At 42.1% G+C, this 264,584-nt stretch overlaps 4 protein-coding genes across 8 annotated transcripts; 2 read left to right on the top strand and 2 right to left on the bottom strand.

Annotated features, from left to right (window-relative positions):
- Positions 1-1,893: 1,893 nt before the first annotated feature.
- Positions 1,894-50,431, top strand: dnajb13 (DnaJ heat shock protein family (Hsp40) member B13). 2 transcript variants are annotated; one of them, XM_067985848.1, is made up of 8 exons: positions 1,899-2,234; positions 4,250-4,353; positions 8,951-9,112; positions 21,802-21,956; positions 22,834-22,947; positions 41,293-41,406; positions 47,458-47,534; positions 49,986-50,427. In XM_067985848.1, the coding sequence occupies exons 1-8, from the start codon at positions 2,167-2,169 to the stop codon at positions 50,137-50,139; spliced, it is 948 nt and encodes a 315-aa protein (XP_067841949.1). In that variant the 5' UTR covers positions 1,899-2,166; the 3' UTR covers positions 50,140-50,427. The 2 variants fall into 2 exon arrangements, with proteins under 2 accessions (XP_067841950.1, XP_067841949.1); XM_067985849.1 differs by lacking the exon at positions 41,293-41,406 and having other exon boundaries at positions 1,894-2,234; positions 49,986-50,431.
- Positions 50,432-56,451: 6,020 nt separating this feature from the next.
- LOC137322786 (dicarboxylate carrier UCP2-like) lies at positions 56,452-77,452 on the bottom strand. The gene is made up of 8 exons (XM_067985847.1): positions 77,092-77,452; positions 76,507-76,667; positions 65,520-65,743; positions 64,545-64,752; positions 63,501-63,698; positions 62,201-62,302; positions 57,752-57,932; positions 56,452-57,157 (listed from the first exon to the last, which is right to left on the bottom strand). The coding sequence occupies exons 3-8, from the start codon at positions 65,643-65,645 to the stop codon at positions 57,058-57,060; spliced, it is 915 nt and encodes a 304-aa protein (XP_067841948.1). The 5' UTR covers positions 65,646-65,743; positions 76,507-76,667; positions 77,092-77,452; the 3' UTR covers positions 56,452-57,057.
- Positions 77,453-98,772: 21,320 nt separating this feature from the next.
- Positions 98,773-107,971, top strand: LOC137322785 (dicarboxylate carrier UCP2-like). 4 transcript variants are annotated; one of them, XM_067985843.1, is made up of 8 exons: positions 98,773-99,171; positions 100,465-100,546; positions 100,633-100,830; positions 102,586-102,793; positions 103,909-104,106; positions 104,718-104,819; positions 104,900-105,080; positions 106,980-107,971. In XM_067985843.1, exons 3-8 carry the CDS (start codon positions 100,705-100,707, stop codon positions 107,092-107,094), a joined length of 930 nt encoding a protein of 309 aa, XP_067841944.1. In that variant the 5' UTR covers positions 98,773-99,171; positions 100,465-100,546; positions 100,633-100,704; the 3' UTR covers positions 107,095-107,971. The 4 variants fall into 4 exon arrangements, with proteins under 4 accessions (XP_067841944.1, XP_067841946.1, XP_067841943.1 ...); XM_067985842.1 differs by lacking the exon at positions 98,773-99,171 and adding an exon at positions 99,626-99,732; XM_067985844.1 differs by lacking the exons at positions 98,773-99,171; positions 100,465-100,546 and adding an exon at positions 99,639-99,732.
- A 15,587-nt stretch (positions 107,972-123,558) lies between these two features.
- c2cd3 (C2 domain containing 3 centriole elongation regulator) lies at positions 123,559-263,068 on the bottom strand. The gene is made up of 33 exons (XM_067985841.1): positions 262,958-263,068; positions 261,856-262,125; positions 259,001-259,158; positions 255,638-255,867; positions 249,195-249,454; positions 243,498-243,633; positions 240,774-240,929; positions 234,303-234,450; positions 232,546-232,727; positions 229,921-230,133; positions 228,442-228,557; positions 226,522-226,640; positions 219,943-220,077; positions 218,582-219,088; positions 217,935-218,086; positions 215,316-215,559; positions 214,200-214,377; positions 211,788-211,971; positions 206,958-207,130; positions 206,301-206,436; positions 198,237-198,505; positions 197,056-197,148; positions 192,233-192,841; positions 189,854-190,201; positions 167,522-167,660; positions 165,562-165,626; positions 161,807-162,009; positions 158,468-158,598; positions 155,259-155,420; positions 151,702-151,916; positions 147,598-148,654; positions 146,907-147,015; positions 123,559-125,388 (listed from the first exon to the last, which is right to left on the bottom strand). Exons 1-33 carry the CDS (start codon positions 263,004-263,006, stop codon positions 125,248-125,250), a joined length of 7,287 nt encoding a protein of 2,428 aa, XP_067841942.1. The 5' UTR covers positions 263,007-263,068; the 3' UTR covers positions 123,559-125,247.
- Between the last annotated feature and the right edge of the window lie 1,516 nt (positions 263,069-264,584).

Raw genomic sequence — 264,584 nt, 5'->3', positions numbered from 1 at the left:
AGTTTTTAGATCTTTTTATTATTTTGTCCACTTGATGAGTTAGGTGGATGGATGACTACTGTAAATCTATAGCTATATCATGACTGTTACTTATGTGTTTGTTCATCTTTTGTTTAATAAAATCCACTTAATATCCATAGATGGTGAGAAAAAGAAAAGAACCACTAAAATAAGAATATTATTTATATTACAACTTAGCATAACAGTAGTGAGCTATTATTGTCTAGTACGAGTTTTTGGTTAAGCTTAAGGATAATTATACGCCACCTTCAGAAGCCAAGGAGGATCACACGACAGAAAATGATAGTTCTAGATTCCCCCACAAATGGAAACATTTTCTCTACATCTACCCTATCAAACCCTTTCATTATCTTAAAGACCTCTATCAGGTCACCCCTCAGCCTTCTCTTTTCTAGAGAAAAGACCCCCACCTGTTAGTCTTTCCTGTTAAGTATTTCCTCTCAGTTCTGGTATCATCCTTGTGAATCTTTTTTGCACCTTCTCCAATGCTTCTATATCCTTTCGATAATATGGAGACCAGAATTGCACAGTACTCCAAGTGTGGTCTAACGAAGGTTCTATACAAGTTTAGCATAACTTCCCTGCTTTTCAATTCTAACCCTCTAGAAATGAACCCCAGCGCTTGGTTTGCTTTTTTTATGGCCTTATTAACCTGCATCGCTACTTTTAGTGATTTGTGTGTCTGTATCCCGAGATCCCTTTGCTCCTCTACTCCATTTAGACTCTTATTATCCAAGCAACACGTGGCCTCCTTATTCTTCCTACCAAAATGTACCACCTCACACTTATCACACTTTGCCAATTACCTGCCCATTCTGCAAGTTTATTAATGTCTTCTTGCATTTTGACACATTCTTCCTTTGTGTTAACTACACCCCACAATTTTATGTCGTCTGCAAATTTTGAAATTGTACTTCCAATTCCCAAGTCCAAATCGTTAACATAAATTGTGAACAACAATAGTCCCAGCACCGATCCTTGTGGAACACCACTTCCCGATTCCCAAGTCCAAATTGTTAATGTAAATTGTGAACAACAGTGGTTCCAGCACCGATCCCTGTGGAACACCACTTCCCACCTTTGGCCAGTCTGAGCTGCCACCCTTAACCCCTACTCTCTGTTTCCTGTTTTCTAGCCAGCATGCTATCCATTCTGCTACTTGTCCCCGACTCCACATGCTTTGACCTTAGTCATGAGTCTGCAATGCGGTATCTTATCGAAGGCCTTTTGAAAATCCAAATATATTACATCTACTACATTACCCTTGTCTACTGTTTCTGTTACTTCTTCAAAGAATTCAATAAGGTTGGTCACGCATGACTTTCTTGAGTAAAAACAAGTAAAGAAACTCCCAAAACATAATATTTACTTTTATTGTAACTGTCATATTTGAGGGGAATAAATTCATTTTTGTATTTATCCACCTATTAGTGGGGAAGAAAATTGTCAGGAACTAATCAAAAAACATGTCACTTTCTGTGAACACATCTCTCAAATATCTTGCCAAGTCCTTCTAGTGGTAATGTCCACTGCTCCTCTCCCCCAAACAAGATAACCTCCAATTTACCATAACCAATGCCACAGGAGACGAGCTAGTGTCATTTACAAATTCTAGTAGAGAATCCAAAAATGTTAATATTCAAACTGAACAAGAAGTCAAATTTAACTCTAGCAATTAAAATCAGAGCTAAACCAAAACTTAAAGTGCACTGTTTTTGTTGTAAGGAGAATGCATCAGGATGCAAAGTGTTTGACAAAACCTTTTTCTGTTTTGATACTTTCTGAAGAATAACGTGATTTTTCAACATTACCAAAACAATAAAACATACTGACTTTTTATTTTTTAACGTAAGCAGATGTGTTTAAAAACAATTCATAATATATTAAGTAATTTCAAAAACACGGATTTTTCTTGAAAAGCTTTGTAACAAAAAGCTGTTTGTAAGAATAATCCCTCACAAGAACTACAATTCCCAGAAGATCTTGCGCCGGTAACCATGGAGCCCTTAGTCACTCCGCCGCCATGTTGCAGGTCCGACCGTTGCCATAGCAACAGAGATCCGCGGGGAAGAAAGCACAAAGCGAGGAAGCCAACAGTGAAACTATCATTTAAATATAATATTGTAATAAAAAGCTCAACAGGAGATGGGTCAAGATTATTATGGCATCCTGTCCATTATTAGGAATGCGAAGGACGCGGATATTAAAAAAGCGTGAGTGATTTTTATCCGTCCTTACTGTTTGCTGTTCAATAGCTCAACTCAACTGGAGGTAGAGTTGCCCATATTGAGGTGCTGGAAGGTGGGATTGGAGGCGAGAGACACCCCTTCCATCTCCCCCACCACCCCACCTCCCAAAACTACTGTCTTTTGTGATCTGCACTTTATGATGTTATCTGTCATTGGTATAATAGCTTTAAAGATTTTTTTTTCAAATTAACAAAAAGAGAGAAGGATTGAGACTACAGTTGACCAGTTCTAAATCCCCTACCACTCTGCGGTGTGATGCATTAGTCCACCAAAATACATCACACTTGTAAATTTTTTAATGTAAATTTTTTTTGATAAATTGAGTAAAACTGTTTTTAATTAATTGCATTTATTAAAGATTCTTTTCTCCAATTTTCTTCCCTTCTTGCTTGAAAGTACCTATGGTTCAAGTGTAAGTCTTAGATAGTGTAACTCGGGCGGAATTGGAAAATATTTCAGGAGCCCTTCCACCAGCTCTCCCTCCTTTCGACATGGCATCTCTAACGACACATATTTTGCAATGTAGGCAGGTTTGTTTGATAACTAATCAACACAAGCTGACACTGAGGTGAGGCGTGGTAATGGAATTAGTTGATCAAACATTGTGTTCGCCAAACATGTATACATACACACATGTCAGCATTTCATAATGTTTCTGCAGGGTTGTCTATATCTAAAAGGCGTTGACGAAAATCAATATTTTTTACTGCTTACAGCAGTTCGGGCCCAAAAGTTGTTTGTGCGCATGCACAGAAGTATCGCTGGTTCTTGGAGTGGTGCTTTGGGTTGTCATGACATGTGCATTGGATGCTTTGGTGACCCAGAAGAGCAATCAGAAAGGAACAGATTGCATTTTGCTTTCATAAGGAATCCATAGTGCAAGTAGTGACACTATACAAGACTGCAGACGAATGCAAGGGCTCAGGGAAGTCCCACGTACATTGTTTTCATTGATTTTCGTAAGGCTTTTGACATAGTGCCTCTTGTAACCCTTATGAAGAAGCTGGAAACTATAGGAGTACATGGTCTCAATATTGATTTTAATTGGGATGTGTACTTCTGCTACACCGTCCATGTAAGGACTCATTCACTGAATAAGATGAGTGACAGTGGACAATGTTGCCTCATTCCTCTGTCACTCATTTATTCAATGTCTTTATTGTGAAGGACAACCTCAGATTGCCAGTTCTGGACATTTCTGAATTGCATTCCTTTTCGCATTGTTTGTGGGCAGACTCACCTGGGGATCCAACATCTTCTACTCACCCCTACTTTTGGCTTCAAATGCAGAATTACAGTAGCCTTCAAAATGCTGGAAAATGCATCAAAAAAGTATCAAGAATCAAAATTTCCTAACATCCATGCCACCAGACCCCACTACAAATTAAATTTTGCACCTTCAGTGTTCACATTCCCATTAACAAATGCCTAAACCCATCACTGCAGCAAACACACTTTTGTGTACTTGAGTTTTTTCCCTCGATACATCTGATGAAATATTGGGTACAGTTGCAGCGTAAGTCATGATGAGCTTGTGACCCATTGTACTCCCATTGTAACTACTTTTTGTATGTTATAGATGAGGCCATTGGGTTTCTGGTTTCACAGAAAACAAACTGAATTGTGGAATGTGATCCCAAAACACTGATAAAAATTCAGAAATCCAATGTAATAAAAAGGAATTTAACAAATTTAGTCACCTTGCAGCAATGGCCTTGGCCATAAGTCTTTATTTGGGATTATGTTTCAGTTGTATGTTGTATTTTGAGCTGTTAATTTTTTGAGGCTGTGTCAGCTTTTTTGAAACTGTTCATCAGCTTTTGTGAATTTTGTGGGTTGGCATGTATGAGAATGGGCAGTGGCATTTCTTCATTAAACCACCGGAGAAGTTTATTTTGTATGTTGTACCTTCCAAAACAAATAAATGGAAAGTGAGAAGAATCTTTTTTTTTACTGAGGATGTATATCTGTCATTGTAGGTACCGTAAATTGGCTCTAAAGTACCATCCAGACAAAAACTCAGATCCATGTGCGGAGGAAAAGTTTTTACAAATTGCAGAAGCTTATGATGTTCTAAGTGATTGTGAGTATCGTAACTCTTTGTAATTGGGTGCTATGAAAATAGTTATGTGGCATGATTAGCTAAAATATGACAAATATCGCCACACATTTAATTCATGTGAGTACTGTCGCCTAACTAGTGTGTTCATCATACACCTTGGCCGTGATATATTCTAATTGTAGCATTCATTAGTTTTAAACTGAAATACAAATTAATTCAAATTATTACTTTAGTAGTTTTGTAATACAGTTGAGGTTGCTTTGTGAAATCTGAGTTTTATTTCCATTAATATCTCCCCATACTCAGGTTATTAAAATCCTCCCACATATGTGTTGCAAAAATTGTAACACGGTAATGTTCAAAAAATGCTTTGAAATCATAAATGTACCTCTCTAATCCAACATGGAACATTTCTCCATGTATTCTTTCTGTTCTTCAGAAGAAGAATTTTTTCACGTCAAGTGGATATTTCCTTGTTGATAACTCTTTTTCCGAATAATGCTTAAAGGAATGATGTTATTGTGGAAAAGTGTCTTGTGCATTTCACCTTCAGTCAGCTCACAGTGAGTACCTGTGCCAAACAGACCATGAATGTTCTCCAATCTTTGCTGAGTTAGCTGATCTCAGCCAAGTAAATAGCCTGCTGACACTCACTATCAATATTTACACATGGTTAATGGCCACTTGGGCATGGTAAGGGAGGGTACGCAATGACCTTCCCTCCATCTTAAGGTCAGAAATGGGGATGTTCGGTGGATGGGGTGCCAATCAAGCGGACTGCTTTGTCCTGGATGGTGTCGAGCTTCTTGAGTGTTGTTGGAGCTGCACTCGTCCAGGCAAGTGGAGAGTATTCCATCACACTCCTGACCTGTGCCTTGTGTTTGCACAAGACTGCTTCATTATCTGAGTGGTTGCGAATGGAACTGAACACTGTGCAATCATCAGCGAACATCCCCATTTCTGACCTTAAGATGGAGGGAAGGTCATTGATGAAGCAGCTGAAGACGGTTGGGCCTAGGACACTGCCCTGAGGAACTCCTGCAGCGATGTGCTGGGGCTGAGATGATTGGCCTCCAACAACCACTACCATCTTCCTTTGTGCTGGGTATGACTCCAGCCACTGGAGAGTTTTCCCCCTGATTCCCATTGACTTCAATTTTACTAGGGCTCCTTGGTGCCACACTCGGTCAAATGCTGCTTTGATGTCAAGGGCAGTCACTCTCACCTCACCTCTGGAATTCAGCTCTTTTGTCCATGTTTGGACCAAGGCTGCAATGAGGTCTGGAGCAGATTGGTCCTGGCGGAACCCAAACTGAGCATCGGTGAGCAGGGTACTGGTGAGTTAGTGCCGCTTGATAGCACTGTCGACAACACCTTCCATCACTTTGCTGATGATTGAGAGTAGATTGATGGGGCAGTAATTGGCCGGATTGGATTTGTCCTGCTTTTTGTGGACAGGACATACCTGGGCAATTTTCCACATTGTCACGTAGATGCCAGTGTTGTAGCTGTACTGGAACAGCTTGGCTAGAGGCGTGGCTAGATCTGGAGCACAAGTCTTCAGCACTACAACCGGGATGTTGTCGGGGCCCATAGCCTTTGCTGTATCCAGTGCACTCAGCCGTGATGCACCACAACATGTGACATTGAGCCATATAGACCTGAAAAGTTCCAGGGTTGTTGTCTAGTTTTGATGAGTTAGTCAGTGTCTAGGAGCACAACAGTACGGGCACAGTAGGGAGGGAAAAATATTGTCAGGCTTCTAGTTCATGATCCCTTCCTGTGGTGAGTATAGGATCAGGTTAACTCTAATGACCCACAAATTGAATAATTTGTCAACACTTGCTATCCTAGTTCAGAAATGAGGATAGCCACTTAGGAGAAATGCAGGATACTATTGCCACCCATGGAACCATTGTCGACCATGAATTGCCCCCAAGTGGAAATATCAGAAAAGTAGAAGGGGAATAAAGTGGCAGAAGGCAAAGTAGGCCTAAAATAGGGAATATAAGTTCTGGCTAATAATAAAGCTCTTGTCACCATTTCTGTTTATGTTCATGCAAACGCCTATACATTTTAACCTCAATTTTACACTTCCAGCAAAATCTGTGCCAGAAATGGATGGTTGTTAGGTCAAAGCTAGCCCACAACATACTCAGCTGACTATGTGTAATTTTGTTAGATCAAGTCATTTGAATCATTAGCATAAGCTCCCAGCACAGCTTTGGTCTTGTGCCAGCGGTGAACCTAATGCGGCAGGTAGAAAATCTGGCTAGCACCTCAAATTTAAAGGTAAGTGGCTGTATGTGATGGTAAATATTGTTTTAGACTTTGTAAAGGTTCAAAATGAGTTTGAAATATTTGTCAGCCTTTACCAAGACTGTGGGAATGCGGGGTGGCATGGAGGGAAAGAAGTGCCATGCAAAAATGAAGTGAAAAGAAGCCCAATGTGGAGACGTAAAACAGAGTCTATGGACAAGTGATGGAGCAGTACAACACTCAGTCCTCTTTGTAGATAGCTGACAAAGTGAACAATCTGTTGCAAGGAGGGTTTCCCTCTCTCGCTCTCCAGGGCACCACTCCAAAAGGTCAAGAACAATTCTTGCTTGTCAGGAGGTCAGTGGTCTTACCAGTACGATGCTCTGCACTCCCTTAGGGACCCAGCCACTGGGAAGAGTTCTGTGCTCTGGCAAGCTGATGTTGCCTTTTCACAACAGCTACAATTTGCACTTATATATTGCCTTCAATGTAGAAAACTGTCCCAAGGCACTTCACGGAGGCAGGAAGAAAGAAAAACAGGGAAATTAATGCACATGTTCATTGCCCCATGGAAACAAGAATTCTGTGACTTGCGTGAGTCATCCTTGAATAGCCAACTGACTGATTTAGTATAAGTCACCGATGATGCCATGGAAGGATCCAGTGGCGTAAATGTTTAATATAATAGTCACTGTCATACTGGAAATGGTCGTGAAGTGGTTATGTTACTGGATTAGTAATCCAGAGGCCTGGACGTGAGATCAAATCCCACCATGGCAGTTTGAGAATTTGAAATCAGGTTTAGAAACATCTTGAAATAAAAGGCTGGTATCAGTAAAAGTAACCATGAAGCTGTTGGAATGTTGTAAAAACCCAACTGATTCACTGATGTCCTTTAGGGAAGTAAACCTGCCATCCTTACCTGGTCTGGCCTATATGTGACTCCAGTCCCACACCAACGTGGTTGACTCTTAACTGCCCCCTGAAGTGGCCTAGCAAACCTCTCATTTGTATCAAACTGCTACAAAGAATATACCACAAGGAGTGCAGTGGTTCAAGATGTCCCACCACCAGTTTACTAGGGAAGGGCAATAAATGCTGGCCTTGCCAGCGATGCATGCATCCTGAAAATTAATATAAAAGGACACCCATTGGAAGAGCTGCCCCTGTGTTCCAAGTTGTATGAAAGTCTGCTTCCAATTGATAGAATAGCTTTGTGGCAGCCTCCTTTATGAAGCAGAGGTGCTGAAGATAGGTCTCCTCTGACATGTTCAGGAAAGGCTGTTTGAGCCAGTAAATATGAGTCCTGGCGTAAGATTGGATGCATACATAACACATTAGGTACAGTTCTACCTGCCTTTCTTGTCTAGCCAAGAACTGCTCTTTTTCCTCCTCCAAATCCACGAGTGCCATTGGAGTCCCCATAAGAATTCCTATGTTCCTATGTGCCTATCCTGCCTGCTTTCATTGCTGCAAGTAAAATGGCAGCTGCAAGCAAAACAGATGTAAGAAATGGAATGGGAATGAAAATTCTTGTATTGCAAAAAAGTCACACTTAGATAGCAACAAAAATTAATGGTACTAATAAAAATGTCGATAAAGCAAAACAAATTTAACTTTGTCACCAAATATTAAAAATGAAACTCAGCTTTAATAAGCCTACTCCTATAGTCCAGGCCACACACCGCTGCACCCACTTAAAATGGGTAAGCAGCACTGCAGTGTCAAAGACACAACAACCAAGGGCACAACATCCTAAATTTAAATAAAATCAATATGTATAATGAGCCATGCACTTGTCACCAATGTAACCTCGTTGATGGCAGCAGTTTCCTTGTTACAAATGTTGGACATGGTAAATCAGGCCCACTAGTCTGCATACCCAATTTTGTGACCTGCGCTCATCCCACCAACAATTTCTGCACTGTCAGCAAACCTCACAAATTCAGTGCTTTTATATTTTGTATATTGTTGTACTCACAACTTGTCTGGAAAAGGTCTTTTAGGCCCACTGCAATCTGGCTTAGATAATACCATCTTCTAAACCATGAAACTCTAGAGTATCTTACTTAATGACAAAACTCAGCCTTTGGCAAACAATAATCTTGCTAGTTACAAGTATTACATCAATGATGATACATTTGTATGGTACATGGTGGAAACACCAGGATATAGGACAAATCCTCTTAAATAAATATCTCTGCCATGTGCCGATCTATCATATAGTGTATCTTACTGGGTCTTATAAATAATTCTATTGCAATTTTAATAGGATTGAATATTATAAAATTTTAGTGGAGTTTAGAAATTCAGATAAATTGAAGTGTGAGAAATAGTCAACCTTATAATTTTTTTTCAGTAAGAAAGAAAGCTACTTATGATAAATTTGGTGAGGAGGGGTTGAAAGGAGGCATTCCCCCTGAATTTGGTGAAACTGGTGCTTGGACAACTGGATATACTTTTCATGGCAATGCCAACAAAATCTTCAGGGACTTCTTCGGTGGAGATAATCCATTTGCAGGTACTTCCGTTAGATTTTAAAATAACAATTTGAAAAGTGATGTTAACACAGAGGTAACATTGTGCATTATTTACTGAGCCATGAATAAACTGCTTGTTTACACATGCCAACTGGAAATATATGCCAGTCGGTGGCAGTTTGTAAAAATACATGCTATCAATTGATGCTAGAAAGTATCCTGTTTGACACAAAGAGTAGTCATTCATGATCTCAGAACATCTCATCTGGTAGCATCTCGGTAGCCTCACACTTTGTTTTTGAAAATAAAAGTATGTTTCTCCAGTGTTTCCACATAACTCAAATTTTGACACTAGGGAACAGCCTAGTGGCTGCCTCCAATGCTTGAATGTCTCCATTGTGTTTCAGCAATCAGTTTGATCAAAATACAGTTAGATCACGACTTCCCTTGACTTATGTTCTACTGTTTTGATTATGTAAAAATCAAGGTACTGCGCAACACAACACTTATAAAGGTAGATTTTCCCTGTCCTTGGCAGCATTCCTGTGATATTCTGATAAATTATGAGGATAGGTTGCATAAGCTTACTTTGTATTTCCTTGAGTTTAGAAAGTTTGAGGGGTGATCTAATCGAGATATTTAAAATTATAAAGGGGTTTGATATGGTAACACAGATAAACTATTTCCTCTGGTGGAGAAATCCAGAATAAGAGGGCATAATTAAAATTAGAGCTAGGCCATTTAGGAGTGAAACCATGAAGCACTTTTTCACACAAAGGGTAGAGGAAATCATAGAACCATAGAAAGGTTACAGCATGGAAGGAGGCCATTCGGCCCATCGAGTCCGTGCCTGCTCTATGCAAGAGCCACCCAGCTAGCCCCACTCCCCCGCCCTATCCCAGTAGCCCTGCAAATTTTTTGCTTTCAAGTACTTGTCCAGTACCCTTTTGAAAGCCACGATTGAATCTGCCTCCACCACCCCTCTTGGCAGTGCATTCCAGATCCTAACCACTCGCTGCGTAAAAAAGTTTTTCCTCATGTCACCTTTGGTTCTTTTGCCAATCAACTAAATCCATGTCCTCTGGTTCTTGACCCTTCCGCCAATGGGAACAGTTTCTCACTATCTGTTCTGTCTAGACCCTTCATGATTATAAATACCTCTATCAAATCTCTCAACCGTCTCTGTTCCAAGGAGAACAACCCCAGTTTCTCCATTCTATCCACGTAACTAAAGTCCCTCATCTCTGGAATCGTTCTAGTAAATCTTTTCTGCATCCTCAATAAGGCCTATATGTGACTCCAGACCCTCAGCAATGTGGTTGATTCTTAATTGCCCTCTGAAATGGCCTAGCAAGCCACTCAGTTGTAAAATCTCACTAAAAAAAGTCACAATAAGAATAAAACCGGATGGACCACCCGGCATCGGACCACTAGGCACCAGACACAACAAAGGCAAACCAAGCCCAGTCAACCCTGCAAAGTCCTCCTCACTAACATCTGGGGACTTGTGCCAAAATTGGGAGAGCTGTCCCACAAACTAGTCAAGCAACAGCCTGACATAGCCATACTCACAGAATCATACCTTTCAGCCACGTCCCAGACTCTTCCATCACCATCCCTGGCTATGTCCTGTCCCAACGGCAGGACGGACCCACCAGAGGTGGCGGTACAGTGATATACAGTCAGGAGGGCGTGGCCCTGGGAGTCCTCAACATTGACTCCGGACCCCATGAAATCTCAGGTCAAACATGGGCAAGGAAACCTCCTGGTGATTACCACCTACCGCCCTCCCTCAGCTGATGAATCAGTCCTCCTCCATGTTGAACACCACTTGGAGGAAGCACTGAGGGTAGCAAGGGCACAGAATGTACTCTGGGTGGGGGACTTCAATGTCCATCACCAAGAGTGGCTCGGTAGCACCACTACTGACTGAGCTGGCTGAGTCCTGAAGGACATAGCTGCCAGACTGGGCCTGCGGCAGGTGGTGAGCGAACCAACATGAGGAAAAAACCTACTTGACCTTGTCTTCACCAATCTACCAGTCGCAGATGCATCTGTTCATGACAGTATTGGTAGGAGTGATCACCGCACAGTCCTTGTGGAGACGAAGCCCCGTCTTCGCACTGAGGACACCATCCAACGTGTTGTGTGGCACTACCACCGTGCTAAATGGGATAGATTCAGAACAGATCTAGCAGCTCAAAACTGGGCATCCATGAGGCACTGTGGGCCATCAGCAGCAGTAGATTTGTATTCCAGCACAATCTGTAACCTCATGGCCCGGCATATTCCTCACTCCACCATTACCAACAAGCCAGGGGATCAACCCTGGTTCAATGAAGAGTGTAGAAGAGCATGCCAGGAGCAGCACCAGGCATACCAAAAAATGAGGTGCCAACCTGGTGAAGCTACAACACAGGACTACATGCATGCTAATCAGCGGAAGCAACATGCTATCGACAGAGCTAAGCGATTCCACAACCAATGGATCAGATCAAAGCTCTGCAGTCCTGCCACATCCAGTCGTGAATGGTGGTGGACAATTAAACAACTAACAGGAGGAGGAGGCTCTGCAAACATCCCCATCCTCAACGATGGCAGAGTCCAGCACGTGAGTGCAAAAGACAAGGCTGAAGCGTTTGCAACCATCTTCAGCCAGAAGTGCCGAGTGGATGATCCATCTCGGCCGCCTCCCAATATCCCCACCATCACAGAAGCCAGTCTTCAGCCAATTCGATTCACTCCATGATATCAAGAAACGGCTGAGTGCACTGGATATAGCAAAGGCTATAGGCCCCGACAACATCCCGGCTGTAGTGTTGAAGACTTGTGCTCCAGAACTAGCTGCACCTCTAGCCAAGCTGTTCCAGTACAGCTACAACACTGGCATCTACCCGACAATGTGGAAAATTGCCCAGGTATGTCCTGTCCACAAAAAGCAGGGCAAATCCAATCCGGCCAATTACCGCCCCATCAGTCTACTCTCAATCATCAGCAAAGTGATGGAAGGTGTCGTCGACAGTGCTATCAAGCGGCATTTACTCACCAATAACCTGCTCACCGATGCTCAGTTTGGGTTCCGCCAGGACCGCTCGGCTCCAGACCTCATTACAGCCTTGGTCCAAACATGGACAAAAGAGCTGAATACCAGAGGTGAGGTGAGAGTGACTGCCCTTGACATCAAGGCAGCATTTGACCGAGTGTGGCACCAAGGAGCCCTGGTAAAACTAAAATCAATGGGAATCAGGGGGAAAACTCTCCAGTGGCTGGAGTCATACCTACCACAAAGGAAGATGGTAGTGGTTGTTGGAAGCCAATCATCTCAGCCCCAGGACGTTGCTGCAGGAGTTCTTCAAGGCAGTGTCCTAGGCCCAACCATCTTCAGCTGCTTCATCAATGACCTTCCCTCCATCATAAGGTCAGAAATGGGGATGTTCGCTGATGATTGCACAGTATTCAGTTCCATTCGCAACCCCTCAGATAATGACGCAGTCCGAGCCTGCATGCAGCAAGACCTGGACAACATCTGGGCTTGGGCTTATAAGTGGCAAGTAACATTCGTGTCAGACAAGCACCAGGCAAAGACCATCTCCAACAGAGAGTGTCTAACCACCTCCCCTTGACATTCAATGACATTACCATCGCCGAATCCCCCACCATCAACATCCTGGGGGTCACCATTGACCAGAAACTTAACTGGACCAGCTATATAAATACTGTGGCTACATGAGTAGGTCAGAGGCTGGGTATTCTGCAGCGAGTGACTCACCTCCTGACTCCCCAAAGCCTTTCCACCATCTACAAGGCACAAGTCACGAGTGTGATGGAATACTCTCCGCTTGCCTGGATGAATGCAGCTCCAACAACACTCAAGAAGCTTGACACCGTCCAGGACAAAGCAGCCCGCTTGATTGGCACCCCATCCACCACCCTAAACATTCACTCCCTTCACCACTGGCGCACAGTGGCTGCAGTGTGCACCATCCACAGGATGCACTGCAGCAACTCGCCAAGGCTTCTTCGACAGCACCTCCCAAACCCACGACCTCTACCACCTAGAAGGACAAGGGCAGCAGGTACATGGGAACAACACCACCTGCACATTCCCCTCCAAGTCACACACCATTCCGACTTGGAAATATATCGCCGTTCCTTCATCGTCGTTGGGTCAAAATCCTGGAACTCCCTTCCTAACAGCACTGTGGGAGAACCTTCACCAGACGGACTGCAGCGGTTCAAGAAGGCGGCTCACCACCACCTACTCAAGGGCAATTAGGGATGGGCAATAAATGCCAGCCTCGCCAGCGACGCCCACATTCCATGAACGAATAAGAAAAAAACATCCTTCCTAAAGTGCAGTGCCCAGTACTGGGACACAATAATTCGGTTCTGGTCGAACCAGTGTTTTATAAAGGCTCATCATGACTTCCTTGCATTTGTACTCTATGCCTCTATTTAAAAAGCCCAGGATCCCAAGTGCTTTTTTAATTATTTTCTCGACCTGCCCTGCCACGTTCAACGATTTGTGCACATATACCCCCAGATCTCTCTGTTTCTGTACCCTTTTTAGAATGGGGCCCTCTATTTTATATTGCCTCTCCTTGTTCTTCCTACCGAAATGTATCACTTCGCATTTTTCTGCGCTAAATTTCATTTGCCACGTGTTCGCCAATTCCACCAGCCTGTCTATATCCTCTTGAAATCTATCACTATCCTCTTCACTGTTCACTACACTTCCAAGTTTTGTATCATCTGCAAATTTGGAAATTGTGCTCTGTACACCCAATTCCAAGTCATTAATATATATCAAGAAAAGCAGTGGTCCTAGTACCGACCCCTGGGGACACCACTGTACACCTCCCTCCAATCCGAAAAGCAATCGTTCACCACTACTCTCAGCATCCTGTTACTTAGCCAATTTTGTATCCGTGCTGCTACTGCCCCCTTTATTCCACGGGCTTCAATCTTGATGACAAGCCTATTATGCGGCACTTTATCAAACGCCTTTTGAAATGAGTCTGGAACTTCCCCAAGAGGCTGTGGATGCTAGGTTAATTGAATTTTTCAAGATTGAGATCGATAGATTTTTGTTGCATAAAGCTATCGAGGGATATCGAACATAGGTGAGTAAATGGAGTTGAGCTACAAATCAGCCATGATCTAATTGAATGGCAGAACAGGCTCGAGGGGCTGAATGGCCTACTCCTGTTCTGAAATTCCTGTGATGTTCACTGACAGCAGGTAAGGATTCAGAATATCTACCCTATACAGTTTAACTGGAACGAGTTGACAAAGGTTTAATATACCCTTTTTCAGGAAATTGCTTCTCACAGTTTCTTAGCAATTTGTTGGAAATGTAGACTCTCGTGCTACATTACGTGAAATTATTTCTCAGAGTTCCTACACTCACCTTACCCAAAAGAGGCTAGTGAATAGAAGACTGAATAGTCCGATAGGTTTCCTAGGCTATTAGACTGTTTTCTCCTTTGAAGATCTTTGGAGTAGTTGGGCAATCAAAAATGTTAATTTTTTAACCTAGACAAAGTGGTAACCACTAAAGGTTGTTGGCTTCCTTCACAAACTCTCTTCCCCCTGCCCCCCAAGAGACTGATCGTGACTAGAAATTACAACTCCCACCTTCAATCTGTGTATATTAATATTTCAAACAGGCCATATCACCCATCAAAGTAACTATATTAATTGCTTTCTGAAGACAAGATATTGCCCCATTACTAGCAGACTGATCATCATCCATCTTCCATTTTGAAACTTAGGAGAGAGCATCTTCCATTTTGAACCTAGCTATTTTAAAACATTACAAAATAAAGATAAAATTTCTGTTATACCTGTCTGCTGATGTAGGAAGTAAACATCAAAGTTATAGAATGCATTCTTTCACTTCTTTCACAAGGTAGTGACTCTTAACAGGGTGTGGTTCCATAGGCGGCTTTGACTCTGGTGCCTTACTCAAATGGTGGTTATTCCTGTGCAAGTCTGGGTATTACATGACTATTCAACCATGGGTACCTCACAGCTGAGAAAACATTCCTGACTTTACTCAGTGTCGGCTTGCACTTCCTGCTGGAATTTCTGGGCAAAGCAGAAGCAGGAACCTTGGCTTATTTCCCTTCCCACCTCCCCAATCCTGGAGAAGCTGTAGCAAATTGCAGCAGTCTTATGACTGCCATGGCTGAAATTAGAATCTTTTACATCCACGTAAGAGGGAAGATGGGGCCTCAGTTTAACATCTCATCTGAAAGACAGCTGTGCTCCCTCAATACTGCACTGAAGTGTCAGCCTGGATTATGTATCAAGTCTCTGGAGTGGGACTTGAACTTATGACCTTCTTGACTCAAAGGCAAGAGCGCTACCACTGAGCCAAGGCTGTTATCCTAGGTGTATTTTATTCCTGTTGCATGTATTTTTAAATTAAAAGTAATACTTTTAATTGATACTAGTAATTTTCCTGTTGTGTTGCTCACTGTCAGTTGTTGAATAGAAGTTTTTTTATATGCAAGATGGTGCACATAAGCACTTCAGAAACTGACTTCATGGAGCCACCTAGAGGCCAGAGGCTGCAACTACATTGTGACATAAAACTGAATAGGAAATGTTGACATGGCAATTTACAATGGTAAATGTTGATACTGTGTCTTTAGATATATTTTAGGTTCAGGTCTGTCAATCAGACACAACTACATGTATACATATTTTTAAAATCAATTTAACCTTATTTATGACAGACTTCATGTATACCAGCAAAGCATGAAACATTCACCATAGCTGTAAGATGACATTGCATTACATTCCACTATGAGGCAACCTTAACTTACAAGATACCATAGTTATCTTTATCCTGGGACGTGGCCAGCCGACATCTATCTCCTTTGGAGGATTCATCACAGCTCCCAGCTTAGGTGCACACCCTCTCCTTTATATCTTTTCTTATCACTGTTCATGACGCTCAGCATCCTGCTCCAGTGGTAACTTCCCTTTGTCTTCTAGGCTTTACATAAACTTTATTACATGAAGAAAGGAAGTCATTTTTAAGAAACTGCTTCACTTTTGCTGAATTAATACTCTGGTATCCAATTGCAATTTATATTAGTAAGTACCAGTTACCATATCAAACAGCATGTACACCTTGCAGTCAATTGTTGTTCAATCACATGGATCTGCTAACCATAGGTCTGGTCACTATTCATTTTGAGGAACTTACCACCTTCCAGGTCTGCCTATCTCATTTTGTAGTGCAATATTTCATTAGAAAGACATACCTTACTTCTTTTTCCAACCTCAACATTCATATCACCTTCTAACCACAGATTCCACTTCATTATTAATTCACTCACTCTGAAAACCATCTGTTTAAAAGATTTTTTTTTACACACAACTGAAAAACAGTAATAAGGCACTGATTAGTTACTTTAACACATTGGGCCAGATTTTACTGGAGCGGGGCATCTCATGGCGTGCCCCGTTTGTTAAATTCATAATTGCACATTTAGGTTTTAAAGTGTTTTGCCCACAAAGTTGCTGGAAGTGCAAGCTGATAATGGTACAGCGAAGGCAACAGGGCACCTGGGACCTTGGTGAACAATGGGACATACAGTGTATCTCCTTAACCAATGAGATTAAAGAATTGGGAAATAAACAGAGAAAGGACTGAGAAGGAGGGTGAAGTAGAGTGGGTGAATTCAATGTAAAATCAGGTGCAGAAAGAGAAATAAAGAGAGGAAAAGAAAGATTAGAGTAAGAGAGAGAGAAAAAAGAGACTGAAAGGAAAATAAGAAAAAGAAATCTAAATTTTTAATTTGTCATTTTTAAAATCTCCTAAAACAATTCACAACCTGAAGGAATGAGACTCCACACTTATAATTGTTTATTTTCTGAGCAAGAGAGGTTGATTGGCAGTCATTAACAATTATCACGTTGTTAAAAGGGTACTTACCCTGATAATTACTAGACTTAACTTTCTGTGGCGAGTTTAATTGGCAATTAATGTGCAAATGCAGCAACTTCATGAAACTCACAGGGAGGATAAGAGTTGCCATTTTCGTGAAGCTAACGGAGGAGTGGCACAAATCGGCCAGCAACTTATGGCGATTCACAATTCACAGGATATCTCTTCCCCACCACAAGTTGCTGGCCAATTTGTGCATTAATAACAGCGTGCGTCGTTCAGATGCCGTTACTTTTTCAGCAAAACCTGGCCCATTGTGTCTTAAGGGTCAGATTACCATGTTTGATAAAATTCAAAGTTTACTCTGGTATAAAACAAAAAGCTTAGCAATGCTAAACTAGCAGATTCCCTCATCAGTCAAGTCAACTGCAGGATATCTGCTGCTGCCCTGATTAACTGATCTGTTATAGTCTCAAACAAGAACTTTGATTAATGCATTACAAGAGAAAAAGACAATTCTGTCAGTAAATTTAATTAGGTTCTTATGAAATGTGTAATTTAATTTTTTTTAAATTTTACTTAAACCTTTATTTGGTACATTAGAAATTTCAGTTACTGAGGTAAAATAGCAGTGAAAATTTTTTTCAGAAAGCATTTGAGCAATTTGTGGGAACCCAGTGGCCAGATTGTACAACCACAACGTGATAAACTCACTGTAAAATAGCAGCTATTATGTATCACACAGTGTGACATCTTTAACATTGTAAAGGCCTATCACAGCACCACCTACAGGAGTAATAAGTACTGCAATTACTTAGAATGAGTTTTCAATGAAAGGCGCCCCACCCTCATTGTACTGAATTTAATTTTTAATCATTTTAAGTTTTTAATTTTTCTGTATTCTTCCATCCCATTTTTATCCTTTGATTTTTCTCCCCTGAGTTAAGGAGAGGTAAAAAAAATCACATCCAGTCTGAAAAATATGTCTATGGGAACAGGTAGAAGAGAGGATTGAACTCAGCCCTGCTGACACTTATTGTTTAGGTTTATGTCTGAAGAATAAATATTTAGGCAAGTTCTAGAGGCAATTCTTGTAGAATTATACCTAGCATGAGTCGCAACCTTAAGCGAGATGGGGAGAAAATTGGGCAATTTATTTTTTAAGTATGGAATGAAAAAGAGCATTCGACCTGTAAAGCATCTTTCCTCCACAGGCCATGTACAATTGTGGTATATAGCTAACTAACCCACTCAGTCTCCATACAAACGTGAAAGCCTATAAAAAGATAAAGGTCTGTGATATTTCTTCTTGATTCTGAAAAGTAATGAAGCAAAACTCTAGTATATTGTCCTGACAACTTACATCATTCAGCTCTGACCAGCTGGATTCTATTCATACCATTGTCCAAGCAGCTCAGGAACAATTCTGTTTTATGCAGAATTTGTTGGTCTACATTCTTGTGACCTTCAATGCTATTCCTCACCAGCTTTTTATCCGGAATCTATTCAGAATTTCAGGTTGACATCCTCTGTCATACTCCCTATCTGACATCACGGTGTGGATGAGTCAACGCTCCCTCCAGCTGAACATTGGGAAGACTGAAGCCATCATTGTTTGCCCCTGCCATAAGTTTTGCTCTACCTATAAAAACCCTCTCAAAACCCAAGCTGACTCTTCCACCATTGCTCTGCATCCATTTCTTCATTCCTTTCATCTATTTCCTCCCCTTTGTAAAGTACCTTAGGATGTTTTCTACATTAAAAGTGCTATATAAATGCAAGTTGTTGTTGTTAGATGCCAATCCAAGTTGCCATCTATTAAATGTGTCACTTTGCCAGCTGTATGCTGCCGTGCACTCAGTGGTGATGTTATTTAATAACTGACCACTTTGAATTGGAATCCAGGAACAAAAAGGATGCCGATCCTTGATGACCCAATGCTATAGTAGTTGGTATAGTTGGTAGCATGTCAGCTCCATTCAAAGTGTAATGTCTCCCTGGAAGTGTGGTGCAATGACATTAAATAATTCTTCTAACAAATAAGAGATTTTTCAGGTGTGTATTTTTTTCTACTTGCTGAGGTGAAGGATGTCAATGTTAAGAAATTGAATTTTTTTTTCACTTTTTGCTCCCAGGTTAGGTACATCACAGAACAAAGTAAAGCTCCCTTTACTCTGCCCCATCAATGTGTCTAACCTCAATTTCAGAAGGTCTGCCTCTGCACTAATGTCAATGTCTCTGTTTCCCATTCCAGTTATTGTTATGGTTTCACTGAAGTGAGATAGCCAATTTGGTGCTGAATTTTGGGCATTTCTTTTGTGATTTACCATGTTAAAAATTCCCATAACAGGATGCTAGGCTTAAACAGTTGCTACAGCCCCAAATATAAAGTACTTTCACAATTAGTCATGGAGCTAGTAAACATTTCTAGCTATATGACTGAATAGTGGACAGAATTTTCCTCTCCGGTTACACTGGTTTTCTGGCATAACTTAGGCGGGCAGAAAACTGGGGTAAGGACCTGTCCCACCTGGCCTCTACCCATTTCTATCTTGGTAGAAATTTTCATGTATTAGTTCTGCTGAATGCTGGAAATGCCTGCCCAAAAATGAGCAGATGTAACCAAATAAGATGGTAATTACATAGAATTACATCGAATGTACAGCACAGAAACAGGCCATTCGGCCCAACAGATCCGTGCCAGTGTTTTTGCTCCACACGAGCCTCCTCCCTCCCTACTTCATCTAATCCCATGAACATATCCTTCTATTCCTTTCTCTCTCATGTGTTTATCTAGCTTCCCCTTAAATGCTAGTCGCCTCATCTACTCCTTGCGGTAGCGATTTCCACATTTTCGTGAATTGCCTATTGGATTTATTAGTGACTATCTTATATTTATGGCCCCTAGTTCTGGTCTCCCCCACAAGTGGAAACATCTTCTCCACGTCTACCCTCTTAAACCCTTTCATAATCTTACAGACCTCTATTAGGTCACCCCTCAGTCTTCTCTTTTCTAGAGAAAAGAGCCCCGGCCTGTTCAGTCTTTCCTGATAGGTATAACCTCCGATTTCTGGTATCATCCTAGTAAATCTTTTTTTGCACCTTCTCCAGTGCCTTTTATAATATGGAGACCAGAACTGTTCAGACTACTCCAAGTGTGGTCTAACCAAGGTTCTAGACAAGGTTCTCTGCTGTTCAATTCCATCCCTCTAGAAATGAACCCCAGTGCTTTGCTTTTTTTAAGGCCTTATTAATCTGCGTCGCTACTTTTAGTGATTTGTGTATCTGTATCCCCAGATCCCTCTGCTCCTCCACCCCATTTAGACTCTTATTTTCCAAGGAGTATGTGGCCTCCTTATTCTTCCTACCAATGTACCACCTCACACTTATCTATATTGAAATTCATTTGCCAATTACACACCCATTCTGCAAGTTTATTAACATCTTCCTGTATTTTGTCGCAGTCATCCTCGGTATTAACTATACCCCCCCAATTTGATAGCGTCCACAAATTTTGGAATTGAACTTCCGATTCCTGAGTCCAAATCGTTTATGTAAATGCTGAACAACAGTGGTCCCAGAACTGATCCTTGTGGAACACCACTTCCCACATTTTGCCAGTCTGGGTAACTACCTTCAACCTCTACTCTCTGTTTTCTGTTCTGTAGCCAGCTTGCTATCCATTCTGCTACTTGTCCTCTGACTCCACGTGCTCTGACCTTAGTCATGAGTCTACTATGCGGTACCTTATTGAAGGCCTTTTGGAAATACATGCTGACCATTCTTTAGCATATTTTCGGTTTCTAGATGTCTTTCATCGTTGAGTAAGGATTCCATTATCTTTCCTGGCAATATGACGTCATTTTCTGTCCTTACCATCGTAGCAGCGTTGCACGTATAGACTGCCCATACTATTAATTCTACTTGTCTGATAATTCAATTTTTTTAGCGCTAAATTGCCATTTGGCTGTATTATTTACATTGCTTGATTCAAATTATTGGATAATTTAATTTTTTTTAAATTTAGTGCTTAAAAATGACTTTAAATTATCAGTAGACTGTATATAATAGGCACCCAGCATTGCCAGGGATGGTGAAGACCTTTTAAAAATGAAAATGCAATGCAGGGAAATAATCCACTGGGAGCTCACTAAAAAAAACTGTTTCACTTCAGTAAATTCACACCAGTTGGACAGTCAGAAATCCTGTCCCACCAAGCTTTCAGTGATGTAGCAGCCAGAGGGGAAATTCTCAGCCAGAAGGTTTAATATTTTAAAAGTGCTTTTTATAAACAGTTTACTTTGCACCTTGAAGTAGAGATCCTGGAAATGCTAGTACTGAATGTAATGTGAACACTTACAATTGAACATTTTCCAATTTGAACATGGAGGTGGCAGAATCATCACTATGCCCACCCAAGTTGTGCACGGATCTTCCGGGATCAAGCCTCTTCAGACATTCAGAGTGAGCTCCCAGTATATAATCCACCAGTGACTGGGAACTCACTGTTTGAGAGTGTGCAAAGTATCTGGCAAGGTCCAGGTGTGTTCCAGTGAGCAGCAGGCTAGATGACATCAATTTCCTGTTCTTCGCACATCTGAATCCCATTGATAGAACCCAGTCCGCTGACTGCAAAATCTATCTGCAATAGAATTACGTGACAAGCTGCATTATTTTCACAGACAATTTTATCACATCACTGGAAGGTGAAGTGAATTTAGCCAGAAACGCTCTCAAGAGGAAACATACAACATTGTAATAAATACATATAAAACGCTGCCACAATTGCACATTACTGAAGGTTACCACCCTTTACTCTCATTGCAGATTTTTTTGATGTGAAAGGAGAGGTAAACTTGGGATTTGGAGGGCTACGAGGGCGAGGAGTTAAGAAACAAGATCCTGCTATCGAAAGGGATCTGTATTTGTCTTTAGAAGACTTGTATCATGGATGTATGAAGAAGATCAAAATCTCACGCAGGGTAGGTTGCTTTTATTTCAATGAGCTACCATGAATATTATACAATGGTATCTTTATCTTTTTACACAGATTGAGGTTGAAAATCTGTGGAGGAATGCATCTCAGGCGATGAGTCCAACTGTAGTGCTCTAACTACTGTCTGAGATCAATGAACTCAGCATTGGTCAGAAATTCAACCTCAGACCTTCTGGCATGTTGGACTTAGTATTGCACTTGGTGGTATATTTAGTCACTAAATCATTGGAGGGGGGGGCTTCTTTTGTTCCTTTTATGGATACTGAAAGACAAAATATAATGTGTATATTGAGTTACAATCTCTCCCCTCTCCAAAAGGACTATTTTTATCTCCTGAAACTAAAATATCTTTTAGGGGGATAGAGTTGTCCCATGCCACATTGTGGTGCTCCAACCGTCTTTGCCAAGGGATAGGTCCATGGATCTGATTACCAACAGACCAAATTCCTGGTCTTGCCTATGCACTTCCCAGCACAGCCTACTGGGTAACAATCAGGATTGGAAACCCAGGGCATTTTTCATCCACTCTCTAGGCAGTCAATTGTAGGTTCCTATTCACAACCTGGCTGAGATCAGCTGACACAGCACAATTACTTGAGTCAGTTTCTAGCATGCAAGCATTCCCAGTCCCTTTACCTCTCCAGCTTCTTATAAACAGAAAGTCAAAATAAAACTCATGACATTTACTACATCCTCCAATGGCAACTTTGTATTTTTTGTAGGTCTGAAAAAAGATGGATTTAACCTTTAAGAGCAATGTTAAATTTGTAGCATTAATATTTCTGACTGAATTGATTACAATGTTATTTTATTAATTATATGAGGTGTTTAATGACAATTCCTTTATTTCATTTTTTAATCAGGTTATTAATGAAGATGGCCACACTTCCAGCATTAAGGATAAGATCTTGACCATTCATGTTAAACAAGGCTGGCAGCCAGGAACCAAAATCACATTCCCAAATGAAGGAGACCAGGTACTAGGAGCATAATTGCAAATGAAACTAATATCACCTGGGCGCTGGAGACATATAGTCACCCTTTGCTGGATAGGTGAGGGAGCAATTTGGAGTGGGACCGATAACACCAGGTTTCTGCCTGTTTTATTACTGTTTTAAAATTCCACCGGAAATGAGGGTGGACAATACTTACGTTCCTGTACTTAGTGCTTGATGTGGTCAAGCTACGTGATTGTGCGTTTTTCAGAGGCTCATGAAGGGGTGCAAGTAATAGTCATAAAGCCTGTTTACAGAAGTCCCCCGGCCTCAAAATCTCCTATCCTGTCAGCTCTGAAGGGGCTACTAATTTCCTGCAATTGATACTCCAGCATGGAGAGGTTCTTTATGTTGGGTGGTCCACCCTCGTTCTTACTTCTCTCCCTCGTGTTGTGCACTACCTTATCCTGCAGAGAGAGCGTGAGTGTCTCCTACAAAGGAGAGTGCAGGTGTATGGGGTTTCTGCTTGTTGTGCAGTAGTTGAATCCGAAACTAGGGTCCTGAATCTAAATAGAGGAAATTACGAAAGTATGAGGTGCGAGTTGGCTATGATAGATTGGGGAACTTTACCAAAAAGGATGACGGTGGATAGGCAATGGCTAATATTTAAAGAACGTGTGCAGGAATTACTACAATTATTCATTCCAGTCTGGCGCAAAAATAAAACAGGAAAGGTGGCTCAACCATGGCTTACAAAAGAAATTAGGGATAGTATTAGATCCAAAGAGGAGACATATAAAATTGCCAGAAAAAGTGCAAGCCTGAGGATTGGGAGCAGTTTAGAATTCAGCAAAGGAGGACAAAGAGATTGATTAAGAGGGGAAACATAGAGTATGAGAGTAAACTAGCAGGGAACATAAAAACTGACTGTAAAAGCTTCTATAAATATGTCAAGAGAAAAAGATTAGTGAAGACAAATATAGGTCCCTTACAGTCAGAAATGGGGGAAATTATAATGGGGAACAAAGAAATGACAGAACAATTAAACACATACTTTGGTTCTGTCTTCACAAAGGAGAACACAAATAACCTCCCAGAAATGTTAGGGAACCAAGGGTCTAGTGAGAGGGAGGAACTGAAGGAAACCAGTATTAGTAAAAATATAGTGCTAGGGAAATTAATGGGGCGAAAGGCTGACAAATCCCCAGGGCCTGATAATCTACATCCCAGAGTACTAAAGGAAGTAGCCCTGGAAATAGTGGATGCATTGGTGGTCATCTTCCAAAATTCAGTAGACTCTGGAACAGTTCCTACAGATTGGAGGGTGGCAAATGTAACCCCACTATTTAAAAAAGGAGGGAGAGAAAAAACAGAGAATTACAGACCAGTTAGCCTAACATCAGTAGTGGGGAAAATGCTAGAGTCTATTATAAAAGATGTGATAACAGAACACTTGGAGGGCATTAACGGGATTGGACAAAGTCAGCATGGGTTTATGAAAGGGAGATCATGCTTAACAAATCTACTGGAGTTTTTTTGAGGATGTAACTAGTAGAATAGATAGGGGAGAACCAGTGGATGTGGTGTACTTGGATTTTCATAAGGCTTTTGATAAGGTTCCACACAAGAGGTTAGTGTGCAAAATTAAAGCACATGGGATTGGGGGGAATATACTGGCATGGATTGAGAATTGGTTGACAGACAGGAAACAGAGAGTCTGAATAAACAGGTCTTTTTCCAGGTGGCAGACAGTGACTAGTGGGGTACCGCAGGGATCGGTACATAGAGTCATAGAGTCATAGAGTTATACAGCATGGATAGAGGCCCTTCGGCCCCAGCTATTCACAATATATATATATCAATGATTTGGATGAGGGAAATAAATGTAACATTTCCAAGTTTGCAGATGACACAAAGCTGGGGTGGAATGTTAGCTGTGAGGAGGATGCAAAGAGGCTTCAATGTGATTTAGACAAGTTGGGTGAGTGGGCAAGAACATGGCAGATGCAGTATAACGTGGATAAATGTGAGGTTATCCACATTGGTTGTAAAAACAGAAAGGCAGATTATTATCTGAATGGTGATAGATTGGGAAAAGGGGAGGTGCAACGAGACCTGGGTGTCTTTGTACACCAGTCGCTGAAAGTGAGCATTTAGGTGCAGTAAGCAGTTAGGAAGGCGAATGGTATGTTGGCTTTCATTGCAAGAGGGTTTGAGTACAGGAGCAGGGATGTCTTACTGCAGTTATACAGGGCCTTGGTGAGACCACATCTGGAGTATTGTGTGCAGTTTTGGTCTCCTTGCCGTGGAGGGAGTGCAACGAATGTCTACCAGACCGATTCCTGGGATGGCAGGACTGACGTATGAGGAGAGATTGGGTTGACTAGGCCTATATTCACTAGAGTTTAGAAGAATGAGAGGTGATCTCATCGAAACATATAAAATTCTACCAGGACTAGACAGACTAGATACAGGGAGGATGTTCCCGATGGCTGAGGAGACCAGAACCACGGGTCACAGTCTCAGGATACAGGGTATGCCATGTAGAACCGAGATGAGGAGAAATTCCTTTACTCAGAGGGTGGTGAACCTGTGGAATTCTCTACCACAGAAGGCAGTGGAGGCCAAGTCATTAGATGTATTCAAGAAGGAGATAGATATATTTCTTAATGCTAAAGGGATCAAGGGATATGGGGAAAAAGCGGGAACAGGGTACTGAGTTAGACGATCAACCATGATCATTTTGAATGGAGGAGCAGGTCTGAAGGGCCCAATGGCCTACTCTTGCTCCTATTTTCTATGTTTCTATGAGTGCTGTCTACCTTTAATCCCCATTACCGAAATTTCACTCCATATCCCCCTTCTCTCGAAGCTCATCTGATCTATGGAGTCCACTTTCTCCTTCCTCAGTCCCATTCCCACTTGATTTCTGACCACTCAACTGGTTCTCATACTTGTCTACATTGTTAATACCTCCCCTTTGCTCAGATACTGACATCACCTCCACTTCAAGAAGCTCACCCTTGATCTCCTCTCCGACTACCACACCATGTCTAATCTCTCTTTCCTCTCTAAGATTTCCAAATTATCTCCCAACTCCTTACCCATCTCTCTCAAAACTTCCGATTGAATCAATTCAGTCTGGCTTCTGATCTGCTCACATCACTGCGACTGCCATGGCCAAAGTCACAAATGACACCCTTTGATAGTGTTTGATACAGTCAACTTCAGCATCCTCCTCTATCATCGACCTTTCGTTGTCCAACTCCATGGGACTGTCCTTGAATGATTCAATGATTCCAGTTTTATCAGCCTGTAATAAATGTCTCACCTCTTGATCCTTGATCCTTGATCCTTCAAAGTCTCTCCACTATCTACCATGATTAAGTCAGAAGTGTGATTGAATATTTACCTAGATGGGTGCAACTAAAACAACAGAAGCTCACCATCATCAGAGCATTTGATTAGTGCCTCTGCCACTGGACTCAATAACTACTCTCTCCACCACTGGTGCACTGTGAATGCAGTATGCACTATGTACAGGGTGCATTGCAGCAACTCACCGAGCTTACTTCAGCAGCACCCCCATCCCTGTGACCTCTACAACTGAGTAGGCCAAAAACAGCAAAGTCATTGGACCAACATTACGTCCAAGTGCTCCTCCAAGTCACACACCATCCTGATTTTGACATTTATCGCCATTCCTTCATCATCTCTGGGTTAATATTCTGGAATTCCCTGCCTAACACCTTCTCAGTGCAACTAGGGACGGGCAATAAATGCTGCCTTGCCGGTATCGTTCCCAATCCTGAGAACAAATTTTTAAAAAACAAATGCATTGCCAGCAATGGCTTCTCTTCACATCCCCACACTGTCAACTCTGGAGTCCCCCAAGTATCTACTCTTGGTTCCCCCTCTTCCTCATGAACATACTGCCCTTCAGTGACATGATCCACAGGCACTAGGTCACCTTCCATATTTATGTGGTGACACCCAGCTTCACCTCTCCACCCTCCCCTCTGTGCTCCAGAACTAGCCGCGCCTCCAGCCAAACTGTTCCAGTACAGCTACAACACTGGCATCTACCCGACAATGTGGAAAATTGCCCAGGTATGTCCTGTCCACAAAAAGCAGGACAAATCTAATCCGGCCAATTACCGCCCCATAAAAGTCTACTCTCAATCATCAGCAAAGTGATGGAAGGTGTCGTCGACAGTGCTATCAAGCGGCACTTACTCACCAATAACCTGCTCACCGATGCTCAGTTTGGGTTCCGCCAGGACCACTCGGCTCCAGACCTCATTACAGCTGAATTCCAGAGGTGAGGTGAGAGTGACTGCCCTTAACATCAAGGCAGCATTTGACCGAGTGTGGCACCAAGGAGCCCTAGTAAAATTGAAGTCAATGGGAATCAGTGGGAAAACTCTCCAGTGGCTGGAATCATACCTAGCACAAAGGAAGATGGTAGTGGTTGTTGGAGGCCAATCATCTCAGTCCCAGGACATTGCTGCAGGAGTTCCTCAGGGCATTGTCCTAGGCCCAACCATTTTCAGCTGCTTCATCAATGACCTTCCCTCCGTCTTAAGGTCAGAAATGGGGATGTTCGCTGATGATTGCACAGTGTTCAGTTCCATTCGCAACCCCTCAGATAATGAAGCAGTCTGTGCCTGCATGCAGCAAGACCTGGACAACATCCAGGCTTGGGCTGATAAGTGACAAGTAACATTCGCACCAGATAAGTGCCAGGCAATGACCATCTCCAACAAGAGAGCCTAACCACCTCTCCTTGACATTCAATGGCATTACCATCGCCGAATCCCCCACCATCAACATCCTGGGGTTCACCATTGACCAGAAACTTAACTGGACCAGCCACATAAATACTGTGGCTACAAGAGCAGGTCAGAGGCTGGGTATTCTGCGGCGAGTGACTCACCTCCTGACTACCCAAAGCCTTTCCACCATCTACAAGGCACAAGTCACGAGTGTGATGGAATACTCTCCACTTGGCTGGATGAGTGCAGCTCCAACAACACTCAAGAAGCTCGACACCATCCAGGACAAAGTAGTCTGCTTGATTAGCACCCCATCCACCACCCTAAACATTCACTCCCTTCACCACCGGTGCACCGTGGCTTCAGTGTGTACCATCCACAGGATGCACTGCAGCAACTCGCCAAGGCTTCTTCGACAGCACCTCCCAAACCCGTGACCTCTACCACCTTGAAGGAGAAGAGCAGCAGGCACATGGGAACAACACCACTTGCACGTTCCCCTCCAAGTCTCACACCATCCCGACTAGGAAATATATCGCCGTTCCTTCATCGTCGCTGGGTCAAAATCCTGGAACTCCCTACCTAACAGCACTGTGGGAGAACCTTCACCACAGGGACTGCAGCGGTTCAAGAAGGCGGCTCACCACCACCTTCTCAAGGGCAATTAGGGATGGGCAATAAATGTTGGCCTTGCCAGCGACGCCCACATCCCATGAACAAATAAAAAAAAAGTCCAATATCAAAGTCATGAACAGATCAAAATTCACTCCCCAGGCTAAATCAGAATGTGCACAGCCTTAGCATTCTGTTTGATCCAGAGCTGAGCTTCAAACCCTACATCTTATTCATCACCAAGACTGCTTACTTCCACTGCTACAACATAGAATCATAGAATCATCATTCACCTCAGCTCCAATGAAACCCTTATCCACACTTTGGTACCTCTAGAATCACTTACTTCAACATTTGCCAGCCTCCCATCCTCCACCCTCTGTTAATTTAACTTGATCAAAACTCAGCCACCCATATCCTTTCCTCCACTAAATTCCACTCACCCATTACCTCTCCTCCCCTGCCCCCAGTGCATTGAAAGTAAAATACATGTCCTTTTTTTCAAATCCCTCTATGGCCTCACCCTATCCTACATCCAAAACCTCCTCCGCCCTTCTCTATCCACGAGCAATCTTCGGCCCCATGACTCTGCCTTTTATGCAATGTCCTTCCATTTGCCCCACCATCGGTGGCAGAGTCTTCAGCTACCTCAGCTTTATTCTTTAGAAATTATCCTTAAACCTTTTTGCCTCTCCACGTCTCTCTACCTTTAAAAACCTCAAAACCTATATTTTCAACCAAGCTTTCAATCATATCTTCTAACTGTTCCACCATGGCTCAGCATTAGTTCCTTTATTCGTTGTATCTATTTTTTCGACCCGACTGTAAATCACCTTTGGATGTTTTCTACATTAAAGATATGAGAAATGAAAGTTATTGTTGTCTCTCATGTGCAAGGCCCAACTAACTCACTTCTGAAATTGTTATTTTTGTCTTGTGCCTGCAGTCCCAAAAGCTTCTTAAAAACAAAAAGAGGCTGAATAAAAGATGTCACGTCATTGCAAAATATTTAAAACAAAGACAGATCATTCTGCCAACTCTATGCTGCCCTCTGTGATTTTATGCTACACACTCAGTATCAGTTACAGGATTCATAAACACACTAGACCAGGATGTTAGATTTAATCTACCTAAATTTATATTTTAATTTTCTTTTAAACTTTTAAAATTAAACTATTTGCTTATATTTTAAATGTCTACTCATTGGTTTTGCTTAAATTAATCTCTGCTATCTCAGATAGTTTGTTAATTTATAATTTGTCACAAACAGATGACAATGCAGTGAAAGTGAATGGAGTGTTCTTGCAGCCTCGAGGGGAGAGTATCAATTCCTAAAATAGTTTATTCAAGTGGCAGCTAACTGTGATGCCAGCCACATCTGCCTAGACTACTAAGCTTGAGATTCTATTTGATATTCATCCTTAGTACGCACTCGGCTAGCCAGCTATGTGTTTGAGTTTCATGGTACCTGACATTCATATTCATCTGATATGTGCTAGCTGGAAAGAACTACAGCAACTCTTGGTTCTTATTTCTTGTACTAAATGAAAGGGGTGTCATGCTTATTTTCAGATTTTTATGAATTTGGCACGTGTTGCTTATTTTTCCCACAATTTTCCCCTCTCCTCTCCTCTCCAATCCAATCCGATCATGCCACACCCGTGTAAGTTTATTCACTTCCCTGTCTCTTGATCTTAATATATTGAGTGGAGTAATGAATTTCAAACAAATTCAATTATTCTCACAACACTACTTTTTAGTTTAAGTCATACAATTCTTAATACAATTGTCAGCGTAATATTACGATACAATTCCCTTAACTTTAATGGATTCGATACGTACAACCTTTGAATGGGCTGCACAGCACTCGGAATGCTGAGGTGATCAGCCTCTTTGTTCATGAAGGTTCTTCCCGACATCTGTCTTCTTGGATGGTATGTTTCCTCACTATCGGTTCACCTTGAGGTGGCTAATTCTATCTTCTTTAATCCTTCCTTAGTGGTATGGACAGCATGTGATCGCTGGCTTGATGGTCCTCTTCAACCACTCTTGGCCACCTCTCCTGATAGGTTACCTACATTTGTGCGTCAAGCTCTTTCCAGTAATTGTTTCCCATCCCATTATGAGGGAAATCTCTGCTAATCTTGACACACCACATGTCTACATGGTCACGAATTTAATGCTTTGAACAGTCCTGATTGCCAAGATCATGCCATACATGACATCAGATACAAGCCATTCCTACGCTTTCAGGCTATCTTATCAGAAGGTCTTTGCTTATGTCCCCATGAATGTTAGTGGTCAGGTTATAAAATATATTAAATACAATTTTTTTATTATTCAGAATTGGCAAGGACACAACCATCTCCAAGAGAAAACTATCAATTAACTATTCTTACCTGCTGTTTCCTGACTTCCACTAGATTTTGCATTGATCCCTTTGGTTGGTTGTTCATAAAATTTATCGTTATCACCCATGATCACCTATTTATACCTCATACACTCAGTCACTTTCTCTTGTCCAATTAAGTTACATATCCCATAATATTACCATTTCATCTTGGTCGTAAATCCTGGAAGAACCTTATTGAACCTTACTGTCCAATAAACCATAAATCATTACCGCTTAAACATAGATTAAAAGTTTCCAGTTTGGCCCAATGTATCAATACATTTACTTGGTTTATTAAACCATTCATCATCTTTGAACTATCACATCGGCATCGGTATCAGTTCCCCTGCTTGACACAACAGTCCAAATTGGGCACCTCCCATGATGCAGATATCCTATCATACACCATTAACTTGGGCAAATTTACCTTTTGCTTATACACTCCTCCCTCTAAATATCCCACAGAATGTGGTTCTGCCAATTCGGTAAATACTTGGGTCGTAACACACGACAGATAAGGATAGGGTAAATGATCCCTAACTTGACCCATTGAGTGAATAGCAGCGTAACCCAGATTGCGGATTGTTTATACAGGTGGAACTTCAACCATCACATTTGTTTCACCATTTCCCTTAGAATACCACCAAACAAGGTTGTAGTCCCTTATCCCTCCCGCATCAAAATATCAATGTTTGATCAAAGTTTGGTAAAAAGTTAAAAACAGTGGATGTCCAAAGGGACTTAGGGGTTCAGGTACATAGATCATTGAAGTGTCATGAACAGGTGCAGAAAATAATCAAGAAGGCAAATGGAATGTTGGCCTTTATATCTAGAGGACTAGAGTACAAGGGGGCAGAAGTTATGCTGCAGCTATACAAAACCCTGGTTAGACCGCACCTGGAGTACTGTGAGCAGTGCTGGGCACCGCACCTTCGGAAGGACATATTGGCCTTGGAGGGAGTGCAGCGTAGGTTTACTAGAATGATACCCGGATTTCAAGGGTTAAGTTACGAGGAGCGATTACACAAATTGGGGTTGTATTCTCTAGAGTTTAGAAGATTAAGGGGTGATCTGATCGAAGTTTATAAGATATTAAGGGGAACAAATAGGGTGGATAGAGAGAAACTCTTTCCGCTGGTTGGGGATTTTAGGAGTAGGGGGCACAGTCTAAAAATTAGAGCCAGACCTTTCAGGAGTGAGATTAGAAAACATTTCTACACACAAAGGGTTGTAGAAGTTTGGAACTCTCTTCCGCAAACGGCAATTGATACGAGCTCAATTGCTAAATTTAAATCTGAGATAGATAGATTTTTGTCAACCAACGGTATTAAGGGATATGGGCCAAAGGCAGGTATATGGAGTTAGATCACAGATCAGCCATGATCTTATCAAATGGCGGAGCAGGCACGAGGGGCTGAATGGCCTACTCCTGTTCCTATGTTCCTATAATAGATGAAAGCACGTATGTCGTATAAATGGTTAATGCATCAACCAGTTTGGACCGCGCATGTTCATAATGATGCACATGCTTCTTTATAGTCTCAACATCTTCCTGATTCTAAATTGACATTCCTGTTCTGAATAGCCCCGTTATCGCACCTATCCATCCGACAGTGTCCGACTGTAATTGTCTTGTCCTGAATATACCCTTCTCTGGTCTAGTTTCTACTCCCATTATGTTATCTATCACTCCCTATCTCTCATTCCCATTTTATCTACATGTCTCTTGTGAGCATTTACCACAGTACCTTAACTTGGACTTTACTCCCTTGTAGCACATTTTACAGTTTCACAATCCCTTATACTAAACAATGTGCACTTCGTCCATTTCGCTTCATCTGTGGAGAAAACACATAGAATTATTTCTTCTGCCTCCATTATTTGGAGACATTTTTTAGAACACCCTACACAATTTTGGTCTGATGTGTCAATTGTCTGTCATTTTGGATGCTCTATACTTTGCTACCGACTTAATTTCCCTCGTTGGACGGCTGTAGGCCCACAGGGTCAAAGTCGTCCCATATGTGGAAGTATATCTGTGCAAGGGCAACATGATTTTAAAACATTTCTGCAGCACTGACTGAAAAAAAAATGGCAGAGCCAGCTTCATCACAGCAGCTCCAGACTCAGGCAGATTTAAACTAAATTTAAAAAACCTTGCCTTTTTATCAATTCGGCAATGGAATTAGATCTCAAATCTCAACAAAAAATAGGACATAGTCCTGTAACTGTATAATAATTCTCCAAACAAACATGCACAAAGATCCTAAAGTCACAGGTATAATTTTCCCAATCAAATGCACATGAACTCTGCCAAACAAATTTCAGTGTAAATATAACTAGAATACTCATTTTTAATTTAAAATATATATCCAATTTTGAAACACTTTTAGTCAAAGCACAAAAGTTTTGTTTTTCAATTTCTAACATTGCTATCTTAAATGAAAAACAAAATACAGCGGATGCTGGAAATCTGAAAGAAAAACAGAAAATGCTGCAAAAGCTCAGCAAGTAAGGCAGCATCTATGGAGAAAGAAACAGAGTTAACGTTTCAGTTCGAAGACCTTTCGTCAGAACTGAAAGATGATAAAGCTTTTAAGCAAGAACAGAGCCAGAGAAAGGTGGGGAGGGGAGGAAAGAACAAAAGGGAAGGTCTGTGATAGGGTAGAGGGCAAGAGTGATTAAATGACAAAAAGGGATGATGGTGCAAGGCAAGGAGGGTGGTAATGGGACAGGTTAAGAAACAAAAGATCAGTCTAGAGGAGCTGTATGTGGTAACAGCAGAACCATAACCAGCAGCTGCAGTTCAAAAAAAAATGGGAGCAGTGGATATGGTCTGAAGTTATTGAAATCAATGTTGAGTCTGGAAGGTTGTAAAGTGCCTAAGTGAAAGATGAGGTGCTGTTCCTTGAGCTTCTGGTGAGCTTCATTGGAACAGTGCAAGAGGCCAAGGTCAGAGAGGTCAGAGTGGGAGTGGTACGGGGAATTAAAATGGCAAGCGACCGGCAGGTCAGGGTCACACTTGCGGACTGAGCGGAGGTGTTCAGCAAAGCGATCACCCAATCTGCATTTGGCCTCCCCAATGCAGAGGAGACCGCATTGTGAGCAGCGAATACGGTATACTAAATTGAAAGAAGTACAAGTAAATCGCTGTTTCACCTGGAAGGAGTGTTTGGGGCCCTGGACGGTGGGAAGAGAGGAGGTGAAAGAGCAGGTGTTGCATCTCCTGCGCTCGCATGGGAAGGTGCCCTGGGGAGGAGGGCAGGTGTCGGGGTTGATGAAAGAGTGGACCAGGGTGTCGCGGAGGGAGCGGTCCCTTTGGAATGCTGAAAGGGGAGGGGAGGGGAAGATGTGTTTGGTGGTGGGATCGTGCTGGAGGTGGCAGAAATGGTGGACGATGATGCATTGAATGTGGAGGCTGGTGGGGTAGAAGGTGAGGACAAGGGGGACCGTAACATGGTTCTGGGAGGGAGGGGAAGGGGTGAGGGTAGAATTGCGTGAAACAGGACAGATACGATCGAGGGCCCTGTTAACTACGGGGGGAATCCTCGGTTGAGGAAAAAGGAAGACATATCGGAAGCACTGGTGGTGAAGGTGGCATTGTCAGAACAGATGCGACAGAGACGGAGAAACTGGGAGAAGGGAATAAAGTCCTTACAGGAAGCGGAGTGGGAGGATGTGTAATCAAGGTAGCTCTGGGAGTCGGTGGGCTTATAATAGATAGTGGTAGACAGCCTATCCTCAGCAATGGAGATAGAGAAGTCGAAGGGAAGAGTCGGAGATGGACCATGTGAAGGCAAGGGAAGGGTGGAAATTGGAAGCAAAGTTGATGAAATTTTCCAATTCGGGGCAAGAGCAGGAAGTGGCACCAATACAGTCATCAATGTACCGGAGAAAGAGGTGAGGGAGGGGACCCGAGTAGGACTGGAACAAGGAATGTTCCACGTATCCCACAAAAAGGCAGGCATAGCTGGGACCCACTCTGATTCCCACAGGGACACCTTTTTTTTGGAGGAAGTGAGTGGAGTCAAAGGAGAAGTTGTTCAACATAGGAACAAATTTAGCCAGGCGGAGGAGGGTGGTGGTGGATGGGGACTGGTTGGGCCTCCATTCAAGAAAGAGGCGGAGGGCCCGCAGGCCATCCTGGTGGGGGATGGAGGTGTAGAGGAACTGGACATCCATGGTGAAAAGGAGATGGTTAGGGCCGGAGAACTGGAAACTGTTAAAGTGGCGGAGGGCGTCAGAAGAGTCACGGATGTAGGTCGGAAGAGACTGGACAAGCGGAGAAAAAATAGAGTCATGATAGGAAGAAATAAGTTCCGTGGGGCAAGAATAGGCTGAAATGATGGGTCTCCCAGGGCTGTCCTGTTTATGGATCTTGGGAAGGAGGTAGAAGTGGGCTGTGTGGGGTTGGGGGACTGTGAGGTTGGAGGCCGTGGGGGGAAGATCTCCAGAGGAGATGAGGCCAGTGACGGTCTGGGAAACTATGGCTTGATGTTCGGCGGTGAGCTCGGCGGTTGCTTTCTTAAGCAACAGCACAAGTATACTGTACTCACGTTCTCCGATACTCAATATAACAACTCCAGTACTTTAATCACAGTCAATCATTCAATCCTTATTTGCTCTCATCCACCTTAAAAATATTGATCCCTGTAATGGGTTATGAACTCAGAAAGTGCCAAATTTTACATGGTAGTCCCAGGTCGCGAGCCCAATGACTATCCACATAGTTTAAATAACTAGCTGTCTGTAGTGACCACCCACAAAAAAACATTTTCATAGTTTGATCATTAGATCAGACATTCAGTCTGTAAACTCTGGTCAGTCATCATTAATTACTCCAATTTAGTTCAAACTCAAAAACAGAATGACTCAATATCTAAAAATAACACATGTATGTATAGATATATAGAAGAGCATGTGCTTACAAATCCTTAGTCATCTTCCTCTTGTTCTTTTCTATAGCATGCCTTCTCAGGTGACTGTAATTTTACTGAATATAACTGAGGAAATTGTTGTCTTTTGCAGTTAAACAAACATTTAAAACACTTGTATCATTATTAATGTTAACTAAGTTAAGGCTTACAAAAAGTTAACACTGAACAAACTAAAAAAAAGGGTGTAGCCATTTGCAGCCAGCAGCACTAAAACAAACATTCACACAGACATTGAAATCAAAAGAAAGAAATTCTGTAGCCTTTTAATGGTAGAAAAAGGACAGAATCATCCCCTTTCTCCATTATTCCACCATAGACTAATTTATTCTTTTTCTCTCAGACCAATTTTCAATTTCTGATGTTTTCTACTTAACCCCGTTTTGTACTGATTCAAAGGGCTCTATTTTCACACCCATGATCAGGTGCGTTCGTGGCGGGGGGGCTGCGAAAATCCGTGATTCCCGGGGCGGGTCCGGACCCCAGCTCCAACCCGCCCCATTTCCGGGTTCCCCAGTGACGCACTCACATCCCCCGCATGTGGGACTCCCGCCGGCTTTGCCACTTAAAGTACTTGAACAGGTACTTCAGGTTGTTTACAGACCTGATTGACCTGATATTTTAGGAGGGTTCGGATTTTGCAATTAACTGAGACTGTTTCCCGTACTGGGAGAAACACTCCCAGTTGAAATGGACGTGTTGCAGCCACCAGCCTGTGGCAGCTGCAAAGGTCGATTTGACAGGTGTTGGGGGGAGACCCTCACTCATTGCAGGAGGCCACTCTGTCACTTTGGACAAAGTTTGGCCTCCAACACCCTCCTCCTATCAATCAAATGCATAAACTTGCACGCTTACCCTGGTGTCCAGACACATTTACCTACCTTGCGGACCCCCTCAAATGTACATCTTCCGGATGGGGGCCGCCGTAGCTGCAGTCATGACCTCCTCGGAGGGCTAACCGCATCGCCGGCCACGCCGTCCACCTCTGACACGTAAAGCTCCACAACACAGTGCTGTGACACATCCACCTGCACAGCAGGAGGGAGGGCAACCGCAGAGAGAGATGCTTTGCAGAGGGCACTACCCTCGCCGCAGGGTCTTCAGACCGAGGCTCAGCTTCCGTGGACATGTAGTCGTGGACATCTGCAGCCTCCCTCATGCCGAGCTGCTCCCGGCTGGCCCGAGCGCTATCTTCTTACCTGTCGCTGTCAAAGTCACCACTGCCCTCAACAACTTCTCCGCATCCTTCCAGGGTGCCACCGGGGACATCGCCGACGTCCTCAGTCGTCTGCACAAAAGAGCCCTGCAAATACACCTACACCCACTCTGCAGTGACACAATGGGTGGCATGAGTTGTGGGTCTTCATAGTGATCCTCAGGAAAGGGCATTATTGCACAAACCAGACAAGATTCGCAAAGACATGGCAGCAGTGGTGACAATATAATATGTTATGTGAGTTGATCAGAAACCAAATATAGGTAAACACCATGACAAACCCTCAAACACCCTTCATGCTCACGACACGTTTGCCTTATGCTTCCTACTGCACATATGTGATGCATGCCCTGTGGCTGCAGCACAGGTAATGGCAGGTTGAGTGAGGCTGACTGTGAAAGAGGTGCATCAGAGGGTGAGTATGAGATACAGCCATGAGATTGTATAAGGATTGGGTTGAGTGGTAGTGGTGGGATGAGTACTGGCGAGGTGAGTAAGTGCAGGTAAGATGAGGATGAGCTTTGATTGGGTGTGAGGGGTGATGTGATAGAATAGTGTTGGTAGTGCAGAAGGAGATGTGGGGTGAGGGCGGTGATGTGGCAGACGGAGTGTAGGGGAATGAGTAAGTGTACTCACTTCGGCTGACCTACTTAGATGATTGAAGCGCCTCCTGCACTGTATGCAGGTGCGCAATATGTTGGTGGTGCTGGTGACCTCCTCTGCCACCTCGAGCCAGGCCTTCTTGGTGGCAGAGGCAGGCCGCTTCCTCCCACCCGCCGGGGGGAAGATCTCTGTCCTCCCCCTCCTCCTCACCCTATCCAATGATACCTGGAGTGAGGCATCATTAAACCTGGGAGCAGCCTTCCCCCTGGGCTGCTCCATGCTGTAATTTTTCCTATTTTCTGCAGCATCAGTCAGTGGAGGACTGCCCCTTTAAATAGAGCTCCTCCAGCTGACAGACCTTGCTGCGCATGCGCAGTCCGCCCGCCACGCAGCTTACCAGCGGGAAACCCGGAAGCACAGGTAAGTGGCTCCAATTATCCTGTAATCGCGTGCGGAGCACACTGATTTCACCGGGCGCGTTACCCATGCGCTCAGTCGACCCCCCGCTGCGAACCCGCCGCCCTGCTAATATCGAGCCCAAAGTCTCAAGCCCACTGTCCATATCCTCACCCAAGCCTGGTGTGGTAAAGGTCCAGGCAATAGCATTGTGAGCTTTTCATTTCTCTCTTTTTCCTAAATCTTTTGTTACATTTGGCGTATCTAACCAAAATATTTCCACCTAATTCTTTTACAGCCTCTGTCTGCTGTGAAAGGACTGATATTAATGTCTCGTCCTCCTTCACAATTTCTTGCCCTCTTCTCCGTTGGTATATGGGAGGGATGTAATGACACAGAGTGAAGGGGATCCTGGGGAACCAGTTGAAAGTCCCAGTAAATTTCTCAGTTCACCATCTTGAACCCTATAATTGCCTCTCTCCCTGCTGGTCTCAACCCTCTAAATTCCATTCTGCAACCCTTTAGATCATGTTTACACCTCTTACTTTTTTTGTTTTGGCTGAACATCTCATCCTCAATTTTGAAATGGTCTCTTTGTACAGAAACTAATGCAAGCTGCTCCTGCTGTTTGTTGATCAGCAATCTTTTCTCTAAGTTGCAGGATTTTATTCTCCTGTGCTTCCATTGCTAATGGTTTCTGCATCAGTTTCTCATTCTTTTCTTTTTCCTTTCGAACTTTAAGTAAAACTGCTAATAGCCATACTACCTTTGTCTACTATCTTTGAGTTTCTTTTACTAATTCAGCTCCCTGAACCAAATCTTGCACCTACGTGCTGCTTTAACCCCCCAAATTGTTCCTCCTCCCGTGGGAGTTTGGCAGACTCCAATTCTTTGATAAGCTCCCCGAGCTTATCTCCTGTTTTGGCTCCCTTAATTGTTACACACATAGAATTACATAGAATGTACAGCACAGAAACAGACCATTCGGCCCAACAGCTCTATGCCGGTGTTTATGCGCCACACGAGCCTCCTCCCACTCTTCTTCGTCTAACCCTATCAACATATCTTTCTATTCCCTTCTCCCTCATGTGTTTATCTAGCTTCCTCTTAAATGCATCTACACTAGTCGCATATGTTATCTTCATTTGTGCGACAAGCTTTTTCCAGTAATTGCTACCCATCCCTTTATGAGCGATATCTCTGCTAATCTTGACACACCACATGTCTACACACATTTTAACGGTTTGAACAGACCTGATTGACCACAGTTCGTAAACAAATTCAGAGTGCATCATGCGGTTCTGCTGACTCACAACAGAGTTTTCCAAGATATATCTGCTGACCCACAGACGTCTTTTCAAGATCTGTCAAATAATCCCTCGTTTCAAGATATGTCAACTAATTGCCTCAAAATCCTTCACCCGTTTTTCAGGCGCTTAATGGGCATATAAGTGTCCAATATGGCGGGCAGGAAGCTCACACTGATTACGAGCTAAAAGCACTGTGGGAGAACCTTCACCATACGACTGCAGCGGTTCAAGAAGGCGGCTCACCACCACCTTCTCAAGGGCAATTTGGGATGGGCAATAAATGCTGGCCTTGCCAGCGACGCCCGTCCAGCGCGCATGCCAGATCTATTTAAAGCAATCAGTAAAATATTTAATTAGGGTCCTACGCTTATTTTGTGACATCGGGCTGCCCCAGCGTCTGACTCGACATAGAATCATAGAATGGTTACAGCACAGAAGGAGTCCATTCGCCCCATCGAGCCCGTGCCGGCTCTCTGCAAGAGCAAGCCACATCGTCCCACTCCATCGCTCTTTCCCCGAGCCCTGCAAATTTTTTTCCCTTCAAGTACTTATCTATTTCCCTTTTGAAAGCCACATTTGATAAATTCAATCAGTAACTTGTGGCGCTAACAGGCAGGAAGGACCCTTCAGCGGTGCTATTTAAAGGATACATCCACTTATTACAGGTTAGTTGCTGGTTTGTCATTTGAGGCTGTTATTGCCTCCCAAATCTGTGCCCATCTTTCCCGCAACCCCATGTTTGAGTCCCTCCAATCAGGTTTCCGCCCCGCCACAGTACTGAAACGGCCCTTGAAAGCCACAAATGACATCCTATGTGACTGTGACCATGGTAAACTATCCCTCCTCGATCTGTCTGCAGCCTTTGACACGGTTGACCACACCATCCTCCTCCAAAGCCTCTCGTCCATCGTCCAGCTGGGTGGGACTGCACTTGCCTGGTTCCAAGGGAAAGTGGCAATTTGGATCTGGAATTGGCTCAGTGGCAGGAAGCAAAGGGTAATGGCCGATGGGTGTTTTTATGACTGGAGGGCTGTTTCGAACAGGGTTCCGCAGGACTCAGTACTAGGTCCCTTGCTTTTTGTGGTATATATTAATGATGTAGACTTAAATGTAGGGGCATGGTAAAGAAGTTTGCAGATGATACAAAAGTTGGCCGTGTGGTTGATAGTGAGGAGGAAAGCTGCAGACTGCAGGAAGATATCAATGGACTGGTCAGGTGGGCAGAAAAGTGGCAAATGGAATTCAATCCGGAGAAGTGTGAGGTAGTGCATTTGGGGAGGGCAAACAAGGCAAGGGAGTACACAATAAATGGTAGGATACTGAGAATTGTAGAGGAACAGAGGGACCTTGGAGTGCATGTCCACAGATCCCTAAAGGTAACAGGGCAGGTTGATAAGGTGGTTAAGAAGGTGGAGGCAGAAACCCTCGTCACATTTAAAAAGTATCTGGATATACACTTGAAGTGCCGTAACCTACAAGGCTACGGACCAAGAGCCGGAAAGTGGGATTAGGCTGGATGACTTTCTCGGCTGGCACAAACACGATGGGTTGAATGACCTCCTTCTGTGCTGTAAATTTCTATGATTCTATGAAGACCACCTACTTCCACTTCCTTAACATTGACCGTCTCCGCTCCTGCCTCAGCTCATCTGCTGCTGAAACCCTCATCCATGCTTTTGTTACCTCTAGATTTGACTATTCCAATGCTCTACTGACCGGCCTCCCATCTTCCACCCTCCATAAAATTGAGCTCATCCAAAACTCTGCTGCCCGTATCCTAACTCGCACCAAGTCCCGTTCACCCGTCACCCCTGTGCTCGTTGACCTACATTGGCTCCCAGTCCGGGAATGCCTCGATTTTAAAATTCTCATTCTTGTTTTCAAATCCCTCCATGACTTCGACCCTCCCTATCTCTGTAACCTCCTCCAGCCCTACAACCCTCCGAGATCTCTGCGCTTCTCCAATTCTTAAATTGCAGAGAACCTTATCATTAAAAGCTGTTGAACAAAAATGTATGCATTGCTCTTAGGATTAGTAAAAGAATGGCTGTGACTATGAAATAATTATGAAATTTGTTTATCCGATCTCCTGTTTAACCACTTTTTTTTGTATTGATTAAATTAGGTTTATTACTTTTGATTCATGCAGGGTCCAAATAATATTCCAGCAGACATTATATTCATTGTGAAAGAGAAAGCTCATCAGTGGTTCTGTCGAGAAGGAAATGATCTAATTTTCTGTGCTTCTATTTCCTTGGCAAAGGTACGTGCAATGTTCAGACAAATTGCAGTGTCAACTGGGGGCCTGCATTAGGACTGGGGAATAGAAGCATATTTTTCTTTTGCATGATATGATTTTACAGATGACTTCAATAAGTACTCCTTAGAAATCAGTAAATATGTACCAACAGCATTATTCTAAAAATCATTTTTATAAGACTTCAATATATTTTCTTTTTCTTCTAAAGACTGACAGCCTAATCAACCATTTGGGATCAATGGTTTATGTCAGTTTCATGTACACTATAGACTACATATACAGATTTAACCAAAAGTATTAGAATACAGGGGAGAGGGTTCATAGGCAGTGAGTTAATAGGACCTTAAAGTGTTTTTATTACAAAGAATTACAAAGAATGTACCGCACAGAAACAGGCCATTTAGCCCAACAGGTCCATGCTGGTATTTATGCTCCACGTGAGTCTCCTCCTACCCTCCTTCATCTAACCGTATCAACATATCCTTTTAGTCCCTTCTCCCTCATGTGTTTTATCTAGCTTCCCCTTAAATCCATCTATGCTGGTCACCTCAACTACTTGTGGTAGCAAGTTCCACATTCTTACCACTCTCTGGGTGAAGACCTTTCTCCTGAATTCCCTATTGGATTTGTTAGTGACTATCTTATATTTATGGCCCCTAGTTCTGGTCTCCCCCCCAAGTGGAAATATCTTCTCTACGTCTACTCTATCAAACCCTTTCATAATCTTAAAGGCCTCTATCAGGTCACCCCCTCAGTCTTCTCTTTTCTAGAGAAAAGAGCCCCAGCCTATTCAATCTTTCCTGATAGGTAAGTTCTGGTATCATCCTAGTAAATCTTTTTTGCACCTTCTCCAGTGCCTCTATATCCATTTTATAGTGTGGAGACCAGAACTGTTTGCAGTACTCCAAGTGTGGTCTAACCAAGGCTCTGTACAAGTTTAGCATAACTTCTCTGCTTTTCAATTCTATCCCTGTATAAATGAACCCCAGTGCTTCGTTTGCTTTTTTTATGGTCTTATTAACCTGCGTCGCTACTTTTAGTGATTTGTGCACCTCTACCCTAAATCCCTCTGCTCCTCTACCCTGTTTAGACTCTTATTTTCCAAGGAAAATGGGTGGCCTCCTTATTATTCCTACCAAAATATATCACTCACACATATCTTTATTAAAATTCATTTGCCAATTTCACGCCCATTCTGCAAGTTTATTAAAGTCTTCCTGTATTTTGTCGTAGTCCTCCTCAGTATTAATTATATCCCCCAATTTGGTGTCGTCCTCAAATTATGAAATTATACTTCCCATTCCCAAGTCCAAATCGTTTATGTATATGGTGAACAACAGTGGTTCCAGCACCGATCCTTGTGGAACACCATTTTCCAACTTTTGCCAGTCTGAGTAACTACCTTTAACCTCTACTCTCTGTTTTCTGTTTTGTAGCCAGCTTGCTATCCATTCTGCTACTTGTCCCCTGACTCCACATGCTCTGACCGTAGTCATGAGTCTACTATGCGGTACCTTAGCGAAGACCTTTTGGAAATCCAAATATATTACATCTACTGCATTGCCCTTGTCTACATTTTCTGTTACATCTTCAAAGAATTCAATAAGGTTGGTCAAGCATGACCTTCCCTTTTGAAAGCTGTGCTGACTATTCTTTATTACATTTTCAGTTTCTAGATGTTTCTCTATTACATCTTTGAGTATGCATTCCATTATCTTTCCTACCACCGACATTAAGCTAATTGATCTATAGTTCCCTAGATTTGTTCCATCTCCCTTTTTAAATATAGGAATCAAATTAGCTGTCCACCAGTCCTCTGGCACTCTTCCCCTTTCTAATGAATTTTTATATATATGTAATAGTGCCTCTGCAATCTCTTCCCTAACTTCTTTTAATATGCGCAGATGCAATCCATCCGGACCAGGGGTTTTATCCTCTCTAAGTTTGATTAGTTTATCAGCTGTCAACCCCCTTTCTATCTTAAATGTCTTTACATCTTTTTGAACACTTCTTCTAATGTCATGCCCACCATATTAGTCTCCCTGGTAAATACTGAAGCAAAGTAATTATTTAATATTTCTGCCATTTCACTGTCATTGCCTGTGAGTATATCGTGTACCCTTAGTGGCTCTATCCCTATCCTGATTTTTCTTTTGTTATTTATGTGCCTATAGAATACTTTACTATTTTTTAAATATTCCTTGATAATTTAATTTCTTGGTTTCTTTTTGCCTTCCTAATTGTGTTTTTAACTTCTTTCCTAACCTTCTCATATTCCCTTTTGTCGTCCTCTCCTTTGTTGTCTACGTACTTAGTGTATGCCTTTTTTTAGTTTCAATTTGCCCCTTACTTCTTTATTCATTTATAGTGTGTCGTTACTGGCTAGTTTCTTCATGCTTTTTAGTGGGATATATTTCTCCTGGACTCTAGTGATCACCATTTTAAATGTTTCCCACTGCTGTTCTATTTCTTTGTTTATCAGTAAATTTTTCCAGTTTATTTTTTCTAGTTCCAGTCTCATCCCCTCAAAATCAGCTTTTTTCCAATTTATTACTTTGGTCTTTGTCTTACTTATGTTCTTCTCAATCTTTATGTTGTGATCGCTATTGCCTAGATGTTCCCCTCCACTTACTTCTCTTACCTGTTCTGGTTCATTTCCCATTACTAGATCCAGCAGTACTTCCTCTCTTTTTGGGCTTTTTACATACTGGGTGAGAAATGAGTCCTGCACACATTGTAAAAACTCCATTCCCTGTACCCCTTTACCTACCTCTTCTTGCCAGTTTATTTGGGGGTGGCTAAAATCTCACATGACTACTACTCTATGCCCTTTACTCATTTCACATATTTGCTTACGTATTTCTTCCTCTACCTCCTTTCCACCAATAGGTGTAGTATAAACTTATTAGCGTGATCGATCCTTTATTTTTTATTTCAACCCATATGGATTCTGTTTCTATCCTTCTGTTACTTATGTCCCTCCTTTCTACTGCCATTATGTTATCCCTAATTAGTACAGTTACTCCACCTTTAGTTGCCAATCCTGTTCTTTATATAGCCATGTTTCAGTTATTCCTACTGCATCTGGTTCCTCACTTCGGATTATTGTCTCCAGTTCCCCCATTTTATTTTGGACGCTGTGCACATTGCTGTATAGGCAGTTTAAATTGTCTTTAGTAGTTGTTCCTTTAACTTTTACACTTTTTACCTTACCATTTTTTTTATTTATCACTCCCGCTGTGGTTATTTTATTGTTTCCCAGACCTGGAGTATTGATGGTTTCTACAACACTGGCTTAAACTTTACTCTGGTCCCTTTTTCTTACTCTTGTTTTATCTTTTTTTGCTAATATTTTTGCCTGAACCCTCCCACCTTTTATTGGTTTAAAGTCTTATTAACCATCCTATTTTATGTTAATGCTAGAAGAATTAGAAATAAATGTTATAATTACAGTCATGTGTAGATGTGGAGATCTTAGATATTATAGGTATCTCTAGGATATGGTTAGATGCAATTGATAGAGCAGAATTTCAGTTAAAGGGATACAAAAAAGACAATAAAACAAAAGAGGGCGTGAAGCTCCATTTGTTCTAGAGATAGATGATGTTGGTCTGCAGGGTACAGTTAAAGCAATTTGGGTGCAGTTGGGTCAAACTATTGGTCCAAAATTAATCATTGGTACTGTTCTAGGCCTCCAGTTCAAGAAACCCATCAGAACAAGGCACTGTGAGCACAAACTAAAAGAGTAACAGAATTAGCTAGTTTGAGGGATTTTAATTTCTCAGATATCCAGTGGTCCAGTAATGATCAACCAAGTATTGATGCTGCAGGGGAGAAATATTTGTAGATGTTGTAAACGATTGCTTTCTTAAAACAACAACAACAACTACAACTTGCATTTATATTGCATCTTTAATGTAGTAAAACATCCCAAAGTACTTCACAGGAGCGTTATCAAACAAAATTTGACACCGAGCCACATAAGGAGATATTAAGACAGGCAAAGAGGTAGGTTTTAAGGAGCGTCTTAAAGAAGGAGAGAGAAGTAGAGAGGCAGAGAGGTTTAGGGAGGAAATTCCAGATCTTAGGGCCTAGGCAGCTGAAGACATGGCCTCCAATGGTGAAGCAATTAAAATCGAGGATGCACAAAAGGCCAGAATTGGAGGAGTGCAGAGACCTCGGAGGGTTGTAGGGCTGGAGGAGGTTACAGAGATAGGGAGGGGAGAGACCATGGTGGGATTTGAAAACAAGGATGAGAATTTTAAAATCGAGGCGTTCCTGGACTGGGAGCCAATGTAGGTCAGCGAGCACAGGGGTGATGGGAAAATGGGACTTGGTGCGAGTTAGGATACTGGCAGCAGAGTTTCGGATGAGCTCAAGTTTATGGAGCGTGGATGGTGGGAGGCCAGCCAGAAGAGCATTGGAATAATCGAGTCTGGAGGTAACAGAGGCATGGATGAGGGTTCAGATGAGCTGAGGCAGGGGCGGAAATGGGCAATGCCACGGAGGTGGAAGTAGGCAGCCTTGATGATGGAGCGGAGATGTGGTCGGAAGCTCATCTCAGGGTCAAATAAGATGGCAAGGTTGCGAACGGTCTGGTTCAGCCTCAGGAGACAGTGGCCAAGGAGAGGGATGGAGTTGGTGGATAGGGAACGGAGCTTGCGGCAGGGACCAAAGACAGTGTCTTCGGTCTTCCCAATATTTAGTTGGAGGAAATTTTTGCTCATTCAGCACTGGATGTCGGGCAAGCAGCGTGACAAATGAGAGACAGTGGAGGGGTCAAGAGAGGCAGTGGTGAGGTAGAGCTGGGTGTCGTCAGTGTATATGTGTTTTTAGATGATGTCGCTGAGGGGCAGCATGTAGGTGAGAAATAGGAGGGGGCCAAGGATAGATCCTTAGGGGACTCCAGAGATAACGGTATGGGGGCAGGAAGAGAAGCTATTGCAGGTGATTCTCCGGCTATGACTGGATAGATAAGAATGGAACCAGGCAAGTGCAGTCCCACCCAGCTGGACGACGGAGGAGAGGCGTTGGTGGAAGATATTACAGAAGATACAAGGATACACAACGTATTAGAGAACATACGAGGGGAAATCATGTACCAAACCAAATTCTTAGTAGTGATCCCAATATGCTATTGGACCTCTATGTGGGAGAACACGTAGGCAACTGTAACCATAACCTCTTTCGATTCAACATGATCAGCCAAGCAAATGCTACTGAAAAATGTAATACTTTTATAACAATTCTCATGCATAAAGAAGTTGTGTATGTTTCTCGGGTCAAAAGAAGGACACACGGTAGAACAAAACCAAAAGTATCTAAATGGTGATGTCCGAAGACAAATTGGGGTAGAAATTGATATGCATGGCGCCTGTTTTCTGGGTTTAAAATGGGTGCAAAGCATACCAGAGTAGTAGTGGGATGACCTGTTCCAATCTGCTCAGGTGTTGGTCCCACTGTTTTTTAGGCGTCCCGGCCTAAAACGGACGTTAGGCTCCTTACCTTAGGGCCACTGCCAGGCGAACAGTCTGTGGAGATGCGACCAATGCCGGCAGCTCACACTGAGTATACTGATGTCATGTCATTTATGGAAATATTTTTTGTGTCCTTCTCATGATCATTTGTACCCCTTGTAAATAAAAGAGATTATCAGCAATACAGATTAGGAAAGTCCTGATCCCAGATTCAATCCCCGGTCCGAATTAGCTGATTTCAACTGGCAGTAAAAGAGCTCATTTTTGGCCACAGTGTCCCTGGACTAGGGAGCAACCCTGCTGTTGGGTGAGGACAAGATCGAGCTCAGCTGCTGCCTCCACAACCAAATGGCCTGCCAAGTCTTCCTGACAAGGCTTACATGCTTGAGGCACTGGAAGTCTGCCGGTGCACGTGGAATTGTATTCCAGCATGAGCGAGTGCAGCAATTCAAGGCATAAAAATCAAAAATGTTGTGAATAAATACAACAGCAGCTGAAGAATACATGTTGTTTTCAGTTTTTAGTGATTTTGTACAATTCATAAGTTTTAATATTTAAATGTAAATTTGGATTTTAGGCTCTAACAGGTCATACCGTGGAAATTGAGACACTAGATGGCAGATTCCTCAGCATCCCAATCAATGACATTGTCCAGTAAGTATTCATGTTATATTTATGCTGTGTGATTGTTGCCGAAACTCCATAAGCTTGCCCTTTGATTCCTCAGCCCAGTGGCCATTCTTCAGGCGTGAGCCTCAGGAGACATCAAAGTTGAATACAATCCTGTATTCTTCACACACACATACACGGGGTCATTGCGTTAGCAATCAGGTGCAGGAATCCTGGCTGTTTTTTTTCCCATCCCTAGCTCAGGAACACTGAGGCCAGTTGTAGTGCTCTACTGCACTGCCAGCTGAAATACATTTGTATTTATCACAGGAACTTAGAAATGTACAAGACTGGAAAAGACCATTTTTGTTCATTTGGTCAGTCCCAGTTCTAAATCAGAATGTACAATTCATTACCAATATCTTTCAATTATTTTTTCACCAACTACTTGCACAACTTCCTTATAAAATTACTGATATTATCAGCCTTTATCTCCTCCATGGGCAGTCCAAACATTCGCCAACGCTTCTTCAGGACAATCTCTAACAGTTTGCCCACAATAGATGTCAGGCTCACCAGACTGTAATTTCTAATATAGTCCATTTGCCCTTTTTAAAAGATAGGTGTTAAATTCCTTTCTCTCCAGTTTTTTGGTACAACTCCCAATTCTGCTAATTCCCTAAAAATCCCAGCTAGAATGTGACCAATTTTGAATGTCATTTCCTTGACAGTAATTTCAAATGCCCTTAAAATTTCCTCCTGATTGTTTCACTGGGAGAGAGTTAATTGCTTCTTCCATGAACAACGACAAAAGAAATTGTTTAGGATATTCACTATTTCCCGGTTGCCTGATATCACATCCCCAACTGTGCCTTTCAAAGGCCCTACTACGTCCTTATAGCAAAATAAAAAGGGACCTTGCTCAGATTAAGTGGAAGGAAACACTGGAAAACAGAACCATGGATCAGCAATGGGGACAAATCAAATATATTTCATTAAGGAAACAAGTAAGTATTTCAAAGGCTGAGTTTCCGCAGCTGGATAGAGAGACTAGATCAAATTTGAAATTGAAAAAGGAAACATTTACTGCTTGGAATAGATAATAAAAAAGAAAGCCAGGACAAATATAAAGAATATATGAAAGCTGCAAAAAGGAAGGTTAGAAAGACTAAGAGTCAGAGAAAAATTAGCAAACAATATAAAAGGCAATAAAAGGATTTTTAAGCACATTTTATAAGAGGGTATTGAAAGTAGGGACAAGCTGCTAAAAGATAAAAGCGGCATGTTTGTAGTGGAGACTTGGAACGGCAAAGATGTTACCCAAGTAATTTGCCTGAGTTTTCACAGAGAGAGTGGATTTTGAAATTGTAGGACTGTCAGATGCAGGAGTGGGGCTTAAATCTATGACCTTCTGACTCATAGGCAAGAGTACTACTACTGAGCTGAGCTGACACTTGAGAAGTTGTTATTTTTCAGTAGAGCTTAGAAGGTAAAGGAGTGATCTGTTAGAGGTCTTCAAGATTATGAAGGGTTATGACAAGGTAAATAATGATAAATTATTTCTACTGGCCTGTGAGATGGTAACAAAGATTATCACAAAAACAATTAACAGGGAAGTTAGAACAAAATTATTTACATAAGGGTGGTTAGACTGCTAATTTCCCTACCACAATCCATTGTTGAAGCAGGATCCATAAATCGTTTTAAAGGAGAATTAGATAGTTGCTTGAAAAAGAATATTAAAGCATATCAGGAGTGAGCAAGGGAGTGACACTAGACTAGGTGGCTCATGGAGAAAAACACTGGCACATACTTGATGGGCAAAAATAGCCCATTGTTCTGCTGTAACTTTCCATGATTCTATAATTTTCATTTGCAAGGTGTCTAGTATTTTAAAGGTTATTAAATGATTACCCATTGTATTATCATTATTTGGGTGAAAATATTGGTGAAAATTATACTTTTTAATGTAGGGAAAAAAACTCAGAATTCAATGAGTTAGTAATTAAAAAAAATAATGTTAGCTTTTGTCATAAATTACAAATGTTGTTACTGAATTTCAGCATTTTTCATAGCAGGTCAGAAAGAAATAACAGCTCAAATATTAGACCTATTTAGTTATGGTCTTATGTTACTCATTCTTTGACTTTAGATTAATATTAGTTCACTTGCTACTAACATTTAATACTCAGTCAAACCATAAAATAAGAGCTGCTTTTTGAATACAATTGGATATTGTCTTTTTCCTGTTATTTGGTCATGATTACATTGCTGTTCGTGGGACCTTGCTGTGCTCAAATTGGCGGCCCCGTTTCCTACATTACAACAATGACTACACTTCAAAAAAATCATTTACTGTAAAGTGCTTTGGGATGTCCTGAGGTCGTGAAAGGCACTATATAAATGCAAGTTTTTCTTTCTTCATTCTCTTTCTACAATCTAGGAAAAGTACTCTGATTCCTAGTAATTCCTATTATTTTCTTTTTTCCCCCCTAGTCCTAAATACAGTAAAGTAGTCCCAGGAGAAGGAATGCCCTTCTCCAAGGATCCATTACAAAAAGGAAACCTTGTGATCCAGTTTAACATCCAATTTCCAAAAAAACTCACACCACCAAAGAAGAAGCTGATTAATCAAGCATTACATGTATGAAGTCAACATGGCAACAAGAAAGACAGTTATTAAAGGGTCAGGATTGGGAGAAATGTGTATCTATGCTTCTGTATTGATATATAGTGCACTAATTCATTTATAATATAAAATGAAAGTGTATGTTTATATAAAGGGATTACTAAAGCAAACTTTGCATGTTTGGTTATACTTGTGTAACATTTCCTATAAGTAAAGAGTTAATGAATTATGGTGAGCCATTATTGTAATTAAATCACATAATTATAGTCTTTTCTGATCCATGGTGTCGCAGTCAAAAGAACAATTTTTACGCAGATCAACAGATACTTATTTTAGAGATGAAAAGAAAAATTGTGAATGCTGGAAATCTGAATTAAAACAGAAAATGCTGGAAATATACTTCAGGTCAGTCAGCATCTGAAAGAGAAAAATTATTTTGGTGAATTTCCACAGGATTCTTCCAATCTCCTGCCGTAACTTCTGTGGAAGATCAGGGAAATTCTGGAAAAAGTCATTTTTAGTTGTTTACATCATTTTCCCCGTGGTTTTGCCGCTCACCTGCCAGAGAACCCCCTGCAAAATTCCAGGCAGTTCATAGTAGGTATAGCACAGCAAGAGGCCATTCAGCCCATCGTGCCTGTGCCGGCTCTTTGAAAGAGCTATCCAATTAGTCCCATTCCCCTGTTCTTTCCTCAGAGCCCTGTATTTTTTTTCCTTTCAAGTATTTATCTAATTCCATTTTGAAAGTGACTATTGAATCTGCTTCCACCACCCTTTCAGGCAGTGCATTCCAGATCATTATAACTCACTGCGTTAAAAAAAAATGTTTCCTCATGTCGCCTCTGGCTTTTTTGCCAATCACCTTAAATCTGTGTCCTTTGGTTACCGACCCTTCTGCCACTGGAAATAGTTTCTCCTTATTTACTCTGTCAAAACCGTTCATGATTTTGAACACCTCTATCAAATCTCCCCTTAACCTTCTCTGTCTAAGGAGAAAAACCCCAACTTCTCCAGTCTCTCCACATAACTGAAGTCCCTCATCCCTGGTACCATTCTAGTAAATCTCTACTGCACCCTCTCTAAGGCCTTGACATCCGTCCTAAGGTGTGCTGCCCAGAATTGAATGCAATACTCCAGCTGAGGCCTAACCAGTGTTTTATAAAGGTTTAGCATAACTTCCTTGCTTTTGTACTCTGTGCCTCTATTAATAAAGCCCAGGATCCCATATGCTTTTTTAACACCCTGCTCAACTTGTCCTGTCACCTTCAAAGATTTATGTATGTGCACCCCCAGGTCTCTCTGTTCCTGCACCCCCTTTAAAATTATACCATTTAATTTATATTGCCTCTCCTCATTCTCCCTACCGAAATGTATCACTTCACATTTCTGTGTTAAATTTCATCTGCCACGTGTCCGCCCTTTTCACCAGTTTGTCTATGTTCTCCTGAAGTCTGTTACTATCCTCCATATTATTTACTACATTTCCGAGTTTTTGTGTCATCCATAAACTTTGAAATTATACCCTCTATATCCAAGCCCAAGTCATTAATATATATCAAAAAGAGCAGTGGTCCTAATACTGACTCCTGCTGACACCACTGTATACTTCCCTTCAGTCTGAAAAACAACTGTTCACCACAATTCAGCTTTCTGTATCTTAGCCAATTTTGTATCCACGCTGCCACTGTCCCTTTAATCCCATGGGCTTTAGTTTTGCTAACGAGTCTATTTCCTGTTTTTTCTTTTAATTTCAGCAAGTCCACATCCTTATAATGAATTTAAAAAAGACTTGAATAGACAAACTGGTCTAGGTTTTCATGACATAAATGTGGCCCTGGTTCTTTTGGCAGTATTCCTAATTTTGGTGTATTGCTCCAAGTCCACAGTTTCTATAACCAGTTAAACTCAGCCATAGTGGCTTTACATGTGGTCATTAAAATGCTAATTTATTATTAAGGAGCACGAATAAATGGATTAAATTCCTTTGTCTTTCAGTAGGAATTCTAAAAAGTCACAATGGAAGTAGATTTAAAAAGATCCATCATATCCTGACTTCTTCATTCACGTATTGATTTGAGTAATCTTTTGGGAGTGGAGTTTTTAGTTTGATTGTTCCCAGTATGACAAAGAGAAAACGCAAAGGAAACTCTAGAAGATGAAGAATTATCCTTTTCAAACTTGTTGGAACAAACTGTTTGACTATAACACAGCAGCAGTGTCGGGTGCTAAATTAAGCCATGTAATGCCCGTTGTTTCGGCGCTACATGGCCTCCTGGAGTTCCAAGATGGCGTCTTGGATGCGCACGCACACTTCCGGGGTGACGTGCGCCCGACGTCATCTTGGTAAAGGGTTTAGCACATGTGCAAATAACGAATGCCGGCATCATGTAAAGTAGGGAGAATATGCATTCGATCAGTGTGCAACACTGATTTAAAGTGGTACACACCATTCACGTACTGTCTTAACCACGACCATCTAAGCATGCCTTAGAGTGCCTGGAGGATCCCCATCAGTGCTATTTAAAGGGACTGTGCAGGATTTATAGGTTAGCGGCTGGATTATTGCTTCTGGCTGCTGACGCATTTCTACCTGTATACTAGGACCCAGGGACATAGCCTAACATTTAGAGCCAGGATATGCAGGAGAGAAGTTAGGAAACGCTTCTACACGCAAAGGGTGGGAGATGTTTGGAACGCTGTTATGCAGACAGCAGTTATGCTAGCTCAATTGTGAATTTTAAATCTGAGATTGATGGATTTCTGTGAACCAAGGGTATTAAGGGATATGGAGCTAAGGTGGGTATATGGAGTTAGGTCACAGATCAACCATGATACCATTAAATGGCGGAACAGGCTCGAGGGGCTAAATACCACTGCCAATTGCTGCCTCCTGTTATGCGTCACCTTCTCCTACAAGAAAGCGGGACGTGTGTCTGGGTGATGTGCCTTTCATGGTTGAATTGCTGTCAGTGTATGTAGCCTGTGAGTTGTAGGTGTGCGGCTTGCAACAGTGGTAATGTGTGAGGATGAGAGGAAGCATCTGATTGGAAGAGTTGAATACTGATTGAAAGAGTTTGATGGTAGATGGGTGATGGGGGTTGTAGTGCATGGAGCAGTTGATGCGGCTAGTGGTATAGTTGGTAGGAGATGTCACTTGACACTTGACCTCACTCACCTTGACCACTGGTGTCAAAGCAATGAACTTCTTCCTGGACTGCATCCGTGTTCGTGGTGCTATGCGCCTGGCATTGACTGCCTCCCACTGCCTTTTGGATATATGTCTGGATATAGTGTGCCCCTCCTATCCACCTCTTGCACCAAGATCTCTAGTGCATCAGCAGAGAAACTTAGTGCATGGTCTCTCACAGGCCTGGTACAAACTCAAATAGGCAAATTGGTGAGGTCTAGCGTGCAGATTGGAGGATGTGGGATTTAGTGGTGCGGAACCTTTATTCAATGTTTTAACATAACTCATCAATGTTTAAACATAGGGATGGGACATGCATCCGTGTTTTACGTGCGCGATGTCTGATCTCCATTCAGACTCCGTACCGATAGCAGACTGATTTTTTGCAAATAACAGATACCGGCTACCTTTAAGAGGTACAGCCTGCCTTTAAGAAATTTGGGTTCGCCCTGCTGGTGGAAAGTGCAAATGTCATGGAATTGTAGTGACAAGGCCTGGATTTTTCATATGCTCGAGGTAAGTTCTATGGTAGCACGAATGTCTCGTGCTAGCCGTGATGGGTAGACTGGGCGTGAGTTAATCGCACAATGCGATGCCTGTGGCTGATTTTGGGGGTTAACCAATTTAACCCCCACTATTTCTATCCTTCAGCAAGAATGTTTTCACTGACAAGTTATTTGGTACGCGATAGCCTGAAATTGCACTAAAGGATGGCACTTTGATATTTTCCGTGGCTATAAAGATTATAGTAGTTGCAATTATAAATACCACTATCTCCTGTGGGCACAGGGAGAGATCACAGTCACCAATGTCTAATTCATCCTATGTACTATGGCAGTAGAGAAGAGTGAACATGCATAAATGTTCTATTTTTAAAACATTATGGGAAATGTTATGTTTAACAGTGTCTTTTGTTTGCTTTGGGACTGATAATGCAATTACTCAGCAACCATCTGCCTGGGTCACAGACAACCTGCATTAGAAGGCACCAAGTGCCTGAGCACAAGGCATGCACTCAGCTCAATAAGGCCTCAATAAAATATTAATATGGTTTTGTTGCTGGAACTCAGTATCCATATAAAACAGATGCTGGATAGTTGGGCCTATTCAATCATATTGTTCCATGTTCTTTAAAGGGGAGCCTGGTTGGTAGCTGCATCAAATAGCCACGTTTTGTCCCAGTGATTTGATAGTTTATTGCATTGGCGGGGGGGCTAGGGTAGGCCTACACCCCCTAAAGGCTGATCTTGCCTAATGCAATATCAGTTCATTGGCATCATTTGCCACTATTCCCATCTGCTCTTAAAAAGGTGTACATTTTTTAGGCTGTAAAATGGTTGGAGATAGAACAGCTCAATTCAGCAACCACACACTCCACACCCTCACCACCAATTCCATTCCCTTCCTTGGCACTTGTCTCCTGCTGAACCAGATGGCTTGAAATCTTGGGGCCCTACTCAATCCAATCTGAACTTCAACTCCATATCTGCTCCATCAAAAAGACCACCTACTTCTACTGCTGTAACATCACCTACCTCAGTCCATCTGCCACTGAAACAAACACTCATCTATGCCTTTGTCCCCCTTCAGACATAACTATTCCAATGTGCTCCTGGTTGGCCTCCGATTCGCCACTGATTAAACTTTAGCTCATCCCAAATGCTGCTGGCCTGTATGCAATCCTGCACTATATCCCACTCACCTTGGTCCTCGTTGACCTTAATTGGCTCCCAGTCCCCCACCACCTCCAATTTAAAATTCTCATGTTTAAATTCCTTCATGGCCTCACCCCTCCCTATCTTTGCAACCCCCTCTAGAACAATCTATTCCTCTGGCATCTTGGGCATCCTACCCTCCCTTCACTTCACCATTGGCAGTTGTACCTACAGCCCTCCCTTGAACCAAGCTTTTGGTCCATCCTCCTCATATAGTCTTTGGCTTAGCATTCATTTTCATCCGATTGTGCCTTTTGAAGCACCTCAAGACATTTTTCTACCTTAAAAAAGGTGCTCGAATAAATGTACGTTACTGTTTTTTGTTGTACTAATGACCTTACTGATCGCTTGGATTTTAATATCAGGGTCAAAATTCCATTCTATATTTAAAAGAAGGAACATATCAGGAAACACCACAAGTTTCTGGCCTTTTGAGCAGCGTGGGAAAGATAATGTAATTCTTGCACTTGGTCTTAGCTCCCCAAGTAACACACACGGGAAGCATCTCGTGGCCTGCCCCATGTGTTAGATTTCTCCTCCACCCCCAAATCAGCTGGAAAATGTTTTGCTCTGCAAATTGCTAGAAATGTGAACTGATAACAGCCCAGCGAAGGCAACAGGGCATCTTGGTAAATAACAAAGCATTTAAGGATAGAGAAAGAAACAGAGGAATGACAATGAAATAGGGTGACATAGAAAGAGAAATAGAGGGGGAAAAATGGATTGAAAGAGAAAAAAAGGGACAGAAAAGGAAACGCAAGAAAAAAAAACTTGAAAATTAATAAACTTCTAGGAACAATTTACTACCTGCAGGAGTGAGACTCCGGTTTCAATTGTTCCCTTTCTAAGCCTCAGGAGGTTGAGTGGTATTACAGGAACATAAATCTAGTCATTAAAAAAGGGTCCCTACTTCTTTAAGTACCAGCCCTAACTTTCTACAGCAAATTTAATTCATTGCAATAGCCCAAATGCAGCAATTTCTTGTAACTTATGTGGAGATAGACGGCCAGCTGCCGTTTTTACAAGACTAACGGCGGAGCAGTGCAAATTGTCCAGAAATCTGTGGCATATCACGGTGTATCTGTTCCTCGCCACAAATTGCTGGGTTATTTACACACTAATAACAGCACGTGCATTAAACTCACCGTTATTTTCCCAGCAAAGTCTGGGCCACTGTTTTCATGAGATTTATTTCTATACTTGCGCAGTTATTGTCGAGGTTTTCTCTGCTGATTAGAAAATAAATTGCTGAAAAACTGATGGAAAAACATGGCAGGCAATATCCAAAATGCAAACACTAAGCAAGTCGAGAAACATTTTTTCCTCAGAAATATGCAACCAGCTTCAAAGTTCATCTTAAATGCAAAAATAAGTGTGTTATCTAATACACCAGCTTCAAGCACAAACCTGGAAAAAAAAACTACACCAGCATGAGAATCAAGTTTTTATTAATATGAGGCAACATTCAGACTTATTAAAAAGGAATGTTTTATTTTAAAATGGAACGCAACAGAACTATAAAAAAAAGTAGTCAAGCACCACCACTCCAGAATGGATTCAAGATCCTTCCTGTATGATGCTTTTATTTCCAGTGAAATTTTCCAACTAATAGATTTCCTAAAACCAAACTTGCCTGAAAGACCAGCAGAAAGTAGCCAATCTTGTTTACAATTGTATTAAATTTCTAACCATTTCATTGGGCGGGGGGGAAACAACTGGTTCTTGAGACAATTGCATAATAGTACATGCATGGTCCCTAGCAAAAAATATTTTAAACTATGTGGTGGCTGTTTTAGACAGTGGAATACATTGTACCAAAAGGAAGATATAAAAAAGAAAATCAAAGAAATTAAATATTATTACAGAACAATGGAAAAAAATTTAAAACCATTCCCACGGTGTTATAAAACCCACAGAGTAAATATGCAAAATTCTATGAAAGAGGTAGGAGGAACTAAAGAAAGTTATTATTGGTATACAAGTTGTGCAAACTCAGCAACTAAAACTAAGCATTATTTTTGTTTACAGAGAAGATTCTTAAGAAAGCCTGGCTACCATCATAGCTCGTTTCAGCTGTTCATAGGTAATAAACATCACTATGTTCCATGACCCCAGGCGTAGAAATGATGGCATAAACCTGCGATGAAATAATAATTGCATTTAGATGAATATACATGGGTGTACATACAAAGCATGTTTGCCTCAACAGTTTGCGACATTAATTGCATACAGCAAATTATATTTGAATGCTGACAATCCCTTTAAGATTTTACAAAGATTACTCTAGACACCAATAACTGTAATCCATTTTAAGTAGAGATATTGAAGTCATGCAATTTTGCAGCTTTAAAATGGAACTAGGAAGCAGCTCGATGACAAACCAGTTTAGTGTTTAAGCAAGTTAAAATAGTGGAATTAATCCATGAAGTCAAAAAGATACCCCAAGTTCCTTCAACAGTCTCTCAAACTCTCCACTGGCCCTTCATTTCAGACGATGCTGTTGATCTGCTAAATAGCTCCCTTGTTTCTGCCTTCCATTCCCTCATACAGTCCAAGTTGCAGCGTCCTATTTGCATCCCATCAATTACTGTGATTCAATCTTCATCTCTGCACTTTCCATACCCACCAGCATGCACCTCCCCCAATTAAGGCAGGGACATTTTGGTAACAAAAGTGCAAACGTATGAGCCAGTGTTTTACTATGTTAAAAACATTAGTGACAAGTACTTACCCTTTATAGAAGGCTGTATGACCCTCCTTTGTAAACATGGTTACTGCACAGTTTAAGGCACTGCTGTATTGGCCAGGGGCAGAGTTCATGTATCTTGTCTTCACTACATCAACAGGCGAAGCAACAATGGTTGTGCAGAATCCAGCACCAATAGCAGAAGAGAAATGGCATGGAAGGTTATCTATAGGGAAGATATTAAAACATTGGTTTAAAAAATATTTTCTGCACCACTTGAGCCTGGATTGTTAAGGTCAAGTGCCTCTTAAGTTAACATTCGTAAGAACACAAGAAATAGGAGTAGGCCATACGGCCCCTCGAGTCTGCTCCGCCATTCAATAAGATCATGGCTGATAGTCGACCTCAACTCCACTTTCCCGCCCAATCCCCATATCCCTCGATTCCGCTAGAGTCTAAAAATCTATTGATCGCAGCCTTGAATATACTCAACCTCAGCATCCACAGCCCTCTGGGGTAGAGAATGCCAAAGATTCACACCCATCTGTGTGAAGAAATTCCTCCTCATTTCAGTCCTAAATGGTCAACCCCCTATCATGAGACTATCACCCCTAGCTCTAGACTCTCCAGCCAGGGGAAACAGCCTCTCAGCATCTACCCTGTCAAGCCCCCTCAGAATCAAATGATTCAATGAGATCACCTCTCAATCTTCTAAACTCCAGAGAGTATAGGCCCATTCTACTCGATATCTCCTCATAGGACAACTCGGTCATCCCAGGAATCAATCTAGTGAATCTTCGTTGCACTACTTAAGAAAGGATATACTTGCCTTAGGTAAGGAGACCAAAACTGTGCATAGTCCAGGTGTGGTCTCACCAGAGCCCTGTACAATTGCAGCAAGACTTCCTTACTCATGTACTCCAACCCCCTTGCAATAAAGGCCAACATACTCCTTCCTAATTGCTTGCTGTACCTGCAGGTTAACTTTGTGTTTCACGTACAAGGACACCCAAATCCCTCTGAACACCAACATTTAATAGTTTCTCACCATTTAAAAAAAAACAAAGTGAATAACCTCACATTTCCCCACATTATACTCCATCTGCCACCTATTTGCCTACTCACAACCTGTCTATATCCCTTTGCAGACTGTGTCCTCCTCACAGCTTACTTTCCCACCTAGCTTTGTATCATCAGCAAACTTGGATATATTACACTCGGTCCCTTCATCCAAGTCATTTATAGATTGTAAATAGCTGAGGCTCAAGTACTGATCTTTGCAGCACCCCACCCCATAGCCTGCCAACCTGAAAATGACCCATTTATTCCTACTCTTTTCTGTCTGTTGACCAATCCTGTATCCATGCTAATATATTACCCCTAACCCCACGAGTCCTTATCTTGTGTGGCAACCTTTCATGTGGCATCATATCAAATGTCTTTTGAAAATCCAAATACACTACATCCACTGGTTCCCCTTTACCTACCCTGCTAATTACATCCTCAAAAAACTCGATGTGTCAAACACAACTTCCCTTTCATAGAACATATGATTAGATAGAGTCAACATGGTTTTAAGTGCCCCATTACCACATCCTTAATAATGGATTCCAGCATTTTCCCAACAACTGATGTCAGGCTAACTGGCGTATAGTTCCCCGTTTTCTGTCCTTCCTTTCTTTCTTGAATAGCGGTGTTACATTTGCTATCTTCCAATCCACTGGGACCATTCTAGAATCTAGGGAATTTTGGAAGATCACAACCAATGCATCCACTATCTCTGCAGCCACCACTTTTAGAACCCTAGGATGTAGGCCATCAGGTCCGGGGGATTTGTCAGCTTTTAGTTCCATTAATTTCTCCAGTACCTTTTCTTTACTAATCTTAATTGCTTTAAGTTCCTCACTCTCATTAGACCCTTAGTTCCTCACTATTTCTGGTATTTTGTGTCTTCTACTGTGAAGACAGATACAAAATATTTGTTTAACATCTCTGCCATTTCCTTATCCCCCATTATAATTTATTTTGTCTCAGCCTCTAAGGGACCCAAGTTTGCTTTTGCTAATCTCATTTAAAAAAATACTTGTAGAAGCTCTTACAATCTGTATTTATATTCCTTGCTAGTTTACTCATTCTATTTCCTCCCAAAATTAGTTTTAGAACCTGTTAAAATCAATAGAAATAGCAGTTATTCCAAGCAACTGACAGAGAATCAGCATCTTGTACTCATTTTGTGGGGGCAGAACTTTGATGGCCCCATAAAACCCCCATCTCAGCATTTTCTATTAAACTGCTGAATTATTTGATAAAAAATTGCTGGTGTCGAAGGGCATAGAAAATTTACTTTGCTGAGACAACATGAAGTTATTCTTCTTGTAGAAAGCTCTTACCAGACAATCCCATGGTCAAGAATGCAGCTTTTGATTTGGCATTCACACGGGCATTGTCCAAGCATTAGAACTGGCACACTACGAGGGTGAATTGCTGCAGGGGTTTTCTTGATTGCTTGTAATTTTGTGGAAGAGCCACAGAAACCTCAAGAAAAAAAAAAGACGACAATTGGGAGAACCACTGTAGACGTTCACCCCAATGACTGTGCTAAAGTCCAGTTGTAATTTGGTTGACATGAGTACAAGTTAGGTAGAATGTTTCAATTTTTGGAATACAAAGACAAGTTAGATTGTATAAAACATTGTTGCTGCCAGGTGCGAGCCAAGGGTCGCCAGTGCAACTGTAGTTTATGTGTAGCACGACACTGCATTTCAGCCAAGCCCCAGGGCATCTCACAGAGCACTCCAGAAATCAAAGCAGCACCATTGTCCCAGCTGCTTCAAAAAGGAGCCACCATCTCCAGCTGGAGGAAGGCAGTTAATTCCTGTTGGGCATGGTTCTTCCCTGGGCACCATGGCCTGACAGGCCACTGGGAAGAGAGAGTACTTCCCACCTATTCTGCCAGAATGGCTCAAACAAACAAAGCAACTTCAGATAATTCACCTCCCCCATTTAATTAGACTGGATGCAAATTTTTACCAAAAGACAGCAATCGTCATATACAAAAAAGTGTAATTAGATTATATAAAAAAGCTTTCCAATCTTTCCATTACAAATTGCTCACACTTCAGGTAAGTGTTTGGTATTCAGAATCTAACTACTCAATCATAGCTTTCAATATTTCAAATTTGATAGAAAGAATTAATTATTCATCCTTAATTATTTTACTGTCATCAAATTTGTTGCACAGGAAAATATATTATAAATTTTCAGGTGTCAGTGAAAAAAAGCTAATATAAAAAAAGTTTCAAAGAGAAAGGTTACATCTAATTTCATCAGCATTGGATGATCAGTAATCATATTTTGTTAGGCGATGACCCATGAGAGAAGCAGCCAGAACACTCATGAGAGATTTAATTATGGTTATTTTAGCAATAAAACAAAAAAGAGGGGGGGGAATTTTTGTGTGTCACAAATGGATGGAAATAGGTTTGTGTACTAAATGGATACATGTTAATGAGTACAGGGAAGGATCTAAGAAATTTCTAAAAGTAGTAGCCATGATGTGGAGATGCCAGTGATGGACTGGGGTGGACAAATGTAAGGAGTCTTACAACACCAGGTTATACTCTAACAGTTTTATTTAAAATCACAAGCTTTCGGAGGCTTTCTCCTTCGTCCTGACGAAGGAGAAAGCCTCCGAAAGCTTGTGATTTTAAATAAAACTGTTAGAGTATAACCTGGTGTCGTAAGACTCCTTACATTTGTAAAAGTAGGGAGGGAAGTGGCAAGGTGGAGAAACTGAGACAGTGTGTTTGAGGGCTGATGGTGAAGCATGGAATGAGCTGCCGTCAAGAGGACCAAAGGTTGTAAATAGGGATGTAGAGCAGGAGGACAGAGATCTGGGTTTCAATATTACACATTATTGCTTTCCATATAAATTAATTGCCACAGAAACAAAAAAAAATCTTACATACATTGATGATTTCTTTATAACCAGACTTTGATTAGTAACCGCATCAATTATGTTAACGATCATATTATGCACACAATACCCATTAGGAGAGGGCAATCAATCGTCTGGTTTGTGTACAAATTTCAAAGTACCAACTACATCTAATGTAAGGGAACCATTCTCAATAGTTTGTGCTAATATAGATGTGCTCAGCTGGCAGTTACACTGCAACTATCACAACTGGAGACTGCTACCAAACCAACCATTTCCTCCAGACAGCAGAAACAAATTTGAAACGGTACTGGGTCCTTTACAGCAAGTATCACATGAGATTTCAGAAGACACTTTCAATACAACCAAGGCAAATTACACACTTTAAACAGAACATGGTCAACACAGTTTTCCAGTCTAATTTCTCCTGGATTGATAATTTGAAGACTCCATCTTATCCAATTCCACACTATTAACATCCCTGTGAACCAAAAGTGTGTTGTCATAGTTTAAACACTCCAATTTGTAATCATTAGAGAACCTCTTCCAACACTTACCAGTCAAGAGACCATTCTTCATCAACAGATCCTTGATCAGATCATAGGTTACAAGCTCTGTGCAGTTCACAATGGCATTACGGGCAATATTTGGTAGAGTACCTGCAGAAACAGATCAATCTTGATTTAATAATATTAATGAACAATTTAGAAGGAATAATTTATAACATTAAATATTCAGGTCCTTCCTCTTACCCCTGCACAACCCCCAACAAAAAAGCCACCTTATTTTAAAACAGATATGAATCTAAAATATTGCTACAGGTTTCTTGGTGAGGCAGGTAAAGGAGGGGACAAGAAAGCAAGAAAAAAAGCAAAATATTTGACACAGCATTTTCTGTTTTAGGTAAGGGATGGCAAAATTAATGGTTTCCCTACTTTGTGCACCCACCAAATACTCACTAGGAGGTCATAAGATTACACAGAGTATAAAGATCCTCTGCATTTAAATAGCTTAATCTTCCCTTCCTATGTACATTAATACTAGTGTAACAATTCTATTCCACAACTATTATGGCCTTTGAGAGATGCTACCAGTCAGTGCCCAAATTTGGACAAGCAATTGGACTGATGTTGCCTACATGCAGACCGATTATATGTGTGGTGAGAAACCAACATATGCAAGATCAGAGATGGGGCTTATAGTATTGGTGGTTACTGAACTGCAATGGATGCACAACTTCAAATGTTAACTCCATTGCTCTACTCTGAATAGGTATGTGGAAACTACTATGCGGGATTGTCCTGAACAGGACTTGGGACTTTATAGTAGATTCTAAGTGCTGGATATCAGAAGCTTACAGCTTAACTCAGTTAAAGTACAGATAGAACCCATTCATCCTAACTACCTGATGCCCCAGTTGTACTGCTATTAGTGGGTGGGGCAGGTGCTAGTTGGAAAGGCAGAAGGTCCATGAATGCTTAGCAGAACATTGTTCATGTGCTCAAGTAATCAGCCTCCAATTGCTACAAGAGCTGCAAAGATTCAAGATAGCTGACAGGATAGGCTCCTCTTTTCATCAGTGATAGGTATGTGGCACAGTAAGCCAACCAAGCTTCTTTTGCAAAAGGCTGTGCTGCTAATATGAAACTTCCAACCTAATTGATTTTAAATTTTGTGCTCACTCATGCTTCAGAAATAAAGACAGATTTCTAATCTCAACTATTAAAACATACTTAATCCTTCTCTTTACCTGCCCCCAAAAAAGGATTAAATCTTTCTTAAAGACAGCAACCTACCAGTTAACAGAAAGACAAGTATCAGCTATTACAAAATGCAGCCGATCTGCATGATACAAACCTTTCCATAGCCCACGAATACCTTCTTCCTTGGCGATGGTTTTGTAAGCTTCCATTGTGCCGTTATATCTTCTGTTTGGACTAGACACATTTGCTTGTGCTTGAAACCTTACTTTCACCACATCAGTTGGTTGGGCAAATGCCACAGCCATGGCTCCTGTGGTGCAACCAGCAAGTAGGCGGCTGCCAACTCCAACATCTAGAAGAATACAACCACTTATCAAAAACTGGACATAGAATTGTTTTTGGCAACTAAAACAAAAGTGGACAATCAGTATTGTAGTTTGGATATTTTAATTTCAGGAATTTTCCTTAAAATTGAAAATTAGTCAAATTGGAGCAAGAATGTAGACCAAACTGAGATACTAAAAAAATTGCTTCAACTTCAGTTTCTTGCCAATTCTTAATCTAAATTTAAAGTACCCACAACCAACTGTTATTTGATCAGTATTTCCAATTATTGACAAAAGCTACTTTATGTTGCCATCGGTGGAGTGTTAGTGCTGCTGCTTCTTGCTGAACCAATTGCAACCTTGATCTAAACCAGCCAGGTTCACTAAGCTCAGCATCCAAGGCCTGTTTTTTTTTTAAAAAGTATTCCTAGTCATCAGATATAGAAAACCTGGTCAGGTTGTCACTGGGGTTGCTGCCAGCCATGTGAGACCTATGCTTCAGGAAATCGGCAGCACAAGTATCTGACATCAATATAAAAAAAAAAGGGACTAACGTAGGCAGACTTGTGCAATCTGAAATTAATACAAATCCACTTTCGTAGACTGCTCAGTAACCACAGCCTTTTCCAGACCAGTGGAACCTTAGAATCACCTGTTTGTCTGGAGCAATGCATCTGCGTTTGATTTTTCTTCGTCCCCAAATCGACATTAATAGCTATCTCCTGCATCCCGTGCCATAGTCAAGAAATTACGTTATGTTGGATTGAAAAGCATCCACAAGACTGCCCTATGTGGAGAGTCAGGCATCCCTCACCAATGCATAGACAACTTAAGACATGACATTTTGGTCGTTAATTACATGCTGTACTTACGTTCAGATCCTTTGGTGTAGAACTGTTTGACAGAATCATAAAGTCCAATGCGCACAGAAGCGAAGCTCATCTGACGTTGGAGACCAGCTACCAGGCCACTGTAGAGACTTCTTGGTCCCTCAGTCTTGACCATTGTAGCCATGGTGCCAAAGACACCTCTATATTTTAAGGTGGCCACTTCTGCAGCAGACTTCGATTCCCCTTGAATCTGTGCAGGACAAAAATCGGATGAACAGGCGCTTACGTGATTTGGGCTCAGCCCAACTCACATGTAGACTAGTCTAACACTTAGACATCCCAGATCCAGCACTTGGTCATCACAGGGCAATTCCAGCTCAGGACTTGTAAACTGTTATTTGTAAAAAAATTACATATATAGAAATATTGTAAGTAGAGATTTGATGAGCAGTAAGTTTCATCATTTGTTATTTCTTATTGTTGATAAGTGGGCTATGTAGCACAAGCACTAAACACCAAGCAGAAAGACAAACTGCAGCTACTAAATGACAAGTTCAAGCTATTAGTTCTAACATATACACAGGTACAAGTTAGAAGGCATTTTTACACTGGTGCTTGTTTAGTTCAGCTTGCGAGAGAGCAGTATCCTGGGCTAGCTCCCTACTTGTACATTGCTAATACTGATTCCCTTATGATAGCAGAATCACAGGCCCATTTTATGGTTTTAGCAATGTAAATGCAAATAGCTGGTGACAAATGCTGTTTTCCTTTAATCTGAACTACATAAGCCCCACTGTAAGAGTGCTTAAAGACAATGAGAACTTGTAGGTCTACCTAGTAAATATTGCTGAGAATTATTCAGTGCTTTTGGTACATTTCAAAAACAGCTAGTAAATTTACTGTGAAGGTTGAAATCAAAGAATTTACAACAATGTATCAGACCAAGTCAGATGGTATGCCAATGTCTAAGCTGGCCCAGGCCATGTGTTTACAGTAAGGACATTGCTAGGATCTTACCTGTAATCTGACTTTAGCAGTGTCCAAAGGGAAGGTGAACAAGTCAGCTATGCAAGCGGCTGTTCCAGCGCCAATAAATTTCACTGTGGCTGTTGGAGGAATGTCTGTGGGTTTGAATCCAACCATCTTCAGCAAAGTTGTGATAAGTGATGAGAAAATCCTACTGTGCCTTGCAGCAGGAGTGCAATATAGTGATCAACAAGACAAATGCACTCTGCCCGAGCCTGTGAAACAAGCAATAGTTTAGTTTCTACACGTTGTACAGTTATTATAGGCATGATGGGCCAAATGGCCTCCTGTGCTGCAAGATTCTATCATTCTATTACAGATTGGTAAGCAATGATAGGAAAGAGAAGAGTGAACTTAACTCCTCAGCTAGGTTCAAATAAATTCCTGTTTGGTTACAAATATTAGGAGTGAATTTGGGAAGATATTATGGTTTAGGCTCAGTAACTAAAAGAATTGTTATCAAAGATCTGTATGTCTCACCACTTCTGGGTGTAAAACTGAATAAAGCCTTCTAGTTGAACTTATTCTTTCCCAGGACCTCAAAAACACAGAGATTCCTTACCCCTACAGGCTTTTATAACCAAAGCTTGGCATCATCTAAAATCACCCATTCTTGACTTCTCTTTTTTAAAAAAAAACTTTCAACTTCGCTGGTATTATGCATCTTCACCACAGTTCTTGGGAGCAAGCCTCGGAGCTAGAAGGTGCAAGGTTTGAACCCTGCTCCACAGTCCCAGCGAGTGGAGACTGGAGCTCCAACTCTGAATTCTGGGTTGACAGCCAGCGGGTACCCGATGTGGGTAACCCCCAACCTCCCCCCCCATTCTTTTGGGTTGTCCGAACCCATAAAAACCCTCCCACTGTATAGGACTAACCACCTTATCAGCGGGAAGAAATGATCATAACCCGGCTCGTCAGACTGTTAATCAGCCTGTAAATCCTTCCATTACTTCTCACTGTTCTCCAAGGGAAGAGCGTGGAGATACAAAACAACTTTAGTTTCTTCAAGAAAAAGGTCACGAGTAACTCTATGCAAGATTCTGCTTGTGATCACAATTCTTAGCAAAATGTGCACAAGAGTTGGGGAATATTCCCTAGAGATGTTTTTACAAAACAGAATTGAAATTGGCAAGTTTTACTTGAAAATTCATCTTTCCCTTAGATGAACTGAATTGATTCAGTGAGTATACATTCTACTCCTGTTAATTCAGTCATTGCTCAAAAAAAAATTCTAACTATCCTGTTGTTCAAATTAAGCAATTTTTAATAAAAAAACAACAAATTTTAAAATCAATTAGCAGATATTTTGAACTAAACAACTTTGAAATAACAGACTGCAAAGTTAAAACCTTCAATTTGATAGTAATTTGGATTCAAAAGGCTGGTGGAGTCCTATTTATTAACCTAAAAATTCAAAGTAGTCCTGAAGAAATGGGCAGATAATCTATTCTATTAAAGTCACATACCATTTTTTTTTTAAAACTTAATTTGCCCACTACTTATTTTTAGGTTTACACTAATATGGTTGACTTGCATCTGCAACCCCTTCTTCTGACTCAGTAGCGGACAGAGGAGATTCTGAAAACTCTCAAGTCAGTCTTCCAAGCACGATAGAAAGAAATCCGACAAAACCTCATTTCTACATCTTTATTCCCCATCCCCTTTTCAAATTCAGCATACCAATTCTCAAGTGTCCATAATGAGTAAATGGATGTTCCCCAGCGGAGGGTGCTGAGCAAACACTAACTTCTAAACGTTCTACTGGATTAGTACCATCTTATTTTCCCACATCAACTGTTCCAAATTGCCCAGGCCCTGCGGGCCCAATGGTCCTTTTAAGTTTTACCGTCTTTGCGAAACTCGCGTGTCAAGAGCTGGTGGTCCTAGGACTCCATCAAGTAACTTCAATTGTGAACTGCTAATACATTTGATAGGTGAAAGTTTGATGAAGTAAGGGTTTGATGCAGGAAACGTGCCAGCTTTGTCTCTTTCGCAGCCATTTAATATCTATTGTATTTTAAACTTCCACGAATGCCCTTAACAGATTTAGTTTTAATACAAATATTTAATGACTTCAGTTAACCATGTTCATTTTTGGTGGCTGGAACTAATGCTCATTATATGATGTTTTCATCTTTTCTACAAGATGAAGGCTTTCCAATTAACGGTAGCGGAGGAAATAATAAAAGTTAGAAAACAAAACTGATTGGAAATATTTTGTTGTGCTGCATTGGAATAACCAGGAGGTAGATATCCTGCATTTTTGCTTCTGTACAGAACATTGGAGGGTCTCTTCTCAGGAGCCACGAGTGGTCTTTGTCTACAAAAGTGTTAAACCTCCCTCCAAGATGTCAACATGTGCACAAAAACAAATGGGATTTCTTGACGAACACACAAGGGATATGCAGTGACTGTTTCCCCACCATCTTGTGTATGCAATTGGTTTTTGCAGGTGCTTATCTTGACTAGGATTTGGCTGTGATGTCAAGAAAGCAGGCTAATCAGGTTTGCCAACACTGAAATCATGTCCTCCATCAAGGAGGAGGAGGAGGAGGAAGAAGAAAGAGAAAAATAAGTGCAATGAAGGATCATACAACTGGGACTGCCAGGTTGACACCAAAAGATTTCTGGACCAATGTTTAGGTGTACCAGATTTTGACACTTGTTTTATACTGTCTATTTGACATTCATTTAGGAATGCATGTAGAATCATAGAATGGTTACAGCACAGAAGACGGCCATTCGGCCCAATCGAGCTAGTCATAGCCCCCTGCCCTATTCCTGTAGCCCTGCAATTTTTTTTCCTTCAAGTACTTATCCAATTCCCTTTTGAAAGCCACAACTGAATCCGCCTCCACCACCCTTTCAGGCAGTGCATTCCAGATCATAACTACTCGCTGCGTAAAAAAGTTTTTCCCTCATGTCGCCTTTGGTTCTTTTGCCAATTACTTTAAATCGGTGTCCTCTGGTTCTCAACCCTTCTGCCAATGGGAACAGCTTCTCTATCTACTCTGTCAAGACCCCTCATGATTTTGAGCACCTCTATCAAATCTCCTCTCAACCTTCTCGGCACTAAAGGAGAACCACCCCAGCTTCTCCACGTAACTGAAGTCTCTCATCCCTGGAGCCATTCTAGTAAATCTCTTCTGCACTCTCTCTAAGGCCTTCATATCCTTCTGAAAGTGCAGTGCCCAGAACTGGACACAATACTCCAGCTGTGGCTGACCCAATGTTTTATAAAGGTTCATGATAACCTCCTTGCTTTTGTACTCTATGCTTCTATTTATAAAGCCCAGGATCCCGTATGCTTTTTTAAACCCCTTTCTCAACTGCCCTACCACCTTCAGCGATTTGTGCACATACCCACAGATCTCTGTTCCTGCAACCCCTTTAGAATTGAACCCTTTAGTTTATGTTGCCTCTTCTCATTCTTCCTACCAAAATGTATCCCTTCACACTTCTCTGCGTTAAATTTCATCTGCCACATGTCCATGTCCTCTTGAAGTCTTCCCCAATATATATTTTCTAAACTATCACTTTTAAAAACAATATTAACCAGATTTAATTTAATACCATCTAGCTGACTGTTGTCCTTTTATCAGTGTTTAACATCCTCACTACCTTATTTGGTTTCCTTTTGGAGAAAATTGTGGTCATAACACATATGCAAGAGATCTACACACATGCATGAGTTAACAAGACACTTCCTTTTAAAATCAAGCGATTTGCATCATTGCTATGCTATTTATGCTCATTTTCAGATCTGCAACAGACTGCTGACTAACCCATTACCTCAGCTAAGTCAGTTAAGTTGCTGTAATAGGTGTCATGCTGTCAAACAGTTGCACGAAACATAACTACAAAAAGGAACTGTTCCTCCATTTACGCACTACATCAGGGGTATCCAAGTTCCTTCAATCCTGTTCTAAAGTTCATAGGCCAGGATAACATTTCTCTTTAGTGCAATGAGGCTGCTCCCCATTAGCCTTTAAGCATGAAATGAGGGAACACAGAAAGAAGAACAGGGAAAATTAAAGGGAGAGCAAGTTTAACTTGTGTGCATGCGAGGGCCTAGAATTTTACTGTAGAGGGTCCTGCATTTTGTTTATGGCGGGGCGGGGGGGTGGGAAGAAAAAGGGGGAGAACTTGAATTCTTTGTGTACGAGGGCCTCCCTTCACATTATTTTAGCTTTGGGTGAGGGGAGGATACCATTTGCATTTCTGCGTAACTATATGCAGTCCATTTAAATAAAAAAGGGATTTTAAAAAAGGTGGCTGTAGAGATAGTGGATGCACTGGATTTGATCTTCCAAAATTCCCTAGATTCCAGAACAATCCCCGTGGATTGGAAGGTAGCAAATGTAATCCTGCTATTCAAAAAGGGAGAGAAAACAAGGAACTACAGGCCAATTAGTCTGACATCAGTAGTAGGGAAAATGCTAGAATTTATTATTAAGGATGTAGTAACAGGGCACTTAAAAAAAACTCTTAATAGATTTGTCAAACACGATTTCCCTTTCAAAAAACCGTGTTGATTCTGCCTAAGCATATGATGATTTTTTTTTGAGTGTGCAACTAGCAGGTTAGATAAGGGGGAAACCAGTGGATGTAGTATATTTGGATTTCCAAAAAGGCATTCGATAAGGTGGCACACAAGATGTTGTTACACAAGATTAGGGCTCAAGGGATTGGGGATAATATATTAGCATGGATTGAGGATTGGTTAATGGACAGAAAACAGAAAGTAGGAATAAACAGTCTTTTTCGGGTTAGCAGGTTGTAACTAGAGGGGTGCTGCAAGGATCAGTGCTTGGACCTCAGCTGTTTACAATATATATCAATGACTTAGATAAGGGGATCGAGTATAATGTATCGAAGTTTGCTGATGATACAAAGCTAGGTGGGAAAGTAAACTGTGAGGAGGACAGAGTCTGCAAAGGGATATAGACAGGTTAAGTGAGTGGGCGAGTAGGTGGCAGATTGAGTATAATGTGAGGAAATATGAAATTATCCACTTTGGTAGGAAGAATAGAAAAGCAGAAATTTTTTTTTTTTAAATTCTAAGAAACGTTGGTCTTCAGAGGGATTTGGATACGAATCACAAAGTTAACATGCAGTTACAGCAAGCAATTAGGAAGGCAAATGATGCATTAGCCTTTATTGCAAAGAGATTGGATTATAAGAGTAAGGAGGTCTTGCTTTAATTATATAGGGCTCTGGTGAAACCACACCTGGAGTAATGTGTACAGTTTTGGTCTCCAACGAAGGTTCATTAGATTGATTCCTGGGATGAGAGGATTGTCCTATGAGAAGAGATTGAGTAGGATATGCCTATATTCTCTGGAGTTTAGAAGATGAGAAGTGAGCTCATTAAGAATTTTATACATTTCAGAGGACTTGTCAGGGTAGATGCTGAGAGACTGTTTCCTCTGGCTGAATAGTCTAGAACTAGGAGGCATAGTCTCAAGATAAGAGGTCAGCCATTTAGGACTGAAATGAGGAAAAGTTTCTTCACTCAGAGGGTTGCAAATCTTTGGAATTCTCAACCCCAGAGAACTGTGGATGCTCAGTGGTTGAGTATAGTCAAGACTGAGATTGATAAGATTTTTGGACAATAAGGGAATCAAGGGATATGGCGGAAAAGTGGAGTTGAGGTAGATCAGCCATGTTCTTATTGAATGGCAGAGCAGGCTCGAGGGCCTGTAATGCCTACTCCTATTTCTTATGTTCTTAAAAACCACATTAGGAAGTATCCTGAATCAAAAGCACCCGCCACAAAGTTTGTTAAATTGGCCTTGTACATTGTTCCAATGAAGCTCAACACAAGCCTCAAAAACAATATCTCATCTTTCTCCTAGGCACCCTGCAACTCTCTGGTCTGAGCACTGACCACTAACTTCAGCTATATTCTCGTTTTCAAACCAGTTTTAATACACATATTCCCATATTCTTGCATTTCCTCAGGCTGCCAACTTCCTTAGCGATTTACACATCCTTTGTCTCTTTAATGTCTCATTATTTGGTTCCGATGATCAGTTACATCATTCCACTCAATTGCTTTATGGGTTTGAGTGTGCTTTTGCTTGATTACATATTTCTCCCCCTCTCCCCTTTTTCTGATTGTATTAAATATCCCTGTCCCCTTCTACACATTCAGTTTTGAAGGGTCTTCGCTCAAAAGTTAAACTTGTCTGTTCTCTCCACAGATGCTGACTAACCTGGCCTGTGTTTCCAGTATTTTGTGCTTGGTTTCAGATTTCCAGCATCGGTAGTATTTTGCTCTGTACTTTTCATTTGTTTAAGTGCTGTTCGATCTTAGATTTTCCAAAAAGTTTCCGTTCAAGACATTACAGGTGCATTTTAAAAACAGTTTTAGAAGCAGAGACAGAACATCCCAGTGTTCAGCAGAGCAGGAGGCCAGGATGTTCGGTTTCATTAACCAACCGCAAAAGGGAGCCATTTCATTTAGTTAAATTTTTTTTTAAAAAGTGACTGAAAATAATTATTATTCCACAGTAAGGCCATCGTCTTGAAACGTTCCTTTATGGCAGTTTTCAAATATTGCACGAGTACCCTGCTACTACCTCCCGTTCCCTGCACTGCTGATGGCATTTGCTAATGCCCGCAACTAGAAGATCCAATTTAAAGATGTTTTCCCAGCCGCTGGCCTTAACAAATCCAGCAAATTTACTTTGGGTTTGCCACCAGCTGCGCAAGACTAAAATGAAACTACCTTATTAACAAAGCTTTCCCAGGGGCTTATTAATGTGCGCTTCGTGTGGAACTTGTTTTGTAGTAAGAATGTTTACATGGAAAAGTCAGTCAAGTCCTTGTGATCTAGTAATAGGTAGCCTGGCATTGTATTATTACCAACACATGATAACTGAGTCACTTGTAGGATAACATATACTGAAATGCAAAATTTCTGATCACTGATCAGAACACATGATATGGATCTGCCAGTAAGAGCTGTAGTACCAGCATTTGTATTGCTGCAGTATCTGATCTAGATCAGTACTGGGCAAGTCTTGGAACTTAATCAATCTCTGGTCTGCAAAATTATCTAAAATGTAACCAGAGTAGTAGTTGGTGTGCTATAATTGGTCTGAGGAGGGGTGGGGGGGGGGAAAGAAATCAGGTAGGACAGCCCCCTATCCCCCTCAATGCTATCCAGTGACCCTGGTTGCAAAATGGACATTGGTTGAGTTCAGCATTGTGATGAGTTTTAAAACAAATCCAGAAAATGCTGCAAATATGCAGCAGGCCAGTTAACATCGGTAGAGAGAGATCAGACAACTTAATGTTTTGGGTAGAATTTTACTTTAGAATTGAAAACTGAAAGATCACCAAGCATTTTAGTAGAATTGGAAAGTGGCGAGGCAGAAACAAAAAATAGATACTCCAATCACAAAACGTTAGTGAGTCGACTAACCCATTTTCTGCTTAAAAGATAAGCAGGAAATCAGTTGATAGATAATTTCAGTGAGGGAATGGAAGGACATTAAAGAGCAAAAGAACACTCAGACCAGAAGGCACCAAAGAGAAAGAGATACTGTTACTGAAACTTGCATTGAGCTGGGTGGAACAGCGCAGGAGGCCAAAAACGAGGTCAGATCGAGAATGAGAGAAGGAAGGAAAGGCTGGAACACAATTGGCTGATTCTGTTGCTAGGGCTGGACTGAAACTCAATTAACATCTGGTCCACCCTGTGAAACCAATATAGTAAGACAAATAATTGCTTCCACTCTGTCATAGCAGCAGGAGATAAAAAGAAACAAAAAAACAACAACCTGAGACCACAATAAAATCTTTTACAAAAGTAGGACATTCAATACTTTTGTTTGTGGGCTGTAAAGCCACAGTGAACACAGAAGCATGCGGTTCAAGGCACCAATTCCAGTAAATTAAACAACCCAGCTTTTAACCAGAGCCAGAGCTGGCTATTGAAAAATATTCTGCAAATCACATGGCTGTTGTATGCAAAAATAAATTAGGAAGATAATGCTTATGTTAATGCCAGGTAGAAGTAAGACCGAGTGGCAATTCTCCTCTTTGCTCCAGTTACACTACATTACAACTGCTAGCATACTACAAACCAGCTGGGAGTAAAGGGAATTAGGGGTTACGGGGAGCGGGCAGGAAATTGGACATGAAGCTGAGTTCGGATCGGTCAAGGCCCTGTGGGTGGCGAAGCGGGCCCAGGGGCTGAGTGGCCAGGTCCTGCTCCTACTTCTTGTGTTCTTTAGATTTGAGGTTAGGATCAGATCAGCCATGATCTTATTGAATGGCGGAGCAGGCTCGAGGGGCCGATTGGCCTACTCCTGCTCCTATTTCTTATGTTCTTATAAGCTCTACATTAACAAAGTTAGAAAAAAAACCTCTTAAAATGGACATTGTAGTTCTGCCTTTGAGCTCCCACGGTTGCCAACCACTGTCATTATCTAATGTCTTTAACATTAAAAATATCCCATGGTGCTTCACAGAGGGCATATTAAAACAGACATCAAGCCATGAAAGTAGAGACTAGGACAGGTGACTAAAAGCTTGGTCAAAGAGATGGGTTTTAACAAAGGTGGAGAGATGGAGGGAATTAGACGAGAGACACATCAGAGGAACAGGCCGCCGCATCAACTTCAGTTCCAACTCCCACCATTATCTACCACCCAATTTTGCTTAAAGTAGCAGGACTTAAAAACATCACATTACTTTGGACAAAAATCAAGTGACGTTTTAGAAATTGAGAGAACTGTCATTTCAATAACTAACCTTTACCACGGAGTAGTTTCAACGACAAGGCAAAATAAAAAAAGAATGTACAGGAAACTCATCAACCCTTTGATTTGTTTCAGCAAAACTAAACATTAGTTTGGTTTCTTTTGGCATAATCCAAAAGTCAGGCTACAAAGCATGCCTAGTTGAAACAAACTGAAGGTCAGAACTAGAAGTACTGGCAGCAGTCACATTAATTCACCACTGCAAATTCAGCCTTGGAGCCCACTAGTGTTTGTATTGACAGAAATTCCAACTTTCCTAAACTCAAAATAGTATCAGCAGTACTAAATTTTTCTACCCAGCAACGGTAATCATTTAATGAATACAATAACTAGGATGAACCCAAGGGAAAGCATTACAAAGTAGCAGATCCCTACTATTAGGACTGAGTTATGAGAAAAGGTTTAAAACAAAAAGAAAATAATTCTTTACTCTTGTAAGGCAACAAACAAGTTCTGACGAAAGGTCTTCGACCTGAAACGTTAACTTTATTTCTTTCACTCACTTGCTGAGCTTTTCCAGCATTTTCTGTTTTTATTTTATATTAAATGAGAGCAGGCCTTACAGATATATTAAGCTACTAAATAGAATAGTAAAAAGGTTAATTTATTTGTTCTCAATGTGTGCAATATTGGTAAGACCACATTTATTGTCCATCCCTTCAATTGTATTTACAACTGAGTGGCCAGCTAGGCCACTTCAGAGGGCATTAGCAGTCAGTCAGTCACAGACCAGGTAGGAGTGTCAAGTTCCCTTCCCTGAAGAACCAGTTCGGTTTTTACAACAATACAAAGTCTTTAATGGAAGGGATTTTACAACAATACAAATCCTTCTGCGGCCGTTTTGTTTCCTAGTGAGAGCCCACAAGTTACCAGATTTATTGAACTTAGTTTCACAATTTACCATTGTTAGATTTGAAGTCAGGACTCATAGAAACCTTACAGCACGGAAGGAGGCCATTCGGCCCATCGAGTCTGCGCCAGCTCTATGCAAAAGCAATCCAGCTAGTCCCACTCCCCCGCCCTATCCCCACAGCCCTGCACATTTTTTCCTTTCAAGTACATATCCAGTTCCCTTTTAAAGGCCATGATTGAATCTGCCTCCACCAACCCCTCGGGCAGTGCACTCCAGATCCTAACCACTCGCTGCGTAAAAAAATTTTCCCTCTCGTCACCTTTGGTTCTTTTGCCAATCATCTTAAATCTATGTCCTCTGGTTTTTGACCCTTCCGCCAATGGGAACAGTTTCTCTTTGTCTAGACCCTTCATTATTTTGAATACCTCTACCAAATCTCATCACAACCATCTCTGTTCCAAGGAGAACAACCCCAGCTTCTCCAGTCTATCCATGTAACTAAAATCCCTCATCCCTGGAATCATTCCAGTAAATCTCTTCTGTACCCTCATATCTTTCCTGTTCCCAGAACTGGACACAATACTCTAGTTGTGGCCAAACCAATGTTTTATAAAGGTTCATCGTGACTTCCATACTTTTGTACTCTATGCCTCTATTTATAAAGCTCAGGATCCCATATGCTTTTTTAACCGCTTTCTCAACCTGCCCTGCTACCTTCAACAATTGGTGCACATATACCCCCAGACCTCTCTGTTCCTGTACCCCTTTTACAGCCCAGTTCCATAAACGACCTCATCCCACGATTAATCCAGAGCACTATTTAAGTTAACCACAACTCCAGGCCAATGGAACATTGACAAAAACAAGTATTAAAAAAAAAAGTCCTATTCAGGTCTGATGTCAGGAAGCACAAAGAATATTTGATACCTAGAATGGAAGGTTAATGAAGGCCAAAAATTCTGGAGTCATTGATGGTGGGACTGGTGAGACTGTAGGTTACATATCAACAAATTTCTAGCTCACCTGCCAGAGTATTCCCTTGGGGCATTTCTAATAACCCTGAATTTTGGAAAACATTGCCTTCTGCCAAGATTATATCTACCGTCACATTTTATCATCGTTCTTGATTCACCGGAAATACCCACGTAAAGATCTGCATGATTCACCGGGAGGAGGGAGGTAAGTGGATTAAAAATGAGTCAGGGCAGGAACTCAATAAAACTGGCAGCACAAAACAGGAACTATATGTAAAATAAAACACGCCACGAGCTAGAATAAGCACACGCATGTTATATCGTCCAATAACCAATCTCCCACACCCCAGAGGGGACAGTAAATGGTGTGAAACTACCTTTTGTCAGATACAGTATGCCAGGGCAGATACAGAAAAGGGACGATCAGGATTCTCTAAAAGTGTCCCGCTCGTTGTAGCTCTTTTTAACTATAATTTGGCTCTGCCGTTGTTCCATAGAAAGTTCAGAAATGAAACGCCGAATGATCATAATACAGGTTCTGAAATAAAAAAAGATTTTTTAAAAAGTCAGCCTATTCCCGTTACTCGGTCCAACACAGTATAACCTGGTTATCACACTAAACATCAGCGTTTCACTTGAAAGAGTCCATTTATTGACTAAACAGAATATCCGGACAAATGAATTACTCAGAATGTGCTTTTAAAAAAAACTGTTCAACCTGTTTTTTTAAAATTCATACGAAAGCAGAAATACAATTGTTTGTAAAGAAAATCCTGTAAAATATAATCCCATACATTTTGCTTTTAATTAAAAAGAGAGTTTATTACAAAAAAAAATACAGAGACACAAATCTAACCACGAGCTGCGTTACCGGCAATCCTTACAAACTTCAGTCTATAAAAGTTTTTTTTAAATCTATATATATAAATGCCTTGGACAGTGTCAATGAATTGAAACGTTACCTGATAACTAAGTGAATCCTTTTCCTACGAGGTTAATAATGTCTTTTTTTGCCGTTGTGTGTAGCCCGCTGCGCTTTATTACAGGTTTTTTTTTTATCTACCACCCTTGGTTAGATTTCGATACTCGACTGCCGGCTCCAACACTTCCTCTCGCAGCGCTTTAAATACACAGCCCCCGGCGCGGCGCGGCGCAGCGTCAGCGCCAACCTCAGCTCTCCTCACTGACGTTTAACAATAGGGGAAGGGCTCGCCTGCCCGCATCTCTCTCGCACAAGCAACATAGCGCTTACTGCTCATAGAGCCCACTAACAAAGACCCCTTTTTAAAAATTTCCTCCGCTGCCTCGTTACGCAGGGTTGATTTTTTTTTAAATGTTGCAAATTTTTGCTTGTATCTGTGTCTGCCTCACCACACGTATTACAAAATAAACGCACATATGTTGTGCTGAGCTGACTACGTGTAAAACACCAGAAATAAGTAAGACAAGATAGTCGATCTGCCGCGGCATTCAATACAGGGTGTTGAAACTGATATGGAGTCTTTGTCCAGCAAAGAGCGAGGGGCAATTGGATCAGAGGGCGGCAACAATGGAGACAGTATAGGTGGGGAGCGTTAGAGGCTGGAGGACAGGGGGGGGGGAAGGTAAAGCAGGATTAGAAACCAGAGAGAGGTGGAATGTAGAGCAAGGTTAGAGGGTGGGGCGAGGGGGAAGGTAGAGCAGGGTGAGAGGGTGGGGCGAGGGGGAAGGTAGAGCAGGGTTAGGGGGAAGGTAGAGCAGGGTGAGGCGAGGGGCAAGGTAGAGCAGGGTGAGAGGGTGGTGAGAGGGTGAGAGGGTGAGGCGAGGGGCAAGGTAGAGCAGGGTGAGAGGGTGGGGCAAGGTAGAGCAGGGTGAGAGGGTGGGGCCAGGGTGAGAGGGTGGGGCCAGGGTGAGAGGGTGGGGCCAGGGTGAGAGGGTGGGGCCAGGGTGGGGCGAGGGGGAGAGGGTGGGGCGAGGGGGAGAGGGTGGGGCGAGGGGGAAGGTAGAGCAGGGTGAGAGGGTGGGGCGTGGGGGAAGGTAGAGCAGGGTGAGAGGGTGGGGCGAGGGGGAAGGTAGAGCAGGGTGAGAGGGTGGGGCGTGGGGGAAGGTAGAGCAGGGTGAGAGGGTGGGGCGTGGGGGAAGGTAGAGCAGGGTGAGAGGGTGGGGCGTGGGGGAAGGTAGAGCAGGGTGAGAGGGTGGGGCGTGGGGGAAGGTAGAGCAGGGTGAGAGGGTGGGGCGTGGGGGAAGGTAGAGCAGGGTGAGAGGGTGGGGTGAGAGGGTGGGGTGAGAGGGTGGGGCGTGGGGGAAGGTAGAGCAGGGTGAGAGGGTGGGGTGAGGGGGAAGGTAGAGCAGAGTGAGAGGGTGGGGCGAGGGGGAAGGTAGAGCAGAGTGAGAGGGTGGGGAGAGAGGGTGGGGAGAGCAGAGTTAGAGGGTGGGGAGAGGGGGAAGGTAGAGCAGGATTAGAAACCAGAGAGAGGTGGAATGTAGAGCAGGGTTAGAGGGTGGGGTGAGGGGGAAGGTAGAGCAGGGTTAGGGGGTGGGGCGAGGGGGAAGATGGGGGTGGGGCGAGGGGGAAGGTGGGGGTGGGGCGAGGGGGAAGGTGGGGGTGGGGCGAGGGGGGGTGGGGCGAGGGGGGGTGGTGGGGGGGAAAGTGGGGGTGGGGGAAATAGATCAAGGTTAGAGGGGGTGAGGGGGGAAGAAGAGGCTCAGAAGTAGAGAATTGAAGGCCAACAAATGGCATTGGAACAAGGTTGGAGTCTGGAGGGAGCAGCTGAACTCTGCAACCATTGACACCAATACATTAAGCTAAGACAGATTGGTGCTGGGGTTGGAGAGAGGATTGTAATAAGGATTTTGTCCCTAAGGGAGAGAATGAAGGAACAAAAACAATTTTGCATTGATGTAGCACCTTTCATTACCTCAGGTTGTCCCAAAGTGCTTTATAGCCAGTGAAATACTGTTGAAATATTGTCACTGTTGTTATGTAGGTGAACATAAAAGCTAATTTGCACACAGCAAGATTCCACAAACAGTATTGGGAAAATGACCCATTAATCTGTTGTTTTGAGGTGTTGGTTGAGGGGTAAATTGTCTTTGTGTACTGAGGGGTCAGTACATAAATTATCCTAATCCTAACCAAATTCTAAACCCTAAACCCTTCATTAATTGTAAATCCTGCCCTTATCCTAAAGCTTGCCTTGGCCCTTAATCCCACTCCCAACTCCAATTTAAAAGACTGTCCAACCACTAACACAACTCTAACTCAAAATCCAAGTTCTCCCATCCCTCTCCCTGGAAGATATTGTTCTGAAATTAGTGTCTTAGAAAAGTGTCCCAAATGTGTTATTAAAGCTATTTGGATGACATATGGCAATGTAGACACATATAGGATCAGAATTATAGGAATTTGTTAAAATTCTCAACAATGAGGAACAGATTACTGGCATGGGGGGGTGGAACAAGAAAATTTCATGGTTTTCAAGAAGGAAGTAGACAGATTCTTGTTGACAAATGGGATTCAGGATTACTAGAAATGCAACAAGGGAATTTGGTGGATGGACTAAATAGACTGAGGGTCTGCCTGAAATTGTTACTATGTAACCACCAGCTATCTGTTAAATTGAAATCTACAACAAATATTATATAGAATCTACAGCACAGAAGTAAGCTGTTCAGCCCAACTGGTCTATGCAGGCGTTTATCTTCCAGAGAAGCCTCCCCCCACTCTAAATTACCTCTTCCCACCTGCTCCCCTTCCCACAGCACCTTCCCGTGCAAGCACAGGAGATACATGGCCTTTCACCTCCTCCCTCCCCACCAGGGCCCCAAAACCTCTTCCAGGTGAAACTATGATTTATTTGTACTTCTTTCAATTTGGTATATACAGTATTTGCTGCTCACAATGCGGTCTCCTCTACACTGGGGGGACCAAATACAGATTGGGTGATACTTTGATGAACACTTCCGTTGAGTCCGCAAGCATAACCCCGAGCTTCCAGTCACTTGCCATTTTAATTCTCCATCCCACTCCCACTCTGATCTCTCTGTCCTCTTCCAATAAAGCTCAATGGAAGCTCGAGGAACAGCATCACATCTTTCGATTAGGCACTTTACAACCTTCCGGACTCGTGCCAGGCAATGACCATCTCCCACAAGAGAGAGTCTAACCACCTTCCCTTGACCTTAAACAGCATTACCATCGCCGAATCCTCCACCATCAATATCCTCAGGGTCGCTATTGACCAGAAACTAAACTGTACCAGCCACTGTGGCTACAAGAGCAGGTTAGAGGCTGGGTATTCTGTGGTAAGTGACTCACCTCCTGACTCCCCAAAGCCTTTCCACCATCTACAAGGCATAAGTCAGGAGTGTGATGGAATACTCTCCACTTGCCTGGATGAGTGCAGCTCCAACAACACTCAAGAAGCTCGACACCATCCAGGACAAAGCAGCCCGCTTGATTGGCACCCCATCCACCACCTTAAACATCCACTCCCTCCACCATCGGTGCACTGTGACTGCAGTGTGTACCATCTACACGAGGCACTGCAGCAACTCGCCAAGGCTTCTTCAACAGCACCTCCCAAACCCGTGACCTCTACCCCCTAGAAGGACAAGGGCAGCAGGCGCATGGGAACACCACCACCTGCACATTCCCCTCCAAGTCACACACCATCCTGACTTGGAAATATATCATAGTTCCTTCATCGTCGCTGGATCAAAATCCTGGAACTCCCTACCTAACAGCACTGTGGGAGAACCTTCACCGCACGGACTGCAGCGGTTCAAGGCGGCGGCTCACCACCACCTTCTCAAGGGCAATTACGGATGGGCAATAAATAATGGCCTTGCCAGCGACGCCCACATCACATGAATGAATAAAAAAAAACAATGATTTCAATAACTTCAGATCATAACTACTGCTCTTATTTTTTTGGACAGCAGGTGCTGGTAATGGTTCTGCTGTTGCCATTTGCAGTTCCTCTAGACTCATCTTTTGTTGCTTTACTTGTCCCCATTATCACCCTTCTTGCCTTGCACCATCATCCCCTTTGTCTTTTTTTAAATTTCAAAATATACTTAAATTTCATAAAATTTAATACACATAGTTCAATGTAAATATCACAATTACAATTCAAAACAATACAATACAGATTGTACACACTCCAATATCATTACAATTCAAAACACGATACATATCTACTAATACATGCTGCACAATACAAGGTGGGATGGCCTTACACGGTGGTCTTTCCCCATAGAGCCTTTGCGTAGGCCACACCTCGCTTCAGTGTGTCCCGCAGCACGTACTCTTTGACCTTGGAGTGTACCAGTCGGCAACAATTGGTCGTTGTTAGCTCCTTCAGCTGGAAGACCAGCAGGTTTCGGGTGGACCAAATGGCCTCCTTCATTGAATTGATGGTCTTCCAGCTGCAGTGATAGCCGTCTCAGTGTGCATCCCGGGGAATAGCCCCTACAGCACAGATTCCTGTGTGACCAAGCTGTAGGGGATGAACCGGGATAGATACTAACGCATCTTTCTCCACACCTTCTGCGTGAAGGGGAAGTCCATCAGGAGGTGGATGATGGTCTCGTCTCCGTTGCAACCTCAAGGGCAGCTCACGGTGGCGCTGAGATTCAGTGCGTGCAGGAAAGACTGCACTGGGAGGGCCCTTCACACCACAATCAAAGCTACATCCTGATGCCTGTTGGTCAGTTCCGGTGATGAGATATTCTGTCAAATGGCTTTGACCATCTGCGGGGAACTGCCCGATTGGATCCATCTTATCCTTTCCCTGCAGGACCCCCAGAACGTTCCATGCCGACTACTGTCTGATGGCCTTGTTGTCAAAGGGGTTCCTCTTCAGGAGCTTCTCCACCTGGGACAGGTGGTGGGTTACGGTCCAGCTGGACGGGCGCCTGCACCTGCTTGGCCAGCGTGGCCAATCCCAACCTTCTCAGTGTGGTGGACAGGTAGAAACTCAGCACAGTGACACTTGGTGTTTGTGTACCGGGGCTCTACACACATCCTGAGACAGCCACACACAAAGGTGGCCATCAGGATCAGGGTGGCATTGAGGACGCCCTTCCCCGCTTTGTCAGGGGGCTTCTACATGCTGTCACTGCGGACGTGGTTCACCTTGGACCTCTAGACAAAGCATCATCCCCTTTGTCATTTAATCACTCCTGCCCTCCACCCTATCACAGACCTTCCCTTTTATTCTTTCCTCCCACCCCACTTTTTCCTGGCTCTGTACTTGCTTAAAAACGGTTAAATCTTTAACTTCTTCCAGTTATGACAAAAGGTCCTCAACCTGAAACATTAACAGTGTTTCTTTCTCCACAGATGCTGCCTGACTCGCTGAGTATTTCCAGCATTTTCTGTTTTTATTTCAGATTTCCAACATCCACAGTATTTTGCTTTTGATCTTCTGATAATGAAGCAGCCTGTGCCAACCTACAGCAGGAACAGGATAACACCCAGACTTGGACTAACAAATAGCAGGTACCGTTAACTCTGCATAAGTGCCAGGCAATCTCCAACAAAAAAAATCCCAACTACTTCCCCCCCCCCTCAACCTTCAATAGCACCACCATTGCCAAGTCCCCTACAATCAACATTCTGGAAGTCACTACTGATTAGTAGCTTAATTGGACCAGCCATATTATCACCATTCGTTCAAAAGTGAGGCAGAGGCTGGGCTCTCTGTGATAAATGGCTCACGTCCTGACTCCTCAAAATCTCTCCATCATCATCTACAAGGTTCAAATCAGGAGTGTGATGGAATACTCACCACTAACCTGGGGGTGTGGCTGCGAGAACTTCAAGAAATTCAACACCATCCAGGATAAAGCAGTCTGCTTTATCAGTGTCCCTGCCACTGAACTCAAAATCCACAACCACCACTGGCACACTGTGGCTACAGTACGTACTATGTTGTAGGGCTTGCTCCTGGAGTATTCCTATAATCTCTGTATACTGATTGTTTTTCCTAATTGTTCTTAAAAAAAAATTCCAGTTCAGCTATGGGAAACAAGTCAGTCTTAAGATCAGTCTTTTTGTTTTGCAAAGTATGCAGCCAGCTTTGAGTCAGCCTCACAGTTTGAAAATGTTGAGGATGCAGAATGTTGGATTATAGAGATATTGAATCAATGCTGGGAGAGCTGCAATTTTAAACAGCTGATTATTTAATTGAACGGCTCTTGAAATTTCTTCTTTCTGCCTTTCATTAAATCGTTAGTCGGCAAAGTTTAACAGATAGCTTCTGATAAAATGAAATGTTAATGACAGTTTCAACTGAAAGCACAAAATAACTGTTTTAATTTTTTTTAATGTAGAAAATCATAACTTTACAGGGTGGACATCAATAGATCGAGACGTAAAAGTTTGTTTTGAAGGGTCGCTTGAGCACAAACACATTATCTTAAACTCTCATTTAGCTCTTAAAATAGCTTCACCAGATGATTTTAAACAATCTTATTGGCTTCCTTTTACCAGAGAGTGTAGCGAAATTGGAGAAAATCGGAGCGAGTCAACTCAGCACTGTTGTGATGTATCACCCAGTAGCCAGCTCAAGAGACATGCTAGTAGGTCCACCCTCTCAGACCGAGAGCGGTGCATGCCGTGAGAAATAACTAAAAGGAGGGAAAATACACAATGTTAGATTTCTCCCAACTTCACAGATGACAAGTAAAAACAGAAAATGCTTGAAATACACAGATCTGTCAACATCTAAAATGAAAAAAGCCAGGTTAACATTTCTAATTGAGACTCTGAGTCAGAAATACAGCAGAAAGGAGGAGCCTCTTTATAGCTGGCCAAAACAGAGAAGAGGGGAGTCACAAGTCAAGTATATTAAATACTAGAACTATTTTTTTGACATGTATGTAAACCCATCATCAAACCAAAGTCAGAGCAATCTACACAGGTAGAATTCTTGTTTGCCTGAATTAGAGTGCTCATTTACTCCCCATAGGGAGAAGCGTTACTAAGTTCAGAGAACTTAGGCACAAATATATAAAGACCCCCTCAATTGTATTCAGGGGTACTGCTGGAATTCAACAAGCTAAATCCATGCATCCTACCAGCACAGAATCACTGGTAAGCTTCCTACTGCGTGTCCAGCTAATACCACCCTACCTGGATTACTGTGCCTGCCACAGAGGGTTGATTTGATTCTGAACTTCTGTCAGCAGCCATGTCTTGGAGCCATTTCAACCCCAAAGAGACTTTGCTTACCTACCTCCAAGGAGGATAGTCGCTAGTTGGTCATTCGACAACTGATCAAGGTGGGTTTGAGCGTTGCTACCTTTACTAGCAGCACGACTCACCATAAAATGCGTGAATGAATTACTACCATCCTCCTGACCACAGAATTGACTATACTCCATTGAATAGTGGTTCCATCGGTTGGAGTTGGGGAACTTCAGCAAAAGTTGTTTGTCTGCCTGCATTCCAATCTTGGTGGTCCCTGGATAAGAAACCCAGCCTCCAGGTAACACCTTTCAGCAACTATCCTTCCAAGCCTTAAGAGTTTCATCAGCTATATGACAGACTTCATGCCTTCAGCATGGTGGAAGGACCTACACAGAGCAGCTTGACATGTGCCAGCCATTTTGATATTCTAAACATCTAAATCCAGTGCTGCATGCCAGACTTACTCATTAACTACTTAATCCACGTGAGGTGGTGTGGCCGTCATGAGGCTGATTCCCCTTCAGGGTGGTCAGTGACAGGTTGGTGTAGGCTGGGACCCTCCCTCCCTGCAATCATTTCTGCTTTTTGCCACAAATCCTTTTCATCGCTTGGTCCTGGATTTTGCATACAGACTGGAGGAAACCCTTCTGTTGCATACCTAGGAGTCCTGAACGATCAACTGTTTGAACATGTTATATTCCCCAAACTTAATCTGCACTGGGACTTTGCTGCTTTTGAAGACATTTAGGTACTGTGGGAGGGGTGGAAGCCTGATGGAAAAGATTCAAACAGGGAGTTGTCAGAGAGATGGGTAAAGAGCCTTCAACATGTTCAAGGACCATGGAGAGGGAAGGAAAGTTGGAGATATGGGCATTGGTTGGTGAGTAGTTGAGGGTGGGAGTTTGAGGAGTGGGTGATAACAGCATTTTTCAAAAGGAGGGAGATAGCGTTTGAGGAGAGGAAACTCGAGTGTCAACTAGGATGGGGGCTCGGAAGGGCAGTTAGGTGATCAGGAGTTTAATGTCGAGGGAGCGGAGGCAGGCGTCATGGATGAAATGAGCTTGGAGAGGCCGTGGGAGGTTTTGGGGAGAAAAGAAAGAGATACACAATTTAGGGCTAGTGGGAGGTGGATCAGGCAGGGTTGTCTTAGGAGGCATGGGGAGGGGAAGTAGCAGAGATAGTGAATGGATGATCTCTATCTTGGTGACAAAGAAATCAACAAGTTCCTCGCACTTATTGTTAGAGGTGAGGGTGGTGAAGTCAGGGGAGAGGGTGTTTAAGGAGGTGGTTGGTGGTCGAGAAAGGGAACCTGGGGTTATCTTTGCCCAGAATTATGTTAGAGTAGTGGACATTTTTGGCAGAGGGGATCATGGCCTGATAGAGCTTGAATCAGATATGCTGATGGATAGCTAAGCCAATTGTACTGGCTACGATTGGGTCAGATGGTCTTCTCATTCAGTCATTTTTGAGATCCTCTCTTGAGCTGTGCAAAGCCATTAATACCACATTTTAATCACTGGTTAACCCATTGCTCAAGATGCTGAGTGGAACAAAAAGGCGGCCAATAGGTTGAATAGGCTGTGAACAGATTATTTTTTAAAAGCTGGAAAGAGGTGAAAATTGCGGATGCTTTGGTAATAATTTTCCAAAATTCTCTGGACTCGGCAAAGGTCCCAGCAGATTGGAAAACTGCTAATGTAACACCCTTATTTAAAAAGGGTAGTAGGCAGAAGGCTGGAAATTATAGACGAGTTAGCCTAACATCTGTGGTGGGTAAAATTTTGGAGTCTATTATTAAGGAGACAGTAGCGGAACATTTGGATAAACATAATTTAATAGGACAAAGTCAGCATGGCTTTACGAAGGGGAAGTCATGTCTGACAAATTTGCTTGAGTTCTTTGAGGACATAACGTACAGGGTGGATAAAGGGGAACCAGTGGACGTAGTGTATTTAGACTTCCAGAAGGCATTCGACAAGGTGCCACATAAAAGATTATTGCTCAAGATAAAGAATCACTGGATTGGGGGTAATATTCTGACATGGGTGGAGGATTGGTTATCTAACAGGAAGCAGAGAGTTGGGATAACTGGTTCATTCTCAGACTGGCAACCAGTAGCCAGTGGTGTTCCGCTGGGGTCGGTGCTGGGTCCCCAGCTCTTTACAATCTATATTAACGATTTGGAGGAGGGGACCAAGTGTAACATATCAAAGTTTGCAGATGATACAAAGATGGGAGGGAAAGTGGAGAGTGAGGAGGACATAAAAAACCTACAAGGGGATATAGACAGGCTGGGTGAGTGGGCAGAGATTTGGCAGATGCAATACAATATTGGAAAATGTGAGGTAATGCACTTTGGCAGGAAAAATCAGAGAGCAAGTTATTATCTTAATGGCGAGAAACTGGAAAGTACTGCAGTACCAAGGGATCTGGGGGTCCTAGTGCAAGAAAATCAAAAAGTTAGTATGCAGGTGCAGCAGGTGACCAAGAAGGCCAACAGAATGTTGGCTTTTATTGCTAGGGGGATAGAATATAAAAACAGGGAGGTATTGGTGAGACCGCACCTGGAATACTGCATACAGTTTTGGTGTCCATATTAAGAAAAGACATACTTGCTCTCGAGGCAGTACAAATCCCGGGGATGAGGGGGCGGACATATGAGGAGACGTTGAGTAGATTGGGACTCTACTCATTGGAGTTCAGAAGAATGAGGGGCGATCTTATTGAAACATATAAGATTGTGAAGGGGCTTGATCGGGTGGATGCGGTAAGGATGTTCCCAAGGATGGGTGAAACTGGAACTAGGGGGCATAATCTTAGAATAAGGGGCTGCTCTTTCAAAACTGAGATGAGGAGAAACTTCTTCACTCAGAGGGTAGTAGGTCTGTGGAATTTGCTGCCCCAGGAAGCTACATCATTAAATAAATTTAAAACAGAAATAGACAGATTCCTAGAAGTAAAGGGAATTAGGGGTTACGGGGAGCAGGCAGGAAATTGGACATGAATTTAGATTTGAGGTTAGGATCAGATCAGCCATGATCTTATTGAATGGCAGAGCAGGCTCGAGGGGCCGATTGGCCTACTCCTGCTCCTATTTCTTATGTTCTTGCTACATGATATACAAAGGGAAGCAATGTGAAAGCAAGGAAAGGATGGCAGAGAAGTGTTTCACTTTATGAGCTCTTTGAAGTGTAGTCTGAATGAGTTTGTGTATTTGGGAAGACAAACTTTAAAGGAATTGTAATTATCTTGCAAAAAAACTTACAAGACAGAAACAATTGTAAACAATTTTACAACACCAAGTTATAGTCCAGCAATTTTATTTTAAATTCACAAGCTTTCAGAGGCTTCCTCCTTCGTCAGGTGAACGATGTGAAAATGAAATCCTCAAAATGAAATCGCATTTATAATTCACAGAACAATGCAGGGTTGAGTCAGGATAACCAATGTGGTGATAAACATGCAGTCTGTTTGAAATTTTTGTAGTCACAATAGTAAAAATATATTTAGATACTCCCAACAGTTCCAATTCCACCAATGTGGATGTATATGTGTTTGGATCATCACATGACATTGTGAAAAGGGCCCAATGTTTAATGAGAGGCTATCACCCCACTGTGTTCCCTTCTATTTTACTTTCCTTTTGTCTTTGTCTTTGTCTTTCTAATGTCTTTTCAGTCTGACGGACATTGCTTCCCTCCTCAATTCAAAATAGCACTTTTTCCAAGGTGACACTTTACACTTTTCTTTTGCTCTTCCTGTTAAAATATTATCCAGCCCTGTTCAGGTTGGTGCTCGTCTCCCTCTCGATCCCCTCAATTTGCACTGACATTCTCTTTCATCACAAATTAGTTCATATTGGCATATACTTTCATCTCTCTTCCTTTGCCCTTCTACAGTTACCCCTAGCTCTTACCTCCTGCTGTTGCTGCTCTAGGGAATTGAATGCCATGGAGCTCTGTAGGTGAGAATTCCTTATTTCCTGGAGATTGTCCAGTCTGCAGGCTGACATAACTCCTATCTTCAACCAGAAATATGGGACTACCCATATTCTAACTCAAACCAAGTCCTACTCACCCAATACCCCTGTGCTTGCTGACCTACATTAGCAACACCTTGATTTTAAAAATCTCATTTTTGTGTTCAAATTCCTCCATAGTCTCACCCCTCCCTATCTCTATAACCTCCTACAATCCTCAGATGTCTGTACTCCTCCAAATGACATCTTACACATCCCTACTTTCTTTTACTCTTACCATTGGTGATTATGCCTTCAGCTGCTTAGGCCCTAAGCTCTGGCAGTCCCTGTTAATTGTATATATGTGAATTGCATAATTGATGAATGATTATGTTCAGGTGCATCTGCAATTAGGCAATCTCTGGCTCCCATGTATAAGGGAATAGGCCTGTATGAGGGATGTAGTGGGTATAATGTAAATCCTAGTAACTAAAAGTATTTAGTATGTCACTGGCTGGTGACCTGTTTTTGACATGGTAGTAGAGGATGATGTGGGAGTGGATCTGATCTAGTTCAAACTCCAAGCACATGACCAATGGGGGGAAAAAGTTGAGTTGTGGACATGGGTTACTGCTCTATGAAAAAGAAAACAAGGGTTGGCCTTGGTATTATTGCTTCCTGAATGCAGTAAGAGTAGAAGTAAAGTGTTTTAGGAGGTTGATTGTCTGGATGATGAAGGTTTTGACTACCTAATAAGATTCCTGGATGAAATATATAAAAGATGATCTGTTTAGTGCCTATGAGGCTTGGTTAGTGTCTGATATTTGGAAGCTAAATGGTCATATTCCATGGATGAGTACATCATGGACTTCAACAAGCTATATGAAAGATTGACAAGGTTCAAATTGGGGATCCCTGAATTGGTCCTTTTGTTTAAATTATTGGACTGTGCTGAAGTGTCTCATGGACAGACAACTGGTGTCCAATTCTTAGACAGAGAGACTGTTAGATCAGATGTCTGCTGCTTTAAAAAAAAATTCTAGGAACCATTCATTCCCTTTGGCCCTTGTGGATCACATGGAGCCTTCTATGGTAACACACAGAATTCAAGATTTCATGGTGACCAGGTTCAGTGATGATGTGGACACTGAATGCAGGTACCAAACTGGGTTTTGGAATTCTCAGGAGACTCAATGTCAATGTGAAAAATGGATTAAGAACAGGCAGAATGGTGATGAATACCAGCAAAGCAAATCTGACTATATAGACAGATGGCAAATTTGGGACAGGAATTATGGGTGACTGAATTCCAGGAATGGCCAAGGATGAATCAGGAGGGGTTTCTGCTGTAACTCTCCATGTCATTATGTGATGAATTGCCCAGAGTGTAGATGCAGGGTATTTGAGATGCCCCATGATGATAGCTGAGGTGGAAGATGAAGCTACTGATGCTTGTGATCAGATCATGCTGGTCACCAGCAGTTTTAATCTGGTGATGCAGGGGTTAGTCTCAGATTCTGGTAATGGTATTTTTTCGGTGAGATCTGTTTTGCTGAAAATAGGTTATGTTCAGCTAAGATCAGATCCCACCATGTTTTATTGGTATCATAAAGGCAAACTTTCAGGCACCTTCATGGTGCATGTTGATTTTCTTATGGGGAGGTACTGCAGCATTTGAGAAATTTGTCATTGGTAAAATTAGAGGAGAATTTAAAATTGGGAGTCAGGCCTGTAGGGCTTTTAAATATATTGGTTTAGATATCAAGCAAAGTGGGTCTAGTATAACTTAAAATCAGCAGTCCTATTTAGAGTGTTACTCCCATCCTGGTTAATCGTACCAGGTCATCACAAAAAGGTGATCTTATATCTAAAGAATTTTCCATACCGTTCACCTGACGAAGGAGGAAGCCTCCGAAAGCTTGTGGAATTTAAAATAAATTTGTTGGACTATAACTTGGTGTTGTAAAATTGTTTACAATTGTCAACCCCAGTCCATCACCGGCATCTCCACATTATATCTAAAGAGACAGAGCAATTATGAAGTTTGGTCAGTTGAACTGGTTGTGCACTCAGACTAGACTAGTTTTGATGTGTTGGAGTTAAGTACTTCAATGAAACACCCTGTAGTAGAGAATGTGTTAAGGGCAAATAACCGTATAGAAATTAAATATCAATACACATGAACTTAAGTTCCTATCCTTAGGTGACCCAAAGAAAATGAAGCTAGTTATCTTTAGCAATGCTTCATATGCTAATCTTCCTGATGGGTATTCTTGTGCAGCTGGTTTCCTAGTATTTCTTGAGTGAAAATGGGAAATGTTGTCCTTTTTAGCTTGGGAAGCAAAGAAAATAAAAAGGGTTATTAAAAGTACTCTGGCTGCTGAAACACTGGCTCTCATAGGCACAGTGGATATAGGATTCTATTTGGCAAATATTGAGTGACATCCTGTACAATGGGAGTACTGACAATAGTATACCCCCATAGAATGTTATGTGGACAATGTACACTGTACTAAAAATGTAAGTATATGGATTGATTTTGCTGGAGAGAAAGGAAATCCCTCAAATTATAAATGAATTGCATCAATTGAATGATTATGTTCAGGTGCATGAGCAATTAGGAACTCTCTGGCTCCCATATAAGGGAGCAGGCTTGGGCAGAGGATGGGATTTGTGTGAGGGATGTGTTGGGTGTAATGTGAATCCTAGCAAATAAAGTTTATAAGCAACTAAAAGTATTCAGTCTTTCACTGTCTAGCGATCCATTTTTGACATTCCCTCCATAAACCTCTCCCCTCCTTTTTAAGTTGCTCCTCTTTGACCAAGCTTTTGGTCACCTGTCATATTTCACTATGTGGCTCGGTGTCAAATTTTGTCTGAATGCTCCTGAAAGTGCCTTGGAATGTTTTACTACATTAAAGGCGCTATATAAATATATAATAAGTTGTTGTCTGGCAAAAAATCGCATAGACCTCCTCAGGAGACTAACACGGGACGCAACCAACAGAGTACCCTTTGTCGTCCAGTACTTCCCCGGAGCGGAGAAACTATGCCATGTTCTCCGCAGCCTTCAACATGTCATCAATGACGTCGAACACCTCGCTATGGCCATCCCCACGCCTCCACTACTCGCCTTTAAACAGCCACCCAACCTCAAACAGACCATCGTTCGCAGCAAATTACCTAGCTTTCAAGAGAACAGCGTCCACGACACCACACAACCCTGCCACGGTAACCTCTGCAAGACATGCCAGATCATCGACACAGATACCACCATCACACGAGAGGACACCACCCACCAGGTGCATGGTTCATACTCCTGTGACTCGGCCAACGTTGTCTACCTCATACGTTGCAGGAAAGGATGCCCCATAGCATGGTACATTGGCGAGACCATGCAGACGCTGCGACAACGGATGAACGGACACCGCGCAACAATCGCCAAACAGGAGGGTTCCCTCCCAGTCGGGGAACACTTCAGCAGTCAGGGACATTCATCCACCGACCTTCGGGTAAGCGTACTCCAAGGTGGCCTTCGAGACACACGACAACGCAAAATCGTCGAGCAGAAATTGATAGCCAAGTTCCGCACCCATGAGGACGGCCTCAACCGGGATCTTGGGTTCATGTCACGCTACACGTTACCCCACCAGCGAACAAATGTTATCTGTTTTTAATATAACGGGTCAGTTGCTGTCTTTTCTATGTTTCTACCTCTCTATCTCTGTTTTTTTTTGTTTGTTGTTTTTTTTTGGTGATTTGTATATTCTGTGAGACCTGGCAGGTAACACACTGATTGCCTTGGCAACGGGCAGTTGAAAAAACTGTCTGTACTCACCAAGCATTGTTCTGTGAATTATAAATGCGATTTCATTTCGAGGATTTCATTTTCACATCGTTCACCTGACGAAGGAGGAAGCCTCCGAAAGCTTGTGAATTTAAAATAAAATTGCTGGACTATAACTTGGTGTTGTAAAATTGTTTACAGTTGTCTGGAGAGGCAAACATAGATTGCCGAGCACTCCTGGACTTTCCAATCACAACAGTGATTCATGGCACAAGAACAGAAAATGCTGGAAATACTTAGCAAGTCAGGCAGCATCTATGGAGAGAAACAGTTAATGTTTCAGGTCGATGACCTTTTGTCAGAACTGGAAGTTAAAAATTTAACAGTTTTTAAGCAAGTACAGAATCAGGGAAAGGGGGTGGGGGAGAGGGAGAGGGAAAAGAACAAAAACAAAAAGGAAAGATCTGTTATAGGGTGGAGAGCAGAAGTAATTAAATGACAAAGGGGGTGGTAATGGGACAAGTAAACAAACAATGGTTCTGGGGGGGGGGGTGTAAATGGCAACAGCAGAACAATTACCAGTACCTGCTGTCTGAAAAAATGGGCACCTCAGCACCTCACTCTACCGCAAGCCCACGGACAACCTCACGATGCTCCACTTTTCCAGCTTCCACCCTAACCACGTCAAAGAGGCCATCCCCTACGGACAGGCCCTGCGAATACACAGCGTCTGCTCAGACGAGGAGGAACGCGATGGACACCTACAGACGGTGAAAGACGCCCTAGTAAGAACGGGATATGACGCTCGACTCATCGATCAACAGTTCCGATGGGCCACAGCGAAAAATCGCATAGACCTCCTCAGAAGACTAACACGGGACGCAACCAACAGAGTACCCTTCGTCGTCCAGTACTTCCCCGGAGCGGAGAAACTATGCCATGTTCTCCGCAGCCTTCAACATGTCATCAATGACGACGAACACCTCGCTATGGCCATCCCCACGCCTCCACTACTCGCCTTTAAACAGCCACCCAACCTCAAACAGACCATCGTTCGCAGCAAATTACCCAGCTTTCAGGAGAACAGCATCCACGACACCACACAACCCTGCCACGGTAACCTCTGCAAGACATGCCAGATCATCAACACAGATACCATCATCACACGAGAGGACACCACCCACCAGGTGCATGGTTCATACTCCTGTGACTCGGCCAACGTTGTCTACCTCATACGTTGCAGGAAAGGATGCCCCAGAGCATGGTACATTGGCGAGACCACGCAGACGCTGCGACAACGGATGAACGGACACCACGCAACAATCGCCAGACAGGAGGGTTCCCTCCCAGTCGGGGAACACTTCAGCAGTCAGGGACATTCAGCCACCGACCTTCGGGTAAGCGTACTCCAAGGCAGCCTTCGAGACACACGACAACGCAAAATCGTTGAGCAGAAATTGATAGCCAAGTTCCGCACCCATGAGGACGGCCTCAACCGGGATCTTGGGTTCATGTCACGCTACACGTAAGCCCACCAGCGAACAAAAGCTATCTGTTTTTAATATAACGGGTCATTTGCTGGCTTTCTCTGCCTTCCGGATGTTTCTGCCTCTCTCTCTCTCTCTCTGTTTTTTTTTCCTGTTTGTTTTTTTTTGTTGAATGTATATTCGGGGGTTCTGTAGGTAACACCTCTCTGTCTGAACACGGTGATTGCCTTGGCAACGGGCAGTTACAAAGGCAGTCTGTAATCACATGTATTGTTTATATTGCGTAGGCTTCGAGGAGTTCCTGACATTTACCTAAGGAGGAAGCCTCCGAAAGCTTGTAAATTTCAAATAAAATCGTTGGACTATAACTTGGTGTTGTAAAATTGTTTACAATTGTCAACCCCAGTCCATCCACATCATGAAAAAATGGGAGCAGTGGTTATGATCTGAAGTTACTGAAATCAATGTGTCTAGAAGGTTGTAAAGTGCCTAATCGAAAGATGAGGTGGTGTTCCTTGAGTTTCCATTGAGCTTCATTGGAACAGTGTAGATTCATGACATAACTGTCTCATAAATGCCTCAGCTCACATGTCGAGCTGAATGTGTAATCTCTTGAATCCAGCCATTTAAATTTTTTTTTCTTTCAAAAAATATACTTTATTCATAAAATTTGCAGCAGTCCATACAATACAGTTCTCATATCACATTCCAAACATAAACAGTATAGATTATGCAATTTGCAGGTTACATCAAATACAGTTCAATGAAACACATTGGACATAATTAGTTTTTTTTCAAAAAATATACTTTATTCATAAAATTTGCAGCAATACATACAATACAGTTGTCATATCACATTCCAAATGTACACAATACAGATTATACAATTTGCAGGTTACATCAAGTACAGTTCAATGAACACATTGGACATAATTACAGTTCATGACACTCTAGGGTGCCTCATTGCAATACACATTTTTGATAACAGGTACAATACAGATTCTTTACAGGTTCATTACAGATTCATTACAGTTACATTACATCAATTAAAATTTTACATTCTGCCCGAGGGGATTTTTCCCTGATTGCAGCCCCTCGGTATACAATGGCGGGAAGGCTCTAAACGGTTGCCTTTCCCCACAGAGCCTTTGCGGCGACCGCACCCATCCTCAGTGCGTCCCTCAGCACGTAGTCCTGGACCTTGGATCCAGCCATTTAAATACTGTGGCTACAAAAGCAGGTCAGATCTAGGTATTCTGCGGCGAGTGACTCACCTTCTGACTCCCCAAAGCCTTTCCACCATCTACAAGGCACAAGTCAGGAGTGTGATGGAATATTCTCCACTTGCTTGGATGAGTGCAGCTTAAATTGCAATTGACAATGAAATTGCTAATCCACAATAATGTCCTCCTCCCCAGTTCTGATGCCATTAACTATAAAAATACCATAATTTTGCATAATTAAAATTGCACCACCTTCATACATCTTGTAAACAATTTTACAACACCAAGTTATAGTCCAGCAATTTTATTTTAAATTCACAAGCTTTCGGAGGTGAACCTGAGGAAGGAGGTAGCCTCCGAAAGCTTGTGAATTTAAAATAAAATTGCTGGACTATAACTTGGTGTTGTAAAATTGTTTACAATTGTCAACCCCAGTCCATCACCGGCATCGCCACATCATTCATACATCTTGTATAAGAAGATTTACACACTTTGGTTGCAAGTATGCTGATAAAAGAATACAGATTTAAACAGAATCAGATTGCAATCATGAATTGTTATCTATAATGAATTTTTAGAGCAGTTTAACCAAACCTAAAATCTCCACTTTCTTATAGTAGTTCTATTAGCTGTATTTTAAATTATATCTCTCTCCTCCCCACCGCCCTTTTCAGGTTTTCTTCAAACCAGGCAACATTTCTGAGCAAGAATATGTTCCCAAATGCTGGATATATAAAACCGAATTAATTCCATGTTATGCTATGATGTGGAATGCACTGCCTGAATGGGTAGTGAAAGCAGATTCAATAGTAACTTTTTCAAAAGTAATTGGATATATAATCGAAAAGGGTAAGTTTGCAGGCCTATGGGGAAAGAACAGGAAAGTGGGACTGATAGAATAGCTCTTTCAAAAAGAGCTGGCACAGTCATGATGGGCTGAATGGCCTCCTCTGTCCTATGATTCTATGAATCGACTTGCTGAAAAAGGCTTACTGGAGCATACGTTAGATTATTAAAAATCTGACTTTCTTGTTGAAACCTCAGTACAGTGTGTCCAAGTTCTTCTGTGCTCTCAGTAATCACCTTAGTAAAATTTGAGACACATGTGGCCTTGTTACATTCAGCTTGCAGATGGAGACAACTGTATCACAGAAACAGCAAAAACTGCTTCCTCAACCATGCAGGCCACTGGGTGTTGTCTGGTATTGTTGTTTCTGCTCTACACTACCACCCAACCTGGGAGCAAGATCATAACCAGTGCTCCCTTTTTTTTTGATGTGGAGATGCCGGTGATGGACTGGGGTGTACAAATGTAAGGAATCTTACAACACCAGGTTATAGTCCAACTGTTTTATTTGAAAATCACAAGCTTACGGAGGCTTTCTCCTTCGTCAGGTGAGTGTCGAGACTCATTGAAAATTACCGCATATATAGTCATAGAACAATGCCTGGTGATTACAGACAATCTTTCCAACTGCCTGTTATCAAGGCCATCAAATTAATTGAATAGTGTTCAGACAGGGAAACCTTAGATACCCCAGACAACTGAATATACAAACGGCCAGAACCAAAGAAAGAGATGATGTGGAGATGCCGGTGATGGACTGGGGTGGACAAATGTAAGGAATCTTACAACACCAGGTTATAGTCCAACTGTTTTATTTGAAAATCACAAGCTTTCGGAGGCTTTCTCCTTCGTCAGGTGAGTGTAGGATTCACACTCAGAAAGAGAGGGAGGGAGAGAGAGAAACATCCGAAAGGAAGAGAGAGAGAATGACCACCATCCCCCTCCCCCGCCATAACCCACATACCAACAAACTCTTTCCATCAGTACTCAACTCTTCCAACCAGATGCTTCCTCTTACCCTTACACATTACCACTGTTTCAAGCCAGCCACCCGCCCACAACTCACAGACTGCACACACACAGGCAGGTATTCAACCGTGACGGGCACATCACCCAGACACACGTCCCGCTTCCCGCTTTCTTGCAGGAGAAGGTGGCGCATATCAGGAGGCATCAAGTGGCATTTAGCCCCTCGAGCCTGTTCCACCATTCAACGAGATCATGGTGGACCTGTGACCTAACTCCTTAGCCCCATATCCCTCAATACCCTTGGTTCACAGAAATCCATCAATCTCAGATTTAACATTCACAAGTGAGCTAGCATCAACTGCAGTCTGCAGAAGAGCGTTCCAAATGTCTCCCACCTTTTGTGTGTAGAAGCATTTCCTAACTTCACTCCTGCACGTCCTGGCACTAAATGTTAGGCTATGTCTCCGCGTCCTAGTATTGATGTCTAGGAGACCTCCAAAAACAGTTACAAATGTCTTGGCAGCCAAAAGCAATAATCCAGCCACTAACCTGTAAATCCTGCATGGTCTCTTTAAATGGGGCGTCCTCAAGGCGTTCTAAGACACCTTCAGATGGTCGGGGTTAAGACTGATGGTCGGCGTTGCGCTCTGATTGAAGCCATTTTCTCCCTACTTTACATGATTCCGGCGTTCGTTATCTGTGCCTGTGCTAACTCCTATACCAAGATGGCGTCCGGCGCAGGTCACGCTGGAAACGTGCGTGCACATCCAAGACACCATCTTAGATGTTGGAGAGGCCGTGTAGCACCGAAACAACGGGCGCTATACAGCCCAATTTAGTGCCCTCTATCTTTTTAAAATTTATCTTTATTTTATTTTATTGCCATGTCTTAATGCTCCTGTATTAGCTTACTTGTAAATAAATCATTTACCACTTTTTGGAGAAGACAGGAGAACACAATGGGAATATGATCATATTCCAAGTGTATTGTAACATTCACTTCTTCAACCACAGCACGCCATGACTGCAGTGTGCACCGTCCACAAGATGCACTGCAGCAGCTCGTCAAAGCTTTTTTGATAATACCTCCCAAATCCGCGAGCTCCAGCACCTAGGAGGACAAGGGAAGCAACTGAATAGGAACACCATCATCTCCAAGTTCCTATCCAAGTCACACCCAATCCCAACTTGAACATATGTCGTGTGCCTTCATCATCACTGGGTGAAAATTCTGGAACTCCCTTCCTAACAGCATTGTGGGCGCACCTTCACCATACGGACTGCAGCGGTTCAAGAAGGCAGCTCACCACCACCTTCTCAAGGACAACTAGGGATGGGCAATAATTACTGGCTTTGCCAGTGACGCCCATATCCTGAGAATGAATAGAAAAAGTTAAGAGGCATACTGTCCCACTTACAGCATAAATAAGGGTACCGATTTCAGTTCACACAAGACTCCCGTCAGCTTATGGAAACTACCTTTCTGTTATGGGCACAACTGACAAGCGTTGGGAGAAAGCCCGATCCACAACTGGTAGGCCAAGAAATGCAGAATGGTAGCATTATTTCACTTGTTAGAAATACCACAAGAGGCTTTGGTATGGAATTATACATTTTGCACACTACGGTATGGCGCACAAAAAACTTCAAACGACGCCACTTGGTATTCTTGACACGCACGATATTGCATCATCTCTAAAATACTGAATAAATACAAAAAATCTTTACAGAAGACCAGTGTATTGAGCACCTTAAGAGCGCTGATGTAGTAGGTAGCAGGGATTGCTTCACCAGTGCAATGGGAATTCTGTATTGCTGGGATCTCTTTTGCTCGTGGTAGACCGTTGCGTTTCTCTTAAATCCCCCAAAAAACAATTTCAAGCGAAAGAATTGTCTCCGTCACATTATAAATTAATTTAAAAAAAGAAAAAGCTGCTTCTATATAGGTTTCTCAGAAACGTCTTCACACATTATCAATACATTTTATATATGAAAGGGTTACAACCAGGAAAGCGACACCCCCCCGAGGAGCTGTCCTTAACTATTGGTTGATACAGTTTATGAGGTTGTTGTGTCCAATCCAAACATTGGAAGTGAAATGTTTTCATGTCAGGTGATGACAAGCAATATTAACAAGTATTGCTTCATCACTATAAATTAAAAACAATTTTTAAAAAAAATAGAAACCACACAAGAGGTGAGAAGAGAAGCCGACCAAACGCATGGGATAATAGAAGTTTAAACGTACACCTTGACAATGTTCATTATTTTACATTATACGTTAAAGGTCTTTTTCCTCACGTAATAATGAATCATATAGATAAATTCTGACAACGAAAACATCGTAATAAACGTAGCCAGAATCCAGTAGATAATTGAACTATTAGTTTAAATTGCCAACGTGGAATCCTCGAATGTGTGTCGTCTATACAACTTAATTAACCGTACAATCGTAAAAAAAAGGATATAAATTTGGATGGAAATACACCAAAAATTAAAAAGGGAGTGTAATAACTCCAAATTATTTTCTTGAAGAAAATCTGTGTAACTCGCTCTCTGTCTATGTTTATATATATAGGCACACGTCATTTCCAGGTATGTAATGCATATGTCTATTCTTAGTCAATTTTATAACCTGTTAAACAGACGAATAAACTGGAGTCGAAAGCTACCAGGACACAAACTATGTTACATTTAAAACTCTACAGAACGGGACGAAAATTTACACCGTTCAAACTCAAAAAGAACAATGAAGGATTTTAACCAGAAACTCCTGATGGTTAAGAAAAACGCACCAAGACATATTTCTTCTGACCAGACTGTGGTCCCAATTTGACTCTTTCTGGGCTATTGATTTGCATGTGTTTGGGTTATAGTTGCCTCACTGTTGGTCTGATATCTTCTGTCGTAAACTAGCGACTGAAGCTGCGATCCCGGACACTGAGTTACCTGAAATAAGGAAATCTCTCAACCAATGAGAATTTCCGCCCATGTAAACATATATAAATAGAGATCGGGGCAGCCTCTTTCTAGCTGTCAGGAGTTTGCTGGGGAAGAAGTAGAAGGAAATTCCTTCTCCTCGGAGTAGTCTTTTTTTGGTGTGTAGTTTCACCCTACACAATTTCGTTTGTTTGTAACATTACTTTTGTATATCAGGTAAGAAAATTAATTTCCAACTATGTTTTACCATTTATTTTGCTGGATCTCGTAGGTAACTATCATCGTAATTCTCCATTCATTTAAACTGTTTAATATAATGAAACATAAATGGATATACATAACTTTATGTTAATTCGTACTGTAAATTTGTCACTCGTATCAAAACCGACAATGATTAGAGTATGTCATAGCTGTGTGAAATCATAATTTGTCCACTGATACCCTAGTACAGTCCTTTCTCCTCCTTCCCCCCACCATCAAAAAACATTTTTCAGTACTCACAGCAACGACAGGGTTAAACTAGTGAGGTCCCAGCCTCACAGCGGGTCTGCGAGTCTGCTGCTGGGATAGGGGAGCCGGATTAGTGATACTGACATCTGGGTCGTGGCCTTTTAAAATCGGTATTAAAACCAGCTCATGTTTCGGCTTGACACTGTGATGTGTATAACTTCTACGGGGTGTAAGGCTTAATTTTCAAAAGTATTTGGTGGTTTGTCTTGAGAAAACAGATGCCCCTATCTGTTGACGCATTAAAACATTAATCATTTATCAGCAGGAGTGTACATGCATGTATAGGGCACTCTCTTGGCAGACAAGTGTGCAATTTACAGCCAATGGGTCTTGCTGCTTGCGTTTAGCAATCTACTGCAGTATAACTACAGTCTGAAACTATGCACCTGAGATGTGTCCTACCTCAGGTCTTCTGTGTTTCTCTTACCAAATTTGTAGGAAAACAAAAGGTGAGCACTTCAGTGAAAATGAATTCAGTGACTAATGCTCCTCACAACCCAAGCTGGCAATATACTTAAAGGTAATGTGTGTTGCCTTCTTTCAGTCCTTTTTTTAAAAAAAGAAAACAACAGGATGTTCAGTATTGTCAATATTACTTTCTTGTAGGTTTGGACAGAGAACGGTGAATTTGCAACAGTTTTAATTTCCCAGGTATCTGTATTAAGGCTGCACTTGAATATGGTTGGATTAAAACCCACAGATGTCCCTCCAACATCTGCTGTAAAATTTTTTGGTGCTGGTACAGCAGCTTGTATAGCTGATCTTGTTACATTCCCTCTTGATACTACCAAAGTGAGATTGCAGGTAAAATTAATATTTACAAAAATGTTGATATCTTTTGCAAAAGTTTGTTCTCCGTGTTGATTACCAGACTGTAACAGTGGGTTTTCCTAAATAGATAAAGAGCAGTAACGTGGGAATCAAAACTCCTATTGGACCAATATTTTCCTGGTGGTATAAGACTAGTAACCTAGGGTTAGTAGGAATAAACTGAGTGAATAGGGAAGATCTTTAACAACAAACACGACCTTCTTGACTTGTATAGTTTAGTTACTCACTGCCTTAAGAGCTTTTCAACAACATCTTTCATTTATATAGCACCTTTTAACATAGAGGAATGTCCCAAGGCACTTCACAGAAGTGTAATCATACCAACATCGACATTGTACCAAAGGAAGAGATATTAGGAGAGGTGACAAAAAGCTTAGTCAAAGAGGTGTGTTTTGAGGAGTGGGAGGTGGAGAGGCTTAGGAAGGGAATATCAGTGCTCAGGGCCTAGGCAGCGGCTGCATTAGGGTTAGGGTTAGAATTTGGGGGTGGAACCCTGTTCCACTCAGACTTTGGAAGTGTGTCTGGGAGTTGTTTCCAGGAATTCCATCCTTACATGGCCTTAACCGAACTACACTAGCCAAGAGCTAGCACAAGTACCGCGGAGGCCTTTTGAAAGGCTCCAGGCCTTACCCAGAAGATAACTGATCCCAGAGTGGATAAATAACACCCCTCCTTATCTAGAGGTAGAATGGAACCTTTGGGAGCTGAAATCTTTTTGGACTTGATTTTTCTTTAGGCCAGAAAGTCCTTGGGCTTAACTATATGAGCCTCTTCACCTTACAAGGACTAATCAAGGCAGACACTGCTAAAGGACCACTGAAGGTGTCAGCTGTCTGTCTCAACCAAACAAATTACCCATTTCCTGCAATTTGGGGTGGGCCAAAGAGGGAAAAAAGAGAGAACACAAGCTGATGTCACCCAAGCTGGTGGTAGAGGCAGTACAATTGGCTTCAGTACCCCCGAGGAAACGTGCATGTGTGGCTGACCGACAGGGGTGCATTGAACTCAGCTGCAATGCCCCCTGCAGACCAACAGCCTGCCAACACTCCCATTCAGGCAACCTACACCCCTAAACTTTAAGAGGGCCAGGAGAAAGTAAAAGGAAAACAAATAACAAGCTACCCTTTCAAACAGGAGATTTCTTTTTAAAGTTGAACAACCCAATAATTCTACCAGTAAGACCAATACTGTTCAGGACTGATTTTCCCTTCTGTCACAGAATGATCATTGGTATGGTTTACATATTGATAGGTACTGACTTTGAATAGGGACTAGAAAATCTTGTCAAATAAGTGTGGCTGCATGATACAGAAGGACAATCATGCAGCACCATATAGGATCGTGGCATCTCGAAACATATTGAATCCATTTCAGCTGTGCTGTTGTGTGAAGCAAGAGGCAAAAGGGGCTGACTGGGAATGCCTCGAATCTATTACTAGGATGCTGATGAGCATGAGAACTGACTCAATACTGACTGCTTTTGCCCTTCTGCCCTGGAAACTTCTATGAAAACCAAGCATTTTGTTTGATGTTTGGTTTTGTCTAGAAATAACTAATGGAATCTAAGGGCTGTGCTTTCAGATACTCTAATAAAAGATTGACATTAGCAACTTGATTGAAATTAGTAAATAAGACTATAGGAAGCTTAATTGTGAAACTCTTATTAAATGCAATGTGAAACCCTGAATTGAGGGTTAATCAAAATTAAACCCTGTTCATAATGCACAGATTCAAGGGGAATCCAAATCTGTCACCAGTGTGACTTCTCCAAAATATAGAGGGGTCTTTGGTACCATAGCTACAATTGTGAAGACCGAAGGAGCGAGAAGTCTCTACAATGGCTTGGTGGCTGGTCTTCAACGTCAAATGAGCTTTGCATCTGTGCGTATTGGGCTTTATGATTCTGTCAAACAATTCTACTCCAATGGACATGACAGTAAGTATCCACAGGAGAGTGTATAATATCTAAACTTGTATGTGTGGGGGGGTAAAGCAAAAATATATAGAAGTAATAAACAGTGAGGATGATAATAGCAGACTCCAGGAGGAGAGACTGGTGAAATGGGCGGACACATGGCAGATGACATTTAATGCATAGAAGTGTGAAGTGATACATTTTGCAAGGAAAAATGAGGAGAAAACAATAGAAATTAAATGGTATAATTTCAAAGGGGATGCAGGAACACATGCACAAATCCGTGAAGATGGCAGGATAAGTTGATAATGCTGTTAAAAAAGCATACGGGAACCTAGACTTTATAAATAAAGGCAAAGAGTACAAAAGCAAGGATGTTATGGTAAACCTTTATAAATCACTGGTTAGGCCTCAGCTAGAGTATTGTGTCCAATTCTGGACACCACACTTTAGGAAGGATGTCAAGACCTTAGAGAGGGTGCAGAGGAGATTTACCAGAATGGTACCAGGTATGAGGGACTTCAGTTATGTGGAGAAACTGGAGAAGCTGGGATTGTTCTCCTTAGAACAGAGAAGGTTAAGGGGAGATTTGATAGACATGTTCAAAATTATGAGGAGTTTTGATAGAGTAGATAGGGAGAAAATGTTTCCACTGGCAGGAGGGTCAGTAACCAAAGGACACAGATTTAAGATAATTGGCAAAAAATCCTTGGGGGAAACGAGGAGATATTTTTTTACGCAGCGAGTTGTTGCGATCTGGAATGCATTGCCTGAAAGGTTGATAGAAGCAGATTTAATAGTAACTTTCAACAGGGAATTGGATATATACTTGAAAAGGAGAAATTTACCGGGCTATGGGGAAAGTGCACGGGAGTAGGACTAATTGGATAGCTCTTTCAAAGAGCCGGCACAGGCACGATAGGCTGAATGGTCCCCTTCTGTGCTGTATGAGTCTATGATTCTAAGTTACTACACAACATTCTAGCACATAGTTCTAATCACATTCACCCACCCTGTTCCCATATGCTTTCAACCATTTTCTTGAATGTTGACAGTTTCTGCCTCAACCACAGACCCTAGAAGTGAATTCCACAGCCTCACAACTCTCTGTAGGCTAATCTCCTTGCTTTTTTCAGCTGTTACCATTGGTAGCCGTTTGCTTGCTGGGTGTACAACAGGAGCCATGGCAGTCACCTTGGCACAGCCAACGGATGTGGTGAAAGTAAGGTTTCAAGCACAAGTAACCCTAACTGGTGTGAATAAGCGGTACAATGGGACTATAGATGCCTACAGAACAATTGCTAAGGAGGAAGGACTTCAAGGATTATGGAAAGGTCTGTAAATGTCTCATCCAAAAATAATCAAATTAAGGTTCTTGAAATGATTTGAATGGAGCTATTGGAACTAGTATTAATGACTGGTCTGCATTTCACCATTATGGATGGTATGTGGACAATGGTGGGACATAGTCCAAGAAGGGATAAAACGGGGAATCTATCTGGAGCCCATTATTGGTGTATGCTAACTCGTCAAAATGGTCACTAAAGTGACTGAATCCTGCCTTAGAAATGGAAGCTCTGCTTTGCCTCCCCTCCCTGAAGCGAGCAGAGAAAGGCAGGCAAGTTGAAATATCTTGGCTGATGTAAGCAGAGTTGTCACAAACCAGGGATTTATTACAAAACCTTCCTGGTTTATGGTTCACTGATGCACCACTGAGCTTTTGACCCCTCACCCACATGCATAAATAATAGTTGGGATTTTGAAGATTATAGATGTCCTTTGACCTTTTTATAAAATGCCAGTTCATTGCTTTATATGTAAAGATTAACGTCTGCTAGTACAATTCATAATGGGCTGAATGAACTTCACAGTAAAGTCGAATTGTACACAACTTGCTACAGGAAGATCAACTCAGGTGCAACTAAAGCATATTTTGGTTTTGCAGGTACTTTGCCAAATATTGTTCGCAATTCTATTGTGAACTGTTCAGAACTGGTGACTTATGATCTGATTAAGGATGCACTGATAAAGTATAACCTTATGACCGGTAAGCATTGCACATTGATGAATATAAAGGCTGTAACATTTTTTGTTAGCACAAAATAGTCATTAAGATTTTGTTTGCAGATAACCTTCCGTGCCACTTTTGTGCTGCTTTTGGTGCTGGATTCTGCGCAACCATCATTGCTTCACCTGTTGATGTGGTGAAGACGAGATACATGAACTCTGCCCCTGGCCAATACAGAAGTGCCTTGAACTGTGCCTTTACCATGCTGACAAAGGAGGGTCTCACAGCCTTCTATAAAGGGTAACAACTTTATTTAATCAACTAGGCAGACTTTGGTGAAATTGAAATCAAAGAATCTCATGCTGTGAAGTCTTATACCCTTTCTGCATCAAACTGTCAACACTGGATAATTCTAAACAAATGAGATTACTGTTCCCCTCCACCCTCACCTCTAATATCAAGTATGAAGGGCTCATGGATACAATTGTCTCAGTTGCAACTGCCTCTTGTTCTTGCCCCCCTTTCCTCTAATTTTTTTTCTCCTTCTGTTGCAATCTCCTCTTTCTCCCCCCCCCCCCAACCCAACAGCTTATCTCCAAGAGACCCACCTCTGCTCCCTTGATCCCTCCCCAACCAGCTAACAGTCAATGGCCTTCTTTCCTCAGGCATTATCCTGCTTCCTCTCTACAACCAATCATCACCCATCCATTCTTCTCCAACTAGCACCCCATTACTAACCTTGTTTTCCTCTAAGCTCCTTGAACTTGTTGCCTTCTAATTCCGTCTGCTTGCTTCTCCAGACCCCTGTTTGATTCCCTTCAGACTAGTTTATGCCCTCTCAGCACTGAGGACACTGTGTAGCTCTACCGCCCCCCCCCCCCCCCAACCCCATGACCACCTCTATTGCCACTGATTCTATCTCTCTACTTGTTCAGGCTGAAATAAAAACAGAAAATGCTGGAAATACTCAGCAAGTCAGGCAGCATCTGTGGAGAAAGAAACAGAGTTAACGTTTCAGGTCGACGACCTTTTGTCAGAACTGGAAGGAGTTGAAGGTTTAACAATTTTTAAGCAAGTACAGAAAGGGGGAAGGGGGTGGGGGGAGGAGGAGGGGAGCAAAGAACAAAAGGGAAGGTCTCTGATAGGTGGAGGGCAGGAGTGATTAAATGACAAAAGGGATGATGGTGCAAGGCAAGGTGGGTGGTAATGGGATAAGTTAAGAAACAAAAGATGAGTCTAGAGGAACTGTAAATGGCAACAGCAGAACCATTATCAGCACTTGCTGTCCAAAAAAATGGGAGCAATGGTTATGATCTGAAGTTAACCAGATTATAACCACCATCATCCCTTTTGTCATTTAATCACTCCTGCCCTCCACCCTAGCAGAGACCTTCCCTTTTGGTTTTTCCTCCCCTCCTCCCCCTTTCCCTGGCTCTGTACTTGATTAAAAACTGTTTAATTTTCAACTCCTTCCAGTTCTGATGAAAGGTCCTCAACCTGAAACGTTAACTCTGTTTCTTTCTCCACAGATGCTGCCTGACTTGCTGAGTATTTCCAGCATTTTCTGTTTTTATTTCAGATTTCCAGTATCCGCAGTATTTTGTTCTTGACTTGTTCGGGCTGAACCTGATGTCTTGTTTAACCTAGAGCTTAGCTTCACAATTCATCATATTCAACACTGATTGCTTAGTTTCCATGTCAGTCCCTATGTTTCTTTGTGAAACCTTTGTGCTTCTGTTGCTTCTAGAATAGATTTCTGCAATATTCTCCACACTGTCCTCCCATCCTCTCTGATCTATAAATTCCAACTAAAATGCAGCATTTTCACCGACTCACATTGGCTCTATCCCCAATTTTTTTTTTTCTCCTGCGCGCTACTTTTTAAATCCATTTTCTTGCCAACAGTTTATATATTAGAAGCATACATGGTAAACAAATTTGAGCATTTGACTTGTTTAAAAGTAACATCTGTAAGTGGCAAGTGATTTGATGGCAAACTTTCAACTTTGCAATGAATATATATGACCACTCTGTCATCAACTTGGATGAAGGGGAATGTAGGCAATTGTAACGTTCATAGATGTGCCATGGTCTCTACTGGCAATTGATCTCGAAGCTGCTTGTAAAAGAAAGATTACCTTCTCAGTTAATCACTTTAAAATTAATCCATCACCAACTAATTGGTTTATTTTACAACAGGTTTATGCCCTCCTTCCTGCGGCTGGGGTCCTGGAATGTGGTGATGTTTGTCACTTATGAGCAGTTGAAACGTGCCATGATGATGGCCAAGCAGTCCTGGGAATCTTCTCGGTGATGTTCTGTATTTTGTTTATATTTGTAGATTATGTAAAATTAACTTTTTATCTTTATCATGCTACATGAATTTTAAGGGCATGGAACTTTTAAGCATTCTGTTATAAAGGATGATTTATAATGTGTGCATATCGCAGGCCGATTGTAATGCACCATATCTTACGGCTGACTTTATTTCTTACTTGATTTAAGGGAGCTTTTTGTGAATATATTTTTCATAAGGTGAATAAAGGTAATTTTTAGTGTCTGTCTGTTTTGGAAAGCAGAAGCAGACTAATGATGTGATATCATCCCTTTCTTTCCCACCTCTACTTCCAATATGGACAAGTAAATAAACATGTCAGCTTTAGGAATTAATGGACTAGTAAAGGGAACTGTAAACAGCTGAATACAATATTGAGAATGAGAGAGCATAGCCTCTTCTGCACTTGGTATTTGTGAAAATTACTCCCAAAGTTAAGAATGGATAAAGATTGATTGAGGACCATGCTGCCACTCAGTGATTTGCTTGTGTGCTGCTTTTTAAAATGCAGTATCATATACACCATCATATATGTCTATGAAAACAAATCCATCATCAATCCAAAACTATCGAATAATTCAAGGTTTTACTTTGCTTTGTATACAACTTCTGAATTAAATAGAATTCATAGAAATGCTTTCTTTCCCCATAATGAATAATTATTTCACCACATGCTATTAGTGGTCAAAAGGGGAATTCAATTGCTAGATTTTTAGTCTAGTTTAATTCTCTCTAACTTAAATTTGTCTAAATTTAAAACTTATATAAACAATTTTCTGGAATTAGCTTGTCTGGTGTTAATGCATTTCACAAGTGGTAATTCCAACTCTGATCTTTACTCCACCCCACCTCTACGCAGACATTACAAGCTGCTTCAAGTAAATGCAAAATATAAATGTTGCAGTTGCTTGGGATATGAAAGAGGTTGCTTTTGTTTGGCAAGAATGCATGTGGCTGTCTTTGCATAAAAAAACAGCCTCAATATTGTAATTTGGTATGCAGTAAGAAATATTTGCAAGTTCAGATTCTAACATGGTGTTAAATTTTTACTGTGTGAATGATTTTATTTAAAAGAATGTAATCCTTAGTCTCATTTTCTTCAATCATGCAATAAATAAAAGAAAGACCTTGCATTTATATAGCACTTCTCAGACCTTAGGACATCCCAAAGCACTTTACAGCCAATTAAGGATTTTTGAAGTGCAGTCATTGTAGGAAATACAACAGCCAATTTGCACACAGCAAGGTCCCACAAACAGCAATGAGATAATGACCAGATAATCTGTTTTAGTGGTGTTGATTCAGTGATATTGGCCAGGACACCAGGGAGAACTCCACTGCTCTTCTTCAGATGGTGGCATGGGATCGTCTACGTCCACCTGAGAGGCCTTGGTTTAGCATCGCGTCAGCATTTAGTCTATAGAGAAACCACATCAGAGTCTAATCATTAGCATTTTAACCTCCTTTTGTTGGTGCCTTTTTTTTAAACTTGTGTGAATAAGAGCTCAATTTTCACACTCTTGTTCTGTGGACAATGCTTCAATTACAGTCAGTTTTCTGATGATTTAACAGAAAATATTCAACTATTTTTTTTCAATGAAACAATGTGCTGATCCCAACAAAAAATAAACAAAAAAAATCAGGAAAAAGACTGAGGGAAAGAAAAATATGAGTTCTTAAAAAATCACTGGAAAATTAAAAATACAGAAAAGCAATCCTCTTCTTTAAGAGATCCAAACAACAACATCTGATTGTGTATTCATTTCAGAGATAACATACAGAAGTATTGTGGGAAATTCCACTCTATTTTCACTTTTCTTCCCATAAGCTTTAACTATTGAGAGCGCGATAGCACTGCTCAGAGTTCTGTGTCCTCATAATGTCACTGCAGTCGAACTTCACAATGTGATTGAAGAGGTGATTTTTAATTTCCATTTTCTTCGCTCCGCTCCTGAAGGCAGTGACTCCTGCTGGGACATGGTTGACCAAGGCACTGGCAGCCCTCTGGTACCTTACCAAATGATTATTTTTCATATGTGTCAAAACCAGCAATACTCACTAAGTTATTATTCAAGAGTCTAGGGGCTAGAAATCGGGCTGTGTAGCGCCCGTTGTTTTGGCGCTACGCGACATCCTGAAGTTACAAAATGGTGTCTGGAATGCACGCGCGCACATGCCGTGTGCTGGACGCCATCTTGATAAAGGGTTTTGTGCACACGTAAATAAGGAATGCCGGCAGCGTGTAAAATCGGGTGAATATGTGTTAGATCAGTGTGCAACGCTGATTTAAAGTGATAGACACCATTTTGGCACTTAACGCTCCACTCAACTCATTGCCTTAACCATGAACACCGGAACATGTCTTAGAGTGCCTGGAGGACCCCCCACCTGCGCTATTTAAGGGGATCATGCAGGTGTTACAGGTTAGTTGCTGGATTATTGCTTCTGGCTGCAGGTAGGATAGGACATGTTTGTTGAAGTTTCCTATACTTACAGAGAGTTGCTATAGTATATTTGAGAGTGGTTTGGCCGGTACTGCCTTATGGTTTGAACAAGATTCCTGGCAACCACGGGCGGTCTACTAGGGCTCCCGCTGGGCATAGAACATGACAGGGAGCATGCAGAGAGGCCACGCAGAGCAGGTCAAGCTGCGAAGAGAGGGAGGAGGAGGAGGAGGCCATATCTCACGAGGGCCTTCAGGGAACACCACTCTTACCACCAGATGAGTGAGGATCAGTGCATCCGATGGCTGAGGTTCACCAAAGAGTTTGTGACGGAGATCTGTCACCTGCTGCAGCCACAACTACAGCCCCAGATCAGGGCAAGGACAGCATTGCCTGTGGCTGTCAGGGTAACCGTGGCGCTAAACTTCTACGGCTCTGGACCCTTTCAGGCCTCTGCTGGTGTGCTGTGCAACATCTCACAGTGTGCAGTGCACTGCTGCATAAGGGAGGTCACTGAGACACTATACGAGATGAGCAACAGGTTCATCATGTTCCCCCTTGATAGAAAGAAGCAGAACGAGCGAGCACGAGGGTTTGCTCGCATTGCAGGCTTCCCCCTGGTACAGGGTGGCCATTGACTGCATGCACATTGCCATGCATGCCCCACATCTCAACTCGGCCATCTTCATGAACAGAAAGGGGTTCCACTCCCTGAATGTGCAGCTGGTGTGCAACCACACGCAAGGCATCATGCAGGTCAATGCCCGCTACCCTGGTAGCAGTCATGATACCTTCACAATGTGGCAGTCCAACGTGCCAGCTATCTTTCAACTGGCTTGGCAAGTGAAAGGCTGGCTACTGGGTGACAAGGGCCATTTGCTCATGAGGTGGCTCATGACCCCGGTCAGGAACCCACGCACATGTGCAGAGCGGGCCTACAATGAGTGCCATGCTGCCACACGCAACAGCATTGAGCGTACCATTGGCATCCTAAAGCAACGCTTCCGCTGCCTGGACTGTTCTGGTGGAGCCCTGCAGTACTCAGCTGAGTGGGTGTCAAGATTCATCGTGGTATGCTGCATGCTGCACAACCTCGCCCTTATGAGAGGACAGTCCTTGCCACCGCCTATCCAGCAAGACCCTGAGCCAGAGGAGGAGGAGGAAAAGGCTGAGGAGGAGGAAAATGCTGAGGATGAGGGGGAGGAGACAGAGGGGGAAGTGGAGGAAGACGCAAGGGAGCAACAAGGAACACTGGCCCTGTCTGCCAGGGCTCTGCCTGCTCACCTGATCCGTGAGCGATATCAATAACGTGAGTGACATCTCCTAGGTCATGAACAGTCCTACACTCCCCACTCATCCATCAAATCACCCTCCATATGATTTACACATTGCTTCCTCCCTCAGCTCATCACAGAAATAAAAACCACCACCAAATACAAATTCAAATTCACAATTATAAATTAACAAATGAAATGATGCAAATAAAATGAGACTATTCACCCTGTTCATTCCCTTAGTGCCTGTCCCTTGTGTGCCTTTACCTTTCCTAGTGCTCCTATGAGGTGCATCCCCAGTGGCTGGAGCATGGGTGGTGGAAGGCTGCTGACCTTCAATGCAGGAGCGTGTAGATGGCCTTGGAGGACGACTTCGAGCAGCTATGGGCCAGGAGGGCCTGGCTTCAGACTGCACCATCTTGGCATAGGCTGCAGCAGTCTGGCCGGCTGATAGGCAACTGCAAGGGCACTGGCGGAAAGGCAGGGATGGGAGCAGGAATGCTGTCGTCCGGAGAGAGGACAGCAGGTTCATCATCCATGGCACCACTGCCACTCTCAAGGGGCAGCACCTCAGCAATCCTGTGATCAGCTGGAGAACGGATTGCTGGAGTGCTGTGATGCCCAGGAAGCCCCGTTCCACAGTGGTCCCCAGAGCCACAATAGCAGCAGTCTGTGCTTCCATAGCGGTAGTCTGAGTCGCCATAGCAACAGTCTGAGCTGCCATTGCAGCAGTCTGAGCTTCAACCATAGCTTGCAGACCTTTGATTGACATCGGTCTGTGCTGCAATGGAAGCCGCGTCATCGGCCATCAAACGTTGCATCATGGTGGATCCACAGGTGTGCTGATGGAGGTGACAACACGTTCCATGTGGGAAAGGATTGGCTCCAAGCTCTGGTCAAAGCGCTGTGCCAAGTTTGAAGTGGACTCCTCCAAGACAAGGCTGAAGCGTTTGCAACCATCTTCAGCCAGAAGTGCCGAGTGGATGATCCATCTCGGCCTCCTCCCGATAGCCCCACCATCACAGAAGCCAGTCTTCAGCCAATTCGATTCACTCCACGTGATATTAAGAAATGACTGAGTGCACTGGATACAGCAAAGGCTATAGGCCCTGACAAAATCCCGGCTGTAGTGCTGAAGGCTTGTGCTCCAGAACTAGCTGCGCCGCTAGCCAAACTGGCATCTACCTGACAATGTGGAAAATTGCCCAGGTATGTCCTGTCCACAAAAAGCAGGACAAATCCAATCCAGCCAATTACCGTCCCATCAGTCTACTCTCAATCATCAGCAAAGTGAAGGTGGGTGTCGTCGACAGTACTATCAAGTGGCACTTACTCACCAATAACCTGATCACCGATGCTCAGTTTGGGTTCCGCCAGGACCACTTGGCTCCAGACCGCATTACAGCCTTGGTCCAAACATGGACAAAAGAGCTGAATTCCAGAGGTGAGGTGAGAGTGACTGCCCTTGACATCAAGGCAGCATTTGACCGAGTGTGGCACCAAGGAGCCCTAGTAAAATTGAAGTCAATGGGAATCAGGGGGAAAACTCTCCAGTGGCTGAAGTCATATCTAGCACAAAGGAAGATGGTAGTGGTTGTTGGAGGCCAATCATCTCAGCCCCAGGACATTGCTGCAGGAGTTCCTCAGGGCAGTGTCCTGGGCCCAACCATCTTCAGCTGCTTCATCAATGACCTTCCCTCCACCATAAGGTCAGAAATGGGGATGTTCGCTGATGATTGCACAGTGTTCAGTTCCATTCGCAACCCCTCAGATAATGAAGCAGTTTGTGCCTGCATGCAGCAAGACCTGGACAACATCCAGGCTTTGGCTGATAAGTGGCAAGTAACATTCGAGGCAGACAAGTGCCAGGCAATGACCATCTCCAACATGAGAGAGTCTAACCACCTCCCCTTGACATTCAACGGCATTACCATCGTCAAATCTCCCGCCATCAACATCCTGGGGGTCACCATTGACCAGCCACATAAATACTGTGGCTACGAGAGCAGGTCAGAGGCTGGGTATTCTGCGGCGAGTGACTCACCTCCTGACTCCCCAAAGCCTTTCCACCATCTACAAGGTACAAGTCAGGAGTGTGATGGAATACTCTCCACTTGCCTGGATGAGTGCAGCTCCAACAACACTCAAGAAGCTCGTCACCATCCAGGACAAAGCAGCCTGGTTGATTGGAACCCCATCCACCACCCTAAACATTCACTCCCTCCACCACTGGCACACCGTGGCTGCAGTGTGTACCATCCACAGGATGCACTGCAGCAACTCGCCCAGGCTTCTTCGACAGCACCTCCCAAACCCGCGACCTCTACCACCTAGAAGGACAAGGGCAGCAGGCAAATGTGAACACCACCACCTGCACGTTCCCCTCCAAGTCACACACCACCCCAACTTGGAAATATATCGCTGTTCCTTCATCGTCGCTGGGTCATAATCCTGGAACTCCCTACCTAAAAGCACTGTGGGAGAACCTTCACCACACGGACTGCAGTGGTTCAAGAAGGCGGCTCACCACCACTTTCTCAAGGGCAATTAGGGATGGGCAATAAATGCTGGCCTTGCCAGCGACGCCCACATCCCATGAACAATTAAAAATAAATGCCCCTTGACGTTGTGTGCAGGCTTTCTTGCAGGCTTTCCTGTGCCGCAAGCATTTAGTGGTGTACACCGATCAGCCGCCTTCTGTAGCCTGGTCCATCGAAGTCATCATCTGACACATTGGCAGCAGAACCATTGCGCGATTTCACCCACTGGCGAGCTGGCATCTGCAGTATCCACTCCCCCTGCCCCGGCTTCTGTGCACTTGTGCTCGTGCCTCACCATGTGCCTTCTCTAACCTACCCTCTAAAGGACACGCAGTGTCAGTCTCTGAGCTGGTCGATAAAAGTGTCCGATCGAGTGACAGTGTGGCCTCAGTGTCCTCCTCCTCGGACAGTGCCGGCTCCAGTTCTTGGATACCTGCAATGGCAAAGGAAAACAGGTTGAGTTGTGCAGTGGGGAGAGGAGCAAGTAAGACGTGCATGCTGACACCATCTGCAGCACGTGAGTCAGAAAAGATTGTGGGATGAGGGAGGTGTGGGAAATGTGATGAAGTAATAGGTATGCAGAGACCCCCTTCGTCAGGATCTCCAGCGCCGCCAGTGACCATGGGCGCAGCGACGGCCTGCCCAATGATCCGCAGCGCTGTCTCCTCCAGGGGGGTGAGGACATGTGGGTGTGCCTGTCCTCCCTCAGGTCTCTCCTGCTGCCAGCTGTTATGCACCACCTTCTCATGCAAGACAGAGGGAAGTGTGTCAATATCCTACAAGGGTGATGTGTCTGTCATGGTCAAATAGCTGCCAGTGTGTGTGAGACCTGTGAGTGGTGGTTGTGTGGCCTGCAGGTGTGGTACTATGTGAGGGTGAGATGCAGCACGCCAAGTGCAGCATTGCGCACGGATGGGCAGTGTTTGTTGGTCAGTGGGTGACGGGGGATGTTGTGCGTGGAGCAATGGCGCTGTTGGTAGGATGTGCCACTTGACACTTGCATTCACTTACCTTGACCACTCGTGTCAAATCATTGAACTTCTTTCAACACTGCACCCACATGCGTGGTGCAGTATTCTTTGGCCACAGTCTCCCACTGCCTGCTCAGCTGGTGTCTGAAGGGTCTCCTACCACCTTGCGGGTACAGGATGGCCCTCCTTTCATCTGCTGCCTCCATCAGGGCCTCCAGTGCATCGTCAGAAAACCTTGGGGTGCACTCTCTTGCCAGTCCAGCAATCCTTCCTGCCATCCTGCACTGATTTCAATTGACTGTGCACCTCCCCTTTAAGAGATGCAGGCTGTCTTTAACTAGTTCTGGCCACGCCCCATTTTGGGCCTCCTGCTTGTGCTTGCAGCCTCTCAACAGCACGGCTAGCACTGGCTGCACATAGATATCATGTTAATGACCAGGCAGCACGAAGCTCACTGCTGCCTGCATTGGGAGCACGATGCCCGCGCCCGGTTTTGGGGGTTATTGAATTTAACCTTCACAATCTCAACAGAAGCCATTCCCAGGAATACTGCAACACACTGCATCATAAGGTATGGGACATTTCTTATATAGTGAGTTCCCGATTTCAATCATATCACTGTTGAGAGCTGCTAAATCTAGTCCAGGCACTTCCCATACAGGAAAAGAAACTATATATCTCTAGTTTAATGGAACTTTTTCACTTGGAGTATGGAAACTGCATGCTACTGGTATTCTCTTGCCTTCATTGAGCAGTGGGACAACCTAGATGTAGTGTGGGACGAGATGTGAGTTGCAGAGTTTTGGACACATTGGAGTTTACGGAGGGTAGAAGTTAGAAAGCTGGCAAGGTGGGCAGTTGAAAAATCAAGTCTATAGATAACAAAAGTTTGGATAAGGGTTTTGCTGGCAGTGGGAGTGAGATGGTGCAAAGGCAGCTGATGTTGTGAAGATGAAAATAAGTGATCTTGGTGATGGATAGAATACAGGATTAGTTCAGCTCTGGGTCAAACAGAATACCAAGGTTGTACCTGGTTCAAACTGAGTGAGCGGCCAGGAAGAGGAATGGAATCAGTGCCAAAGTTCTGGAGTTTTTGGTGAAGGTCAAAAACAATGGTTTCAGTCTTAAATTGTTGGAAGTTTTAGTTGATCTGCAACTTAGTGCCAAAGGAAGTGGTGATGTGATAGAACTGGGTATCAGCGACATGCATCTGGGGGCTGATCCCTCTAACTTTGACTGGTGTTGCTGAGGGGCAGCATGCAAGAAAAATAACTTGCATTTATAGAGCACCTGTCAACATCCTAAGGATGCCCCAAAGTGCTTCACAGCCAATTAATTATTTTTGATGTTTGGTCATTAATTATATAGGCAAATATAATAGCCAATTTGTGCACAGCAAATTCCCACAAACAGCAAATGAGCACAGTGACCAGTTACTTATGATTGAGGACTGAATGTTAGCCAGAACAGAACACCAGGAGAACATTCTGCTCTCTTGAGTAGTGCCATGGAATTGTTTGCATCCACCTGAACAGACCGACGGAGCTTTGATTTAATGTCTCATCTAAACGACGGCACCTTTGATAATGCAACATTCTCTCAGACCTGCATTAAACTATCAGCCTAGATTTTTATTGCTCCAAATCAGAGTTGGGCTTGAACCCACAACTTTCTGATTATCACTAAACCAAATTGATACTCTGTAGATAAAAGTGGGGAAGATAAGCGAGGCTAAGGATGGGTTCATGGATTCAGGATTCCAGGGATATCCATGCTACAATGAGAGAATCGATTGCTAGAGATGTGCTGGCTGCACTTGGACATGTAGGAATGGAGCTAAGCAAGGGCAATTCCACAAAGTTGGACAACAGAGGAGATATTATAGGAAGATGATCAACCATACCAAGCACCATAAAGAGATTGAGGACAACAAAAAGGAATAATGCACTGTGGTTGTATTCACAGGATAAGAAGGGATTCAGCCACCAAAAATATTGTTTGGGACTTTCACCAGGGCAGAAACTGGAGTGAAGGTATTCCAATAGGGAGTTGTGGGTAAAGTAGGCATGGAGCTCAGAGGTAGTGACATGTTCAAGGACTTTAGGCAGGAAAGGGAGATTGATGTTTGGTCGATAGTTGGAGAGAGTGAACAGGTCGTGGGTGGGCTTTTTGAGGAGGAGGAATTCAGCACATAATCCAGCCTTGGGAGTGCACTATTGTTGGAGATGTCGTCTTTTGCTCCACTTGCCCTGTCTGCCTGCTTGGGTCAACATAAAAGATCCCATGGCACTACTTGAGTTTTGCAGGGGGCAAAGGGATTTACATTTCCTGGCCAACATTTACAGTGTTGGCCAGGAAATGTTGAGCACACGGTCCAGAAAGCCAGGAAACATTCACAAAATGGAACCGATGCTCAACTGCAGATGGCTAAGATGCTTATCTTCCCCACTTTTATCTACAGAGTATCAATTTGGTTTAGTGATAATCAGAAAGTTGTGGGTTCAAGCCCAACTCTGATTTTGAGCAATAAAAATCTAGGCTGATAGTTTAATGCAGGCCTGAGAGAATGTTGCATTATCAAAGGTGCCGTCGTTTAGATGAGACATTAAATCAAAGCTCCGTCGGTCTGTTCAGGTGGATGCAAACAATTCCATGGCACTACTCAAGAGAGCAGAATGTTCTCCTGGTGTTCTGTTCTGGCTAACATTCAGTCCTCAATCATAAGTAACTGGTCACTGTGCTCATTTGCTGTTTGTGGGAATTTGCTGTGCACAAATTGGCTGTTATATTTGCCTATATAATTAATGACCAAACATCAGCAAAGAGTTCCTTATTGATACAAGGAATTTTGGGTGAATTTTATTCTTTTACCAATGAGATAGTAAATCCAAAACAAGCAATTTTATCTCAAGAATCCTAGAGTTCAAACTAGAGCCAAATGTGCAATCATAGAATCATCGAATCTTACAGCACAGAAGGAGGCCATTCGGCCTGTCGTGCCTGTGCCGGCTCTTTGAAAGAGCTATCCAATTTAGTCCCACACCTCAGCTTTTTCCCCATAACCCTGCAAATTAGTTCTTTTCAACTATATGTCCAATTGCCTTTTGAAAGTTCCTATGGAATCTGATACCACCACCCTTCAGGTAGTGCGTTCCAGATCTTAATAACTCTCTGTGTGAAAAAATGTCTCCCCATTTTCCCTCTAGTTCTTTTGCCAATTATTTTAAATCTATGATTTCTGGTTACTGACCCACTTGCCAGAAGAAAGAGTTTCTCCCTATTTGCTTTATCAAAACCCCTCATAATTTTGAATACCTCTATTAGGTCTCCCCTTAACCTTCTTTGCTCTAAGGAGAACAATCCCAGCTTCTCCAATCTCTCCACATAACTGAATTCCTTCATCCCTGGAATTATCCTGGTAAACCTCCTCTGTACCCTCTCCAAAGCCTTGACATCCTTTCTAAAGTGTGGTGCCCAGAATTGTACACAATACTCCAGCTGAGGCCTAACCAGTGATGTGTAAAGGTTTAGCATGACATCCTTGTTTTTGTATTCAGTGCCCCTATTTACAAAGCCAAATATCCCATACATTTTTTTAACCACCTTATCAACTTCCCCTGTCACCTTCAAAGATTTGTGTATATGCACCGTGCCCCCACCAGGTCCCTCCGCTCTTGCACCCCCCTCAAGATAGTATCATTTAGATTATACTGCCTCTCCATGTTGTTCCTCCCAAAGTTCATCACTTCACATTTATCTGCATTAATTTTCATCTGCCATGTGTCTGCCCATTTCACCAGTCTGTCTATGAGCTGCTGAAGTTTGCTACTATCTTCCTCACTATTTATTACATTGCCAAGTTTTGTATCATCCGCAGACTTCGAAAATGTACTCCCGACACCCAAGTTCAGGTCATTTGTATATAACAAGAAAAGCAATGTTCCTAATACCGACCCCTGGGGGACCCCACTGTATACTTCTCTCCAGTCAGAAAAACATCCGTTCATCACTACTCTCTGCCTCCTATCCCTTAGCCAATTACCCAAGTTACCACCGTCCCTTTAACACCATGTGCTTCTATTTTCTGAATAAGTCTGTTATGTGGTACTTTATCAAACTATTTTGAAAGTCCATATATACATCTACTGCACTACCTTCATCCAGCCTCTCTGTTACTTCATCAAAAGAACTCAATTAGGTTCGTCACACATTTTGCCTTTAACAAATCTGTGCTGGCTGTCCCTTATTAGCTTCTTCAAGTGAGAATTAATTTTGTCCTTGACAATGGTCTCTAGTGGTGTTCCCACCACTGACGTTAGACTGATTGGCCTGTAGTTACCAGGTTTATCACTCTCCCCTTTTTATGAAAAGGGGTGTAACATTTGCAATCCTCCAGTCCTCTGGCACCACTCCTATAGCCAAGGAGGATTGAAATATTGTGGTCAGAGCTTCTGCTAACTCCATCCAGCTTCCCTCAGCAACCTAGGATCCATCCCATCTGGACCAGGTGACTTGTTAACTTTGAGTGATGCCAACTTATTTGGCACCGCTTTTCTATCTAGAATCATAGGTTACAGCACAGGAGGCCATTAGGCCCATTGAGTCCACGCTGGCTCTATGCAAAAGCAATCCAGCTAGTCCCACTCCCCCGCCCTTTCCCCGTAGCCCTGCAAATCTTTTCCTTTCAAGTACTTATCAAGTTCCCTTTTAAAGGCCATGATTGAATCTGCCTCCACCACCCCCTCAGGCAGTGCAATCCAGATCTAGAGTACTAGACGGATAAGCGTAATGGACTGACTATTCTTTTCTTGTGAAACTCCTAAATAATTCTATTATATCTTCCTGTGAGTCATGTGGCACTATTACTCTTCAGTATCACTGGTACATTTTTAGGTCTTTTTAAACCTTCTTTTCTGGATTATTTCAGTTCTCATTCTTTATAAATGAATTGGTCAGACCACGCGTATTGTGTTCCATTTTGGCTGCCAAGCCACATAAAAAAGATACATGCATAAGAAAGGGTACAGAGAAGAGCAACAAAATGGGTACCAAGTGTGAAGTGGATGAGCTATAAGGCAAGATGGGGTTATTCAAAATACAATTAGATGCCACAATGGGTACTAGAGGGATGAACTTGAAGGGCGAAACGGCCTTTTCTCATCGCTAACTTTTGTTTTATTTTCAAATCCAGAGCCAGGACCCCATCCTCTTGTTTGACATTAACTTCAGCCTATTCTTTTGTGAAGACAGATGCAAAGTTCTCATTCAGTACCTCAGTCATGCCCTCTGCCTCCACAAGAAAGATTTCCTTTTTAGTCCCTAATCGGCCCTACCATTCCTTTAACTATCCTATTACTTTTTATATGTTTAGAAAAGATTTTTTGGGATCCCTTTTATGTTACCCGCTAATCTTTTCTCATACTCTCTCTTTGCCCTTATATCCTTTTTCAATTTCTCCCTGCACTCTCTGTATTCTGCATGGTTTTTGACCGAATTCTGTACCTGGTTTTTGTCATAAATCTCCTTTTCCTGTTTTATTTTAACCTCTATTTCCTTTGTCATCCATGGAGCTCTAGCTTCGGATGCCCCATCTTTTCTCCTTATGGGAACATGCATGGTTTGTACCGGAACTATCTCCGCGTTGAAAGTCTGCCTTTGCTCATTTACTGTTTTCCTGGCCAATCTTTGTTTCCAGTTCACCTATGCTAGATCCCTTCTCAAATCACTGAAATTGGCTCTCTTCCGGTTGGGTATTTTCACTGTTGATTTTTCTTTGTCCTTTTCCATAATTATTTTAAACCTAATTATATTATGATCACTATTACCCAGATGTTCTCCTGCTGAAGCATACTCCACTTGCCCCACTTCATTCCCCATAACTAGCTCCAGTACTACTTCCTTCCTCATTGGGCTAGAAACGTACTGATTAAGAAAGTTCCCCTCTGCACATTTTAGGAATTCTTCACCCTCCTTGCCCTTTACTCGGTTAGTCTATATTAGGGTAATTGAAGTCCCCTACTATTTCTGCTCTATTATTTTTACATTTCTTTGAAATTTGCCTACAGATTTGCTCCTCTATCTCCTTCTCACTATTTGGGGGTCTGTAATAAACTCCCAGCAATGTAACAGCTCCTTTTCTGTTCCTTAACTCTAACCAAATAGATTGTCTTTGAACCCTCTTGTATATCGTCCCTCTGTAGAACTGTAATATTATCCTTGATCAATACTGCCACCCCCCCACCCCGTCTTTTTCCTTTTCCTATCCCTCCTGAATACATAATAGCCAGGAATGTTTAGTTCCCATTCCTGCCCATGTTTAAACCAGGTCTCCATTATAGCTGCTATTTCATGAGCCCATATGGTAACTTGTACCTGTAGCTCATCAACCTTATTTGTAACATTCCCCACATTAACACATATGCATTCCAACACCATGATAGTCGGCTTTGCTTTTTTTCTCCATCTAATTCCTGCTCTTTCTACACTATTCTTTGTTCTGTTGCTGTTTGTCCCTCCTAGTTTTATATGCATCTGGTCTCTCCTCTCTGCTGCTGCGTTCTGGTGCCCCTCCCCCGCCAAATTACTTTAAACCCTCCTCCACAGCACTAGTTAACCCTCCTGCGAGGACATTGGTAATCAACCCAGTTCAGATGCAACCCATCCAGCTTGAACAGGTCCCTCCTGCTCTAGAACTGGTCCCAATGCCCCAGGAATCTGAAGCCCTCCTTCCTGCACCACTTCTCCAGCCACACATTCACCTGCACAGTCTTCCTGTTTCTGAACTCACACGCACGTGGCATTGGGAGTAATCCAGAGATTACCACCTTTGAGGTCCTGTTCTTTAATCTTTTTCCTAGCTGCTGAAACTCTGCCTGTAAGACCTCAACTCTTTTCCTACCTACATCATTGGTTCCAACATGGACCACGACTTCCAACTGTTCCCCTTGCAGAATGTCCTGCACCCGTTGCGTTTCACACAAAAGTTATTGATTCAAAGTAGCTCATTTAACCAGGAGCAGCCTGAAGCCTCTTCTAATGTGGAATAAATGGTCTCATCTTCAAAAGCAGTCTCATGTATCTGGAAACTAGATGTTCTCCAACATAAAGAACACCAATGAAATTGTGCTAGACAGAAGTGTGTAAATTTTGCAAGCCTCCATTTCTGATGTAGAATCTTGCTTGACAGGAGGGTGGATTGGAGAATCAACTGCAGAGGTCAGCGTGTCCATTTTTTTTTTGTCATAAATTCTGTAGCCTCACAAAATTTACTCTAATAGCTGTTACGTATTTTGATAGAGCTAGCCTTAAGATTCACCCTTTACTTGCCTAAGGCAATCCTCCACTAAAGATAGAGTAGCATGACTATCTCCTATTCATATTCTGACCATCTGATAAAATTACTTCCATGAAATTGCAGGGGGGTGGTTAGAAAAGCAGACCATCGGTGTGATTTTAATCCTAGCCGCCCAGCACGTAGGGAGTTAAAATACCAAGTTACTTATCTACCCTGGAGCTGCCAGCATCTGCAGTCCAAAATTTTTACCTGCTCTCCTGAGCAAGTGGCAAACACACCAGCCAAAAGCCGCCAGGTCGATCTTTACACTTGCATGCCGAGTGCTGATGAAATTATTGGGACCTGATGTATCTTTCCCACCAGGCCAATCCAGGACACACGAGGATCGGCCCCAGAAAAGGCCGATAAAGGTGTTTTTCTTTCCTTTGCAGGACCAAGAGTGGTCCTCTGGGCCCCACAAAGACAGCTTAGGCCTCCTCTGCCCTGGACTCCATCCCCACCCCCCGCCTTTCCTGAATGCAAGACAACCACAGAAGCCGATCGAGCCAGCTAGCTGCCGAGATTTAAATGAGGCCCAGCCATTAAACTCCCTTCCTAACAGCACCGTGGGAGAACCTTCACCACACGGACTGCAGCGGTTCAAGAAGGTGGCTCACCACCACCTTCTCAAGGGCAATTAGGGATGGGCAATAAATGCCGGCCTCGCCAGCGACGCCCACATCCCATGAACGAATATAAAAAAAAAATTAAAATTGGCCAGGCTTAGTTCTGCTGTAGGCTGGTGGGAAATTAACTCGCCAGCACGGTTTCCTGTGATTTGAAATGAACGTGATAGCCTTTCTGTATTAATCCATTAACCAGGAAATTAGTTATTTGATCCAAAAAATATTGAAAATGTTGCAGCTTTGCATGACTGGATGTTACTCAAGGTTCAGCAAGCAGGTGTGTGTTATTGCTAATGTACTGTGACTTTTTCCTGTTTCTGTGTCAATTTATTGGTTTTGGCAGAGGATGGTTTCCTTCTGCTCAAGGTACTCATCTGCTAGTTACACTTCAGGTAAACTTGAATTGCAGCGGCAGGCATGCTGTGGGTGTCAAGTTGTACTCCAATTGTGTTCTGCTATTGTAACTGCAGTCTGCAAACGATTATCCTCCTGGATATCCTTCTGTTATGTCTTTCACAGAATTGGTGACATCTGTTGGTGCATAAACTTTACTGAGTGTACTGTGCCACTTACATTTGTCGTGTTCCTTTAGACCACAGCTTTTGCTTCCATGAGTCCAACACAGAAAGACAACTTACTCATAAGGCCTATATTAACACTGCCAGATGTACAAGGAGGGACTAGGAACACATCCTCTGATTTTCTCTTTCCCTTGTTGTGGTAAAGCATCTCTCTTCTGCTCAGCACTCTTGAACCAGCCAAGATCAAGAATTCAATGTGCAAGGAACTTCAGGTGTAAACCTATATTCCACTATACTTGTTACAATGCCTAGCATTAACAAAAAATACATTGCCAGTATGAATTAATTAACTTTACTAGCGTGAAGATTGGGCACTCTTGTTGAACAATGGGCAGAGCGAACAATTATGTTCCCTAACTTGAGGTCTAACAATAGACGTTAAAAAAAAATTATGGCAAGTTGATTTTATCCTGCTATAAATTGTGTGGTTAACCAGTATTATAGGTATAAATACATCTCAAGTAGACAGCAATGAGAAAAATATATCAGCTGTGGTAACTGCAACACAAGCGTATTTGTTATTTTACTGACATTATGTCACAAAAGAAAACCAACTGGAACAGCAAGGTAATCCTGAATGTTCCAACTGGTTTTGCTTAATCAGAAGAAAGAAAGTTCACTAAGGTTATGCACACTCCCAAATTGTGTCACAAACAAAATAAGATGCATTACATTGAAAAATAATTTATTATTGTACTGCAAAAAATATTTTGAAAAACAAGACATAATTCTGACTGATACAAAGGAATATTAAAATTTAGTAGCTTACTATACAAGATTTAAACATTTTCATACAAATACAAAAATACATTTAAACAATGGCAACAGCATTACCACCCACGAGACCCTCATTCCCACGTGCACACAAGTGTGTCCATAGCTGCTAAGCTGATTTTTATTTTCTGTACTTTTAGATTGCACACATTATCACACCAAACCTTATTTAAAATGAAACATCAACAGTTTATTACTATTGGTTCAATTTCTGTTTTTTGTTACTACTACAAAATATTACCAAATGTGCATCCAAGAACAATTGAGTCATTTTTCCCTTTCCCCCATACAGCACTTAAAGACCAGACAAGTACAGTATATATTAATGATGCACATTCATTTTAAAATTACAAGGGAGGAGACAGTCAAGTTGTTTTTGTGGGCACAGCCCATGGGAGTAAACAGCCAGGAGTTTCACCTCAATAAGTGGCCCAATGTAAATGTAAAAAATATTGTACAACCATTCCAAAAATAGACAAAAGTCTATCCCAGCTGGGTTAGAAGTTTGAAGAAAGTAGCTCACATTTAAGACCTGGTTCACCTGTTCCTGTACCCTGGTTTTTGCTGCAAATCAAACAGCAGTTCTGAAACCGCAACCAGAACCAATATAATTATATTGCGAACTGGAACAAAACAATTATTCATTGCTGGTCTCCGACCAGTTTACCCTAAAACTGGCAGTCATAATCTGCAGGACAGTTTCTTTTCTACCTTCTGCATTCCATTAAGCACTGGACTAACACAATGACATCACTTATTTCAATTTAATGTTGTTATTTCCCACATAAGATTTTTCTATACCGAGAGTTCAGGTACAGATGGATCAGTATAAGTGATCCAAATTACTGAGGTACTTTTGCCATTTCAAGAGTGGGACCGCTCCTAGTTCAAACACCAGAAGCCTGAATAGCCACGGTTACATATACTTTAAAAAAAACCTCATTATCTAGGGTTGCCTCAGTAATTTGAGCCACTGATACTGATCATGCATACCAAAACTTTCAGTATGAAAAAAATCTTACAAGTGGGTAATGAAAACATTGCATTGAAATAAGTGGTGTCACTGTGTTCTGATTTATGGAGTACAGGATGTGGAAAAGAAACCATCTTGCAGATATATGCTGTGTGCTTTACATTGCCCTAATATCTCCTGTTGTGGCCTGTTGTGCACATCACTTACCATGCTGTGGGATGAGGAGGGTACATTTCAATGGGTAATGTGGAGATTGGAAACTCGAAGCTTGCAGTTCCACCTCAGGCAGAAATCTCTCTTCACTGGCATCCATGAGAAAAGAGGAGTGATTGGACCAAATGTGATGAATAGATAACAAATTGCACCAGTAATAGTACGTGATTACTGCAGGTAGAAATGAATTATGAATTTCTTTTCCAGGAGCAAAAGGTAATGTGCAAAAAAGTATCAGCAATAATCAATTTTATTGCATCCATTGTTCAGGTCCAGATAATATGCAGCTCAACAGTCCCCATGCAGCATTGACTATCGGGGGTAATTTACGTGGACACTTACTGATTTTAGGTGTGAATTATGTTACATCTTTTAAAATAATATTAACTGTAAAATAATTTTTTCAGCTTTTTTCTGCAAAGTGTCCGGCAAAAATCTTGGCGATTCTTTCGGTTTCCTCTTTCGATAGCTCTGTTGATGCTAATCTTGGTTTTTGACGGTTGCTGCGCCGAAAAATAGTTCCAGTTAGACTTGCAACTTCACTCTGTAAAGAAAAATTTGGGGGAACATTTTTAAAAGGAGAGTTCAAAACCTACAAGGGTGATTTTCTTTTCTTAGCAATTCTCATAATAAATAATTCTAAATAATTGCATAAAAAGGAAATTTAAGTTAAATTGCAATTACATCTACATTTAGATCAAAGTCTACTGCAGCAACAGAGTGGCCCAGCCTTTCCAATTCCACATTCACCAGCCAGAAACTTTCCATCCATTGAAGAAAATCAAAGACTGCCGAGTAAAGAAAAACCCAGGCCAGTATTTTTAATAGAAACATTAGACTATTATGCCATCTCTGCTCTGGAGGTTAGTGACGATTGCACTCTATACTGACATCATAAGTGCTCTAGTTGACAAGGGAAGAGCTAGGTGTTGGGTTCAAAGTCCTTCTACTTCGTATCAAAGTTGTGTGTCTTATGCTGCTAATGACCAACTGGAATAGTTCCTCTGCCAATTCTGCTCTACTCAGTCTTGAGTGCATTGGAAGGCTAGCATCACTCTTCACCAGCAGCAATATTGGCTGGCTATTCTCCCCTGGTTTGGCCACCAGTCAAAGTAGTTTCTGGGACGTGGTCATTGCTGTTCCAAGGAGCAACAGGTAAGTGTTGGTTGCAGTGTAGCGACCAATGCTCTCAATTCTATTAAGGGAATAAATGCCTTCAGAGTCAAGATGCTATTTTACACAAACACTCAGAACTGACACAGGGAGACTTCAAGGAACATTCCTATAGATAGGTGTCTTCCAACCTTTCCTATTATGCTTTAATTCAGGTTTAACTATTTGAATTGCAAGAGAAGGGAAAGTGCAGAGAAAGACTTGTGGTGAGATGTGCAGATTATGAAAGAGCCCTGGGGTTACCAAAAGTAGGGTGGTGGAGTGGGGGGGCAGAAGCCTTGGTAGATTGGTTAAGGTGTACTTTTGGTGGTAAAGGAGAAATTCCAGGAAGATTAAGATTAACAACAACAATTCCAGAGGATGGGACCTAGGCAGCTAAAGGCACAGCCCCCAATGGTGGAGCAAAGTGAGGGGAAATGCACATGAGCCAGAGACAGAGGAGTAGAGCGTTTGTGGGGTTGTCAGGCCGGAGGAGGTTACAGAGATAAGGGCAGGAGAAACCATGGAGAGATTTTAACCTCAAATTGTGTGAATTTTTAATTTGAGGTGTTACGGGACTGGGAACCATTGTAGGTCAATGAGGTTAAGGGTGATGATTAAGTCCGACTTGGTGCCGGCAACAATTTTTTGGATGATCTGAAGTTTACTGAGAGTGGAGGATGGGAGGCATTAAAATAACTGAGTCTAGTGAATGAATGGTCTCTCTTAGAAATGAAGAAATCCATGAGCTCCTCACATTTGTTGTTAGAGGTGAGGATGGAGAGGGGTTTAAGGAGGTGGTTGGTAGTGAAGAAAAGGAGCCTGGAGTTATCTGTTCTCCTGGATGATCCAAGAGGACTTGTGGATTTGGCAGGAGAGCGCAGGCCAGTATTGGGTACGGTAGCATAGTGATTATGTTACTGGACTAGTAATCCAGAGGCCTGGACTAAAATCCGGAGTCATGAGTTCAAGTTTGACCCATTGTCGCTGGGTCAAAATCCTGGAACTCCCTTCCTAACAGCACTGTGGGAGAACCGTCACCACACGGACTGCAGCGGTTCAAGAAGGCGGCTCACCACCACCTTTCTGAGGGCAATTAGGGTAGGGATGGGCAATAAATGCTGGCCTTGCCAGCGACGCCCACATCCCGTGAACGAATAAAAAAAAAAATCCCGCCACGGCAGCTGGCGAATTTAAATTCAATTAATTAATTAAATTCAATTAATTAAAATAAAAAATCTGGAATTAAAATACTAGTATCAGTAATGGTGACCATGAAAACTACCGGATTGTCGTAAAAACCCATCTGGTTCACTAATGTCCTTTAGGGAAGGAAACCTGCCGTCCTTACCCGGTCTGGCCTAGATGTGACTCCAGACCCACAGCAATGTGGTTGATTCTTAACTGCCCTCTGAAATGGCCTAGCAAGCCACTCAGTTGTAAAATCTCGCTACGAAAAGTCATAATAAGAATAAAACCGGACAGACCAGCCGGCACCGGACACGACAACGGCAAACCAAGCCCAGTCGACCCTGCAAGGTCCTCCTTACTAACATCTGGGGACTTGTGCCAAAATTGGGAGAGCTGTCCCACAGACGAGTCAAGCAATAGCCTGACATAGCCATACTCACAGAATCATACCTTTCAGCCAACGTCCCTGACTCTTCCATCACCATCCCTGGGTATGTCCTGTCCCACCGGCAGGACAGACCCACCAGAGGTGGCGGTACAGTGATAAACAGTCAGGAGGGAGTGGCCCTGGGAGTCCTCAACTCTGCTCATGGCATCAGGTCAAACATGGGCAAGGAAACCTCCTGCTGATTACCACCTACCGTCCTCCCTCAGCTGATGAATCAGTCCTCCTCCATGTTGAGCACCACTTGGAGGAAGCACTGAGGGTAGCAAGGGCACAAAACGTACTCTGGGTGGGGGACTTCAATGTCCATCACCAAGAGTGGCTCGGTAGCACCACTACTGACCAAGCTGGCCGAGTCCTGAAGGACATAGCTGCCAGACTGGGCCTGCGGCAGGTGGTGAGTGAACCAACACGAGGGAAAAACTTACTTGACCTCGTCCTCACCAATCTGCCTGTTGCGAATGCATCTGTCCATGACAGTATTGGTAGGAGTGACCACCGCAGAGTCCTCGTGGAGATGAAGTCCTGTCTTCGCACTGAGGACACCATCCAACGTGTTGTGTGGCACTACCACCGTGCTAAATGGGATAGATTCAGAACAGATCTAGCAGCTCAAAACTGGGCATCCATGAGGCACTGTGGGCCATCAGCAGCAGCAGAATTGTATTCCAGCACAATCTGTAACCTCATGGCCCGGCATATTCCTCACTCTACGATTACCAACAAGCCAGGGGATCAACCCTGGTTCAATGAGGAGTGTAGAAGAGCATGCCAGGAGCAGCACCAGGCGTACCTAAAAATGAGGTACCAACCTGGTGAAGCTACAACTCAGGACTACATGCGTGCTAAACAGCGGAAGCAACATGCTGTAGACAGAGCTAAGCGATTCCACAACCAACGGATCAGATCAAAGCTCTGCAGTCCTGCCACATCCAGTCGTGAATGGTGGTGGACAATTAAACAACTAACGGGAGGAGGAGGCTCTGCAAACATCCCCATCCTCAATGATGGCGGAGTCCAGCACGTGAGTGCAAAAGACAAGGGTGAAGCGTTTGCAACCATCTTCAGCCAGAAGTGCTGCGTGGATGATCCATCTCGGCCTCCTCCCGATATCCCCACCATCACAGAAGCCAGTCTTCAGCCAATTCGATTAACTCCACGTGATATCAAGAAACGGCTGAGTGCACTGGATACAGCAAAGGCTATGGGCCCCGACAACATCCCAGCTGTAGTGCTGAAGACTTGTGCTCCAGAACTAGCTGCACCGCTAGCCAAGCTGTTCCAGTACAGCTACAACACTGGCATCTACCCAACAATGTGGAAAATTGCCCAGGTATGTCCTGTCCACAAAAAGCACGACAAATCCAATCCGGCCAATTACCGACCCGTCAGCCTACTCTCAATCTTCAGCAAAGTGATGGAAGGTGTCGTCGACAGTGCTATCAAGCGGCACTTACTCACCAATAACCTGCTCACCGATGCTCAGTTTGGGTTCCGTCAGGACCAATCGGCTTCAGACCTCATTACAGCCTTGGTCCAAACATGGACAAAAGAGCTGAATTCCAGAGGTGAGGTGAGAGTGACTGCCCTTGACATCAAGGCAGCATTTGACCGAGTGTGGCACCAAGGAGCCCTAGTAAAATTGAAGTCAATGGGAATCAGGGGGAAAACTCTCCAGTGGCTGGAGTCATACCTAGCGCAAAGGAAGATGGTCGTGGTTGTTGGAGGCCAATCATCTCAGCCCCAGGACATTGCTGCAGGAGTTCCTCAAGGCAGTGTCCTAGGCCCAACCATCTTCAGCTGCTTCATCAATGACCTTCCCTCCATCATAAGGTCAGAAATGGGGATGTTCGCTGATGATTGCACAGTGTACAGTTCCATTCGCAACACCTCAAATAATGAAGCAGTCCGAGCCCGCATGCAGCAAGACCTGGATAACATCCAGGCTTGGGCTTATAAGTGGCAAGTAACATTCGTGCCAGACAAGTGCCAGGCAATGACCATCTCCAACAAGAGAGAGTCTAACCACCTCCCCTTGACATTCAACAGCATTACCATCGCTGAATCCCCCACCATCAACATCCTGGGGGTCACCATTGACCAGAAACTGAACTGCACCAGCCATATAAATACTGTGGCTACGAGAGCAGGTCAGAGGCTGGGTATTCTGCGGCGAGTGACTCACCTCCTGACTCCCCAAAGCCTTTCCACCATCTACAAGGCACAAGTCAGGAGTGTGATGGAATACTCTCCACTTGCTTGGATGAGTGCAGCTCCAACAACACTCAAGAAGCTCGACACCATCCAAAATAAAGCAGCCCGCTTGATTAGCACCCCATCCACCACCCTAAACATTCACTCCCTTCACCACCGGCGCACTGTGGCTGCAGTGTGTACCATCCACAGGATGCACTGCAGCAACTCGCCAAGGCTTCTTTGACAGCACCTCCCAAACCCGCGACCTCTACCACCTAGAAGGACATGAGCAGCAAGCACATGGGAACAACACTATCTGCACGTTCCCCTCCAAGTCACACACCATCCCGACTTGGAAATATATCGCTGTTCCCTCATCGTTGCTGGGTCAAAATCCTGGAACTCCCTTCCTAACAGCACTGTGGGAGAACAGTCACCACACGGACTGCAGCGGTTCAAGAAGGCGGCTCACCACCACCTTCTCAAGGGCAATTAGGGATGGGTAATAAATGCGGGCCTCGCCAGCGACGCCCACATCCCATGAACGAATTTTAAAAAAAGGCCAGTAGAGTTTGATGTGGTCCAGCCAGAACTGGCAATGGATGGTTATGCTGCCGTATGTTCAAGCTTGAGCTCCTTGGAATTGAGGGAGTGAAGGTGGGGGCTGTACTGGGGAAGTGAGCAGGATGGGAGAGAGTGAAGGTTTTGCTGGGGACGAGTGCATCAAAGGTGGAAACGAGGGTGTGGTTGACCAAATCAATAGTTGCAGAGGTATCATGGTGAATTGAGGGCCAAAGGATAGGCAGTTGGGAGTTTTGAGAGTGCAAACTTGGAGGAAATTTTTATTCCAAAGGCAAATGCAGAAGGAAGTGGGGTGGAAAGAGGGGTCAAGGAAGTGGACGGAGATGGTCTTGGTGGTGAGCAAGGCCAGGGGAGTAGGGAGGTCATGGCAGATGGTGAGGTTGAGGCAGTAGCTGTAAATATGGGTAGGAGAGTTTATATAGAGGGAGTGGTTTAAGGAGGGTGGTGAATTCGGAACAGAATGGGCATGGTGAACTGAGATGATGATTTGAAATCACCAAGGATGTGGAGTTGTTTGGGAGAGGCTGAAGGAGCAAAAAAAACAGGATATGTTGGGGAGAAATTTGGGGTCGAGCTTGGTGGGGGGGCAGTAGATGAGGGTTAAAAGAAGCTGAGAGGGTTGGAACAGGAGGAGAACGTGCCAGAGGAGTAGGGGCAAGAAGCTGAGGTGTTACTTGGTGATGAGAAATATGCTGCCTCTGCAGCAATTTGGATGGGTCAGATGGTGGGAAGTATAACCAGATGGGAAGGCTTTGTTAAGTGGCAAGGTGTTGCCACCTGTGATTGAAGTTTCAGTCAAAGCCAGGATGTTAATGCAATCATCCACAATAATGTCACGGATTGTAAGGACCTTGTTCGTGAGTGAGTGGACATTTGGACGGAAACACAGAGCGGGGCACTGCTCATTGTTCTGCTGACAGTGCCTAAAGGGCAGTATTGGGTGGGGCGAGTGGGACAGGATATTTAGCCCCCAAAGGGTGCCATGGGGTGGGGTGGGCGGGGGAGAAAGAGTAATGATTGACGACACAGGAGGACGAGGCACTGAACATTGCTACTTATTAGGAGGCAGTGATAGGTGCCTTAATGCACCCAATGGAGCATGCTGAGAGAGGCATAGAGGGTAGCTGTGGGTTTGTTCAAGGGGATTTAAGCCGGGCACGTGGCAGGAGAGAAGGAAGGCATTGGAGTAATGATGAGTTTGGGGGGGGGGGGGGGGGGGGTGCAGGGGCCAAAGCATTTGAAAAATGAATGATGGCATGGCTGGGCGACAGGAAGAAGGGAATGGGAGGAGAGAGAAGAGAATCGCCTAAGGGAGACCAAAGGAAGAGAGATAATATTAATGGGTTTGGATCCAGAGTAGCAGCCAAAATGCGCATGTGAATGGAAACAAAGGAAATTCTGGGCTACATAAGCACAGCAGAGATTAGTCAAGACATGTAGCACTGCTAAACAGAGGACAGGAAGGAAACAATATGAAACAGAGTTTACAACAGCGTTTTCACAACTCACTTCCCTATGATTAGTTAGGCTGATGAGCCAAAAGCAGTATAAATTATATATGGTCTTTTGAGACTAGAACATTCACAGTCATCGACCTCTGGAAAAAATTGCTGAGTACAAGATTGTTACAATCCTTTAAAAGGGAACTTGACAAGTTCCTGAGAGAAAAGGACCTTTGTGGTTAAAGTCGTTAGTTAATTCAGATTGTAACGAGTCATGGGGAAATGTGGTCTCTTGGAGCTTGCCTGATTGCCTTAGGGAGTTGGAGAGGGATGGCTCACTTTTTTTCTCAATTGGCCACAATTTTTTTGTGTCAACGGGCCTTGTAGTCTATATTCACCCATGGCTGAAGCGTTTGCAACCATCTTTAGCCAGAAGTATCGAGGGGATGATGCATCTCTGCCTCCTCCTGAGGTCCCCCGCCATCACAGAAGCCAATCTTCAGCCAATTCAATTAATTCCACGTGACATCAAGAAATGGTTGAGTGCACTGAACACTGCAAAGGCAACGAGCCCTGACAACATCCTGGCTGTAGTGCTGAAGGCCTGTGCTCCAGAACTAGCTGCCCCTATAGCCAAGCTGTTTCAGTATAGCTACAACACCGACATTTCCCCACGAAAATGGAAAATTGCCCAGTTAGATCCTTCCCACAAAAAGCAGGACAAATTCAACCCAGCCAATTACCGTACTATCAGCATACTCTCAATGGGAAATTCCTCTCCAACCCAATACGAAAAGGTTAGGAAAGTGAAAAAAAAATTAGGGAGGCAAAGAGAAACTAAAAAATTAAATTATCAAGGAATATAAAAAGAAATAGTAAAGTATTCTACAAACTCATCAATAACAAAAGAAGATAATCAGGATAGGGATAGGGCCACTAAGGGTTACACACGATAAACTCACAGGTAATGACAGCGAAATGGCAGAAATATTAAATAATTACTTTCCCTCAGTATTTACCAGGGAAACTAACATGGTGGGCATGGCATTAGAAGAAGAGATCAAAAAAGATATAAAGACATTTAAGATAGAAAGGAGGGAAATAATTGATAACTAATCAAAGTTAGAGAGGATAAAACCCTTGGTCCGGATGGATTGCATCCGTGCATATTAAAAGAAGTTAGGGAAGAGATAGCAGAGGCGCTATTACATATATATAAAAATTCATTAGAAAAGGGAATAGTGCCAGAGGACTGGTGGACAGCTAATGTGATTCCTATATTTGAAAAGGGAGATAGAACCAGTCCAGGGAACTATAGATCAATTAGTTTAATGTCGGTGGTAGAAAAAATAATGGAATCCTTACTCAAAGATGTATCATAGTATGTTACAGCACAGAAGGAGGCCATTTGGCCCATTGTGCCTGTACCAGCTCTTTGAAAGAGCTATCCAATTAGTCCCACTCCCCTGCTCTTTCCCCGTAGCTCTGTAAATTTTTCCCTTCAACAATTTATCCAATTCCCTTTTGAAAGTTATTATTGAATTTGCTTCCACCACCTTTTCAGCCGTGAATTCGAGATCATAACTCTCTGCGTAAAAAAATGTTTTCTCGTGTCGCCCCAGATTCTTTTGCCAATCACCTTAAATCTGTGTCCTCTGGTTACCAACCCTACTGTCACTGGGAACAGTTTCTCCTTATTTACTCAGTCAAAACTGTTCATGATTTTGAACACCTCTATCAAATCTCCTCTTAACCTTCTCCCTCTAAGGAGAACAACCCCACCTTCTCCAGTCTCTCCACATAACTGAAGTCCCTCATCCCTGGTACCAATACTGAGGGAAAGTAAATCTCTTCTGCACCCTCTCTAAGGTCTTGACATCCTTCCTAAAGTGTGGCAGTCAGAATTGAACACAATTCAGAACACAGCTGAGACCTAACCAGTGTTTATTATAACTTCCTTGCTTTTATATTCTATGCCTCTATTAATAAAGCCCAGGACCCCATATGCTTTTTTAACAGCCTTCTCAACTTGTCCTGCCACCTTTAAAGATTCGTGTACATACACCCCCAGGTCTGTCTGTTCCTGTACCCCTTTGAAATGGTACCATTTAGTTTATATTGCCTCTCCTTATTCTTCCTACCAAAATGTATCACTTCACACATCTGTGTGTTAAATTTCATCTGCCACGTGTCTGCCCATTTCACCAGTCTGTCTATGTCTTTCTGAAGTATGTTACTATCCTCCACATTGTTTACCATATTTCCGAGTTTCGTGTCATCTGCGAACTTTGAAATTATACCCTGTACACCCAAATCTAGGTCATTAATATATATCAAAAAGAGCAGTGGTCCTAATACTGAGCCCTGGGGAACCCCACTGTACTTTCTAAATGGTAAAAAGTTAAAAACAGTGGATGTCCAAAGGGACTTAGGGGTTCAGATACATAGATCATTGAAGTGTCATGAACAGGTGCAGAAAATAATCAATAAGGCTAATGGAATGCTGGCCATAATATCTAGAGGACTAGAGTACAAGGGGCAGAAGTTATGCTGAAGCTATACAAAACCCTCGTTAGACCGCACCTGGAGTACTGTGAGCAGTTCTGGGCACCGTACCTTCGGAAGGATATATTGGCCTTGGAGGGAGTACAGCGTAGGTTTACTAGAATGATACCTGGACTTCAAGGGTTAAGTTACGAGGAGAGATTACACAAATTAGGGTTGTATTCTCTGGAGTTTCGAAGGTTAAGGGGTGATCTGATCGAAGTTTATAAGATATTAAGGGGAACAGATAGGGTGGATAGAGAGAAACTATTTCCGCTGGTTGGGGATTTTAGGAGTAGGGAGCACAGTCTAAAAATTAGAGCCAGACCTTTCAGAAGCGAGATTAGAAAACATTTCTACACACAAAGGGTGGTAGAAGTTTGGAACTCTCTTCCGCAAACGGCAATTGATGCTAGCTCAATTGCTAAATTTAAATCTGAGATAGATAGCTTTTTGGCAACCAAAGGTATTAAGGGATATGGGCCAAAGGCGGGTATATGGAGTTAGATCAGAGATCAGCCATGATCTTATCAAATGGTGGAACAGGCACGAGGGGCTGAATGGCCTATTCCTGTTCCTATGTTCCTACGTATACTTTCTTCCAGTCTGAAAAATCATAACTCTCTACTTTCTGTTACGTAGCCAATTTTGTATCCACGCTGCCACTGTCCCTTTAATCCCAAGGGCTTTAATTTTGCTAACAAGTCTATTATGTGGGTACTTTATCAAACGCCTTTTGCAAGACCATATATACATCAACCCTCTCCGCTACTTCACCAAAGAACTCAATTAAGTTAGTCAAACACAATTTTGCTTTAACAAATCTATGCTGAGTTTCATTTATTAGCCCGTACTTTTCCAAGTGCCAATTAATTTTAATTTCTCTAAAAGTTTCCCCACCAATGACGTTAGACTGACTGGCCTGTAATTGCTGGGTTTATCTCTCTCCCCTTGTTTGAATAGAGGTGTAACATTTGCAATCCTCCACTCCTCTGGCATCGCCCCCATATCTAAGGAGGATTGGAAGATTGTGGCCAGAAGCCACGCAATTTCCACCCTTACTTCCCTCAGTAACCTAGGATGCATCCCATCTGGACCAGGTGACTTTTCTACTTGGAGTACTGCCAGCCTTTTAAGTACCTCCTCTTTATTTTTATCCTATCCAATATCACTACTACCTCCTCCTTTACTGCTACATTGGCAGCATCCTCTTCTCTCGTGAAGACCAGTGTAAAGTATTAATTTAGAACCTCAGCCATACCTTCTGCCTCCACAAGATCTCCTTTTTTACCTAATCGGCTCCACTCTTCCTTTCACTACCTTTTTACTATTTATATGTTTATGAAAGACTTTTGGATTCCTTTTGGTGTTAGCTGCTAATCGATTCTCATACTCTCTCTTTGCTCCTCTGATTCCCTCCTTTAGATCTCCTCTGTACTTTCTGTATTTAGCTTGATTCTCCACTGTATTAATAATTTTACATTTCACATAAGTCTCCTTTATCTGTTTCATTTTAATCTCTATATCTTTAGTCATCCAGGGAGCTCTAGCTGTGGATATCCTCCCTTTGTTCCTCGTGGGAACATGTCTATTCCGTTCCCGAATCATCTCTTCCTTGTAGGCCTCCCATTGTTCAATTACTGTGTTGCCTACCAATTTTTGATCCCTTTTTAACTCACTGAAATTAGCCCTCCTCCAGTTAAGTATTTTTACGTTTGATTGGATTTTCGAAAGGCCTTCGATAAGATACCACATAGTAGACTCATGACTTAGGTCAGAGCACGTGGAGTCAGGGGACAAGTAGCATAATGGATAGCAAGCTGGCTACAAAACAGAAAAGAGAGTAGGGGTTAAAGGTAGTTACTCAGACTGGCGAGAGGTGGGAAGTGGTATTCCACAAGGATCGGTGCTGGGACCACTCTTGTTCACCATTTACATAAATGATTTGGACTCGGGATTTGGAAGTACAATTTCAAAATTTGTGGGTGACACCAAATTGGGAGGTTATATTTATAACTGAGGAGGACTGCGACAAAATAGAGGAAGATATTAATAAATTTGCAGAATGGCAAATGAATTTCAATATAGGTAAGTGTGAAGCATTACATTTTGGTAGGAAGAATAAGGAGGCCACCTACTTCTTGGAAAATAAGTGCCTAAATGGGGTAGAGGAGCAGAAAGATATGGGGGTGCAGATACAGAAATCACTAAAAGTGGTGACACAGGCCATTAAAAAAGTGCAAAGCACTGGGATTCATTTCTAGAGGGACAGAACTGAAAAGCAGAAAGTTATGTTGAACTTGTATATAATCTTGGTCAGACCACACTTGGAGTACTGTGCACAGTTCTGGTCTCCATATTATAAAAAGGATTATAGAGGTACTGGAGAAGGTGTGAAAAAGATTTACTAGGCTGATACCAGAACTGAGAGGTTATACCTATCAAGAAAGATTGAACAGGCTGAGGCTCTTTTCTCTAGAATAGAGAAGACTGAGGGGTGACCCGATAGAAGTCATTAGGATTATGAAAGGGTTTGATAGGGTAGATGTAGAGAAGATGTTTCCACTTGCGGGGGAGACCAGAACTAGGGGCCATAAATATAAGACAGTCACTAATATATCCAATAGGGAATTCAGGAGAAATTTCTTTATCCAGAGAGCAGTTAGAATGTTGAACTTGCTACCACAGGAGTAGTTGAGGCAAATAGCATAGATGCATTCAAGGGGATGCTAGATAAACACATGAGGGAGAAAGGAATAGAAGGATATGCTGATAGGGTTAGATGAAGTAGAGAGGGAGGAGGCTTGTGTGGAGCATAAACACCAGCATGGACTTGTTGGGCCAAATGGCCTAATTCTGTGCTGTACATTCTATGTAATTCTACGTAATCATCAGTGATGGAAAGAGTAATCAACAGCGCTATCAAGCAGCACTTACTCACCAATAACCTGCTCACCAATGCTCAGTTTGTGTTCCGCCAGGACCACTTGGCTCCAGACCTTATTACAGCCTTGGTCCAAACATGGACAAAAGAGCTGAATTCCAGAGGCGAGGTCAGAGTGGCTGCCCTTGACATCAAGGCCGCTTTCGACCGAATGTGTCACCAAGGAGCCAAAGTAAAACTGCAATCAATGGGGATCGGGGGAAAACTCTCCATTGGCCGGAGTCATACCTAGCACAAAGGAAGATGATTGTGGTTGATGGAGGCCAATTATTTCAGCCCCAGGACATCGCTGAAGGAGTACGTTAAGGCAGCATCCTAGGCCCAACTATCTTCAGCTGCTTCATCAATAACCTTCCCTCAATCATAAGGTCAGAAGTGAAGCTGTTCATTAATGACTGCAGTGTTCAGCTCCATTTACAATTCCCCAGATAATGAAGCAGTCCATGCCTGCATGCAGCCTGGACAACATCCAGGCTTGAGCTGATAAGTGGCAAGTAACACTCATACCACACTAGTGCCAGGTAATGACCATCTCCAACAAGAGAGAGCCTAATCGCCTCCACTTGACATTCAATGGCATTATTATCACCGATTTCCCCCATCAACATCCTGGGGGTTAGCAGTGACCAGAAATTCAACTGAGCAGCCACATAAATGACGTGGCTACTAGAGCAGGTCAGAGGTTCAGTATTCTGCGGTGATTCGGTATTCTGCGGTGATTCTCCTGATTCCCCCAAGCCTCTCCACCACCTATAAGACACGTCAGGAGTGTGATAAAATACTCCCTACTTGCTTGGATGGGTGCAGCTGCAACAACACTCAAGATGATCGGCACCATCCAGGACCAAGTAGTCTGCTTGATCTGCATTCCATCCACCAGCTTAAACATTCACTTTCTCCATCACCTGCGTACCGTGGCTGCAGTGCGTACTATCTACAGGATGCACTGCAGCAACTCACTAATGCTTCTTTGACAGCACCTCTCAAACCCACGACCACCACCACCTAGAAGGACAAGGGCAGCAGGTGCATGGGAACGCCATCACCTCCAACTTCCTCTCCAAGTCACAACACCATCCTGACTTGGACATATATCGCTGCTCCTTCACTATCACTGGTCAAAATCCTGGAACTTCCAACTTAACAGCATTATGGAAGTACCTTCACCACACGGACTGCAGCGGTTCAAGAAGGTGACTCACCACCACCTTCTCAAGGGCGAGCAGGGATGGGCAATAAATGCTGGCCCTGCTACCGATGCTCACATCCCGAGAATGAATTAAAAAACAAATTAATTGAAGGGTTTTTGAAAAATGTTCCAACAGGATGGATGAGAGAACACTCCCTTTCTGCAGTCAGGGGCCCTGTTACCATTCCCCTACTTTACCAACTAACTTATTGCAACCTGTTCATTTTGGTAGAACAATGAGCATTTACTAGTAACCAGTGTTACAAACTGCAGCTTGATAACAGATCTTTTACAACACTGTTAGATTTCATTATGAGATATATAGACAGATAGATATTTAAAAAAATAATAATAGTACATGAAAGTATAACACATAGCTGTAACTGGGTGAAACTGTGATATAAAACAATACCTGTCTTGTTTATTTCAAAGTGAATGGTGGTAAAATAAAACATTTATAATGCAAATTCATGAAGCAATATGATCTTAACTCAGATCTTTACTGCATTTTTCTTTAGTTTTAATTAAATATCTTAATAACAAAACACTCAAATTATCGATTGTGAATAATTAAGTGTCCTCAAAATAGAATTTGATGCTGGAAACATAATAGAAAACATTTTTGAACTGAAAAATCTTACTCATATTTGGCTTGATAGACTTGCAGGTGAAGATGGTTCACCTATTTCTGTGGCTCACTAAAGGATTTAAAAATATGACAACTTATGTTTTAAATAAACTCAATGTGATTTAAGAAAACTAGTAATGGAATTTACGATTACTTTCTAAATACTCACTGAAGTACCAACTTGCAGAATGGAAACCAGCAAGAGTCATCAGAAAATTGGTTTTCTTTCCCTCCCCCATATGTCCTGAAAGTACTTTCCTAACTCACATCAGCTGATTGAAGCCAAAACTTTTTGCAACAACTGCCAGAACAGCTGATGATATCTCAGCCCTTCAAAACAAACATATCTGGTTGGAACTGGTCTTAACTACCAATGCATGACCTTTATGCCTGTAAAGGCTACGAAGTGAAATCAGATAATGGAATGTTCTCTACCGTCATATTCTGTGCAAACTAAGAATATTCTGCAACAAATTATTTCAGCTGCTTATGGAATAAGGAACATTAACAGTTTCACAAAAAGAACATTCCAATTTCTCTTCTAAAAGATGGAAGAATTGTACTGGATTGGGCAAGAAAGCTTTTTCTAATAGTGGATGAACATAGCTACTTTAAAATTATTCCACCCAACCCCCCTCCAAATGTTTTCCTGCTCAAGCTGCTTATTCACGCTGGGATACAGTTCCACAGCTATTAACAGCCCTTGGCACCTTACCCAAATAGCTATTCTTCAAGTATGAGCAAGTGCCAGAAGACTATTCAACAGTGGTAGGCATCATAGTCAAACCAAATCCTGTCCTCACCCAACAGCCATCAGGAGTGGGAACCCTGTCTAATTCCTCCATGCCCCCCGCCCCCCACCCCCCCCCCATTCAGCCCGGGTGAGTGATGCCAAATGTAGTGCCCCAATTGTCGCCCTGGGTGAGATCAGCTAATTAAGAACAAGTTAGCAATTTACATTGGGATCTTTTGATTTGTATTTACAGTGCATTTACTCACAAATATAGTTTTTATGAAATATTTAGAAATGTCTTCTAAACAACGCACACAACTGCCAACTGAAATACATTTTTAAACTGTGAATGTCACATTCATATTTTATTCATCAGCTTTTAGTGTGGCATAGATGGAACTACACTCAGAATTTTAATCATTAGAGCATAATGTGAATGCTATAATCCTAGGTACCCATAACTTAAAACAACATAGTCAAGGTAAGACTTGTGACCTATGTGACTACACTTCAAAATAATTTTATTCACTGAACAAAATGGCAACTTAACATTAGATCCCTTGTCCAACACATCAATATTTTTGAAATATTAGTGGATACCCTTTGACGTAGCTCACGGTAAGTCATAAGGTAGGGTGGGGAAGAAGTTGATGGATGGGTTAGCAAGGGAAAGACGAGGTTTAGATGGGGAAGGAAGGGATTAGAAGTGGCTGGGGGGGGGGGGGGTTACTGTTTTTAGATTATTAATAGATGAAGTTTTTTTTATTTAAAGGGGGCTGGAGTTGTTTTGCTAATTTAAAATAAATATATAAAAGAAAAAGGAAGGCTTAAGAGCAAGCTGGAAAATAAAAAAAAACAAGAGCCAAAAAGGGAAGGGAAGGGAAGGGGACAGGAATGGGTGGGGGTAGGGGTGAGACTTGGCACAGCAAATGAAATAAATAAGAAGCTAAAAGTGAGAGCTGCTGGGAGAGCTAGCAGCTTAGAGAAGAGCCGGACCACAAGGCAGGGCGATAGAAGCTCGGCCAGGAGCAGTAGTTGAAAGGTTGTAGGGTGGAGAAGGGATCAACAAGGATAGATTTGCAGTTTTGTTTTGTAAGTGGCAGAATGTGGAGTGCCACAACAGTCTTTTCTGCTGCAGGGAAAATCGTAATAGTCAAAAACTTATGAGGAGAGAGTGGATAGTACCACTGTAACTATCCATGTAATGTGTAAAAATATTTCATAATAATATTTTACTTACAATTTAAGAGGTTTTTCCTGCATGTCTTTAAAAATAACAAAATAGTGGACAGAACTGTGAGGCACACCGCCACCTAGTTGCCAGAGCCTGCAACTACATAGCAACAGGTGCTTGTTTACATACCACATAATCATCGTAAATGTTCACATTAAAAAGTTTACTAAAAATCTTGACAACCTGAAGTTGGATAGCACGTGGATGAATATGCAAGGTTTTTAATATATAGGCACCTTCTTATTGGCAACAAAATAATTTTGGTTGGCTAAGTGCTGTGTTAGCATCTAAAAAATAAGAGGATGTTGCGCTAGTAAAGCACTTTGGAGCACCAATGTATAGTGTCACATAACATAGGGATGAAGGTTTGATTCACCTCAGTGCTCTGTTCTTGATCTCAGTGGTGCTGCTACATGGCTCTTATGAGCCAGATGAACAGCAGCTGCATTTGCAAAGGCCTGGGAGTTGTCCACATACATGCAGGTGTTACTGGACAACAATTAGGAGCATGAATTCTAGCTCCTTGCCTCTGTTCTATCCCTCTCAACCCAGGGTTGTTCAGGCCAATTGAAACACCACAATTGTTACCATGGCTCAGATCAGTTTCATACCAGAAGCAATGGATCACACCTGGAGCCTTCCTTGTCTGTATGGCTCAGTAACACACTAGACAGTGCATTTGGCCACTAAGCTATTGGAATTAAATTTTATTGGAATTTAACACATGACATCAAATCAATAAATTTAAATATTAAATGAACATATCTATAAAAATAATCTGTTTACTGCATGCTAAATATACATTGCCTGCTATAGTGATCTCATAACAGAGATGATTGCAACAGCAAGCCTTCAGGGCAGCCAGAGTGAAGTAAACAGTGTAATGGAATATTATGTGTCAGAATACTGTAATAAGAAACCGATTATGTAAGCAAAGTGCATAATAATCCCCCTTCGTAACAGAAGGAGCCTGCCTCAAAGCATAAAATGCCACGTTATTTTGAGCACTTCATTTAGTTTAGTTTGCACAAACATGTTTTCTAATCCCCAGTGCAAAGTACTAATAGCTCACCAACCACTTAAGGATGGATGCAATGTTCATGTGTATGTTCCTGCAAGAGGTATTCCCCAGAAGGTGTACTTAAAAAAAAAAAAAAAAAAAAAAAAAATTTTGTGCTGGAGAAAAACATTTTGATTTTTTTCTACCTCTAAACTTGCACAAAATTGATGGGTAATGACACTACTGTTTACATATGAACGATGATGGACAAGAAAAGAACCACTGGTCCGTTTAGCCTGTCCCAGACAACTGCGATGCCTTGTGCGTCGCAATATATACATTGCCCACCCCACACGAAAGCCATGTAATCTCCTCGGAGAGATGAAAAACTAGATAAAAGCCCAGGCCAATTAGGGGGAAAAAAAATCTGAAAATTTCCTCTCCAACCCCCCCCCCTTAGGTGATCAAAGCTAGTCCAGGAGTCCACTCTGGCCTTGGTTTGATAAAACAAGTCTCTTGTATGATGTTTAATCTGCTTAAAAGTACTAAATGGAGTTGATTTACAAAACAAATGAAACGGAGAAGTGGTAGATATATAGCAAGGAGATAAAATAAAAGCAGAGAAGGCAAGTTTGTAAAAGAATGTTGGCAGCACTTCAATTGAATTCAGACTCTAAACTGTAGTTTGCAAATACAGAACCACCACCAAGGGGAAAAAAAACTTGGGATACAGGAGGATGATTAAATTGGATCATGAAAAATAAGAAAGCACTCATGTGAGGTATAGTACCTGACTGGAGTGAAGTACCGAGTGAAGTTCCAGAAGAATCAGTACTTGATCTGCTTCTAATCTACATAAATTACTCACCCCCCCCCCCCACCCACTGCTTCCTATTTAATTTGCATTCCCACTTGCGCAGAGAAGCTATTACGCTACTGGGTGCATACTATAGGTCACCAAATGATGGGAAGGAGATGGAGGAGCAAATCTGTAGGCAAATTACAGAAAGATACAAGAACTATAGAGTAGTGATAATGGGGGACTTCAGTTATCCCAATATAGATTAGGACAGTAACAGTGTAAAGGGCAAAGAGGGGGAGGAATTCCTGAAATGTGTTCAAGAGAACTTTCTGGAACAGTGTGTTTCCAGCCCAACCAGGAAGGAAACGGTGCTGGATCTAGTTCTGGGGAATGAAGTGGGGCAGGTGCAGCATGTTTCAGTGGGGGAGCATTTGGGGAACAGTGATCATAATATCATTGGTTTAGAATAGTTATGGCAAAGGACAAGGAACAATCAAATGTGAAAATGCTTAACTGGAGGAGGGCTAATTTCAGTGAGTTAAAAAGGGATCTTGCCCAGGTGGATTGGAATCAAAAATTGGTAGGCAAAACAGTAATTGAATAATGGGAGGCCTTCAAGGAGGAGTTGGTTTGGGTACCGAGTAGACACATCCCTACCGGGGTGAGGGAGAGGAAAGGACGGGCATCCAAAGCTAGAGCTCTCTGGATGACTAAAGATGTAGAGATTAAAATGAAGCAGAAAAAGGTTTATGACAAATATAAGGTTCATAATATAGCAGAGAACCAGGGTGAATACAAGAAGTACAGAGGAGATCTAAAGAAGGGAATAAGAGGGGCAAAGAGAGAGTATGAGAATAGATTAGCGGCTAACAAAGTTTTTTTTATAAACGTATAAATAGTAAAAGAGTAGTCAAAGGAAGGGTGGGACCGATTAGGGAAAAAAATATCTTCTTGTGGAGGCAGAGGGCACGGCTGAGGTACTAAATAAATACTTTGCATCCGTCTTCACTAGAGAAGAGGATGCTGCCATTGTAGCAGTAAAGAAGGAGGTAGTAGGTGTACTGGATAAAAACAGATAAAGAGGAGGTACTTAAAAGATTGGCAGGACTCAAAAGTAGAAAAGTCTACAAGTCCGGATGGGATGTATTCTAGGCAACTGAGGGATGTAAGGGTGGTAATTGCGGAGGCTCTGGCCACAGTCTTCCATTCCTCCTTAGATATAGGGATGGTGCCAGAGGACTGGAGAATTGCAAATGTTACACCCCTGTTCAAAAAAGGAGAGAGGGATAAACCCAGCAATTACAGGCCAGTCAGCCAAACATCAGTGGTGGGGAAACTTTGAGAGACAATAATCCGGGACAAAATTAATTGACACTTGGAAAAGTATGGGCTAGTAAATGAAAGTCAGCATGGATTTGTTAAGGAAAAATCATGTTTGACTAACTTGATTGAGTTCTTTGATGAAGTAACTGAGAGGGTTGATAGTGATGTTGTGTATATGGACTTTCAAAAGGCATTTGATAAAGTACCACATAACAGACTTGTTAGCAAAATTAAAGCCCTGGGATTAAAGGAAAAATGGCAGCATGGATACAAAGTTGGCTAAGGGACAGAAAGCAAAGAGTAGTGGTGAACAGTTGTTTTTCAGACTGGAGGGAAGTATACAGTGGTGTTCCCCAGGGGTCAATATTAGGACCACTGCTCTTTTTGATATATATTAATGACCTGAACTTGGGTATACAGGGTATAGTTTCAATGTTTGCAGAGGACACGAAACTTGGAAATGTAGCAAACAATGTGGAGGATAGTAACAGACTTCAGGAGGACATAGACTGGTGAAATGGGCAGACACATGGCAGATGAAATTTACTGCAGAGAAGTGTGAAGTGATGCATTCTGACAGGAAGAATGAGGAGAGGCAATATAAACAAAATGGTACAATTTTACAGGGGGTGCAGGAACAGAGACACATGGGGGTGCACACACACAAATCTTTGAAGGTGGTAGGACACATTGAGAAGGCTGTTAAAAAAGCAAATGGGATCCTGGGCTTTATTAATATAGGCATAGACTACAAAAGCAAGGAAGTTAAGCTAACTCTTTATAAAACACTGGTTGGGCCTCAGCTGGAGTAGTGCGTGCAATTCTGGGCACCACACTTCAGCAAGGATGTCAAGGCCTTAGAGAGGGTGCAGAAGAGATTTACTAGAATGGTACCAGGGATGAGAGACTTCAGTTATGTGGAGAGACTGGTGAAGCTGGGGTTGTTCTCCTTAGAACAGAGAACATTAAGAGGAGATTTGTCAGAGGTGCTCAAAATCATGAACGGTTTTGAGAGTAAATAAGAATAAATTGTTTCCAGTGGCAGAAGGGTCGGTAACCAGAGGACGCAGATTTAAGGTGATTGGCAAAAGAGCCGGGAGGCGACATGAGGAAACATTTTTTTAACGCACGAATGCATTGCCTGAAAGGGTGGTGGAAGAAAATTCAATAGTAACTTTCAAAAGGGGATCGGATAAATACGTGAAGGAAAAAAAATTACAGTGCTATGGGGAAAGAGCAGGGGAATGGGACTAATTGGATAGCTCTTTCAAAGAGCCAGCACAGGCACGATGGGCCATATGGCCTCCTCCTGTGCTGTACCTACAATGATGATGTGTCCAAAGTGTACTACTTCACACATATGTTAAACTGCATCTACAATTGTTCTGTCCACTTGTTAATTTCTAGGTGACCGTTTGAATTTTCTTCTTCACAATACCTCCTAACTTAGTATCTTCTGATATGAACGTACAGAAAGAACTTACAAAAAAGGTGACTAAAGACCATCAGGTCCACCCTATCCAGCTAATGGTGCAATATCACAAAATATTCATCCACCTTCTAGTAATGCTATCACCTTGTGAAGCAAACAAAAAAAGAGGGACAGACCTGTAGCCAATCGAGGAAAAATTCTGGGAAATTCTCTAGTCTTTTAAGGCAATCAAACAAACACCTAGACCTCAGTTGCTCATGAGTCATCACAAACACAACTAACAACTTGCCCTCTCCAACTGGAAATGTCCTCAATTTCAGGAACGTTTCTAGTTCCCTTTTGAAGGACTGCAGTGGTTCCACACTCACTACATTTTGGCAGTTTTTTTAAAATCAGAGGGCAATGACACCGTGAGAAGAAATACTTCCTGGCATCCGATCTAACTCTTCGATAATAGATTTTAATGAATGACCTTAGTACTGCTATCCCTATCCACTTCAACTACTCTCCCAACCAGACTGTATCCAATATCCAGTTTAATCCTACTTTGCTCCAAAGTAACTAGCCCTAACTCTTGGAGCCTGTCCCATAACTAAGATCTCTAAAGATTTGGTATCATCCTGGTTGTCCTCCTTCACAGTCTTTGTTTTATACTCAATGGTCGTAGCAGTACAGCTTCCCTACACCCTATCACAGACCTTCCCTTTTGTTCTTTCCTCCCCTCCCCAGCTCTGTACTTATTTAAAAACTGTTAAATCTTTACTTCTAGTTCTGACGAAAGGTCATCAATCTGAAATGTTAACTCTGTTTCTCTCCACAGATGCTGCGTGACCTGCTGAGTAGTTCCAGCACTTTGTTATTATTTCAGATTTCCAGCATCTGCAGTATTTTGCTTTTGTTTCACCTAAAATCCTATTTGCTTTCACTATGGGCAATTAACAAATCTTGTACCTCTTTAACGAGTGATCAGCTATTATCCTCAAATCTCTTTCTTGAGACATTGATCCTTGTTGGTCATTTCCAACTGACCTGTTGTTATGCTACCTAATACATACACAAAAAGGATTCCTTGATTATGTATGTACATCATTAATTTCAGCCACCACAACTTTCACCCAGTACTCAATTTATAAAGATGTCATCACAATATTAACAAATAATTTTAAATTACCTGAATGTAATTTTTGACCAGTGCAACAAAGGCAAAGGAACAATTAAAACTTACTGGATCTGCTGCAGCTGTATGGAATGACTGTGTAACATTCAGCACTCTCATTGAAGCTTCTAAATGACTTGGTGGGAGAAAAAAGTTTGGAATTACAACTGGATCAGGTCTGAATAAAGATGTTAAAGATTATTAACGTTAGTGAGTTTTTTAGAATGTAAAAGCATATAAATCCTTCAGTATTGCCTATTCCATAACTAGAACATGCTACATTCCTTGCCCAACTCCGATCTTTGTGACCAAACTGTCTATAGCTATATAGCTAAACTGGAGCAGTGTTCAGTATCTTCCAACATGTCCCTTCACATCCAGTCCCATTAATTAGAGTTACTAACATACGTTAAAATATAAACCTGAAGTTGTTACACAAGTATTTTAAGATAATTTGTAATCAGGGTAGAAATTATGACGAATCAGTGAGAAAAGGCAAATGGTACAGGATATTCTACTAACTTATGAAAAGCTCAATTAGCAATGATCACAGTGTCATAGCACTTGGCTAACTACATACAAATAAATCTTTTCACAAATGCTTCTTCTGACAAGTAATAAATCAATTGCACTGAAGGCTAAAAGTAACTTTAAAGTAAAAACTGTTCACAGCAGATGGCTTTCATCGGAATATGTTAGGAACTAATGCGTGCCTGAATAAAAGTTCACTTTAAACTCAGTAATAGTTACTAAAGGATACAATCTGACTGAAAGCTTATCTTCTTCTGAATCTGTATCTACAGTCTCCTTGTGCTTCCTGTGTACACACTCCCCGCCAGCTTTAGGGAATTCTGGGTCTTCATGGTTGTGCCCTTCAAATGACACTTGGTTCTCTTCATTGATAAGCTCTTTGTTTCTAATGTTGGGGTGGTGGTCTTCATGAATACTGTTTACTTTGAGGCCTGCTTCCTCCCTATCTGTCAGTGAAAATGTTCTACTGGGGAAAATGGCATATTCTCCAAAGTCTCCATTTTCCTGCATCAGGTCTTCTGCTTCATCAGGGTTTGAGGAAAACAAGTCCAGATCATCAGAGAGCTGTATTTCTAGTAACTTTGTACTTGAGCACTGTTCACTTTGGAGAATTAAATTCCTGTCTGGCACATCATGGTCTATTCCTTCAATTACTGATGACGATTTTTCTGTACGTGGGGACTCACCAGCTGCGACATTGCTGGGTAAATTACAATTTTCATTTTGCAGTACCTCAGAAAACAGTTTATCATGTACACTGATGGGAATTGTTTGCTCTTCCTCAGTCAGACTTCCATTTCCTGCTGGCTTCTGAGTTTCTCTTTTACCTTCACACTTATGCTTACGATCTTCCTCGAAATCTGACAAGATACTTGACCAAGGGCTGGTCCTGTCTGTCATAACAGTCATGTCGTTTAAGGTTCTTGGTTGTATCACATCTTCCTCATATCCTTCTTCACTATACCCATCACTACCACCATCATTTTGTTGGTTTCCAATTTCTACATTGGATCTGTTCTCAGAATCTACGTTCTCTTGATCAAAGTATTCGTCATGCTTAGTTTGTCTCAACTCTGAATTTCCTTGTGTACAGAATTGAGGAATGTAGGTCTTCATATTTTCACTCTCTGGTGACTGTAGAGAAAGGAACGTTTTATTGTGGTTTTTGTTTCTTTCATTTTCTGATAGTTGTGGTTCATTTTCAACAATTTTCTCCCAATCTTCTTCTGTACCTTGAGGAGACTGCATTGGAGAAGTAACAGCAGCTTTATTTCTTTCTTGTAGACCTGTTTGATTGTGAAATGCAAATATGGGCATGAATATGGAAATAATTCTACCAATATTTTTCACTCATCATTAAACATTTTCCTGTTTAGCTGTTGATATACTTACTACCAGCTGCCAATCCGTAGATTTTAATATAAACGTATATAACTGTCGCTGGTAGCTGGATTTAGATTGTACCTTGATCTACCAAGTGACCATGCTAAAAACTTATCTCACCTACAACGAAGTTATATGGCTATATGTATCATGGCTTCCCCAGAGTAGAGAAAGGAAGGTGAGATTATAGATCTCTTGTCCGAGAGTAAAATCGGTACCTCGGTGGATGAAGTCACAATTAGCTCAGTTCATTCCCAACACAGAAACGGCAAGTGAGAAAAATGTTATTAGGATTTCAGTCACTGCCCTCCGGCAAAGCAGACAATGCAAAGCAGTTTGTGCATGAAGTAAATACCGGCACTTCAAATCCAGTGTGACAGTGCACACATCATGTGCCACACATTGTGAGGAAACACATAACTAGGGCAGAAGATACTGGACCTGGGAGTAGTATGGTCATCCAAGATCCCATAGTGTTGGTCTGTAAGAAGGATATGACCATGCAGTTCTGCGTAGATTATTGCAAACTAAATGACCTGACAGAAGCTGATCCCTATCCTATTCCTCGTGAGGAGGAGATTTTTATAGCTACCTGTTGATTCTATACCCGATAAAAGGTTCCTGGCAGGTGCTGCTAACATAGAAAACCAGTTGCAATCTTGGTTTGCTAGACCGTCACAGCTTTACGAGTTTACAGTCATGGCTTTTGGAATGAAGAATGCATCAGCCATGTTCCAACAGCAGATCCATTCTGACTGGGGCTGGGGATTACACTCAGGCCTACGTTGCTGATCATTTTCAGTCGGGCATGGCATAGGTGAATATCTCAACCTGATCTCTGCCATACAAACTTGGTTGAGCTAACCAGGGCTGACTGTTAAGACCAAAAGGTGCAACACTTTTAATTCCACGTGGGTGCAGGGGAAAGAGGCCTGAGCACGTGAAGATGAATGGCATTGTACACTGACCCCAACCCATGACCAAGAATCAGCTATTGACTTCCCTTGATTTGGCTAGTTATTATTGCAGGCTTATTCCTCTTGGAGGTGTGCGGCCCACCAGGGTCATTGGGGGTACAAGGGAAGGGATGGGAAGGTATAAAAAAAATGTTAGTTCTCATAGGTGCACACAACTTAAAACAAATTAGGAAGGGTATATGCGGCAAGTTGTTCCAGTCAAAAGGATCAATGAAAATGTTTTTCATAATTAGGTACACACATGAATAATTCAATTATTTCACCTTCTATGTACATACTGGAATGCATTATATCCGTGACATCTTAAAAGATGGATAGAAAATGTTGATTTTACACTCAAGATATCCAAACAATTGCATTTAAAAAAAAATTGATGATTTGATTGCAACACAAGTGTGTGACAACAGCAATATTGGCTTTTGGTGCCCAGAAACTGGAATATTTCCAGTTGCATTCATCTGACCCAATGTATTATGATGTCCACAGTCCTGAACCCTGTATTGCAGTCAGCTTCATGGCAAATCAGAGTAAAATCAGCAAGGGATGGTTTCCTTTGCTTTGAATTGCCTCAGATTGAGTCAAGGATGACAATACTAGAGAGACAACCATCTAAAGACAAGACTGGAGAACCGTCTTAAAACAACTTTGGTTAAATTGTTGGAAAAGAAAACATGACAGGTTTTAGGACATCTAAATACATAATACTATCCACAAAAAAATAACAGAATTGTAATGCTCTTAGCAGCACGTACAACAGGCAGTTTCAGTTTGTTAAGCTGTAGAGACGATGTTTCCACTTGCAGGGGAGACCAGAAGTAGGGGCTATAAATATAGTCACTAATAAATCCAATAGGGAATTCAGGAGAAACTTCTTTACCCAGAGTGTGATGAGAATGTGGAGCTTGCTACCACAAGAAGTACTTGAGGCGACTAGCATAGATGCATTTAAGGGGAAGCTAGATAAACACATGAGGGAGAAATGAATAGAAGGATATGCTGATAGGGTTAGATGAAGTAAGGAGGGAGGAGGCTTGTGTGCAGCATAAACACTGGCATGGACCTGTTAGGCCAAAGGGCCTGTTTCTGTGCTGTACATTCTATATGAGAATATTTTGTTGGTCAGTTTTGTCACTAGTCTTAAAAAGGGAAGGGCTTGTTGGGCCTAATGGCCTTTTCCTTATCCTGAAATCTCATGGTCTAGTTTCTTTACCTATGTGAAATTTTACACCTTTATAGACAAAGGTCTAATGAGGTACACTACTAAACATTTTACAATTTTCACATTTTGAAATTTCATAGAAGGTTACAGCACAGAAGGAGGCCATTCGGCCCATCGAGTCCACGCTGGCTCTATGTATGAGCAATCCAGCTATCCCCATAGCCCTCCACATTTTTTCGTTTCAAGTACTTATCCAGTTCCCTTTTGAAAGCCATGATTGAATTCGCCTCCACCACTCCCTGGGGCAGTGCATGCCAGATACTAACCACTCGCTGTGTAAAGAAGCTTTTCCTCATATCACCTTTGGTTCTTTTGCCAATCACCTTAAATCTACGCCCTCTGGTTCTTGGCCCTTCTGCCAATGGGAACAGTTTTTCTCTATCTACTCTGTCTAGACCCTTCATGATTTTGAATACCTCTATCAAATCTCCTCTCAACCATCTCTGTTCCAAGGAAGACAATCCCAGCTTCTCCAGTCTATCCACGTAATTGAAGTCCCTCATCCCTGGAATCATTCTAGTAAATATGATTTCTTTGAATTCAAAATATTATTCCCTTTTTAACTTTCATTAACTCACCTTTTCAGTATATAGAAGAAAGCATTAATCTTGCAAAGCTTCAGAATAAAATGATTTTCCATTGGAAACTTGAAACAGTTGATTAAAAATAAAAATCTGTGAAATCAGCTAACAAAAAAATAAAAGTGTGGTCATCAAATAAAAAAATACCATTATAAAAACTAATTGTTGCTCACCACTGATTAAACGGCGAGATTCATAGACCAGTTTATTTGACTTCTCCAAGAGATGCTGTTCATCACCAGGGCTGTTTGATATTCTATGGCGATAATTCATTTTATCTTCATTTGTTCTTTGCTGTGGGGTGGGGTTAATCATGTGAGAAAACGGGGATGTAGACAGCTTCTGACTGAAGTATCTTTGAATATCATCTAGTTCACTGAGATTCCTCCTACACGTCAAAGTAGGAATAAAATTAAGACATATAAAATTTCAGATGTAAAAAAATAAATCAGTTTTTACTTATTTCAAAGATGATACATGTACGAAGTGAAAAATTGCAACTTGACCCAAGAATAAAACTCCACAGTAGCCAAGTTGTCTTTTCTTCTTTTTAAAATCACGTTAAGATCGTTACTAGAATGGTGACTGTTAGCGCCTGTCTCCACATCGTCACATATTCCCCATTTAATATAATTATTTTTCTGAGGGTGCATTACTCTTCAAACCCCATCACCAACACTTGGTCTCACTTAACTTTTGTGGTCAAGAGCACTGGCAGGGGACGTGCTCCCAGGTCTCAAACTATGTCACACATGATCCAGCTGCTAGCAGGTGTGGTGAGCAGCCTCCAGAGGTGCATGAACTGCGTTTTGCACCCAAGCACAGCAATACAGCAGAGATTGGGAATGCAGCTTATTGGCTTGGGGGGAAGGGGAGGGATATTGGACATGCATCCCAAAAAACTGTCGTGTGTATGCCAGCACTCCAAAGCTCTGCAAAAGACACATTATGTGCCGGCTACTTCTACTTTTCACGTGGCCGTTCGTTAGGGGGAAGTAATCTAAATTTGATCATCCTTCAAACCTACAGGATGACTTTTAAGACATAAAAAAGCTCCTACCCTGATCAACAGCAAAAACCTGCTGAAGAATTGTCCTAATTGGCCCCCCCACCATGGTGCTGTCATAGTCACTTTTTCATGTAATTCAGGCAGGGGTAGCAAGAAATTATGAAAGACTCACAATCTCTCCAAACAATAAGAGGTACCAGCAGCTAAAGGCAAAATATAAGTATTAAAATTTAATTTATATCGTGCAAATGAAACTATTTAATTGACCTGCAAGAAAAAGGATCTTTAGAAATGAGCTAATTACTAATCAGGAACATAAAAAATGTAAAGTGCATCGAGTGAAAAAAAATTCTCAGGAAGATTCTTAAAAGGGACTCTGCTATGTTTCAACAAAGTTGATGTTCTACTTAATAAAAATACCACTGCTCTAATTTATCTATATATGGAAAATTAATTAGAGGTATTTGAAAATACAGAATACTTTTGTTATTTTAAAACTTTATCTTGGGCTAAGTTCATTATAGAAGCCAAAATATTATTCAAGACAAATTTCCCCACCCATGGTAATAGCAAATGCAAACAAAACTTCAGGCTGTTTTGAATATTTTCTTGCACCAGTTCAGAAAAGAATTCTTGCTCCAAAAAATGACTTCAGATAAGTAGCCATTTTCAATGTTGTTTAATCCACAATATTGGGCGCAATCCACAAGACAGACCTGAAAATGCGTCCAATTTGCCGATGTCAAGTTACGCCCAGGTATCCTTGCAATCTCATTAGAATACGTCAGAATGTAAAATGGATACCTGCGCCCCCGAATTTCTAGGCCATTGTGCCTAGTGTGCATAAATAATAGTTTGATGACTTCAAATTTCATGAATAAAGGGGGAATTAAAGAAGGAATTTGGCGTATGTTTGGCACTTCCTTTAAGCCCTGATTGTTTACGCTGATTTTCATTTGTTTTTATATTCTGACGGATGTTTGAGATTCTTAGGAAATTCCGGGCCACCGTAGCATGAAAGGTGGTATATCTTTAACATCCTTATGACCTCGACTTAGATGCAATATGCTAGTAAAAAGGTTGTTGATTACACTGGGCTGATACAGTCAAGACTGTGTGCCCTACAGCACTCTGGATTACATTAACAAAAAAAATTACATTACATCAGCTGATACACTGAGCAAAGGATCTCCTTAACCTGGCTATAAATGGAGACGGTCACATTTCATGTTTTTTTGGCAGAGAAAGTATTTTGACACACAGCTGAGTCTAAATGAAAGACACAGTGCTTCTACTGTGGTACATTTTCAGGCTTGCCTTTTGAGCACCAAAAAGTATATCAGTATCTGAGTAACAATTAAATTCTATGTAGAGAGTACTAAGGGTCCAAAATAATGATTAGATGTTTACTTTTCAGGATTCATCAAGCCTACTTTACTTGCATACTGTTGGGACAACTGGGACTAAAGGCTGACACAATTGGTCTTTTTCTTTCAGAAGACAAAAGATTAGAAGAGAATCAGATGAAGAATTTTCTGCATGGGATTGTACCTTTTTCTGTTGTGATCATCAAGGTGTCAACTATAGTTAAAAGTATAGTGGATTGAATTAGATAGTGTTTCATTTGTGAGCAGAATCATAGTATGGTTACAGCACAGGAGGCCACTTGGTCCGTCAAGTCCGTGCCGGCTCTCTGCAAGAGCAATCCAGCTAGTCCCACTCCCCCGCCCTTTCCCGTAGCCCAGCAATTTTTTTTCTTTCAAGTTGAATCTGCCTCCACCACCTGCTCAGGCAGTGCTTTCCAAATCATAACCACTTGCTGCGTAATAAAGTTTTTCCTCATGTCACCTTTGGTTCTTTTGCCAATCACCTTAAATCTGTGTCCCCTGGTTCTCGATCCTTCCACTAATGGGAACAGTTTCTCTTTGTCTACTCTGTCTAGACCCCTCTATCAAATCTCCTCTCAACCTTCTCTGCTCTAAGGAGAACAACCTTAGCTTCTCCAGTCTATCCACGTAACTGAAGTTCCTCATCCCTGGAACCATTCTAGTAAATCTTTTCTGCACCCTCTCTAAGGCCTTCACACCCTTCCTAAAGTGCGGTGCCCAGAAATGGACACAATATTCCGGTTGTGGCCAAACCAGTGTTGTATAAAGGTTCATCATAATCTCCTTGCTTTTGTACTCGATGGCTCTATTTATAAAGCTCAGGATCCGTATACCTTTTTAACCGCTTTCTCAATGTGCCCTGCCACCTTCAACGACCTGTGCACATATACCCCCAGGTCTCTCTGTTCCTGCACCCCCTTTAGAATTGTACCCGTCAATTTACATTGCCTCTCCTTGTTCTTCCTACCAAAATGTATCACTTCGCACTTCTCTGCGTTAAATTTCATCTGCCACGTGTCCGCCCATTCCACCAGCCTGTCTATGTCCTCTTGAAGTCTAGATAAAACTGAAGCTGTTGATCTTCTCAGTTATTTTCGTCATTGCTCAATCTGTATAAAGTACAAACCTATTAAAGTTATACTAATGTTTAAATGTTCAATAAGTTAATGTTACCGAGCTGCAGTTATTTAAAAAGAGGGGTGCCCAATCCCATAAACATGTGCGCAGGCAACAGCTAGATTCATTAGAAGCTGTTGAGAACAACTAGTAAAAACATAACACTCACTACATTACAAATAAGTACAAATGTAATTATATACTTTAACTTATAAACCTTAGAGCACTGAAAAGTGAAGTCCGTGAAGTTTGTGAAAGTGATTCTAAGTGTCCAGCACTTTGCATGTTGTACTCCACTTGCTGCAAGGACTGATGGAATCTACGAACATTTTCCATATGTTCCTCATGGCGGGAGGCTTGGATTTCCGTGTTGACAGATCTGTTGCAAAGTGGGAAAGGCCATTTCAATCATAGTTTGCATTGTGCTCAATATTTACAGAATTGCTTGGAATTTGAATTTTACTTTCAGCATCACTAGCCCCAGGTGCCATATTAAATACAGAGATCAAAATTGTCTGCCAGTGGGAATAAAAAGAATCTTCCTCTCCAATTAACTGATACGAAACATACAAAAAAAGGACAAGGAAAGACCAACTGTTCCATCCAGCCTGTCTCAAACAGAAATGTTACAGCTTACATGCACCACCAACCCACAGCCCCTCAGTAATGCAATCTCCTGGGAGTGGCAAAAAAAAATGTAGGCCAATTTAGGAGAAGACTCTGCGAAATTCTTCTCCAACCCCTGAAGGTTCCAGGAGACCAATAAAACTAGCCAGCTGGTCCCAAAATGTTATTACTCAAAATGTTTTCCACTTGCAAAAACAATAAACTGTTGTCCGAAAGCTTGATAATATACAAAATAAGATCTTAATGAGCTAGTTGAAAGGATTTTGTATATATTTTCACTTTGCTACTAATTTAACTATCAATTCATAAAAAAACCCATAGGATATCACGTCTGATTATTTTATCACAAATTAATGTTTAGTATTAAAGATATTTCTGTACATGATTGATGGAGAGTGAAGCAGTTGAATCCGAAACTAGGGTCCTGAATCTAAATGAAGGATATTACGAAAGTATGAGGTGTGAGTTGGCTAGGATAGATTGGGGAACTTTACTAAAAGGGGTAACGGTGGATAGGCAATGGCTAATATTTAAAGAATGTGTGCAGGAATTACAACAATTATTCATTCCTGTCTGGCGCAAAAATAAAACAGGAAAGGTGGCTCAACCATGGCTTACAAAAGAAATTAGGGATAGTATTAGATCCAAAGAGGAGACATATAAAATTGCCAGAAAAAGCGGCAAGCCTGAGGATTGGGAGCAGTTTAGAATTCAGCAAAGGAGAACAAAGAGATTGATTAAGAGGGGAAACATAGAGTATGAGAGTAAACTAGCAGGGAACATAAAAACTGACTGCAAAAGCTTTTATAAATATGTCAAGAGAAAAAGATTAGTGAAGACAAATGTAGGTCCCTTACAGTCAGAAATGGGGGAAATTATAACGGGGAACAAAGAAATGATAGAACAATTAAACACATACTTTGGTTCTGTCTTCACAAAGGAGGACACAAATAACCTCCCGGAAATATTAGGGAACCAAGGGTCTAGTGAGAGGGAGGAACTGAAGGAAATCAGTATTAGTAAAAAAATAGTGCTAGGGAAATTAATGGGGCGAAAGGCTGATAAATCCCCAGGGCCTGATAATCTACATCCCAGAGTACTAAAGGAAGTGGCCCTAGAAATAGTGGATGCATTGGTGGTCATCTTCCAAAATTCAATAGACTCTGGAACAGTTCCTACAATTTGGAGGGTGGCAAATGTAACCCCACTATTTAAAAAAGGAGGGAGAGAAAACAAGGAATTAGACCAGTTAGCCTAGCATCAGTAGTGGAGAAAATGCTAGAGTCTACAGTAAAGGATGTGATAACAGAACACTTGGAAGGCATTAACGGGATTGGACAAAGTCAGCATAGGTTTACGAAAGGGAAATCATGCTTAACAAATCTATTGGAGTTTTTTGAGGAGGTAACTAGTATAATAGATAGGGGAGAACCAGTGGATGTGGTGTACTTGGATTTTCATAAGGCTTTTGATAAGGTCCCACACAAGAGGTTAGTGTGCAAAATTAAAGCACATGGGATTGGGGGGAATATACTGGCATGGATTGAGAATTGGTTGACAGACAGGAAACAGAGAGCAGGAATAAACGGGTCTTTTTCTGGGTGGCAGGCAGTGACTAGTGGGGTACCGCAGGGATCAGAGCTTGGGCCCCAGCTATTCACAATATATATATTATCAATTATTTGGATGAGAGAACTGAATGTAACATTTCCAAATTTGCAGATGACACAAAGCTGGGGTGGAATGTGAGCTATGAGGAGGATGCAAAGAGGCTCCAATGTGATTTAGACAAGTTGGGTGAGTGGGCAAGAACATGGCAGATGCAGTATAACGTGGGTAAATGTGAGGTTATCCACTTTGGTTGTAAAAACAGAAAGACAGATTATTATCTGAATGGTGATAGATTGGGAAAAGGGGAGGTGCAACGAGACCTGGGTGTCCTTGTACACCAGTCGCTGAAAGCGCGCATTCAGGTGCAGCAAGCAGTTAGGAAGGCGAATGGTATGTTGGCGTTCATTGCAAGAGGATTTGAGTACAGGAACAGGGATGTCTTACTGCAGTTGTACAAGGCCTTGGTGAGACCACATCTGGAGTATTGTGTGCAGTTTTGGTCTCCTTATCTGAGGAAGGATGTCCTTGCCATGAAGGGAGTGCAACAAAGGTTTACCAGACTGATTCCTGGGATGGCAGGACTGACGTATGAGGAGAGATTGGGTCAGCCAGACCTATATTCACTAGAGTTTAGAAGAATGAGAGGTGATCTCATCGAAACATATAAAATTCTAACAGTACTAGATAGACTAGAAGCAGGGAGGATGTTCCCGACGGATGGGGAATCCATAACCAGGGGTCACAGTCTCAGGATACGGGGTATGCCATTTAGAACAGAGATGAGGAGAAATTTCTTCATTCAGAGGGTGGTGAACCTATGGAATTCTCTACCACAGAAGGCAGTGGAGGCCAAGTCACTAAATATATTCAAGAAGGAGATAGATATATTTCTTAAGGCTAAAGGAATCAAGGGATATGGGGAAAAAGCGGGAACAGGGTACTGAGTTAGACGATCAGCCATGGTCATTTTGAATGGTGGAGCAGGCCCGAGGGGCCAAATGGCCTACTCTTGTTCCTATTTTCTACGATTCTATGGTAAGATGTTCATTGTTTAATCCCTTGTCATGCATGCCAAAATTTTCTAGTCAAAACCATTTCACCATTGGACATCAACATTTTTTTTTCCCAAATGAACAGTTTTCATTTTCTTTATCTTAGTAGCACAATTCTTATAGTGTAATTTCGTACCTGTCATTGGCTGACAAAGCATCAGCATTCCAAGGTGTGCTAATGAATTGTTCTGAATATCTGGAGATGTGGCTAGGGAAAGAATTATACATGCCACTGGTCCTATATGACAATGCTTCAAGGGTAGGAGCCTGCAACATTAAAAACACATTATTATATGTATTACTTTAAAATTAAACACATTTTTTTCTTGGTATACAATTTGGAAAAAAATAAGACTTTGCTGTTATAACTTTTTGTAAAGGAATGTCTCTTTCTGTATATCCGTGCTTCCTTCTCATGCAGAACAAAGAGCAGTTGCTCTTTGGTTGAAGTGCACTTGAGTGATGCCAACTTGATTAAAATTAAACAGATGGGGCCCGATATTACCATGGCGGCGGGGGGTCGACTGGGCGCGTGGGTAACGCGCCTGGTGAAATCAGTCTGCTCCGCGCGCAATCGCAGGCTGATTGGAGCCACTTACCTGTTCTTCCGGGTTCCCTGCTGCTAAGCTGTGCGGCGGGCGGACTGCGCATGCGCAGCAAGGTCTGTCAGCTGGAGGAGTTCTATTTAAAGGGGCAGTCCTCCACTGACTGATGCTGCAAGAAATAGGAAAAATTACAGCATGGAGCAGCCCAGGGGGAAGGCTGCTCCCAGGTTTAACGATGCCTCACTCCAGCTCTTATTGGATGGGGTGAGGAGGAGGGGGAGGACAGAGATCTTCCCCCCGGTGGGCGGGAGGAAGCGGCCTGCCTCTGCCACCAGGAAGGCCTGGCTCAAGGTGGCAGAGGAGGTCACCTGCACCACCAACATATCGCCCACCTGCATACAGTGCAGGAGGCGCTGCAATGACCTAAGTAGGTCAGCCAAAGTGAGTACTCTTACTCAATCCCCTACACTCCGTCTGCCACATCACCGCTCCCACCCCACATCTCTTTCTGCACAGCCAACACTACTCTGTCACATCGCCCCTCACACCCACTCAAACCTCATCCTCATCTTACCTGCACTTACTCACCTCACCAGTACTCATCCCGCCACTACCACTCAACCCAATCCTCAATCTCATGGCTCTATCTCGTACTCACCCTCTCATGCATCTCTTTCATGGTCAGCCTCACTCAACCTGCCACTACCTGTGCTGCAGCCACAGGGCATGCATCACATATGTGCAGTAGGAAGCGTAAGGCAAACATGTCGTGAGCATGAAGGGGATGCACAAGGGTGTTTGAGGGTTTGTCATTGTTTTTACTTCTATTTAATTTCTGATCAACTCACATTACATATTATATTGTCACCACTACTGCCACGTCTTTGCAAATCTTGTCTGGTTTGTGCAATAATGCCCTTTCCTGAGGATCACTATGAAGACCCACAACTGATGCCACCCATTGTGTCACTGCAGCACAGGTAGTGGCAGGTTGAGTGAGGCTGACCGTGAAAGAGATGCACGAATGGGTGTAGCTTTATTTGCAGGGCTCTTTTGTGCAGATGACTGAGAGAAGTCGGCGATATCACCAGTGGCACCCTGAAAGGATGCGGAGGAGCAGTTGTTGAGGGCAGTGGTGACTTTGACAGCGACAGGTAAGAAGATGGTGCTCGGGCCAGCCAGGAGCAGCTCGGCATGAAGGAGCCTGCAGATGTCCACAACTACATGTCGAGTGATTCTGAGCCTCCGTGTGCACTGCTGCTCAGAGAGGTCCAGGAAGTTGAGCCTCGGTCTGTGGACCCTGTGGCGAGGGTAGTGCCCTCTGCGATGCATCTCTCTCTGCCGTTGCCCTCCCTCCTGCCGTGCAGGTGGATGTGTCACAGCACTGTGTTGTGGAGCTCCACATGTCAGAGGTGGCCGGCGATGCGGTTAGCCCTCCGAGGAGGTCATGACTGCAGCTACGGCGGCCCCCATCCAGAAGATGTACATCTGAGGGGGTCCGCAAGGTAGGTACATGTGTCTGGACACCAGGGTAAGTGTGCAAGTTGGTGAATTTGATTGTTAGGAGGAGGGTGGTGGAGGCCAAACTTTGTCCAAAGTGGCAGAGTGGTCTCCTGCAATGAGTGAGTGTCTCCCCCCCAACCCCCCCCCAGTCAAATGGACCTTTGCAGCTGTCACAGGCTGATGGCTGCAACATGTCCATTTGAACTGGGAGTGTTTCCCCCAGTACGGGAAACAGTCCCAGTCAGTTGCAAAATCCCATCCCTGCTAAAATAACAGGTCAATCAGGTCTGTAAACAACCTGAAGTACCTGTTCAATTATCTTAAGTGGCACCCCACCGGCTTTAATTGCCGGCGGGAGTCCCACATGCGGGGGCTGCGCACGCATGTCAGCGCGTCAATGGGGAACCCAGAAATGGGGCGGGTTGGAGTCGGGCTCCCACCCCGCCCCGGGAATCCCCGATTTTCGCAGCCCCTCCGCCACGAACGCACCCGATTGAGGGTGCGAAAATCGAGCCCATGAACTTTGTCAGCAGGTGGTGGGACAAGAGGGACTAGTGGAGTTCCCTTGGGTCTATTTTGGGTCCTCTGCTGTTTATATTATTTATGCATCATATGATGATGAATGCTTCTTGTAATAATGTCATAAAATGTGCTAATAACAGCAAACCATTTAACAAGTGTAAGAAATATTGTGGCTTTCAAAGGAATTTGCTCCAATTAAGTCAGAAGGTTGTGGGTTCAAGTCTCACTCCAGAGACCTGAGCACATAATCTAAGATGACACTTCAATGCAGAACTGAGGGAACGGTGCATTGCCGGGGGTGCCGTCTTTCGGATGAAACATTAAACCGAGGCCCCGACTGCCCTCTCAGGTGGACGTAAAAGATCCTATGGCACTATTTTGAAGAGCAGCAGGGGAGTTCTCCCTAGTATCCTGGACAACATTTATCCCTCAACCAACATCACTAAAACAGGTTATCCGGTCATTATCTCATTGCTGTTTGTGGGACCTTGCTGTGTGCAATTTGGCTGCCGCATTTCCTACATTACAACACTTCAGAAGTACTCAATTGGCTGTAAAATGCTTTGGGACTTCCTGAGGTCGTGAAAAGTGCTATTTAAATGTAAGTTCTTTCTTTCTTTTAAAGGGCCCCAGTTTTTCCAATCTTTACTTGTTACTCAGTCCTTTGATGTTAGCTCAGATTCCGCATATCCCAAGAGATGAAATTAATAACTACTCACATGTGAAATTACAGGTGTGAACCCATCTCCTGCCATTCTACAGCAACGCTTTGGTACCAATTCATCCCACTCCCGTTGTGTTGAATATGTTCAGACTAACTATATACCGTTCTCTACTTGTATCCCTATATACCGTCAGAATCAAAGCATTTCTTCTTTCACCAAATCATTAAAAAAAACACTTACGGAACCTGCTGATTGTTTGTGTCTTTGGGTCCGCCTTTTCTCTCTCAGATGATGGATATGCTCCAAAGGGGTGATTGCTACTTTAAGTTGTCCTTGGCATTGACCACTAAAGTCAGTGATATTGTACCAGCCACAAATAGACAGGAATCCAGATAACAAAGGAGAAAGATCCACAGAGGCAAACCCTATAACCCGGTCAATATCTAGGACACAAAGCAAAGCATTTAGTAAGGTTTGATGATGTACTGATGCCATGAGAAAAGCCTTATGAGTTTGTAAAATCCAAAAGTAATCAAAACACTATTTATACTTTATGACCATAGAAAGAACCTTTCCCTTCAAATGATCCAATTCAAGTTTTGGATGCATTAGTGTGCAGGTCACTTAATCTGTGGCTCCTCTTTCCTCATAAAGGCATCGTTAGGTAGTCCCCACTTCCCATATCCCTGTCAGGCATAGTCAGTATTCTTAAGGTTAACATACTCGTTCAATCATATATATTATAAAAGCTCAAATTCCATGCCCTAGAAGCCACTCTCAAGGAGTTAGACTAACAGGGCTCTTACATTATATGGAATGATAACGGATCACAGATCAAGTTTAAGTACTTATTTTCTTCCCTTTCTCTTCTATGTCTTTGAAAGCACTGCAAAACAATTCCACAGCTCCAACAGCCATCAAGTATCTTGCCCAAGTGACAACTCTTCAACCTGGATGGGCAATATTGACAGGCAATTTGGCCAAAGAGGGCATTAGAGCAGAGTCTGATTGTATTCTCACTTGATGTCCACACGTGCACTTTCCAGCAAGGATCCATTGGATAGTGATTAGGAGTGACTGATTTTTTCCCCTCCTTCGTCCAGGCATGCTAAGGTCAAGTGTACCACTCCAGTACACCACTCAACTGAGATCAGCTGTCTCAGCACGACTGGAATTGAACCTAGACCTTCTGGCTGAGTACTTCACTGGGCTATGCCTTTTCCCACATACTGGATGAGTAGTTCTCCTCTTTGGTTACTTCCTTTTATTTGTTTACTTACTGACTTCTCTTTTTCATTTTCACCCCTTTTCCAGTTTACTACCAGGTTATAATTTTCTCCAGAGTGTGCATGGATTGGAAACACTTTCTGAATTCACTGTGCACAGCATTCTGCAACCACACAGGCTTACAGCATACGCTGCACTTCAGCATGTTTTGATTAAGTACTTCAAAGATTGAAAACTACTGTTGACTTATTTACACATTTTAATTTCATTCCTATTCTGTATTATGCATATATGTAGCAATTTGTAGTAAGGGTAAATATTCCAGAATAAGTTTTAAAATATAAACTATATAAATTTATATAAACCAAATGGTACAATTTTAAACAGGGTGCAGGAACAGAGACACCTCGGGGTTTACGTACACAAATCTTTGCAGGTAGCAGGACAAGTTGAGAAGGCTGTTAAAAAAGCATATGTGATCCTTGGCTTTATAAATAGAGGCATAGGGCGCTAAATTGGGCCGTGTAGCACCCATTGTTTCGGTGCTGCCGACATCCAAGATGGCGTCTTGGATGCGCACACACGTTTACAGCGTGACATGCGCCTGAGGCCATCTTGGTATAGGAGTTAGCGCAAGTGCAGATAATGAACGCTGGAATCATGTAAAGTAGGGAGAAAATGGCTTCAATCAGTGTGCAATGCTGATTTAAAGTGATAGACACCATTTTGGCACTTAACGCTCAATTCAACAGTCTTAACCCCAACCATCTGAACGTGTCTTAGAGTGCCTGAAGGACCCCCCCCCCCCACCAGCGCTATTTAAGGGACCATGCAGGATTTACAGGTTAGTGGCTGGATTATTGCTTCTGGCTGCTGAGATATTTGTAACTGTTTTTTGGAGGTCTCCTATACTTGAATATAGGACACGAGGACATAGCCTAACATTTAGAGCCAGGACATGCAGGAGTGAAATTAGGAAATGCTTCCACACGCGAAGGGTGGGAGACGTTTGGAAAGCTCTTCTGCAGACTGCAGTTGATGCCAGCTCGCTTGTGAAAGTTAAATCTGAGATTGATAGATTTCTGTGAACCAAGGGTATTAAAGGATATGGGGCTAAGGTGGGTATATGGAGTTAGGTCACAGATCCACCATGATCTCATTGAATGGCGGAACAGGCTCGACAGGCTAAATGCCACTGCCACTTGCTGTCTCTTGATATGCGCAACCTTCTCCTGCAAGAAAGCGGGACGTGTGTCTGGCGTGGTTGAATAGCTGCTAGTGTGTGTGGCCTGTGAGTTGTGGGTGGTAATGTGTAAGGGTGAGACGAAGCATCTGATTGGAAGAGTTGAGTACTGATGGAAAGAGTTTATTGGTATGTGGGGGATGGGGATTGTAGTGCATGGTGCAATTGGTAGGAGACGTCACTTGACATTTGACCTCACTCACCTTGACCACTCGTGTCAAAGCATTGAACTACTTTCTGCACTGCATCCATGATCATGATGCTGTGCGCCTGGCATTGACTTCGTCCCCCACTGCCTCTTGAGTATATGTCTGGAGGGCCTCTTGCAGCACCCAGCCCACGGATATAGGATGTCCCTTCTTCTGTTCACCTGTTGTACCCAAGGTCTCTAGTGCATTAGCAGAGAACCTTGGTGCATGCCTAGTACCAACTCAGATCGGCAGATTGGTGAGGTCTGGCGTGCAGATTGGAGGATGTGGGATTTAGTAGTGCGCAACCTTTATTAAATGTTTTAACACAACTCATCAGTGTGTAAACATAGGGATGGGACCTGCATCTGTGTTTTACATGTGTGATGTCTGATCTTCATTCTGACTCCGTGCAGATAATAGACTTTTATTTTCAGCAAATTACAGGTACCAGCAAACTAAGAGATTTCTAAGAAACATCCTCCCTTTAAGAGATTGAGCTCCCTCTGGTGGTGGAAAGAGCAAATTGCATTGATTCCACGTGCAAGACCTGGAAAGGAAGGCTGATTGCAGGTAAGTCCTCGGGTGGGTCGAAACTTGCGTCCTGCCTGCGCAGGGGTCATTGGGCGCGGGGTAATAGCACATCACGCTACCTGCGCCCAAAAACGGCCCCTATCGAATTTCCCCCCATAGAGTACAAAAGCAAGTAAGTTATGCTAAACCTTTAAAAGTCACTGGTTAGGCCTCAGCTGGAGTATTGTGTCTAATTCTGGGTACCACACTTTAGGAAGGATGTCAAGGCCTTGGAGAGGGTACAGAGCAGATTTACCAGAGATGATGGATTTCAGTTATATAAAAAGAGACTGGAGAAGCTGAGAAGGTTAAGGGGAGACTTAGTAGAGGCACTCAAAATTATGAGGGGGTTTGATAAGAGTGTATAGGGAGAAGCTATTTCCAGTGGCTGGAGGGTCAGTAACCAGAGGGCACAGATTTAAGGTAATTGGCAAAAGAACCAGAGGACAGAGGAGGAGAATTTTTTTACACAGCGAGTTGTTATGATCTGGTATCCACTGCCTGAAAGACTGATGGAAGCAGATTCAATAGTAACCTTCAAAAGGAAATTGGGTAAATATTGAAAAGGAAAGATTTGCAGGGCTATGGGGAAAGAGCAGGGGAGTGGGACTAATTGGCTATCGCTTTCAAAGAGCCGGTACAGGCAAGATTGACCGAATGGCCTCCTTCTGTGCTGCATGATTCCATGATTCTATGAAAAGGGAACTGTTAGAACAGTAACTTAAACAGATAAACAGAATAAAATGACATTTTATAGCATTTACCTGCTTTATGCCACACTTTGAAAACCAGAGTTTGCTGTGGGTCTAGTAACAACTCTTTGGACAGCCTGCAATTACACAAATAAAAGCCACAGTAAACAACAAAATTAATCTATCTTCAATGTGGTCTACTCACTCTTTCAATACAGTTAATCCTCCACATAAATAAATGAAATCACACTGTCCCCTCTATGACTTCTCTCCTCCCCTCACAAGCCACATCATCTCTCCCTGCCTTCACTGCATGCAAGGACCGTTCTAGATTCCCTTTTTAGTTTTTGGACTAGCATAGAATCATAGAATCATAGAAGTTACAACATGGAAACAGGCCCTTCGGCCCAACATGTCCATGTCGCCCAGTTTATACCACTAAGCTAGTCCCAATTGCCTGCACTTGGCCCATATCCCTCGATACCCATCTTCCCCATGTAACTGTCCAAATGCTTTTTAAAAGACAAAATTGTACCCGCCTCTACTACTGCCTCTGGCAGCTCGTTCCAGACACTCACCACCCTTTGAGTGAAAAAATTGCCCCTCTGGATCCTTTTGTATCTCTCCCCTCTCACCTTAAATCTGTGCCCCCTCGTTATAGACTCCCCTACCTTTGGGAAAAGATTTTGACTATCGACCTTATCTATGCCCCTCATTATTTTATAGACTTCTATAAGATCACCCCTTAACCTCCTACTCTCCAGGGAATAAAGTCCCAGTCTGTCTAACCTCTCCCTGTAAGTCAAACCATCAAGTCCCGGTAGCATCCTAGTAAATCTTTTCTGCACTCTTTCTAGTTTAATAATATCCTTTCTATAATAGGGTGACCAGAACTGTACACAGTACTCCAAGTGTGGCATAGAACAAGAAACTTCCCATCCTCCTGGGGACAACAAGGTAACAGAAGAAGAACCTGCTGCTTTCCACATTGAATAGAACCTAACCAAATATCACCCCTGAAGGGACATTCCCTATAGCTTGAGATGTAAGAAACTTTCACCTCTAAAGCAAAACCAAACTTTCCTTGATGAGCACTGTCTATATCTCAGAAAATTAGTCCCTTTCACTGAAAAAAATCTTAGGTGAAAATGAAAGTAATTGATGGTTTCTCACAGCCATGCATCTAATCTGTTCCAATAGGGCCAGATTCTGTTCTGTACTCACAAAATTGTCATTTTCAAGCAGTTCCAATTGAACTCAAATTTTGGTGGACCTTTTCGGTATGGTTCAAACCAGACATGCAGTGACATGAAGTCACTGACGTAGCACTGGTTGATGGCTTCTGACATCCAACAGAGTTCCTTGCAGGTCATCTCTTAAACCCAGTTGCTTCCCCTTTGAGGAAACAGGAAAAATCTCCCCATTTTCTCAAAAGGAATCCTACCTTCCTCTCGAAAGTGCGCTCCCAATTCACTTTCGTGACTTGCTGATCTACCCAAGAAGTCAATTATAAATGGATTTATGGTTCTGCTATTGCTTCTTATGAACTTCCAACATCTCAAATTGGTGTCAAAATGAGTCCCAGAGGTGAGCTTACTTGATCAATTCAGCACATAAATTCTATATTCAAATCCTTTTTGATGTCATTCAAAGGAAAAATATAAAAATGTATTCATCAGCACATATGCACGCTGTGTGCTTGTACATTTCAAGTTTGCAACTTGAACCACACCAAAAGGATCTAACAAAAGTTGAGTTCCTTGGAAACTGCTCGAAGGTGGCCAGGACAAAAACTGAAGGCTAAGAGGCATTGCCTATGCTTTTCTTCTTCCTATTTCTATGCTGTGCCTCAGTAAGAAGATAACTTTCTTGTGGCTCTCGGAACTATTGTCATGAGGTACAAATCAACACAAGGTTAGTCAACTAACTCTGGCAGTTTGGGAATTTATTACTCTTTCACAACAGCTGGTGCTGTCTCATCTCCCTAAAAACTTGATTGCAGTTATTTGATGAAATATCATGCAATACATACCTTGTTTGCTGTTGGTGGTCCCAAACAGGACAGTATGCATTTTCTATCAGAGGAGTTGTTATAGGAGTGGGACTGTGTGGTGTGGCATATGACACATAGCAACTGGGTTTAACTCCAGTTTGTTCTGTTAATGGACATCCTTAAAAAAAACACAATAATAAGAGTAGAAAATTAACCTCAAATATACTGTTAAGGCTTTACAGAACTAAATGCCAACCAATATCATAATATATCAAACACAAATTTGTACTTAATCCTGTATCAAAACAACTGCCCATAAAGATCAGCTGAAGTTCCAAATGTGACCACTGCATATAAGTTTTAGTGTACGTGAAAAAATAAACTTCAAAATACAATAGACATTCCACGTTTTAATCCATTCATCCTCACATGACCAACCACAGATTTTGTAAATTGAATCTGACCATCTGAATAAACATATAGCTTTTTCAGTTGTAATATTTTTGATAACCCCTTTTTAATGTTCTTCGACTGTCCCAAGACGCCACAGAGGTTATTGTTATTGGGTTACATTTATTATCAGTCAAATTCCCTTGTAGCTCACTGTACTGAAATTAAAACAAAAAATGCTGCGAATACACAGCGGTGAGAGTTAGCATCTGAAAGTGAAAGTCAAGTTAACTTTTTTGGTGAGACTCTTCATCAGATGCAGTCACTCTGGAATTCAAAATGCTATACTGTTCAGCTGTTTTTACTTAGAATAGCACCAAGGTATTTTGAACACAATCTGCTACAAATGACAAGTGACCAATTTATTACATAACCAAGTTAAAAAAAAGTTTCCTGCCTTTCTTGAAATGGGGCAACATTGTTCATCTTATGTTATACTAGGTAAGATTCAATAGTCCAACCAGCAAAGCTTCATCTCAAATCAAAGCATCAGTAACATTTAATAGATATTCGTAGTACTATTCAAGAAATCACAAGATAATGATGGAAGGCCATTTGGCCCATCTTAGTTCATTCATTCAGAAATATCCTGCAGTACCCCCATGGCAGCCTCCAATTGTTTCTTAAATGATTCTAGCACTCTATCTGGAAGTTTATCCTATGTATTGAAGAAGAGTTTCCTGATCTCATTCTTAAATTTGCCTTTTACTATTTTGAACCGGTGGCTCCTTGAATTAAATTATTAGAGTAAGACAAAGTAATTTTCCGGATTTACCTTTTCCATACCGTTTATTATCTTACACACTTCTATGAGATCATCTCTCAGATGCTTCCTTTTAAGATTGAAAGGCCCAAGTTTCACCAGTCTTTCCTCATAATTTAGACCGTTGACATTTGGGATCAGCCTTGTGGCTCTTCTCTTCACTGCCTCCAGTGCTTGAATGTGTCTCGGTGACCATTAATTAAATTTGCCGTATTTCACATTAAATGCAAATATTTGTGTAATCTTTTGTAGAAATGTATGCAACATTCAGTTTATATATTTCTTATAATATGTTTCAAGGATGAAAAAAAGCCAATTCAGTTAAATACTTTGCACTGTTGATGAGTCAGGTTCAGATTCAGCAACTCCAGGTAATTCAAACTGGATTCCAGATGTCACAATGTTGTCAATGCAATCAGAAATAACAGTCATCACTTGAATACAATGCACAAAAGAACAAAGTCAAAACACATTTCTCATTAACAATGAGTTGCAGGAAAAACAAATCTTAAAATTTGGAATATTGGTCAGGCCAGTATAAAAGTTGCCGATGTGATTTTTATACCAGTCTGTTCAATAAATTGCAATCACATTTCAATTCTAGGTTTGAAGGTCATAAAACCTTTGTTAAGGTGCTACTTTTCCACCAAATTTCACATTCAATGCAAACATTTGTATGAAAAACTTTGGAATCATTTGCATAAAAGATCTGCAATATTAAATGTATACAACTCCTATTATGAAGTATGGCATCATACTGTATGCGCAATATCTTGCTGAGCTCTAAAATAGTTCTCTGAACAGCACGTATGATCATTTTCAACAGCGTCATGTCCTCTACTGACAAGACCAACAGTTACCATGTTGCTAATACAAATCTTTTCATTACTATCATGCCACTGAATGGAAAGCACCTCCAGGAACAGCCAGTGTGAGTGGTTCAAGGACCACAGGATTTATAGTTCTTTGTTATGCCATTATTCATTTCTAATTCTGGGGCACTCATATCCTTTATATTACAATGCTGCTATTGACAGTAATGCAGCAATATAAATATGGCTGCAATGTTATGAGCAGTGAACATAAATAGATTTTGGAAGCTGCTATTTTTTTTTAAGTTGCAAGTGGACAGAGTTCTCAGTCAATGCTAGCATAAAGGTTCTTTGCATTGATGGCAACAAAAAGGTTTCTCAAAAAATATTTGAGCAATTTCACTGGTTCCCCTTTTTACTGATAGCCATTCCTAATTGCTCATTTTGATTTGCAGTTTTTAAACTTCAGGTTTAGTGGTTTTTATTCTTACTGATACGTATGTTCCTAGCTGTTCAGTTGTAATTTGTTGCTCTTTTATGAATATGAAATTTGAACCAATCAGGTACAAATATGATGCAAAATTTGCACAAAGTTTGACACCCAACTGTGATGGACAAAACACGTGCTAGATGCAACAGTTATCTGCAATACAAAGTGATACATTAGCAGATCTCCCGTGGCATTGCTGATTGTGAGTCGGAGGCAATACTGTTGCAGGGGATGGAAGTGGGGGATAGGTTCACATCTTCAATGAATGAATTTTGGAAGAAGTTTGTAACCAGAGACAGTGAAGCAAGTGTTTTTTGATTGGTTCCTGGACAATAAATTTAAAATAAACAGATACCACATCTGCATAACTGCATTCTGGTTATTACGCCTCAGATTTATTTCCATGCCCAGGATCCTTACACAGGAGCGGGAAGTACATTCATCTCTGCTGAGATGAATGAAAATTGGCTAAGTAAGGTAAACTATTCAAGCTGTTTTTCTTCCTGGTCAGAATCCACAATGGATGTTCCTTGAGCTAATAAAAATTGGAAAATCTCATCTTGTGCTTTATAAAGCAAATCGTTTTTTCAAGAAAGTGGGAGGGGAATGATTATTTTATATTGAAAGGAGTTTTCCTCAGTGATAGTCCCTTTTAGTGTACAGCAAACTATAACAACTGTCAAACTAAAGGGATACTCAGAATGTTGTAAAATTGCTTAGGTTCTTCGCTCTGATTGTTAGGACCAGATGATATAAGCTGAAACGTATATTTTTGCTCAGAATATAAGCAAACCTGGATAGTCAGACAGTCTGCAATTATGTCAAACTTGACAGTAGCAAACAGCATGAATGCAAAGCTCAACTTCTGTGTCATTTGCCTTTTTTTTAGTATCCACAGCAGCCTGACAGTAATTCTAGTGAGCATACACATGTAACTCTGTCTCTGGTGGCAGTAATGTGGAACCTGATGTCATGTCTTCAGATGATGTCATTGATTGGCAGCATGTAGGTGAGGAATAGGAGGGGGCCAAGGATAAATTCTTGGGTGAATCCAGAGATGGCTTACTGAAAACTAAAACATAGAGTTAGATCAGGCAACAGGAGTTTATGTAGCCACCAAAACGGATTTAAACAATTTGTGCAATGCTTGCATTATTATATTAGTGCAATTTTTGGTCATCTGTTTCTCACTTTCTTTCCCCCTCTCTTTAGGTTTGAATGAGACAGACTTGACTGACCAGTTGTTTATTTTGTCAGTATATCTTGTTCGTGCCAAATATTTGTATGAACCATAAACATTTTTAAATAGGAATTAAACTGTATAGAAGTGAAATGGTTGCTGTATTTTTTATGCTAGTGAAATTCTGAAATGTGATTCCTTGTTCAATGATGGGGTCAGTTTGTGTTAGTGCTATTAAAGTTTTCACACCAAGGATGTACTCAATGTAGCTGGCAAACATTTGAGCAAATGGTGCAAGCATCACTAATTGCAGTTATGCCACATTTGATAGCAAGAAAGCTATGTAAACAAAGCAACATATTATACTCCCTCAACAAAAGTGCAGTATGTTGTTAAAGAGATAGAAGCACTATAGGAATTGCCATCATTCATTTACACTAGCGTGTGCATTGCCTCAGCCACTCTGCCATCCATTATTATACCTCAAGAAAATGCAAAGGGGTTAGCTTGCCTAATGGCCCTGTAGGTAAAAGCACTATGCTGGTGCACCTTCAAATGATTTCAGATTCAATCCTTAGTCTGTGCCCAGTTAGCTAATCTCACCTAGGGCAGCATGGTAATGTGATAATTGGCCTAGAGTCCTCAGGCTGGAGAAATCTAAAGATTAAAATAGTGATTCAGGTGAGGATAGGACTGGGGTTGGCTCGTTTGACAACGCTCAATGTCCAGGCTCACACATGACCTCCTGGACAAGGTATTGACAGACTGCCACTGCTACTGCTGATAGAACTGCACTGCAGTATGAGTTGTTGCCTTCTGAAGAAATGCCAGAGGGGATGAGAAATACTGGCAATTATACAAAAAGAAAAAAAAATCACTCACTTAGGGTTAGGATTAGGGTTCCAATTCCAGTTCCCATCAACTATCGTGCTATTCTAATCTAAAGTTGAATTGTGGCTTCTTGTTTTCTCCCCCTCATGTTCCCACAGTATAAAAGGAGTGGTTGCACAAAGCGGAAGATTGTACTGCAAAATACACTTAGATTCTGTTTCTGCTTTTGTATCTAAGCATAAACGCAGCATCAGATCAGTGCCAGGATTACTAGCCCCTGTTCAACTGTTAAAGATTGGCATAAGTTTCTTATTTCAATAAACCATGCCAATGTAAGAATGCTGAATTTGGATTAGAATCAAGAACTGGCACAGTACTGTAACAATTCACTGACTGTTCATAGTTGAAAGCAGCACATAAACCATTAACGTGTACATTACAGAAAGTGGTTTAACTTGCATCAAATTATTCAAGTCAGCATGCTTGTGGGAAACTGGCTTTTGAAATACTTAAATCATGTATTTGTTCATTTTTGAAACACGGCTATTAAATATCCAAGTCATGAAAAAGCCACATTTTTTCAGCTGAGAATAGCATCAGAAACAGAACGATAGGTTTTGAGTAAACAGGTGGCAATATTTTAAGTACTCTTAAATAAAAGCCTTCAGATACTTGCTAGAGGTACAAGTACCCATGAACACTTCTAACGCAGCGATATTCAACAGATGACCCAAACCAGGGTTCTGGCTCCTAACCCAATTGAGGAAAAATGACCGAACTGAAAACCCCTCCCAGTCAGTGTTACAGCACATGTGGGGACCCATAACAGGAGTGTCCGTGCTATGAATGTGGGATAGTCCTGTTTCAGAACATAAACATTATGAATGGTAGCCTATGTACTGGATGACCCTGACACTAAAAGGTAATAACCCAGCATATCTACTATACTGAACCTTAATATTGAGGTTTTAGTGATGGGGGAGGGGGGGGGGCAATTTTGCAATTCCCTAACTCAATCACAAAGTTTGGGCAAGAGGTGAGAGGTGTAAATTGATGTGCCCATCGAGCCACAACAAAGCTTTTGGTGAAAGAAAGAACTTGCATTCACGTCCTCAGGATATTCCAAAGCACTTCACTGCATTGAATTACTTTTGAAGCGTAAACACAGTTGTTATGTAGGCATTCTGCTGTCAAAGGACAGCTATCTTGCACACCACTCCCAGACCTGTCCATAAAGGGATGGTCTGAATGGTTGAATTTGAAGTTGCTCATGGGTGATTCTGTCAACAAAGCAGTATGGAGCGCATGAAAATAGTCAACACTTATGTTCCAGGCAGGAAAGATCAATTTGAACTCTTATGTTCCAGGCAGGAAAGATCAATTTGAACTCTTAATTCTATTCCTGTATAGGGAGAGCTATAATACAAAAGATCCAATTAATTAATAATCCCTAGAATAGCAAATTAGGTCATCCAATGATCATCGACTTTATTGTTAAATTCACAGCTCTCAGTACCATTATTGTACAATACATATAATGAAAAAGCAACAGTATCACGTAACTTAGGAGCTTCTGTTCAAATACTAATCAATGTCAACAGCAGCCAGATAAGAGGTGTTGCTAAATTAACCAATACTAAGATACACAAGAGAAGACCAATATAAACATGCTCCGTTTAAACAGGTGACCCATCCCTGTGCTTTATTTATTTCAGGATTAAGTTCAGCAACCTGTACCTCCCAGGATTATAAAAAAGAAAAAAAACAAGAGTGAAGATATTAAAGGGTATGAGAGAGAGTGAGCAAGTGAGTGGAATTAGTTTAGGTGACTCATGTGGAAGAAACATTGATGCAGACTGGATGGCCTGAATGGCTTGTTTCTGTACTGTAACATTGTATGATTCTATGATGAACACGATGATAACTTGAACATAGTTTGACCAAATCCTGATACCATGAAAACAGATTATCATGAGTCACTTAATATATACTCACTTAATATATAGAGTCACTAAATATATAGTCAGTGCCCAAATGCTGCTATCCATCAAATTGCAATCGGGCCAAATCATTTAAATTGTGCCAGAAGTCAGTCTCCTGGCAGCAGAAAAATGGTGTTCTGCCCAGCCACCTTGTCAATACTTTCATGAGAAATCAGGATGTGGAGATGCCGGTGATGGACTGGGCTTGACAATTGTAAACAATTTTACAACACCAAGTTATAGTCCAGCAATTTTATTTTAAATTCACAAGCTTTCGGAGGCTTCCTCCTTCCTCAGGTGAATGTTGTGGAAATGAAATCCTCGAAATGAAATCGCATTTATAAATCACAGAACAATGCTTGGTGATTACAGACAGTCTTTTCAACTGCCCGTTGCCAAGGCAATCAGTGTGCAGACAGACAGGTGTTACCGACAAGGTCTCCGAATATACAAATCACCAAAAAAAACAGAGATAGAGAGGTAGAAACATAGAAAAGACAGCAACTGACCCGTTATATTAAAAACAGATAACATTTGTTCGCTGGTGGGGTAACGTGTAGCGTGACATGAACCCAAGATCCCGGTTGAGGCCGTCCTCATGGGTGTGGAACTTGGCTATCAATTTCTGCTCGACGATTTTGCGTTGTCGTGTGTCTCGAAGGCCGCCTTGGAGTACACTTACCTGAAGGTCGGTGGCTGAATGTCCTTGACTGCTGAAGTGTTCCCCGACTGGGAGGGAACCCTCCTGTTTGGTGATTGTTGCGTGGTGTCCGTTCATCCGTTGTCGCAGCATCTGCATGGTCTCGCCAATGTACCATGCTCTGGGGCATCCTTTCCTGCAACGTATGAGGTAGACAACGTTGGCCGAGTCACAGGAGTATGAACCATGCACCTGGTGGGTGGTGTCCTCTCGTGTGATGGTGGTATCTGTGTCGATGATCTGGCATGTCTTGCAGAGGTTACCGTGGCAGGGTTGTGTGGTGTCGTGGACGCTGTTCTCCTGAAAGCTGGGTATTTTGCTGCGAACGATGGTCTGTTTGAGGTTGGGTGGCTGTTTAAAGGCGAGTAGTGGAGGTGTGGGGATGGCCATAGCGAGGTGTTCATCGTCATTGATGACATGTTGAAGGCTGCGGAGAACATGGCGTAGTTTCTCCGCTCCGGGGAAGTACTGGACGACAAAGGGTACTCTGTTGGTTGCGTCCCGTGTTAGTCTCCTGAGGAGGTCTATGCGATTTTTCGCTGTGGCCCGTCGGAACTGTCGATCGATGAGTCGAGCGTCATATCCCGTTCTTACGAGGGCGTCTTTCAGCGTCTGTAGGTGTCCATCGCGTTCCTCCTCGTCTGAGCAGACCCTGTGTATTCGCAGGGCCTGTCCATAGGGGATGGCCTCTTTGACGTGGTTAGGGTGGAAGCTGGAAAAGTGGAGCATCGTGAGGTTGTCCGTGGGCTTGCGGTAGAGTGAGGTGCTGAGGTGCCCGTCTTTGATGGAGATTCGTGTGTCCAAGAAAGAAACTGATTCTGAGGAGTAGTCCATGGTGAGCTTGATGGTGGGATGGAACTTGTTGATGTATGCTCAAGCTGTCAGGAAATGCGTCAATGCCAGATTCATCAGCCGCACTCAGAAGACAGTCCAGAATGTCACCCGAGCACAACACAACGCCATCAACGCTCTCAAGACCAACTGCAACATCGTCATCAAACCAGTGGACAAAGGAGGAGCCATCGTCATAGAGAACAGAACGGACTATTGCAAAGAAGCATACCGACAACTGGACAACCAGGAACACTACAGACGGTTACCCGCAGATCCGACCAAAGAACACACCCACCAGCTCAACAAACTGATCAAGACCTTCGATCCAGACCTTCAAAGCATCCTACGCACTCTCATCCCACATACTCCCCGCGTGGGAGACTTCTACTGCCTCCCAAAGATACACAAAGCCAACACACCCGGACGTCCTATCGTATCAGGCAACGGAACCCTGTGTGAGAACCTCTCTGGATACATCGAGGGCATCCTGAAACCCATCGTACAGGGAACCCCCAGCTTCTGTCGCGACACTACAGACTTCCTACAAAAACTCAGTACCCACGGACCAGTTGAACCAGGAACACTTCTCACCACGATGGATGTCTCGGCACTCTACACCAGTATCCCCCACGATGACGGCATCGCTGCGACAGCATCAATACTCAACACCAACAACAGCCAATCTCCAGACGCCATCCTACAACTCATCCGCTTCATCCTGGATCACAATGTCTTCACCTTCGATAACCAGTTCTTTACCCAAACACACGGAACAGCCGTGGGGACCAAATTCGCACCCCAATACGCCAACATTTTCATGCACAAGTTCGAGCAGGACTTCTTCACTGCACAGGACCTCCAACCAACACTATACACCAGATACATTGACGACATTTTCTTTCTATGGACCCACGGCGAGGAATCACTGAAGAGACTACACGATAACATCAACAAGTTCCATCCCACCATCAAGCTCACCATGGACTACTCCTCAGAATCAGTTTCTTTCTTGGACACACGAATCTCCATCAAAGACGGGCACCTCAGCACCTCACTCTACCGCAAGCCCACGGACAACCTCACGATGCTCCACTTTTCCAGCTTCCACCCTAACCACGTCAAAGAGGCCATCCCCTATGGACAGGCCCTGCGAATACACAGGGTCTGCTCAGACGAGGAGGAACGCGATGGACACCTACAGACGCTGAAAGACGCCCTAGTAAGAACGGGATATGACGCTCGACTCATCGATCGACAGTTCCGACGGGCCACAGCAAAAAATCGCATAGACCTCCTCAGGAGACTAACACGGGACGCAACCAACAGAGTACCCTTTGTCGTCCAGTACTTCCCCGGAGCGGAGAAACTACGCCATGTTCTCCGCAGCCTTCAACATGTCATCAATGACGATGAACACCTCGCTATGGCCATCCCCACACCTCCACTACTCGCCTTTAAACAGCCACCCAACCTCAAACAGACCATCGTTCGCAGCAAATTACCTAGCGTTCAGGAGAACAGCGTCCATGACACCACACAACCCTGCCACGGTAACCTCTGCAAGACATGCCAGATCGACACAGATACCACCATCACACGAGAGGACACCACCCACCAGGTGCATGGTTCATACTCCTGTGACTCGGCCAACGTTGTCTACCTCATACGTTGCAGGAAAGGATGCCCCAGAGCATGGTACATTGGCGAGACCATGCAGACGCTGCGACAACGGATGAACGGACACCGCGCAACAATCACCAAACAGGAGGGTTCCCTCCCAGTCGGGGAACACTTCAGCAGTCAAGGACATTCAGCCACCGACCTTCGGGTAAGCGTACTCCAAGGCGGCCTTCGAGACACACGACAACGCAAAATCGTCGAGCAGAAATTGATAGCCAAGTTCCACACCCATGAGGACGGCCTCAACCGGGATCTTGGGTTCACGTCACGCTACACATTACCCCACCAGCGAACAAATGTTATTTGTTTTTAATATAACGGGTCAGTTGCTGTCTTTTCTATTTTTCTACCTCTCTATCTCTGTTTTTTTTGGTGATTTGTATATTCGGAGACCTTGTCGGTAACACCTGTCTGTCTGCACACTGATTGCCTTGGCAACGGGCAGTTGAAAAGACTGTCTGTAATCACCAAGCATTGTTCTGTGATTTATAAATGCGATTTCATTTCGAGGATTTCATTTCCACAACATTCACCTGAGGAAGGAGGAAGCCTCTGAAAGCTTGTGAATTTAAAATAAAATTGCTGGACTATAACTTGGTGTTGTAAAATTGTTTACAAATGAGAAATCAGAAGAAGGCAAAACCCTCCGATTGGCCAGTAGATGAAAGGGATTGTTTTGTTCACTGAGCTTACTTTTGGTGGCTTCTGTGACATATTCTAGTTGGATTATTGCAAAACTGTGGTCAGTGAATCTACTCAGCCTTTAATCAGGTATTTGAAGGGTCTAGACAGTGTAGGTGGAGAGAAACTGTTCCCATTGGCGGAAGGGTCAAGAACCAGAGGACATAGATTTAAGGTGATTGGCATGAGGAAAAGCCTTTTTACACAGTGAGTGGTTGGGATCTGGACTGCACTGCCCAAGGGGGTGATGGAGACAGATTCAATCATGGCCTCCAAAAGAGAACTGGAGAGAAAAAAATTTGCAGGGCTACGGGGATAGGGACTAGCTGGATTGCTCTTGCATAGAGCCGGCGTGGACTCGATGGGCCGAATGGCCTCCTTCCATGCTGTAACCTTTCCATGATTTTGAAGTCTATGGTACATTAACTCTTAAGCATGAAGTATAATATTGTGAATCCCAACCCTTCTCAGTGGTCTGACAGTTCAACCCAGAATTAGAATGGTTCTGCACTTATTTCAACTCCATACCCCTATATTTCCTTAACCAGACCACGAATGCTAGATGCTGAGCAGTTGGATTGAAGAGTTTGAAGCTATAGTGTTGTCAGTCAGCAGAATATTGCAAAGATGTAGGTACAGTCTTTTGACCATAATTCTTAAAATTTGGACTTTTGCATTCTATTTTTAGCTTATATAATGGCATGACAGTCTAAGGAATCAGACAAATAGAAACAGAAGATATTTGGAGTAGTAGGAACCTCAAGGAAACATGATTATCATGGCCAACATCCCAAATGGAAGTCAAACATGCTTTGTTACAATCTGCTCAGAATGCAGTGCAAATCAACAGGCATACCAGCAATAGAGCCACGATTTTTAAAAAACAAATGAACTGCCTCCAAAACAATTCCTAAATAAGGGACTAGAACTTTAAAAATCTCAGAGATCACAACAGAGAAACATGGAACATTAGAATACATCAACAAGTCTGCGTTAGCCAGAAGAAAAGGAAACCAGTAGCTCATTACAAACATACAGTTGTCTTACTGCTGTAAGTATCATCAGGATACTGTAGTCAGCTATTCCCAAACAAGCCACACTCTGCTTAAATTCAAAGGGTCAATGAGCAGGCATTAGGAATTCTGTGCTTCATACAACCTCCTCCAGCTCTTGTTCAAAAGCTTCAACACTGGCAGGCATCAAAGTTGCCGTGGCATCTTTACAAAAGACCTCCTCAGGGACCCAGGTCAAGTTTCCAAAAAGAAATAACTTCAGATGATATTTTAACCAGATAGGTGTTAGCTAATACTTTCTCTTTTTGGGCCTTGCAAGAATGAGCTGACAACAAAAGGTGATCTATTCCAGGCCTCCACCTATGCTGCTTTTTAAACTTGCCAATATGGCCTTAGTGAGAGCAAGCCTGGTGATACTTTCTATCCAGACTTTCTCTACTTCTCTTTCCGTTGGAAGTGTCTGACCGTTGTTCTGTAAAGAATGGGAATTCAGTAGAGTGGAAAAACTGAATCTGTGACCCTCAACTCTATCGACGCATATGGGTTCCAGTGTGGCACCTATATATACATGAAAACAGCCAAGCTGATGCGTATACACAAAAATGAGATTAATTATCTCACTGGCACACTTCTGGAGTCGTCTTGTGATGTTTGTGTTGGTGCCAAAATTTAACACATTAAACACAATACAGTATGTATAATACACCATAAAACAAGGAAGTGCAAGAATACACAATTTTCAAAAAACAGGTAATTTATTAGTGCTGATGCGAAATAGCAAATAAAGCATCAAACCAGAGGGTTCAAGTTCAAATCAACCACAGAAAAATGCTGCACTGTTCCATGGTAATTGTTATGCGGGACAATAAAATGCTGTTTACTGTAAAAGGCAACAAAATAAAAACATTACAAAAAGTAAGTTCTGCCAATGTTAAGTTATCTATTTCATCAAAGTTAATTTGCAGGCTTCTTTAATATAATCAAATTTTCCTCTCTTTAATTAAAGGCTCCTGCCAAAGTATCAAGTCTATAGCATAGAAACAAGCCATTCAGCCCAACTGGTCTTTGCTGGCGTTTATGCTCCACGAGACTCCTCCCTCCCCACTTCATCTAACCCTATCAGCATATCCTTCTATTCCTTTCTCCCTCGTGTGTTTATCTAGCTTACCCCTAAATGCATCTATGCTATTTAACTCAACTACTCCTTGTGGTAGCACGTTCCACATTCTTACCACTCTTTGGATAAATAAGTTTCTCCTGAATTCCCTATTGGATTTATTAGTGACTATCTTATATTTATGACCTCTAGTTTTCGACTCCCCTGCAAGTGGAAATATTTTCTCTACGTCTAACCTTCATTATTTTAAAGACCTCTATCAGGTCGCAGCTCAGCCTTCACTTTTCCAGAGAAAAGAACCCAATCTGTTCAGCCTTTCCTGAGAAGTATATTCTCTCAGTTCTGGTATCATCCTTGTGAATCTCTTTTGCACCTTCTAAAATGCCTCTATATCCTTTTTGTAATATGGAGACCAGAACTGTGCACAGTACTCCAAGTGTGGTCTAAACAAGGTCTTATACAAGTTTAACATTACTTCTCTGCTTTTCAATTCTATCCCTCTAGAAATGAACCCCAGTACTTGGTTTGCCTATTTTATGGCCTTATTAACCTGCGTCGCTACTTTTAGTGATTTGTGTATCTGTACCCAGAGATCCTTTTGCTCCTCTACTCCATTTGGACTCTTATTTATTCAAACAGTGTGTGGCCTCCTTATTCTTCCTACCAAAATGCACCACCTCACACTTATCTATATTGAAATTCATTTGTCAATTACATGCCCATTCTGCAAGTTTATTAATGTCCTCTTGCATTTTGATGCATTCTTCCTTTGTATAAACTATCCCCCAATTTGGTGTCATCCGCAAATTTTGAAATTGTATTTCCAATTCCAAATCGTTAATGTAAATTGTTAACAACAGGGTCCCAGCACCGATCCCTGTGTACACCGCTTCCCACCTTTTGCCAGTCTGAGTAGCTACCTGTAACCCCATCTTCTCTTGTTTTCTGTTCTGTAGACAGCTTATTATCCATTCTGCTACTTTTCCCCTGAATCCACGTGCTCTTACCTTGGTCACGAGTCTACACTGCGATACCTTATCAAAGACCTTTTGAAAATCCAAATATTTGCGGTACCTTATTGAAGGCCTTTTGAAAATCCAAATATATTACATCTACTGCATTACCCTTGTCTATCCTTTCTGTTCTTCCAAGAATTCAATAAGGTTGGTCAAGCATGACCTTCCCTTTTTGAAATCATGCTGACTATTCTTTATTATATTTTCGGTTTCTAGGTGCTTTTCTATTACATCTTTCAGTAAGGATTCCATTATCTTTCCTATCACCACCATTAATCTAATTGGTCTATAGTTCCCTGGACTTGTTCTATCTCTCTTTAAATATAGGAATCATATTAGCCGTCCACCAGTCCTCTGGCACTATTCTATTTTCTAATGAATTTTTATATATATGCCTCTGCTATCTCTTCCCTAACTTCTTTTAATATGTGCAGATGCAATCTATCTGGACCAGGAGTTTTTAATCCTCTCTAAGTTTGATTAATTTATCAAATTATCTCCCCCCTTTCTATCTCAAATGTTTTTATATCTTTTTTGATCTCTTCTTCTAATGTCATGCCCACCTAGTTAGTCTCCCTGGTAATCACAGAACCATTGAAATTTACGGCATAGAAGGAGTTATCCAGCCTAGTCCCACTTTCCAGCACTTGGTCATGTAGGTTATGGCACTTCAAGTGCACATCCAGGCACATTTTAAATGCGATGAAGGTTTCTGCTTCCCTTTCAGGCAGCGAATCCCAGGCCCCTACCATCCTCTGGGTGAAAAAATTTCTCCTCAGCTCTCCTCCAATCCATTCTATCAATTACTTTAAATCTATGCCCCCTGGTTATTTTTTAAAAATTCGTTCATGGGATGTGGGCGTTGCTGGCGAGGCCAACATTTATTGCCCATCCCTAATTGCCCTTGAGAAGGTGGTGGTGAGCTGCCTTCTTGAACCGCTGCAGTCCGTTTGGTGAAGGTTCTCCCACAGTGCTGTTAGGAAGGGAGTTCCAGGATTTTGACCCAGCGACGATGACTTTCTGTTAAGGGAAATAGGTCTTTCCTATCCACTCTATCTAGGCCCCTCATAATTTTATACACCTCAATTAAATCTCCCCTCAGCCTCCTCTGTTCCAAAGAAAACAACTCCAGCCTATCCAATCGTTCCTCATAGCTAAAAATCTCCAGTCCCAGCAACATCCTCGTAAATCGCCTCTGTACCCTCTCTAGTGCAATCACATCTTTCCTGTAATGTGGTGACCAGAACTGTACGCAGTACTCTAGCTGCAGCCTAACTAGTGTTTTATACAGTTCTAGCATAACCTCCCTGCTCTTATGGTCTGGGTCTTGGCTAATAAAGGAAAGTATCCCGTATGTCTTCTTAACCACCTTATCTACCTGACCTGCTGCCTTCAGCGATCTGTGGACATGGACTCCAAGGTCCCTCTGTTCCTCTACACTTTCAAAATCCTCCCATTTATTGTGTATTACCTTGCCTTGTTTGCCCTCCCCAAATGCATTACTTCACACTTCTCCAGATTGAACCCCATTTGCCACTTTTCTGCCCAGCTGACCTGTCTTCCTGCAGTCTACAGCTCTCTTCCTCAATATCAACCACACGGCCAATTTTTGTATCATCTGCAAACTTTTTAATCATGCCCCTACATTTAAGTCTAAATCACTGATATATACAACAAAAGGCAAGGGACGTAGGACTGAGCCCTGCGGAACCCCACTGGAAACTGCCTTCCAGTTACGAAAACACCTGTCGACCATTACCTTGTGCTTCCTGCCACTAAGCCAATTTTGGATCCAACTTGCCACTTTCCCTTGGATCCCACGGGGTTTTACTTTTCTGACCAGTCTGCCATGTGAGACCTTGTCAAAAGCCTTGGTAAAATCCATAAAGACTACATCAAACGCTCTACCCTCATCATCCCTCCTTGTTAGCTCCTCAAAAAATTCAATCAAGTTAGTCAGGCACGACCTTCCCATAACAAATCCATGCCGACTGTCCTTGATTAATCTGTGCCTTTCTAAATGAAATACTGAGGCAAAGTAACTATTCAATATTGCTGCTATTTCACTGTCATTACCTGCAAGTTTATGTTGTGCATACCTTAGTGACCCTGTCCCTATCCTGATTTTTCTTTTGCTATTCTTGTGACTGTAGAATACTTTATTATTTCTTTTCATATTCCTTGATAGTTTAATTTTGTAGTTCCTCTTTGCTTTCCTAATTGTTTTTTGACTTCTTTCCTAACCTTTTCGTATTCCCCTTTATCATCCTCTCCTTTATTGTCTATGTACTTAGTGTATGCCTTTTTCTTTAGTTTCAATTTTACACTTATCTCTTTATTCATCTGTAGTATTTCATTACTGGCTTGTTTGTTCTTGTTTTTTAGAGGAATATATTTCTCCTGAACTCTATTGAACAGCGTTTTAAACATTTCCCATTTATGTTCTCTTTGTCAATTTTTTTCCAGTTTACAATTAGGAAGGTAAATGGTATGTTGGCCTTTATTGCAAGGGGGTTAGAATACAAGAGTAAGGAAGTCTTGCTGCAATTGTACAGGGCTTTGGTGAGACCTCACCCGGAGTACTGTGTACAATTTTGGTCTCCTTACCCAAGGAAGGATATACTTGCCTTAGAGATGGTACAACGAGGGTTCATTAGATTGATTCCTGGGATGAAAGGGTTGCTGTGAGGAGAGATTGAGTAGAATGGGCCTATAGTCTCTGGCGTTTAGAAAAATGAGAGGTGATCTCATTGAAACACAAAAGATTCTGAGAGGGCTTGACAAGGTAGCTGCTGAGAGGCTGTTTCCTCTTGCTGGAGAGTCTAGAACTAGAGGGCATAGTCTCAGGATATGGGGTCGGCCATTTAGGACTGAGATGAGGAGAAATTTCTTCACTCAGAGGGTTGTGAATCTTTGTAATTCTCTATCGCAGCGGGCTGTGGATGCTGAGTCGTTGAGTATATTCAAGGCTGGGATAGATAGATTTTTGGACTCTAGGGGAATCAAGGGATATGGGGATCGGGCAGGAAACTGGAGTGGAGGTCAAAGATCAGCCATGATCTGCTTGAATGGCAGAGCAGGCTCGAGGGGCAGTGTGGCCTACTCCTGCTTCTATTTCTTATGTTCTTACCTTCCCTAGTTTCATTCTCAGCTCCTCAAAATTAGCTTTGTTCCAATCTATTACTTTGTTCTTACTTATGTCTTTGTCAAACATTATTTTAAACCTTATTATGTTATGATCGCTATTGCCAGATGCTCCCCAAAGCTTACTTCTCTTATCTGCTCAGATGGAAGAGCACCACCCAACTTGTCCCTGTTGCCAGGCAAATTTGATTGAGAGCAAGACTTGGTACTCACAATGACAGCATAATTTCTTTTGTAAAGTTTTCTTTTTGTTGCCTTTTTAAGCATACATGCCAAATAGCATTTTTATTGCCATAACAAATGTGATGGGAACAATGCAGCATTTTATTTTCTATAATCCTTGGCTGTGAGACAGGCACTCTACAACCTATGTTACCAGACCCCTCAAAAGGGAGCAACCCAGCAATGTAACAATAGCATCCCCTTATGATTTTAACTCATATTGGTGTCTTTCACATGTGTGCTTCTTTAATCTTTTCGAAGGTAGACTGAAAGATCACCTGGTGAGATGAGACCAGATACAAATTGGAGAGCTAATTAATTTCACATAACTTGAACTTGCAGCGCATCACACACATTTAATTCAATCAGTACAATTTATGTACAAAAATAATGGAACCGCTATGCTTCCCCACATCAGTAGATTGTCTTGCTTGACAAACAAATTAACTCCTAGCTACCTTCCTGCAATCTCCTTCTGGGCCTGGCCCAAGCTTACCCGTGCAGCTGCTGTTTAATAATCTAACTGACTGCCCGTATTTCTGTCTCCTGCTGTTCAGTCAGAACGGATGGCATGCCAGAACCTTTGCTGAGTTCCTGGGACCAGGAACTTCCTAACACAATGGGTGTGAAATGTTTATTGATTACAGAGAATGAGCAAACAAACTGCTAATCAGTTGCAGTTTTTGGGGAAAGAACACCAAAGCAAAGCTTATTAGCATTTTAAGCACCAATTGTCTAAGTGCTTTTAAAAAAAAACTTGTGTGAATAAACTTTGCTTTAACAACCAATATTTAAAAGTAACTACTTTTCCCAAATCGTTTGTGGAAAAATGGTCAAACAAAACCAAAATGTGAAATATTACTCCCACCATCGGTAGGTTCCTCAAGCGTGTACTTAACGGTTCGGTCACAAAGACAGTGCATTCCTAATTGGGTGTGTTGGCCAGGACCTGCAGTAACCTGAGATTCCCAGCTGCTGACACACAGGCAAAAGCAACATTTGAACTGAAGTAACATGAGTTCAGTTGCTGGCCTGAGCTGGCTGGAACCGGTTTGAATTAGCTAAGTTTTGTGAAAGACAAAGGAGATGTGATAAGACACAAGTCCTTATTTAGAAAAGGAGTAATGAGGTAATGCTACCTAAGTCCCTGGGACAGAGCCAATGAGGAGAACACACAGACTAAGCCTAAACCAACGGGAGAGAGAGACAGCACAGCTTGAAAAGATAAGATTCGGAATAAGAATGAAGAATCTGGGACGTGGAGCCAGAGCGAAGACTCCGGAGACCAACCATCGCGGAAGTGGAAGAACCTATGTCAGGGACGTAGAGACGACATCGAGAGAGAGAGAGAGAGAGAGAGAGAACGGAATGCCTGACCAGCGTCAGCTCTCCTTTTCGGGTATTATCCTTTATATTCTGTGACCACTCGGAGTGTCAGAGAAACCTAGTGGGTGTGTGTTTAGATCCTAGTTTGGGTATAAAATTGTATAACCTGGTGCAAATTGCATGTCTATATCTAACCAGACGTATAAGCTATATGTATATGATCTAACAACGCGAATAAAGCGAATTGAGAGTTAAGAGAGAATTGACTCTTCTCCTCTTTGTACTAAGCCAATAACCGTAACCGGTGACCTCCGGTCAACAGGTGCACCAACGACTCCTGATCCTCCCAGACTACAAGCTGCCCGAGGGATGTGCAACACCCGGGTCTGGTGCCTCCGACCCATTGCGACAATTGCAATCCCACGAATTGTGCAGTGGGGATCGCTGACGTGCTGTCTAGCAGGCCATGAATTGCTTGGATGGCCCCGACAGCTGGACCACTTTGCACTCCAGCTCGAATAAGGACAATAGCTAGGTTCTGCCATGGGCTGCCTCGTCCAATATATGCTTGCCCTATTACCCAGCCGGGTAGTTTGCCACATATGCTCAAAGGGGAGAAATGGGAGGCTAACGCTACGTCATCCTGCACAAGGTACGATGCAGACTTGTTCCCAAACACCGTCTCCCTGTGTGACTGAATATGTTCTCCTAGGATACGGTACCTTCTTTAAATGAAGTCTATGAGGTGAGGGATGAGAGTTCTGCCTGTCTATCTCTGCACTCAGTTCCAACTGGCCAGTTGAACCTTCTCCACCCACCCACCTGACTCCCCAAAGCCTTTCCACCATCTACAAGGCACAAATCAGGAGTGTGATGGAATACTCTCCACTTGCTTGGATGAGTGCAGCTCCAACAACACTCAAGAAGCTCGACACCATCCAAGATAAAGCAGCCCGCTTGATTGGCACCCCATCCACCACCCTAAACATTCACTCCCTTCACCACCGGCGCACTGTGGCTGCAGTGTGTACCATCCACAGGAATGCACTGCAGCAACTCGCCAAGGCTTCTTCGACAGCACCTCCCAAACTCGCGACCTCTACCATCTAGAAGGACAAGAGCAGCAGGCACATGGGAACAACACCACCTGCACGTTCCCCTCCAAGTCACACACCATCCCGACTTGGAAATATATCGCCGTTCCTTCATTGTCGCTGGGTCAAAATCCTGGAACTCCCTTCCCAACAGCACTGTGGGAGAACCTTCACCACACGGACTGCAGCGGTTCAAGGCGGCGGCTCACCACCACCTTCCCGAGGGCAATAAATGTTGGCCTCGCCAGCGACGCCCACATCCCGTGAACGAATAAATAAAACATGTACTATATCCAGGCTCAATCCCCCCACTCCAGAGATGAAGCCTCATTAAAATCATTTGGCCAGGCGCTAAACTGCACCCCAGCTGTCTCTGTGTTGCTTGGACTTGACCTGGTAAGCCCTCTGCCAAAATCGTCTTAGCCTACTGAATTTCTTCAGGTGTAGGGAGCCCTAGGCCTCATGCAACTCAGTCAGCGGCTTCTGCAGCTGCATGCACTGGGCTAAGTGACCAGCCCTGCATCGTGTCACCCTTCTTGAGCTGTTTAATAGATAACCTCTTCAACTATCTACGTCATTACCTATTAAAACACAAAGACAGACGAGTAAACACCCACTTCTGTGACCTCTGTGTAGCTAAAACAATCCAGCCAAACTCTAACCACAGGTACTTATAGTGAGTACAGCACAGGAGAATGCCATTCGGCTCATCATGCTTGTGCCAGCTCCTTGAAAGAACTTTCCAATTAGTTCCATTCCCCTGCTCTTTCCCCATATCCCTGTAATTTTTTTCCCTTCAAGTATTTATCCAATTCTCTTTTGAAAGTTACTATTGAATCTGCTCCCACCACCCTTTCAGGCAGTGCATTCCAGATCATTACAACTCGCTCGTTGCATAAAAAAATGTTTCCTCATGTCGCCTCTAGCTCTTTTGCCAATCACCTTAAATCTGTGTCCTCTGGTTACTGATCCTTCTGCCACTGGAAACAGTTTCTCCTTATTTACTCTCAAAACCGTTCATGATTTTGAACATCTCTATCAAATCTCCCCTTAACATTCACTGTTCTAAGGAGAACAAGCCCAGTTTCTCCAGTCTCTCCACATAACTGAAGTCCCTCATCCCTGGTACCATTCTAGTAAATCTCTTCTGCACCCTCTCTAAGGCCTTGACATCCTTCCTAAGTATGCTGCCCAGAATTGAACACAACACTGCAGCTGAGGCCTAACCAGTGTTTTATAAAGGTTTAGCATAATTTCCTTGTTTTTGTATTCTATGCCTCTATTACATGCGTTTTTAACATTCTTCTCAACTTGTCCTGGCACCTTCAAAGATTTGTGTACATACACTCCCAGGTCTTTCTGTTCCTGCACTCCCTTTAAAATTGTACTATTTAGTTTATATTGCCTCTCCTCATTCTTCCTACCAAAATGTATCACTTCACACTTCTCTGTGGCAATCACAATCTAATTTAAAATAATTACCCATTTTAATTCTAGCATCTTAGAATCATAGAATGATTACAGCATAGGAGGAGGCCATTCGGCCCGTCGAGCCCGTGCCGGCTCTCTGCAAGAGCAATCCAGCTAGTCCCAATCCCCTGCCCTTTCCCCGTAGCCCTGCAAATGCTTTTCCTTCAAGTACTTATCCAATTCCCTTTTGAAAGCCACGACTGAATCTGCCTCCACCATCCCCTCAGGCAGCGCATTCCAGGTCATAACCACTCACTGCGTAAAAAAGTTTTTCCTCATGTTACTTTTGGTTCTTTTGTCAATCACCTTAAATCTGTATCCTCTGGTTCTTGACCCTACCGCCAATGGAAACAGTTTCTCTCTATCTACTCTGTCTAGGCCCCTCATGATTTTGAGCACCTCTATCAAATCTCCTCTCCTCGAAGGAGAACAGCCCCAGCTTTTCCAGTCTATTCAAGTAACTGACGTCCTTCATCCCTGGAACCATTCTAGTAAATCTTTTCTGCACCCTTTCTAAGGCCTTCACATCCTTTCTAAAGCGCGGTGCCCAGAATTGGATGCAACTCCAGTTATGGCTGAACCAGTGTTTTATAAAGGTTCATCATAACTTCTTCGCTTTTGTACTCTATCCCTCTATTTATAAAGCCCAGGATCCCGTATGCTTTCTTAACCGATTACACAATGTGCCCTGCCACCTTCAACCATTTGCGCACACGTATCCCCAAGTCTTTCTGTTCCTGCACCTCCTTTAGAATTGTTCCCTTTAGTTTATATTGCCTCTCCCCGTTCTTCCTACCAAAATGTATCACTTTGCAATTCTCTGCGTTAAATTTCATCTGCCACTTGTCCGTCCATTCCACCAGCCTGTCAATGACCTCTTGAAGTCTATCACTGTCCTCCTCACCGTTCACTACACTTCCAAGTTTTGTGCCATCTGCAAATTTTGAAATTGTGCCCTGTACACCCTAGTCCAAGTCATTAATATAGATCAAGAAAAGCAGTGGTCCTAGTACCGACCCTAGGGAACACCACTATATACCTTCCTCTAGTCTGAAAAACAACCGTTCACTACCACTCTCTGGTGAGTTGCTGTTGGTGATTAATACCATTTTCTGCACTCCCCAAGTTAATTCATTAACTTTTCAGATAATTACATCAGTGAAACAGTTTGGAGTGAGCAAAGAGCACCACATAGTGTAAAGCAACATGACCAAGGGTTGCTCTTTTTTCTTCCTTTTAATATTTTGTGGCTTTGGTACTGTATAAAATGGCATACAGGTTCTAAAGTACTTGTGGTATGGAGGAAAAGGTGCAAGGTATAAAAGGAGGAATTTTCCTCTATCCATTATGAATGAGGGAAACCAGTTCTACCCTAGCTGCTTTTACCTAAAAGTGACTACACAAGCAGCAAAGTAGAGTATAACAAATGGTATTTTTCTGAATTGTGTTTTCTGCAAATATTATATGTCTTCTCAGGTAATTACTTCATAAAATATTTCCTGTCAGTTAGCCAAATCACCAGAGGTAAATATATTTGTATTTTTGGAGTGATGTAAATTTTTTTACCTTTCAAGCTTAGATGCATAGCTCGCTCCACTACAACATTCACTGCAAATGTGTTCGCCAGGTCCACCTCAGGAATCTCATCAGCCGCTTTCTTGCACTCAAGGTTAGAACCCGTGGGCATTTCTTTATCAATGTGTGCTTCTGATGCTTCTTGTTCTTTTTCATTAATAAGTGGAACATCTCCCATAGCACCGTGTTCATAATCATGGTCATCCTCGGCATAGCTTGTTCTATGAGAAGTATATTCATCAGTGGAAGGCGGAAGATCATCTGGTACTAGCGTGACGTGGAGCCTTAGAGCAGCACCCGACAGATCAGAAGCACCACGCTTAAATAGCGGATAAACACCTGTAAAGAAAAAAATTTATTAAATGGAGAAACATGTTCATTTTGGAATTTCTCTGGCTCTTCCTTTACTATTACACAGAGGGTTTTTTGCAAATGTGTCACAACAACTTGCATTTATATAGCGCCTTTAACGTATCCCAAAAAGTATCCCAAGGCATGAAGAAAAAACAGACACCTAGCCAAATAGAGGAGATTAGGACTGATGACCAAAACATTGGTTAAAGAGGGTTTTAAGGAGGTTCCTATAGGAGGTAGAGAAGCAGAGGGGTTTAAGGAGGGAATTTCTGAGTGTCCCAGCAGACCCATCATTTCAGCCTGCTCCTGCCCCACAGAACTCATTTCCTCTTATCTAGACTCCATTTTTTCTCCCCTTGTCCAGTCCCAACCCACCTACATCTGTGACTCTTGATGACCTCCACTGCTTCAACAAATTCCAGTTTCCTGCCCTAATCGTCTCCTGTTCACTAAGGATGTTCAGTTCTTCTACACCTCCATCCACTACCAGTACGGCCTGCTACTTCCTTGAACAGCAGACCAACCAGTCTGCATCCATCAACACCCTCCTCCACCTGGCTGAACTTGTTCTCACATTGAACAACTGTTCTTTTAACACCACTCACCTCATCCAAATAAAAGGTGTTGCTATGAGAACTCACATGGGCCCTAGCTATGCCTGCTTTTTTGTAGGATATGTTGAGCATTCTTTGTTCAAGTCCTACTCAGGTTCCCTCCCTGATCTCTTCTTCCACTACATAGATGATTGTGTCAGGTGCTGCTTCCTGTTCTCACCATGAGCTGGAAAATTTAATTAATTCCGATTCTAACTTCCACCCTCCTTTACCTTTATGTGGTCCATCTCTGACTCTTTCCCTTCCCTTCCTTGAGTTCTTGATCTTCATCTCTGGGGATGGATTGTCCACTGATATCTACTACAAGCCCTTCGACTCCCACAGCTATCTCGTATATACGCCTTCCCATCCCACTTCCTGTAAGACTCCATTCCCATCTCCCAGTTTCTCTGTCTCCAGCACATCTGCTCTGATGATGCCCACCTTCCACACCAGAAAATATAGGCAGTAATTATTAAAGATGAATTTACATCATTAAAAGTTTTCCATCTATGTGAATATAAGCCCTAAAATTTCGAGGCTCCAGTTATCGCATGAAGTCTTACTTGACAGGAATGCAGATCTGAGATGTGGAGTTCAGCGCATCTGATTTGCAATGCTCACAATTTTCCAGTCATTAAAATGAATAGCTAGAAACAGGGCTATAGTGATTATTTTAATATGTACTGTTAAAAATAAAAGGGGAGAAAAACAAAAAGGTAGTGGAGAAATATGTCACAGTAAATAGGGGAGGAAAAGATAAATGTAAATGTAAAACAGGATTGGAAAATTCTACTTACTAACTTCAAATGGGAACTACTTGGCAGTGTTGATGAGCTGAAACCAATTAGCGAGCTTGGAAGTGTTGTAGTGTTTATCTCTCCATTTCCAATCCTTCATATTTTTTGTTACAAATAGCCCTTTCTTGCCTAATGTTTCCACTAACAAGATCCTTATCCTTGTCAAAGATGTATTTTGCATATATACATACATGAAAAAAGTGGGCATATATAAATTCTAACTTGTTGAGCAGCAGGTAATTTAAACAATTAACCCAGCTTTGTCCAACAATAGAAATCAGGATGAGAGATAACTTCTACACGTCAATGATTTCCTCTGATCAAAAATGAAACTAGTTTTCTGTCTCCATGTAAAATCAGAACTTGCAATTATATCGTGCTCTAAATATCAGAAAGACTCCCAGGTCTCTTTACAGATCTGAGTCTGAAAGGAACAATAAGCAAGCTAAAAAGAATAGGTAGAATGGATTTAAGGGGCTGGACCTAAAGAGCGGTTGAAGAGATGTTTTTAGTCAGCTTTTAAAAGCAGGGAAGAAGAAGCAAGGCAGAGAGATTTTAGGAAGAAAAAGTCTCAAGTCATTAAATATTTAAATTAGATTGGCTTGAAAAATGGATGTGCATACCACTAACGATAAGCTTCCTTGAAGATTTCTCTATCAGGGTCGATAGATCTATGAATGAATAGCCAATTAGTCGATCAGTATCGTGAGGCCGTAGAGTCTTGCTGTCTTTTCCATATGCCACCCACACCTGTACTTCTAGTCTTTCTTCCTTTAGGTACCAGACCAACGATTGGGTTCTTTTCAGATGTATAGTCTTTGCCTGGTCAAAGCTCACTGTTACGTGACTTTTGTTGTCAGTCAGGACTGGTTTTTGAAGAGATGTGCAAATGGCCTCTCTATCATACAGTTTATACCGTAGGTAGCAGAAAGTGGATTTATCTAGATGTGTACATCCAGCCAGTACTACACAGTGCAATGGGAGCCATATCCGTGGTACAGCTACTGTTAGTGATATGCTGATTTCTGTGGATTGCCACTCTTCAGCTTCATCCCCACTTGTTCCAAACTTCCATTCCAATGCCTCTGCAGCCTTTATGACACGTTCTCTATCACTGGGATGTGCAAAGTAGATTGAAAGCTCGAGTCCACCACCCACGTACTGTAGAGCTCCACAAGACTGAGCAGAAGTGGCAACTTCTGGAAGACTCACTGCATACCAACCAGAGATACCTTAATATAGAATGCAAAATAAATATTTTGAGAACCCATTCAACATATGTAATTTGTATTTTTAGAAATATAATATTATAAACAATCCGCACATAAATAAAGAATATATAATTAATTGACGTATTGACAAAAAAGGAACAGCAGCTTAGTGGTTATGGTACCGGGCTAACAACCCAGAGTCGAAAATTCAAATCCCACCATACCAAATTGAATTCAAACAATCTGGTAATTTGCAGGATAGCACCCAGAAAATGTCCATGAAAGCTTCTCATAAAAATCCAACTAGTTCACTACTGTCCTTCAGAAAAGACAACCTACCACCCCTACTCAGTCTGGCCATGACTCAGGGCACTTAGGTATAGGCAATAAATACTGCCTGGTCAATGTTGCCCATATCCTAAGATCAAATAAGAAAAATCATATGAATACTTAAATTGTATTATATTGCCATTCCCCTTCTTCACTAAGGCTCTGCATGTATCTGGATTATTTGAGACCATAGATTTAAGGAAATGTGCAAAAGAATGCTAAGCCATATCCTTTGTGGGGCATCAGCTCATCTAAATTTGAAACCAGTATGAACTTTTTAAAGAATAGGATTGTTAATTATGTTCAGTTTTGTTCAATCTTGTTCAATTCACAATATTATTTTGTTGGTAAAACAGAAGAAAAGCAAAGTGAAGAAAATTGTTAGCATTTCAAATGTTGCTGATTCAAATAGGTTTGAGTTAATTCTATGTCTGCCATGGTCTCCTATATGATCAATGAACAACAGACAGTCTGCCATTATTTGTGGGACAGGTTCCTGCAGCAGTCTGACTGCTTTCACCAGATACTGTTACTTTGAACTTGCCTATAAATTGCATTGAAGTTATAGAATTTTACAGGACAGAAACGAGCAATTCAGCTCATCAAGTCTGCGTGGAAGTTTTCCCCCACATTAATCACCTAGTCTAGTCTAGTCTAAGTATTCTGAATGTCACCACTACTTTGGTCTTATGCAGGTTATCAAATGAGAAAGAGTGTTAAATTACCTACCATACGAATGGCCTTTCTCATTCTTTGAATGCAATCCAATCATGCTACAACTGTACAGGGTGCTGGTGAGACCACACCTGGAGTACTGCGTACAGTTCTGGTGCCCTTATTTAAGGAAGGACATACTTGCATTGGAGGCAGTTCAGAGAAGGTTCACTAGGTTGATTCCGGGTATGGAAGGGTTGTCTTATGAGGAAAGATTGAACAGGTTGGGTCTATACTTATTGGAGTTTAGAAGAATGAAAGGAGATCTTATTGAAACATACAAGATTCTGAGGGGACTCAATAGAGTAGATGCTGAGAGGATGTTATCCCTCATGGGGGAATCTAAAACTAGAGGGCATAGTCTCAGAATAAGGGGTCGCCCGTTTAAGACGGAAATGAGGAGGAATTTCTTCTCCCAGAGAGTCGTGAATCTTCGCAATTCTTTACCCCAAAAAGCTGTGGAGGCTGAGTCATTGAATACATTCAAGGCTGAGTTAGACAAATTCTTGATCAGCATGGGAGTCAAAGGATATGGGGAAAGGACAGGAAAGTGGAGTTGAGGTAAAAATCAGATCAGCCATGATCTCATTAAATGGCGGAGCAGGCTTGAGGGGCCGAATGGCCTACTCCTGCTCCTATCTCTTATGGTCTTATCAGCACACAAAAAACTCCCATTACATAAGAACCTAAGAAATAGCAGCAAGAGTTGGCCATACGGCCCCTCGAGCCTGCTCCGTCATTCAAGAAGATCATGGCTGATCTTCTACCTCTGCTCCACTTTCCCACCCTATCCCCATATCCCTTGATTCCCTTAGAGTCCAAATATCTATCGATCTCAGTCTTGAATATACTCAACGACTGAGCATCCACAGCCCTCGAGTAGAGAATTCCATAGATTCACAACCCTCTGAGTGAAGAAATTTCTCCTCATCTCAGTCCTAAAACATCCTGATCCTTATCCTGAGACTATGACCCCTAGTTCTGGACTCTCCAGCCAGAGGAAACAGCCTCTCAGCATCTACCCTGTCAAGCCCTCTCAAAATTTTATACGTTTCAATGAGATCACCTCTCATTATTCTAAACTCCAGAGAATAAAGGACCATTCTACTCAATCTCTCCACATTGGACATCCCTCTCAACCCAGGAATCAATCTAGTGAACCTTTTTTGCACCCCCTCTAAGGCAAGTATATCCTTCCTTAGGTAAGGAGGCCAAAACTAGACACAATACTCCAGATGTGGTCTCAGCAGAGCCCCACATAATTGCAGCAAGACCTCCTTACTCTTATACTCCAACCTCCTTGTAATAAAGGCTAACATACCATTCGTCTTCCTAATTGCTTGCTGTACCTGCAGGTTAATTTTCTGTGATTCGTGTACAAGGACACCCAAATCCCTCTGAATACCAACATTTCTTAGTCTCTCACCTTTTAAAAAATATTCTGCTTTTCTATTCTTCCTACCAAAGTGGATAATTTCATATTTCCCCACATTATACTCCATCTGCCACATTCTTGCCCACTCACTTCACTTTGCAACCTCTTTGCGTCCTCCCCTCAGCTTACTTTCCCACCTAGCTTTGTATCGTTAGCAAACTTGGATACATTATACTTGGTCCCCTCATCTAAGTCATTGATATAGATTGTAAACAGCTGAGGCCCATGCACTGACCCCACCAGTTACAACCTGCCAATCCGAAAATGACCCATTTATTCCTAGTCCATTTTCTGTCCGTCAACCAATCCTCAATCCATGCTAATATATTACCCCTGATCCCATGAGACCTAATCTAGTGTAACAACCTCTTGTGTGGCACCTTTTAAAAACCCAAATATATTGCATCCACTGGTTCCCCCTTATCTACCCCACTAGTTACACCAGCAAAAAACTCCAATAGATTTGTCAAACACGATTTCCTTTTCATAAAACCGTGTTGACTCTGCCTAATCTTATTATGATTTTCTAAGTCCCATTAATTTCTCCAGTACTTTTTCTTTACTTATCTTAATTACTTTAAGTTTCTCACTCTCTTTAGACCCTTGGCTCCTCACTATTTCCGGTATGTTTTTTGTGTCTTTTACTGTGAAGACAGATTTGTTTAATGTCTCTGCCATTTCCTTATTCCCCATTATAATGTCTCCTGTCTCTGCCTCTAAGGGACCCATGTTTACTTTTGCTAATCTCTTCCTTTTTACATACTTGTAGAAGCTCTTACAATCTGTTTTTATATTTCTTGCTAGTTTACTCTCATTCAATTTTCTCCCTCTATCAATTTCTTGGTTATCTTTTGCTGACTTCTAAAACCCTCCCATTCCTCAGGCTTACTACTCTTTTTGGCAACATTGTAAGTCTTTTCATTTAATCTAATACTATCCTTAATTTCTCTAGTTAGCCTTTCAGCCTACCATTTAATTTTCCATTTGTCCTCCTGTTTTTGGAACTATTTGGGCTTGAATATGTTAATGTTTTATTATTTACGCAGCATACATATTAGTCTTACTGCTGTCTTGAGCAACTGAAGGAACTAAGGATATGACTAGAATGATTATCTACTATATGTAGCATTGTGGGGAAAGTTCACCTGGTGCATTAGTGTAAAATTCTTGAACAGAACCTCTTCAATATAAGATGTCAAATGATTCTGTTTCTATGTGACGGTCAAACTACATCTGAAGATTGAGAAAAACTATATCTACACTAGGCAATCTGCACTCAACTCTGACTGATTTCTTTTTTCTTTCTTTTCCCCTTTTCCCTGGCAAAGGGCAAGGAGGAGATCTGCTCCTATTTCTGCACAAAAACTATTCTAATTAACTGAATATGCCAATGTGGTCCAAGTTGATTTACCCTACAATATTCCTTTTTTCCCCTCTTTACCCACTCCATTCTCTCCTTCTCAACTTGCTGTTTCAAGAAATCACACTGCAATTCATTTTGCTGAGCATCACATTAAGGGATCAAATGTTTTCTACTTTAATGTAGATAGTCTCATTTTTATGTAGTTAACAAGAGATTTTAAAATTAGCCACTATGAGTAAAATGATCTGTTTAACCAAGTCTTTTGAACAATAAATAAAAGTAAGTTACTCCTTTACAACAATTAAACTGCCTAAATCCTCTGACTACATTCCTAGATTCTTAATTGCTCGTGGTAATAAGCTAAAACATTTATTGCACCAGATTCTTCATTACCCGTCCGCTTGGTCAGCAGGCCTGCCAGTGGGATCCGTACAGTTCCCAATACAATGTCCCTTGATGAACCAATTAAAATCGTGCTTGGTTTAGCTGTCAACAAAAAGAAGAGGGAAATCATAAAAAGTCAACAGTCATAAGCAAAAAAAAACGCTAGTGCCTAAATAGAAAACAAATGAAATTCTGAAATATACAAGAATTCTGGTTTCAAAATTAAAAGACGAAAGAAAGAACAAAGAACAAACGAATGAAAGAAAGATCGGACGTGCATTTCTATTGTGCCTTTCACATCCTCAGAACATCCCAAAGTGCTTCACAACTAACAAAGTACTTTTCTGAAGTGTAGTCACATTATAATGTAGGCTAACATGGCAGCCAATTTGTACACAGCAAGGTCCCACAAACAATGAGATAATCTGTTTTTGGTGATGTTTGTTGAGGGATAAATTTTGACCAGGACACCAGGAGAACTCCCTGCTTTTCTTCAAAGAGTGTCATGGGATCTTTTACGCCCACCTGAGAGGGCAGATGGGGTCTCCATTTAACATCTCACATGAAAGACGACACTTCTGACATTGCAGCAGTTCTTCAATATTGCACTAAAATGTCATGTGGTCAAGTCTCTGGAGTGGGGCTTGAATCCATGACCTTCTATCTCAGAGGGGAGAGTGGTACCAATGAGCCAAGCCTGACAAAAAGCACTCAAATGTAAGAACATTTACAAAAATATTGCGTTGTCCTCAAAGACTCCCTCTTCTGCTTATTCGTCCATACGTATCATCATCTCCATCAATTTTGGAGTTTTTGAACATATATACACATATTTTTAGGGGCCTACCTGCTGCAGCGTGGTGCCACAGTACAGTAGTGTCCCAATATGGTAGACCATGGAAAGGTTGATTTTTGCCTACAATTTTCCTAGAAGAAATTTTGCATTTCAGCTAGACCATGGGAGAGGAAAGGGTCTTCCACACCGGTAGGAAGGAAGCATCGGTAAGTAATTTATTCTGGACCACCGTTGTTCACCTCAAAGTAATCAGTTACAGCAACACTAGCAATGGTCTGAAAGTAAGTCATCTATTCAGTCATGGAATTTTTGCAGGTATTAGAAAATCTAGAAATAGGGAGGCGAAACAGCAACATGTACACTTAAAGACAATAGCTAAACGCAAAAATACTACCTGCTTTATTAGACTGATGGTAGATGGTAAACACGGCTTCTGATGATTCTAGTAGTTCAGCCAAGCTTAAACTCTCCCCACTGGATCTCTGGATTACAAGGTTGCATGGAAACTCAGAATAATGGTCAAACTCTGGGCAGAATGTACGGGCTGCAACTTTCGTGCATCGTTTTTCATTTTCCAGGAGAAAGGAAATATGAATTGTAATGCAAGAATTCACACCAACTTCAGATTGGTATTGTAAGGAATGGTCCCTTTCTGCTGCAGCCCTGCATTTAAAGAAACAGAAATGTAAATCATTTACCGAAATACCAAAGAATTAGGCATCATGTTTCACAGAAATTACAATTATGAAACCTCAACCAACACGTTATCATTTTTATACTGTTGGCTTTTAACAACTGATTTTCTGAAGTCAATCTAAGTTCAGAAATTGTGTATCCACATCTGATATATGCAACCAAATTGTCACTTAAGAAAGCACCATGCGGTTATGATCTTGTATTCCATTATGCAGAAAGCACCAAAGGATCCTGAAAAACTCATTATACTGTTGATTTTCCACGTTGAAACAAATGAAAAGTACATAATTTTAGGTGGAGTCCCTGAGGACTCATTGAATGAACGTACCATAGAATCACAGAAAATTTTCAGCACAGAAGGAGGCCATTCGGCCCATCATGTCCACGCTGGCTGAGAAACGAGCCACCCAGCCTAATCCCACTTTCCCGCATTTGGTCCATAGCCCTGCAGGTCATGGCTCTTCAGGTGCATATCCACGTATTTTTAAAAATGAGTTGAGGGTTTCTGCCTCTGCTGCTCTCTCAGGCAGTGAGTTCCAGACCCCCACCACCCTCTGGGTGAAAAAAAGTTTCCTTATTTCCGCTCTAATCTTTCTACCAATCATTTTAAATCTATGCCCCCTGGTTACTGACCCCTCCGCTAAGGGAAATGGGTCCTTCCTATCCACTCTACCTAGGCCCCTCATAATTTTGTACACCTCAATCAAATCACCCCTCAGCCTCCTCTGTTCCAAGGAAAACAACCCCAGCCTAACCAATCTGTCATCATAGCTAAAATTCTCCAGTCCTAGCAACATCCTCGTAAATCTCCTCTGTACCCCCTCTAGTGCAATTTCATCCTTCCTGTAATGTGGTGACCAGAACTGTGCGCAGTACTTAAGCTGTAGCCTAACTAGTATTTTATACAGTTCCAGCATAACATCCCTGCTTTTATAGTCTATGCCTTGGCTAATAAAGGAAAGCATTCCATATGCCTTCTTAACCACCTTATCTACATGTCCTGCTACTTTCAGAGATCTGTGGACATGCACTCCAAGGTCTCTCACTTCCTCTACACCTCTCAGTATCCTCCCATTTATTGTGTATTCCCTTGCCTTGTTTGCTCTCCCCAATTGCATTACCTCACACTTCTCTGGATTGAACTCCATTTGCCACTTTTCTGCCCATTTGGCCAGTCCATTGATATCTTCCTGCAGTCTACAGCTTTCCTCCTCACTATCAATCACACAGCTTTCCTCCTCACTATCAACCACAAGGCCTATCTTTGTGTCATCCGCAAATTTCTTAATCATGCCCACTACGTTTAAGTCCAAATGGTTAACGTATACCACAAAAAGCAACGGACCTGGTCCCGAGCCCTGCGGCACCCCACTGGAAACAGCCTTCCAGTCGCAAAAACATCCGTCCACCTTTACCCTTTGCTTCCTGCCACTGAGCCAATTTTGGATCCAATTTGCCACATTCCCTTGGATCTTATGGGCCTTCACTTTTTTGACCAATCTGCCATGTGGGACTTTGTCAAAAGTACCATGTGGATTCTTAGCTGAACGTAAGGTCCTAACCTTTGGTCTGTGCTAAGTTATCCGCTTTCAGTAGAAGACGAGTAATCAAAGAAAACTGTTTAGTTATATTTTATTACACTTACACAAAGGGAATTCATCTTAAAAAAATTTACATCAATAATCTCTTAAAAATTACCTGTATCTTGATCTAATCATTTCAATAATTTTGTTCATACCACATCTGGGTCAAAAAACAAACCAAAATGGGCTCTCAGGATCTTGTGGTGTAGAGGGAAAGAGAGAGAGGAGGGGTAAAAAGAGAGAGAGAGAGAGAGAGAGAGAGAGAGAGAGAGAGAGAGAGAAAGAAAGAAAGAAAGAAAGAAAGAAAGAAAGAAAGAAAGAAAGAGAAAGAAAGAATTTGTATTTATATAGTGCATTTCACAACCATGGGGCATCCCAAAGCATTTTATAGCCAATTAAATATTTTAAAATATAGTAAGTGTTGTAATTAAAGGGAAACACGGCAGCCAATCTGCGCACGGCAAGGGCTCACAAACAGCAATGGGATAAATGACCTGATAATCTGTTTTAGAGGTTTTTGTTGAATGATAAATATTGGCCAGAACACTAAAAGACCTTCCCTGCACTTCAAATAATGCCACAGGATTGTTTATTTTCACCTGAGAGGGCAGAAAGACACAGATTAATGATTTATCTGAAAATGGCAGCACTCCCTCCGTACTTCAATTAAGTGTTAGCCTAGATTGTTAATGTTATGGAAACAGTAGGAGTGACACAGAATGCAACCTCATGTAAAGACATTTTAAAAACTAATGTGCATCAAAATAACCCATATTTTTTAAAAATCAAAATGAATGATAATGATCCCTAATGCGTAACTCTTGGTAGGTCTGAACTGGTAAATTCAATCAGCGTATAAAAGGCTGAAACAGCTTTACAGAAAAGGGAATTGGATTGGTTCTCAGACACAGTCAGACGCCCTTGCTGAAGGCTGGAGAAAAGTTTAATGTTTAGAGAAGAATGAACTACAGTGGAGGTCACGAGGGTAGGGAAAGATGTAATATTATGTGGGATTTGATTTGTATTTTCAAAAATATATGAGTTTGAGGTAGTGTCTGTGCTAATTACAAATTAATAGCCAAGTATGCAAGCTGGTGCTTTGGATTATTGGGCACTTATGGCTTTTCAAAAGTTTTCCTTTGTTTGAAAATTGTTTCTAATCAGCAGAGAAGTAGTTCACATTCACAGAAGTTTGTAGAAACAGCCGAGAGAAGACAGAACTTGCTGTTACTAGTAATTTTGGGACAAGAAGAACACAAAGCGAGAAACCATCTGGAAATTTGTGTGGGAGTTAATTAGGAATCCCCCAGTTTGTTCAACTGAGCTCTGGCTTTAATAATATTTTGGAGAATAAAGTCTTTGAGTCATTATTTGTTGAGAGGTGCAGTAAACTAACTTGAAAAGAAAGCCAAATATATGCATGTGCATATTTGTTCTTTCCTGCTAGGGTGCAGTTCTACAGATACCAGCAGGCTTCTTGTACCTTGCACAAGTTGCCATGTGTTAGCCTAGATGATGAGTGTCATTGGGCTGCATAAACATTAAAATTCAATTGTTTTCACACATCCTAGTAATGTTGAGACCAAATGTAGCAATAATACTGACTGAGCATACAGCAGGGATGGAACCTGGGACCTTCCTGATTTGTATGGTTTAATCACCATAACGCACAGTACATTTATCCATCAGACAGAATTAGGTTCTCTGAAGGATCCTAAAGTTTTTCCTGCATTCTTAGTTGTCCAGGTAACAATTCAAAAGTTATGAATGCAGAAAAAACACAGAACATAAAACAAATAGGAATTTAGCTGCAATTTTTAACTATGAGTCAGAGGGTCATTAAAGACTGTATAGAGCCAGTGAAGGATCCTCAGGGCAGATTCAGGTGGACTCGCAGGATAGGGCAGAGGTCATAAATGGTCATTACCACGAGACAATGCTAAGTTATTAATAATACATCATACAAAGTTTAAATTGTCAAAGTGAATGCAGACACAATCATGGCTAGAATATGGTCTCTCAAAAAGGATCAGGCTGCTGGTCCTGACAGCATTTACCCAACAGTGCTGAAAGGAATGGGAGCTGTGCTCATCTATTTAACAACTAGTTAGGGTCTGGAATTGTCCCCTAGGACTGAAGGGAGGCCCATGTGGTGCCAATATTCAAAAAAAGCAATAGGTCAGAACTAGGGAACTACAACCCCATTAGCTTGACTTCGGTTAAAAGCAACTTGCTACAAGGTATCACTGAGATACATTGTATGACCACCTTGACAGGGTAGGGGTTATAACACACTCAACATGGCTTCGAAAAATAAAGTCATACCTCACCAACTTGGTTGAATTTTTTGAAGAAGTTATTAGATTGATGTTGGTAGCCCAGTTGACAACGTATACCAGGGTTTTCAAACAGCTTTTGACAAGGTGCTGCACAACAGGCTACTTAATAAGATAGAAACCTGTGTGATCAGTGGGCAGATTTTGGGTTGGATCGGGGGTGGTGGAGATTGGAGTGGGATGGGGGGGGGGGGTGAGGGGGACATTGGAGTACGGTGGAAAGGTATGTTTATTTTGTTTTTTAAAACTTTGTGCAATGGTTTTTTATTGAATTTATTTCCTTTATTTTTGCCTGATCTGGCCCTTCATGCCTGATTTCAGAAACAGAAATAAAGTACCTTTAAGAAATAAAGTACATAAAGTACATTAAGTACCTCAATGAGGTATATTTGGTTCTTTAACTATCATCCCACCGGCTTTAATTGCCAGCGGGACTTCTGGATTCATGAAGTATGCGCGCACACAGGCACGTCTGTGGGGAACCCAGAAGTTGGCGGGTCGGAGCCGGCTTCCGAACCCACTTAGGATTTTCGCAGCCCCCCCAGCTCCCAACGTACCCGCAATTTTATTTTAAAATTGAGCCCATTGTGTCTGTGCTTGCTTTTTGAAAGAGCTATCCAATTAGTTCCACTCCCCCATTCCTTCCCCATAGTCCTGCAAACTTCTCCTTTTCAAGTATATATCCAATTGCCTTTTGAAAGCTACTATTGAATCTGCTGCCACCACCTTCTCAGGTAGTGCATTCCAGATCATAACAACTGGTTGCGTTAAAAAAAAAAATTCTCATAGCAAAAACAATCAGAGAACTAGGATGTGTTGCCAGGACAATCAAATACAAAACGATGAACACTATACTGTCCTTGCATTAGACATGGGTCAGGCCTCATCTAGAATACTGGCCCCGATATTTACGGGGAGGAAGCAGGGGAGAGTGTTTGTGAGGGGGGAATCCAGAATGCCCAGGAAGGTGGAGGACCTGCCAAGTTTAACAACATTATCATTTTTCAAATTCCATTTCCTGCCTGCGTTGGCAGGATTGGGGGGGGGGGGGGCGGAGGTTGGCAAAGATCGCAGGATATGGGGGGTGGGGTCAGACCGGCAATCAGGAGGGAGGGAACGAACGCAGAACTTGCGATCACAGTTTTGGGGGGGGGGGGGGGGGCGGAGGGGGGGCGTGGGGGAGCAGCCGATGCAGCTGAAGGTTTGCTTGAGGGGCATGGGAGCAATCCTGCTCCTTCTGGCTCACAAGCACTTACCTGATTGATCCGGCTGTTCCCACCTCCATTTAGCTATCCCGGGAAACCCAGCTGGCCAGCATTAAATTTAAATCAGATTCTCAATTGCACTGTGGGAGCCTGATTCACACATTAATAATGAGGCGTCCTATCTCTCAAGAGCAGGACATAGACACGGCATGCAACTCACTGCCATAAAAATGGTGACAGGCGCGTATGCAGCGGATTGGGGTCACGTTACACGATTTTGAATCTTTAACCACCACCCCACTCCCTCCCCGACCCTGTTAGAGAGCTGGGATTTTTTTGCTCTAGAAATGCATAGGCTTCGGGGAGATTTGACTGAGGTCATTAAAATACTGAAGGAATAAGATTCGGTCCGTGTGGATAAGCTATTTGAGTTAGATAGGTCAGGGAGGACCAGGGTCTATGCGCATAAATTACTTAAGCATAGAACTAGATTAGATGTCAGGAGGTTCTTTTCACAGAGACTTCAACCTATTGAACAAGTTGCTAGGTTTTGGAGTGAGTACAGATTTGCTACAAACATTCAAAAGGGAGCTGGATGGGTTCCTAACTGTGGCTGACATCACAGCATATAAAAGATAGGTGGGGTAGATGGGAGTCATGGTATGCATAAGTTGCACTAGGACAGGCTTGATTCTGTCTGTTTTATTTCTGCCTGTCTGTTTTTCCTGTCTGTTGTTTTCACATGTTAGTATCTATCCTTTTCAAATATTGATCCAATTCCATTTTAAATAATGTTACAGTCTCCATCTTAACAGATAATTGTGGTAAAGCATTTTCTGTTCTAATAACCCACTGCTGTGTAAATACATGTCTTTTAATGGCCCCTGCATTCCTCTAGTGATAATCACGTATCTATTCCCCTACATTACAACAGTTACTACACTTCAAGAGTATTTAATTGGCTGTGAACCACTTTGGAACAATGAGGTCATAAAAAGGTACTATTTAAATTTAAGTTCTTTCTTTATTTTATGACCCCTTGTTACCAATTTGGTAATCGGTGGAAACAATCTTTGACTATTTACTCTTCCAAAACCTTACATAATTTTGAAAACATCTATTAGATCTCCTTTTTAACCTCCACAGTTCCAGTGGAAAGAACACAAATTTTCAGAACCTTTCTTCATAACTATAACCCCCCTTTCCTGGCATCATTCTAGGGAATCATTACTATACTCTTTTCGTGGCTCTAATAACCATTTCATAATGGGGTGCCCAGAACTGCAATCAATACTCCAAGTATGGTCTAACCAATGTATTATACAAATTCAGCATCACTTCCTTGCTTTTACATTCAATGCCCTACATACAAAATGCAGAAATAAAATCAGAACTGACAAAGGGTCATCGACCTGAAACGTTAACTGTTTCTTTCTCCACTGATGCTGCCTGACTTGCTCAGTATTTCCAGCATTTTCTGTTTTTATTTCAGATTTCCAGCATCTGCAGTATTTTGCTTTTGATATAAAATCTAGATTTGCCTTTTTATGGCCTTTTCTATCTGCACTCCCACTTTTAAAGATTTATGTATCTGCACCTGTAGGCCCTTGTTATTGCCAGTCATGTGGTACTAATCCTAAATTTAGGGCTCTTTATTACTAATTCATCGAGTAGTATAAATAAACTCTCATCAAAACTATATGCGCTCATTTTTGGTGTCTTCCTAGTGAATCTGCATTGCACCTTTTCCATGGCACTTTCTATATCCTTTCTATAATGGGGGGCCCAAAACTCCACACACTATTCCACCTGTGCTTTAACCTATGCCTTGTACAGATTCGTCAATCACTTTCTTTTATTTGCATTCAATATCCCTATATAAACTCAGAATCCCATCAGCCCTTTTTATGGCTTTTTCCACCTTTAAAATTCTCACTATCTGCACCTCTGTTCCTCTACTCCATTGAGACTTTTAATATTTGGGGTATGTTTCCAGTCTCTGTTCTTTACCGAAAATATACTTCTTCACATTTATCTTTGTTAAACTGAATTTGCCACATATTCTTAAATGGTCTATGTCTTCCTCCTGAATTCTTCCTCAGTTTGTCATGCCCCTCATTTGGTATCAGCAAATTTTGATATTGTTCCCGCTATGCCCATGTCTAAATTATTTATGTATATCCAGAGAGGTCCCAACACAGATCCCCAGCTACATCTTGTCAAACTGAGAAACATCCATTTACTCATACATTCTACTTTCTATCCTTCAGCAATCCCTCTTGATCATGCCACCACCTTACCTTGAATACCATGGGCCTTAATCTTTGCAACAAGTCTCTTATGTGACACTTTATCAAATACTTTTTGAAGGTCCAAATGTATCACATTTACTGCATTCCCTTTGTTTACCTGCTCAACAATTTCTTTGAAGAATTTAATTAGTCAAGGTACTGAAGATGAATGCAAAAATGTAAAGAAAAAAGCACAAAAGGGTGTTAAAATCAGTCATAATTCTTTTTAACAATGTGAATTTTAAAATGGAACCTGGATAGACAAAAGTCCAATTTTTAGTTTAACACCATTAATATCAGAAAGAGATGAACACCAGATCTATGAAATAACACTTGATTTTCCCCACCTTGCTGCAGCTTGTAAGCCTGAAGCTCGGAGCACCTGTATTGAAAGGGACACAGCACGAGATGCTATCACACCTTCCCTGGCATCCTCAGTTGTTTGTACTGAACATCTGTATTTTACACTAACTTCCAATAAGCCTGTAATACATATGAAACAATTACATTAATTTGAAGTTAAGCTACATTAATTTGATGATGTAGCATGGAAGGTACAATGTTCACTGTAATCAAGCTTTGTAGTTTATGATAAGGATATCGGAAATGGGTGTTTCATGATTATTTGATGTCTCAGTGTAACCTTTAGAAAGTACTAATTATTTAAAAATCACATTGGACAATTTGCTTCATCACATATGGAACATTAACTACTTTTCTCAGTACTAAACAACAAGGCAACTCAGCAGCATCACGTCTTAGGCTTATAATTAGAGCCTTTCGAGTTGCTAACTTTTTGAAGCCTGTGTTAGCTTTTATTAAAGCTGGTCAGATTTAATTAGTTTTCTAGGTTGGCATGTGTGGACATTTTGGTTCAGCTTTCCTATCTGAATGATGTGGCTCACTAAATTTTGCCATAAAGACTAGTTATTGGATATGGTTCAGTTCACCTACTTATATAATCCTATCTGATGAAAATAAAAAGATGGAAAGGCTTTACTTACCAGTGGAATGTGGAAGATGCCCATCAACATTTTCTGTCCTAGGTATCAGGGGAACGCTAAAGGTCTGAACTCCAACTTCCTTGTGATGTTGCATAGTCACCATAGCACACAACTTGGACAAAGGAAGGACACCCCTGGCGACAACCTGGTCTCTAACATTAGGGTAATAATACCTGAGAGAAGAAAGTGAGCTTGTTACACAGCTTCATAATAAATTATACCCTCACTACAATATGGATTGTGGGAAGTATGAATTCATGTAATAGCGAGAAGCTGAGAGACACCATTCAAAGTTAAACATTCTTTAATATTCTGCTGAATTCATTGAACGCATCTATGAAACCTATCTTCCATTTACCTGCATTTCATTACTTTATATTGTTCACTACAATCTTTTGTCAACAGCTGTATTACAATATTATGTTTTATTGTTGAAGCAGAGAATCTGCAAATGAATTGAGGATTGCACTTCCAAATTAATTTTGTCAACTAGATTCACTACATTTATAGTGTGCCAATGGAAGTATGGTTTATACACATATGCATGGAAAATGTAGTCATTTTGTTAGGAAATATATCAAACAGAATTTATACAAACTGATATTGCTTTTCCCGACGATCCGTTAGGCTTTACTGATTGAGTGAGTGCAGAATTTTTTTTGATCATAATGGAAATGAAATTTCAGAAGCTATGTTCAGTATAATTCATTGAAATAACTCTCCTGAATTAATCACTTGAGATGATTTACATATTATCTGAGCATTGTAATCAGGTTGAGCACTAGAGCTGCAATGTAAATTCCAATTAATTTTTTTCCCCATAGGCTTTGTTTATTCTTGTATATCATCTTTCCATAATCTTCTCAGTGGCACAGTAGCATTCCATGGATTTACTTTTCTCCAGAAAATATTACAAATTAAAAGTTTGACACTTAAAAAGTTTTTTTTTAAAACCTTCAGCATGAGCAATTTGGACAGGTTATATTGAATAGAAATTGTGTAAATTTTAAAAGTTGTGTAGGGCATCCAGAATTCACGGCTTCATCTAAAATTCATCAACCCTTACCAGACTGATGGTGGGGGGGGGGGGGGGGCGGGGGTGGTGCTGACGAGTTTACTCATCCAGTCGTATTCTTGCAACTTCCAACCCCAAATCCTCTCCTTCACAAAGATTGCCAACTTCCACCTCAGTAACATCACCCAACTCTGCCCCTACCTCAGCTTATCTGCTGCTGAAACCTCATCCATGCCTTTGTCACCTCCAGACTCAATTATTCCAATACTCTCCTGGCCGGCCTCCCATCCGTCACCCTCTGTAAATTTCAGCTCATCCAAAGTCTGCTGCCCATATCCTATCCCGCACCAAGTCCCGCTCGCCCATTACCCTCGTCCTCACTGACCTTCATTGGCTGCCGGTCCCCCAAAGCCTCAAAATCATCCTCGTGTTTAAATCACTCCATGGCTTAGCCTCTCCTTATCTCTGTGCCCTTCTCCAACCCTACAACACTCCCACCAAACTCTCCATTCCTCCGACTCTTAGGGTTTCCCATGTGCCAGGAAGCCAGATTGATAGGCTAGCTGCCTGTCAGAAGTGAAAGGAGCCGCGAATCGGAGAGAAGGGAGGAAGGGATGGACAGATTGTGGGCCGTGGAAGAAATCGGACGGGAGGGGGCAAGTGGACAACATCGAATGGGTCATGGAGAAGATCGGAGGTCCAGCACCAGGGGTGGGGATCCGAACAGCTAAGGTTAAATTTGTTTGCCATTTCTAATACACAGAAAATTAAGTGCCTCAACTTTTTACTGAAACCAACCCATCCATTCTTGAGAGTTAAAATTACCCCTTAGAGCCTCTTATCCAAGACCTGCTAAAACTGGCAGCCATGCCTTCATCCACTTAGGCCATTAGCTCTTGAATTCCCCCTCCATCCTCCTCCACCCCTTTAAGACCTTCCTTAAAGCCCACTTCTTTGACCAAGCTTTTGGTGACCTGCTAATATCTTCTTTTTTGGCTTAGCATCCAATTTTTCTGAATATGCCTTCATGAAGTGCTTTGAGATTTTTTTTCTACGTTAAAGGCATTGTATAAATGCAAGTTGTTGTTGTTTGACAATCCTTTTCAGGTTAAAGATTAATTCAGATGAAACTATGACACATGTAGGTCAATTTTTACACAATGGTCTTTGGTGGTTGAAAGAATAGCCATAAGAGCTGGTTTTCAGCCAAAGCATAATTTTCTGGAAATTGTTCCCATTTCTAAATGGATTCAGAGATTCATAAGAAATAATCATATAAGAAAACTTCTTAAAAAATGAAAAAATGGTTGGAATAGATTATGCTAAATGGTCCAGAAAAAAAAAGTATGACATAAGTTAATATTATAAAATAGAATACAGAGAAGGTGGAGATGAGGAACATGGGACAAGCAGAAGTAAAATGTTTCAACATTTGAATTAAGTATTTATTTATGTATTACAGGATTTACATTTTTTTTTAATTCGTTCATGGGACGTGGGCGTCGCTGGCGAGGCCAGCATTTATTGCCCATCCCTAATTGCCCTCGAGAAGGTGGTGGTGAGCCGCCTTCTTGAACCACTGCAGTCCATGCGGTGAAGGTTCTCCCACAGTGCTGTTAGGAAGGGAGTTAAAGGATTTTGAACCAGCGACGACGAAGGAACGGTGATATATTTCCAAGTCGGGATGGTGTGAGACTTGGAGGGGAACGTGCAGGTGGTGTTGTTCCCATGTGCCTGCTGCTCTTGTCCTTCTAGGTGGTAGAGGTTGCGGGTTTGGGAGGTGCTGTCGAAGAAGCCTTGGCGGGTTGCTGCAGCGCAATCTGTGGATGACACTGCAGCCACAATGCGTTGGTGGTGAAGGGAGTGAATGTTTAGGGTGGTGGATGGGGTGCCAATCAAGTGGGCTACTTTGTCCTGGATGGTGACCAGCTTCTTGAGTGTTGTTGGAGCTGCACTCATCCAGGCAAGTGGAGAGTATTCCATCACACTCCTGACTGGTGCCTTGTAGATGGTGGAAAGGCTTTGGGGAGTCAGGAGGTGAGTCACTCGCCGCAGAATACCCAGCCTCTGACCTGCTCTTGTAGCCACAGTATTTATATGGCTGGTCCAGTTAAGTTTCTGGTCAATGGTGACCCCCAGGATGTTGATGGTGGGGGATTCAGCGATAGTAATGCCGTTGAATGTCAAGGGGAGGTGGTTAGACTCTCTCTTGTTGGAGATGGTCATTGCCTGGCACATGTCTGGCACGAATGTTACTTGCCACTTATCAGCCCAAGCCTGGATGTTGTCCAGGTCTTGCTGCATGTGGGCACGGACTGCTTCATTATCTGAGGGGTTGCGAATGGACTTGACACTGTGCAATCATCAGCGAACATCCCCATTTCTGACCTTATGATGAACGGAAGGTCATTGATGAAGCAGCTGAAGATGGTTGGGCCTCAGACACTGCCCTGAGGAACTCCTGCAGCAATGTCCTGGGGTTGAGATGATTGGCCTCCAACAGCCACTACCATCTTCCTTTGTGCTAGGTATGACTCCAATCACTGGAGAGTTTTCCCCCTGATTCCCATTGACTTCAATTTTACTAGGGCTCCTTGGTGCCACACTCGGTCAAATGCTGCCTTGATGTCAAGGGCAGTCACTCTCACCTCACCTCTGGAATTCAGCTCTTTTGTCCATGTTTGGACCAAGGCTGTAATGAGTTCTGGAGCCGAGTGGTCTTGGCAATTATTATAATAATAAAGCTACTGCAGACATATAGCTAATTTCATCACTGCATTATTAATGCTTCTTCTAATGAAACGAAGCATCAGCTTGGCCATTAGAGCCTTCCATGACCTTTGACTTGCTAGACAGACTAAGGGTTAAAGAAGGAACATCCACGGAGAACACGTTCATAAGGAGTGGCCTAAAAGGGAAGGACTCAAGGTTCTCATTGCCAGTTAGAAAATTGATCTTTTTGATAAAACAAATCAAAGACTGCTGAATCAATTATTTCACTCTATAAAATGGCAGAATTCTTTGAACAAAAGTACTCCCTAGACTTTCCTGTATCCTTAAGCAAATGAATGTACAGGCTGCCCTGATGGCTCACCTGTTTAAAGCATCAAGTAGCTGAGCCAGAGAGACCGGCAATTTTTGAGGTATGAAACCCCATTCATTGGCCAGGACAGCACTGGGTCTATAATTGGCCTCAATATCCTCGGTTAAGGAGGTTAAAAATCAGCCAGGGTTCCAACTTCTGATCACTCTCCAGTGATCCTTGCTGGAAAGTGCATGTGTGTGGATGTTGAATGAGGACAGAGTATGATAGCTAGCATGTGGACCAGCCTATCAACATTCATTCTCGGCTCATATATGAATAACGGGCATTTAGGGGGGATACAAACGGATAACCAGCACTTGTGGAATGTATTTCAAGAAAGGAGTCAATGCTTTCAGCAAAGAATAGAAAATATTGGCAGAAAAAAAGAATCACTCAAATAACCATCAGACCAAATAAGGCCTGTTGTTAAAACCAATCAGCTTCACAATAAATGTCCCCTCAATGAATATGCAATGGCTGTTACATCTTTAATAGGCAGGCTACCACTTTAAAGAAATTATTACAGTCTCGAAAGTTTTACCAGTGATAACTTCCAATAGCTTTACAAAAACATAGACTGGAGAATTTATTTCTTCACATGTTCTACATAAAACAGTTCTAAATTTGATGCAGTTGATGACACTTCTCACACTGAACATATGACTGCCTAAGTCTCCATCTAATTTTCTGCTGGTTAAGATTTATTTGTTTCTATGGCTACAGTACTTACCTACACCAAACCTCAAACTGAATGCCACTACCGCCTGTAAACCTTTGCTTTGAGCAAGCATTCAGCAGTATTCTCTGCACTGGAACGTCCGGTGGGACCAGAAGGGAGTGACTTTGACAGTCACTAAAAACAGGATCCGGTATACACAAAGTGGTTGCTGTGCGAAAAGGCTTTAAGATGATACCTACAACAAAACAAAGTGTACAAAAGTGATTTAACTCAACTATGCAGGAACCAATCATCACAGCATTAAAAAAACAAGACCCAATTTAAAAGACTGGATTGATCTAAATAGAAACGGACTTTCCAGAACATCTGGCATGAATCTTAAACCTGTTAATACTGAAATAATTTGCATATGACATTTTAAATTTATATGTAAAGGACACATCATAAATATAGTAGAAACATATTTTATTTATTAATTTCTCAGGATGTGGATATTGCTGGCAAGGAAAGTATTTATTGCCCATCCCTAGTTGCCCTGAGAAGGTGGTGGTGGTGGGCCTTCTTCGTGAACCGCTGCAATGTTAGTAGTTTGATACAATTGAGTGGGAATTAGGGGTTATGGGGAGCGGGCAGGAAATTGGACATGAAGCTGAGTTCGGATCGGTCAATGCCCTGTGGGTGGCGGAGAGGGCCCAGGGGCTATGTGGCCGGGTCCTGCTCCGACTTCTTGTGTTCTTTAGATTTGTGGTTGGGATCAGATCAGCCATGATCTTATTGAATGGCGGAGCAGGCTCGAGGGGCCGATTGGCCTACTCCTGCTCCAATTTCTTATGTTCTTATGTTCTTATGAGTGCTTGCTGGGCCACTTCAGAAGGCAGTTACCGAGAACTTTGGCCAATCTAGATCATCCTCCATAGAAACCTGCGATCCCCACCATACAACATTGAATCACTCCAGAGTTTTTGCCTCCACTACCCTACTTAGAAGACCACTCCAACACATAACAACTTGCATTTAAATAGCACCTTCAATGTAGAAAAACGTCTCAAGGCGCTTCACAGAGTCATATTCAGACAAAAATGTACGCCGAACCAAAGAAGAAAATATTAGGAGGGGTGACCAAAGCTTGGTCAAAGAAATGGGTTTCAGGGAGCCTTAAAGCAGGAGAGGGACTGGAGGAGCAAAGGGGTTTAGGAAGGGAATTTTAATATGTGGGCCCTACACGACTGAGGACATGGCTGCCAATGGTAGGACAATGGCAGGGGAGGAAGCAAAAAGGCCAGAGTCAGAGGAATGGTGAATTCAGCTGGAGATTTGTACTACTGGCCAAGACTAAAGAGTAGAGAGGGGCAAGGCAATGAAGAGATTTAAATAAGAGGATGAGAATTTTAAATTTGAGGAGTTGGGGGACCGGGAGCCAATATAGGTCAGCAAAGATAGGAGTGATATGTGAGAGGGATTTAATGCGGGAAAGGACATGGGCAGCACAGTTTTGGATGTGTTGAAGCTTCCGGAGCGTGAAGAATGGGAGACCAATCAGGAGAGCATTGGTATAGTTGAGTCTGGAGGTGACAAATGCATAGATGAGGGTTTCAGCGACAGATGGGCTGAGGCAATGTCACGGAGATTTGAAGTGGGCGGCCTTTGCAACGGAGAGTAAATAGGATTGAATACGGCATCAAAACTGAGACAATGGCCAAGGAGGGGATAGAATCAGTGTTGATGGTACGGAGATTGTGACTGAGGCCAGAAACGATAGCTTCAGATTTCACAACGTTTAACTCAAGTAAATTGCAACTCATCCAAGGCTGAATATCGAACAATCAGTCTGACAACACAGATGCAGTGGAGATGTCGAGAGGTGTTGGAGAGACAGAGCTGGGTGTCGTCAGCATACAGGTCGAACCTAACCCCTTGTCTGCAAATAATGTTGCCTAGGGGCAGCATGTAGATAAGGAAGAGGAGGCCAAGGACAGATCTTTGGGGGACTCCAGAGGGAACGGTGTGGGAGCGGGAGAAAGGAAGCCATTGCTGGAGATACTCTGGCTACGATTGGATAGGCAGGAATAAAACCAAGCGAGGGCAATCCCGTTGAGCTAGAGAATGGGGGAAAGGCTTTGGAGGAGGAAAGTGGTTGACTGTGTCATTTAGTATATGTTAACTATTATTAGTTCATCCTCAGTTTTATTCCTATTTGCATCCATAAGTGATCTCAATTCTTTTTGATAATACTTTTTCTGTTATACTGGAAGAATTTTTTAAAAATTAAACTGTGGCTATGCTCATTTCTGGTTCTCATTTTGTCTCTTTTCTTTACATTTTTTTTGGAGGTTCCTGTATTCTTCCCATGAACAGAATTTGTTCTTTGAATTTACAATTTATTTATAAGAGCTACAAAATGGTTATTGTATTGTGCTACTTGATGATTGGAAAACCAAATCCTTGGAATATAAAATTACTTACCACTTACAAGCGGTAGTGCCTCAGTTATGGTATTCACATCCTGAGTTGGGAAATAATATTGTATATAGCAGTCTGCCTCTCCCCAAACGGTGGACTGCAAGGGAGTCAATCCTTTAAGTTTTACCACATTCATCTCAAATATGTGCTCCATCAGTGGTTCTGTCTCCCCTCTGTCCAACTGGGAAAATATGTATCAGTATGTCAGAATGGTACGGTTATATTTTTGAACCTTAAAAAAAACTTTGTATATATTTAGAAAAATAAATAATAGAGTTTATACCACGTTTGACAGCACAGTATGGCAGTGAGTGGTTTGTGGATGATGCAGACAAGGTATTTCCACGGGAGAAATTATTTCAGCAACTGCAATGGAAACTAATATCTTGGTGCAATGCGACTGGTTGGCATGACTGTCAGTGTGGATTTCAGGCCATTTTCCCATTGATGCGAAGTAGTTTCAACTGTGCACTGACACTGAAGTGGTGGCAAAGCACTGGAGACAGGTGCCAATCTAACGCCACAATGCATTAAAGCCAAGTGGTGCAACAACTTCTCCAGGATGCTGTCTCATAATGCTTGGGTTTGGCACTGTGTGCAGTATAACTCCTATCTGGCATAAAGCTGGATTTAAAAAGTGGTCAGGAGTTTTTGTTGATCTCCCAGGTACTTAATGTACTTATTGCTGAGTGTATTTTGATGTTATGAGAAAGTGGACAACCCTGCCTGCTCTCCCACGATTAGTGCTTGTTAATTTATGAGTCACAGATGAGTCACCAGTGAATCAGAGTTCCATGCATGCACATAAGCTCACACAGCAGAGCTTTCTCCTGGCAGGCAGAGTGTAACTCACAGTCAGGTGAAACTCACAATATAACATTCAAGCTGTTTGATACACTTTGCAGTCTATAGCTACTGGTCTAAGACTGGCAATGCAATATAATTCCAGCTTAAGCTGCATGAAAGGAGAGGTGTTTCAGATATAGGCACAAATTAACAAGCATCAATTGTTTGTCTGGTTCTTGATGCAAATGAAGTTTGTGTCAGGAGTGCAAGTTTGCCCACCTCATCTGGACATCAGTACTACAACACACATTTTGCATTACAATAATCTCAAACCTTTGATGGAACTGATGGCACTTGATCCAGGAAATGAGGTATCCGCTGGAAACCAGCGACAGAAGTTCCCTCATCATTTTTCAGTCTCTGCAGTGCTACTATTTGGTCTGCTTCTCCCATTGCTAGTAGAACCCGAAGGCTGCCCCTTTGACTGCCTGTGAAAACATCCATCATTGGCATGTAGCTGTCCACAGCAACCACAGGATATTGAGCTTGCAGCAGTAAATGAGAAATCTTGGGGTCCCTTTTGATTTACAAACAAAAAAATACCATTAACGTTTCAAATGGAAAGTTCCCTTGGCTTCAGTTAATTACTTTTTCGTAAGCAAATCTGCAATTAGTCTTCATATACCACACTTCATTTAATTAAAAAAATCTTGAAAGCTTTTAAACATCAAAGCTTTAGTTACCAGATATTCAATGGGTACAATTTGAACACAAGGACCTATTCATGAAAATAATCACCTGTTTTAATTAAATCCCAAGCTTACAAAGTTACTGTAATTATATCAAATACACCAAATTTTCTCATTACATTTTTTAAATGATTTTTCTCCAGCTAGGCTGACTTCCTCCTGCCCCCTACAGCTATTTCCATGTTTTCATGTAACATCTAGCAGCTACTTGACATTTCTTTTACTCAGATTGGGAACTCACTGTATGATTAACGAAGAGCAAGAACCCACATCCTACCAGTCCATGGTAAATTCTATGCGCTTGCCTTACACTCTCAAGAGGCTAAACAGTTGCTTCCCAAATTCTGCTCCAGCCTTTTTGGTATGCATTCTAGGCATATGTTGAAAAGTTTTTTTATTTTTGCATACAACAGTTTGCCAGGCTTTGTGACTTTTGAATAATTCAGTAAAATTGCTATACTCTAATGGGGCTGGGAAAAGAAAATTGGGAGAGGAGAAAAATACAAGACACTTTCCTCCCAATTGAGAAGTTGGAACAGAAAAGTCAAAATTGCTTTCGCATAACCACATTGACATAAATTTTGCACATTTACATAGTGGAAATAAGGTGCACAAATACATAATGTGAAAACCCCATTGTGTGATTAAAGCTTTAAAACCCTGAATGTTTTGAAAATAGAGCGCCACGTTCATTGTGGTTCTGCCTAAATTATGAATTTGGATACAATATACTTTTTTCACAGGAGTACCTTGAACAAATTTGGACTAGTTCCTACACAAGTAAAAGTGTCTGCTTTCGCCCTTGATTATTTAAACCACTTAGTTCATGACTAAAGTTCTACAGCAAAAATAATCACTTAACCAAAAGTTTTGTCTGAAAACCTGTGAAGCAATCACTCATAAAAGGAATACAAGTGAGGTGTTTAACCCTAGAGGACTCAGTTCATCAATACTAGTGTTGTATGATCTGCCCCAGTTGTGCTTTCTATCCTTCAGTCAATTTCTTTTACATTCCCAAATTTTACCCTGAATCTCCCCTCAGAGGTTAACTAGTAGCCTTTGTCAAATATGTTTTGGAAGTCTAGGTACACCACATTGTAAGGGTTTCCACAATCCACTTGGGATGTCACTTCATCAAAAAAGTTAAGGAGGCTGGTCAGGCTGGATTGTCCCCTTCCAAACCCATGTTGGCTGCTATTTATTAGATCATCATCACACAGGTAATCCTTAAATTCACTCCTGATAATTAAATCTGTTATTTTATCGGTATTGAAGCATTAGAAAATACTGTGCATAAAGAAGTTATACAATTTTGGATGGTTTATCAATTGCAGTTTACAAAATTCTGTGTCCAAAGTAACAGTTCATCAGTTTACAGGAGCTTATACCCATTCCTGTTTCAGCGTAGTCTCATCCAAAGTAGATTCTGCGGACCACTAATGGTCGAAAGTCTGATGGAACCTGCTTCATTCCAGCTTACAAATAACGGCTCAAATGGGACAAATTATCAGCGTGAAAAGGCAGGAAATATTTTAGCACCTGATATTGGGCCTCAGGACTTATTATCATCGAGACGGCAACAGTAACAGGCAGCTCGTAGGTGATGAAGGGGAGTGACCGGGTCAGGAGGTAGCAGTAGCTGGATTGGAGGTAACGGTAGTGATGGGGGGTGGGGGGAGGAGGAGGCGGCGGCAAGAGCAGTGGCCGGCAGCGGCCCGCGTTCTTCGAGTACAGGAGTACTCCTGTTTCTTCCGGCTGCACATTCAGTAAGTATATTTCAAAAAACTTACCTTGTTGGTTGCAGCTTAGCAGGCGGTACCTTTAAGGACCACCTATTAGGCCCCATGTAGACCTGCTTTTCAAGAATGCAGCCGGCACTGGTGCCGAATTCCTCAGAGCAAACCATTCTTGTGGAGGGATCCTCAAAAAGGCAATAGGCCCCATATTTGCATATTCAAAGGGTCTAACGCCAGTTTCAGGCGTGGACACTGCACGCAGATCTTTTGGCTTCTACCAATACGGTAGGCGGTGCACTTCCAGCTCGTAACGAGTGCGCTCTTCCTGCCTGTCATATTGGAGGCTTAGACGTTTAGTGCCTGAAAAATGGGCGCTGCGTGGCAGAATTTCTAGGCCAATGCATCTAAATAACAATGTATGGTGCATTTAAGCAAACACACCATTTCATCTGGTGAATGCCATTTACCTAAAAGATATGTAAAATTGATGAAGAGGAAGCTTCACAAGGCCAAGTAGCTTCTCCTGCCCTATGTTGGTCACTTTATTCCAGATCTCTATAATCATCATGTTATTCTTCATCTTCTCTAGTAATCTGGGAGTCAATGTGATTGGAGCTACCTGGTAAAAAGAATGAAAAACCTTAGCATATCTAATACTTGAAATAATTTTAAAAGTAAAATATAATTGCCTCAATAATGAAGTACAGTTATACTATGGGCTGGATTGATCAATCAATTATCATGGGATAACTTTTATTTCTTATACTCTTCACTCTTAAATGGCAATAAGTTGTTGCAGAAGATGCAATTACATTTCTGTGAATTTTCATGACTGTACTAAGTAGTAGCTAAATTGACTCAATGCTAGTTTAAAATAAATATACTACACTAAGCAATAGAATAGTTTTTTTAGGTTAGTATTGAAATCTTTTTACAGTAGTTGTACTCCCCAACCTTTTTTCTCTTCCCCCATCCACAGCACACAGTCCCCTTTTATCTACTGACCATGTATTTTTTATAGCAATTACAGAATCTTTTCTTAACGCTTGATTCAACATTTCATCACATATAGTTCATTATTACTTGTTGAAGCTCTGAAAAAAACAAATCTTACCAGTGAAAAGTTAAAAATTGGGCGGGTTGTGCTCCAGCTAACCGGGGACCTAGTTGCTTCGTCTGTGCTGAAAACCTTACATTTTAAGTAGACATTGTACTGTGGTTGGATGCTGTCATCTCCCATGACAAAGTCCTTTCCATCAGGTACCATCAGCAGAACATGCAATAAGAAACCCTCTTCTTCCTCTACTGAAGAATTGAACTGTCCTATTAAACTTTGCACTGCAGGTACGGAGGAGGGATGGGGATGGTCTGTGTTGTAAATTCTGGGTACATCCTTCGTGTGACTTTGTTTCAACTGAGCTTCGATATTTCTTTTACTTGATGATTTAGGGGCGTGAAGACCAACAGGGTGGGGATCTACTGAACGCACTTCAAGACCCGTGTGTTCTGGTGGTAACTTTGGTCCTGGGCTGGATACAGCATAAGCAGCCTTCGGAGAAGCAGCTAATCTGGCATTAGCACTGGCAAAATCTTTGTTGTCAGCTGCAAGCTCCACAGATACCTACAGAACAAAGAGTTATGACTTTTAATACAAGTGGAAAGGAAATTAGATCATGATAAATTCAATGTAAATCAATAAACCTTTGAGGCTCCTGTGTTAATTTTTTCCCTACTTTGTTCTGCCATTTTCTCCCCCCACTGAAATTGACTCTTTGCTGGGCCACAATTCTACAAGTACCAGTCATCCTCCAGAACCTTCTTTGCCAAAATGGCCATCCTTTACATGTGAGCCTAGATGTGAGTATTGGTAGGCTATTTTACCTGAGAGGGCATCACAGCCAACTCTGATCCTATCCTCACCTAATATTCAAACAGGAATCGCTGAATAGTGATCAGGGCCAGGAACCCTGGCTAATTTATCCCTCCCTAACCCAGGGGCATGAAGGCAGATTTTAGCATTCCCCCTGCTACCAATTAGAGATCAGCTAATTCAGTGCAGACCAGAAATCTAGCCTGGAACCTTCCTGGTCTGTTCAGCTCAGGTACTCACGGCATTAGCCAGCTGAGTCATTGAGTAAGTTCACAAACTGGTTTTCTTCCTGGCAAAAATTATTTCTATCATCTAATTTAATATTAGCTGTTTTATAGTTAACTGCAGTTCAAAATGACAAAAGCACAAAATAATTGATTTTGTCGTTAAAGTTGCTAAAATTAAAAAAACAAGAACTGCCTAGCATTATTGAAAATCACAAACTATATCCTTTTTTTCTCTTGGCCCTTTTGAATGCATTTTTTTCTCTCCATGTCAGATAACTTTCACCAACCAAGAAAGCATACAGGTGACCTACGCCCCTTCCTTCAATTTTCCCTATCAACCACTGCACAATTTCCCGTATCTTTATTTCTAATGTTTACCTTTAAAGGACCAATCTGTTGCTGCTTTCCTTTATTGTCATACATGATTTCCACAGGCAATTCACTGGTTATACTTAACAAATCTGACTGAATGATGGCTCGAAGTGCAAGGCAAGCTGTGCCAATCAAAATGGGCTATTCATTGAAAAGAAGAAAATATTTAGGTTCACAATAGAATAATTATAAAATAATTTTTACAGCAATAACTGCACAATATGTTATTTATGCATTTTAAAAATCCATCTTTTTATAATAGTGTGCACATCAGAAGGAATTTGTTCAGTTTTCAGGGAGAGGAAATCAGAAAGAATCTGGTTCCTGGTCTATTCACGTATACCTCCTTGTGGCCAGCTTCGAGAAGCATGGCAGAGACCAGAGTGCAATTCAGACCCATTCTCTTGACATTAGAATGTGCATGGCCAAAGGTATTGAGCAAAAAATAACAAAAGAATGTCACACATACATAGAAACATAGAAAATAGGAGCAAGAGTAGGCCATTGGGCCCTTCGGGCCCAATGGCTGATCATCTAACTCAGTACCCTGTTCCCGCTTTTTCCCCCATATCCCTTGATCCCTTTAGCATTAAGAAATATATCTATCTCCTTCTTGAATACATCTAATACAAAACTACCTTCTGTGGTAGAGAATTCCACAGGTTCACCACTCTCTGAGTGAAGAAATTTCTCCTCATCTCGGTTCTAAATGGCATACCCCGTATCCTGAGACTGTGACCCCTGGTTCTGGACTCCCCAGCCATCGGGAACATCCTCCCTGCATCTAGTCTGTCTAGTCCTGTTAGAATTTTATATGTTTCGATGAGATCACCTCTCATTAGAGTCATAGAGTCATACAGCACGGATAGAGGCCCTTCGGCCCATCGTGTCCGCGCCGGCCATCAAGCCCTGTCTAATCTAATCCCATATTCCAGCATTTGGTCCGTAGCTTTGTATGCTATGGCATTTCAAGTGCTCATCCAAATGCTTCTTGAATGTTGTGAGGGTTCCTGCCTCCACAACCTTTTCAGGCAGTGAGTTCCAGACTCCAACCACCCTCTGGGTGAAAAAGTTCTTTCTCAAATCCCCTCTAAACCTCCCGCCTTTTACCTTGAATCTATGCCCCCTTGTTATAGAACCCTCAACGAAGGGAAAAAGCTCCTTAGTATCCATCCTATCTGTGCTCCTCATAATTTTGTACACCTCAATCATGTCCCCCCTCAGCCTCCTCTGCTCCAAGGAAAACAAACCCAATCTTCCCAGTCTCTCTTCATAGCTGAAGCGCTCCAGCCCTGGTAACATCCTGGTGAATCTCCTCTGCACCCTCTCCAAAGCGATCACATCCTTCCTGTAGTGTGGCGACCAGAACTGCACACAGTACTCCAGCTGTGGCCTAACCAGTGTTTTATACAGCTCCATCATAACCTCCTTGCTCTTATATTCTATGCCTCGGCTAATAAAGGCAAGTATCCCATATGCCTTCTTTACCACCTTATCTACCTGTTCCGCCGCCTTCAGGGATCTGTGAACTTGCACACCAAGATCCCTCTGACCCTCTGTCTTGCCTAGGGTCCTCCCATTCATTGTGTATTCCCTTGCCTTGTTAGTCCCTCCAAAGTGCATCACCTCGCACTTTTCCGGGTTAAATTCCATTTGCCACTGTTCCGCCCATCTGACCAACCCATCTATATCGTCCTGCAGACTGAGGCTATCCTCCTCGCTATTTACCACCCTACCAATTTTTGTATCATCAGCGAACTTACTGATCATACCTTTTACATTCATATCCAAGTCATTAATGTAGACCACAAACAGCAAGGGACCCAGCACCGATCCCTGTGGTACCCCACTGGCCACAGGCTTCCAGTCACAAAAACAACCTTCGACCATCACCCTCTGCCTTCTGCCACTAAGCCAGTTTTGTATCCAAAGTGCCAAGGCACCCTGGATTCCATGGGCTCGTACCTTCTTGACCAGTCTCCTGTGGGGGACTTTATCGAAGACCTTACTGAAATCCATGTATACCACATCCACTGCGTTACCCTCATCCACACGCCTAGTCACCCCCTCAAAAATTTCAATCAAATTAGTCAGACATGATCTTCCCTTGACAAAGCCATGTTGACTATCCCTGATTAATCCTTGCTTCTCCAAGTGGAGACTAATTTTGTCCTTCAGAATTTTTTCCAATAATTTTCCTACCACTGATGTTAGGCTCACTGGCCTGTAGTTCCCCGGTTTTTCCCTACTCCCCTTCTTGAATAATGGTACTACATTAGCGGTTCTCCAGTCCTCTGGCACATCCCCTGTGGCCAGAGAGGTTCTGAATGTATGTGTTAGAGCCCCCGCAATCTCCTCCTTTGCCTCACACAGTAGCCTGGGATACATTTCGTCCGGGCCTGGGGATTTATCCATTTTTAGGCCTGCTAAAACCGCCAATACCTCCTCCCGCTTGATGTTAATATGTTCGAGTATATCACAGTCCCCCTGCCGTATTTCTATGTCTACATCGTCCTTCTCCATAGTGAAAACAGATGCAAAAAATTCATTTAGAACCCCTCCTACATCTGCCGGCTCCACACACAGATTGCCATTTTTGTCCCTAATGGGCCCTATTTTTTCCCTAGTCATCCTCTTACCCTTAATATACTTATAAAACATCTTAGGATTTTCCTTTATTTTGCTCGCCAGTGTTATTTCATGGCCCCTCCTTGATCTCCTAATTTCTTTTTTAAGTATCCCCCTGCACTTTTTGTACTCCTCTAGGGCTTCCTCCGTCTTTAGCCTTTTGTATCTGCCAAAAGCCCTCCTTTTTTTCCTAATCCATTCTCGTATATCCCCTGACATCCAAGGTTCCCTGGAGTTCTTGGAACCACCCTTGACCTTTACGGGAACATGTTGCCATTGTATGGTCTCAATCTCCCTTCTGAAAGACTCCCATTGCTCCGATGCGGATTTTCCTACAAGCAGCTGATCCCAGTCCATTTTGGCCAGATCCTGCCTTATCCTATTAAAATCGGCCTTCCCCCAATTTAGAACCTTTATTTCCGGCCCCTCCCTGTCCTTTTCCATGACCACCTTAAATCTCACCGAACTATGGTCACTGTCACCAAAGTGCTCACCTACTAGCACTTCTTCCACTTGGCAGGCCACATTCCCTAGAATTAGGTCCAGTACCGCCCCCTCTCTTGTAGGACTTTCTACATGCTGGCTCAAAAAGCTCTCCTGGATGCACGTTAAGAATTTTGTACCCTCTAAGCCTTTTACACTCTGAGTATCCCAGTTAATATTGGGGAAGTTGAAATCCCCCACTATTATTACCCTATTATTTGCACAATTTTCTGAGATTTGCCTACATATCTGTTCCTCTATCTCCCCCTGACTGTTTGGGGGCCTATAGTACACTCCCATCAAAGTGCTTGCCCCCTTTTTGTTTTTAAGCTCCACCCATATGGCCTCATTAGAGGAACCTGCTAATATATCATCCCTCCTTATGGCAGTAATTGATTCTTTAATTAATATTGCGACCCCCCCTCCTCTTATACCTCCCCCTCTGTCTCGCCTGAAGATTCTGTACCCCGGAATATTGAGCTGCCAGTCTTGCCCCTCCCTCAACCATGTCTCTGTGACAGCAACAATATCATACTCCCATGTGTTTATCAACACCTTCAGTTCATCCACCTTATTCGCAAGACTCCTTGCATTAAAATAGATGCCATCCAGCCTTGCCCTTACATATTTGCCCTGTCTTCCAAGCTGACTTGTTTTTTTCTCTATATTTGGCTGCACATCACCCCCTATTGTAGCTCCACTCTGTATCCCATCCCCCTGCCAAGTTAGTTTAAACCCCCTCCCAACAGTGCTAGCAAAGCTCCCCGCAAGGATATTTGTCCCGCTCTGGTTCAGGTGCAACCCGTCCGACTTGTACAAGTCCCACCTTCCCCAGAAGCAGGCCCAAGTGATCCAGGAAACTGAAACCCTCCCTCCTGCACCAACTCTTTAGCCACGCATTCATCTGTTTTATCCTCCTATTTCTATACTCACTAGCCCGTGGCACTGGGAGTAATCCAGAGATTACAACCTTTGAGGTCCTGCTCTTTAATCTGCTACCTAGCTCCCTAAATTCTTGATGCAGGACCTCATCTCCCTTCCTACCTATGTTGTTGGTCCCAATGTGGACCACGACCTCTGCCTGCTCACCCTCCCCCTTGAGAATGCCCTGTAGCCGCTCAGTGACATCCATGACCCTGGCACCAGGGAGGCAACAAACCATCCTGGAGTCACGTTTACGGCCACAGAAACGCCTGTCTGTTCCCCTTACGATAGAATCCCCTGCCACTATAGCTCTTCCACTCTTTTTCCTCCCAGCCTGTGCAGCAGAGCTACCCCTGGTGCCAGGAAGTTGGCTGCTGCTGCCTTCCCCTGATAAGTCATCCCCCTCAACAATATCCAAAGCGGTATATTTGTTTGAGAGGGGGACGGCCACAGGGGACCCCTGCACTGCCTGCCTGCTCCTCTTACTCTGCCTGGTGGTCACCCAATTACTTCCTGCCTGTACAACCTTTACCTGCGGTGTGACCATCTCACTAAACGTGCTATCCACGACGTTCTCAGCATCGCGAATGCTCCATAATGAATCCATCCGCAGCTCCAGTGCCGCAATGCGGTTTGTCAGTAGCTGCAGCTTGATACATTTCCCACACACATGGTCGTCAGGGACACCGGAAGGGTCCCTGATTTCCCACATAGAGCAGGAAGAGCATAACACGAGGCTGGGCTGTCCTGACATGACTTACCCTTTAACTAATTAATTCAAATTAAATGAATCCCACCAATTTCACTTCAATTAAAAGGTATACTCAAGGGCCCTTGCTGAACAGCAGTCTCCCACTACACAACAGAGACCCGAGAATCCACAAACTCTAACCTTAGACAAATTCAGCAGGAAAATACTCACCAGCCATTCTTCTAAACTCTAGTGAATATAGGCCTAGTCGACCCAATCTCTCCTCATACGTCAGTCCTGCCATCCCAGGAATCAGTCTGGTAAACCTTCGTTGCACTCCCTTCATGGCAAGGACATCCTTCCTCAGATAAGGAGACCAAAACTGCACACGATACTCCAGATGTGGTCTCACCAAGGCCTTATACAACTGCGGTAAGACATCCCTGTTCCTGTACTCAAATTCTCTTGCAATGAACGCCAACATACCATTCGCCTTCCTAACTGCTTGCTGCACCTGAATGCTCGCTTCCAGCGACTGGTGTACAAGGACACCCAGGTCTCGTTGCACCTCCCTTTTTCCCAATCTATCACCATTCAGATAATAATCTGCCTTTCTGTTTTTACAACCAAAGTGGATAACCTCACATTTATCCACGTTATATTGCATCTACCATGTTCTTGCCCACTCACCCAACAGTTTATACTGTTACATTTATTGGACAAAGGAAACGATCTGCTCCAAAGTATAAGTTTAATCATCCTGAGGTTTAGGTTGAAATGACTGCTTTCAAGACCAAACTACTCATTCCAATTGCGGGTAAAGGAGAGATATAAACTGCCTTCCAAGGCCCCAAATAGAACTAATCGGAGGCATGTCCATTCCCATTCTTCTGAAAACAACCACTGTAGCCTAACAATGTTTTCAATGGCCTAAGCAGGAGGCCCACATTTAATGGAAAATCTCAGGCAAGGATGATTTCCCAAAGAGCCTGGGGCTACCAGCCATTCTGTCAAAGCCAACATGAAAAAGCACTGCTCTTTTGATCATAGGAACAGGTATTACAGTTAAGATTGCCAACTGTGGTTGGACCTATTCTGGTAGGTTTCATGACGTAACCCTTTACTTCAAACTGCCCCGTTCCCATTGGATGATTGGGTAGTTGATAAAATAAGAGCATTAGCTGATTGGATGAACACACTGTCAATCAAATTGAGACCACGGCCTGATGTGACAGCTTCACTGTCAATCAAAATAGGGACGTGACATGATTGGATGCTGAACTGGAACCATCTTGATGACAATTTCTTTCTTGTTCTCAAAATGTTTGTTTTTCAATTAAATTCTTAGAAAGCAAAAGATTAAAAAAATATATTTTTGCAGGAATTCAAAAAAACAAAATTAAGAAATTTTTAAACCTTCAAACGTCAGATAATTCAACCTTCACAACATCTCATTGGTCAAGATTTGTCCTTCTCTGTGCCCACCATGCAATATTTAACACATCACTCCACAATCTGATTGGCCATTAATGAGAATGTGATTGGAAGATGCAACTATAGATCAGAGACTGGGGAAGGGGAGGTGGAGCTTCCCACTGATTTTTCTCCCAGGTTGCTCACAGCAGTGTCCAAGAGATTAATCTTTAATTTTGGGAGTCTCCAGAACAATCTGGGAGAGTTGGCAACCCTAATTATAGTACTTGACAAAGCTCAAAGTAAAACTTCAACCACTTCAAGTTGTTACTGGTTATGGAGTAAATTAGTTTGGTCTAAGTCAACAAAGAATTTTAAAGAAATACAATGTCAGAAAATAAATATTTACATTTTCAAATACCTTTAATAAGTAGCTAAACTCTAACCTTTTTCTGTGTACTCTTCCTGGTGTAAATTTTGAACACAAGATTTGAGTTCCACCAACGCTCTATCATTAAACCACCAAAACAGATAGGAAACACAAAACGCTGCTGGAACTTCACAACTGTAGAAAATAGAAAACAATTCATTAAAAAAAAAGTCATTATTTATAATCCCTTCTATCCAAAAATTCCCCTCTTTAAATTTCCACTGTTACCTCCTGCCACCAATCTTCTTTCACCCAGCTCAGGGCAGTCTGGCAGCAGTTTTCTCCTTGGCCACTGTCAAGTGCCACTCAGTTGACCACCAAGTTTTACATTCCCCACAAATACCATCCCCAAGGGTCCCTGGCTGCGGCCTCCTGCTGCTGGCTTTCCTGCCCAGCAACTGGCCAGGCTGTCAATTTGGCCGGCCGCCGGGCATGAAACAAAGGAAAAAATTATAATGAGGCACTGCCGCATTCAGCCTTGCCGGGTTCTTTGGTTGTTTTCGGCCCCTCCTCTCTGCCCTCCACCCTGCTAATATTGGGGCCTTCGTTTCACCCAACAGGAGGTTCACTTAGCCCAGCATTTACTTACCTTGGACGCCGTTCTGTAATGGCGTCCATCCCAACCGCCATTGTATCCATCGAAACAAGTTCGCGAATGCGCACATGCGCATTAAAACCCAGAAATCTCAAACTTGCTCTGATTGGTTCAACAGCGTTTTGACAGTCCCGAATTAAAGGGCCAACCATGCCACAATCATATACAATCACCAAACAATCCTAAACTTACCCATCTGCCCAGCTGGAACAAAGATACTTATGCCACGAGAAGGTATGCTTGAAAATACCAGCCCTGCACTACTTTTTAAAAGCGAGAAGACAGCAAACAACAAAAAATTAAATTTTAAAAATGTGGAATGACTAATTATTCCTATTTTAATATTTTTTGATCATTAAAAAATTTTTTAAAAATATTTTAACTTTTAAAAATGTACCGCTTCAGTACATTATAAATCATTTCCTAGCCTTTTTATAATAAGGTATATTATGTTAAATTTTTATTTAGACTAACATTGGGAATGTCACTTTAAATGAATGTGTATTACTTGTCTGCTTGTGGGTGGGGCTTCCATTCCCACAGTCTTTGCATGCGCACATGGCCAGCGCTGATCTCGGAGCGCACTATTGGAGAATATTTCAAAATTAAGCAAATGGACATCGTGGCCTACGCAGTGATTATATTCGTATTTTTTATCCGCAGGATGTGCAGAGAGCCTTGCCAAGCCGGTGAAGCAAGTTCCGGCCCAATATGCTAGGAGGTCTATCCCACAATAGTTTTTCTTCCTCCTCCTCATACCCCGAACAAATTCCAACACCCTCAGGAAACACAAATTTAAATTTCAGCTGACTACTCTGAAAGCTCTTGTTAGAGAGTCTGAATTCAAATACAAATATGGAAAAATAAAGCAACTTGGCTTAAAATCTTTAGAACAGGGCTGCAAAAGCCTTATACTGAGACATCTACTGTTGACTTACCACGGTTTACTGTATTACATCTCATATATAGGTTATTGATATTCCTTTTTTAAAAGACGTTTTAAACATTTTATCCTACTCTTTAGGTCTCTCTAAGTCACACACCATTCCCCAGCCAGCAAGGTGTGCAAAGTTGCTTCTGCCAGTTTTGAGCCGGCCATAAAGAAGTGTGGAAGGCTAAGCTCAGGGACATTCACTCTTCATACCTTCTTGCAGGGAAGGATGTCCGAATAAGTCCCTGGCCTTCATTCATTATCACCTCCTTCAGATGACAAGGCTGCGATCAGGAAACCGCCAGAAGTGGAAATCATGGGTAATAACCTGTCTGTGGTACAAACGGTGATACATCCTCGTTTATTTTTAAATTAAACGTTCCACAAAGATATTTGTCTATCCCTCCTACCTCCTCTTGTAACTTTGCTGGAAGCTACCCGTGTAATTTCAGATGCCATGGAAACACCTCTGGCTCCGCCTCTTGAAGATGTGGCCACAGGAAAGTGATACTCAACAAAGTAAGTGCTAAGGACAGAAAAAAAGGAATTGCATTTAATTCTTGAACGAACACATTCTTCTCCAAATGAAGTCAAGGAATTGTATGTACAGCAAACATTGTGAAAGAAATCACATTTTCCCTAAAAGTAATGAAACCTACACAAATGTTTCCTAACTTCCAAAATATGAAATAAATTAATTTCTGTAGATGCGTTCCTTCAACTGGTAGAACTGGCTTAGTTGTCAAAAGATTTAGCTCAGCTTTCAATGCTAATGTTTGGCTGTATTTCAAAAAACATTTTGCTAGAGAAGGTCAATTTGTCCTCTCTAAAAAGATACATCACCTCCAAACAAAAATCACTACATTACATTTTCTCACCCCATCTCATATGGTCATGTTATCCACCTTGAACTATGGGCAAGTCCATTCAATGTGCAAAATTTTCATCCAGCAATGCAGTAGGCCTCAATGCTTTTACAACCTACCAAAAGATCAATCACCTGTAGTAGTGAAAGAAGAGTCCCCCCACCCATTGTTTCATCCCTCCAGCATACAATGCAAGTGAGACTGGTAAACCAATCCATAAATGTCAGTGAGTCAGAAACACAAAATTAAGGTATGCCGGTTAAGAATCTAATGCATTTGTACAGTAATAATGGTAGACGAGTCATAGGGTCAGCCCATTCTACCCCTAAAATGGTGTGAAAGAAAGAACTGGCATTTATATAGCAACTTTCACATTCTCAGGTTGTCACACAAATTCTAGGCAAAGAACATCTCCAACAAGAGAGAGTCCAACCACCTCCCCTTGATGAACAATTGCATTACCAGTCAAATTCCCAACCACTAACATCCTGGGGGTCGCCATTAACCAGAAACTCAACTGGACCAGCCACATAAATGCTGTGGTTAATAGAACACATCAGAGGCTGGGGATTCTGCGGCGAGTGGCTCATCTCCTGACTCCACTAAGCCTCTCCACCACCAACAAGGCACAAGTCAGGAGTGTGATGGAATCCTCTCCAAATGCCTGGATGAGTGCAGCTGCAACAACACTCAAGAAGCTCAACACCATCCAGGACAAAGCAGTCCGCTTGATCGGCAGCACATCCACCACCTTAAACATCCACTCTCTCCACCACCAAAAGTCAGCAGTTATGACAATGCAGCACTCCCTAAGCAATACACTGAAGTGACAGTCTAGATTATGAAATGAAGTCCCGGAGCGAGGCTTGAATCCACAACCTGACTCAGAGGCAAAAGCGCTAGCAAATGAGCCATTCTGACACTGCAAGGCCAATAACCAATACTCTACTAAGCCACAAATATATATTTTTTCATTTTAGAAGCAAACATAAGAATCACACATAGTGACATTTCAGAAATTACCATTTTCTTCCTGGAACAGGTCGAGGCGGCTTTCCTCTACTGCCTTTTTGTTTTGGTGTTGTTGGAGTGCTGTCTGGAGGAAGTTTTAGTGTTTCAATGATAACTCGGGCCAGGTAAATGCGACCCAGCAGGGTTAGTCTATCTACACTCAACTCAATAGCTTGCGTCTCCTGTTCTTCATGTAGTAGAGGACCTTCTTGCACAGGGTAGGGTCTGTAGGTAAGAAAATATTGTTAAAAACTATTAAACACATGCAATTCGTAAAAGTTAAGTAATTGCACAGTCTTCACTCCGTCTCTATAAAGGGCAGATTGCCCTAGTCGGTTCAGTAGATAAATGCATGATGTAATAGAGTTATATTGACCAGGAGAGTCCCAGATACAATCCCTCATGTGTGAGTTAACTAGTTTCAACTGAGGTGGCTGTGAGTGCACTGCAAATGCCGTCAGTGTCCCCAGGAGGGAAGGGAAAGAAAGCCAGGATTCCCACTACCAACGGTCACAAAGCAAACACTGGCTTGTATATGAAGATTGACCAGTTGATGCAATACCAAGGGGTTACATAGTAACAGCTTCAGACAGGAGAAGACTGTTGGTCCATCTAGCACACCTATCCTCAGTATTCTCTTGTTGCATTTCCACCACTGTATAATTTATGTCAGCACAATTCATCGTCTTTTGTAACTTATCACGTTGCTCAAAAATGTCACAAAGAGATTACTTTGAAGAGCAGTGACAGATAGGCAAATACAATAAGTATAAATACAAATTCGGAAAATTTAAAATTTAATTTTACAGATGTATGTTATCTTTGTGATGGTTTTCATTACAATTCAACATTTATGTAGTAGCATTAAAGGATGTAAAATTAGAAATGTTGAAATACTTTGAAGTACTATTCAGCTTCAAATATTACATAATCATGAAATGACATTACAGAAGTGGTGTAATATAAATGTTAACTCCAGACCAATATTGATACATCAGAAGATAGCATGGGGAGAATATTTCAGTAAAAAAAAAGTCCTCCATCTGTATTTTCTCCAAACCAGGGAGGGTATTTTGACTTACCCTCAATTTGGATTTTAGCTCACACCTAAGGCCCCGATGTTAGCGGGGAGGCAGGATGGCAGCGGGGGGGGGGGGGGGGGCACGATTGGGCACATAGCAAACCCGCATGAACCAAACTTACCATTTCCGACGCGACCGCACATTGATTGATGTCCTTTCCGGGTTTCACGCCCAGAAGCTAGCCTCATTGATAGGCTGGCTGCCATCAGGAGCTGCAACGTCAGGGGTGGTGGGGGGAGGGAGGTGGGGGGTGGGAAAGAGAGCGAGCCAGATGTAATCCGGATTGGGAGACCGGGGGGGGGGGGGGGGGATGGAAGATCTGGTGCTGGACTGGAAAACCAGGGTGGGGGGATGGACATCGGACAAGGTTTCAAAAGGTAGGTGCATTTAGTGTCTTCACTTCATTGCATTTTTTTAATTCAATTTATTTTGTTTCTTGTTCCCTGATCCAGCCCTTCACGTCTGGTTTCACCAGGCCTGACTCAGAAGCGGTGGGCAAGCTGCCCAGGTAAGTTAAAAAATCTTTCTAATCCCTTCATCTGTCACAGGTAAAGTGCCTTATGTACCACAATGAGGTATTTTTGGCTCTTTAATGGACATCCCGCCAGCTTTAATTGCCGGCGGGACTTCCGGTTTCGGGTTGCCCGTGCGCACACTGGTGGGTCCCTGGGAAACTCGGAAGCCGGTGGGTTGGAGCCGGCTTCTGAGCCCGAAAGGGATTTGCGTGATTTTCGGAGCGCTCCCGCCCCCTTATTTGCCTCCTAAAATAACCCCCCCAGTGCTGCTCCAATGATGTTCTACTGATCGTTGTACACATAAGCTTGTATAGATCATGGAACAGCTCTACTTGTTCACTTGGCAGTCAGTGTTTTAGGCCAGCCTAGTCAGCTACCATTGGTTACTTTCATCTCGGAGCCTCTAGCTCTGATTCCAAGACAGTTCAAAGGGACTACTTTTCTGCAGATGAATGGAGCTACCCTTCCCCCACCCCATTACACAAGTATTTCATAGAATCATGAAAATTACTGTACTGAGCATTCGGCACATCATGTCTGTATTGATTCTAGCTTTTCAACTAGAGCCGTCTACTCTCATTCCATTTCCTTGCCCTTTCCCCATATCATTTTATATTCTTCCTTTTCAAATATTTATCCAGTTCTTTTTCAAACAGAGAGCACAGATAGGAGTGAATTTTACAGAATTTTTTTAATCACAAAATAATATTAATCATAAAGAATGGTTAAATATCAAAGATAAGTTGCAAATCACAAAAGAAAGGAACCTGCATAGCACTGCTGTGTGGCAGGTAGTCAGGCAGCTTTATAGTCAATGGAAAGGTCAGCAACAAGGAAAGCACAATTTTTTTTTTGAAAACATTGTGCTAAGCAAAAGCAAAATGTAATTCCTGTCATCGATTCAAACAGAATCTGGCAAGTAGACTTCTGAAGAGATTTATACAAAACCTCATTATTAAACTAACCGATTTCTACTCATTAAATACGTATATAACATTATATTACCAGTCATTAAATATGTTGCTAAAATTGTATATTACCTGACATACTTTCCTGCCTCATTTTGATTCAAATCAGTAACACTGTGATCTGATGCATGATGGGACGGTCTGTGCTGGTTATGGGCATCAACTTTGCAAAGGGAGTGCGTCCTCAGTTTTTTCTTTGAGGTATCCAGCTCCTCATCTTCACTAGTAAAATCACTTACACTACTTTCAGATTTCTACATACAAATAAGAAAAAATGGATAAGAACTTAAATGAATATATGGACTGATTCAAGACTTCACTGTACTGCACTGCATTTCACTTGACACCAAAAGCCAGCGATTCTATTTGTGTAAAACTTGTACAAAACTTAACAGCCATTTTGCATTTTTATTTAGAAATGGAAAATTAAAGAATATTGGAAACATAATCAAGATCATTCACCAATATTTCAATACTACATTAATTTTACTCTATCATTTCAGACAAATCAGATAACAGGAATGTTCAGTTTAAGAGTTTGAACTAATTTCAGTGGTGCAGTACATTAGTGTATGACATACTGTGCTATAGTTGGCTGCATGTGAGTTCAGAATGTCTCAAATTCTTAAAAATATTATTAAAATGCACATTGCTAGTGACATCAAAAAATCTCTCTGTTGGACAACCAGACTTCCAATAGTCTTGACATCTGCACTTTTTCTATTTCAATAAATATAATATAAATGAAATGCCGTGAATATCAACATCTAACAGCACCATGTAAATACCCTGACTAAGTTTGTTGTTACAGACCAATTCCACTGTAGGCAGCCAGAACATTGATACCATCTGGTCTTTGAGACCAGTAGAAATTTTTTGCCCTTCAGTTGGCTATGTGCATGGAGATGCACCTAACACCTCCCTGAAGAGTACTAACAGTTCAGTTAACTACCTTTCCTGATTTAAAAAATGTTTTTGCCAACTTCAGATATATGAAACACTAGCTTGGTGCAACGTGTTATGCAGTTATTTAAAAGTCATCTCATTTCCGCAAAGTTTACAGTTATTTATTTTTTTCAGTTTATTTTTGCCTTTGTGTTAATTCCACTAACCTCGGAGAAACCAGTTAAGAAGAGTTGAGTGAGTGATCATCACCGGGCTGGCCACAGAAATCACAAGCCCTCAACAGTAAGCATTCGCCTCTGCCAGCAACCGTGACTATTTGTTCATGATAACTCATCCATTCCTGCATTCGAGACACTGTACAGTATCACCACCTCAGCTTTTGGCTTTCCACTTGGTCAGCTTCCCACCTTCTAAGAATATCAACCTTTAACCACTGGCACATGTGCTCTACCATCACAATCTTGTTGCTGTAATACTCTGTTGCTACACAAAGTCCATTCCTTTACTTTCTTTAAATGTTGGTCCCTCTGTCCTCCCAACTGGTACCCAATGTTCCAAAGCAGAATGTTCCAAAAGCATGAACTTTTGCATCTTTATCAGGGTCCAGCTCTCAGTCCCCTGTACATTAAGCTTTATACATCACACAATACTTCTCCTACTCTAGTGCACCTTCTAGGTGTCTGTTTTAGGATGGAGTTGGTAGAAACCAAACAGCAGTTGCTTGACTGCCCTCTTAGTCACAGGAAATAATGTGGTACACAACTTAAAGATGGGAACAAACCATTTTTAAATATCACAAAGCATTTGCATCGCAGTATAAATTGCAGTTTTATGGTATAACAAAACCATCCATGGTTTTTTATTAGCCACAGCTAAATCATAACTAGTTAGCCTGCAGTAATTCCTGGATCCTTATGACTCACAGGATTCTTGTAGAAGAGGTTTTCCAGCAGACTCTGGTCATAATGAGGATCATTCAGTTCACTTTCATCAAAAACACTACTTCCTGCAGACAGAGACTCTGGAGGGGAGCCCATACCATCCCAGTAATGGAGGGGGATAGAGTCAGTACTGTAGACAAAAAAAGAGCAGAAAATTATAATTGTAGTCTCAGCACAGTACACTGGGTATTAACAATATACAACAACTTGCATTATATAGCACCTTTAACATAGAAAAACATCCCAACAACAAACATTACACAGAAGTGTAAGAGGAAAAAAATGGATGCTGAGTCAAAAGCTTGATCAATAAGTTTTATGAAGGGTCTCAAAGAAGGAGAGGGTAGTGGAAAGACAGAGGGTGGCGGGGGATTAGGGATGGATAGTGCTATTGTATTTCATCCCTGGCATATCTATATATCCACTATCTAATCATTTTAAAACAACATTTTTCTTTTTTTATTAAAAAAAAGGGAGTTCATGTTTGTCCATGCTTCCCAAGGATTGATAAACCTACTAGTTGAAGTGCATTTGGTAATAAAAACATTGACGACTTTGATGTCTTAGTAAGTAAATCATCCTACTGGTACTAAGCCATTCAAACAAGGAAGGACACTATAACTGGTCTTCAGTGCACATGTGAATTGAATCTGGGTAGTCTCAATGTAGTGTCCACTGAGCATCAGATCACAGCAGCAAAACAGCATGTAATTCTAATTCAGCATAAATTGCAGTCTCACTCAGACAGGGTATGGAAACTGAAAACATTACTGGTTCAGTCTGGAAAGTGGACGGTTAGAGCAATTTCACCTACACTGGGAAATGTGGATGAGTATCATTGTCATTTTTACTGGCTGATCACAATACTTATTAGCAAAATTAAAGCCCATGGGATTAAAGAGACAGTGGCAGCATGGATACAAAATTGGCTAAGGGACCAGAAGCAGAGAGTAGTGATTAACGGAGGGAAGTATACAGTGGTGTTCCCCAGGGGACAGTATTAGGACCACTGCTCTTTTTCATATAATTTTATAATTTCAAAGTTTGCAGATGACACGAAACTCAGAAATGTAATAAACAATGTGGAGGACAGTAATGGACTTCAGGAGGACATAGACAGACTGGTGAAATGAGCAGACATATAGCAGATGAAATTTAACGCAGAGAAGTGTGAGGTAATGCATTTTGGTAGGAAAAATGAGGAGAGGCAATATAAACTAAATGGTACAATTTTAAAGGGGATGCAGGAACAGGGAGACCCGGGGGTGCACATACACAAATCTTGGAAGGTAGCAGGACAAGTTGAGAAGGGTGTTAAAAAAGCATATGGGATCCTGGGTTTTATTAATAGATGTATAGAATAGGAAAGCAAGTAAGTTATGCTAAACCTTTATAAAACACTGGATAGGCCTCAGCTGGAGTATTGTGTTCAATTCTGGGCACCACACTTTAGGAAGGATGTCAAAGCCTTAGAGAGGGTGCATAAGAGATTTACTAGAATGGTACCAGGGATGAGGGACTTCAGTTAAGTGGAGAGATTGGTGAAGCTGGGGTTGTTCTCCTTAGAACAGAGAAGGTTAAGGGGAGATTTGATAGAGGTGTTCAAAATCATGAAGGGTTTTGAAAGAGTAAATAAGGAGAAACTTTTTCTAGTGGCAGAAGGGTCGGTAACCAGAAGACACAGATTTAAGGTGACCGACAAAAGAGCCAGAAGCGACATGAGGAAACATTTTTTTACCCAGCGAGTTGTAATGATCTGGAATGCACTGCCTGAAAGAGTGGTGGAAGCAGATTCAATAGTGTAACTTTCAAAAGTGAATTAGATAAATACTTGAAGGGAAAAAATTTACAGGGCTATGGGGAAAGAGCAGGAGAATGGGATTAATTGGATAGCTCTTTCAAAGAGCGGTACAGGCACGATGGGCCAAATGGCCTCCTCCTGTGCTGTACCTACTATGATGTGAGACTGATGGCCAATTCCTCAAGTGTATTTGATTCAAGACAAGAAAAGCTAGAATGACTGCCCTGATTACAAGTGCGTGCGTGCGTGAGTAATACTCCCCCAATTCAAACACAAAACACACACTTTTAAAAAAGTAATTCCATCATTTCATTTTTTTTACATTTTTGTTAATTAATCCATTATATTCCTAAAGAAAATAATATATTGGTACAAATTTAGTGATTGGGGATCCTCGTAATTTTTCACAATACAACCTCTATGCCTCAAAGGCTGCGTGTGCCACAAATAGATTTGTCATTCATTTTAGAAATTCACAAATCAAAATATACTTTGCTTAAAGGGGTACTATCTTCAAGAAAAAGCTGCTGTCAAATTATTTTCAGGTCTTTGATTGTAAAAGCATCTTTGCAACATGTGATGAAAATGGTGCAAGGCTTTGCTCCATCTCAAAAAATAATTGCTAAATACTGTCATAAATATGATGAGGTGGATTTTCAACTTGCCACCCAGGCGTGAAGCTGGTGTTGTGGATTGGCCACCCGTCATAGAAATTGCCCTATTTTAATTTCCATTGATTTAAATGTAAATGAAAATTGTGCAGTTTCTATCATAGGTGGCCAATCCACAATGTTTCCTCATGTCGCTTCTGGCTCTTTTGTCGGTCACCTTAAATCTGTGTCTTCTGGTTACCGACCCTTCTGCCACTAGAAAAAGTTTCTCCTTATTTACTCTATCAAACCCCTTCATGATTTTGAACACCTGAGTTGCAAGTTGTAAATCTACCCCAGTGTAGCTAAGCATTACATTGCATGCACAAGTCTCCAAGGCAACAAAGAACTCCTTCTTAGGTGATAAAGTATGTTTATATTTAAAAACATAAATGTAAAAAGCCCAACAAGAGAGGAAAGCACTGCTGGATCTAGTTTTGGGAAATGAACCAGAGCAGATAAGAGAAGTAAGCATAGGGGAACATATAGGCAATAGCATCACAAAAATTGAGAAGGACGTGGGTAAGACAAAAACCAAAGTAATAAATTGGAAAAGAACTGATTTTATGGGGACGAGAATGAAACTAGGAAAAATAAATTAGAAAAATTTATTGGCAAAGAAATAATAGAGCAGTGGGAAACATTTAAAACAGTGATCAAGAGTCTAGGAGAAATATATCCCACTAAAAAGCAAGAACAAACTAGCCAATAATGACATATCATGGATGAATAAAGAAATATGGGCAAAATTGAAACTAAAGAAAAAGGCATACACTAAGTACATAGACAACGAAGGAGTGGATGACAAAAGGGAAAACGAAAAGGTTAGGAAAGAAGTCAAAAAAACAATTTGGAAGGCAAAGAGAAAGCACAAAATTAAATTATCAAAGAATATCAAGAAAATAGTAAAGTATTCTACAGACACATAAATAACAAAAGAAAAATCAGGATAGGGATAGGGCCACTAAGGGATGCATGCAATAAACTCAAGTAATGACAGTGAAATAGCAGAAATAAGAAATAATTACTTTGCCTCAGTGTTTACTAGGGAGACTAACACGGTGGGAATGACATTAGAAGAAGAGATCAAAAAAGATATAAAAGGCATTTAAGATAGAAAAGGAAGAGGTAACTGATAAATTAATCAAACTCAGAAGGGATAAAACCCCTGGTCCAGATGGATTGCATCCGCACATATTAAAAGAAGTTAGGGAAGAAATAGCAGAGGCACTGTTACATATATATAAAAATTAATTAAAAAAGGGAATAGCGCCGGAGGACTGGCGGACAGCTAATGTGATTCCTCTATTTAAAGAGGGAGATAGAATCAGTCCGGGGAACTATGGGCCAATTAGCTTAACGTCGGTAGTAGGAAAGATAAGGGAATCCTTACTCAAAGATGTAACAGAAAAACATCTGGACTCCGAAAATATAGTAGAGAATGGTCAGCATGGATTTCAAAAGGGAAGGTCATGCTTGACCCAACTTTATTGAATTCTTTGAGGAAGTAATAGAAAAGGTAGATAAAAATAATGCAGTAGACGTAATATATTTGGATTTTCAAAAGGCCTTCGATAAAGTACCGCATAGTAGACTCATGACTAAGGTCAGAGCATGTGGAGTCGGGACCAGTAGCAGAATGGATAGCAAGTTGGCTACAAAACAGAAAACAGAGAGTAGTGGTTACAGGTAGTTACTCAGACTGGCATAGGTGGGACGTGGTGCTCCACAGGGATCAGTGCTGGGACCACTGTTGTTTGTTCACAATTTACATTAACGATTTGGTCTCGGGAATCGGAAGTATAATTTCAAAATTTGTCGGCGACACCAAATTGTTGGGGGAGGGGGGGGAACATACAGTTAATACTGAGGAGGGCTGTGACAAAATACAGGAAGATATTAATAAATTTGCAGAATGGGCGTGTAATTGGCAAATTAATTTCAATATAAATAATAAGTGTGAGGTGATACATTTTGATAGGAAGAATATGGAGGCCACATACTCCTTGGAAAATAAGAGTCTAAATGGAGTAGAGGAGCAGAGGTATCTGGGGATACAGATACAGAAAACACTAAAAGTAGCAATGCAGGTTAATAAGGCCGTAAAAAAAGCAAACAAAGCACTGGGGTTCATTTCTAGAGGGAGGGAATTGAAAAGTAGAGAAGTTATGTTAATTCTCATATAGAACCTTGTTTAGACCACACTTGAGAGTACTGTGGACAGTTCTGGTCTCCATATTATAAAAAATATAGAGGCACTGGAGAAGGTACAAAAGAGATTTATTAGGATGATACCAGAACTGAGAGGTTATACCTATCAGGAAAGACTGAACAGGCTGGGGCTCTTTTCTCTAGAAAAGAGAAGGCTGTGGGGTGACCTGATAGAGGTCTTTAAGATGATGAAGGGGTTTGATAGGGTAGACGTAGAGTAAAAGTTTCCACTTGTGAGGAGTCCAAAATTAACTGTCATAAATATAACTCACTAATAAATCCAATAGGGAATTCAGGAGAAACTTCTTTACCCAGGGAGTGACTAGAATGTGGAACTCGCTACCACAAGGAGTAGTTGAGGCAACTAGCATAGATGTATTTAAGGGGAAGCTAGATAAACACATGAGGGAGAAAGGAAGAGAAGGATATTTTGATGGGGTTAAATGAAGAAGGATGGGAGGAAGCTCATGTGGAGCATAAACACTGGCATAGACCAGTTGAGTTGGTTGGCCTGTTTCTGTGCTGTACATTCGATGTAACATATTACACAGATATTGATGGATCGGTCATAAATTTTTGCTTAAATGATACGTGCAGTACCATGCACTTATAAAAAAATCTGTTTACATAGATCAGAGGTTCCCAAACTTTTTTTTGCTGAACCCCCTTTTGAGGTTCGTGTCCCAGGCGCGTCTCCCTCTTTCTAAGAAACTGAGAAACAGTGTTTTGCATGAAACAAAAGAATTTTACATTCTTGGCTTAAGATAACATATTTCTTAAGACAGACAGCTACATAAATAGCATAGTACTACTATACTATTGAATAAACCTGAACATAGAAGAACACTTGATGACTCACCTTTGTCTCAGTGAGTAGGATGAGCTATTTGCTAGCGGGTCAGGATATCAGCCCCCACACCCGGGGAAGGACCCCGGCCCCCACACCCAGGGCATGATCTCTGTCCCTAGCTAGGTCCCCAAATAGGCAAGACCAACAGAGGGACACTTAAGGAAAGACAAGAGACGTACAGCGTCAGTAAGGCAAGAGAAAAATACAGAAGGGAAGGATACTAACACACAGAAATGATGGAGCAACACTTCCCTGTCCTTATTTACCAGTATTCATATCATTTGTTAAAAGGGCATGCAAGACATACTGTTTTTTTTTTGGTGGATTTGATTGCAAAAAGATTTGCAAACTAATGCTTTTGCTTTATTGCCATAGATGATGCATCATGCCAGCAAGCCACAAGGGAACAGGCTTAAAAAATATTTCGCTCTAGAACTTCAGGATTTTACTGCAATAAAATTAGGTGTACATACCCTGACTCATTATACCGGCTCACACACATTATCCAATGGAACCAATGCTCCGTATGGGGGAGAAACATTGGGATTAAAAAAAATAGGTCTAAACGTTTGGAAAATGTTGATGAGAAATGAAGTGTACAACTTAAATATATAATCAACCATACCGGCCCAGGCCCTCACTGTACCTTCACCTTCTTCTACTTGGCCATCTCCATGCTTCACTAGTGGTTCTGGCCAATCTCTGTGATGATAAAACACGACTGATCACCCCCAATGGGGTAACAAAACACATCCTGAACTTTAGATTAACCCGCCTCCTCGTACCCCCCAATAACCTCCTTGCGCCCACCCCCACCCCAGTTTGGGAACCTCTGATATAGACGATAGACCACAGAATTATTACATGCTTGAGGATCGTGGAAACCAATGTAAAGTTCAAATACAAAATAAAGAAAAATGGTAAGCACTCCCTGCATTTACCTCCCTAGGAGTAACTTGATGGCTGTGTCCTCTGTATTAGGATGAAATTTTTTTAATGGGTGCTCAGGAGAAGGCATTAAAGAATCTTTGGTTGGGGAAATAGCTTCAGATTCCAGCAAATTATGAAGCAGTTTTCCAGAAGGAGATCGGGGTGTTCTGACAGGAAAAAAAATAATTGATAAAACTATTGTTTATTGTACAATGAAAACATTTAAAAATGTGAAATTATATAATTTCATAAGTTTAAAAACATCCAGTAAAGGTGACCAGCAGTTAGAAACGAAATAGAAGAATATGTCCTTGGCAGCAGTGTGATATGAAATTCATCTCCACAAGTGTGCCTGATCAGGTAACTTGCAAGTGACAAGTTTATGGATAGATCCATGAATGGAAATATTTAGCACATCAAACTGCTGCCCTGGGCATATTCTCCTTTAAATAACTGTGTAATTTCACATAGGAATAAAAGTTTTGTAGCCTGTTAAAATAAGTTGAAACTGCATTGTGATATCACCGTGGTGTCCTAACATGGAAATATTACTTCTTAAATTATTTTCAGTCAGTTTTTTTTTTAACCCACACATGCATGAACTTAATAATGAACAGATAATGAAGGATGCACGAGTGATTAGTGGGCAGTAATCCCATCGAGGGGGTTCAAGTGACATCTTAAATTGCAAGAGTAAAGTTGAGAAGTTTACAACCGTCATATGAACCCCAAGATAACATCACTGCTTAGTAAATCACTCCAAGTGGATGTGTGTGGTTTTTAATGTAGTAGTCTTGATAAGTAGTTTTACTTTATTTTCAACTGGCTCTTTGTAATTTATGGTGGGAGTCATGGCAGATATTGACGTCCAGGATACTTCCACGCAGTTGATGTATAAGGACATTGATACTCAAGGATAAACAATTATGATGTAACCAAACCAAATTTATTGAGCGATCACCTGGAATTGACCCTGGAAAATAAGTCAGTGATGCATTGTATCTGTAAAAACGAATATTTAAAAAAATAGTATGTAAGTTAGCGTCATCATCTCTAATCCCATCTTCACCTTAAACAATTTACATTAAAGTTTTGCTTTCTATTCACATTTGCTCAAAATTCATGACTTTTAATTTAATAATGATGAACCAGACTAAACTTCAAATTAAAGATAGAATAAAAACTGCCTCTCTATAAAAAAATCACACTCAGAACAGATTCAAAATTATTAAAATCTAGTACGTGTAATTATTCAAATCTGGTACAGTTGGACCAAAGCAAATTATTCATAATGCACTGGAAAAGATGCTGAATATGCACTGCGGCACCATTCCTCTTCCCTGACTCCACGGATGTACAAATGTCTACAGAGTTCTCACACACTATAAACAGATAATTGAATTCAATGTAATTGGAGAAGTAATCACAATTTGCAACCATCTTTCATTACAGGATAAATTTCCATCAGTTAGCATACCTTCTCTTTCATCCTTCATTTGTACTGATCTGTGATATATTCAGTTTTAATGGTAATTTAAAGGACAGGTCTACTAGCAGCTGCAAAGAGACCGTTTCAGGTGCAGACCCTTCATGAAAATGTTAACCCGTGTTTTCTCCTACCACAAACTGATGGACCTGTTGTGCATTTTCTGTTTTTATTCCCAGGTCCAGCCCTTTTTTCATTTCTATTGTTGTTTAGATTCAGAGATACAGTTAATATTATTTATTACCCATTCTTGGTGCATTGGTTGTTCATTTCTCCCCCCGAATTTTTCTTCCTTTCTCACCTGAAGGTGCAAACTCTTGCCACCTAATAATTGCATTCAGAACAGATTCAAAATTATTCAAATCCAGTTCATATAAATCCCTTACATGGTCTCCAAGAATGCTGGCAGCTTTCTAGTACTTTGCCCAAATGGCCATTCTTCATTTGTGAGCCTAGACGGCAAGTACTGACAAGCTATATGACCCTGGGGCACATCACAGCCAAGCTCAATCCGGTCCTCACCACCAGCGCGTGCACGCACACGCACGCACGCACACACCAAGAAGGGCCCCCGCCTAGTGATCAGGGGCAGGAACCTTGGCAGCTATTTTCCCTTCCTAGCCCAGGATGTTGAGGCCAACTGTGGCATCTTAAAACTGTCCACTGAAGATCACCCCTCTCGGCACAGATGGCGATTAAACCTAAGACCTTCCTAGGACCGGCAATAGTTTGGGTCTCAGTGACTGTAAGCCATAAAGGAAGAAACAAGAATCAGCCAGTCAGCATTCCCACTCTTGATTCCCATCTAGTGACTCCTATTAGAATGCATACATTTCAATACAGGTTGAGTACAGAATCTAGCAAGGCTGTGATGCACCCCCAAATCAAATAGTCTAATGGTTCATGAATAATAGCCACTTGGGTGATGCCATCCAATGGAATGAATGTGGGAAAAAAAAAACCAGCCAATGTTTATGTTTTGCATTCATCTCATCCTACTGTAGAAGAGTGCGAAACCAAAACCATAAATGCTATATATCAAAAGATGTCTTCCGTCAGTTGGCAGTTTTGTCAAGTCGTGTAAAGAAGAGAACACTTCAGCAACTCCTACCCTTGATGCCACTACAAAAGGTTGCCATAATTCTTTTGGTAAACTATCAGATCACTTCAAGAAAGGTCATCAAATTCAATTACACTCATTAAGGCACAAAAACAGTATTGTAACTATTTAGAGTTTCATCAAGCTTACTTTGATTTTGGTATGTCAATATATTGACATGGAGCAGAGAAAGGAATGTCCACCAATCCAGAAACACCATTAGGAACAGTTTTCATAGCAGAAACCACCATTGCATTTCGCAATTTGCTGCCTCGGTCCAGCAGAACTGCAAAAAATACATAATCGATCAAATAAACAATTGCAAGGACTCACTACTACTATTATAACAACAATATGCATTTATATAGCTCCTTTAATGTAGAAAAATGCCCCAAGGTGCTTAGTCAAAGAGGAGGGTTTTAAGAATGATATTAAATGAGAAGATGGACGGGTTTAGGAGGGAATTCCAGTGCATGGAATCTAGGCAACTGAAGGCACAGCTGTCAATGGTGGGGCAAAGGGATGGGGGATTTCACAGGTGGCCGGAGTCAGAGGAATAGAGAATTCAAGAGGACGGGAAATCACCTGAGTCTTCTCTTTTATAGCAAAAAGAGCCCCAGCCTGTTCACTTTCCTGATAGCTGTACCCTCTTATGTCTTATATCATCCGTGTAAATCTCTTTTGCACTTTCTCCAGTGCATTTATATTCTCTTTGTAATATAGAGACCAAAAATGTGCACAGTACTGTAAGTGGTCTAACCTATCATGATGTGGCAGGGGCAGAAACCTTATTGGAGGGATTCAAACAAGGAGTTGTGGGAGAAATGGGCATGGATCCAGAAAGCGATAATAGTTCAAAAACTTGAGAGGAAAGGGATGTTGTAAATGGAGTGATAACTTGCAAGAACATAGCAATCAAGGATGATCATTTTTTGAAAGGGAGAAGAACGGTGCCTGAGTAGTGGGGACCCATTTACAATGTCAGACAGCAGCTTGGGAGCCAGGCAGTAAAGTTGGGTGGTCATCAGTTTAGTGGGGACGGGAGACCAGCCAGGGAGAGGACGTGTTCAGGTAAGTCTGCAGTTAAGTCTTTGTTTGTATGGATGGGGTGGGGGCACAGGTGTCACGAGTCACGGGGGATGGAATCGGGGGTCAGGCACGGGGGTATGTGATTGTTGAGGGGAAGGGTCGGCGGATCGGGGTTGGGGGATCGGAAGGGCGACGGCGGGGTGGGGTGGTCAGTGCAGGGAGGCTTGTTGGACCTGGGGGAAGCAATCCTGCTCCTCCAGGCCCACAAGCTGTGCCATTCTAGGCACTTACCTGTTAGTCTCGGGCCTTCTCGCCTCCTTTCACGAGGTGTAAAATCCCGGCCCCCTGGGGTTGAAATCAGGAATTAGTGAAAAATTAAGGCCTGAAGCTTCCTTGAAAGGTTTTAAGGCCCGACCCGCCTCTTGGGAGTGGGTTGGCCGCCCGCCCCTTGTCCCACCCCCGTGAAAACCGGAAATGGGTGAGTTAGGGGCAGGTCTGAAAAGGTGGCAATTTTAACCCATTTTTTACTTTTAAAATCAAGCCCACAGTCTCAATTTGTGACAATAGTCCATGAACTTTTCACACTGGCTGTTAAAAATCAGGGTGGGGGGGGGGGGGGGCGGGGGGACTTAACGAGACATTTGTTAGAATCATTACAGCATGGAAGGAGGCCATTCGGCCCATCGAGTCCATGCCAGCTCTCTGCAAGAGCAACCCAGCTAGTCCCACTCCCCCGCCCTTCCCCGTAGCCCTGCAAATTTTTCCCTTCAAGTACTTACCCAATTCCCTTTTGAAAGCCAAGGTTGAATCTGCCTCCACCACCCCCATGGCAGTTCATTCCAGATCACAACCACTCGCTGTGTAAAAAAGCTTTTCCTCATGTCGCCTTCGGTTCTTTTGCCATTCACCTTAAATCTATGTCCTCTGATTCTTGACCCTTCTGTCAATGGAAACAGTTTTTCTCTGTCTAGACCCTTCATGATTTTGAATACCTCTATTAAATGTCCTCTCAACCTTCTCTGCTCTAGGGGAACAACCCCAGCTTCTCTGGTCTATCCATGTAACTGAAGTCTCTCATCCCTGGAATCATTCTAGTAAATATCTTCTGCACCCTCTCTAAGGTCTTCACATCCTTCCTAAACTGCGATGCCCAGGATTGGACACAATACTCCATTTGTGGCCGAACTAGTGTTTTATAAAGGTTCATCATAACCTCCTTGCTTTTGTACTCTATGCCTCTATTTAGAAAGCCCAAGATCCCATATGCTTTCTTAACCACTTTCTCAACCTGCCCTGCCACCTTTAACGATTTGTGCACATATACCCCCAGATCTCTTTGTTCCTACACCTCCTTTAGAATTGTCCACTTTAGTTTATATTGCCTCTTCTCCTTCTTCCTACCAAAATGAATTTGCGTTAAATTTCATCTGTCACATGTCCGCCCATTCCACCAGCCTGTCTATGTGCTCTTGAAGTCTATCACTATCCTCCTCACTGTTCACTACCCTTCCAAGTTTTGTGCCATCCGCAAATTTTGAAATTATGACCTGTACAACCAAGTTCAAGTCATTAATATATATCACGAAAAGCAATGGTCCTAAAACTGACCCCTGGGAAACACCACTGTATACCTCCCTCCAGTCCGAAAAACAACCATTCACCACTACTCTCTATTTCCTGTTACTTAGCCAATTTCGTATCTATGCTGCCACTGCCCCTTTTAGTCCATGGGCCTCAACTTTGATGACAAGCCTATTATGCGGCACTTTGTCAAACGACTTTTGGAAGTCCATATACACCACATCAACTGCATTGCCCTCATCCTTGCTTTCCAGTATGATCCTAGGGGTCATCTTTGCTTTCCAGCATGATCCTAGACTATGGGTGGTTTTGCCAGATGAGAGTGAGGTCCAGTAGAACTTGATGTAGTCTAGATAAATCTGGTGATGGAGGGTGTATTTTATGATTTCTGGGACCAGCTGTTAGTGGGCAGTCATTTTTATACTAACTTTTTTTTTGGAATAAATTATTGACCACGCAGCTTTAAAACTTTTGTTCTTTTTAAGTTGCAGGACACAACAATTTTTTTCACATCAGCTATTTCCCTTTTATTTTGCTCTACAAACGTGCTTATAAACATGTTTACAGAGCATGTTAACATGTTACAAACAAATCATTTACAGCTGTGTTAAAACAAATGCAGAGGGAAGTACCAACCTAATTTTAAAAAAAACATTAAAGGCCAAGTTTTTTTTGAGTCCTTCATAACAAGTGGGCTTTGCTGCCATCTGCTGGGAACTCAACTTAAACTCATAATGGGCCAGAATTTGCTAACAAATTAAGTTATTAGTGTGTAAATCATTCAACAATTTGCGGCAGGAAGAGATAACTTGTGAGTTGCAAATCGCCACAAATTGCTGGACAACTTACACCACTCCGCCATTAGCCTCGCAAAAACAGCAGCTTGTCATCAACCTCCTCGTGAGAAATTGCTGCATTTGCGCCTTAATTATCAATTAAACTCACCACAGAAAGTTAGGGCTGGTACTTAAAAGCGCAAGTACCCCTTTGATGAAGAGATTTATGTTCCTGCAGTGCCACTCAACCTCTCTGGCCCAGAAAGGAACAACTGAAACTGTGGAGTCTCATTCCTGCAGGTAGTAAATTGTTCCTAGAGATTTTTAAAATTTAAAAAATTCTTACTTTTCCATTCTGTCTCTTTTGTCTCTCTCTCTTAATTCAATCTTCCTTTCCCTCTCTTTCTGTATCTGATTTGACTCTAATGCACCCTATTTCCTGCTTCCCCGTTCCTCTGTTTCTTTCTCAATCCTTAAATCTCATTGGTTGAGGAGATGGACTGTTGGTCCCAAGGTCCCAGATGTTCCGTTGTGCTCACTGTTATCAGCTTGCACTTTGCAACGCAAAAAAATTGAGCTGAAGGGTGAGGTCAAAAATCTAACTAACGGGGCACGCCGCATGATGCCCCGCTCCGGCAAATTCTGAGCCAATGAATAAACGTGTCTGATAAAAATCTAACTTATTTAGACTGAGACCTGGAGCTGGAAACTAGGCCACTGGTCGATGAAACCAACAGATTTATACAGGAGACAGTTTCATACATCAAGAGTAAGGCAAACGAATTGGCATAGTGCATCATTCAGCAGCAATTTTCATGAATGTCTACACACATTGCATAGTGCAATTTTGTGATGAATATCACAATATTGTATTAAAAATCTTGGAGGGCACAAAACGTTGGTTTCTGAGAAGATGGAACGACAAAAAAAACTGTCCTGTTCAAGAGACAGAAAAAAAAAAGCATGGTCCCCATGCCCCATCTGGTTCAGTGTTTTCTCTTCTAATTATCATAGTAGGTACAGCACAGGAGAAGCAATTTGGCCCATCGTGCCTGTGCCGGCTCTATGAAAGAGCTATCCCCATTAGTCTCAGTCCGCTGCTCTTTCCCAATAGCCCTGTAAATTTTTCCCCTTCAAGTATTTATCCAATTCCCTTTTGAAAGTTACTATTGAATCTGCTTTCACAACCCTTTCAGGCAGTGCATTCCAGATCATAACAGCTGGCTGCATAAAAAAATGTTTCCTCATGTCACCTCTGGCTCTTTTGCCGATCACTTTAAATCTGTGTCCTCTGGTTACTGACCCTTCTGCCACTGGAAACAGTTTCTCCTTATTTACTCTGTCAAAACTGTTCATGATTTTGAACACCTCTATCAAATCTCCACTTAAACTTACCTGTTCTAAGGATAACAACCCCAGCTTTTCCAGTCTCCCCACATAACGGAAGTCCCTCATCCCTGGTACCATTCTAAATCTCTTCTGCACCCTCTCTAAGGCCTTAGACCTCAAAGTGTGATGCCCAGAATTGAACCAAATATTCCAACTGAGGCCTAATCAGTGTTTTATAAAGATTTGGCATAACTTCCTTGCTTTTGAACCCTGTGCTTCTGTTAATAAAGCCCAGGATTCCATGTGCGTTTTTAATAGCCTTCTCAACTTGTTTTGCCACCTTCAAAGATTTGTGTATGTGCACCCCCAGGTCTCTCTGTTCCTGCAGCCTCTTTAAAATTGTACCATTTAGTTTATATTGCCTCTCCTCATTCTTCCTGCCAAAATGCATCACTTCACACTTCTCTGCATTAAATTTCATCTGCCACGTGTCTGCCCATTTCACCAGTCTATGTCCTCCTGAAGTCTGTTACTATCCTCCACATTGTTTACCACATTTCCGAGTTTCGTGTCATCTGCAAATTTAGAAATTATATCCTCTACACCCAAGTCCAGGTCATTAACATATATCAAAAAGAGAGCAGTGGACCTAATAGTGACCCCTGTATATTTCCCTCCAGTCTGAAAAACAACCGTTCACCACTACTCTCTGCTTTCTATCCCTTAGTCAATTACTTATCCATGCAGCCACTGTCCCTTTAATCCCATGGGCTTTAATTTTGCTAACAAGCCTATTATGTGGTTCTTTATCAAATGCCTTTTGAAAGACCAGATACACATCAACCCTCTCCATTACTTCATCAAAGAACTCAATCAAGTTAGTCAAACACGATTTTCCTTTAACAAATTAGTGCATGGATGCAGATGGAACATGAACTTTTACATTTACCGAGTATTTAATTGGAAACGGTTGGAGCATAAAAGCATACTGTTTAATGTTTAAGTAGATAGTGGAGTGAAAGCCCCAAAAGAGATTAATAAGTCTATAACTCATATATTCCTAAGCAAAAGAATGGCCTTGTTTGCTTCACAGAATATATGGTTTTGCAGCAGTACAAAGTTAGCAACCTACCTGAAATAAGGTTGTTGGTAGTCTGGCTATCTGCTGACAATACGCGTGCTTCAGTCCGTTTCGCAAATGGAATCTCATTCATTAGCTCAGGTAATAATTTCTGTGAAGTAGGAATCTTTGATCTGGGCTTATTTTGCTCGTCATCAGCCTCAAGAGTCTCAGCAGGTGTAAAGGGGGCTGAATTCAGGTGTTGCTTATTTTCAGAAGAAACAGTCTTTGTGGTTTTGGCATTTTCTTGGAAGTACAAGTGGTCTCTTCCTCTATGGAAAAAAGTAGAAAATAAATTATACATTTTTACAACTGTAAATCACTATCTTTCTAACATGTTTGGCTCTTTCCAATGCACTGTGTCCAAAATGTAGAATTTGTAACTACTTATTTCTGTCTAGTAAATAAATTGGGCTGCAATCACTAATTTATCTCCCATAGTGTTGGTCACAAACAAAAAAAAATTGTGCCTCTTCCTATAACTTGCTGCTTCTTTTCCACCCTCTAATTGTTCATGCCTGTCTCTCTGCCTTTCCAGTTGTCTCGCTCTGTGGTGTTTGTATCTTTCAGTTTTTCCCCGATTATTTTTCACGTAATTTTTCTCTCCCTGTTTGTACAAGACTCTCCTGTCTTTGCCCTCTGTATGTCCCTCAATTTTTATTTGGCTTTTACACATATTCCTTCACTAATATACTCGATTTCTATGACATAACTTTTTTTAAAGCCCAAAGTAAACAACAAGATGAGCAGCAACATGCATCTAATTGGGAAGGGAGAAATTGTCAGAGAGGTGCTTTCACACACATTTGAGAAAGTAGAGCTTGGAGGGAGTGGGGTTAGGGCAGAAGGGATTGGGTTGCAGATGGTATGTGGGAGGCAAACATAGCCTGCGAGTAGCATGGGGAGTGCTGCAGTCTCCGAGCACTCAGTAGGGATGTGCTCTGGGAGCACCTTTGGGTTGAGCTCGGCCCTGGCATCACATGCAGAATTTCTGAGTAAGAACAAGAAAAAATACTTGCATCTTAAGGATGTTCTCTAAGTAAACACAGTATTAGAAATATTATATCTGTCAGGCCTGTATCGTTCAGTACCAGTAATACATGTAATGCCTCATATCAGTCATGTAATATATTGTGTCAATAAATCTGGTGGGTTATGTTTAGGTTGCAGCAGATCAAGTTAAGAATCGGAAACTGCAGTGGACTACCAATGAGCAACTCCATGGAAGATCCACTAATTAAGAATAATAAATACATGGTAGTGAATACAAGGCAGTAATTTAACTGAGGAATTCAGATACTGTAATATCAGAGTTAGAACAAAGTTTGAGTGATTTATAACAGTCATTTGAATCTTAAAAAAATGATAGTGGTTACAAGCTGGTAATAAGTTTGTACTAAAATTAATTATACATAAGGCAAGTCATCACCAGGGACACAAGCTTTGGCACGAAGATGCTGCAGACTAAAATTATACAATGATAGAATGTTACAGCACAGAAGCAGGCCACTCAGCCCATCAGTGGATGTGGTACATTTGGATTTTCAAAAGGCCTTTGATAAGGTCCCACACAGGTTGGTGAACAAAGTTAAAGTAGATGGAATTGGGGGTAATATACTGAGAATTGGTTATCAGACAGAAAACAGACAGTAGGAATAAACTGGTCTTTTTCAGGTTGGCAGACTGTGACTAATGGGGTACTGCAGGGATCAGTGCTTGGGCCCGAGCTATTCACAATTATATCAATGATTTGGATGAGGAGACCAAATGTAATATTTCCAAGTTTGTTGATAACACAAAACTAGGTGGGAATGTGAGTTGTGAGGAGGATGCAAAGAGGCTTCAAGGGGATATAGACAGGCTAAGTGAGTGGGCAAGGACATGGCAGATGGAACATAGTGCGGAAAAATGTGAAGTTATCTACTTTGGTAGGAAAAACAGAAATGCAGAGTATTTGTCAAATGGTGAGAGATTGGAAAATGTTGATGTTCAAAGGGATCTGGGTGTCCTTGTACATGAGTCACTGAAAGCTAAAATGCAGGTGCAGCAAGCAATTAGGAAGGCAAATGGTATGTTGGCCTTTATTACAAGAGGATTTGAGTACAGGAGCGAAGATGTCTTACTGCAATTATATAGGGCCTTGGTGAGACCACACCTGGAGTATTGTGTACAATTTTGGTCTCCTTACCTAAGAAAGGATATACTTACCATAGAGGGAGTGCAACAAAGTTTCACCAGACTGATTCCTGGGATGGCGGGATTGTTGTATGAGGAGAGATTGAGTAGACTAGGCTTGTATTCTCTAGAGTTTAGAAGAATAAGAGGTGATCTCATTGAAACATACAAAATTCTTATAGGGCTCGACAGGGTAGATGCAAGGAGGATGTTTCCCCTGGCTGGGGAGTCTAGAAACAGGGGTCTCAGTCTCAGAATAAGGGGTAGGCCATTTAGGACTGAGATGAGGAGAAATTTCTTCACTCAGTGGGTGGTGAATCTTTGGAATTCTCTACCCCAGAGGGCTGTGGAGGCTCAGTCATTTGAGTACATTCAAAACAGAGATGGATAGATTTCTAGATATTAAAGGCATCAAGGGATATGGGGATGGTGCAGGAAAATGGCATTGAGGTAGAAGATTAGCCATGATCTTGTTGAATGGCGGACCAGACTCGAGGGGCTATTTCTTATGTTCTTATGTGCTGGTGTAGTTCTCTGGGCCACCTACTCTTTCCCCATACCTTCTAATATTCATCCTTTTTCAAGCAACTATCTAATTCAGTTTTAAAAGATCTTTAACAACGTTTCACTCCACAGGCCTTTGGCTTTCCTTTTTCCTCTGATCCCAGAACTTTGATCAATGAGCTGGGCATCTGCTATCATATTTTTAAAAAGCAAAGCCCATCCCAGGTGCCAGAGTACAGAGCAGAGTGAACAGGCCAGGTTGTAGGCTCTATTCATGCATGACAATTGGCGTGTATTTTATTGGAAGTTTTTGCATGCATTATAGTGTTAGGTACTCTGCACAATGGCTCACGATGCAGTAGGTAATGTCCCTCTCTAATTTTCTCCCTTCCTCTTCCCTTCTGAAGTTGTTGACTCTTGCTGAAGCATGGTTCCACTGGCACCAGCAGTCATCCAATAATTCACCTAAATAGGGTTTCTTCACATCTGAGCCTAGACAGCAAGTGTTAGCAAGCTGCTTGACTGTGCTGGGCATCATAGCCAGGCCTAATGAAATCCTGGATTGATAAATACATACACATGCAGTCCCAGTGGGAAAATTGGACAGTAATTGGAAGCAGGCTGATTTTCCCTCCCATATCTAGGAAAACTCAGAACATTTGTACAACCCCCAAATTTTGTCCTGACTGAGAGCGGCTAACTCAACAGAGTCTGAAAACTGAACCTGGGATCTTATGGTCTACATGGTTTAGTGCTATACCAAGTAGTGCCTTTACCCTTTTGGATGGAGGTAGTGGTCAGGACCACAATGAAAGACCAGACCCAGTAGCAGCTGGGAGAACAGCACAGGGCTCATGAAACAGAAATGGTCAAGGAGTATAGAGGGAGGGGCACGGAGTGCTGAAGTCTGAGACTAGAGGCCATCTTAGAAGGGAAGGAGTAGGCAAAGTCCAAAGCTTGGTGCTGCTAGCAGGAAGGAGAGAACAGGCAAAGTCTTGCAGAAGAAAATAGCTGACGAATTTACCAGATTCAAGAAGCAGCACAGTCAGTGCATCCTGAATACAGTCCTAGCTTTATTTATTACAGCAGTGGCGAGTCACTGGCAGCAAACGTTGTCTGCAATCTGAGATGGAACATGCTCAGAGCCTGGGATGTATCGGCAGAGAAGCCGAGGTAAGCAATGGAAACTAGAAATTAAGTATAACTTAAAACCAACCCCCAGAGAAAGGTGACGGCTTGTGCAAAGGAGGGTATTCTTAGTGTGAAGACAGGACTTGATCTCCACAAGGACTGTGCGATGGTCACTCCTACCAATACCACCATGGACAGATGCATTTGCGACAGATAAATTGATAAAGGTGGAGTCAAGGTGGTCATTCCCTCATGTTAGTTCTCTCACCACCTACTGCAAACCCAGTCTGGCAGCTATGTCCAATTGGACTGGGCCAGTTTGGTCAGTGGTGATACTATCGAACCATTTCTGGTGATGGGCATTGAAGTCCACCATCCACCCAGCTCATCCAAAACTCTGCTGCCTGTGTTGGAAAACTGCTAATGTTACACCCTTATTTAAAAAGGGTAGTAGGCATAAGGCTGGAAATTATAGACCAGTTAGCCTAACATCTGTGGTGGGTAAAATTTTGGAATCTATTATTAAGGAGACAGTAGCGGAACATTTGGATAAACATAATTTAATAGGACAAAGTCAGCATGGCTTTACGAAGGGGAAGTCATGTCTGACAAATTTGCTTGAGTTCTTTGAGGACATAACGTACAGGGTGGATAAAGGGGAACCAGTGGACGTAGTGTATTTAGACTTCCAGAAGGCATTCGACAAGGTGCCACATAAAAGATTATTGCTCAAGATAAAGAATCACTGGATTGGGGGTAATATTCTGGCATGGTTGGAGGATTGGTTATCTAACAGGAAGCAGAGAGTTGGGATAAATGGTTCATTCTCGGACTGGCAACCAGTAGCCAGTGGTGTTCCGCAAGGGTTGGTGCTGGGTCCCCAACTCTTTACAATCTATATTAACGATTTGGAGGAGGGGACAGAGTGTAATGTATCAAAGTTTGCAGATGATACAAAGATGGGAGGGAAAGTGGAGAGTGAGGAGGACATAAAAAACCTACAGGAGGCTATAGATAGCTGGGTGAGTGGGCGGAGATTTGGCAGATGCAATACAATATTGGAAAATGTGAGGTTATGCACTTTGGCAGGAAAAATCAGAGAGCAAGTTATTATCTTAAAGGCGAGAAACTGGAAAGTACTGCAGTACCAAGGGATCTGGGGGTCCTAGTGCAAGAAGATCAAAAAGTTAGTATGCAGGTGCAGCAGGTGATCAAGAAGGCCAACGGAATGTTGGTTTTTATTGCTCGTGGGATAGAATATAAAAACAGGGAGGTATTGCTGCAGTTATATAAGGTATTGGTGAGACCGCACCTGGAATACTGCATACAGTTTTGGTCTCCATACTTAAGAAAAGACATACTTGCTCTCGAGGCAGTACAAAGAAGGTTCACTCGGTTAATCCCGGGGATGAGGGGGCGGACATATGAGGAGAGGTTGAGTAGATTGGGACTCTACTCATTGGAGTTCAGAAGAATGAGAGGCGATCTTATTGAAACATATAAGATTGTGAAGGGGCTTGATCGGGTGGATGCGGTAAGGATGTTCCCAAGGATGGGTGAAACTAGAACTAGGGGGCATAATCTTAGAAGGGGCTGCTCTTTCAAAACTGAGATGAGGAGAAACTTCTTCACTCAGAGGGTAGTAGGTCTGTGAAATTTGCTGCCCCAGGAAGCTGTGGAAGCTACATCATTAAATAAATTTAAAACAGAAATCGACAGTTTCCTAGAAGGGAATTAGGGGTTACTGGGAGCGGGCAGGAAATCGGACATGAATTTAGATTTGAGGTTAGGATCAGATCAGCCATGATCTTATTGAATGGCGGAGCAGGCTCGAGGGGCCGATTGGCCTACTCCTGCTCCTATTTCTTATGTTCTTATCCCGCATCAAGTCCAATTCACCCATCACCCCCTGTTCTCCATGACCTACATTGGCTCCCAGTCTCCCAAAGCCTCCAATTTAAAATTCTTGTCCGCATGTTTAAATCCCATCATGGCTTTGCCCCTCCCTATCTCTTCAACCTCTTCCACCCGTACACCCACACCTCCTGAACTCTCTTGCCCTCTCTCTTTGCCACACCATTAGTAGCTGCTTCTTCAGTTGCCTAGGTCCCACGCTGTGGAAACCCTTCCTAAACACCTTTGCCTCGCCACCTTGCTATCCTTCTTCAAGACCCTCCTAAAAACCCTCCTCCGACCAAGCCTTTGGTCACCCCTCTTAATAGCTCCTTCTTTGGCTTGGCTTCGATTTTTTGTACTACACTTCTGCGAAGTACCTTGGGACGTTTCTCTATGTTAAAGGCACTGTAGAAATTCAAGTTGTTGTATATTTAGCCATGATGTGGAGATGCCGGTGATGGACTGGGGTGGACAAATGTACGGAGTTGTACAACACCAGGTTAAGTCCAACAGCTTTATTTGAAATCACAAGCTCTGAAAGCTTGTGATTTCAAATAAAGCTGTTGGACTATAACCTGGTGTTGTACGACGCCGTACATTTGTATATTTAGGGAAGGGAAGGAATAACACGTTGCGACATCTTATTCATGATATGTCCAATCTGGAAGGACTTAATGTGACCACTGACAAATGTAATTAAAAACACATGCTTAAAACAGAAACTGAAGATTTATTTTGTTGCCATTTACCTTGGGGTATTAGAAGCACTACTGGACAGCGATTCCTTTCCACTTGCATTGGTTGTAGACAATTTACGAGGAGCAGAAAGTTCAATCAGATTTTCAAAGGATCCTGTCCTTGAAGTATTCCGTACCGCAGAGCTTTGGATCGAAACTGCACCATCCACACTTGCGTCTGTGGTTGGAACAGAACTGCTGCTATCATAAGTGTCTGACAGAGATTCCAGAGCAAGTGATACCTAAAAATTGTGCCAATTACCGAAGTTAGCTTAAATCGTCAGCAACAGTAATATGTGACATTTTGTTAACATATTTTGTTACATGCTTTAAGATGTATGAAATGAAGTAACATGATCTGGTATCACATACACTTACTAGATCGCTTTTGCATACCTCTCAAAGAGACTGGCTGAATTGATTTCCCTTTATACCAGTGAACAAGCCCGAAAACCATGCACAGTACTATTTACGTTACACTGCTACAACACTGTGCAGTTTTAGGATGGCATCAAATGCATGCTTGTACATCAAATTCATGTTTAAGCCCTTGCAATACAACATTGCAAGAATTATGGGTACACGAGACAACACTGAAGTATGCAATATCAGAGCAGCTTAACTTACTTCTAACACACAAGTTGTCTGTGTACTTACAATATAATACAGAAAAATGATAATTCTGTTAATATATATCACTTAGTAACAGATGTGCATAAGTGATCGTAAACGGTATAACCATAGGACTTACACAGCAATGCAAATGTTTTATTTGCACTCAAAAAATGGAGCAGTCTACAGTTTCTCATTTTTTTTTATTCTGCTGCAGTTACTCTATTGAAGCATTGACAAAGTTGTGTCAAGCAAAGCTATGTGGAGATTTCTGTTCATGTTATCTTTATATGAAGGTATTATTTGCCTTTTTCTTGTATTGTTGATGGTAGAAATCACAGCCTGGTGAGCCTTTCATCAAGAACCTACTAATAAAAATAAAACTACTAGCAGACTTCCCTTAAATTTACTCAGAGTCAGAAGATAAGCTGTTCCATAAAAATAATGTTGCTTATTCTATGTAAGGATAAAATCAGAGCCAGTGATTCATGGTGAAATAAATCAAACTCCATTTTTACAAAATGGTATTCTGGATATTTTTCTGGTGCTTTGGGGATTGAATTTCACAATTCTGCCATTATTCTATGAAAACTGTAAATGAATGGACTCTATTTCATAGACATACCTTTACCGAAGTATTTAAGTTGTATTCTCTTACCAGTTTTAAAGTTGAGAATACACAGCAAGATAGTACACAAGATGCATCAATCTGGTATTTAGAAGAACTGTTTAGCTACAGTATTGGTCCTGCATTGGGGACAATCACTGGGTTTTGGTGGCAACTGGGGAGATGGGCCCTGGACATTGGAAGAACTAGAGTGAGTGTCCTGGAGTTTGGCAGCACTGCAGTGGAGCTACTGGGGTCAGATATCACTGTGGAGGAGGTACCTAGGGTTTGGCCAACAGTACAGGGGACATGTGAGGATTGGCTCACTGGTGGATTCCTGGTGTCTGTCAGCAGCGGGAAGGAGATTATGGGCCTGACAACATTGAGGCGGGGAGGCTGCCCAAGTCTGGCAGCACAGGCTTATATCTTTCTAAGAAATCTCTGCAATCGTTCAATATTGTGCTTTATGATTGGTTTCTGGAAGTGTATCTCAGTTTATCTCCTTCTCTGTCTGGCTGCCACCCCCCCACATCTGTGTCTTTATCTCCTCTGTGTCTCACAGTTGTCAGTGATTAGAATGTTTAAATTAATAAAATTCAGGTAATAGTCAGGTGATAATAAAAGTTTTCTGTTTGCTTTCAAAATTCAACTTCACAGAATCATAGAAAATTTACGGCACAGAAGGAGGCCATTCGGCCCATCGTGTCAGTGCAGGCTGAAAATGAGCCACCCAGCCTAATCTCGCTTTACATCACTTGGTCCGTAGCCTTGTAGGTCACAGCACTTCAGGTGCACATCCAGGTATTTTAAAAAATAATTGAGGGTTTCTGCCTCTACCACCCTTTCAGGCAGTGATTTCCAGGCCCCTACCACCCTCTGGGTGAAAACATTTTTCCTCAGCTCCCCTCGTACCCTTCTACCAATCACTTTAAATCTATGCCCCCTGGTTATTGACCTCTCTGCTAAGGGAAATAGGTCCTTCCTATCCACTCTATCTGGGCCCATCATAATTTTGTACAATTCAATTAAATCACCCCTCAGCCTCCTCTGTTCCAGAGAACAACCCCAGTCTATCCAATCTTTCCTCATAAAATTCTTTCCTAAAATTCTCCAGTCCTAGCAACATCCTCATAAATCTCCTCTGTGCCCTCTCTAGTGCAAATATATCCTTCCTGTAATGTGGTGACTAGAACTGTACACAGTACTCAAGCTGTGGCCTAATCAGTGTTTTATACAGTTCCAGCATAACCTCCCTGCTCTTATATTCTATGCCTCGGCTAATAAAGGAAAGTATTCCATATGCCTTCTTAACCACCGTATCTACCTGTCCTACTGCCTTCAGGGATCTGTGGACATGCACTCCAAGGTCCCTCACTTCCTCTACACCTTTCAGTATCCTCCCATTTATTGTGTACTCCCTTGCCCTCCCCAAATGCATTACTTCACACTTCTCCGACTGAATTTCATTTGCCACCTATCTGCCCACCTGACCAGTCCATTGATATGTTCTTGCAGTCTACAGCTTTCTTCCTCACTTTGAACCACACGGCCAATTTTTGTATAATCTACAAACTTCTTAATCATGCCCCCTACATTTAAGTCCAATTGTGTCCATTTAAGTCCAACTTGTGTGTTTATTTTTTAAAAGAACTCAAAGCAGGATAAGGAAAGACATAGCAGACTGGTATGTTTGAAGTTAGCTAGGATGCTCCATCCAGTTGCACAATTACATCTACACTAAAGGGCTGTCAATTGCAATGGAATGCCAGCTTGAAATAGGAAGGATCTGTCTGTGGTGGAATTTTCTCTCTTTAATTCAGAGAATCCCAAAAGAGACTGGCAGCCTGGAATGGGATTGATACTCAAGCCTTCCAGCTGACAGTTTAGCACTATAAATATTTTACGTACGAGAATTTTAAAATAGGAGTTGCATTGTTTTCTAAGCTTGATCTAAAAAGATCTTTAATGTGGGGTAAGGAGGTACTCAAAGATTGACTGGTAGTCTATATTGTTGTCCCTTCTCCCCCAAAAAATACTACTCTTTTATAAACCAAGTTTAATTATATCCAGTGCAGGGAAAACATTGAGAACTGAACTGCATGTTGTAAGTTTAATGTTTCGTCCTAAACACAATGCAGTACTCCACTAGTACTAACCTGTAGTTCTCCGAGTTTCTCTGAAGTTGGTGAAATCACGGTGAAAAACCCACTAACAGCATGGGTTGGTGACAGCTGCGATATTCCATTTATTTGAACTCGACCAATGGGAAGATGGTCAGGCTTCGTCATCACCTCTAATACCAACATTCCCATATCTAGCATGTTAAAAAGAGTACACAGTTAAACAAAATAGCAAGTAAACCTAATACCAGTATTTAGCAGTTTTTCTACTGGACAAACATTAACAGGAAATGAAAGATACATAGAAAAATAAGATTTGTTCTCACAAACCCTTTAAGTGATGCCCTGTTTTTGTTTTAAGAGCCTGTAAATTATAGGAAGCTGTTGAATGAGAGAAATAAGAAACTCCATAGTTATTGGACCCCATGAAATAATGAGCTGGACTGGGAGACTTTGCAATGTGGCTTGAAAAACCAAAATTCAGCCTAAGCACAGTTCCGATCATTTGTATGCAACATCAGTCCGGCTCCTCCAAAAAAAAACTTGCACAGAAGCAAACTAACATAAAGCTAATATATCTATGGGAATAACTCAGTTTCTATCAAAGGCAAAATTCTTCTATAATGTTACAAACTAATTTCACCTCTAGGATAGTCAGAGTGACAGCAGTGACTTTCCATGGTTTTAGCATAGGTGAAAGAGCTCTGTAAAGGTTATAGGGAGGACTTTGTCTGCAGTAAGCAGCAGTACAGCACTGTCACCATTTTAATTACTGGAACCTCAAGACTGGAACCAAGTGAGTGAGTTTTAGGAAGCAAATCCTGGTCACACACAAGTTTGGAGGAATGGTTTACAACTAGGATTTACAGACATTTATTGAAGTGATTGCACAGGACCAAATTTTATTGTTAAATTAGCTGATCAAAATCAGGACCTGTGAGCCAAATTGAGAAATTAGCAACCTTAATTTAAAACAATTCACTGTAAATTTCCATGTTAAATCACTCTTTCATGAATAATGGTATCTATTTCAAATATAAGGGATCAATTTACAAAATGCATCAAGATAGTTACCTAAGTGACAACTGTAAAACAAAGAATGTAAGACTTTACGGCATTTTTTTGTTTTTGTATAGTTATTCAACACTAAATAAAATGTGATATATTATTTATCTGATTCATAATTCATTTGAAATTATTTTTAGTATGACTGATTTTCAATTCAGCTCAAATGGGTTCAGCAGTATTGACAGTTACTTCATAATGCAGTTATATACTGTAAATGCAATTTCTTACTGATTCTTACTAAAATACAAATATCCACAAGTTCTATTTGCCTTTAACATTGTTGGCAATAAGTAGTTCCTATATTTTTCTTACCCTGTGGCACCAACACTTGAACTGCACAGAAGCTGTCTATTACCTCCTATAACCCTGACAAACCAAATAATTTAAATACTAAATGAATTTTTTTCCCAAATATTTTTCCTTTTTCTGCATGATTTCTGCCTCACCATAATACTTTCATCACAAGTGATACTCATTAATCTTACTGCCCTGATAAAAACATTGTACTTTTTTAAAAAAAGAACATGGGATCAAAGGAAAGTTTGTACCATTTTGGCACAAATTTAGTTGTTTATACTGTAAAAACTAGGACATAATTTATTAATGCAAATAAGCGGATTTTTAAATATTGGTCACAGATACTTTCCTTGTATTTAAAGATTTTAAAGACAAATGTAATGGTATAAAAAAAACTTAATCTTCATTCTGTAAAGTGCATGGGGCCTAGAAATTCGGGAGCATCCATTTTTGCGCAAGAATGAATGGGTCCGAGGGGCTCCGGATATTGGGCCTTGGACCTCATTACCATGAGGCCAGTGTTGTGGGAGGAGCATTCTGGAAAGACGAAATGAAGATCGGGCCATTGCTCATACCGCAGCGGCCCTCAGATAAGTGGGGGATCATGGGTCTCGAGGCGGGGGGTAGGGAGGAGGTCCCTCGGTGGCCAAGGAGGGAAACCAGGGGTCGGGGAACCCGGAGGTTGGGGATCTTGGGGTTGGCGGCGATCGGGATGGTGTTTTAAGTAACTTACCTTTTTTTTGCAGGTGATCTTTAGGGCTGATTTCCTTGAGTGCAGCCAGCTAGCCTCAGGACATACCAATGTCGCAATGGGGACCTGAAGCAGGCATATGTAAATAGCCTAACACCTGCTTCAAACTTAGCTAAAGGACGCCTCTTGTTTGTCCTTATCCAATATGGTGGCGCACTTCCTGCCCGACATTTTGGTGCTTTAGGAGGCTGCGCAGCCCCTGAAAAATGGACGCAATGCACCCCAATTTCTAGACGAGATGTCATGAAGTTTGTATTAGAATTCTGCAACAGCCTGAAGGCTGAAGACCTTCATTAATCACCACAGCTTCAATTCCAAGTCTAGAAAATAATATATTTTAGGAACAGGAAAAGCCATTAGGCTCAATCAAGTCTACCTCTTTGTTATAGATCAACTCCACCTACTAAATTGTCTTCGTATACCTTCTCTACCCAGAAATTCATTAAATTATCTCTTGAACTCAATTATGCTGTCTGTCTCAATGGCTTTATTTCACAACTCAGTTATCCTTTGGGTGAAAAAGCCTGTTTGATTTCCTTCCTAATATGTATCCCTGGTATATAAAAACAACTGTTTATATAATTCAATCCAGTGTATAATTCAAACTTGTTTATTATTCTTTAAGCATTGTATCATTTGATTACACATTGATTTCATTTGACTGGTCATGCAGATCTTCATCTCATTATGGTAGTCAGTGCTCTGCAGGACAAATTAATGTTGTAATCCCCAAATCAAGCTAAATCGACCAACAAGTAGCACAGACGCAACCAACCTGCAAGGTAAGAAGTGAACTGGTTTGGTCCACAGCGAACAGCATATCGGGCAGTTGTTCTCACAGCTTTCTGTTCAGCATGTGAAGTATCTCTAGGTCGAAACTGAGTGCCATTGGAAGTTTCACCCCACCAGCGCAGTCTAACAAAAGTGGCAGCTGGAGGCCTGGGAATGATCCACAAGATTTTACTGACCGTTATTCTTAGAAAACATCGAACCTGACCTTCAACAAGTGGTGGCAGACTTGTAGATGGTGGGACATCACTAATCCCTGTAACATAAAATAACAAAAAATTGAAAGTTATAATCTATTGTGACTTTAAGGACCATGATTATCTGAAGTAATTAATGCTGTGTGATCACTTGGATTCTAAACATTATCTGCATTACTGAACATGCAATGAGCAACGTTAAAATAAACAAATTCTCCCCACAAATAAATACCTATTGGTACAAGAACAAATTTTGTCTTTCCAAACTTAGATTTTTGTCTGTAGAAAACGCTAAGTATCACAGAGTGAAGTACCATTGGTTACAGATCTGTCAATGCTATGGGAGGAATTTGAGGTGAGGAATTATGAGTATCACACAACATTAAAACATACTGGCACACCAAAGCATATTGAATGAAATGCAATTGTTCTCAAGGAAAAGCAAAAAAAATGCTGGAAACAGTCAGAATCTGTGGCGAGGAACGGATAAGTTAAGGTTTCGAAGTACAGACCCTTCCTAGAACAGATTCTGACTGACCCGCGGAATGTTTCAGCATCTCATGTGTCGGTCTACAGTTCAAGACTTCAGTCACGCCGAAAGGTCATTTCTTCCTTATAGTTCAATTTTCATTTTCTTTAACATTTTTTTTTTGCAGTCGTTGATGTCCATTTACTAACATCAATTAACAAATGTAAGGACCCTGACGAAGGAGGTCAGCTCCGAAAGCTTGTGATTTAAAATAAAACTGTTGGACTATAACCTGGTGTTGTGCAAGTCCTTACATTTGTCCATCCCAGTCCATCACCGGCATCGCCACATCAATTAACAAGGCCTAAAGAAACAATGGGCAAATACACAATTTAAAGCAGAATGGGGAAACGCGCTCTGACCTTTCTTTTTCTTTCCGAATTTTATCGATTTATTTTTTTTAGTTTTCATCGTTTTCCTACACGTGACGATATTTAGAGTAATTTGAACCTCGTCTCTCTCTCTCTCTCCAGCAACAGATTGGCCCGTTCAATCCCGCCGCTGGACGTAGCACCGGCGGCACAACACGGGATGGCGCGGAACTCTGGGATACTGGAGGACCAACAGCGCCAAACACTCCGCGAATGAATTTAATCGCTTTGTTTACAAAACCCGCTCCCCGGCAACAGACACGGCTTTCAAACCCGCCGCCAATCAGCAGAGAGCAAGGCGACCCCCCCCCCCCCCCGCGGCACCATGGGACGACGGAGGACTAGAATCGCACGGCACCATGGGATGACGGAGGACCAGAGTGGCGTGGTACTGGACCACTCTTCTAGACCCGTCTTTTGTTTCTTTACTTGTCCCATTACCACCCCTTGTGCCTTGTACCATCTCTTTTGTCATTTGATGAGTCCTGCGCTCTACCCTATTATAGACCTTCCCTTTTGTCTTTCCCTGACTCTGTACTTGCTTATTAAGTGTTAAATCTCTTCTTCCAGTTCTGACCAAAGGTCTTTGACCTGAGACGTTGACTCTGTTTCTCTCTCCACAAATGCTACCTGACCTGCTGAGTGTTTCCAGCATTTTCTGTTTTTATTTGTCACTGGACCACTCTTGGTTGGTGGTGTGATTGTTTTGTAAAATGTGCTTCTCTTCTAGCGGGTATCAAATTTTGGGAAACTGCAAGACTAAGGTCATCGCAGGGAAAAAAAAAACGCAAATGTTGGAAATCTGAAATAAAACTAGGAACTGCTTAATTGCACAGCAGATCGATCAGCACCCTTAAAGAGAAAAGACACCTTAATGTTCAGAAGACCATCAGAACGGCAGCAATTGTGTTGTGTTGCGTCCTTTAGCCCAGAGCCAATTAACGTATATATTTCTACTATCTCTTTTCCCTTAACCTACATTAAAGGTAATTTGTCACTTACCAGTCACCATCCCAACCTGTCCAGCTCCAAATCATTTATATGCACCGAAAACAACAATGGTCGCAGCACTGACCCTTGAAACATCCTGCTATTGGTTTCTTGCCATGTCAATGCAACGCTATTCACAGCCACCCTTTGTTTTCTGTGCTTAAGCCAATTTTCAGTCCATCTCAGATACCTGCTCCTATTCCATGACTGTATCTTGTAGACTAGTGGCATGGTATGAAGCTTTACTGAAAATTTAACTATATCACAGCCACAGGATTTCTGCTGTCATCATAGAAAGGTTACAGCATGGAAGGAGGCCATTCGGCCCATCGAGTCCGTGCCAGCTCTATGCAAGAGCAATCCGGCTAGTCCCACTCCCCCGCCCTTTCCCCGTAGCCCTGCAAATTTTTTCCTTTCAAGTACTTATCCAGTTCCCTTTTGAAGGCCATGATTGAATCTGCCTCCACCACCCCCTTGAGCAGTGCATTCCAGATCCTAACCACTTGCTGTGTAAAAAAGTTTTTCCTCATGTCACCTTTGGTCCTTTTAATCACCTTAAATCTATGTCCTTGACCCTTCCGCCAATGGGAACAGTTTTTCTCTACTCTAAACCCTTCATGATTTTGAA

Source organism: Heptranchias perlo, chromosome 6, assembly GCF_035084215.1.
Source record: "Heptranchias perlo isolate sHepPer1 chromosome 6, sHepPer1.hap1, whole genome shotgun sequence".
Taxonomy (NCBI): domain Eukaryota; kingdom Metazoa; phylum Chordata; class Chondrichthyes; order Hexanchiformes; family Hexanchidae; genus Heptranchias; species Heptranchias perlo.
This window is presented reverse-complemented; position numbering and strand designations above follow the sequence as displayed.

What these genes read in the sequence shown, in the direction of transcription:
- c2cd3 (XM_067985841.1), bottom strand. Translation starts at nt 263,006, where the DNA reads ATGAAAACTAAAAAAAATAAATCGATAAAATTCGGAAAGAAAAAGAAA. An exon ending in GGAAGAGTACACAGAAAAAG is followed by an intron (nt 220,078 to 226,521) that starts GTTAGAGTTTAG and finishes TTCAATGAATAG; the next exon opens with CCCATTTTGATTGGCACAGC. An exon ending in CAATTTTTAACTTTTCACTG is followed by an intron (nt 218,087 to 218,581) that starts GTAAGATTTGTT and finishes TCTTTTTACCAG; the next exon opens with GTAGCTCCAATCACATTGAC.
- LOC137322786 (XM_067985847.1), bottom strand. Translation starts at nt 65,645, where the DNA reads ATGGTTGGATTCAAACCCACAGACATTCCTCCAACAGCCACAGTGAAA. An exon ending in TATTCGTGGGCTATGGAAAG is followed by an intron (nt 62,303 to 63,500) that starts GTTTGTATCATG and finishes CTGTTTCTGCAG; the next exon opens with GTACTCTACCAAATATTGCC. An exon ending in GAAGAATGGTCTCTTGACTG is followed by an intron (nt 57,933 to 62,200) that starts GTAAGTGTTGGA and finishes TCTTCCCTATAG; the next exon opens with ATAACCTTCCATGCCATTTC.
- dnajb13 (XM_067985848.1), top strand. Translation starts at nt 2,167, where the DNA reads ATGGGTCAAGATTATTATGGCATCCTGTCCATTATTAGGAATGCGAAG. An exon ending in AGATCAAAATCTCACGCAGG is followed by an intron (nt 21,957 to 22,833) that starts GTAGGTTGCTTT and finishes TTTTTTAATCAG; the next exon opens with GTTATTAATGAAGATGGCCA. An exon ending in CCAATCAATGACATTGTCCA is followed by an intron (nt 47,535 to 49,985) that starts GTAAGTATTCAT and finishes TTTCCCCCCTAG; the next exon opens with TCCTAAATACAGTAAAGTAG.
- LOC137322785 (XM_067985843.1), top strand. Translation starts at nt 100,705, where the DNA reads ATGGTTGGATTAAAACCCACAGATGTCCCTCCAACATCTGCTGTAAAA. An exon ending in CTACCAAAGTGAGATTGCAG is followed by an intron (nt 100,831 to 102,585) that starts GTAAAATTAATA and finishes CATAATGCACAG; the next exon opens with ATTCAAGGGGAATCCAAATC. An exon ending in CTCACAGCCTTCTATAAAGG is followed by an intron (nt 105,081 to 106,979) that starts GTAACAACTTTA and finishes ATTTTACAACAG; the next exon opens with GTTTATGCCCTCCTTCCTGC.